Genomic DNA, 288,358 nt, shown 5'->3' with positions numbered 1-288,358 from the left:
CCACAGGGCAGCGCCCACCCTTCCACAGTGCACCGTCCATCCTGCCACAGGGCAGCATTCATCCTGCCACAGTGCACCGTCCATCCTGCCATGTGGCACTGTCCATCCTGCCACAGGGCAGCGTCCATCCTTCCACAGGGCAGTGTCCATCCTTCCACAGTGCACTGTCCATCCTGCCATGTGGCACTGTCCATCCTGCCACAGGGCAGTGCCAAACCCTTCCATAGTGCACCGTCCATCCTGCCACAGGGCAGCGTCCATCCTGCCACAGTGCACCATCCAGCCTGCCACGTAGCACTGTCCATCCTGCCACAGGGCAGCGTCCATCCTGCCACAGTGCACCGTCCATCCTGCCATGTGGCACTGTCCATCCTTCTACAGCGCAGCCTTCATCCTGTCACAGGACAGCGCCTACCCTTCCACAGTGCACCGTCCATCCTGCCACGTGGCACCATCCATCCTGCCACAGGGCAGCGCCCACCGTTCCACAGTGCACCGTCCATCCTGCCACAGGGCAGCATCCATCCTGCCACAGTGCAGCATCCATCCTTCCACAGTGCAGCGTCCATCCTGCCACAGGGCAGCGCCCAACCTTCCACAGGGCAGCGTCCATTCTTCCACAGGGCAGCGTCCATTCTTCCACAGTGCACCGTCCATCCTGCCACAGGGCAGCATCCATCCTGCCACAGTGCAGCATCCATCCTTCTACAGCGCAGCCTTCATCCTGCCACAGGACAGCGCCTACCCTTCCACAGTGCACCGTCCATCCTGCCACAGGGCAGCATCCATCCTGCCACAGTGCACCGTCCATCCTGCCATGTGGCACTGTCATCCTGCCACAGGGCAGTGTCGATCCTTCCACAGGGCAGTGTCCATCCTTCCACAGTGCACTGTCCATCCTGCCACGTGGCACCGTCCATCCTGCCACAGGGCAGCACCCACCTTTCCACAGTGCACGGTCCCCACAACATTTCAGCATCCATCCTGCCACATGGCAGCGTCCATCCTTCCACAGTGCAGTGTCCATCCTGCCACATGGCACCATCCACCCTGCCACAGGGCAGCGCCCACCCTTCCACAGTGCACGGTCCATCCTGCCACAGGGCAGCGTCCATCCTTCCACAGGGCATCATCCATCCTTCCACAGTGCACCGTCCATCCTGCCACGTGGCACCGTACATCCTGCCACAGGGCAGCACCCACCCTTCCACAGTGCACTGTCCCCACAACATTGCAGTGCCCATCCTGTCACGTGGCAGCCTCCATTCTTACACAGTGCAGCGTCCATCCTGACACATGGCACCATCCATCCTGCCACAGGGCAGTGCCCATCCTTCCACATTGCACCATCCATCCTGCTACAATGCACCATCCATCCTGCCACGTGGCACTGTCCATCCTTCCACAGTGCACCATCCATCCTGCCACAGGGCAGAATCTATCCTGCCAAAATGCACCGTCCATCCTGCCACTTGGCACTGTCCATCCTGCCACAGTGCAACGTCTATCCTTCCACAGGGCAGTGTCCATCCTTCCACAGTGCACTGTCCATCATGCCATGTGGCACCGTCTATCCTGCCACAGGGCATCGCCCACCCTTACACAGTGCACCGTCCCACCACATTGCAGCATCCATCCTTCCACAGTGCAGCATCCATCCTGCCAGAGGGCAGCGCCCACCCTTCCACAGTGCACTGTCCATCCTGCCATGGGGCAGCGTCCATCCTGCCACAGTGCACCGTCCATCCTGCCACGTGGCACTGTCTATCCTGCCACAGGGCAGCATCCATCCTTTCACTTGGCAGCATCCATCCTTCGACCCTGCACTATCCATCCTGCCACATAGCACCTTCCATCCTGCCACATTGTAGCATCCATCCTGTCACGTGGAAGCGTCCATCCTTCCACAGTGCAGCACCCATCCTGCCATGTGGCAGCACCTACCTTTCCACAGGGCACCGTCCTTCCTGCCACAGGGCAGCGCCACACTTAAAGAGGGCGGCGTCCATTCTTCCACAGGGCAGTGTCCATCCTGCCACAGGGCAGCATCCATCCTGCCAAAGTGGACCATCCATTCTGCAGTGTGGCACTGTCCATCCTGCCACAGGGCAGTGTCCTTCCTTCCACAGTACACCGTCCGCCCTGCCGCGTCGCATCGTCCATCCTTCCACAGTGCATCGTCCCCACAAAATTGCAGCGTCCATCCTGCCACGTGGCAGCATCCATCCTTCCACAGTGCAGCGTCCATCCTGCCACATGGCACCATCCATCCTGCCACAGGCAGCACCCAGCCTTCCACAGTGCACTGTCCATCCTTCCACAGGGCAGCGTCCATCCTTCCACAGTGCACCATCCATCCTGCCACGTGGCACCATCCACCCTGGCACAGGGCACCGCCTACCCTACCACAGGTCACCGTCCTTCGTGCCACAGAGCAGCACCCACCCTTTCACAGGGACTCCACAGGACAGCGTCCATCCTGCCACAGGGCAGTTTCCAAACTTCTACAGGGCAGCCTCCATCCTGTCACAGGGCAGCGCTTACCCATCCACAGTACACCGTCCATCCTGCCACATAGCACCGTCCATCGTGCCACTTGGCAGCGTCCATCCTGCCAAAGGGCAGTTGCCAACCTTAAACAGTGCACTGTCCATCCTGCCACGTGGCACCGTCCATCCTGCCACAGGGCAGCACCCACCCTTCCACAGGGCAGCGTCCATTCTTCCACGGGGCAGTGTCCATTCTTCTACAGGGCAGCCTTCATTCTGCCACAAGGCATCGCCTACCCTTCCTCAGTACACCGTCCATCCTGCCACGTGGCACCATCCATCCTACCACAGGGCAGTGCATACCCTTCCACAGTTCACTGTCCATCCTGCCACGTGGCAGTGTCCCTCCTGCCACATGGCATCATCCAACCTGCCACAGGGCAGCACCCACCCTTCCACAGTGCACCATTCCCTCCACATTGCAGCATTCATCCTGCCACAGGGCAGCATCCACCCTTCCACAGTGCACCGTCCATCCTCCCACAGGGCAATGTCCATCCTGCCACAGTACACCGTCCATCCTGCCACAGGGCAGCGTTCATCCTGCCACAGTGCACCGTCCATCCTGCCACATGGCACAGTCCATCCTGCCACAGGGCAGCGTTCATCCTTTCACAGGGCAGCATCCATCCTTCCACAGTGCACAGTCCATCCTACCACGTGGCATCGTCCATCCTGCCACAGGCCAGCACCCACCCTTCCACAGTGCACCGTCCCCGCAACATTGCAGCATCCATCCTGCAGCGTGGCAGCGTCCATCCTTCCACAGTGCAGTGTCCATCCTGCCACATGGCACCATCCATCCTGCCACAGGGCAGCGCCCATCCTTCCACAGTGCACCGTCCATCATGCCACATGGCACCGTCCATCCTGCCACAGGGCAGCACCCACCCTTCCACAGTGCACCGTCCCCACCACATTGCAGCGTCCATCCTTCCACAGTGCAGCGTCCATCCTGCCACGTGGCAGCGCCCACCCATCCACGGGGCACTGTCCTTCCTGCCACAGGGCAGCGCCCACCCTTCCACAGTGCACCGTCCATTCTGCCACGTGGCACTGTCCATCCTGCCACAGGGCAGCAACCATCCTTCCAAAGGGCAGTATCGATCCTTCCACACTGCACCGTCCATTCTGCCACGTGGCACGGTCCATCCTGCCACAGGGCAGTGCCTACCGTTCCACAGTGCACTGTCCATCCTTCCAAAGGGCAGCGTCCATCCTTCCACACTGCACCATCCATCCTGCGTCGTGGCACCGTCTATCCTGCCAGAGGACAGCCCCCACCCTTCCACAGTGCACCGTCCCCACCACATTGCAGCATCCATCCTGCCACATGGCAGCATCCATCCTTCAACAGTGCATCATCCTTCCTGCCATGTGGCAGCACCCACCCTTCCACAGGGCACCGTCCTTCTTGCCACAGGGCAGTGCCCACCCTTCCACAGGGCAGCGTCCATTCTTCCACAGGGCAGTGTCCATCCTTCTACAGGGCAGCTTTCACCCTGTCACAGGGCAGTGCCTACACTTTTTAGTGCACCGTCCATCCTGCCACTTGGCACCATCCATCCAGCTGTGCCCGCTCTTCCACAGTGCACCGTCCCCACCACATTGCAGCGTCCATTCTTCTACAGGGCAGTGTCCATCCTTCTACAGCGCAGCCTTCATCCTGCCACAGGACAGCGCCTACCCTTCCACAGTGCACCGTCCATCCTGCCACGTGGCACCGTCCATCCTGCCACAGGGCAGCACCCACCCTTCCACAGTGCACCGTCCATCCTGCCACAGGGCAGCATCCATCCTGCCACAGTGCACCGTCCATCCTGCCATGTGGCTCTCTCCATCCTGCCACAGGGCAGCGTCCATCCTTCCACAGGGCAGTGTCCATCCTTCCACAGTGCACTGTCCATCCTGCCACGTGGCACCGTCCATCCTGCCACAGGGCAGCACCCACATTTCCACAGTGCACAGTCCCCACAACATTTCAGCATCCATCCTGCCACGTGGCAGTGTCCATTCTTCCACAGTGCAGTGTCCATACTGCCACATGGCACCATCCATCCTGCCACAGGGCAGCGCCCACCTTTCCACAGTGCACGGTCCATCCTGCCACAGGGCAGCGCCCATCCTTCTACAGGGCAGCACCCATCCTTCCACAGTGCACCATCCATCCTGCCACGTGGCACAGTACATCCTGCCACAGGGCAGCACCCACCCTTCCACAGTGCACCGTCCCCACAACATTGCAGCACCCATCCTGCCACGTGGCAGCATCCATTCTTACACAGTGCAGCGTCCATCCTGCCATGTGGCACTGTCCATTCTGCCACAGGGCAGTGCCAAACCCTTCCATAGTGCACCGTCCATCCTGCCACAGGGCAGCGTCCATCCTGCCACAGTGCACCATCCAGCCTGCCACGTGGCACTGTCCATCCTGCCACAGGGCAGTGTCCATCCTGTCACAGTACACCATCCATCCTGCCACGTGGCACCATTCATCCTGCCAGAGGGCAGCACCCAACATTCCACAGTGCACCGTCCCCACCACATTGTAGCATCCATCCTGCCACAGGGCAGCGCCCACCCTTCCACAGGGCAGCGTCCATTCTTCTACAGGGCAGTGTCCATCCTTCTACAGGGCAGCCTTCATCCTGCCACAGGACAGCGCCTACCCTTCCACAGTGCACCGTCCATCCTGCCACGTGGCACCATCCATCCTGCCACAGGGCAGCGCCCACCCTTCCACAGTGCACCGTCCATCCTGCCACAGGGCAGTATCCATCCTGCCACAGTGCAGCGTCCATCCTTCCACAGTGCAGCATCCATCCTGCCAAAGGGCAGCCCCCACCCTTCTACAGGGCAGCGTCCATTCTTCCACAGGGCAGTGTCCATCCTTCTACAGTGCAGCCTTCATCCTGCCACAGGACAGCGCCTACCCTTCCACAGGGCAGCGTCCATTCTTCCACAGGGCAGTGTCCATCCTTCTACAGCGCAGCCTTCATCCTGCCACAGGACAGCGCCTACCCTTCCACAGTGCACTGTCCATCCTGCCACGTGGCACTGTCCATCCTGGCACAGGGCAGTGCCCACCCGTCCACAGTGCACCGTCCATCCTGCCACAGGGCAGCATCCATCCTGCCACAGTGCACCGTCCATCCTGCCATGTGGCACTGTCCATCCTGCCACAGGCAGTGTCGATCCTTCCACAGGGCAGTGTCCATCCTTCCACAGTGCACTGTCCATCCTGCCACGTGGCACCGTCCATCCTGCCACAGGGCAGCACCCACCTTTCCACAGTGCACGGTCCCCACAACATTTCAGCATCCATCCTGCCACGTGGCAGCGTCCATCCGTCCACAGTGCAGCGTCCAACCTGCCACAGGGCAGCGCCTACCCTTCCACAGGGCACCGTCCTTCGTGCCACAGGGCTTTGCCCACCCTTCCACAGGGACTCCACAGGACATCATCCATCCTGCCACAGGGCAGTGTCCATCCTTCTACAGGCCAGCCTCCATCCTGTCACAGGGCATTGCCTACCCTTCCACAGTACACCGTCCATCCTGCCATGTGGCACCATCCATCCTGCCACAGGGCAGCGTCCATCCTGCCATGTGGCAGTGTCCATCCTGCCACAGGGCAGCACCCACCCTTCCACAGTGCACCGTCCCCACCACATTGCAGCATCCATCCTGACACGTGGCAGCATCCATCCTTCAACAGTGCAGCATCCATTCTGCCACATGGCAGTGCCCACCCTTCCACAGGGCACCGTCCTTCCTGCCACAGGGCAGCACCCACCCTTCCACAGGGCAGTGTCCAATCTTCCACAGGGCAGTGTCCATCCTTCTACAGGGCAGCCTTAACCCTGCCACAGGGCAGCGCCTACCCTTCCACAGTGCACCGTCCATCCTGCCATGTGGCACCATCCATCCTGCCACAGGGCAGCGCCTACACTTCCACAGTGCACCGTCCATCCTGCCACAGTGCAGCGCCCACCCTTCCACAGTGCACCGTCCCCACCACATTGCAGCATCCATCCTGACACGTGGCAGCATCCATCCTTCAACAGTGCAGCATCCATCCTGCCACATGGCAGTGCCCACCCTTCCACAGGGCACCATCCTTCCTGCCACAGGGCAGCACCCACCCTTCCACAGGGCAGTGTCCAATCTTCCACAGGGCAGTGTCCATCCTTCTACAGGGCAGCCTTAACCCTGCCACAGGGCAGCGCCTACCCTTCCACAGTGCACCGTCCATCCTGCCATGTGGCACCATCCACCCTGCCACAGGGCAGCGCCTACCCTTCCACAGTGCACCGTCCATCCTGCCACAGGGCAGCGCCCACCCTTCCACAGTGCACCGTCCCCACCACATTGCAGCATCCATCCTGCCATGTGGCAGCGTCCATCATTCCACAGTGCAGAGTCCATCCTGCCATGTGGCACCATCCATCCTGCCACAGGGCAGTGCCCACCCTTCCACAGTGCACCGTCCATCCTGCCACATGTCACTGTCCATCCTGCCACAGGGCAGTGTCCATCCTTCCACAGTACACCGTCCATCCTGCAACATGGCACCGTCATCCTGCCACACTGCACCGTCCACCCTTTCACAGTGTACCGTCCCCACCACATTGCAGCATCCGTCCTGCCACATTGCACTGTCCATCCTGCCACAGGGCAGTGTCCATCCTTCCACAGTGCACCGTCCATCCTGCCACATGGCACCGTCCATCCTGCCACACTGCAGCGCCCACCCTTCCACAGTGTACCATCCCCACCACATTACAGCGTCCCTCCTGCCACATTGCACCGTCCATCCTTCCACAGTGCAGTGTCCATCCTGCTATGTGGCACCATCTATCCTGCCACAGCGCACCCCCCACCCTTCCACAGTGCACCGTCCATCCAGCTACAGGGCAGCATCCATCTTCCACAGTGCACCGTTCATCCTGCCACGTGGCACAGTCCATCCTGCCACAGGATAGCGCCCACCCTTCCACAGTGCACCGTCCTCTCCACATTGCAGCGTCCAACCTGAAACGTGGCAGAATCTATCCTTCCACAGCGCAGCGTCCATCATGCCACAGGGCAGCGTCTACCCTTCCACAGGGCACCGTCCTTCGTGGCACAGGGCAGCGCCCACCCTTCCACAGTACACCATCCATCCTGCCATGCGGCACCGTCCATCCTGCCACAGTGCACTGTCCCCACCACATTGCAGCATCCATCCTGCCACATGGCAGCATCCATCCTTCAACAGTGCAGCATCCATCCTGCCACAATGCAGCACCCATCCTTTCACAGGGCACCGTCCTTCCTGCCACAGGGCAGCACCCACCCTTCCGCAGGGCAGCATCCATTCTTCCACAGGGCAGTGTCCATCCTTCTACAGCGCAGCCTTCACACTGCCACAGGGCAGCGCCTACCCTTCCACAGTGCACCGTCCATCCTGCCACGTGGCACCGTCCATCCTGCCACAAGGCTGTGCCTAGCCTTCCACAGTGCACTGTCCATCTTGCCACAGGGCAGCATCCATCCTGCCACAGGGCAGCGCCCACCCTTCCACAGTGCACCTTCCCCACCACATTGCAGCATCCTCCCTGCCAAGTGGCAGCACCCACCCTTCCACAGGGCACTGTCCTGCCTGCCACAGGGCAGTGCCCACCCTTCCACAGGTCAGTGTCCATCCTACCACAGTGCAACGTCAATCCTGCCATGTGGCACCGTACATCCTGCCACAGGGCAGTGCCCACCCTTCCACAGTGCACTGTCCATCCTGCCACATGGCACTGTCCATCTTGCCACAGGGTAGCGTCCATCCTTCCACAGGGCAGTGCCCACCCTTCCACAGGGACTCCATAGGACATCGTCCATCCTGCCCCAGGGCAGTGTCCATCCTTCTACAGGGCAGCCTCCATCCTGTCTCAGGGCAGTGCCTACCCTTCCACAGTACACCGTCCATCCAGCCATGTGGTACCATCCATCCTGCCACAGGGCAGCATCCATCCTGCCATGCGGCAGTGTCCATCCTGCCACAGGGCAGTGCCCACCCTTCCACAGTGCACCGTCCCCACCACATTGCAGCATCCTTGCAGCATCCATCCTGACACGTGGCAGTGTCCATCTTTCAACAGTGCAGCATCCATCCTGCCACATGGCAGTGCCCACCCTTCCACAGGGCACCGTCCTTCCAGCCGCAGGGCAGCACCCACCCTTCCACAGGGCAGTGTCCAATCTTCCACAGGGCAGTGTCCAATCTTCCACAGGGCAGTGTCCATCCTTCTACAGGGAAGCCTTAACCCTGCCACAGGGCAGCACATACCCTTCCACAGTGCACCGTCCATCCTGCCAAGTGGCACCATCCATCCTGCCACAGGGCAGTGCCTATCCTTCCACAGTGCACCGTCCATCCTGCCACAGGGCAGCGCCCACCCTTCCACAGTGCGCCGTCCCCACCACATTGCAGAGTCCATCCTGCCATGTGGCAGCGTCCATCATTCCACAGTGCAGAGTCCATCCTGCCATGTGGCACCGTCCATCCTGCCATAGGGCAGCGCCCACCCTTCCACAGTGCACCGTCCATCCTGCCATGTTGCACGATCCATCCTGCTACAGGGCAGCGTCCACCCTTCCACAGGGCAGTGCCCATCCTTCCACAGTGCACCGTCCATCCTGCCAGAGGGCAGCGCCCACCCTTCCACAGTGCACCATCCACACCACATTGCAGCATTCATCCTTCCACAGTGCATCGTCCATCATGCCATGTGGCACTGTCCATCCTGCCACAGGGCAGCGCCCACCCTTCCACAATGCACCGTCCACCCTGCCACAGGGCAGCGTCCATCCTGCCACAGGGCACCGTCCCCGCCACATTGCAGCATCCATCCTGCTACATGGCGGTGCCCACCCTTCCACAGGGCACCGTCCTTCCTGCCACAGGGCAGCACCCACCCTTCCACAGGGCAGCGTCTAGTCAACCACAGGGCAGTGTCCAACCTTCTACAGGGCAGCCATCATCCTGCCACAGGGCAGCGCTTCCACACTGCACCGTCCATCCTGCCACGTGGCACCATCCATCCTGTCACAAGGCAGCGTCCATCCTTCCATCCCACCACAGGGCAGCGTCCATCCTACCACAGTGCAGCATCCATCCTGCCATGAGGCACCGTCCATCCTGCCACAGGGCAGCGTCCACCCTTCCACAGTGCAACGTCCATCCTGCCACAGGGCAGCATCCATCCTGCCACGTGGCACTGTCAATCCTGCCACACGGGAGCGTCCATCCTGCAACAGTGCACCATCCATCTTGCCATGTGGCACTGTCCATCCTGCCATAGGGCAGCCTCCATCCTTCCACAGGGCGCGTCCATCCTTCCACAGTGCACCGTCCATCCTGCAACGTACCACCGTCCATTCTGCCACAGGGCAGAATCCCACCCTTCCACAGTGCACCGTCCCCACGACATTGCAGCGTCCATCCTGCCACGTACCAGCGTCCATTCTGCCACAGGGCAGAATCCCACCCTTCCACAGTGCACCGTCCCCACGACATTGCAGCGTCCATCCTGCCACGTGCCACCGTCCATTCTGCCACAGGGCAGAATCCCACCCTTCCACAGTGCACCGTCCCCACGACATTGCAGCGTCCATCCTGCCACGTACCACCGTCCATTCTGCCACAGGGCAGAATCCCACCCTTCCACAGTGCACCGTCCCCACGACATTGCAGCGTCCATCCTGCCACGTACCACCGTCCATCCTGCCACAGGGCAGCATCCATCCTTCCACAGGGCAGCGTCCATCCTTCCACAGTGCACCGTCAATCCTGCCACGTGGAACCTTCCATCCTGCCACGTACCACCGTCCATTCTGCCACAGGGCAGAATCCCACCCTTCCACAGTGCACCGTCCCCACGACATTGCAGCGTCCATCCTGCCACGTACCACCGACAATCCTGCCACGTGGCACTGTCCATCCTGCCACAGGAACCGTCCATCCTTCCACAGGGCAGCGTCCATCCTTCCACAGTGCACCGTCAATCCTGCCACGTGGAACCTTCCATCCTGCCACGTGGCACTGTCCATCCTGCCACAGGGCAGCATCCATCCTTCCACAGTGCACGGTCCATCCTGCCACGTTGCACCGTCCATCCCCGCCACACTGCAGCCTCTGCGCAACCTTCTGCCGCCCCCATACCCTACCACACACTGGCGTTATTATCCAAGTCCCTGCAGTTAGCACCGAGGGGGCTGCATGCTGTCACTCTTGCGTGAAGGCTGCCCCCATCCCACCCATTCTACTTTGATTCGTTTGGAGCAGGCTACAAAAGTAGCACAGAATTCCAGGTGCTTTCTGTGCTACTTTAAATCATGTTTCAAAAGGAATGGTAAATGCCTCTCACCATGTGCATGCAAAGCTGGGGCAATGTGCTGGACCCCAATATCTTTTGAAATGAGCAAACATGTGTGGCATTCCACAGAAATGCAAAGCATCTCTGCCATCATGGAAAGCAGATGCCTGCGGAGATGGTCCAGATATTTTTGGGTGGGAGGCATCGCACCCCTGCTCTACCTGTGACATTCTAAATAATTGCCAGCAGTGGTAAAGTGGGCATTGCCTCATCCACCAGCCATGGCAGGTTTATAATGAGGCGCACTATGAGCTGTAGACTAGTGTCCTCCCTCTGTAGTGCAGCCTCTGTAGTGCAGCCTTGATCCCAGAGCAGTATGGCATCCTTTCCTCTGCAGCACAGCATGCTTCCTTGCAGTGCCAGCTGCCATGCACCTAAGTGCTGTAGGCCAGCGTCCTTCATCTGAAGTGCAGTCTTGATCCCAGAGCAGTACAGCATTCTTTCCTCTGCTGCACAGAATGCATCCTTGCAGTGCCAGCTGCCATACACCTGTGTGCTTCAGGGCATGATCCTTCCTCTGTAGTGCATCCTGGACCGCAGCGCAGTGCATCCTTTCCTCTGCAGCACAGCATGCTTCCCTGCATTTCCAGTTGCCATGCACCTGTCTGCGTCAGGGCATGGTCCTTCCTCTGTAGTGCAGCCTTGATCCTAGAGCAGTACAGCATTCTTTCCTCTGCTGCACAGAATGCATCCTTGCAGTGCCAGCTGCCATGCACCTGTGTGCTTTAGGCCAAAGTCCTTCCTCGTAGTGCAGCCTTAATCCCAGAGCAGTACATGATCCTTTCCTCTGCAGCACAGTATGCTTCCTAGAACTGCCAGCTGCCATGCACCAATGTGCTGTAGGCCAGTGTCCTTCATCTGTAATGCAGCGCAGTACAATATCCTTTCCTCTGCAGCACAGCTTGCTTCATTGCATTGACAGCTGCAATGCAACTGTGTGCTGTAGGCCAGTGTCCTTGCTCTGTAATGTAGCCTTGACCGCAGCGCAGTATGACATCCTTTCCTCTGCAGCACAGCATGCTTCCTTTCAGTGCCAACTGCCATGCACCTGTGCGCTGTTGGCCAGTGTCCTCCCTCTGTAATGTAGCCTTGACCGCAGCGCAGAACGACATCCTTCCCTCTGCAGCACAGCTTGCTACCTTACAGTGCCAGCTGCCATGCCCCGGTGTGCTGTACGCCAGTGTCATTACTCTGTAATGTAGCCTTGACCGGAGCGCAGTACAACATCCTTTCTTCTGCAGCAGTTTGCTTCATTGCAGTGCCAGCTGCCATGCCCCTGTGTGCTGTAAGTGTTAGGCAGAAACCTGTGCAGTTCCCTCTGGGACCACTGCAAAAAGTTTAAGACTACAGGAGTTAGCAGTAAACCCAATTGGTAGCAGTCTGCACCACCCAGATTTACCTGGTAGCTGTGGCTGAGCAGTCAGACTTCTCTCAAGATGAGTTGGGCAGTATATGGAGTATACAAGATAGGGCAATTTACACAGTAGAACAAAAAGACACGGATCAGAGCTTGGGTGTAAAGATATATAATTATTTATTTAAAAACACATCTATGAAAAACACACTGGCACTAATATGGCAAACAACTTCAATCACAGTTACTATAAGTATTTATCAATCCCATAACAATATTTCGACAAGTCTAGGTTCAAAGACACCACTTATTTGCAGACAGAGGTGAATGCTTAACCTAGATGGCACTCTAGTATTCGTTAGAAAGGGAGAGAAAAAGGCAGGGTATGAAGCCAACTCAGTACCAACACTTTTACGAAGCAAATGCAAGGCAAGCAAGGCAGGGTCTACTGTAGATCACAAAGTTCAGAGGCCAGGCCCACTCGGAGAGAGGCAAGGTGGTATGTCCCAAAAATATCACAGTGGAAATGCACTTCAAGTCTTTGTAGCAAAATGTCACAGAAAGGATGGACCAGTTTTAGAACAAAAGTTAGAAGGTCTGGAGGCGACCCAGTGGAAAGGTAAGGATTTAAGACACCTCACGCTAACCGTCACAAGGGAAGCCAGGTGGACACAGTACCTTGAAAGTGAAGAGACAGCTCCGACGGGGGCAGTTGTTCCTGGTGGTGGATGCAAGTCGGGGCTTTGCCAGAAGAAGAGATGATCTCGTCGTAGAGGAAAGTTGCAGATCGTTGCACCACCAGGGAAAAGACCAGCCGCGGAGTGCTCAGTCACAAGGCACCACCTTTTGGTCGCGGTACAGTGGTTAGTGGCTATCTGGTTGCCGGGGTGCTCAGCATGGGCAATTGGAACACTAGACGTCCTGGATGCGAAGAAAAAGCAAGGGACTGGTTGTTTCTACCAGTCAAAGGGAAGAAGACTCTCCAGCAGGGAGAGCTCCTCTGTCGTTGGGAAGTGGTGAGTTGGTTCAGCAGGGCTCCACTGGAGGTGTCGTCGTTGCAGGTCAGCTCAGCTTTACCCTCGTCGGATTCTTAGGTCCTGTGGCGACTTCTGAAGTTCCAGTCCCCAAAGCCCTGCTTTTATGCAGAAAACCCCCATTCATTCAGCCTAGCTGTCAATCAAACATGCTAGGTTTTGAGCGGGGCGGCTCACCACTCGGGCCAATCACACCAGAGTGCGACTTGAGTTGGCAAGGCAACTCAGTCCAGGGTGCCTAAACCCCCTCCCACACCCCCTGTGGTACCAAGACAGAATGGCACCACTCTGGAGGGCTTCTGTGCCGAAGCCTGCCAAAAGTGGAACAAAGGGCTCAACCTTTGGTTTGGAGTTACAGAGGCGAACACATACGCCATTTTAAAAACCGAGTTCTGGCAGAAAATACCAACTGGTGAATTCATTTTAATTTAATAAACCGGCGGTATGACCGAGGCTACATAGAAAAAGTATGAGCCTCAAACTATGGGAAAATCCCATTGGAATATATTCGTGGTCGAATATAAAAAGTAGTATCCACTGCCACCAGCCAAAACTCGACAAGGGAGGACGGGACAGTGCCCCCTCGAATAACAGACCCAGGGGTAATCGAATTACCCCTACCAGTACGTCCACAATAAGATGGTTTGTACTGGTTCTGTTAGTAAATTTAGGTCTAGTAAAGCCAATGGTGACTTTACATGCCCTGGGAGACAGTGGCCAGTCCCATGGTATGGAGTCTATGGTGGGGTCACCTAGGACGCCCCAGTGTTACGGCACGGAGGGTGCTGTATAACACACATAGCAAAACACATGAGACCCTACGGAGTAAAAGACCACATACATTCAAAGAAATACCACAAATCATGTCCAAGAGTGGGAGAAAAAGAGTCTCACTCTTGGCAGGATGAAAAAAAAACTCCAGAAATCCAGCAAAGCTGCTGGGGGACTCACTAGGTTAGAAAATTCAGCCTAAACAGAGAATTCTCCCTAACAGTAGGCCAGTGTGCTTCCTCTGTAATCTAGCCTTGACCGCAGCATAGTACGACATAATTTCCTCTGCAGCACAGCATGCATTCTTTCAGTGCCAGCTGCCATGTACCTATGTACTGTAGGCCAGTGTCCTTCCTCTGTAGTGTATCCTTTACAGCAGCGCAGTACGACATCCTTTCCTCTGCAGCACAGCATGCTTCATTGCTGTGCCAGTTGCCATGCACCTGTGTGCTGTAGGCCAGTGTCCTTCTACTGTAATGTAGCCTTGACCGCAGCGCAGAATGACATCCTTTCCTCTGCAGCACAGCTTGCTTCCTTGCAGTGCCAGCTGCCATGCACCTGTGTGCTGTAGGCCAGGGTCCTTCCTCTGTAATGTTGCCTTGACTGCAGCGAAGTACGACATCCTTTCCTCTGCCGCACAGCTTGCTTCATTGGATTGCCAGCTGCCGTGCCCTTGTGTGCAGTAGGCCAGTTTCCTTCCTCTGTGATGTAGCCTTGACTGCAGCGCAGTAAGACATCCTTTCCTCTGCCGCACAGCTTGCTTTATTGCAGTGACAGCTGCCATGCACCTGTGTGCTGTAGGCCAGTGTCCTTCCTCTGTAATGTAGCCTTGACCGCAGTGCAGTAGAACATCCTTTCCTCTGCAGCACAGCATGCTTCCTTGCAGTGCCAGCTGCCATGCACCTGTGTGCTGTTGGCCAGGGTCCTCCCACTGTAATGTAGCCTTGACCGCAGCGCAGTAGGACATCCTTTCCTCTGCAGCACAGCATGCTTCCTTGTAGTACCAGTTGCCATGCACCTGTGTGCTGTTGGCCAGTGTCCTCCCTCTGAAATGTAACCTTGACCGCAGCACAGTACGACATCCTTTCCTCTGCAACACAGCTTGCTTCAATGAAGTTCCAGCTGCCATGAACCTGTGTGCTGTAGGCCAGTGTCCTTCCTCTGTAATGTAGCCTTGACCGCAGAGCAGTATGGCATCCTTTCCTCAGCAGCACAGCATGCTTCCTTGCAGTGCCACCTGCCGTGCACCTGTGTGCTGTAGGCAAGTGTCCTTCCTCTGTAATGTAGCCTTGACTGCAGCGCAGTACAACATCCTTTCCTCTGCAGCACAGCTTGCTTCATTGCAGTGAGAGCTTCCATGTGCCTGTGTGCTGTAGGCCAGTGTCCTTCTTCTGTAATGCAGTCTTGATCCCAGAGCAGTGCAACATCCTTTCCTCTGCAGCACAGCATGCTTTCTTGCAGTTTCAGCTGCCATGCACCTGTGTGCTTTAGGCCACTGTCCTTCCTCTCTAATGCAACCTTGAACCCAGAGCAGTACAGCATCATTTCCTCTGGAGCACAGCTTGCTTCTTCGCAATGCCAGCTGCCATGCAGCTGTGTGCTATAGGCCCATGTCCTTCCTCTGTAGTGCAGTGTTGATCCCTGTTAGGCAGAAACCTGTGCAGTTCCCTTGGGGAACACTGCAAAAGATTTAAGACTACAGGTATAGCAGTAAACCCACTTGGTAGCAGTCTGCACCACCCAGATTTACCTGGTAGCTGTGGCTGAGCAGTCAGACTTCCCTCAAGAAGAGTTAGGCAGTATGCAAAGTATACACAATATGTACTCAGGCACAATAGCACAAGCAAACACTGACCAGAGCTTGGTTTCAAAAGTATATAGTTATTTATTTTTAAGAACACACGAATTGAAAACACTCTAGCAAAATATAATAAAACACTCCAAACACAGTTATATGGAAAGCAGTCCCAATCCTTATTCCTATCTAGACAACTCTAGGTTAACACCACATAATTAAAACAGAGGTGAGCGCTTAACGTTAGATGACACTCTAATAGGTTAAAGAAGGGAGGGAAAAAGAGCAGAATTAGGATAAACACACCACTCTAAGGTCAAGAACACTTTCGGTAAGCTCAAAGAAGCACAAAGTCACAGGTGAGCAAAAAGTCACTAAGCAGGGCCCACTCTTAGAGCACACAGAGCGAAAACGTGCCCAAGATCACACAGTTGGTAGGGATTCAGAGTCTTGCAAAAGAGTTCGGAAAAGAGTTAGAGAGGCTCAGAAAGTTTAGCCAAAGTGTCCCAGGCAATCCCAGGATCGAAAGCCGAGGGCTAAAACTACCTCGTACAGTCGGTGGCAAGGGAAGCCAGGCGGAACACGGTACCTTAACGGAAAGGATCCTCCAGCGGGGGCAGTTGTTCCAGGCAGTGGCAGCAAGGCTCGACGTCGGTCAGGGGAGAAGAAGATCTCGCTGAAGAGCAGAAGAAGAAGGTCGTTGCACTGCCCGGGAAGAAACCAGCCGCGGAGTCCTCCGGTTAAAGGGTTTTACCGACTTTCGCGGTTGGGGTAAAAGTGGTGGGGTTCCGGTTGCCGGGGTGCTTGGCACTGGCAAGGCGGCCACGGGATACCTTGAAGAACGGAAAGAAGGTGAAAACTGGTTGTCCCCACCAGTCAAGGGAAGGAGCCACTCCGTTAAGAGTTCTCCTCGGTCGTCGGGAAAAGTGGTGAGATGGTTCAGCAGGGCTCCACCGGCGGTGTCGTCGTAGCAGATCAGCTCAGCTCGTCCCTCGTCGGATTCTTAGGTCCTGTGGCGACTTCTGAAGTTCCAGTCCCCAAAGCCCTGCTTTTATGCAGCAAACCCCCATTCACCCAGCCTAGCTGTCACTCAAACATGCTAAGTGGTGAGCCGGCCGGCTCACCACTTGGGCCAATCAGGATGGAGTGCGACTTGAGTTACCAAGGTAACTCAGTCCAGGGTGCCTAAATCCCCCTCCACCCCTCCTAAGTACCCCAGACAGAGTGGCACCACTTTGGAGGGCTTCTGTGGAGAAGCCCGCCAAAAGTGGGACAAAGGGCTCCACTTTGGGTCAGAGTTACAGAGGCGAACGCCACCGCCATTTTAGTATCAAGTTTTGGCAAAAAATCCCAACCGGAGTTATAATAATAAATATATAAACCGGCGGTATGTTTAAGGCTACCGTAAATAAATAATTAAATGTGTTAGCCTAAAACAATGGGAAATCCCATAGGAAAATATTCGCGGTCGAATATAAAAAGTAGTTTCCACTGCCACCAGCCAAAACTCGAACAGGGGGGACGGAGACGTGCCCCCGCGACTAACAGACCCTGGGGCAATCGAATTGCCCCAGCCAGTACGTCCACAATATGATGGTTTGTACTGGTTCTGTTCAGGATTTAAGACTAGTAAAGTCTTTGGTGACTTTACATGCCCTGGGAGACAGTAGTCAGTCCCAGGGTATGGAGTCTATGTTGGGGAGTCCCTAGGACACCCCTGGGTTACGGCACAGAGGGTGCTGTGTAACCCACATCCAAAAAATACATGAGGCCCTATGGAGTAAAAGACCCATAGCCCATCCAACACAAGGTTTAACCAAGGAAACACACTTCAACATGCCCAAGAGTGAGGGTAAAAGAGTCTCACTCTTGGCAGGAGAAAAAAAAGAAACCCTAGAAATCCAGCAAAGCTGCTGGGGGACTCACTAGGTAGGGAAATTCAGCCTAAACAGAGAATTCTCCCTAACACTCGCCCCCCCCCAGACTAAGGGACAGGAGGATTTAATCCACTCCTGGATGAACCTCATACCTCTAGTCGATGATATACATCCTAGAGAGTCCATCAGCATTTTGATGGTGACACCCTGACCTGTGCTCAATGGTGAAATCAAACCCTTGCAGGCAGATTGACCATCTCAATAGTTTTGGATTTTCCCCTTTCATTTGCATTAACCATTTCAAGGGTTGGTGGTCAGTCTGAATAACAAAAGTAGAACCATACAAGTATGGCCTAAACTTCTTCAGTGCCCACACAATAGCAAAGCATTCTCTTTCGATAGTTGCCCACCTTGTCTCAGGATCCTTCAGTTTCCTACTGATGAAGCAAATGGGGTGCTCCCTACCCTTCTCATCCAGTTGGCTTAGAACTGCACCTATACCTACATTGGAAGCATCAGTTTGTACAATGAAAGTTTGGTGGTAGTCAGGAGCTCTTAACACTGGAGCTTGGCAAATAGCTCTCTTCAGTTTTTCAAAGGCCTGATTGCACTCCTCATTCCATTTTACCTTTTTAGGGAATTTGGGAGAGGAGATTACATTCAGTGGAGAAGCTATGGTCCCATAGTTCTCAATGAAATTCCTGTAATACCCAGTGAGGCCTAGGAAAGCTCTCACTTGGGTTTGAGTAGTTGGTGTTGTCCAATTTTGCACAGCTTCAATCTTGCTGAGCAAAGGCCTTATTTCTCCACCTCCTACCTCATGTCCAAGGTAGACCACCTGACTTTGACCAATCTGGCACTTACTGGCTTTGATTGTCAAATGGGCCTGTTCAAGGGCCTGCAACACATGTCCTAGGTGGTTCACATGCTCCTCCCAGGAGTGGCTGAAGACTGCAATGTCATCCAAGTATGCCATGCAGAAATCTTCCATCCCAGCTAGAACTTGGTTCACCATCCTTTGGAATGTGGCAGGTGCATTTTTTAGTCCAAAAGGCATGACCTTAAACTGGTACAAGCCAACTGGGGTTGAAAATGCAGTTTTCTCCTTGGCATGGTCTGTCAGGGCTATTTGCCAATAGCCTGACGTCAGGTCAAATGTGCTGAGGTACTTGGCTGCACCAAGTTTATCCACCAACTCATCTGTCCTGGGCAAAGGGTGGGCATCAGTCTTGGTGACTGCATTTAGAGCTCTATAGTCCACACAGAATCTCAAGTCTTTGGATCCTGCCTTTGGTACTAACACAACTGGGCTAGACCATGGACTAGTAGAGGGCTCTATTACCCCGAGATCAAGCATCTTCTTGACCTCTCCTTTGATGTGGGTTCTGATATGTTCTGACATTCTGTATCCTCTGCTTTTGACTGGCAGACAGTCACCAGTGAGTATCTCATGCTGGCCCCAAGGGGTCAAGCCTGGTGACAGTGAGAACAGGGAGGCAAAATTTGCACTCCTCTTGTTGCTCAGGTGTCAGGTCTGAAGAGAGATTGACTCCTTCAACTTTTTCATCTAAAGGCACACCTCTGAGGAGATCAGGGAGAGATTCACTCTCTTCTTCCTCTGCAGCTGAAGCTAGAAGCAAGGCTCCTACATCAGGTCTGGAGATGTATGCTTTTAGTCGGTTGGTGTGGAAGACTCTAGGAGCTTCCCTGGGTCTGCCCAGATCCACCAGATAGTTGACCTCTCCAAGTTTTCCCACAATCTTGAAGGGTCCCATCCATTTGTCTTGCAAGGCCCTCTGCCTTGTTGGGAGCATAACTAGAACTAGCTGGTCTTGAGTAAACTCAACCATGTTAGCCTTCTGGTCATGCCAATGTTTGACCAGAGCTTGACCAGCTTTCAAGTTGTCACTTGCTTCTGCCATCATGTGTGACATTCTCCTCCGGAGACCTATCACATAGTCAGTCACTCGGACTGGCTTGAGGGGAGGAGCACCTTCCAATCCCTCCTTAATCAGGGCCAATGGACCTCTGACTGGATGGCCATAGAGAAGCTCAAAGGGAGAATAACCTACTCCCTCCTGAGGGACTTCTCTATAAGCAAAGAGAAGGCATGGCAGTAGAAGGTCCCACTTTTTCTTAAGGGGTTCTTCTAAAGCACCTATCATGCTCTTCATGGTTCTGTTAAACCTTTCAACCAACCCGTTTGTCTGAGGGTGGTATGCGGTTGAGAACTTGTAGGTAACTCCACAGGTTTTCCACATGGCTTTCATGTAGTGGGACATAAAGTTTGACCCCCTGTCAGAGATTACCTCCTTAGGAAACCCAACCCTGGTAAAAATACCAAGGAGGGCCTTAGCCACAGCCGGAGCTGTAACAGTCCTCATAGGAATTGTCTCAGGGTACCTAGTAGCATGGTCTACTACAACAAGGATAAACCTGTTGCCTGAGGAGGTTGGGGGATCAAGGGGACCAACAATGTCAATCCCTACCCTCTCAAATGGGACTCCCACAACTGGGAGAGGCACTAAAGGTGCCACATTCTTGGAACCAACCTTACCAGAAGTCTGGCAGGTGTGGCAGCTCTTACAATATCTGTCTACTTCAGCCCCCATCTTTGGCCAATAAAAGTAGAGAGAGAGCCTTTCCTTGGTCTTCTTGAAACTCAAGTGACCAGCCAAAGGTATCTCATGGGCTAGTTGTAAGAACTGTTGTCTGTTCTCTTGTGGGACTACAAGGCGTTTGTAGTCTCCAGGTTCAGACTCATTTGGTTCACTGTAGAAGAGGCCATCTTCCCAGTGTAACCTATACTTCGCATCAGCCTGAGAAGCTGCCTGGTGGCGGAGACCTTCCAGAGTTGGACATTCTCTTTGCCCCTTACGAAAAGCTGCCCTGCTAGGCCCACCTTCTGCCAGTAAAGACTGCAGCTCAGGATGGTCCTCAGGGTCCAAATCTCCAATAAGGTTTAGGCCTCCTTCTAGCTCTTCCTCAGAGTCTAGATCAACCACACAGGGTTGTACCTCCCTCTCAGCCTCAGCTGGAGGTGGAGTTACAGGTGTAACTTTGGACAACCTAGGGGAAGTCCTTGTTGGAAGCACTGGAGTGCTTGCTGCTGGCTTTTTCCTTGGAGTCTTGGGTTGCCCCTTTGCTCCTGATCTGGTAGTTACTGCAGTAAGTTGCTCCAGTGGGAGAGGAGTGATTTCTGTCATCATCTCCTGAGATAACCCTCGCAGGGTTTTCTCTCTTGCAGGTTTTGTGAGCTCCTGTAACCTTTTGCTAGGTGGTCTGGGGGTATGTGACACAACTCCAAGAGCCTTGAGGTCATTACCCAACAGAACCCTACCTGGCACTTCACATTGTACACTGACAGGTATTTTTACAGCCATATCATTACATTGGATGAGAACTGGTAACTGGGGACACATCTGCACAGGCCCACCAGCTAACTTGGTGAGGCATTTGGGTGCCTTAGCAACATCCTCTGCCTTGAAAAATGATTCATCCACCACAGTTATGCTGGCTCCAGTGTCCCTAATGGCAGGAGTCTCCTGACCATTCACCTGGACACTGTTCTTATAATACTCTTTAGTATTATCTGGGATGGAGTTATAGACATCTAAATTCTGTTGCTCCCACAACCCCAGAGAGACTAAAGAAACACTAGCTGAGACTCCAGTGGGTTCATCAGCTAGTAATAGAAAGTTTCCACTTGCCATATGTACTTCCTCCTCTGGAGCGAAGGCTAAGGAGGCAAGCTGGACCCCTGAAGGTTTACCCTTACATCTGGGATCTCCTTTCACATGGTCAGTAGCCTTACAAACAAAGCATGAGCCAAAGGCTCGCTGGAATGGAGGCTTGGTCTGACCCCCTTCTGGTCTGGGACCAGAAGGTACACTAGCCTGATTCGGTTTCCCTGGTGGCTTACCCTTATAGTTTTGTTTGGGGCCCTCTTTGGAATTTGTAGTCCTTTTTAGGCTGTTTCTCCCCATCCCTCTTCTGAGTTACCCCAGAGTCCTTGTGAGTGGCCCTGTTGGCAACCCACAAGTCAGCAGCCCTAGCTAGCTTCCGGGAATCTAATTCCTTGGAATCAGCCAAGTGTTGTCTGAGCTCAGGAGAGCAGGCATCATAAATAGTCTCCAACATAAACAAATTCTTCATACCTTCATAAGTGTTCACCTTGTAACCCTTAATCCATCCCTCTAAGTTTTTCAACCCTTCACTCACCCAGGTAGCCCAAGGGGTACCATCATGCTTTTTGAGGCTCCTAAACCTCTTAAGATACTGGGAAGGGGTCTTCCCAAATCTAGCTATCAAAGCTAGCTTCACACATTCATAGTCCTTCTTATCCTCCTCCCCCATCTCCATTACCACATCAGTTGCAACAGGGGGAAGCCTAGAGAACAACCAGGTGAGTAAGTCATTTCCTGTGATGTTCTGGAGCCCATGATTATATTCAAACAGAGACAACCAATCCAACACATCCAACTTAGGCTCATACATACCAACCAATTCTTTATGCATCCGGGGTCTTTTAGGACTGGAACTTCTAGATGAGCCAGAGAGAGAAGCATTTTCAACAGATAATTTCTTCATTTCTAAGTCATACTTGAGCTCCATTTCCCTTAGCCTTAGTTCTTTGTCAGTTTGAGCATTAAGTTTCTTATACTCCAATTCTAGTTTGATTTTCTCCAGTTCAAAGTACTGAGGACTAAATGTGGGACCTGGTAAAGGTCCAGTAGGTACAGCAGGTAGAGCAGGCAGAGGCCTAGGGGGGACAGTCACAACAGCCTCACCCTCCTCTTCTGACTCTTCCTCAGAATCATCAACATTTTGCTCCATGTTAATTTCAATACTGTCATCTACAGTTGCTGGAGTGGTAGGTTCCTCTGAACCATCACCCAGACTTTGGTTAGCTAACAATCTTTCAATCAGCTCCATTTTCTTGCCCTTAGTCAGGAGATCCTTATGTTTACAGAGCACTCTTAAACAATCAGCAGTTTTGGCTGCAAGGGACTCTTGACTATAGCTTTCTATAACTGACATGTTAGAGGATTCCTTTTACAGTGCTAAGCTTTGTGGTTAGTTGCACTAAGGTATCTAGAGCACAATAAAATGTATATTCAATACAAATCCCACCGCTGTACACCAGTGTTAGGCAGAAACCTGTGCAGTTCCCTTGGGGAACACTGCAAAAGATTTAAGACTACAGGTATAGCAGTAAACCCACTTGGTAGCAGTCTGCACCACCCAGATTTACCTGGTAGCTGTGGCTGAGCAGTCAGACTTCCCTCAAGAAGAGTTAGGCAGTATGCAAAGTATACACAATATGTACTCAGGCACAATAGCACAAGCAAACACTGACCAGAGCTTGGTTTCAAAAGTATATAGTTATTTATTTTTAAGAACACACGAATTGAAAACACTCTAGCAAAATATAATAAAACACTCCAAACACAGTTATATGGAAAGCAGTCCCAATCCTTATTCCTATCTAGACAACTCTAGGTTAACACCACATAATTAAAACAGAGGTGAGCGCTTAACGTTAGATGACACTCTAGTAGGTTAAAGAAGGGAGGGAAAAAGAGCAGAATTAGGATAAACACACCACTCTAAGGTCAAGAACACTTTCGGTAAGCTCAAAGAAGCACAAAGTCACAGGTGAGCAAAAAGTCACTAAGCAGGGCCCACTCTTAGAGCAGACAGAGCGAAAACGTGCCCAAGATCACACAGTTGGTAGGGATTCAGAGTCTTGCAAAAGAGTTCGGAAAAGAGTTAGAGAGGCTCAGAAAGTTTAGCCAAAGTGTCCCAGGCAATCCCAGGATCGAAAGCCGAGGGCTAAAACTACCTCGTACAGTCGGTGGCAAGGGAAGCCAGGCGGAACACGGTACCTTAACGGAAAGGATCCTCCAGCGGGGGCAGTTGTTCCAGGCAGTGGCAGCAAGGCTCGACGTCGGTCAGGGGAGAAGAAGATCTCGCTGAAGAGCAGAAGAAGAAGGTCGTTGCACTGCCCGGGAAGAAACCAGCCGCGGAGTCCTCCGGTTAAAGGGTTTTACCGACTTTCGCGGTTGGGGTAAAAGTGGTGGGGTTCCGGTTGCCGGGGTGCTTGGCACTGGCAAGGCGGCCACGGGATACCTCGAAAAACGGAAAGAAGGTGAAAACTGGTTGTCCCCACCAGTCAAGGGAAGGAGCCACTCCGTTAAGAGTTCTCCTCGGTCGTCGGGAAAAGTGGTGAGATGGTTCAGCAGGGCTCCACCGGCGGTGTCGTCGTAGCAGATCAGCTCAGCTCGTCCCTCGTCGGATTCTTAGGTCCTGTGGCGACTTCTGAAGTTCCAGTCCCCAAAGCCCTGCTTTTATGCAGCAAACCCCCATTCACCCAGCCTAGCTGTCACTCAAACATGCTAAGTGGTGAGCCGGCCGGCTCACCACTTGGGCCAATCAGGATGGAGTGCGACTTGAGTTACCAAGGTAACTCAGTCCAGTGTGCCTAAATCCCCCTCCACCCCTCCTAAGTACCCCAGACAGAGTGGCACCACTTTGGAGGGCTTCTGTGGAGAAGCCCGCCAAAAGTGGGACAAAGGGCTCCACTTTGGGTCAGAGTTACAGAGGCGAACGCCACCGCCATTTTAGTATCAAGTTTTGGCAAAAAATCCCAACCGGAGTTATAATAATAAATATATAAACCGGCGGTATGTTTAAGGCTACCGTAAATAAATAATTAAATGTGTTAGCCTAAAACAATGGGAAATCCCATAGGAAAATATTCGCGGTCGAATATAAAAAGTAGTTTCCACTGCCACCAGCCAAAACTCGATCAGGGGGGACGGAGACGTGCCCCCGCGACTAACAGACCCTGGGGCAATCGAATTGCCCCAGCCAGTACGTCCACAATATGATGGTTTGTACTGGTTCTGTTCAGGATTTAAGACTAGTAAAGTCTTTGGTGACTTTACATGCCCTGGGAGACAGTAGTCAGTCCCAGGGTATGGAGTCTATGTTGGGGAGTCCCTAGGACACCCCTGGGTTACGGCACAGAGGGTGCTGTGTAACCCACATCCAAAAAATACATGAGGCCCTATGGAGTAAAAGACCCCATAGCCCATCCAACACAAGGTTTAACCAAGGAAACACACTTCAACATGCCCAAGAGTGAGGGTAAAAGAGTCTCACTCTTGGCAGGAGAAAAAAAAGAAACCCTAGAAATCCAGCAAAGCTGCTGGGGGACTCACTAGGTAGGGAAATTCAGCCTAAACAGAGAATTCTCCCTAACAATCCCAGAGAAGTAGCAGCAAGGCATGCTTTGTTGCAGTGCGCAGTGCAGCACCTGTTCCACAGCAGCACAGCATGCTTCCTTGCAGTGCCTGCTGCCATGCACCTATGTGCTGTAGGCCAATGTCCTTCCTTTGTAGTGCAGCCTTGAACCCAGAGCAGTACATGATCCTTTCCTCTTCACCACAGTATGATTCCTTGCACTGCCAGCTGCCATGCACCTTTGTGCTGTAGGCCAGTGTCCTTCCGCTGTAATGCTGCCTTGATCCGAGAGCAGTACAGCATCCTTTCCTCTGCTGCACAGAATGCATCCTTGCAATGCCAGCTTCCATTCACCTGTGTGCTCTTGGCCTTTGGCCTCCCTCTGTAATGTAGCCTTGACCGCAGCGCAGTACGACATCCTTTCCTCTGCAGCACAGCTTGCTTCATTGCAGTGCCAGCTTCCATGCACCTGTGTGCTGCAGGCCAGTGTCCTTTCTCTGTAATGTAGCCTTGACCGCAGCGCAGTACATCCTCCTTTCCTCTGCAGCACAGCATGCTACCTTGCAGTGCCAGCTGCCATGCACCTGTGTTCTGTTGGCCAGTGTCCTCCCTCTGAAATGTAGCCTTGACCGTAGCACAGTACGACATCCTTTCCTCTGCAGCACAGCTTGCTTCATTGCAGTGACAGCTGCCATGCCCCTGTGTGCTGTAGGCCAGTGTCCTTGTTCTGTAATGTAGCCTTGACCACAGTGCAGTACGACATCCTTTCCTCTGCAGCACAGCTTACTTCATTGCAGTGACAGCTGCCATGCACCTGTGTGCTGTAGGTCAGGGTCCTTCCTCTGTAATGTTGCCTTGACTGCAGCGAAGTACGACATCCTTTCCTCTGCCGAACAGCTTGCTTCAATGAAGTTCCAGCTGTCATGCACCTGTGTGCTGTCGGCCAGGGTCCTTCCTCTGTAATGTAGCCTTGACCACAGCGCAGTACGACATCCTTTCCTCTGCAGCACAGCTTGCTTCAATGAAGTTCCAGCTGCCATGAACCTGTGTGCTATTGGCCAGTGTCCTCCCTCTGTAATGTAGCCTTGACCGCAGAGCAGTATGGTATCCTTTCCTCTGCAGCACAGCATGCTTCCTTGCAGTGCCACCTGCCGTGCACCTTTGTGCTGTAGGCAAGTGTCCTTCCTCTGTAATGTAGCCTTGACTGCAGCGCAGTACGACATCCTTTCCTCTGCAGCACAGCTTGCTTCATTGCAGTGAGAGCTTCCATGTGCCTGTGTGCTGTAGGCCAGTGTCCTTCTTCTGTAATGCAGTCTTGATCCCAGAGCAGTGCAACATCCTTTCCTCTGCAGCACAGCATGCTTTCTTGCAGTTTCAGCTGCCATGCACCTGTGTGCTTTAGGCCACTGTCCTTCCTCTCTAATACAACCTTGAACCCAGAGCAGTACAGCATAATTTCCTCTGCAGCACAGCTTGCTTCCTCTCAATGCCAGCTGCCATGCACCTGTGTGCTATAGGCCCATGTCCTTCCTCTGTAGTGCAGTCTTGATCATCCCAGAGAAGTACAGAACACTTTACTCTGCAGCATAGCATTCTTCCTCGCAATACCAACTGTGATGCATATGTGTGCTGTAGGGCATTGAACTTCCTCTGTGGTGGAGGCTTGATCCCAGAGCAGTAGCAGCAAAGCATGCTTCGTTGCAGTGTGCAGTGCAGCACCTGTTCCACAGCAGCACAGCATGCTTCCTTGCAGTGCCTGCTGCCATTCACCTATTTTCTGTAGGCCAATGTCCTTCCTCTGTAGTGCAGCCTTGATCCAAGAGCAGCACAGCATTTTTCCTCTGCTGCACAGAATGCATCCTTGCAATGCCAGCTGCCATTCACCTGTGTGCTGTTGGCAGTGTCCTCCCTCTGTAATGTAGCCTTGACCACAACAGAGTACGACATGCTTTCCTCTGAAGCACAGCTTGCTTCATTGCAGTGCCAACTGCCATGCCCCTGTGTGCTCTAGGCCAGTGTCCCTCCTCTGTAATGTAGCCTTGACTGCAGTGCAGTACGTCATCCTTTCCTCTGCAGCACAGCTTGCTTCATTGCAGTGCCAGCTGCCATGCACCTGTGTGATCTTGGCCAGTGTCCTTCCTCTGTAATGTAGCCTTGACCACAGCATGGTACAACATCCCTTTGTCTGCAGCACAGCTTGCTTCCTTACAGTGCCAGCTGCCATGCCCCTATGAGCTCCAGGCCAGTGCCCTTCCTCTGTTATGTAGCCTCGACCGCAGCGCAGTACGACATCCTATCCCCTGCAGCACAGTTTGCATCATTGCAGTGCCTGCTGCCATGCACCTGTGTACTGTAGGCCAGTGTCCTTCATCTGTAGTGCAGCCTTGATCCCAGCGCAGTAACAGATCCTTTCCTCTGCAGCTTAGCATGCATCCATGCAGTGCCAGCTACCATGCACATGTGTGCTGTAGGAGAGTGTCCTTCCTCTGTAGTGCAGCCTTAATCCCAGGGTAGAACAGCATCCCTTCCTCTGCAGCACAGCATGCATCCTTGCAGTGCCAGCTGCCATGCACCTGTGTGCTGTAAGCCAGTGTCCTTCCTCTATAATGTAGACTTGACCGCAGCGCAGTACGACATCCTTTCCTCTGCAGCACAGCTTACTTCATTGCAGTGCCCGCTGCAGTGCCCCTGTGTGCTGTAGGCAAGTGTCCTTCCTCTGTACTGCAGCCTTGATCTGAACGTAGTATGACATCCTTTCCTCTGCAGCACAGCATGCTTCCATACAGTGCCAGCTGCAATGGACCTGTGTGCTGTAGGCCAGTGTCCTTCCTCTGTAGTGCAGCCTTATTCCCAGAGCAGTACAGCATCCCTTCCTCTGCAGCACAGCATGCATCCTTGCAGTGACAGCTGCCATGCATCTGTGTGCTGTAGGGCATGGTCCTTCCTCTGTAGTGCAGCCTTGATCCGAGAGCAGTACAGCATCCTTTCCTCTGCTGCACAGAATGCATCCTTGCAATGCCAGCTGGCATTCACCTGTGTGCTGTTGGCCAGTGTCCTCCCACTGTAATGTAGCCTTGACCGGAGCACAGTAGGACATCCTTTCCTCTGCAGCACAGCATGCTTCCTTATAGTACCAGCTGCCAATCACCTGTGTGCTGTTGGCCAGTGTCCTCCCACTGAAATGTAACCTTGACCGCAGCACAGTATGACATCCTTTCCTCTGAAGCACAGCTTGCTTCATTGCAGTGACAGCTGCCATGCCCCTGTGTGCTGTAGGCCAGTGTCCTTCCTCTGTAATGTAGCGTTGACCGGAGCGCAGTACGACATCCTTTCCTCTGTAGCACAGCATGCTTCCTTGCAGTGCCAGCTGCAATGGACCTGTGTGCTGTAGGCCAGTGTCCTTCCTCTGTAGTGCAGCCTTATTCCCAGAGCAGTACAGCATCCCTTCCTCTGCAGCACAGCATGCATCCTTGCAGTGACAGCTGCCATGCATCTGTGTGCTGTAGGCCAGTGTCCTCCCTCTGTAATGTAGTCTTGACCTCAGCGCAGTACAACATACTTTCCTCAGCAGCACAGCATGCTTCCTTACAGTGCCAGCTGCCATGCCCCTGTGTGTTGTAGGCCAGTGTCCTTCCTCTGTAATGTAGCCTTGACCACAGCGCAGTATGACATCCTTTCCTCTGCAGCACAGCATGTTTCATTGCAGTGCCAGCTGCCATGCACCTGTGTGATGTAGGCCAGTGTCCTTCTACTGTAATGTAGCCTTGACCGCAGCACAGTACGTCATCCTTTCCTCTGCAGCATAGCTTGCTTCCTTGCAGTGCCAGCTGCCATGAACATGTGTGCTGTAGGCCAGTGTCCTTCCTCTGTAGTGCAGCCTTGAGCCCAGAGCAGTATAGCATCATTTTCTCTGCAGCACAGCTTGCTTCTTTGCAGTGCCAGCTGCCATGAACATGTGTGCTTTAGGCCAGTGTTCTTCGTCTGTATTGCAGCCTTGAGCCCAGAGCAGTTCAGCATCATTTTCTCTGCAGCACAGCTTGCTTCCTTGCCGTGCCAGCTGCCATGCAAGTGTATGCGGTAGGCCTTTGTGATTCCTCTGTAGTGCAGCCTTGATCTGAGAGCAGCAAGGCATCCTTTCCTCTGCATCTAGTTTGCTTCCTTGCCGTGCCAGCTGCCATGCACCTGTGTGATGTAGGCCAGTGTCCTTCCTCTGTATTGCAGCCTTGATCCCAAAGCAGTATGGCATCCTATGCTCTGCAGCACGGCATGCTTCCTTGCCGTGCCAGCTGCCAATAACCTGCTTACTGTAGGCCAGTGGCCTTCCTCTGTAGTGCAGCCTGGACCCCAGAGCACTACACTACAACATCCTTTCCTCCACAGCAGAGCATGCTCCTTGCAGTGCCAGCTGCCATGCACCTGTATGCTGTAGGAGGCCAGTGCCCTCCCTCTGTTGTAATGAAGCCTTGCTCCCAGTGTTTACAGCATCCTTTCCCCTGCAGCACAGCATGCATCCTTGCAGTTCCTGCTGCCATGCACCTGTGTGCTGTTCCCCAAATCTCACAATGAGAAATCACTTCATTCAGCACACACTGCCTGTTAACACCTCGTGTTCTCCAACAATATAGCACAGGCAGTTGCAAATTGTGGTTTGTGCTGTCAGTCATTTACTGCACACCTCTTTGTACATTGGGGCTCATTACAAATGTTGTGGTATCTCAGCCGCAATACCACTGAGATACCACCAAACGGTATTACCATTACTGCCACTTGGTCCAGCACTATTACCACTTGAGGTATTATATCCAGCGGTAATACGCAGGATTAAAAATGCCAGTTTAGTTGTGTAAATCCCCATTGTCTGGAGTCCTGGGATTTTTGGTGATGTTACCTCTGGTGGAATTACTAGATGGTAATACTGCCTATTTTGTTAGGTAAAGTGGAAGAGTTACCTCCAACTTGAACCTGGTGATAGCTGCTCCACTTTACCTCCAGAAATCGGCAATATTACCATCTGGTAATTCCGCCTGAGGTAATCCCGCCAAACCTGCAGTGTCGTGGTGCAGCAAACATTGTGGTAAACTCAATTACCCCCACTTTTTTCCCAGACTGCCAAACTCAAATGAGGCCCATTGTTTCAACACAGCCACATTCTAAGTGCTTCTGCCTGATAGGGGCAGTGCGCTCCACAAAGGTGCCCCACAGAATGTTATGAGTCACTGATCCAAAAGTTTATTCACCCGCTGAATTTTCTCCATCACATTTGGGGGCGCCAACCAGCCCCGTCACCCCAACACTGCTCCCCATGTTCTCCCTCCTCCCTCCCCACTGCACCCCACCAGAAATCCAATAATAGTTTAAAATCTTTTTTAATTTCGATCTAAAAAGGACTGGAACTAGAACAAATATTACCACACCGTAATGATGCGGGGGGCGTCAGACCCTTCTACAGCAGCGTAGCATTTGATAGGACTCTGCGCATCCCCCCAATCGCCCTCCTATTTTACTCCTGGGTGACCTCAAACTTTTCGAGTAGGTAATAATACAGGGCACCTGGCTAGGTCCGGATATGCCCAGGAGGGTGAACCTATATTCAAACAAAAGATCAGGATGGGAGACCCACACTTTTGAGATTGAGTCTGCAGTCTGCTCCAGTAACCAATTGCTGGCGCCATTGATTGACGCTACTGCCATCTGTAGACCGTGGTTCCAGATACGGTTCTTTGGACTAATTCCATCAGCAACAGTGGCCACTTGGCCACCGCCTTCACCTGACTTCCCGCATGGTTGAAGACTCTCAGAAGCCCCTACCGCCGCACCGCTTGTCGGTCCACGATACCCCACGGACAGTGTTTCATCCCTTCACCTCCATCCTGAAGAAGGCCATCCCAGTCACCTACGTCCAGTCATCGTACCCTGTGGCCAAAACACTACAGTGTTGATCCATGACACAACTCCACCCCTTGTATACTTGTACACACCTGTTGTTGTGTTTTTTTTCCCTATGACAATACCCATGGACCAACTGAGGTCCTGGGCTGCATTCACTCTTGTGTTGTAAACCCTTGTTAACTGTGTATCCAAGAGATCTTGCACCATCAGAAGGCTTGCACCCTCCACACTCTTGAGGGTGGTACCTAGTGGTACACCTACATATGAAATGTACAACTGTCCGTCTGTCTGTCATTATGCTAACAATTGATATATTATATGTATCATCACCAAAATTCAGAGATTAAACTAAAATTATCCTGAATCTCAAAAGTGTGGGTCTCCCATCCTGATTTTTTGTTTGAATATACACTAAAACTTTTCGAGACAGATGTCTGAAAAAGTTTGCAATGGTCACATAATCCAAACCACACAAAATGTGGATGGTTTGAGTTTTCATGAACTAGTTTGACCTCCTGCACTGCCGTCTTCCACCCTGCTCAGGCATTGGCTGTTGAGTTACTTTTCTAGCCTATCAGGAACCGGCCGGCTTTAGCTGCCCCCTGACTATGGCCCACAATGAAGGCCCTGTCTGCCCCCTGTCTTTCTCCAGTACGCTGCCATGCTGCTCCCCCTTTAGCCCCCCGTGATGCTTGTGTGTGCTCCCCACCCCTCTCTGGACCCTTTTATGCATGCAATCCCCCCTCTCCGGCCACCTTGCAATGTGTGTGTGCGCCCCCCGCACTCCTCTGAGCCCCTGTGATGCATGTGTGTGCCCCTGTCCCCCCTCTGGCCCCGTGATGCATTTGTGTGCCACCCTCATGCCCCCTGTGATGCATGTGTGTGCCCCTAACACCTCTGGCCCCCTGTGTTGCATGTGTGTGCCCCCCTGGCCCTCTGTGATGTGTGTGTGTGCCCCCACCCCCCTCTGGCCCCCTGTGATGTATGTGTGTGCTCCCCACCCCCCTCTGGCCCCTGTGACGCATGTGCCTCCCTCCCCCCTTCTGGCCCCTCGTGATGCATGCATGTGCCCCCCAAAACCCCTACCCCCCGTGATGCATGTGTGTGCCCCCCAAACCCCTCTTACCCCCGTGAATGTGTGTGTGTGCCCCCACCCCTTCTAGCCCCTGTGATAAGTGTGTGTGTGTCCCACCCCCTCTAGCCCCTGTGATGCATGTGTGTGCCCCCACCCTCTCTGGCCTCCTGTGAATGTGTGCATGTGCCCCCCACCCCCTCTGACCCTTGTGAAGCGTGTGTGTGCCCCCTACCACTCCTGGCCCCCTGTGATGTGTGCATGTGCCCCCCAACCCCCTATGGCCCCTTGTGATGTGTGTGTGTGTCCCCACCTCCCTTGTCCCACCATGAAGCGTGTGTGTACCCCCATCCCCCCTCTGCCCCTCCTGTGATGTGTGTGCGCCCCCCACCCCTCGCTGGCCCCTCGTATTGCGTGTGTGCGCCACCACCCTCCGATGGCCCCTGTATTGCGTGTGTGTTCCCCCTCCACCCTCTGGCCCCCCGTGATGTGTGTGTATGCCTGCCTCCCCTCTCTGGCACCCCGTGAAGCGTGTGTGAGCCCCCACCCCCTCTGGCCTCCGTGATGCCTTGTGTGCACCCACCATCCCCCTCTGGCCCCATGATGCATGTGTGTGCCCCCCACACCCCCTCTGGCCCCCCTTGATGTATGTGTCTGCCCCCCACCCCTCCTCTGGCCCCCCTTGATGTATGTGTGTGCCCCCCAATCCCCTCAGGCCCCCGTGAAGCGGGTATGTGCCCCCATCCCTCTCTTGCCCCCTGTGATGTGTGTGTGTGCCTCCTACCCGCACGGGGCTCCGGTGATGCATATGTGTGCCCCACACCCCCTCTGTTCCCCTATGATGCATTTGTGTGCCCCCCACCACCCCTCTGTTCTCCCATAACATTGCTGTGTGCCTCCATGCCACCCTTTTTCATAGCTGGAGTTGTCTTGATTCACGAAGGGGTCAACATCAATTACTTTTGCCAACGATTGGATTGACTTTTTGGACACATTGGGCCTCATTACGAGTCCGGCAGTAACCGTGCCGGAAATTCTGGCAGGTTACCGCCGGACGCGTATTACCATTCCGCCTCCATAATTGCCGGAATCACCAGGGCATTACAACCCCAGTAAGCCGGTAATTCCGGAGGCGTAGGACTCCATGGGAATTGGGAAGTGGAAACACTGGCACCATACTGTAATGGTGTCGGTGTTTTCATGTCCGCCTGCAGGTCAGACCTGGCGGGAGTGACACCTCCCGCCTACAGGACTCTTAATTAGCCGGTCCGGAAAGAACGGTAGTGGCGGTTTTACCTCCATCGTTCTTTCCTATACCAGCAGGGTCGCAATGAGGCCCATTGACTCTTGGGGATTCACCCCTTCAACTCACATGCTGGCCCTTCCCTGGATCTCCCACTCAGGTTGTCCCTGAATCAGGCTGTGCCCGTTGTCTTCGTGAATCTTTGCCTACCTTTTATATTACCTTGCAACATTATGTGCCTCACTGACATCTGCGACTGTTTTCGCTTTCCCCTCTGCTTCTCTGCTCTTTTTACTGTTTTATTCTCTGTTCTCTTCTCCTCTCCCTTCCCCCTTCTCTCGCTCTCCTCCCCTCTTACTTTTTCTATGCACTTACTCTATCTGAATGGTCCATGGACCTATTATAGTAGTAACTTTGTTTGTCTCCTCCCCTCCTCCTTTATTTGTTTCCCCCCCTGCCCCTCCATCACTATCTGAAATGTCGTCAGGCCTAGTACGGTAGTCGCGTGTTTTTTTCCCATTTCCTTCCTATTTGCGTCTTAGCACTTGCACTATCTGAAATGTCGCTAGGTTGAGTATGATATTTTCTTTTCACATTCTTGTTGTTCATGGCCTGTAAGAATGTTTTGTATTTTCACTTGTTCCCTCCCTTGTCGTGAAGCGCTTTGCGACCCATTGTGCATAGGCACTATTCAAATAAACCATCATGTCATATCCCCTTCTGACAGTGGCAAGAACAAGGTAGAACCTCATTTAAAAGACTGACTAAATAAATTATTAAAATACAATGTGAAATCATAATGGGGCACTGCACAGGGGAATCTATTTTAATATTTCGAAATGTTGCGTTGTCCATCATTTTCCATGATTTCATGAGTTTCCCCAGCAAATACTTTTGTGAGAAGATAAAAAAATGATTTGTCAATTAAAGCGCAGTCTGTAGCACTTTCATGGATGCAATGATTTCAAAGCCAAACCTAAAGGCTCGAAAAGCTCGGCTCCTCTTTGATCTCTTTGACCTCTGCTGCCCATACCAATCTTCCAAATATTCAGCAAATTCGTCCTTTTCTTACTATCCACTCTACAAAAACTCTCATTTCATCCTTGTCCTCAGCCAACTTCACTACTGCTTGGCTTACACCTATTCTTTGGTCTTCTTTTCTACTCCTTCCTCCCCCTAGAACTCCCTGCAATCTAATGTCCCCTCTGAGGTAATCCTAAGTATTGAGAGGAAGACGAAACTGTTACGCTCACCTGGCTCCCACAGAGGCATCGATCTGGACTGGACTGCTGCGGTCTCCACCAATGTGACACGTAGGGCCGAGATGACGGACTGGACTGGCCCACCTAGCTTCGTTTACTTGGCCCGTAGGAATATTCTTCTGCAAGTGGAGAAAGGGAATTAACCACCCGTGGAGTTGAGCGTAAATCCCCCCACCCCGCTGTTCTCCCCACTGATCACCTTGGATGTTCCCTCTTATAGTCTCACCTGATGATTTGAAAACATGAGCTCTCCATCCTGCATTGAGCGCAGGGGCGCGTAGATGACCAGTTGCTTCACTGGCTCGAAGGAATTGGTGAGTTGCAGGACAATATTGACTCCGATATTGCCGGCAAGACGCCGTAAGTATGTAGTTCGTAAGAGTTCAAATGCCTGACTTTCACTCTTGTCCGATTCCTTGCAGGTTGCAGCTTGACCCTACTCAAGAGTTCCTCGTGGCAACCGGTAATATTCAGGTAAGGATTTGTATTATCCAACACAGTTCGATAAAATAATGTCCATATGTAACCTGTTGCTTTCTCCCTTATTCAGGCGCTGAGAGAAAGTATGAAGTCTCGGGGAATGATGCCTCTGGCGGTAAAATCAGGTAAGTCTTTTGTGGTGAGGAGGGTGCCCCTTGTTAGTCCCTTGTTTCACCTTGCTGTCCTTTTGTTTCCCCTTAGGGGCCGGGGTTCGGCTAGGATGCAGTGGAAGCTGTGCCAACCCATGAAGAAGAATAGTACCCCTGTGGTAAAATCAGGTAAGTCTATGGGGGGTATTTCACTGTGTATTCCCTTGGCTCACCTTGCTGTTCTTGTCTTCTCCTTAGGTGCCGGAGTGCGGCGGTAACATGCAGGAGGATACGGTGAAATGTGAAGATGATGCGAAGGCCGGTGAGTTCAGCGTGGCGCTGCAGCAGGCGAGGCGATGCGCATAAAATAATTTCTTTCTTCCAGCTCGAAGGCGCGATGGATCGGGAATTCAGGTAAGGATCAAAGGTATTGCTCTTGTTCTAACCTTTTCTCCTTCTTTCTCTCTTTTGCTAGGAGCTCCAAACTCGAGGCGGGCGTGGCAGAAGACTGGATGCAGGCTTGCAGGCACGGTGAGCGTTACGCTGCTGGATGCAGAATAACGCGAAGTGTGTGCTGCTCTTTGGGTTTGGTTTAAATAGCCTCCAAAGTAGTCCCGGGTAAGTATCCCTCCCCAGCCCCACCCGGGTAAAAAAATAGTCCCTAGGTAAAATAGTCCCTTCCAAGCCTCGTTTGGCTTGGAGCTGTTGCAGCATGGTCTGCATCAGGTAAGTTTGCAGCATGGTCTGCATTAGGTAAGTTTTAATCTATGAGCCTGGAGCCTATGGCGCCAGGACTTACTCTCCATATGAGCCTGGCGCCATAGGCGCCAGGACTGCACCCAAATAGCCCCTAGCGGGGGTTGTTGGGCTTGCTTGGGGTAGCTTGATGCCTGCTTCCGGGGTTGCTGGACTTGGTCTGGGTCCCCGGGGGTAGGCATCATGACAGCCCCCCCCCCAAGGCCCCTCCTAAAGTCATTCTTCCCTGTGGTTTCGGTTTGTCTGGGAAATTTCGGTGGAATTGTTTCACCAATCGGGGTGCATGAACATGGTCACTAGGTTCCCATGACCTTTCTTGTGGTCCGTAACCTTTCCAGTCAATTAAATAAAAAAGTTTTGACTTTATCAGCTTGGAGTCCAGGATGTTCTTAACTTCAAATTCGGGTTCCCGTCTACAAGGATGGGGTCTAGTGGCTTGGTTAATCTTGTCCCTGGTTGCACTGGCTTCAAAAGTGACACATGAAAGACAAGGTGAATTTGCATATTAGCAGGTAAGTCCAACTTGACAGCCACCGGGTTGATAATGGCCTTAATAGAATAAGGTCCCAAATATCTGGGGTTAAAGGTCCGTGTTCCCTTTAGAGATATATGTTTTGTGGCTAACCATACTTGGTCCCCTATCTGGTATTGTGGAGTATCTCTTCTATGCCGATCAGCATCTTTCTTGTATTTTTCTTTCGCCTGTTTTAAATGTGTAGTTGCTTCCTTAAAGGCTTGTGTAATCGTAGCGTGCAGATGGTCCACTGCGGGCATTTCTAAGTCTTGGGGTGAGTCAAGGTCTGAGGTTCGAGGATGGTGCCCATATAAGGTATAAAAGGGGCTTTGTCCAGTTCCAGAGTGTACTGAATTATTGTATGCATATTCGGCGATCCAAAGAATGTCTTTCCAATTACTCTCCGTCTGATGTAACATAAAACGCAGGCATTGTTCGAGAGTCTGGTTGGTCCTCTCCGTTTGACCATTGGTCTGGGGGTGGTGACTGGTCGATAACCTCACATCGATTTGCGCCAATTGACAGCATTTTTTCCAAAAATGTGAAATGAATTGACTGCCCCGGTCAGAGACCAACACGGACGGAAATCCATGTATACGAACACTGTTTTTGAGGAATTCTTTGGCCAGGATTGAGGCTGAAGGTAGTCCTTTTAAAGGAATAAAGTGGGCAATCTTGGAAAAAAGATCCACAATAACTAGAATGGTGTTAAACCCATTACAAGGAGGTAGATTGGTAATAAAGTCTAACGATAAAGTGTGCCAATGTTGTAGGCGGAATGTCTAAAGGTTGTAAGAGTCCAGCTGTTTTTTTCTTTTGACTTTTGTTTTGGGCGCAAATGCCACAAGACATCACAAATGATTTAATATCCTTTCGCCAGGTGGGCCACCAGAATTGTCTTTTAATTTTAGCTTCAGTTTTTGCAATACCTTGGTGTCCCTCCATTAGGGTATCATGATAACGGAAAATGACTAGCTCTTGTAGTTCTTTGTGTGGCAGAAATAGCCGCCCTTGGTAATAAGGCAGATCATTGGTGACAGAGTAGTCCGGCCCTTTCTTTACCCAGTCCTGCAGGGCTGTAGGATCAAAGAGTTGCTGGATCTTTACCTGAATGTCCTCTAGTGTCTGTAGAGTAGTCATGCCAAGAATCCTTTGTTCGTAAATTATAGGTACTGGTTCTGGGTTCACTTCTGCCTCTCCCATCCCTATTCGGGATAAGGCGTCTGCTTTACCATTCTTACAACCTGGTCGATAGGTTATCACGAAATTGAACTCGGCAAAGAACAATGCCCATCGGAGTTGACTTGACAATTGGGCCTTGGCTGTTCTTAAATACTGTGAGTTCCGGTGATCGGTGATCACAGTAATGGTATGCCTGGCACCGAGAAGATAGTGCCGCCCAAGCCTTGAAGGCGGATTTAATGGCTAATAACTCCTTGTCGGTAACCGCATAGTTTAACTCGGGTGTCGAGAACTTTCTGGACCAAAATGCTACTGGGTGAAGCTGGCCAGTTTGAGGGTCCTTTTGAGACAGGACAGCTCCCATGGCTAGACTGGATGCATCAGTTTCCACTATGTATGGAAGTTCAGGGCGCGGGTGCTTTAATACAGGTGCAGACGTGAATTTCGCTTTCAGCTCTTGGAAGGCATTTTCAGCTTCTTCAGTCCACATAAAGCGTTTATTTTTTCGCAAGAGTGCTGTGATGGGATGTATGACACGTGAAAAATCTGGGATGAATCTGCGGTAGAAATTGGCAAAGCCGAGCATGCTTTGTACTCCTTTAACTGAACTTGGTGATAGCCACTTAAGGATTGCATCCACCTTCCGTGAGTTCATTCGGACTCCCTTTGGGGTCAGGAGAAACACAAGGAATTCAACTTCTGTGGCATGAAAAACACATTTTTCTAGTTTTGCATATAGTTTATGCTGGCGCAATTTCTCAAGGACTGCTCGGACGTGCTTCACATGGTCAGATACTGAAGAAGAGTATACTAGAATATCATCGATATACATTACAACACAAACGTCAATGAGTTCACGAAGGACATCGTTCATGAAGTATTGAAAGGCTGCTGGTGCATTGCACAACCCGAAAGGCATCACCTGGTATTCGAATAACCCATACTTAGTGCAGAAAGCAGTCTTCCATTCGTCGCCCTCTTTTACACGTACCAGATGGTATGCCCCCCGGAGATCTAATTTAGTGTATATACAAGCGTCCTTCACTTGGTCTAGTAGTTCAGGGATCCGAGGCAACGGGTATCGGTTCTTAACAGTTATTTGGTTCAATGCGCGGTAGTCTATGCACGTTCTGAGGTCACCTTCCTTTTTGGGTACGAAGAACAAAGCTGAAAAGGCAAGGGACTTGGATGGGCGAATAAAGCCATTGGCAAGTTACTGGTCTAAGTATTGTCGTAGGTGAAGGTTCTCAGGTCCCGTAAGGGCATAGATCCTGCTGCAAGGGTGTTGTGCACCGGGTATGAGATCGATTTGACAATCGTACGATCTGTGAGGAGGTAAGGTGTTTGCCTGTTCCTTTTGGAAGACATCCTGGAATTCTTGGTATTCTGGAGGTAGTTGCATGACTGCTGTGGTTACTGTGGCCAGGCCTGCGTTCTGATTTTTCTTTGGGTAACAGGTTTGTGCACAATCTGGGAAGGTTATTCTCTTCTCTCGCCAATCAATACAAGGATTATGTGTTTCTAACCAAGGTATCCCCAGTATTATTTGGAACTGTGGGGCTTTGATTAGATCAAACACAATAGTCTCTCGATGCCCATCCTGACCCAAAAGTGTCATCTCTGTGGTGGAGTGAGTTACAGGCCCAGAGGCAATTTCAGTTTCATCGACTGTGGTGATGACATCTGAGGTGGTTTTTCGGCAGGGAGGTAGATTCATCCTGGAAGCCAATTCATAGTCCACATAGTTTCCTATGGCCCCGCTATCAATGTATGCCCTTACTGCGTGCATACACGATGGCTGCCCTGGATCTACGAGGACCATTGGCATAATGAAATGCGAGGTCTGAGTATCCTTCTTCAAGCTCGGCAAGCGGACCTCTACGCTTGTCGGGCATGGTCGTTTCCCGAGTCTGACTCCATATGGCTTTTATCAGCAGCTTCTACCCCCTTCTTGGGTGGTTTTACAGGGCAATCCTGTAGAAAATGCCCAGAAGTTCACAATATAGACACAATTGCATTTGCCGTCTCCTTTCTCTTTCCTTCTGGGTTAAGGGTCCTTTAACCCCTCCGATTTGCATGGGTTCTGAAGCATCTGCTCCTTTGGGGTTAGCGTGGGTTTTGACCAACACCGATTCTCAAACTTGGCTCGATCAGCCTTTCTGTTCTGAAGTCTGTGATCTAACTGGACCACTAAGTCTATATATTCAGCACAGTCTTGAGGTGGGTTCACGACTTGAGCCAAGACATCCTTGAGTTCTCCTCGAAGCCCTCAATGAAATAACGTGATTCGTTTTACCTCAGGCCATCCAGTTTCCACTATCGACCTATTAAAGGTCGCGATGTAGGATAGAAGGTCCTGGTTACCCTGTCGTAGGGACAAAAGTTCGTTATGCAGGGCCTGTCCTTGGGAGTGCCGGGTAAATAGTCTTTCCATGCTAGTTTGAAAGCCCTGAAAATCCCGAAGAATTGGGTCATCCTGAGTAACTAGTGGAATTGACCAATCAGCTACACTGCCGCTGAGATATGACAATACAAAGGCTACCTTGGCTTGATTGTTTGGGAAGGCTCCAGGTCTGCATAAAAAGTGCAAGCGGCATTGGTTCATAAACACGGCAAACCTTTTGGGATCTCCGGCAAAGCGTTCATGTGGGGCTAATGGAATATGTCCTGTTAGGTTTATTTGCACAGGGTTACTCGATAACACAGGAGCTGGATTTCCCCCAGAACTAGGTAGGGGTGCTTGTCCAGCCTGGCTTTGCAATAGTTGCCTAGCGAGATCATCAGTTCGCTCCTTTGACAAAATCATTTCTCTCCTAAGAGCATTGGTTTCTTGACGGCCGGAATGCACTTCAGCCCTCAGTTCCCCTAGTAACTGGGCCAATTGGTCAGTCTCTGAGGCATCCATAACGCCCGGGTGGCAATTTGTGTGTAGGCTTCGCGTTCTGTTACGCTCACCTGGCTCCCACAGAGGCGTCGATCTGGACTGGACTGCTGCGGTCTCCACCAATGTGACGCGTAGGGCTGAAATGACAGACTGGACTGGCCCACCTAGCTTCGTTTGCTTGGCCCGTAGGAATATTCTTCTGTAAGTAACCACCTGTGGAGTTGAGCGTAAATCCCCCCACCCCACTGTTCTCCACACTGATCACCTTGGATGTTCCCTCTTGTTGCCTCACCTGATGATTTGAAAAGATGAGCTCTCCATCCTGCATTGAGCGCAGGGGCACGTAGATAACCAGTTGCTTCACTGACTCGAAGGAATTGGTGAGTTGCAGGACAATATTGACTCCGATATTCCCGGCAAGATGCCGTAAGTATGTAGTTCGTAAGAGTTAAAATGCCTGACTTTCACTCTTGTCCGATTCCTTGCAGGTTGCAGCTTGACCCTACTGAAGAGTTCCTCGTGGCAACCGGTAATGTTCTGGTAAGGATTTGTATTATCCAACACAGTTCGATAAAATAATGTCCATATGTAACCTGTTGCTTTCTCCCTTATTCAGGTGCTGAGAGAAAGTATGAAGTCTCGGGAATGATGCCTCTGGCGGTAAAATCAGGTAAGTCTTTTGTGGTGAGGATGGTGCCCCTTGTTAGTCCCTTGTTTCACCTTGCTGTCCTTTTGTTTCCCCTTAGGGGCCGGGGTTCGGCTAGGATGCAGTGGAAGCTGCGCCAACCCATGAAGAAGAATAGTACCCCCTGTGGTAAAATCAGGTAAGTCTATGGGGGGTATTCCTCTATGTATTCCCTTGGCTCACCTTGCTGTTCTTGTCTCCTCCTTAGGTGCCGGAGTGCGGCGGTAACATGCAGGAGGATGCAGTGAAATGTGAAGATGATGCGAAGGCCGGTGAGTTCAGCGCGGCGCTGCAGCAGGCGAGGCGACGCACGTAAAATAACTTCTTTCTTCCAGCTCGAAGGCGCGATGGATCGGGAATTCAGGTAAGCATCAGAGGTATTGCTCTTGTTCTAACCTTTTCTCCTTCTTTCTCCCTTTTGCTAGGAGCTCCAAACTCGAGGTGGGCGTGGCAGAAGACTGGATGCAGACTTGCAGGCACGGTGAGCGTTACGCTGCTGGATGCAGAATAACGCGAAACGTGTGCTGCTCTTCGGACGTGGTTTAAATAGCCTCCAAAGTAGTCCCAGGTAAGTATCCCTCCCCAGCCCCACCCGAGTAAAAAAATAGTCCCTAGGTAAAATAGTCCCTTCCAAGCCTCGTTTGGCTTGGAGCTCTTGCAGCATCGTCTGCATCAGGTAAGTTTGCAGCATGGTCTGCATCAGGTAACTTTTAATCTATGAGCCTGGCGCCATAGACGCCAGGACTGCACCCAAATAGCCCCTAGCGGGGGTTGTTGGGCTTGCTTGGGGTAACTGTCAGGAATCGAGGGTGGAAGCTGTGGGATCGATGGACGCTCTAGTCCTCACCCATCATGGCTGCCTCCACTATAAGTCTAGGCTCCGCCCCCAGCTCAGCGCGTTGTATCTGTGTATTGCCTACACTACTCTCAGCGTTCCGAGTTGCTCGTAACTTCCTTCTCGAGTTTTTCCCTTCTCGCTCACGTTTTCTGCGTTAGCTTGTATTTTCTCCTGTGTCCCTCTCCCCTTCTGTCCGCTCTGTGTTTAGCTCTGTTAGCATTTATTTCTCGAAGTTTTCTCTTCGTACGCTTTTTTTTCTACTTGCCTACGTAGTTTCAGTACCCGACTTCTATATCTGTGTTCTGCATTTCCTACTCGCGATCCCTTTCGCGCTCCGCTCCTCGCTCTGCCTTTCAGGTACGATTTCTCCGCTCGCGATCCCTTTCGCGCTCCTTGCTTTACCTTCCTGTTTACTTTTTCTCCGCTTGCGAAACCTCTCGCACTCTGCTCCTTGCTCTGCCTTCCGGTTACCTTTTCTCAGCTCGCGATCCCTTTCGCGCTCCGCTCCTCTCTTTGCCTTCCAGTTAACCTTTTCTCCTCTCGTGAAACCTTTCGCACTCTACTACTTGCTTTTACCTTCCTGAACCTTACACCGCTCGCAGCTCCTCTCTGTTCTTGTGTCCGTGGCATTTGGCACTCCAGGTTTTCTACAGTGTCCAGACTTTACAGAAAGCCCTCATTTCTCGGTCCATTATTCCTGCATCTTCATCATTTCAGGCTGGGAGAACCTGCCTTATACCTTACCTTAGGAACCGCTCCTCACCTCGCCTGCAGATCTTCATTCAAGGGTTTTTTCTGCCGTTCTGGCTTTTTCCCTTGGGAACCGAGGCTGGCCCACTGGGAGCCCCCCACGGCAGATTTCCATCACTGCCAAGGTGGCCTCCGTAAGGGCCAGACCTTACTTGCACGATAAGAAGGTTAGAACACCTAAGGATCTTATCTCAACCAAGAAGAAGGAACGTCCCCGAACCCCGGCTGCGGTAAAGGACTCAGTATCAGAAGATTCAGGTGAAGAGCCGGGGGAGGTGGAGCTGAAGTCTGACAGTAACTTGATGCCTGCTTCCGAGGTTTCTGGGCTTGGTCTGGGTCCCCGGGGGTAGGCATCATGACAGAAATCTCCAAGATTAGGGCAGGTTACTTAAGGGGAAACACCACTATAGCACTGGGACGAAGAAGAGGGATCCCGAACACTAAGATTTGAAGGTCAGGCATGTCACGCTAATTGGTTTAATTAGGGTCAGGCAAACCAGGCAAAGATGTCACACCTGAATCCCCTTTATAGGGTTCAGGTGTATAAAAGTGTACTGCTCTCCCCCGAAAAGTGCACGAAACAACCATAAATCATCATAGAGCAAATACATTGAACCATAAACAGACAGACACAATAACTCACAGCCACGCACTCTTAGAAGATAATCAGCTCTTTACGGCCATTTATTCAAAGCTTACAATTACATAGGAATAACTCACACAATAATATGGACATAGATCACAGAAGAAGTAAAGAAGTCAAAAAGAAATATATCACCGTGAGCGTAACACAATTCCGCATCTCGTCCAGAAGCGGCTGGAAGACCCCGAGAACAGCCAGGCCGAGAGCACCACAGCTCACAGGAAGGCCGGACATAAGCGTTCTTCTCCGGCTGAAGTCTCACCTGACCACCTCCAGGTTTCCGCATATATTCACACTCCACAAAGGGGAGTTAATTCTCGAACATTCTGGAAATTGCACTTGCGCAGTTGAGGAACAGCCGTCGGTTGCCAGCGGGGTCAATCAAGAGCTCCCCCCAAGGAACACAGTGCCTCCCTTCTCTAAAAACACGCTCCACGGAGAACAGTAACAAGCCATAACAACGTTAGCTTTCCCAGCAGCAATGGCCTTGACCGCATACCAGGTTTGGAAAAGCATGTTTGTCTCAGCACTGTGAATCTAACACTCAGCAAAATGTGTGCAGCCTTTCATTGCGGTATGAAGTAAATATCCAACATGGCTCCGAGCGCTCCCAGAATGCATTGCGCACCCGCGCCATTTTGGATCAAGCATAAATCAAGCATAACAATTCCACCCTTTGGATATTTATCTTCCATAACCTGGTGGCACAGGAACCGGTCTCTGAAACCTATGAAAGGTTAAGACTAAATTAGGAATACATTGAATGCAACAACAACAAGCAATTATAATAGACAGTATAATAAAAATGCAAGCAAAAATGTAACGTAGTGTACCCCCAATATGAGGTATCCATGAAAATAACCAATCCCACCAATTTCTATTACGATCTTGAGACACTTGAGAAATGAGATCCCTCAAACCTCGAATATGACTTTCAATAGATCGTGAGTGGTCACTTAAATTGAAACAACACATACCTTCAAAGGCATTACACCCTAAATTATGTTTTAGCAATAGGTAATCAACAGCAGCTCTGCAAAGTTGCTTTTCTAATAACTTGACTATCAAGGAGTAATTCTTCTAAAGCCTGCAAAGTATGATTAAGGCTTTTAACTACTAAACACGCTAATTTCATCAAAGATTTGTAACCTCCAGCAGCTAAACCCCAAACACCCACTAATGAAAGGGTTAATGCTAGAACCTCAGCTTCTGATAACAGATGTACATGTGAATCACAGTCAGGAGATAGCCCTACAGATTCAAAAGTTGACCTTTTACCTCGAGTTATCGCTGAGTGTAAAGGAAACATCATTAGTCCTAATCGAGTCAAAGCACATGGACCTCCAGAAATGTTAGCTGGAATATAAGTATATGTAATGTTACCACATGAAAAGAGCCATCCTGTTGGAAGTTTCACATGATTCAAATGACGTGCAGCTATCACTGTATGATTGCAAGACATAGTGTTATTTACACTGGTGCATTTGCGTGACATTTGCGAACATAGTCGCCTCTCGAACGTAGTGTGATTGTACTGATTGGTCAACTCTATTTGTCGGCATTTACCAATTTCTTGTGCTTTGCACGTCATAATGTAGCACACATCACCTTGAATTATATTGTACGTAATAACTTGTGTCAAATTTCTCCATTTCTTGTCAGTTTCTTGGCAGAACCGACAATATTCGTAAACTGAAAAAGATTGTCTAATGTCTGAGTCTTGAACTAAAGAATCATTATGTGTGACGCCGAAGATATGCTTCAAAACCGGAACAGGCGCCGGCACCGCTACTAAGCACGTAGTCAATAAGGCTTCAGCATTGGGCACATCAGTAAGACAAAAGAGTGATATATTCAGTACTTGCTGTGCCAGATATATCCACATATTCTCTTCTTGGGTAATCATAGGAGAGTGTTTCCTCCTTCGTACAAACGACTCTGGCACGGCGGGCATCAAGGTTGTTTTCACTTGCTCCTGATGTGTTTGTTGCATTTCACAAATCCATGTCTTTGGTCTGGTGGGCTTTTCGACACTGGCATAGGGCTGCTTGGGGACAACATTATTCATCACTATCAGTATCCCCTTGATCACTGGCACAGATGTGACCTTTGTCGTTGGTAACAGTAGATTGCTTAATTTGCCCATATGGAGTCCATTTAGTGCCACAGTTACACCAACCAGACCCAGGATCTACAAAGCAAACCCAGAAAAGAGATATCAGTGTTGCCCATCACTCTCTCAGCTAGCATTTGTCTGCGGGTACATATTGCCATTTCATTTCTACCAGGCTCCATAACTAAAACCACTTGATCTTTGCCTGATGCAATGACATCTTCTGGCACTGGTGGACCACTTGGCTTTTCCACCCACACCTTTGCACCCAGTACCATACTGTCTGAAGAGCCAAAACCGCGATCCCCACGGGTAGTTAACACTGTAGGAGGCTCCCCTTTCTTAATCATGGACAACTTAATGGAAATGACTATCAATTGGGCCACTCAATCACCCTTGTGTGTTGATAACAATTGATCCCCACTATTCATTAGGATGACTTTAATCTTGCCTTGGTAATCAGCATCAATTACTCCTCCCAACGCTTGAACTCCCTTCAATGCTAGGCCAGATCTAGGGGCAATCCATCCCATATGCTCTGGGGGAATCTGCACTCCAATTCCTGTTTCAATTACAACTATTCCTCTTGGGTCTAATCTGATTTCTTCATTGGAATGCAAGTCTACCCCTGCTGACTCTGGAGTTGCTCGATAGGGAGCTAAAGAACCTGGAGTAATTTGCCAGTATAATAGTGTTTCTCTGACTGAATTGGGTCGAAACTGTAAATTAGGAGTCATTAATCGCATCAAAGGAGTTTCATGTTCATACACAGGCCTATTGTTTAACACTTGCACTGCATCAAATACACGATCACGCCAGCCTGCCAAACTGCCATCTCCAGATTTGCGCAACTGTTCTTTCAGTAACCCATTAATGCGTTCAATTAGCCCTGCCACAGCTGAATGGTAGGGCACGTGGTAGATCCACTCAATGCTCTTTTCCTGACAAAATTCTTGCATTAATTTGCCTTTGAAATGTGACCCATTGTCACTTTGAATCTGCAAAGGCACTCCATAATGTAATATGATCTGATTTAACAACCTGATGGTGTTCAATTGGGTTGCACGTTTGCACGGCAAAACCATCAAATATCCCAAGTATTTATCCACAATAGTGCATGCATACTGACAACCTCTGCTGTTTGGCATAGGACCGATATAATCAATCTGCCAAATTTGACCTGGTAATTTTCCTCTTCTCAATGTGCCTCGAACAATCTGAGGTACAGGTCTATGTAATTGGTGTTGGCACAGAGGACATCGCAGAATGATTGTTTTCACTATTTCTAATGGAAGACTGATGCCTTGAGCTTGTGCCCACCTGATAGTAGCCTTTTCTCCAAGGTGCCCACATTTCTGATGGGCCCATTTGGCCAAACCCTCCATATCGTCCTCATCTGCAACAGAATTAAACCAACGTTCTAATGAGTCTGTGGCACAATGCGCGTCCACATGATATACAGTGACTTCACTTTGTGATAACATTTCTGCAATATCTTGCCACAGTTCCTTTCCCCACAACTCTTTTGAATGAATCTTCCATCCATTCTTTTGCCAAGTTGGCAACCACACTGCCAATCCATTCGCCACTGGCCATGAATCTGTGTACACATAACATTGACCAGGGGTCTCTTGTTTCAATGCTTAGTAAACTGCGTAAAGTTCTGCGAACTGACTGCTCTTTCCTTTCCCTGTCGTTGTCAACATCTTTTTGGTTTTGGGATTGTATGACACTGCTTTCCAGTACCGCTCAGTTCCCACTTATCGGGCGGAACCATCCGTGAACCAAGCATGCTCTGTTTGTTCCACGGTCAAATCACTGTAAGGTACTCCCCATTTCACGGGAGACTCACATTTTTCAGGCACTTCTGGTGGTATGTAATCTGAGGACGGTATGTTGGCTACTTGCTCATGTAATTTTGCCACTCCACCCTTTCCTGATTTGGCTCTGTCTTGAATATACCATTTCCACTTAATTATGCTGGCTTCTTGAGCATGTCCTATACGATGCGTTTTAGGAGAGCTCAGTACACACTGCATGATTGGTATTTCAGGTCTCATGAATACATCATGACCTAACGTCATCTGCTCAGTATCAACAAGAGCCCAATAACATGCCAGCAATTGCTTCTCAAACAGAGTATATGAGTTACCAGCGTCAGGCAACTTACGACTCCAAAACCCTAATGGCACACGTTTCCTGTCTTGTTTCTGCCACACACTCCAGTTAGCACAATTGTCTTGCACAGACACATTTAATTCCACTTCGCCTTCCTTCAAGGGCCATAAATCAAGCACCTGCTGCACGGTGTCTTTCGCCATCTCAAAGGCTTTCTGCTGCTCTTCCCCCCACTGAAACTCATATTTCTTTCGTGTTACCCTGTAGAGGGGGGCGAATATCTGCCCTAAATGCGGAATGTGCTATCTCCAAAACCCAAACAGTCCTATAAACTGCTGAGCTTGCTTTTTGTTCGTTGGAGTGGTGAATTCAAGTATTTTCTGTCGAGATTTTGGCACCATCTCTCGATGCCCATGATGCCACTGAATCCCTAGAAATATCACTGTTTCAGCTGGACCTTGAATTTTACTCGGATTAATCTCCCACCCTTCCTTTTTCAATCCTTCCATAAGGACATCTAGCTGACTTTGCACGCTGTGCTCATCCTTGCCCTGGATCAAAATATCATCAATGTAATGAGAGATCTGTATGTCAGGTTTACACGGTATCTTATCTAAGTGCTTTGCCACCAGCCGGTGACAAATAGTCGGTCTGTGCATGTACCCCATGGGTAGTCTCGTGAAAATGTACTGACGTCCACCCCACGTAAATGCAAACTGTTCTTGACACTCATCAGCAATTGGCATGGAGAAAAATGCATGAGCTAAATCGATCACTGCATTCAAGTCCCCTCAAACTTTTGGACATTTTCAATCAAGGTAATGGCATCTGGGACTGCGGGCACTAAGGGAGGAGTATGTTTATTCAACTCCCTGTAAGTCACTAATTCCTGCCCAGACGGCTTCATCTTGCCAGTCCGTGATCTCGATTTTACTTTGATCACCCTGTCGCTGTATATCAGGGTGCCTACCTGGGGTTAGGCATTCAGTTTCCAACAGGTTCTTTAATTGTATAGGAGTTATTTGAATAGATTCAGTCACATTAGATTTGTAAAGTATAGGTGGAGGAGGTAGAAGATCTGCGGCTTCCTTGAGCAGAGTTTTACCCTCCTCTTGAGCTTCATCACAATGTTCTAAGGGTGATGTTTGCGGAATTGAGGGGTGTTAGGGAGAATTCTCATCATTTATGGCAAATTTCCCTCACCTAGTGAGTCCATCAGCCGCTTTGCTGGATTTCTGGGGTTTCTTTTTTCCACCTGGTAAGAGTGTGAACCTTTTTCCCACTCTTATTGTGTCTTTGCTGTGTGTATTTTCACTGTTTGTGTGATATTGGGCACTGGAGTTTCACCTACTCCATGTGCACAACTTTTTTTGTGTGTTAAACTGCACCTTCAGTGCAGCGACACAGTGTTGTCTTTGAGACTTCCCACTGACTCCATTTTTCTGGGGCTGAATACTGTCCCCCAGAAACAGATAAAGTTGCCATTAACTTTATATAGTCACTTTAAACTGCAGACCCAGTACACCCCATCTTACATGGAGTATTGGAAAAGGTTAACTCTTATCCCTTTTTGTCTGTACCTCTTGGAGTCTTGTTTCGCTCCCTTAACACTAAGACTTGGCTGGTGGCAGTGGTATCTACCCTAACTTTCCTACCGCGATTATATTATATAAACGTTGTATTGTTCCAGGCTATTATAATAGCCTCGAACATAAACCCGCTTGACCAAATACATTTTATTTTGGTTCCGGCTGGGTTTATTCACCATTTCTTTTTGTTAAAGTCTTTCTTGTTGTTTGCTTTTTGCGCCAAACTAGGTTTGGTTTCATTGTTCGCCGTCCTTTGGCGGGCTTCTGCGAAGAAGCCCTCCTCTGGGCGCCTGGGTGTCTAGGTGGGCTGAATGTGAGGGAGGGTTTATTCACCCTCTGCACAGGGTCTTATCCAGGGAGTCCCTGGATCTGCAAAAACAGTAGGTTTTTCAGTTGTTTCCTGAACTCTTTGTGCTCTTTCAAGAGGTGTTGACAAAATGGGAGTATGTTCCATACATAGCTTTGCTCCTGGTACAGCAAAGGGCAGACCACCCTATTCCTGATATGTGAACTAGGCGGTCAACAGATGCTGATCTGAGGTGTCGGGATGGCATGTGGGGTGTTAAACGGCTGCAAAAAAAGTAAGGTCACCTATGTTGAGCCCTCAAACTAGGCACAACACTCTAGAGAAGGCAAAGTGCCAGAGAGATGTGACCCAGGCCACCTAAGAGAAGCAACAGTCTTGTGGCAGCATTCTCAAAGCCCTTAACTTCAACTTGGGCGTTTTTGTGAAGGCACACATAAGCTGAGTTACCATTTAGTGGCTTGCTAGGAAAAAAGGCGTTCTTCAATTAAACTTTTAGTTGACAAGTGAGGTACCTTAATTGGAGGAAGCAGCTGCTGATTAACCTGATTATTTGTGTTTCTATAGAAAGCTGTAGATCAAACCATACTCTTAAATTGCATACTGCTGTAGCTGGCATAGTGTATGGTATGGGTCGGGGCAGACATTATACCAGCTCTGAGCAACAAAAGTATTGCTGAGAGTGATTTTGAAGGAGGGCCCTGTTATGGCAGATGAGGAATTCCATTTTCTGAGCATTAAATTGAAGGTGATTAGCAGTCATTCATTCTCTCACCCATGCCATACACCCTTTAAAGTTTCTATTGTGGTCAGAGTTTTTGAGATGAAGAATCATCTGTGTATTGTGTGCATGCATACACAAACTCAATCCTGCCTTGCAGATTAAGGGCCCAGTTAATGGAAATATCTGTGTGGAAAATAGGGACTTTGTCCCCAAGCCACGCGTGAAATCCGATTTGTCGCTTCACGGAATCGACTGCCTGGTATTTGTTCGTACTCTGCAGGGACTTCGCGTAGGCTCGGCACATCAATGTGAGATGCTGAGATGCCGACTGCCTTGCACGAGACTCCACGCAGAGCATGGGCGTGGCTTGTACAGAGAGCAGGTTAGGGGGTGGAACTCCCAAAATGAGGAAGAACAATGGAAAATGTGGGTGTTACAAGGAACAGCAGGCAGTACATCACACACCCACTATTGCGTGGAACGATACGTATTCATGGATCTAAGTGGCAACCTCTCAGCAGGGAAATGGCCATGCAAAGCCCTCATACTATCCACCACCGGAAGGCAGACATATGGACACTTTCGCATAGGATTCACTGTGCACAGGTAAGATTGGGAGGGTTATGATATAACTCACGGTGCGCATACTCAGTGTAGCGGGGTGCAGGGACTGTTTACAGGGTTCGCACACAGTTTACCCAAGTTTTACCTGAGTTACGCATGTTGTCGGGGTGCTTGCAACAGTTACGGGGGACCCTACACTGCATAACACTACTAGCTGACACTACACTGATAATATGCGGGATGTTTCTTACAGGAGCTGACACTGCACTGATAATATGCGGGGTGTTTCTTACAGGAGCTGACACTGCACTGATAATATGCGGGATGTTTCTTCCAGGAGCTGACACTGCACTGATAATATGCGGGATGTTTCTTATAGAGACTGGCACTGCACTGATAATATGCGGGGTGTTTCTTACAGAGGCTGACACTGCACTGATAATATGCGGGATGTTTTTTACAGGAGCTGACACTACACTGATAATATGCGGGATGTTTCTTATAGAGACTGGCACTGCACTGATAATATGCGGGGTGTTTCTTACAGAGGCTGACACTGCACTGATAATATGCGGGGTGTTTCTTATAGAGGCTGACACTACACTGATAATATGCGGGATGTTTCTTATAGAGGCTGGCACTGCACTGATAATATGCGGGGTGTTTCTTATAGAGGCTGGCACTGCACTGATAATATGCGGGATGTTTCCTACAGGAACTGATAAAGGAGCTGACACTACACTGATAATAATGGGATGTTTCCTACAGGAACTGATACAGGAGCTGACACTACACTGATAATATGCGGGATGTTTCTTACAGGAGCTGACACTACACTGATAATGTGCGGGATGTTTCCTACAAGAACTGATACAGGAGCTGACACTACACTGATAATATGCGGGATGTTTCCTACAGGAACTGATAAAGGAGCTGACACTACACTGATAATACTGGGATTTTTATTACAGGTACTGACACTACACTGATATGCAGGTTGTTTCTTACAGGAGCTGACACTACACTGATAATATGCGGGATGTTTCTTACAGAGCTGACACTACACTGCTAATATGCAGGATGTTTCTTAGAGGAGATGACACTACACTGATAATGTGCGGGATGTTTCCTACAGGAACTGATACAGGAGCTGACACTACACTGATAATATGCGGTATGTTTCCTACAGGAACTGATACAGAAGCTGACACTACACTGATAATATGCAGGATGTTTCTTACAGGAGCTGACACTACATTGATAATACGTGGGATGTTTCTTACAGGAGCTGACACTACACTGAAAATATGCGGGATGTTTCTTATAGAGGCTGACACTGCACTGATAATATGCGGGGTGTTTCTTATAGAGACTGGCACTGCACTGATAATATGCGGGGTGTTTCTTATAGAGGCTGGCACTGCACTGATAATATGCGGGATGTTTCCTACAGGAACTGATAAAGGAGCTGACACTACACTGATAATACTGGGATGTTTATTACAAGTACTGACACTACACTGATATGCAGGTTGTTTCTTACAGGAGCTGACACTACACTGATAATATGCGGGATGTTTCTTACAGAGCTGACACTACACTGATAATATGCAGGATGTTTCTTACACGAGCTGACACTACACTGATAATATGCAGGATGTTTCCTACAGGAACTGATAGAGGAGCTGACACTACACTGATAATGTGTGGGATATTTCCTACAGGAACTGATACAGGAGCTGACACTACACTGATAATATGCAGGATGTTTCTTTACAGGAGCTGACACTACACTGATAATGTGCGGGATGTTTCCTACAGGAACTGATACAGGAGCTGACACTACACTGATAATATGCGGTATGTTTCCTACAGGAACTGATACAGGAACTGACACTACACTGATAATATGCAGGATGTTTCTTACAGGAGCTGACACTACATTGATAATACGTGGGATGTTTCTTACAGGAGCTGATGCTAAACTGATAATATGCGGGATGTTTCTTATAGAGGCTGACACTACACTGATAATATGCGGGATGTTTCTTATAGAGGCTGACACTACACTGATAATATGCGGATGTTTCTTACAGGAGCTCACACTACACTGATAATATGCAGGATGTGTTTTACAGGAGCTGACACTACACTAATAATATGCAGGATGTTTCTTACAGGAGCTGACACTACACTGATAATGTGCGGGATATTTCCTACAGGAACTGATACAGGAGCTGACACTACACTGATAATATGCGGTATGTTTCCTACAGGAACTGATAATATGCGGGCTGTTTCTTACAGGAGCTGACACTGCACTGATAATATGCAGGATGTTCCTTACTGACACTGCACTGATAATATGCAGGATGTTTCTTCCAGGAGCTGGCACTGCACTGATAATATGCGGGATGTTTCTTATAGAGGCTGGCACCGCACTGATAATATTCAGGATGTTTCTTACAGGAGCTGACACTAAACTGATAATACGTGGGATGTTTCTTACAGGAACTGACACCGCACTGATAATATGCAGGATGTTTCTTATAGAGGCTGGCACTGCACTGATAATATGCGGGATGTTTCTTATAGAGGCTGGCACTGCACTGATAATATGCGGGATGTTTCTTCCAGGAGCTGACACGGTTTATAGTCATAATGTCAAAAAAAAAATGTCGACAAACAAAAATGTCGAAAAAAAAATGTAGAAAACAATAATGTCGACATCCTATACATATAATGTAAAAAGTCATTTTTTAGAAAAAAAAATGTCGACAAAAAAATGTCAATTAGAACTATCAACACCTCACCCAACACCCCCCTGCCACCCCCCCACACTCCCCACCACCCTCTCACCCCTCATACTCAACACATTCTAATTATATATTTATTTATTTATTTTTTCAATAAATAAATAAACAAAAAGAGTATCATTTACTATGGGGGGTCCCCCCCAACCCCCCCTCACCCAACACCCCTCTGCCACCCCCCCACACCCCCCCCACCACCCTCTCACCCCTCATTCTCAACACATAGTAATTATATATTTATTTATTTATTCAATAATTAAATAAATAAAAAGAGTATCATTTACTATGCGGGTGACCCCCCCAACCCCCCTCACCCAACACCCCCTGCCACCCCCCCACACCCCCCACCACCCTCTCATCCCTCATACTCAACACATTTTAGTTATATATATATTTATTTATTTATTTATACAATAAATAGAAAATTTCGAAAAAATATTGAAAAAATGTCGACATTATTGTTTGTCGACATTATTTTTTTGGACATTTATTTTTCGAAATTTTGACTGTCGACATTTTTACTGTCGAAATTATGACTGACCACCAGCTGACACTGCACTGATAATATGCGGGATGTTTCTTGCAGGAGCTGACACTGAACTGATAATACATGGGATGTTTCTTACAGGAGCTTACACTGCACTGATAATATGCAGGATGTTTCCTCCCGGAGCTGACACTGCACTGATAATATGCAGGATGTTTCTTCCAGGAGCTGACACTGCACTGATAATATGCAGGATGTTTCTTATAGAGGCTGGCACTGCACTGCTAATATGCAGGATGTTTCTTCCAGGAGCTGGCACTGCACTGATAATATGCGGGATGTTTCTTATAGAGGCTGGCACTGCACTGATAATATGCAGGATGTTTCCTCCCGGAGCTGACACTGCACTGATAATATGCAGGATGTTTCTTCCAGGAGCTGACACTGCACTGATAATATGCAGGATGTTTCTTATAGAGGCTGGCACTGCACTGCTAATATGCAGGATGTTTCTTCCAGGAGCTGGCACTGCACTGATAATATGCGGGATGTTTCTTATAGAGGCTGGCACTGCACTGATAATATGCAGGATGTTTCTTCCAGGAGCTGGCACTGCACTGATAATATGCGGGATGTTTCTTCCAGGAGCTGGCACTGCACTGATAATATGCGGGATGTTTCTTCCAGGAGCTGGCACTGTACTGATAATATGCAGGATGTTTCTTACAGGAGCTGACACTGCACTGATCATATGCAGGATGTTTCCTACAGGTGCTGACACTACACTGATAATATGCAGGATGTTGTGATGCTGGAAATGCATCGAAGTTACAGAGCCTCCCTGTCCTTGTCCAGTAGTCCTTTTTCATTTGGGTTCTGTATTGTTTTCTGCCCAGAAGTCCATGTGGGACTCCTGGTAGTGCAGCTCTTCCTGTTTTTGGTTTGGTGTACAGACCCATGGGATACCCTTATGGCACCCATGGGTGGGGGTACAACACTGTGCCCCTAGTGTATGTTTTTGGGCACCTGTGTGTGGCCTACAGAGCAGGGTATGGGCTGGTGGCAGCTCCATGCTGAATTTGACAGGTACTCTGAGTATTCTCCATTTTGGGATACCAAGGTCCTGCCATTGGAATCAGTTGATTCCTGAAAGGAAAAAAGATGGCCCCTGTGGCCTCTTACTTTCTATTGCCTGTTACCTTGTTTTGCCAAAGTCCTGGGAAGCCCTGACTCTGTCCCTTCCCCCTAACTGGCTGTTGGGTGGAAGTTCCTTATATGGAGCCTCATTACAAGTGAGGCGGTAAGGGGTTAACGGCGTCAGTAAAGGTGCCAGCGCCGTTAACCGTGTACCGCCTCATTACGAGGTTCCCTCGCAGGAGCCGCTCTGGACATCTGGTCAGACCAGACGTCCTTTGCGGGTCCCGCAAGGGGACCAGCATGCTAACAATGGGCCCGTCATTAATGGGCCTGTTGTTAGCATGCTCCCCATTCCTATTGAGCCCTATGGGGGCTCAAATGCAAATGGGGATGGTCCGGGTCCGGGTTCCCTGAATGGGGAAATACCGGGCCCTCCAATGTCGGAATGGCCCGGTATTTCCCCATTCAGGGACCACGGACCCGGATCCAAGTTTGGAGGCTCATGGTGTTGTTATGAAGTCCAGGCCAGACTGGCTGGAGCCTTCCCAGTGACTGTATGTTGTGGGTACACCCTGTGGGTGGGACCTGGGTGAATGGAGTGTGTGACCAATATGCACTTCTTGTTGTGGATGTCTGGATTCTGGTATAGGAGACAAAGGGCCTCATTCCGAGGTGGGCGGTAAGGGGTTAACTGCGCCGATAATGGTGCCGGTGCCGTTAACCCCTTACCGCCCTATTACGAGTCTGCTCGCGGGACCCACAAAGGGCGCCTGGTAAAACCAGGTGCCCTTAGCGGGTCCTGCTAGCAGACCAAGGAGCTCCCTCCCTATTCCCATTGATTCCTATGGGGGCTCAATGGGAATGAGGATGTACCGGGTCCGGGTTCCTCGAATGAGGAATTACCAGGTCCTTCAGTACCAGGTTGGAATGGCCCGGTAAGTCCTCATTTCAGGAACCCGCACCTGGTATGGGGTAAGGAGGTAACAATGCCGCAACCATACTTCTAACCTCGGAATGAGACCCAAAGACTGAGACAGCCCTGCCCAAAACTGGCATGAATGCAGTGTGTAGTGTTGAATGGCTGGGTACTTGTCCCAATCCACATTCCTTGTTGTGAGTGTCTGAGACGGAGGAGTATGGCCTGAATGCACTGTATGCCTGATTGGCTGACTGACTGCATGAATGCCCTTCTGTATGATTGGCTGCTGAGTGTGACCCAGTAGTGTGGATGAGAGACAGAATAGTATAACTGGGGACCTCTCACCACTGGAAATTGTTCAGAAGCTGAGTTGACACTTGAAGAGTAACTGGAACTGCTTATCCTTGATGCCCAGCTGGAACAAGAAGAACTGCTGCTGCATTTGCTTCGACCCGATCTGAAAGCTGTCGAGTTTGTCGAGGACTGATCCGAGAGAGGATCTGGTTAGGCGCCCTCTTCCTGTTTTCTGAGGCACCATCGAGCACCGCTAACCTTCGCCGAGGAGAACGGAGTGAAGCACCCAGACATCGATGCCGTCGAAGTCCACTGCTGTCAACCAGGGTGTTAGGGAGAATTTTCATTTCATGGCTAATTTCCCATACCTAGCGAGTCCCTCAGCAGCTTTGCTGGATCTCTTGAGTTATTTCTTTCCACTTGGTAAGAGTGTGAGCCTTTTTCCCCACTCTTAATTGTGTTTTGCTATGTGTTTTTATCTGTTTTTGTGATTGTGGACTCTGGAGTACACCACTTCAGTTGCCCCCTTATTTTGTGTGTCCCACAGCACCGACTGTGCAGTGACACAGGGTTGTCGTTCAGACTTCCCACTGACTCCATTTCTGAGGCTGACTACTGTCCCCTAGAAAAGGGTAAAGTTACCATTAACTTTACTTAGTCAATTTTAACCACAGATCCAGTACACACCATTTTACATGGAGTGCTGGAAGGGTTAACTCTTAACTCTTTTTATCTGTACCTCCTAGAGCATTGTTTCGCTCTTTTAACATGTAGACATGGCTGGTGGCAGTGGTATTTACCCTAAATTTCTACTGCGGTTATCGTATATAACCGTGGTAACATTGTAGGCTATTGTGTTAGCCTAGAACTTAAAACCACTCGACCCAATACTTTTTCTTTTGGCTCTGGTGCGGTTTATTCGCCATTTCTTTTTGTTAAAATCCTTCTTGTGTTTTACTTTGCGCGGCAAACCAGGTTTGCCATCTTTGTTCACTCTCTTTTGGCGAGCTTCTGCCAAGAAGCCCTCCTCAAGGCACCTGGGTGTCTAGGTGGGCTGAATGTGAGGGAGGCGTGTAGTCACCCCCTGCACAGGGTATCCTAGGAAACCCAAGTCACACTTTTTCATAATTGGCTGAGGTGGTTGTCCGGGCTGGACAACCTCCCTGCTATGTGATTGACTGCTAGGCTGTGTGAATGGGGGACTTTCGCATAAAAGGCAGGTCTCTTGGGCTGGAAGTCAGCGAGTCGCCACTGGAACTACAAGGAACCAAAGAGAAGCGGAGAAGAGGGCGACTGCGGCAACTATCCTGAAGCCCTGCTGCAGTCCAGAGCTATCTACCCTTCAACGACTAAGAGGAGATCCAGTCTGGAGTCTTCTTCCCTTGAGCTTGGTGGGGATAATCAGCTTGTCTTCTTCAGCCAGAGGTACACTTTGTGGTCGAAATCGCTGCACACTGCTGTAGTGGTCCGGATAGCCACCTGAAGAGCCTCTCCTGTTTTTAAGGAGCGCACCTTTTATTCATTGTCGCTGCTGCTGGCCTCATCCCTGTGTGGTGTAGACCCCTTTCATCGTCCTTCTTCGTGCCGAAGCCAGGAATCGTGGGTCTATGGGAAACTACCAGGAACAACTGCCGTGGAACCAGCTTCTTCTTTGAAAAAGTACTGTGTCCTGCTTGAGGAATTTTGGATGAAATCCCTATTTCTCGCTTATAAGGCTTGCCCTTATTTTTCCCTCCTTCTTATAACTTTTGCTTCTGACAATTTGACAATATCTAAAGTACTCTTGGCAACTTTGAATCCCGAACTATCCGACGTCTGATCCTCGACACAGGAATCCGGTTCCAATTGACACTGGCTCCGTCCTCTTGACTCTTGTATTTCTGTCTATGAGTGTTCTTCGATTCTGTCTGCCTATCTAACATATTGCCTATGATTTTTGCCCCCAACTCTCTCTGGGTATCTCAGGTGTTAAGCGTGTTTTTGCCCTGGTAGCATTTCTTGCTGCAGATATGCATTTATTTAGTAGACCGAACTGTCAAAAAGTAATCGCAATCGTATTCAGGGTAACGTGTATTGTTTCGTAACACTGGTTCTCTCAAACACAGGGTACTTACCTTGATTTATACCGTACAAAGTGAATTGGTCAGGTGTAGTGTATTTAACGTGTGGTTCTAAATTGTAATAGAAGTGTTGTGTTAATAAAAAATGGTTTAAAAATAACTGTACTTATATTTTTTACCTGAAACTTTGAGTCAGTGTTTGCTTGAGCCACAGTAATTGGGTCCCTTTGTGTAATCTCTGCTACTGCTCATATACTCTTGAGATAAGCCTGGCTGCTCCGCTACTGCTACCACTATAACCTAGTAGTACAGGCTTGTACCAAAGGTAAAACTTGTATTGCCACCTGTAGTCTTAATTGTGTGTAGTGGTCCCTAAGGGCACTGCATAGGATTCTGCCTAACACAGGGTTCGGAGTATTGCTGTAACCGCTGGAGGCCCGTCAAAGCCATGTTGCCCAGAAGAGGGGACCGATTGACGCTGTGCCGCCGATGACCGGAGCCGTCCGCTCCTTTGCCTAAGACTGTTGAATCGAAGGACTCCCTTGTCTGCAGCGTCGACCAATTTATCCCGCCTGAGAAAGTCGAAGACGCTGACGTTCCGAGAAGAATCCGCCGGTGGGTTTCCCGCTACCCAAAGACCACAAAGACTTTGAAGACTCGACGCTCTTGTAGGACCACAGTTCTTCAGAAACTCTTTGCAGTCCTAAACTATCAATCGCCGAGGTGCCCCACACACCTCATCCTCGCAGGACGTCGCCGACAAGCACCACCTGGATCGACGCCGTGGTCTCGGCACCCTCGAACTTTTCATTGATGCTGTCAACGCCAAGTTCACCTTCTTCGACGCCTCTCGACGATCCGTAGCTCCTGCTTTTAAGGGAGTCTCTCAAGAAGGATCCATCAACAGCTCTTCGAAGAACTCTGCTATTCCAGGTACATTGGGGTGGTAGAAACATTATAGAAGGAAATAAGACTTATAGAACAATATGTGGACTGGGCTTGTGATACATCTTTACTTTACAAGTTGCCCAGGTGTGGGGATCTCCACACAGAACTGTGTTTAACGGTAGAGGCCAGTATTCTGCCAATTGTTCTAATCAACTGCTTTCCTCCTATGTTTATTGTTGGTTACCTTTATTAGTTGATTTGTGTGACATTTAACCAGAGTACAGTTGATGCACTTTAATAGAATCTAATAATAATTGGTACCACTTAGAACTGTATATATTTGCCATTGCAGGTTTTCTGAGCACAAAGTGAGTTATTGTGATTGTGTACATAACCGTGAACTTAATTATATAAAGATTGTGTTTTAACTAATACAGTGTGTGGACATTCCTTTGTGGGGGCTTGGGGACTACACTGTACTTAAGAACCAACCTGCATCACTTCCTGAGAAGCTAGGCCTTGACTGCTCGACCAGCGCTACCCTATAGAGAATCTTGGCTGGGGTCCTCTTTGCCTCTCCTCGGCCATATTGTTACTCACTGGACAGAGAGTACCCAAAGACCGGATGCCTGGATTATTCAGATAGTTGCTTGAAGAGCCTGGGTATAGCATCCAACCAAGCCTCCTCTCTGTGAGGGGAAAAAAGACCTTTTCTGTGATAGGACCCTCTGTAGTACTTTGTAACCACCAGAGAGACCGATCACATAAAAGAGCGGAAAGAACTGCACTGCCACAGACCCAGCTGAAAACAAAGGAATAGTGATGAGCGACCAAGAATAATGAGAACTACTTCCCTTATTCAATAACTGACTAGTGTTACCTTTATGCCTTTCCCCCCTATCCTGATGGAACACGAACTGGATAACAGCCACGCCCTAGGAATAGAGAAGACCATCAGACACTATACCCCTTAAGGATAATGAGGATTTGAAAGATGGTATGATTTTCTTACCACTGCTGGAGAATATGGATAATTGAATATCCAAAGAAAAACAATGAAAGTATAAAATAAAAAATGGGGAAGGTTAGTAAGGTAACTTTTGCCTAGGCGACACGAGGAGCGCCCTAGAGACGGGATGGTGCACTTTCAGCAGAGCATCCCAGTGTGTACTGAAATGTAGGCAGACCAGATAACAGAGTATAATCCCAAGTTAGGACACAGGAGGTAATGTGGACGGCAAGGATTAGGTAACAAATCCACAGAGTCACAGCAGAAGGGAGCTGTTCCAGCTTACAATGGGAACGAGGTAATGACAGTCTAACTTACCACTTTATGACTAAATCAGTTCCAAGGACTCTAGCGGCTGTTGATCAGAATCCAGAGAAGAGCGTAGGCATTTTGCAGGGTTTGGTACACAAGAAGCAAATTAGTTTTTTGAATCAGAAATCAAAGGCAGTCCGTGAACGTTTTGCAGGGTTTGGTACACAAGAAGCAAATGAGTTTTTGAGTGGGATACCAAAGGCAGTCCGTGAACGTTTTGCAGGGTTTGGTACACAGGAAACAAATGAGTTTTAGAATCGGAAACCAAAGGCAGTCCGTGAACGTTTTGCAGGGTTTGGTACACGAGAAATAGGATGTACAAAAAGTGTTGACACAGAGGTCAGGAAAGCGCCGGTTAGCAAACTGCAAACAGAAGCAGCGTTCTGTAAAATGCCATTCACTAAATCAGGGAGGAGGCGTGACCAGCCAAAAACAAGGCTCTCATGTCAGCATACTCAAGACTAGGTGCTAAGAATCCTGGGAGATGTAGTCTGTAAAGGGGAACAATGTATCTTTCTCCAGGGTAGCCGCCAGCGATTCAAGAACATAGCCGCAACATTCCTTATGCCGCAGTGAAGTGCTAAGCTTCGCCTGAAAGACCTGATATTAGGTCTATCCATATTGTGTGATTACATGGACATGGAAGACCCCCTGAGAGGGTGCCGTAGTGTAACACATATAGAGAGCAGAAGTACAGACACCCCCCTTCAGTCTTTACACTGGTGGCAGCCGTGGGATGCTTATGGTTTTAAGAATCAGTGTATAACCGTGCCACTTAGAAAATATCTGCACTTTGTTAAATTAAGGTTTAGTTGTGTACAAGATAACTGCATTACAAGCAATGGAGTCTATTGCAAATGGTAAATTGACTAGGATGAGCTTAGAGGCTCTCCAGAGTGCTTGTGAATCCAGGGAGTTAGACTTTGTGAATAAGTCTAGGGCTGAGCTGATAGCTGCCCTGCTGGACTACCAGATCGATTGTGAAGCTCTTGAAGGGGGGGATGCAACCAATGAGGACTCTGCCCCTGGGGTTGTTGCTGAAACTGTCTCTGGGAAGGCCACCATTCCTGCTGCCTCTGTTCCAAACCCCAGCAATTCCTTGGAGCTTGAGTTATTAAGGATGAAATTGGCCTTTGAATACCGCAAGTTGGAAATAGATGCTGGGCGTAAGAAGGAGTTGGCTCAACAAGTGGAGCTCAAGAATAGGGATCTTGAACTCAAAAATAAGGGCCTTGAACTCAAGAACAAGGAAACTGAATGTTAGAGAATCCAGCTGGAGTGGAGACTTCAGCTAAACCCAGTGAGAGTGTCAGGTCCCCAGCCACCAAGTTTATGAAAGATTTGGTTGGTGTGTTTGTGGAGGGTTTAGATATCCTCCAATGAATTTAAGCGGTTGAAATGGCTTGTGCAATTCATGATGTTGATAAGAGAGATTGGGCTAAGTGTTTGCTAAGCAGAGTGCCTCATACTGGATATGACTGTATTCTGAAACTGAGTGTGGAATAAGGGGGTCAGAATGAATGCATGACGTCTGCTTTGATTGCCAAGTTTGGCAAGACACCTACCCAATACTTTAAAGGGTTCAGGGAATTTAAGAAAAGAGAGAATGTGTCTTCAGTTGACTGGGTGAGTGCTGCGCACATTAAAATGTTGGGGTGGATTGATGGTTACAAAGTGAAAACGTTGGTTGAATTGTCTCACCTTTTGTTTTTTGAGCATTTTTCCGAAGCCTGTTCACCAGAGGTGCATCAGTAGGTTGCTGACCAGAACATTTTGGACCCCTTTAAGCTGGCTAGGTTGGCTGACAAGTGGGTCCCCCACCGGGTGTCCCCTAAGGACTCCATTGGGAAGGATAAGGAAAAGAAAAGGGGACCGCTTAGAAAGCTGAGGAGTTCCAGCAGCAATCACAGTCGAGTAAACCTTAACCCTCCTCTCCTAAGACCCAAATATCTAGTGGTGATAAGTCATCTGGGGGTGGGAATAAGAGTAGTGGTCCACCTGCTGCAAAGCAGGCTCCCATTGTTCCAGTACTGTACCCCGCATTCCTGGCACCTATTGGGAATGTGGGGCTCTGGATCACAAGAAGGGTGACTCCAAGTGTAAAGGTAAGGCACTTGGAGTACAGGCTCTCAGCCTGAGCTACACTTACCCCATGTCTGAGGTAGAGGCCACTGTCCTCCCATCCTCTACAGGGATCACATTTGATGCTCCTGTAGAAATTTCCTTAGTGTCCCTTGGAGCCTGGGACCAGTACGCAGAAGTACTGGCGACTATACCACAGAACACCCGTAGATCTTTGAGAAGTGTTCACTTGAATGGCCAGCCTTCTACTGGCTTGAGAGACACTGGGGCAAGCATGACAGTGGTGGACAGGACACAGCTCAGGCCAGAGGACTATGTAGGTGCTCCTCTGAGAACCACCAGGTTAGCTGGTGGGCCTCCCAAATTATTGCCTGTAGCCTTAGTCACACTCATGATTGGAGACAAGACAGCAAAGCTTCTTATCCTGGTTCAGGACAATGTCCCTGCTAACATTCTGCTAGGAAATGATCTAGTAGAGTTGGGGTTGATCTCGGATGGTCTTCCCATGACTGCTGCTGCGGTCACTAGGTCACAGGTGACACCGGGTCTGGCTGTGAGTCAGCTACCTGAGCCAAAGGCAAGAAGAAGGAAGAACAAGAAGTCCACCTCTGCAAGGGGGGCTCCTTATCTTCCTGTTGTTCCTACAGCACCCCTTGACATCCATGCTCCGGATGGGTTGGATCCAGTGGAAAACCCAAACTCAACTCCTGAGGGAGAAGAGACAGAAGACTCTATTGTGGGAGAGGTTGTCAACCCGGAAGAACACCCCAACCTTCAATGCCTGTTGGCTCAAGGGGGACCCTCCCGGGCAGACTTCTGTAAGGGACAGAGAGAGTGCCACTCTCTCGAGGGTCTGAGGAAACAGGCCCTGTTCCAGGCACAAGCAGAAGTGCCTACGACATTCCGGATCTATTGGGAGGGTGAGCTCCTTGTTAGTGAGCCCACTAAACCTGAACCTCGTGCCCTCAAAAGGTTGGTGGTACCCCAGGTTTACAGGCCCTTCCTACTGCAGTTGGCACATGAGGTGCCCTTAGGTACCAAGAGGACTAAGCAGAGGCTCTGTGCCCATTTCTACTGGCCTCGGATGGGAGTAGAAGTGGAGTCCCAATGCAGGACCTGCCCAACTTGTCAGTTGTCTGGCAAGACTGGAGGCAGTGTCATAGACCCACTGCAACCATTGTCAGTGGTTGGCACACCATTTGAGAGGGTGGGCATAAACATTGTCGGTCCCCTTGACCCTCCCACTTCAGGTGGACATCGGTTCATCTGGTCTTGGTTGATCATGCCACCAGGTACCCTGAGGCTATACCCCTTTGGACTGTTACTGCCAAGGTGGTTGCCAGGGCTCTCCTGGGCATTTTCACCCATGTTGGATTTCCTAAGGAGGTTGTCTCTGACAGATGATCCAACTTCATGTCTAGTTACATGAAAACATGTGGAAAGAGTGCAGAGCAACCTACAGGTTCTCCACCTCTTACCATCACCAGACCAATGGTCTGGTTGAGAGGTTTAATAAAACTCTCAAGGGCATGCTAGGTACTTTGGAAGAGCCCCTAAGGAGGAAATGGGATCTCCTCCTGCCATGCCTGCTGCTTGCTTACAGAGAGGTACCTCAAGAGGGCGTTGGTTTCAACCCCTTGAGTTACTCTTTGGACATCTCGTGAGGGGGCCCCTTGCCTTGATCAGAGAAGGTTTGGAGGCCACCCCTCCAGGTCCCGCCAAGCAAGTGGGGGACTATGTGTTAGGCCTCAGACAGAGCATGACACAGATGATGGGTCTGGCGAAAGCGAATCTCAAGGCCAGCCAGGAACTGAACAAATACTGGCATGACCTTAATCCTCGCAAGTGGATTGGACTCCGGGACAGGAAATCCTTGTGATGGAGCCTACCAAGCCTAGAGCTTTGGCAGACAAGTGTTCACTGGACCCTTAAGGATCATATCCAAGAAGGGTGAAGTCAATTATCTGGTTGACATGGGTGTCCCTGGGGAGCCCCTCAGGTATTCCATGTTAACGGGCTCAAGACTTTCCACAGTCGAGCAGAAGTGTCATGTCTCTTGCTAGCTTCAGAGCAAGAAGAGGATGAGAGTGAGCCCCTTCCTGGTTTGCTGCATAGCAACCATCAGGATGGCTCAGTGGAGTGAGCACATCTCTCTCCCGATCTGATGAAAGAGCAGCAGAAGGCCTGCAGGGCTTTTCTCCGGCAGTATGCCTTTCTGTTCTCACTGATACCAGGCCTTACACCTTGGTGTAGGCACGAAATTGACACTGGTGACAGTGTGCCAGTCAAAAGCAGGTGCTACTGTATGTCAGATACAGTTAAGAACCACATCCAGGCTGAGGTTGCCAAGATGTTGGATCTGGGTGTTATTGAACCCTCAACCAGTCCCTGGTCCAGTCCCGTGGTCCTTGTCCCCAAGGCAAGTTCCCAGGCAGGTACCAAGGATTGGAGGTTCTGTGTGGACTACCGAGGAGTCAATGCCATCACCAAACCTGACGCGCACCCATTGCCAGGGCTGATGAGCTTGTGGACACCATAGGTGCTGCCAAATTTGTGTGCACCTTTGACCTTACCTCAGGCTATTGGTAAATAGCTCTGACGAACGATCCCAAGGAAAGACGGCGTTCTCAACACCTGAGGGACTCTATCAGTTTAAGGTCATGCCTTCTGGGTTGAAGAATGCCCCTGCCACCTTCCAGAGATTGGTCAATCATGCGCTCAGTGGGATGGAGGCCTTCTGTGTGGCCTACTTAGACGCCATTGCCTTCTACAGTTCCACCTGGGAAGAGCATTTGACACATCTGGATAAGGTGCTGCAGGCCTTGAAAAGGGCTGACCTCACTATCAAGGCCACCAAGTGCCAGATAACTCAGGGGAAAGTCACGTATCTTGGTCATGAGGCAGGAGGGGGTCAAATCCAACCTCTCCCCAGTAAAGTACAGGATGTACATGACTGGGAGATTCCCACCACTCAAACCCAGGTGAGAGCCTTTTTGGGCCTCACTGGGTATTATTGCAATTTCTGATTGGCTGACTGACTGCATGAATGCCCTTCTGTATGATTGGCTGCTGAGTTTGACCCAGCAGTGTGGATGAGAGACAGAATAGTATAACTGGGGACCTCTCACCACTGGAAATTGTTCAGAAGCTGAGTTGACACTTGAAGAGTAACTGGAACTGCTTATCCTCGACCCCCAGCTGGAAGTCGAAGAACTGCTGCTGCATTTGCTTTGACCCGATCTGAAAGCTGTCAAGTTCGTCGAGGACTGATCCGAGAGAGGACCTGGTTAGGCGCCCTCTTCCCTTGCTCCAAGGGACCATCGAGCACCGCTAACCTTCGCCGAAGCTCCCTGGAAGTCAGACCCTCGGAAGGCTGGCGACCGGAGATGGGGACCGCCGAGGAGAATGAAGTGAAGCACCCGGACATCGACGCCGTCAAAGTCTATTGCTGTCGACCAGGGTTCAGAGTATCTCCATAACAGCTGGAGGCACGTCGATGCAGTGATGCCTAGAAGAGGGGAACGCTTGACGCCGTGCTACCGACGACCGAAGCCTCTCTGCCTAAAACTGTTGAATCAAAGGACTCCCTTTTCCACACCGTTGACCGCTTTATCCCACCGGAGAAAGTCGAGGATGCCGACGCACCGAGGAGAATCCGCCGGTTGGTTTCCTGCCACCCAAAGACCACAAAGACTTCGACGACTTGACGCCCTTGTTGGGTCACAGTTCTTCAGACACTCTTTGCGGTCCTGAACTATCAATCGTCGAGGTGCCGAGTTGCCTGCACACCTCATCCTCGCAGGACGTCGCCGACAAGCACCGCCTGGATCGACGCCGTGGTCTCGTCACCCTCGAACTTTTCATCAACGCCATCGACACCAAGTTCACCTTCTTTGACGCCTCTCGACGATCCGTGGCTCCTCTTTAAAGGGAGTCACCAAGAAGGATGCATCGACGCCTCTTCGAAGAACTCTGCTATTCCAGGTACATTGGGGTGGAAGAAACATTATAGAAGGAAATAAGAATTATAGAACAATATATGGACTGGGCTTGTGATACATTTTTACTTTACAGGTTGCCCAGGTGTGGGGATCTCCACACAGAACTGTGTTTAACGGTAGAGGCCAGTATTCTGCCAATTGTTCTAATCAACTGCTTTCCTCCTATTTCTATTGTTGGTTACCTTTATTAATTGATTTGTGTGACATTTAACCAGAGTACAGTTGATGCACTTTAATGGAATCTAATGATAATTGTGGTACCACTTAGAACTGTATATATTTCTCCTTCTCTCCTCATATATCTGACGTCTCTAAGAAGTCACACTACCAGCTGCACCTCCTCAGAGGTATTCTTCCCTTCCTCTCCTTCCCCCAGAAGCTCACTGTCTCCCGAGCCCTGGTTCTCTCAAGGCTGGACTACTGCAACAGCCTCTATCTTAATCTGCCTGCCTCCACTCTCCGCCCTCTGCAACTTATCCAGAACAGAACTGCGAGACTTGTCCTTGGCCTCAAGCCCAGGGACCGTATCTCTCCAGGACTGAAATCTCTTCACTGGCTCCCAGTGGCTGCGAGGATTAAGTTCAAAACCCTCTGCATTGTCCACAAGGCCTTCTGGGGCCTGGGGCCTAAATACCTTCAACTCTCTCTTCCTAAATATCTTCCTTCACGAGCCCTTCGCTCATCCGTCTCCAACTCCCTCATGGTCAGCCGCTTCTCTAAGCAACGAGCTGGGGGTAGATCTCTCTCCGCAGCAGGGGCCTTCCTGCCTCCCTGAAACTTGAGGAGAACCATCTCCGGTTCCGGAAGCACCTCAAAACCTTCCTCTTCGCTTCTGCCTTCTCTCTCCCTCTCCCCTGCTAAACCTGCTTAACTCCCCACTGAATTCTGCACTAAACCTGCATCTGGGCCACTCTCAGCGACCTCGGTCCAGGACCCAGCCACTCTCCACTTGCACTGCCTCCCTGGCTCCCCCTGCACTGTGGGACTGTCACTGTACCCCTACAGCCCCCTTCCCTGCACTTCCCAGCACTTGCTCTGCACTTACCTCGCACTTGCCACCAGCTGGCCCTTTTTATATATTATTTATTATTTATTATTTTATTACACTACTTACCTTGTACTGCACTTCCCCCCCACCTCCTCCCCCTGCACTTTCTCCTTTTCCCCCTACCTCTGCACTTGCGCGATCTGACTGACACTTGGCCTAGTAGGATCGTTTGTCTGTCTTCCCCTTGTTTCCCCTCCCTCCCTGCCTCGTCGCGCCTTGAAACACTTGTGTATAGGCGCGTTACAAATACCATATCATATCATATCATATCATTTGCCATTGCAGGTTTTCTGAGAACAAAGTTATTATTGTGATTGTGTACATAACCTTGAACTTAATTATATAAAGACTATGGGCCTCATTAGGAGATGAGCCGAATGGGTTTAACGGCGCCGCTAGTGACCATTCCGCCCTATTAAGAGGTTCCCTTGCGGGACCCGCTCTGAACGTCTGGTCAGACCAGACGTCCTCTGCGGGTCCCGCAAGGGGACCAGGGAGCAAATACAGGCCTGTTAATCCAGGGAGCTAATAACGGGCTCATTATTAACAGGCCCGTTATTAGCTCCCTCCCCATTCCCATTGAGCCCTATGGGGGCTCAAATGGGAATGGGGATGGGTTTTTTGAATGAGGAGACTGGCGGTAAGGGGTTAATGGCACCGGTAAGGATGCCGGTGCCGTTGCATTCCGAGGCCAGCTGGTTTTACCAGCCGCACTTAGCGGGATCCGCTAAGGCATAGCTCTCAACCATTTCTAGTGCAAAGGCGGGTGAAATCACCCGATTTTGTTTTTGGCGGGTGAGACGCCCATTGGAATGAATGGGCGTGCAGGAGGGTTGGCGGGTGAGTCAGCCCTTTACAAGGCGGGTGACACCCGCCAAAAGCGTGTGAGTTGAGAGCTATGGCTAAGGGACCAGGGAGCTAATAACTGGCCCACTATTTGTGGCCCATTATTAGCTCCTTCCCCATTCCCATTGAGCCCTATGGGGGCTCGAATGGGAATGGGGAATGGTTTTCAGAATGGGGACTTACTGAGTCCTCCAAGGTTGGAATGATCAGGTACAGACTACCTGACCAGGACATGGGTTTGGAGGCAGCCATGGTACTATTAGCACCATGGCTGCCTCCAAACTCGTAATGAGGCCCAGTGTGTGGGGGCTTGGGACTATACTGTACTAAAGAACCAGCCTGCATCACTTCCTGATGAGCTAGTCCTTGATTGCTCGACCAGCGCTAACCTATAGAGAATCTTAGCTGAGGTCCTCTGTGCCTCTCCTCTACCATGCAGAGAGAGAGAGCAGAAGTACAGACACCCCCCTCCAGTCTTTATAGATGTTTCTTACAGGAGCTGACACTGCACTGATAATATGCTGGATGTTTCCTACAGAAGCTGACACTGCACTGATAATATGCAGGTTGTTTCTTACAGGAGCTGACACTGCACTGATAATATGCTGGATGTTTCCTACAGGAGCTGACACTGCACTGATATGCAGGCTGTTTCTTACAGGAGCTGACACTTCACTGATAATATGCGGGATGTTTATTACATAGCTCTCAACTCACACGCTTTTGGCGGGTGTCACCCGCCTTGTAAACAGCTGACTCACCCGCCAAGCCTCCAGCACGCCCATTCGTTTCAATGGGCCTCTCACCCGCCAAAATTAAAATCGGGTGTTTTCACCCGCCTTTGTGACACAAATGGTTGAGAGCTTTGTTATTACAGGTGCTGACACTACACTGATATGCAGGTTGTTTCTTACAGGAGCTGACACTACACTGATAATATGTGGGATGTTTCCTACAGGAGCTGACACTACACTGATATGCAGGCTGTTTCTTACAGGAGCTGACACTACACTGATAATATGCGGGCTATTTCTTACAGGAGCTGACACTACACTGATAATATGCAGGAGGTTTCTTACAGGAGCTGACACTACACTGCCATACTTGCCAACCCTACTGATTTAGGCAGTAGGCTACTGCTTTTTAAGCAGTTCTACCGCCTACAGATTTGGGTGACAGATCCTACTGCTTTTTACAGTGGCAGGTAGTTTATGTGACTCTAAGGCAGTTCATCTGTGCGGTGGGTGGTTAAGTGATACATATGAGCGATGGGCTCAGATCAATCCACTGACCTGACAGCTACATGACTCTGCCCTGCACCACTGTCCGGAAAAACCTTAGGTGAGCCACCAGTGAAGGCAAGTGGCATCGCGTACCACCATCTCACAGCATCTGCCTACCAGACTGAGGGGGGCATCAGTCTCCATGTTGTTCGGTGTTCAATCTGCACTGCAGGAATAAATATGTACTGCCTGAGCTTCTGCTACAGAGCAGTGGCAAACGTTGCCTACTAGCTCTCTGTAATTATTTTCTGTGAAGTTAGATAATTTAATTTGGTGTTAATTTACCATTCACAGTTATACATTTTAAACATTTGAGCATCATTTCATGTTGTGCTGCTTCATGTGTCGTGCATTTTAAAATACTCCAGTGGTGAAAACAATGTATGTTTTGTAATTTCCTGTGATTTCATTGTTAAGTATTATTTTTGAAAACTTGAAAAATCCTACATCTTTTTGGTCACAGAATGTTCGCAAGTATACACTGATAATATTGAGGTTTCTTCTAGGAGCTGATACTGCACTGATAATATGCAGGATGTTTCTTACAGGAGCTGACACTGCACTGATGACGTGCAGGATGTTCCCTACAGGAGCTGACACTACACTGATAATATGTGGGATGTTTCTTATAGAGGTTGACACTACACTGATAATATGCGGGATGTTTCTTATAGAGGCTGGCACTGCACTGATAATATGCAGGATGTTTCTTCCAGGAGTTGACACTGCACTGATAATATGCGGGCTGTTTCTTACAGGAGCTGACACTGCACTGATAATATGCGGGATGTTTCTTACAGGAGCTGACACTGCACTGATAATATGCAGGATGTTTCTTCCAGGAGCTGACACTGCACTGATAATATGCGGGCTGTTTCTTACAGGAGCTGACACTGCACTGATAATATGCGGGCTGTTTCTTACAGGAGCTGACACTGCACTGATAATGTGCGGGATGTTTCTTATAGGAGCTGACACTGCACTGATAATATGCAGGATGTTTCTTCCAGGAGCTGACACTTCACTGATAATGTGCGGGATGTTTCTTATAGGAGCTGGCACTGCACTGATAATATGCAGGAGCTGACACTGCACTGATAATATGCGGGATGTTTCTTCCAGGAGCTGACACTGCACTGATAACGTGCAGGATGTTTCTTCCAGGAGCTGACACTGCACTGATAACATGCGGGATGTTTCTTCCAGGAGCTGACACTGCACTGATAACGTGCGGGATGTTTCTTCCAGGAGCTGACACTGCACTGATAACATGCGGGCTGTTTCTTACAGGAGCTGACACTGCACTGATAATATGCGGGATGTTTCTTCCAGGAGCTGACACTGCACTGATAACGTGCGGGATGTTGCTTCCAGGAGCTGACACTGCACTGATAATATGCAGGGTGTGTCTTCATTCTGGAATGAGGAGGCTGTGAAAGAGCGTTACTCCCCATTTCCTGCCCCGTGTTTGCAGGATCGGGTATTCCCCAATCCTGGAGGCCGGCCACTAGGGGGTTATTCCCCATGTCCGGTTCCTTCTCCATGTCGCGGTCCTGAAGCTTCTTCTTCTGTCCGGGCTGCAGGAAGCTGAGGCCCGGTGAGGTCTGCACAGCGCCCCGCTGCGGTAGGTGTCATCGGATGCGTGGCTCTGCGCAGCCCCAGAGGGCAATGCATCGCAGCAGCCCGTGCACATGGTGCACGTGAGCAGGTGGCATGTGTGTGGCTGCTGTGTGGGGCTCACTGAACGTGTCACCACTGCTGATATCGATGGACGTGTACACCACCATCAGGCCCCCGGGGGATCTGAGCCCTGCACCCTGGGGATCTGAGCCCTGCACCCCAGGGGGATCTGAGCCCTGCACCCGGGGGATCTGAGCCCTGCACTCTGGGGGATCTGACTCCTGCATCCAGGGGGATCTGAGCCCTGCAACCGGGGGATCTGAGCCCTGCATCCAGGGGGATCTGAGCCCTCCACCCCAGGAGGATCTGAGCCCTGCACCCCTGAAGATCTGAACCCTGCACCCTGGGGATCTGACTCCTGCATCCAGGGGGATCTGAGCCCTCCACCCCAGGAGGATCTGAGCCCTGCACCCCTGAAGATCTGAACCCTGCACCCGGGGGATCTGACTCCTGCATCCAGGGGGATCTGAGCCCTGCACCCGGGGGATCTGAGCCCTGCACCCCGGGGGATCAGAGCCCTGCACCCTGGGGATCTGAGCCCTGCACCCGGGGGATCTGAGCCCTGCACCCTGGGGATCTGACTCCTGCATCCAGGGGGATCTGAGCCCTGCATCCAGGGGGATCTGAGCCCTCCACCCCAGGAGGATCTGAGCCCTGCACCCGGGGGATCTGACTCCTGCATCCCGGGGGATCTGAGCCCTGCACCCGGGGGATCTGAGCCCTGCACCCTGGGGATCTGACTCCTGCATCCAGGGGGATCTGAGCCCTGCACTCTGAGGGATCTGAGCTCTGCACCTTGGGGGACCTGAGCCCTGCGCCCAGGGGATCTGAGCCCTGCACCCAGGGGATATGAGCTCTGCACCCAGGGGATCTGATCCCTCCACCCCAGGGGGATCTGAGCCCTGCACCCTGGGGATCTGACTCCTGCATCCCGGGGGATCTGAGCCCTGCACCCGGGGGATCTGAGCCCTGCCCCCAGGGGATCTGAGCTCTGCACCCTGGGGGATCTGAGCTCTGCACCCTGGGGGATCTTACTCCTGCATCCAGGGGCATCTGAGCCCTCCACCCCGGGGATCTGACTCCTGCATCCAAGGGGATCTGAGCCCTGCACCCGGGGGATCTGAGCCCTGCATCCAGGGGGATGTGAGCCCTCCACCCAAGGGGGATCTGAGCCCTGCACCCCAGGAGGATCTGAGCCGTGCACCCCTGAGGATCTGAGCCCTGCACCCTGGGGATCTGAGCCCTGCACTCTGAGGGATCTGAGCTCTGCACCTTGGGGGATCTGAGCCCTCCGCCCAGGGGATCTGAGCCCTGCACTAAGGGGATCTGAGCTCTGCACCCTGGGGGATCTGAGATCTGCACCCTGGGGATCTGAGCCCTGCACTCTGGGGGATCTGAGCCCTCCACCCCGGGGATCTGAGATCTGCTCCCTGGGGATCTGAGCCCTGCACCCTGGGGGATCTGAGCCCTCCACCCCGGGGGATCTGAGCCCTGCACCCTGGGGTTCTGAGCCCTGCACCCTGGGGATCTGACCCCTGTACCCTGAGGGATCTGAGCCGTGCACCCTGGGGATCTGAGCCCTGCACCCTGGGGATCTGCCCCCTGTACCCTGGGGATCTGACCCCTGTACCCTGAGGGTTCTGAGCACTGCACCCCGTGGGATCTGAGCCCTGCACCCCAGGAGGATCTGAGCCGTGTACCCCTGAGGATCTGAGCCCTGCACCCTGGAGATCTGAGCCCTGCACTCTGAGGGATCTGAGCTCTGCACCCTGGGGGATCTGACTCCTGCATCCAGGGGATATGAGCCCTGCACCCTGGGGGATCTGACTCCTGCATCCAGGGGGATCTGAGTCCTCCACCCCAGGGGGATCTGAGCCCTGGACCCAAGGGGGATCTGAGCCCTGCGCCCTGGGGATCTGAGCCCTGCGCCCTGGGGATCTGAGCCCTGCGCCCTGGGGATCTGAGCCCTGCACCTGGGGGATCTGAGCTTTGCACCCTGGGGGATCTGAGCTCTGCACCCTGGGGGATCTGAGCCCTGCACCCAGGGGATCTGAGACCTCCACCCCAGGGGGATCTGAGCCCTGCACCCCGGGGGATCTGAGCCCTGCACCCTGGGGATCAGAGCCCTGCACCCGGGGGATCTGAGCTCTGCACCCTGGGGGATCTGAGCTCTGCACCCTGGGGGATCTGAGCCCTGCACCCAGGGGATCAGAGCCCTGCACCCCAGGAGGATCTGAGCCGTGCACCCCGGGGGATCTGAGCCCTGCACCCTGGGGATCTGAGCCCTGCACTCTGGGGTATCTGAGCTCTGCACCTTGGGGGATCTGAGCCCTGCACCCTGGGGATCTGAGCCCTGCACTCTGGGGTATCTGAGCTCTGCACCCCGGGGGATCTGAGCCCTGCACCCTGGGGATCTGAGCCCTGCACTCTGGGGTATCTGAGCTCTGCACCCTGAAGGATCTGAGCCCTGCATCCAAGGGGATCTGAGCCCTCCACCCGGGGGATGTGAGCTCTGCACCCTGGGGGATCTGAGCCCTGCACCCTGGGGGATCTGAGCCCTGCACCCAGGGAATCTGAGCTCTGCACCCTGGGGAATCTGAGCCCTGCACCCCAGGGGATCTTGGCCCTGCACGATGGGGGATCTGAGCTCTGCACCCTGGGGGATCTGAGCCCTGCACCCAGGGGATCTCAGCCCTGCACCCTGGGGGATCTTAGCCCTGCATCCTGGGGATCTCAGCCCTGCACCCGGGGGGATCTGAGCTCTGCACCCGGGGGATCTGAGCCCTGCACCCCAGGGGATCTGAACCCTGCACCCTGGGGGATCTGAGCTCTGCACCCTGGGGGATCTGAGCCCTGCACCCAGGGAGATCTGAACCCTGCACCCCGGGGGATCTGAGCCCTGCACCCTGGGGATCTGAGCCCTGCACCCCAGGGGGATCTGACCCTCCACCCCGGGGGATCTGAGCCCTGCACCCTGGGGATCTGAGCTCTGCACCCTGGGGGATCTGAGCTCTGCACCCCGGAAGATGTGAGCCCTGCACCCTGGGGATCTGAGCCCTGCACCCTGGTGGATCTGACCCCTGTACCCTGAGCGATCTGAGCCCTCCACCCCAGGGGGATCTGAACCCTGCACCCTGGGGGATCTGAGCCCTGCACCCTGGGGATCTGAGCCCTGCACCCCAGGGGGATCTGAGCCCTGCAACCCGGGGGATCTGAGCCCTGCACATCTGGGCCCTGCAACCCTGGGGATCTGAGCCCTGCACCCTGGGGGATCTCAGCCCTGCACCCTGGGGGATCTTAGCCCTGCACCCTGGGGATCTGAGCCCTGCACCTGAGGGAATCTGAGCTCTGCACCCCAGGGGGATCTGAACCCTGCACCCTGGGGGATCTGAGCCCTGCACCCAGGGGATCTGAGCCCTCCACCCCAGGGGGATCTGAGCCCTGCACCCTGGGGATCTGAGCCCTCCACCCCAGGGGGATCTGAGCCCTCCACCCCAGGGGGATCTGAACCCTGCACCCTGGGGGATCTGAGCCCTGCACCCTGGGGATCTGAGCCCTGCACCCCAGGGGGATCTGAGCCCTGCACCCCGGGGGATCTGAGCCCTGCACGCTGAGGGATCTGAGCCCTCCACTCCAGGGGTATCTGAGCCCTGCACCCTGGGGATCTGAGCCCTGCACCCCAGGGAGATCTGAGCTCTGCGCCCCTGGGGATCTGAACCCTGCACCCCAGGGGGATCTGAGCCCTGCACCCCAGGGGGATCTGAGCCCTGCACCCCGGGAGATCTGAACCCTGCACCCCGGGGGATCTGAGCCCTGCACCCTGGGGATCTGAGCCCTCCACCCCAGTGGGATCTGAGCCCTCCACCCCAGGGGGATCTGAACCCTGCACCCTGGGGGATCTGAGCCCTGCACCCTGGGGATCTGAGCCCTGCACCCCAGGGGGATCTGAGCCCTGCACGCTGAGGGATCTGAGCCCTCCACTCCAGGGGGATCTGAGCCCTGCACCCCGGGGGATCTGAGCCCTGCACCCAGGGGATCTGAGCCCTCCACCCCAGGCGGATCTGAACCCTGCACGCTGAGGGATCTGAGCCCTCCACTCCAGGGGGATCTGAGCCATGCACGCTGGGGATCTGAGCCCTGCACCCCAGGGGGATCTGAGCCCTGCACCCTGGGGATCTGAGCCCTGCACCCCAGGGGGATCTGAGCCCTGCGCCCCGGGGGATCTGAACCCTGCACCCCAGGGGGATCTGAGCCCTGCACCCCAGGGGATCTGAACCCTGCACCCTGGGGGATCTGAGCCCTGCACCCTGGGGGATCTGAGCCCTGCACCCAGGGAGATCTGAGCCCTGCACCCCGGGGGATCTGAGCCCTGCACCCTGGGGATCTGAGCCCTGCACCTCAGGGGGATCTGACCCTCCACCCCGGGGGATCTGAGCCCTGCACCCTGGGGATCTGAGCCCTGCACCCGGGGGATCTGAGCCATGCACCCCGGGGGATCTGAGCTCTGCACCCTGGGGGATCTGAGCTCTGCACCCTGGGGGATCTGAGCTCTGCACCCCGGAAGATCTGAGCCCTGCACCCTGGTGGATCTGACCCCTGTACCCTGAGGGATCTGAGCCCTCCACCCCAGGGGGATCTGAACCCTGCACCCTGGGGGATCTGAGCCCTGCACCCTGGGGATCTGAGCCCTGCACCCCAGGGGGATCTGAGCCCTGCAACCCGGGGGATCTGAGCCCTGCACATCTGAACCCTGCAACCCGGGGGATCTGAGCCCTGCACCCTGGGGGATCTCAGCCCTGCACCCTGGGGGATCTTAGCCCTGCACCCTGGGGATCTGAGCCCTGCACCTGAGGGGATCTGAGCTCTGCACCCCGGGGGATCTGAGCCCTGCACCCAGGGGATCTGAGCCCTCCACCCCAGGGGGATCTGAGCCCTGCACCCTGGGGGATCTGAGCCCTCCACCCCAGGGGGATCTGAGCCCTCCACCCCAGGGGGATCTGAACCCTGCACCCTGGGGGATCTGAGCCCTGCACCCCAGGGGGATCTGAGCCCTGCACGCTGAGGGATCTGAGCCCTCCACTCCAGGGGGATCTGAGCCCTGCACCCCGGGGGATCTGAGCCCTGCACCCTGGGGATCTGAGCCCTCCACCCCAGGGGGATCTGAGCCCTGCACGCTGAGGGATCTGAGCCCTCCACTCCAGGGGGATCTGAGCCCTGCACCCTGGGGATCTGAGCCCTGCACCCCAGGGGGATCTGAGCCCTGCGCCCCGGGGGATCTGAACCCTGCACCCCAGGGGGATCTGAGCCCTGCACCCCAGGGGGATCTGAGCCCTGCACCCCGGGAGATCTGAACCCTGCACCCCGGGGGATCTGAGCCCTGCACCCTGAGGCATCTGAGCCCTGCACCCCAGTGGGATCTGAGCCCTGCGCCCAGGGGATCTGAGCCCTGCACCCTGGGGATCTGAGTCCTGCACATCTGTGCCCTGCAACACGGGGGATCTGAGCCCTGCACCCCAGGAGATCTGAACCCTGCACCCCGGGGGATCTGAGCCCTGCACCCTGAGGCATCTGAGCCCTTCCCCCCCAGGGTGATCTGAGCCCTGCACCCAGGGGATCTGAACCCTGCACCCCGGGGGATCTGAGCCCTGCACCCTGAGGCATCTGAGCCCTCCACCCCAGGGGGATCTGTGCCCTGCACCCCAGGGGGATCTGTGCCCTGCACCCCAGGGGGATCTGAGCCCTGCAACCCAGTGGGATTTGAGCCCTGCAACCCGGAAGATCTGAGCCCTGCACCCCAGGGGGATCTGAGCCCTGCACCCCGGGAGATCCGAACCCTGCACCCCGGGGGATCTGAGCCCTGCACCCCAGGGGGATCTGAGCCCTGCACTCCGGGAGATCTGAACCCTGCACCCCGGGGGATCTGAGCCCTGCACCCCGGGAGATCTGAACCCTGCACCCCGGGGGATCTGAGCCCTGCACCCCAGGGGGATCTGAGCCCTGCACCCTGGGGATTTAAACCCTCCACCCGGGGGATCTGAACCCTGCACCCCGGGGGATCTGAGCCCTGCACCCCGGGAGATCTGAACCCTGCACCCCGGGGGATCTGAGCCCTGCACCCCAGGGGGATCTGAGCCCTGCACCCTGGGGATCTGAACCCTCCACCCGGGGGATCTGAACCCTGCACCCAGGGGGATCTGAGCCCTGCACCCAGGGGATCTGAGCCCTCCACCCCAGGGGGATCTGAGCCCTGCACCCCAGGGGGATCTGAGCCCTGCACCCCGAGAGATCTGAACCCTGCACCCCGGGGGATCTGAGCCCTGCACCCCGGGAGATCTGAACCCTGCACCCCGGGGGATCTGAGCCCTGCACCCCGGGGGATCTGAGCCCTGCACCCCAGGGGGATCTGAGCCCTGCACCCCGGGAGATCTGAGCCCTGCACCCCGGGGGATCTGAGCCCTGCACCCCAGGGGGATCTGAGCCCTGCACCCCAGGGGGATCTGAGCCCTGCACCCCGGGAGATCTGAACCCTGCACCCCGGGGGATCTGAGCCCTGCACCCTGGGGATCTGAGCCCTCCACCCCAGGGGGATCTGAGCCCTCCACCCCAGGGGGATCTGAACCCTGCACCCTGGGGGATCTGAGCCCTGCACCCTGGGGATCTGAGCCCTGCACCCCAGGGGGATCTGAGCCCTGCACGCTGTGGGATCTGAGCCCTCCACTCCAGGGGGATCTGAGCCCTGCACCCCGGGGGATCTGAGCCCTGCACCCAGGGGATCTGAGCCCTCCACCCCAGGCGGATCTGAACCCTGCACGCTGAGGGATCTGAGCCCTCCACTCCAGGGGGATCTGAGCCATGCACGCTGGGGATCTGAGCCCTGCACCCCAGGGGGATCTGAGCCCTGCACCCTGGGGATATGAGCCCTGCACCCCAGGGGGATCTGAGCCCTGCGCCCCGGGGGATCTGAACCATGCACCCCAGGGGGATCTGAGCCCTGCACCCCAGGGGATCTGAACCCTGCACCCTGGGGGATCTGAGCCCTGCACCCTGGGGGATCTGAGCCCTGCACCCAGGGAGATCTGAACCCTGCACCCCGGGGGATCTGAGCCCTGCACCCTGGGGATCTGAGCCCTGCACCTCAGGGGGATCTGACCCTCCACCCCGGGGGATCTGAGCCCTGCACCCGGGGGATCTGAGCCATGCACCCCGGGGGATCTGAGCTCTGCACCCTGGGGGATCTGAGCTCTGCACCCTGGGGGATCTGAGCTCTGCACCCCGGAAGATCTGAGCCCTGCACCCTGGTGGATCTGACCCCTGTACCCTGAGGGATCTGAGCCCTCCACCCCAGGGGGATCTGAACCCTGCACCCTGGGGGATCTGAGCCCTGCACCCTGGGGATCTGAGCCCTGCACCCCAGGGGGATCTGAGCCCTGCAACCCGGGGGATCTGAGCCCTGCACATCTGAACCCTGCAACCCGGGGGATCTGAGCCCTGCACCCTGGGGGATCTCAGCCCTGCACCCTGGGGGATCTTAGTCCTGCACCCTGGGGATCCGAGCCCTGCACCTGAGGGGATCTGAGCTCTGCACCCCGGGGGATCTGAGCCCTGCACCCAGGGGATCTGAGCCCTCCACCCCAGGGGGATCTGAGCCCTGCACCCTGGGGGATCTGAGCCCTCCACCCCAGGGGGATCTGAGCCCTCCACCCCAGGGGGATCTGAACCCTGCACCCTGGGGGATCTGAGCCCTGCACCCCAGGGGGATCTGAGCCCTGCACGCTGAGGGATCTGAGCCCTCCACTCCAGGGGGATCTGAGCCCTGCACCCCGGGGGATCTGAGCCCTGCACCCTGGGGATCTGAGCCCTCCACCCCAGGGGGATCTGAGCCCTGCACGCTGAGGGATCTGAGCCCTCCACTCCAGGGGGATCTGAGCCCTGCACCCTGGGGATCTGAGCCCTGCACCCCAGGGGATCTGAGCCCTGCGCCCCGGGGGATCTGAACCCTGCACCCCAGGGGGATCTGAGCCCTGCACCCCAGGGGGATCTGAGCCCTGCACCCCGGGAGATCTGAACCCTGCACCCCGGGGGATCTGAGCCCTGCACCCTGAGGCATCTGAGCCCCCCACCCCAGTGGGATCTGAGCCCTGCACCCAGGGGATCTGAGCCCTGCACCCTGGGGATCTGAGTCCTGCACATCTGTGCCCTGCAACACGGGGGATCTGAGCCCTGCACCCCAGGAGATCTGAACCCTGCACCCCGGGGGATCTGAGCCCTGCACCCTGAGGCATCTGAGCCCTCCCCCCCAGGGTGATCTGAGCCCTGCACACAGGGGATCTGAACCCTGCACCCCGGGGGATCTGAGCCCTGCACCCTGAGGCATCTGAGCCCTCCACCCCAGGGGGATCTGAGCCCCGCACCCTTGGGATCTGTGCCCTGCACCCCAGGGGGATCTGAGCCCTGCAACCCAGTGGGATTGAAGCCCTGCAACCCGGAAGATCTGAGCCCTGCACCCCAGGGGGATCTGAGCCCTGCACCCCGGGAGATCCGAACCCTGCACCCCGGGGGATCTGAGCCCTGCACCCCAGGGGGATCTGAGCCCTGCACTCCGGGAGATCTGAACCCTGCACCCCGGGGGATCTGAGCCCTGCACCCCGGGAGATCTGAACCCTGCACCCCGGGGGATCTGAGCCCTGCACCCCAGGGGGATCTGAGCCCTGCACCCTGGGGATCTGAACCCTCCACCCGGGGGATCTGAACCCTGCACCCCGGGGGATCTGAGCCCTGCACCCCGGGAGATCTGAACCCTGCACCCCGGGGGATCTGAGCCCTGCACCCCAGGGGGATCGGAGCCCTGCACCCTGGGGATCTGAACCCTCCACCCGGGGGATCTGAACCCTGCACCCCGGGGGATCTGAGCCCTGCACCCAGGGGATCTGAGCCCTCCACCCCAGGGGGATCTGAGCCCTGCACCCCAGGGGGATCTGAGCCCTGCACCCCGAGAGATCTGAACCCTGCACCCCGGGGGATCTGAGCCCTGCACCCCGGGAGATCTGAACCCTGCACCCCAGGGGATCTGAGCCCTGCACCCCAGGGGGATCTGAGCCTTGCACCCCGGGAGATCTGAGCCCTGCACCCCGGGGGATCTGAGCCCTGCACCCCAGGGGGATCTGAACCCTCCACCCCAGGGGATCTGAGCCGTGCGCCCTGGGGGATCAGAGCCCTGCACCCCGGGGATCTGAGCTCTGCACCCCAGGGGGATCTGAGCCCTGCATCCCGGGAGATCTGAGCCCTGCACCCCGGGGGATCTGAGCCCTGCACCCCAGGGGGATCTGAGCCCTGCACCCCGGGAGATCTGAGCCCTGCACCCCGGGGGATCTGAGCCCTGCACCCCAGGGGGATCTGAACCCTCCACCCGGGGGATCTGAACCCTCCACCCCAGGGGATCTGAGCCGTGCGCCCTGGGGGATCAGAGCCCTGCACCCCGGGGATCTGAGCTCTGCACCCCTGGGGATCTGAGCCCTGCACCCAGGAGGATCTGAGCTCTGCACCCCGGTGATCTGAGCCCTACATGTGGGGGGATCTGAACCCTTCACGCGGGGAGCTCTGACAGTGGAGGCAGGCATTTACTATCAGCCTCTGAGTGCCTTCTATCAGGAGTGGGCTGTAACTGGTGAGCTTCAGACAAGTTGTTGCTTCTCATCTTCTACACCTTTGTGCTTTTGATGTGGTATTTTTATATTCCTGCACATCTGCCCATGTGGAATTATCGCCCATTTCCTTTTTGCGGCGTTCCTAAACACTGGTCGTTTGAGTGTGCTCATTTTGAACCATGAAAAAGCTTTTCCCATTGATTAGCATTGGAGTAAAATGCACGGTGGGCAGCAGAAAGTTATATATAATGTCACCATGTTTGGCTGAAAAGGGGTGGGTCTCCAACCAAAATTGGATGAGTTGCTTGGTAGGGCAGTGAGGCTGCGAGACCTCAAAATGTGTTCTTTTTTTATTGTGATATGAAATTCGGCTTTTCGCACACGACAAAATAATGATCATGTATGATATGATATGATAGATTATTTATAACGCGCTTAATACCCAGAGGTTTCTAAGCGCGGACCCGGGGATCGAACCTGTGGTGCTCCATGTTGTCTTGCTCCCAAGGCGAGCACATTGCCACTGAGCTATCCTCCTGAGCCATATTTCCCTTCTGTATACAGAAAAGAAAAACATACATGTTCCTAACCTATCCCCAGGTCATATGTAAATTTTTACAATTATACAACATAATACAACCCAGACTGTTCAAATATCTACTAAACGTTCCAAGTAGAACAACCTTAACCTATAAACCGCAGGAGAGAGATTAAGATGTGCTGCGGTTTTTGCCTTACATTTCCACCACATAACACGCAATCGCCATTTATTTTACACCCCGTGTCCCACGCAGCCATGATTTCCCCCGTTGGTATAAGGTTTAGACGGAAGCGCAGAAATTCTGCTCGCCATTTGAAATCAGGAAATTACTTTAGGTAGCCTCTAGGTTTACTAATCTCTAGCCAACTTGTAACGGCGCAGTCTGTCGATTGTTGTTACCCAATCTCTTCTCATTATAGCCCTTTTAACACCTACCAGGTTAACAACCAAATCAACTATTGTTCTTGAACAGTTATCGAAAATGTCCACCACCAATCCTTTTAACTTGCATAGAAATTGCCTATTGCCTTTGTAGGCCCACTCCCCGACTTACACGCCCAAGTACAAAAGAATATGACACACCCCAGCGGGGAGTGAGACCAGGAGGACAGGCTGCAAGAGTTAGTCGTCTATATATAAAATTTGGCATCCAGAGAACTCTGCTGCCCGAGAGCGCTCTGGCAAACATTATTTTTTTTATTTTTTATTTTTAAACCATTTTATTAATTTTTAAACCAACAATACAAACCAAAGTTGCAGTATATACAAGAACTTTTCAATTACACTTTTAAAAGTCACGCTCACTGCATCCCTTATCCCACCCCCCGCTACAAGCCTACTTCTGTTAATGTTCTGTTTCTGCATCCTGTGATGGGGTATTTCTTCCCATGGGATCTGATGGGTCTTGCATTGACCAAAATAGTTCTGCTATCAGGAGCCTCCAAGCCATCAGAGTCTCAGTCTCCTCCTCCCCCCAACGCTGCTGGTTTCTTGCCATACCACAGTTTCTGCCTCTGCCCATTTCTGCAAATCCGCCCACCATACTTCCCATCGTAGTTTGTGGCATGTCTTCCACCCCATTGCAATTCTCCTCTTCGCAAGCGCATATGCCAGGTCCTTCAATTTGCTGAAATGCCTAAGTTTCTGTGGCCTAGGTAACCCCCCTAACAAGCAGGTCCACGCAGTGTCCACTGCGATCTTGATACCCTTTTCTGCCAATTTGTGTGCAACCTCTCCCCAAAAGCGCCTTATGACCAGAACATATGGACCATATCTGTGTTTTCCTCATCACATTTAGGGCATGCCTGCCTTCCCGCATTTTTTAACTTGATTCTATGAGGTGTCAGATACGCCCTATGTGTAACGTACAATTGCAACTGTTTAAGTCTTGCGGTCCTTGACACTTTCTTGTGAAAGCCTTGGACTTGCTCCCACATCCCATCCTCCATCGGGGTTCCTACTTCCTCTTCCCATTCCAGTCGCAGTTGCACCATCTCTTTCCCTACTATGGCCATCATCATCTCATATATTCTGGATATCTCGTGTCCCCCCTCTGCTATGTCATATATTGTATCTATAATAGCATCTGGTTCTTCATCAAGCACCGATTCGGGCCACATTCTCTTAATCTTCCGCACCAGTCTATGGTACGTGATATATCGGCCAGTATGTAGCCCAGTTTCCACCCCCCAACTCCCCAAAGGCTGTTATGGTCCCCTCTTGCCAAATATCTCCCATGGTCGCTATACCAACCAACTCCCAATGGTTCCTGATTATCATCCTTAGCTGCTCTTCCCCACCCGCCAGTGCAACCAGTGGTATCTGAGGGGAGCACAGGCATGGCACCCCATCAGTTGACAGGCCCTACGCCTCATCTTCCATCCCAACACCATCATCTGTGGACGCCCATTCATCTCTTCCTGAGAAAACCACATGACCTCCTTCAGGTAAAATGGGGCACAATCCCGCCTGAACAACCTGGTTTCAGTGGTTTCGTCCTCTGAAAGCCATTTTGCCACGTATTGCAGCTGACTTGCAACGTAATAGACTTCATAATTAGGCAGCTTTATGCCCCCTTTCTCGTAAAAATTCTGTAGCTTCCAGAGGGCCACCCTATTTCGCGTGCCATGCCATAGGAAGTCCCTACACATACTGGCCAGTCTGCTAAAGAACTTCTTTGGTATCATATACGGGATATTCCCGAAAAAAGGCAGGAGTCTAGGCAGGACCACCATCTTCAGCATTGCACTACGTCCCATCATTGCTAAAGTCAGCCTAACCCAGAACCGCATGCAATTCTCAGTTTTCTTAATGGCTACTTCCGTATTGCGCTTTTGCTTTTCCTCCACTGTGTGGTATATATCTATTCCTAGGTAGCGGAATGTATTAATCGCCCATGGTACCTGCAGCATCGGTAGCTGGTTCGGGGGGGTCCCTTTATATCCACCCAATGGGAACATGTTAGACTTCTGAGGATTCACCGCTATACCAGACAGTCCCGCATATTTCCCCATCACCTCCAGAACATATTGGAGGTTTTCCTCCAGGTATCGCAAGTACAATAATATGTCATCTGCATATAATGATATCAAGTATCGTTCACCTCCCACAGAGATGCCTATCATGTCATATTGCTGCCTTAAATAAATCGCTACGGGTTCCAGGGCTAAAATATATAACATTGGGGACCACGGGCAACCCTGCCTAGTCCCTCTGCCTAGTTTCCAACTCTCCGATATCACTGTTCCAGTCTTCACTCTGGCCAGTGGTTCACTATATAACATCCTGGCCCACTGTAAATATCCTGGACCCATCCCATAGCCCGCCAGGGACACGAACAACCATGGCCATTTGACTGAGTCGAAGGCCTTTATTGCATCCAATGACACAACCGCCAGTTCGTCCTCACTTTCGTTCCCGTATTCAATGACCCTATGGAGCCTCCTAAGATTGTGGGATATGTTCCTGTCAGGGACATCGCCCGTCTGGTCCGGGGGTATCAATTTGCCTATAACTTTCCTTAACCTATTTGCCAAAACGGCAGTCAGAATTTTACTATCTTGATTCAGCATCGACAGGGGTCTATAAGAACTACAGCTATGCCCTGGCTTGTTAGGTTTGGGAAGTGGTATTATGATCGCTTCTCTAAGTGACTCTGGCAGTCTGCCCAGCTCATACGCCTCATTCAGCATGTCTAACAACGGTGGGAGAACCTCATCTTTAAATATCTTGTAAAATTCACTTGGGAGTCCATCAGCTCCCGGGGTCTTACTAGTTGGCAGCTGTCTCACCACCTCCCCCAACTCCTCTAAGGTAATTGGCGCGTCCAGCTCCTCTCTTTCTTCAGCACTAATCTGCGGCAATCCTATGTCCTCTAGGGTTTCCTCTATCATCGCGCGATTATCCTCCCCATCATCCCCATATAGCTGCCCGTAATAGTTTGTGAACTCCAAATTAACACCCTCTTGAGTATCCACCACAATTCCATCTTCTCTTATTATTGATCTAATCGGGTGTCTGTGGGTTTCACTCTTATATAGCCAAGCCAAGATTCTTCCCGGTTTATCTCCTCCCGCATGCTGTCTCTCTATATACTTTCTATAGTTAAGGTTACATAGTCTTTCCCAGTGACCTGGACACTTTTGCTGCAGTTTTAATATCAAATCAGTGTCCAGGTTGGTACTATTTTCTCCCTTAAGTGCCCTTTCCAGTTCTTCCTCGGTCTCTCGCAGATCCGCCAGGATCCCTCCCTGCAGTCCTTTCGATTTTGCAATAGCCACTCCCCTAACTACAACTTTGAAGGCCTCCCACAGCGTGCCCGCCGAGTCCACACTGCCCGTGTTCGTCTCAAAGTAACTTACAATCTCCTCCCTCATATCCTCCCTAAAGAGGGGGTCTCTGAGCGCTTCCGCTCTGAGGCGCCACGTCGGAATTCTTGCTCTCGGGGGGCAACATTGCCATCCAACGATCAAAGGCGAGTGGCCCGAAACGACTCTCGCCTTATATTCAACCTGCGTGATTTCTGTCAGTATCTCTGGGGTGGCAAAGACATAGTCCAGCCTTGTATGTAGTTGCTGTGGGGCAGAATAATGCAAATATTGCCTCTCATGAGGGTGGCACGCCCTCCACACATCTTCAAGCCCAAAATCATTCAGCAGCGTCTGTAACGCTTAAGCCGACGGCGTAGGCTTATCAATTTTCCCATCTGACCTGTCCACTCTAGTATCTAGTACGCAATTAAAGTCCCCCCCAGCTCAACGCACTCCCCACACACATGCTAAGGTTGTTACACAGCGTTTTAAAATACGCAGCAGTATTTTGAGTGGGGGCATATGTGTTTACAATACTTATCTCCCTATTTTCCACTATTCCCCTCACCACGACCATCCTTCCATCCGGCTCCACCAGCATGTGCAACAGCTGGAACGGGACGTGTGGTGCCACCCAGACGATCACTCCCCTGACATAGGCCGAGTATGAAGAACCCACCACAGTCCCCTTCCATTTCCTTCTAATCATCTCCATCTTGTCTCGCGCCAGGTGCGTCTCTTGCAACAGGGCAATATCTATCCTTTGCCTCCGCAGATATAGCAGAACCTTGTTTCTCTTCAGGTAACTATTGAGCCCCCTGACGTTCCAAGTTACTATGTTAAGCTCCCCCATAGCGTGTCCAATTCCTGCCACCTCCCCCACCCATGCAGTCCCATTTCAGTCGCTTAACTCGTCTATATAGGCTCATACCCCAACTTAAACTCCCTCTACCTATAAACACAACAGACCCCTCCACCTCCCTCCCACCCCCTTCCCTCCCTTCCCCAAACAACACCCTCTCCAACGGTTGCCCAGCTCCATCCCTGGATCTCAGGCATCCCGCCCGCAAAAGCCTGTGCTCGCGGCTCAGCAGGATAAAGGCTCCCTAGTGGCCGCCTTACTACTAACTCTTGGGGGTAAGGAGTCTCTGTTCTGGTGCTCCTGTTTGTCCTACATTTGCTACGCTTAGCGCCACCCAGCTCACTTATACAATTAGTGCACTATATTCCAGACCAATGGGGTAATAGAGTCCGAAAAATCACATAATGTCGAACCAGTGTTCCACAACTTCGTCCTAGGACTCCCTGCCATGTTCATGATACATTCCCTCCACTTATCGTGCTCTTGGCGATCTTGCTCCTCGTCTTGCTCCGGGCAGCCCTGCAAATCCAGCCATGACGTCGCTTCCTCAGGGGTGTCGAAAAAGAGCGCTCTGCTCTTATGCAGGACTTTCAGCCTCGCAGGGTACAAAAGCATGTACTTGATACCAGCCGTACGCAGCCTTCTTTTAGTCGCCACATAGCTGTACCGCTGTCTCTGCACCAGCATGGTATAGTCAGGATACGCAGTGATGTTGGTGGATGCCATTTCTATTGTTCCGCCTTTACGAAAATACTCCAAGATCTTCTTCCTGTCTTGGTAGTTCAGAATTTAGTTAGCTAGTTAGCCACGCCCTCCATTATTTGTTCGTTTATTTGTTTGTTTATTTCTTTTATATAGCGCTCCAGACCCAGGGGTAAATGGGTGCTTAAAGGACAGGTTACATAAGTACAATATATATAGAATTTGCAGTTATACAATTGTAGAGGTAATATGCAATATAAAATACATACAAGCAGGGTAGTTAGATCGCGCGGTTAAACATTTCTAAGGTATGTACAATATATACAGTTAGTAATGTGCTTAGTCTATCTTAGGGTTGGTTTCTCCAGAAGCCAGCTAATGACTAATTTCCTGAACAGTTGGAAGGATTTGGTCGATTTGATGTTCAGCGGCAGGGTGTTCCAAAGTTGAGGGGCAAGGACAGCGAAACTTGAGCCACCAGCTCTTTTGGAGGTGAATCTGGGCACAGTGAGGCAGAGAGTATTGGAGGATCTAGTGATTCTTGTACATGGTTTCAGAGTGAGTTTGTTGGTGAGATGGGGAGGCTAGGTGGTTTAGGGATTTGTAGGTAAGGCAGAGGGTTTTTAAGTCAATTTTTTGTTGAATGGATAGCCATTTGCAAGATATTCTTATGTGGGAGATGTGCTCTCTCCTGGGAATATTTAGTGCTGCTCGCAGCGCATTGTTTTGTAGGATCTGAGGTTTATTGATTATATCTTGGTTGGCACCTAGGTAGAGGCTGTTGCAATAGTCAAGCTTCGATTGTATGAGGGCCCTGGCCAGAGTGAGGCAGCTATTCGTAGATAGAAAATGTCTGCAGGCCCTAATTAGTTTCCCAGTGTAGGCAGTGGCTGAGGCGGTCATGTTGACTTGTTTGGAGAGGTTGGTGTTAGCGTCAAGGTAGAAGTCTAAGGTTTTCATGTTTTTACCGACTGGGATGATGTTGCCATCTATGATGAAGTTGGAATAATCGGGGCTAAATTTCTGTAGGTTGTTGGGGGATCTGACTAGGAGGAGCTCGGTCTTATCATTCAGGCAGAGGTCGTGTGTGGCCATCCATGCCTGAATGATGGCAAAGATTTTGTTGATCCTGGTGGCGTCTGTATTGTAGTTGCCAGTGATGGTGAGGAGTATCTGGGTGTCGTCTGCATAGTTAGTGTAGGTGACACCCAGATGGTCCAGCTTATCAAAGAGGGGCTTTGTAAAGATGTTATAAAGGGTGTGGGAGACGCAGGACCCTTGTGGGACACCACAGATGATGGGGATGGGGTCTGCTGCAGCCACCGATGAGAAAACCCTCATGGTTCTGTTGGCTAAGAAGGATTGTATCGACATGACAGCAGAGTGGGAGAAGTGGGCAGCAGATGAGAGGTGGTTGCAGAGTATTGTGTGGTCAACCAGTTCGAAGGCTGCTGAGAGGTCTAGGAGGAGTAGGATAGCTGCTTTGGTTTTGTCCTTGATGTCATCAATCTGACTTTTGAGGTCAACAAGGGCAGTTTCTGTTCCATGTTGAGGATGAAAGCCAGATTGACGTAGGCCTAGCAGTTGATTGGACTCTAAGTAGTCTTGAATTTGCAGGTAGGCAACTCTGTCGAGGATTTTTAGCAGGAAGGGGACCGTGGTGATAGGTCTGTAATTAGTGGGAATGGCAGGGTCAAGGGATTGCTTTTTAGAAGAGGGAGAACCCATGACTTTTTCAGGTTGTTGGGTACAGAATTAGTCGAGAAGGATAGGTTTATTAGTTTGGAGATGAAGGGGGCAGCTATCCCCTTTGCAGTTAGAGGGTTTGAGGGATGCTATAATTTTTTGGATTTCGGGTATAGTGACCGTTTTGAATGTGAAGCCGGAAGTGTTGTTGGTCGGGGTGGATGTGCTAGGTATGAAGGCGTTGCTGTTGGAAAGTTGTAGACGTTTAATTTAATTTGAAGACCAATGATTTTGTTGGCCAGGGCACTTTGGATGCTGGTGCACCATGGCTTGTCTTTCACGCAAGTGTCGGTCGGAAGGTTGGGATTTTCTAATTTCTTCAGAATGGTGAAGAGTTCTTTAGCAGATGGTTGTGCATTGTTTATTCTAACATTGTAGGCTTCCTTTGTGGTGCGGATTATCTCTTTCTTGTAGTGGGAGGAGATGGTTATGAGGTTGGATTTGTTTTCTGCTGAGGGGTTGGTTTTCCATAGGGTTTCCATCTTGGCTTTCTTTTTCTAAGAGTTTTGAGTTCCGGTGTGTACAAAGAGTTCAGATGAGCTCTAGGTTTACCTTTGCGTAGCTTTAGTGGGGCAACGGCATCGATGGCATTAGTTAGGGCATCATTATAGGTGTTGACTAGGAGGTTAAGGTCAGCAATGGCTGGGAGTGTGATTAGGAGGGGGATAATCAGTGGTGGAAAGGTCTCTGCAGTGATGTTGCGCTTGTTTCTAGTCGGGCAGGCTGGTGCGTGGGTACGCTGCTTGGGGTTAGGGTTGTTGTGGTTAATGTTGAATAGTATGAGGGAATGGTCAGTCCACGCAAGAGGTTGTGGGGCTTTGCAGGTGATATTGCAGTTATGGGCTGCGACCCAATGGATAGTTCTACCTTTCTGGTGGGTAGGTAGTGTAATGACTTGAGTAAAGTCATGCTCAGATAGGGCGTTAGCCAAGGAGGCGGCTGGAGTGTCATTAGGGTCGTTATACCCTAGATTAAAGTCTCCTAGAATGATATTACAAAGGTGGCAGCTTAAGTAAGACTATCGCGTCATACATGACATCATTGCATAGGGGACTACATAGACACAGGATTGGATAAAACAGTTGGATACATATGTAATATATGATGTTTCTCCCGCTGGATTGGTTGTTCAGTTGGCGGGAGGGCTCATACCACGAGGTCCAGCTGCCTGTGTCTGGGTGGGGTGAGGGTCAGGTCACGATGAAGCACGGCAGGCCCTAGCAAATCTAACATAACATAGTTACTGAGGCTCCTTTGAGCTAATCATTATCCTCTATAAATTCTAAGTTTACAACAACATCATTATTCACTAGGGTCTTAGGGGGTTCATTGCAACTCGGGGGGGCTCGATGCAGGTGGGATCATTGATCATGGGGTGGGTTTAGGCACATCAAAAGGGACTAGGGAGCATTCTGACATTTGTTAGTTCTAAGGTGCAATATACTGTGACAGAGGTTGACTTTTATTAGTCGTGGCACACTGGGGTGGGCTTTGCACTGGGGTTACATGTCTGGCACATCAAGAGAATACCTATCCGGGTCATGGGGTTGTATTGGCAGTAATTTTCCAGTACCGGGGGTGAGGGGGGCATAGGCAGGTTTTGTGGAGATGGATGTGTTCGCAAGGCATGGTTCGCGCCGGTTCACGCGCAGGACAGTGATCTCAGAGGAAGGGTGAGGCGCTACATTTATATTGTTGCAGTTACCTCCGGTTCAGGCGTGAGAATGGAGCTGCAGGGCTTTCAGAGACGGGGAGAAAAGGAAAGGTGGGGGCTTTTGCCAGCGCTGTGCGCGGCGCTGCAGAGGGGAGAGAAGCCTTCTCGTAGTATCGCGGTGAGGCCTAATCCAACGATGGAGTCGGAGGTGTCCAAGATGGATGCCAAGTGTCTCTCCAACAGCCCCACCTGCGTCGTCATCAGCACGGGGGCTGGTTATGTACACTGGGGCAAAAATAGGAAGCGTCCTCCACTGTTGGTCGAGCAAGTGATGCATCTTAAACTGAATGGCTGGGGGGGCCCGAATGGCCCTGCCACTCCCACACACCTTCCTAAAGTGTTAGTTTAACGTCTTCCTACAAAGACCACCGATGGGGCACCTGATAGCCCTATACAATGAAACCAACTTCCAATCCAAACTGGGCTTGAGTGAACTCAGACCGAGTCCATATCACAGGCTAGCTATCGGGAGAGACTGTGGGAGATGTAATACTTTTTTCCACAGCCTACCCTCTAGTCTTGCCCAATTGAGGTTCCAATATTGAGACTCCACGTCCATCCTATATAGTACGTTTGGAATGATTTTACCATTGTAGATGATGATTAGAGGGTGGATGGAGAATTGACAGTAGTTACTCGACAGCTAAGTTGATCTACTTTTCCCTCCAATCCATTCTCCACAAGTGCGGTACTAGGATAGGACATGATTATTTTGAAACCAAGGTAAATAGCTTCCTTGCTCTGTATAATATCCTGACCAGCTTTTTTTTCGGTGTTACTAAATCGAATGTTCAAAACAAGTTTCAGGCTACATTCAGCATATCCAGCGCAAGTTGTAATCAATAGTACATTTAAGTGCTGCTTGGGACGGTGTACCATGGATAGCCTGTAGCCTGTAGCCTGTAGCAATCTAAAACATGTATCAATATTGCACCATAAACTATCCCTGAGGGTGTCAAGAAGTGACCTGAGTGACCTGGCTGCTATATGCTCGAGTCTCTCTAGACTGGTCACTGTATCCCTCAGGCTGTCAAATAGTGACCTGGGTGGTATATCCTCAAGTCTCTCTAGAATGGGCACTATATCCCCGAGGCTGTCAAGAAGTGACCTGCACGCTATATCCTCGAGTCTCTCTAGCTGGGCACAATATCCCTGAGGCTGTCAAGAAGTGACTGCGCGCTATAGCCTCGAGTCTCTCTAGACAGGCACGATATCCCTGAGGCTGTCAAGAAGTGACCTGGGTGCTGTTAGGCAGAATCATATGCAATACAAGTTCACCTTTGGTACAAGCCTGCACTACACTGTTAAAGTGCTAGCAGTAGCGGAGCAGCAGACTTATCTCAAGAGCAAATGAGCAGTAGTAGAGATTACACAAAGGACTACAATTACTGTGACTCAAGCAAACACTGAATCAAGGTTTTTGGTAAAAAAGTACATTTATTTTAAACCATCTGTTTGTAAAACACTTCACTTCTATTAATATAAAAACCACACTTCAAATACACTACACACAACCAATTCCCCTTGTGCAGAACAACTCAAGGTAAGTACCTTATGATTTGACAGACCGGTGTTATGAAACAAAAGAAGTTACTGGGAATACATAGGCGATCACTTTTTGACAGTAATGACAGTTCAGTTTTACTAAAGATACGCGTATCTGCGCGAAGAAATGTTTCCGGGGTAAAAACACACTTAGCACCTGAGTTACAACAAGATAGTTGGGGGCAAAAATCATAGGCAATTCCGTTGTCAAGGCAGACAGAATCAGAGAATACTTTCTAACCCAAAGATAAAAGTCAATAGGCCTGCGCCAGTGTTAGGTGGAACAGGGTTCCTGTTGTCGAGGATCATACAGTCAGATAGTTCACGATTCAAGGTTGCCAGGAGTACTTAGATATTGTCAGAAGAGGAGGCAAAAGTTATAAGAGGGAAGGAAGAAAAGGACAAGCCTTTAGTGAGAAGAAAAGGGTTCACCCTAGTTCCTAGAAGTCGGACACAGTACCTTATTCCTTGAAGAAGCTGGTTCCACAGCAGTTGTTCCTGGTAGTTTCCTGCAGACTCACGGTTCCTGTTGCTTCGGTTGTAGTGACGAGAAGGAGGACGTCTGGAGGGGTCTGCACTAGTCAGGGATGAAGCCAGCAGCAGCGACGGTGAATAAAAGGTGCACTCCTTTAAAACATGAGAGGCTCTTCAGATGGCTATCCGGACCACTACAGCAGTGTGCAGCGATTTCGACCACGAAGAGGATCCTCTGGCTTTGGAAGATGAGCTGGTTGACCCCACCAGGCTCAAGGGAAGAAGACTCCGGGCTGGATCTTCTCTGGTCGTTAAAGGGCAGATAGCTCAGGACTGCAGCAGGGCTTCACCGGGACTCGGGGTTAGAGCAGGCGTCTTCTTCTCCATTTCTCTTCGGTTCTTTGCAGTTCCAGTGGCGACTCTGACTTCCAGACAAGAGTCCTGCCTTTTATTCGGAAATCCTCCATTCACACAGCCTGGCTGTCAATCACGCAGCAGGGGGGTTGTCCGGCCCGGCAACCACCTCAGCCAATCATGACCCTGTGCAGGGGGTGACTACACCCCTCCCTCACATTCAGCCCACATAGACACCCAGGCACCAAGAGGAGGGCTTCTCTGCAGAAGCCCTCCAAAAGACGGTGAACAAAGAAGGCAAACCTGGTTTGCCGCGCAAAGTAAAACACACTAAGGACTTTAACAAAAAGAAATGGTGACTAAACCCAACCGGAGCCGAAATAAAAAGTATTTGGGCAAGCGGGTTTATAATATAATCACGGTAGAAAGGTTATGGTACATACCACTGCCACCAGCCAAGTCTAAATGTTAAAAGAGCAAAACAAAGCTCAGAGCGGCACAGACAAAAAGGGGTAGGAGTTAACCCTTTCCAATACTCCATGTAAGATGGGGTGTACGTGTACTGGGTCTGTAGTTTTAAAGTGACTCCATAAAGTTAATGGCAGCTTTACATGTTTCTGGGGTACAGCAGTCAGCCCCAGAAAAATGGAGTCAGTGGGAAGTCGAAAATACAACCCTGTGTCACTGCACTGAAGGTGAACACACACAAAAAGTGGGGCTTATGGAGTGGCGTGCTCCAGAGCCCAAAATTACACAAACAGTAAAAATACACATGGCATAACACGGGTAAGGGTGGGAAAAAAGGCTCACACTCTTACCAGGTGGAAAAATAAACTCCAGAAATCCAGCAAAGCGCTAGGGGGTCTCACTAGGTGGGGGAAATTAGCCATAGACGGAGATTTCTCCCAAACAGGTGCAATATCCTCGAGTCTCTCTAGACTTGGCACTATATCCCTGAGGCCTGTCAAGTAGTGACCTGGGTGATATATTTTCAAGTCCCTCTAGACTGGGCACTATATCCCTGAGGCTGTCAAGAAGTGACCTGGGCGCTATATCCTCGAGTCTCTCTAGACTGGGCACTTTATCCCTGAGGCTTTCAAGAAGTGACCTGGGCACTATATCCCGAGTCTCTCTATACTGGGCACTATATCCCTGAGGGTGTCAAGAAGTGACCTGGGCACTATATCTTCAATTCTCTCTAGACTGGACACTTTACCCTGAGGCTGTCAAGAAGTGGCCTGGGCGATTTAACCTCAAGTCTCTTTAGACTGGGCACTTTATCCCTGAGGCTGTCAAGAAGTGGCCTGGGCACTTTAACCTCAAGTCTCTCTAGACTGGGCACTATATCCTTGAGGCTGTCAAGAAGTGACCTGGGCTATATCCTGGAGTCTCTCTAGACTGGGCACTATATTCCTGCTGCTGTCAAGTAGTGACCTGAGCAATGTATCCCTGAGACTGTGAGTCTCTCTAGACTGGGCACTATATCTCTGAGGCTGTCAAGTAGTGACCTGAGCAATGTATCCCAGAGACTGTGAGTCTCTCTAGACTGGGCACTATATCCCTGAGGCTGTGAAGTAGTGACCTAGGCCCTATAACCTCGAATCTCTCTAGACTGGGCACTATATCCTTGAGGCTGTCAAGTAGTGACCTGAGCAATGTATCCCTGAGACTGTGAGTCTACCTAGACTTTGCACTATATCCCTGAGGCGCTCAAGTAGTGACCTGGGCAATGTATCCCTGAGACTGAGAGTCTCTCTCGAGTGGGCACTACATCCCTGAGGCTATCAAGTAGTGACCTGAGCAATGTATCCCTGAGACTGTGAGTCTCTCTAGACTGGGCACTATATCCCGAGGCTGTCAAGTAGTGACCTGAGCAATGTATCCCTGAGACTGTGAGTCTCTCTTGATTGGGCACTATATCCCTGAGGCTGTCAAGTAGTGACCTGAGCAATGTATACCTGAGACTGTGAGTCTCTCTAGACTGGGCACTATATCCCGAGGCTGTCAAGTAGTGACCTGAGCAATGTATCCCTGAGACTGTGAGTCTCTCTAGACTGGGCACTATATCCCGAGGCTGTCAAGTAGTGACCTGAGCAATGTATCCCTGAGACTGTGAGTCTCTCTAGACTGGGCACTATATCACCGAGGCTGTCAAGTAGTGACCTGAGCAATGTATCCCTGAGACTGTGAGTCTCTCTAGACTTAGCACTACATCCCTGGCATAAAACTAGTGATTTGGGTGCTGTACACCTGAGGGTGTGAAGAAGAATGCAGAACTATAACCCTGAAACTCGCAAGAGAGAAATTAAATAGTGACGGTTCGGATGATCATTATGGCTACTAGACAGGATACCCGAATACCCTATTCTTCATTCATTTCCTACATCTTTTATTTAGGTTGCCAAGAAAACCTGAGCGTCTATATGTGTTTTTCCTATTCCCTCCCCTGGGAAGCATGTGTTGCATGTTCTGTTCATCACCCACAATCCTCAAGCTGAGGGTGTAAATGACAAAAAACTAAATATTGCACTGATTGCCGTCACTGAAATCCCACTAGATATCAGTGAATCCACATCCTTTACTGCAGATAACACAGTATTCTTCATCTCAGATTACCACCAGTAGTAAATTAATCACAAACTGACTCATTACAAGTTGGGCGGTATCCCGGCGGTAAGTACTGCCCAGGCTAATAGCGTTACACCCAACCGGTCCGGCGCTATTAGCACCGGATCAAGGGTTGGCCGGTAATGGGTATTCCCCATTCCCATTGGGTCTACCCAATGGGGCATTTTTGGTGTAATTAGGGCGCGCTAATAGCATTGCGCTAATTGCACTCATGAATGGGCGTTAAGTTGGCGCTTTTACCCCCAGCTGTAAGCTGGAGGTAAATGCTGCCAGACTCGTGATTGGGCGGACCCCTGAGTGTGGTGGTAATAGCGTTACCGCTGAATTTAAAGGCTACTGCTCAACTCGTGATGAGGCCCAAAGAGTTTCAATCCAGCCAAAACACTGGCGAAGAGGTAATGAAGTTTAGTTAACCATCAATATGTCCCTCCAGAGTCTTTCCCTTGATTGTAGTTTGTTTGGTTTCTCTCTTTATGTGGCACTGATGCCTACGGGCGAGTAGCGCATAGTGAGAAATAAAAAACAATATTAATAATAGAAATATGTTTCTTTTCCTTTTCGTCCAGGAACTGTGAAATGTGAAGTTGTGGCACCGTTTAAGGCAGATGTGGCATCGATGAGCAATCAGAAGACCTAAGAAGAGAGAGAAAGTATGGACGAGAGCACTTTAGGTGAGAAAGTACAATATGTTTCTTATCTCAATGTCCATACATTTTCAGCCAGGAGCACTGCAAGCTGCAAGATTACAGCTAAACGATGTTGTACTTTATACAACAACAATTTTCTGAAGAGATAGCGCAGTACTTGCCGACGGTATCACCCCATATATGCACAGCACAAAATGCAGAAGCCAAAAATACCACATTTTTTACTGTGCATTTCAATGAAATTATATGTGGAGGGGAGTAAGTTATGGTAATAAATAATGTAGGCAGAGTATAGTGGGGCTGCGCAGGGTATCCCCCGCATATCATTGTGGTGAAATGATAAAAAAGAAAAAGAAAATTGCTATTTTTCTGTTCACCATGTTTTTTCCACAGTATTCACATAGATCTCTTGTGGACACTGGGTGATATTTAAGCAATAACACCCGATCTGGCCCACTGGAATCGGGTGTTATATCTATTAGCACCCTAGGTTCTAAATCTGGAAACCCGGGGTGCTAAGATCAATCAGCCTCATTACGAGTTAGGCAGTAAGTTCTAAAATTGGTGGTAAATGAGCTACTGCCAATTTTACCACTACACCAAATTATGAGGTTGGGTTTTGAGTGGAGGATTTACCTCCAGCAAAACCCTGGAGGTATCCACTCAACGCTGAAAAATTGGCAGAATTGGCGGAATTACTACAGCAGTAATTCTGCAAAAAAGCCCATTTGGGTCCAATTGGCCCAAAATAAATGGGGATTTATACCGCCAACATCATTTGTAATCAGGCAGAAATTCCGCCTGACCAAGTGGCGATAACGGTAATACCTTAGGGCAAATGTTTTGGTGGATTTAACTCCAAATTTCAGCCTAACTCGTAATGAATGTATTTTGGTCCAATGAACGCGATGCCTTGTGCTGTCCCGTTCATTGAAATAAAATACTTACTTTAGATGGCTTCCATGAATCCCCTCTTCCATTTCCATGGCGGCCCAGGAGGCTGGAGCTGCGGTGGTTTCACAGCGGCCGCCGTAAGAAATCAGGTAGGTGGGGGTCAGAGGGGACGGAGCACCCGATGGGAAGGGTGGGGGGAGATGCTGGGATTGGTGAACCAGCCATCAGGTTACTTGGAACATGGGCTTCTATTGTGGGATTCAGCTCACAATCCGAGCAACCTGACTAGTTGGCTCCCCCGCCCCGGGTGCTAATATTGGTTTGTGCATCCTTTTTGAATGGTGTTTGGCCTTGGTCAAAGTTATTGCAGTGTGAGACAGGCATGGTATCAAGAGAGACACAGGGCCTCATTACGAGCCTGGCGGTAAGGCAACAACGGCGCCGGTAGTGCTACGGGCGCCGTTGTTGCCTCACTGCCTCATTACGAGTTCTGCTCACGGGGCCGCCCTGTATGCCTGGTCAGACCAGACGTGCAGAACGGCACCCGCTAGCAGAACAGGATGCTAACAACGGTCCTGTCATTAACGGGACCGTTGTTAGCATCCCCCCCATTTCCATTGAGCCCTATTCAGGCTCAAATGGGAATGGGGATGCACCGGGTCCGGGTCCCGTGAATGGGAATTACCGGGCCCGCAAAGGTTGGAATGGCCTGGTAATTCCCATTTTTTTCGGGACCCGTACCCGAGCTTGGGGGTAGCCATGCCACTAAAAACGTCATGGTTACCTCCAAACTCGTAATGAGGCCCACAGACTCAATTGTTATAGTTTAAAAACCTTTATTTACTACAATGCTGGGGTTGGTGTTATACCTAACTGGCCCTAACTCTAAAAGGATGGTTCCCTCAACTGATATTTCTAACAACTGTTGATGTCTGAAAGTCCAAAGCCAAAATCCGTCTGTGTCTAAACCTATGCTTGTCCTCACTAAAATGTGGTAGGAAGTCTCTTTAAAGGAAAAATAGTGATTCAAAAAGAAATATATACCAAAGCTGGTTTCAGGTGATCTTCTCACCAGGTGTGGCTTGGTTAGAATCATCAAAGTTTAGCACAATCAAGTTGTTCATCAGCTCTTCTCCACAAAGTTCTTATACTCTGTTCAACAATTCCAAATGTCTTTAGTTCCTGGGGATTCACTTCCCCAAGTTCAGGCCCCTTCAGTTTCAAACACAAGTTCAGTTTAACTACACAATGGGCCTTGTTACAAGTTCGGTGGTAGCCTTGCCGGTAAAACCGGCAGGCTGCCGGCGAACTGACACATTTTTCTAGCGCCTGCCAATAGGGAATTACAGGGGCATTACAGCCCTGGCGGACCCTGTATTTCCCCATTGCCAGGCGCCGGAATTATTTACTCTCCATTCCCATTTGAGCCCCATGGGACTCAATGGGAATGGGGAGGACGGTAGCACCGGCACCATTCAGAATGGTGCCGGTGCTACCATCAGTGTCGGCTCGCGGTTGGCAGTATGCCTGCCTGGTCAGACCTGGTGGGTGGGAAGGCACCCGCAAGCAGAACTCGTAGTTTGCTGGTCTGGTAACAATGCTACCAGCAAGCTTACCGGTACCGTTGTTACCGGGGAAACTTGTAATGAGGCCCATTTTCTCTTAGGTCTTACCGGGTTCCCGTTCCCAAACGTAGGCCGCTTCAGTTTTAAACAAAAAGTTAAATTTGTCAAGATGTGCCTTTCTCTTGTTGACAATTCCTTCCACATACAACCTTTTTGTGGGGTAATATTAGAGACTTTCGAAAACGCTAGGTTATTGGCACATCCTAAGCGCAACCACTCTGATCTTTGGCCCCTCTCTGCATTTCCTATACTTGCTTCTCTTCTATCCTCTCCTCTTCCAGGTGCTTTCTGGACCCTTTGGTCATCTTCCACTTTGTTGTGCTCACTTGCACCTTCTTTGTTTTGCTTTCTCACGGCCCACCGTGCCCCTGGCACCTCACCTTTGGGTTCACTTTCTCTTCACTGTGCCTCTTGCATATTAATTTCTTTGCTTTTGTGCACCCTTGCACCTGTCCTTTTCCTTTCCGTGCCTCTTGCACACTTGTTTCGCTCACCGGTGCTCATTTGCACCTTCACTTCACTTTTGGGTCACTCGCACCCTTCTCATTTATCTTCAAGCCTTCTTCTTCAATTCCGCTCTCTCAGCGCCTCTCTCTCGCTTTCCTTTTACTTTGCACTGTCTTTCTTGCTTTCCGATTCGTGCGGCTTGCAAATTCTGTCTTTTCTCCCTTCTCGTTCCAGCTAGCCTCCCACTCCTGAGTTTCTCTCACTTTCCCCTTCGAAACTCACCGGGTAGTTTTGCACACGCGAGTGGACCTCTCAGGGCATATGATCGAGGTCAGGGTCTCACCACCTGACCCTCAGATCCCTTTGGGACCGGCAAACGTCCCAAGGGAACAAGCACTCCTCCACACGCCGCCAGCAGGACCCGTCTGCCTCAATATGGCTCCCTTGAGACACGGCTCCCTAGCCACACTGCAGCCCCTCACAGACAAAGGGCAAAGTCTTCCCAGATCTAAAACAAAGTAAAATTAAACCACAGTTCTCAGGACACAGTACGGGAACATTTTCAAGGCAGGTTGAGAGTGCAGTCGAGATCAAATACCAAAAGATCTGCAAAATAATACCCAAAGGAAAGTCTGTCAGACGGGTCAATAATGAAAATCAAGGCTAACAACACCAGGAAGTCACAATGTGCAGTTCCCAGAAAGTAGCATTGGAGCCTATGGAGCAGAATGACAGGCCCATATCACAGGAAGTCGGGCAGAAGCATTAAGAGAAAGTGGGTCACAAAGCAGGCCAGAGTCTGCGATGGGAAACTACAAGTAGAGAACTGCAACTTAGAGAAACTTGTCTTTTTGAGGAGCGAGAGTCCTGGCCACAGTTTCCTTTTAATTCCTTATTCTGGGTACCTTGCATGCCTGCGAGGCGCATGTGAGACCTAACCCTGGTCTGGAAGGCACATGCATAGCACAGATTTTTTATTCATTTTATTTTGGGGATTTATAGTGCGCACTACAGCCCACAGGCATCGAGGCGCAATGAGTAACGTAAGAAGGCTTGATTCAGGGTTACAAGAATGCAGCCCAACCAAAGGGTAATGCTTGGTACAAATTGTCTTGTTGCATAATTCATTAATTCGATGCATAACAGAGATACATACAGAGGATGAACAAAGTGCTTGTTCAGATAAAGAGCCTGGTATTAATGGCTTTCCAGAAAGCTGCATGAGAGTCAATCAACCTAATATGGGATGGGAGAGTGTTCCAAAAAGTGTCAGCCATAAATGGGAAGCTAGTGCCACCTGCACGCAATCTGCGGGTAAGAGGAATGGAGATTCTATTAGAATAGGCCACTCTAGAAGGTCTGGAAGGTGTATGTCTGATAATCCTTTGAGCTAGATCGGGGGGAGCCAAGCCGTGGAGACATTAGTGTGTCAAGGCAAGGGTTTTGAAAACAATCCTTTCCTTGACGGGGAGCGAGTGAACCTGCCTTCTGACATCCGAGATATGGTCCATTCACAAAATGCCTGTGAGCTAGTTGAAATTTGGCCAGATTCTTGCGGGAGGTCCATACAAAGAGGGCATTGCAGTAATCCAACCTAGACCCAATAATTGCCCTAGCAATGGTGAGGCAGTTCTGTTGGTAGAGGAATGGTCTGGCTGCATTGAGCAATTTGGAGTGATAAGATGAGGAGGATGCAATTGCATTAACCTGTCTGTCCATGGTAAGGTTGGGTTCAAGATACACGCCTAGTGTCTTGATGACTTGTGAGACAGCGATGGGTGTGTTATCAATGGTGAAGGAGCAATATTGATTGTCCAATTTATTCAAGGTGGAGGGGGAACCAATCAGCAGAAGTTCGGTTTTCTCACTGTTGAGACATAACCAGTTCTCTGCCATCCAGCACTGGATCGTTGAGTAAATGGAATTGAGGGTGTTCAGGTCCGAAAGATAATCACCCGAGAGAGGGATGAGAACCTGAGTATCATCTGCATAGTTAGTGTATGAGATGCCCACGGTGTCCATGATTTGAACAGGGGCCTCGTGAAGAGGTTGCAGAGGGTAGGAGCTATGCAAGAACCCTGTGGGATCCCACATTTAATGAAACTAGGGTTAGCACATGAGGATGCAGAGAAAACCTTCATCACTCTTTCCTGTAGGAACAAAGTTATCCATGCACAGGCCCTCGGGGACAAATTGACTGCGGAGGAGAGATGATGGCAGAGGTTCTTGTGATCCACCAGATCAAAGGCAGCGGAGAGGTCTAAGAGAAGGAGGAGCGCAGGTTTGCCTGCGTCTCTGAGGTCATCCATTTGATGATTTTGGTCAAGCTGTGCCGTTTCAGTGCCATGTCATGACCGGAACCCAGACTGCTGTAGACCAAGAAGGTGGTTGTCTTCAAGGTTTTTGAACTTGCAGGTAGGCTGCTTTGTCCAAGATTTTTAGCAGAAAGGGAACAGTGGTAATGGGCCTGTAGTTCCCTGGGACCAATGGGTCAAAGGAGGTTTTTTTAGAAGCGGTCGGACCCACGCTTCATTGAGTCCAGTTGGGACATGGCCAGGCTCGAAGGAGGAATTAATGAAGGCGGTGATAAATGGGCGAGGGAGGAGGCAGAGACTTTGATGACCTGCGCGGGGAAGGTGTCACCTTTACAATTAGATGGCTTGATGGACTTGAGGAGAGCAATGACTTTGTGTTCACTCATATCCTTGAATTCAAACACTGGGGATTGACTGTTATGGGTAGCTGGGACAGTGGTATTGTGACTGTTGGCCAGTAGGTTAGACAGGGAATTTTGGTGGGCTAGAATTTTGGTGTACAAGGTATCAAGTTTATGGCAGCTTGAATTTTATTACACCAAGTCTCGTCCTTGAGGAGAGTAGGAGGCGGGGGGGGAGTCTCCAATTCTCTAAAGATGGCAAAGATTTCCATTGTCCCAGATTTAGCATTTTCAATCCTAGAGTTGAAAAAGGCAGCTTTAGCCTTGATGATGGCAGTTTTATAATCTTTAGAGATTATTTTAAAGGCTGCTTTGGAGGAGTCATTAGGGTTGTTTTTCCAAGTAGTAAGCGCTGCCCTTTTTTAGAATGAAATTCCAGGAGCTCCTGGCTGAGCAGGGCATTGGAGGGCTTTCCTCTGACCAGTTCCAGAGTGTATCGAGTTATTGTATGCATATTCTGCCAACCATAAAATGTCCTTCCAATTACCCTCCGATTGGTGCAACATACATCGTAGATATTGTTCAAGGGTCTGGTTCGTTCTCTCTGTCTGACCATCGGTCTGTGGGGGGTGGCTGGTCGAGAGTCTTACGTCGATTTGTGCCAGTTGACAACACTTTTTCCAAAAATGAGAAATAAACTGGCTTCCCCGATCGGAGACTAGTATGGACGGGAATCCATGCAAACGGATGATATTTTCGAGGAATTCTTTGGCAAGAACAAAGACTGAAGGTAATCCTTTCAACGGAATAAAGTGGGCCATTTTGGAAAATAAATCCACCACGACCAGAATAGTATTGTAACCATTACAAGAGGGCAGGTCCGTGATAAAATCTAGTGACAGGGTGTGCCAAGGTGCTGGTGGAATGTCTAAGGGCTGAAGAAGACTGGCGGGTCTTGTCTTTTGACCTTTGTTTTGGGCACAAACTCCACAGGACATCACAAAAGATTTAATATCCTTTCGCCAGGAAGGCCACCAGAATTGTCGTTTAACCTTTTCCTCTGTTTTGGCAATGCCAGGATGTCCTTCCATCAGGGTATCATGATGACGGGAAATAACCAGTTCTTGCAATTCCTTTTCTGGCAAAAATAAGCGTCTTTGGAAGTAAGGTAAGCCATTCTTGACTGAAAAGTTAGACCCCCTTTTGATCCAATCCTGCAAGGCTGAAGAGTCCAGGAATTGTTTCACTCGTGCTTGAATGTCTTCAAGGGTTTGTAAAGTGGTTATCCCCAAAATTCTTTGTTCGGGAATTATCGGCACAGGTTCTGAGTTTGTGTCTATTTCTTCCATTCCAATTCGGGATAGAGCGTCCGCCTTACCATTCTTATAGCCGGGGCGGTAGGTGATTACAAAATCGAACTCAGCAAAGAACAAAGCCCATCGGAGCTGTCGAGACGATTGAGCCTTGGCAGTTTTTAAATATTGTAAATTTCGGTGATCAGTGATCACGGTGATGGTATGCCGGGCGCCAAGGAGATAATGCTGCCAAGCCTTGAAGGCGGACTTAATGGCTAATAGTTCCTTATCGGTGATTGCATAATTTATCTCCGGCGGCGAGAACTTTCTGGACCAAAATGCTACGGGGTGCAGTTGGTTGTTTTCAGGGTCTCTCTGAGACAGGACAGCTCCCATGGTTAAGCTGGACGCGTCGGTTTCGACTATATATGGGAGATCGGGACGCGGGTGCTTCAAAATAGGTGCGGACGTGAACTTAGCTTTCAACTCCTGAAAGGCCTGTTCGGCTTCCTCGGTCCATTCAAAACGTTTATTTTTTCGCAAGAGTGCAGTGATGGGTTGCACCACACGTGAACACTCCGGGATAAACCTGCGATAAAAGTTGGCAAAACCAAGCATACTTTGGACACCTTTCACCGAACTAGGTGATGGCCATTTGAGGATGGCATCCACTTTCCGTGAATCCATTCGGACCCCTTTAGGTGTCAGGATGAATCCGAGAAACTCAACCTCGGTGGTATGGAAAACACATTTTTCCAGCTTGGCAAACCGTTTGTGCTGGCGCAGTTTCTCTAGGACGGCCCTGACATGCTTTCTGTGATCAGATTCCGAAGAGGAGTACACAAGAATGTCATCGATATACACGACAACACAGACATCGATGAGTTCCCGAAGGACATCGTTCATGAAGAATTGGAAGGCTGCAGGTGCCTTGCACAACCCGAAAGGCATCACCTGGTATTCGAATAGTCCATATTTTGTACGGAAGGCCGTTTTCCATTCGTCGCCTTCTTTTACTCGTACCAGATGATAAACCCCCCGGAGATCTAACTTGGTGTATACGCAAGCGTCCTTCACCTGGTCAAGGAGTTCAGGGATCAGAGGCAGAGGGTAACGATTTTTAACAGTTATCTGGTTCAATGCATGGTAATCGATACAAGTTCTAAGGTCGCCTTCTTTTTTAGGCACGAAGAACAAAGCTGAGGATGCCGGGGACTTTGACGGGCGAATGAAACCATTGGCGAGGTATTGATCTAAATATTGTCTCAAATGCAGATTCTCTGGTTCAGTAAGGGCGTAAATCCTGCTACAAGGGGGTTGTGCACCGGGCACCAGATCGATTTGGCAATCGTACGATCTGTGGGGAGGTAACGTGTTGGCCTGTTCCTTTTGGAAGACGTCCTGAAAGTCTTGGTACTCTGGAGGTAGTTGCACAGGGACAGAGGTTACTGATGCTAGATTAATCTTTGGATTTTCTGGGTAGCAGGTTTGTGCACAATCCGGGAAGGTTATTCTCTTCGCTCACCAATCAATTCGAGGATTATGTGTCTCTAACCAAGGGATTCCGAGAATAAGCTGAAACTGTGGAGCCTTGATTACATCAAACACAACTGGCTCCCGATGGCCATCCGGACCTACAAGTGTCACCTCAGCTGTGGAATGTGTTACCGGTCCAGAGGCAATTTTGGTTCCATCTACTGTGGTGATGACATCTTTGTTGGTTTTAGGACGCAGAGGGAGGTTTATCCTAGAGACCAATTCTCGATCCACATAGTTTCCTATAGCCCCGCTATCGATGTATGCCTTTATAGCATGCAACCGTTTAGGCTGTTCCGGATCTACGAGGACCATTGGCACAATGAAATGCGAGGTCTGAGAGTTAGTTTTCAAGCTCGGCAAGCGGACCCCTACGCTTGCCGGGCGTGGTCGTTTCCCGATACAGAGTTTCCATGGATTTTATCAGCGGCTCCTACCACCTTCTTGGGCGGCTTAACCGGGCAATCTCGTAGAAAGTGTCCAGAGGACCCATAATAAAGGCATAATTGCATCTGTCGTCTTTCCCGTTATTTTTGAGTTAGGGGTCCTTTAACACCTCCGATTTGCATAGGCTCCGAGGCATCAGCCCCCTTGGGGTTAGCGTGGGTCTTGGCCAACACCCGGGTTTCAAACTTGGACCGATCTGCTTTTCTGTTTTGCAGCCTGTGATCCAATTGGACCACTAAGTCTATATAGTCAGTGCATTCTTGGGGCGGATTTACAACTTGTGCCAGGACATCTTTAAGTTCTCCGCGTAGACCTCGATAGAATAACGTGATTCTTTTATCCTCTGGCCAACCAGTTTCCACAATTAGTCTATTGAAGGTTGCAATGTAGGATAGAAGGTCTTGATTGCCCGGTCGCAGAGATAGAAGTTCGTCATCCAGAGCCTATCCCTGGGAGTGTTGAGCAAATAACCTTTCCATGCTTGTTTGAAATCCTTGAAAATCACGAAGAATGGGGTCATCTTGAGTTACCAGTGGGACTGACCAATCGGCAGCACAGCCGCTGAGATATGACAACACAAAGGCTACCTTGGTCTGATGATTAGGGAAGGCCCCAGGTCTGCATAGGAAGTGCAAACAACACTGATTCATGAATACGGCGAATCGTTTGGGGTCCCCAGCAAAGCGTTCAGGTGGGGCCAGCGGCATGTTTCCAGGTAGATTCATCTGCACCGGGTTACTGAAAACCACAGGAGCGGGGTTCCCCCCGGAACCGGGTAAAGGAGTTTGTCCAGCTTGACCTTGCAAAAGCTGTCTAGCCAGGTCATCAGCTCTATCCTTTATTACAATCACTTCCCTCATGAGGGCACTAGTCTCTTGATGAGCGGCGTGTACTTCGGCCCGTAATTCCCCCAGTAATTGGGCCAACTGGTCAGTTTCGGAGGTTTCCATAGCGCCTGGGTGGGAATTTGTAGGAAGGCTTCGCGTTCTGTAACGCTCACCTGGTTCCCACGGGGGCGCTGGTCTAGTCTGGATTGCTGTGGCCTCTTCTAGCGTGATGCGCAGGACCCGGAACACCGATTGGACAGGACCTCCAAATCGTGCTTGCCTGGCCCGTGGAATATCCTTCTGCAGATGAGAAAGGGGATTAACAGTCTGCAGAATAGTGTTCTAGCTCCCCCTTTCCCCTTCCCCCTTCGTTCCTCTCTAACTTCCTTCAAACCCCGGTTTAAGCTCACCTTATGGTTTGGAAGGATGAACTCTCCATCCTGCTTCTGGTGCAGTGGCGCGTGTTCGTCCAGTTACTTCACTGGTTTTCAGAATGGCGCTGGCAAAATCCACTTGACTTTCCTGAGCGATGCGCCGTAAGTATGAAAGTTCAAAGTTCAAGTGAGGCCCCCTTTATGTTGTCTTTCTAACCTGTGATCTGTCCTTTATTTCAGGTGCAGAATGAAGGCGATGCGTCGAGGGGTTAAACTGCCGAGGTGAGTAGTGATGAGGGCGATCCCTCTAAATGTCCTTATCATTCCCCAGAAATGTCTCTTGTCCTTTCCCCATAGGGGCCGGGGTACGGTACCTGCCAACGGGGCGGCGCCAACCCGAAATGTGGAAGAAAAGCTGGTATGTATTATGGCTGTTAATCAGGCTTTCCTTCTGTGTTCCTTCTGCTCACCTTTTGTTTCTTCCTCTCTCCCCTAGGTGCAGAGATGTGGCGTCCGATGCTGACAGCCGCGATGGAGCCGTGAGATGTCTCGAGGACAGGTGAGTGAAGCGTGGCGCTGCCGCGAGCAACGCAATGCTTTTAAATGGAAGTCTTTCTTCAGGGATGCTGGCGAGAAGATTCCGGATGCAGGTAAGAAGTTTGAAATAGTCCTTGGTTTTCACCTTTCTCTTCTCTTCCTTCCTTGCAGGTCTTCCAGGTTCGAGGCAGGCGTGGCTGGAGTCCAGGAGCAGACACGGTGAGCGTTAAACTGCAGGAAGCAGAACAACGCGAAGCATGAGCTGCTGTCTGGGCGTGGCTTAAATAGCCTCCAAAGAAGTCCCAGGTATGTATCCTTCCCCAACTAGGTATGTATCCTTCCCTGGCCACGCCCAAGTGAAAAAATAGTCCCTATGAAAAAATAATCCCTTTCAGGTCTCAGGGAGGCCTGAAGCGTGCAGCATGGTCTGCATCAGGTAAGTGCACAAAACACCTCCCTTTATGAGCCTGGTGCCTATGGCGCCAGGACTGATGTCCAAAGAGCCCCTATAAGGTGGGCTTTTACCCGAGGGCATGATGCCTGCTTCCGGGGGTGCTGGGCCTGGCCTGGTGCTCCGGGGGAAGGCATCATGACACTAACCCTAGCAAAGACTGGTGTACCACTATACACAACACACTCTCATCTAAAATCCTCCTACTGAAAAACAAAATCGATAGTAAAAAACGCTCATAGCTGACAAAACTCCACCCACCATATCAATGACCACATCAAATGCCACTACTGGCCCCCCATTTCAATTCACACCAGTGACTAACTAAGAAGTATTTGATACCCTAACGAAACTCAAAGCTTCCAACTGTAAAGAACACCAATTCCCCTCCCACCTAGTGAAACTATGTGCCCCCACCCTTACACCCATCATCACTGAATTCATCAATGCCTCTTTCCTCACAAACACAGTCCCCACCAGTATCAAAAAAGCTTGGATGACTCCACTTCTAAAAAAACCATCCTTGGACCCAACAATACCCACTAATTACTGACCTGTTACAACGGTCCCGTTTCTCCTAAAAATAATTGACAAAATAGCCTACTGCCAAATTCAGAACCATTTGGAACAACATCAATTACTAGGAGACCGCCAGTCGGGATTCCGTCCCAACCATAGCACAGAGACAGCCCTCCTTGATCTGAAGATCCAAATGGATGCCACTAGAGAAGCAGGTAAACTCTGTCTACTGATGCTCTTGGACCTCTCAGCGGCCTTTGATCTGGTTGACCACGATAAACTCTGCAACACTCTAGCAAACAATTTCAACCTAGCTCAGAACGCTACCAACTGGATCAAATCTTTCTTGGCTGATAGGACTTCCAGAGTATCCATCGGCAAAGAATCAGCAGACCCAGTGCCTGTCCCTGCAGGTGTGCCGCAAGGCTCCTGCTGTCACAAGTGCTGGGATCTAACGGAGATTCCTCCAAATCAGATATGTCTATGTCCTCCTCCCCTTTCTCCTCACCTGTTTCTTCCAGAAGATTTCCTCGTCTGTAGGACTTGTCTTTTGGTTTTTTCTTCTTTGTGAAGAGATAAGGTCGTCCGCGGGAAGAAGCCACCCTGATTCCCTGATAAACAGGAAAACAGCCGGCCCCGTCCCGAAGATGCCAGGAAGGGAGGAAAAAAGCAGCCGCTTAAAAAACCTCTCGCCGGATGTTGTTGATAACAAATGCGTGCTGGAGGAGTTGACTGGAGAGTCCGGAGTGCAGGTGAAAGGCAGGAAAGTCTTTCCGAAGCAGTCAAGCTGTCGTATTTGAAGTTGTAGCATGAGAAGCCCGGGAAACCCGGGATGGAGGAAAACACACCACTGCCAGATACCGGAACGAGATCCGGAAAACAGGGAGGAATAGAGAAGCCCCGAAAGGCACGGGAATCTATAGAACGGAGTAAACAGGCAAAAAGGAAGGGAAGAAGCAGTAGAAAGAATCACTGCTTTAGTTACTGAGCAAACCAGGTATTAGGGGAAGTACAGGAAACACAGTAGCACGGCAACAAAGCGAAAGAAACAAGTTGCAACGCACAGAGCCCAGAGAGGGGCGTGGTTAAATACGGAAACAAGAGAAAAGGCTAGACCGATAAACCAGGAAGCGGAAGGAAAAGTAACACAGAAGAAAAAGACTAGACCGCCAAACCAGGAAGTGAAAAGAAAAAACACACGGAACATCTAATGGCGCCGCCAACGCCAAGCCTTCCATAACCGCCAGCGGCCACCAAAGGACGGCGGCATGACAGTATGCCCCCTCCCAAGCGGCACCCCCCCTGGTTTACCCGGGAACAGACGGTGAAACCGCTGAATCAATGCTGGAGCGTGAACATGAGACACCGGTTCCCAAGAGTCCTCTGAGTGCGGATATCCTTTCCAGTGGATGAGATACTCCAAGCGACCCTGATGATAGCGGGAGTCCCGGATGGAGGCCACCTCATACTCATCAGAAGGAACCACTTTGGGAACCGGATCATGCGGCAAAGTGCGAAGGTAGGGATCACTCTTGTATTCCCTAAGGAGGGAGGAATGAAACACCGGATGGAGACGGTGCATATGTTTCGGCAACTGGAGACGAAAGGCCACAGGATTGATCTGGCGTAGAATAGGGAAAGGACCCAGATAGCGAGGTGAAAGTTTAGAGGGGTGTAGCCAACGTGGTAGAAACCTAGTTGTCACGCTTTCTCCCGCACACCCTCTCCCTGCTCCCTCCGCACGCCAGGTCTCTGCCAGAATCCATCAGGGGATCCCGTTTATGCACTCTGGCAGTCGGAGACTGCATCATCTTACCCGCAATACCAGGACACTGTTTGGAACAGGGGTTTACCGGCCATCCCAGCGCTGGAAAGCACAATGGAGACTCCCGCTGGCAGCCCGTAACAATCCACATCGTTTGCAACGATCCTCGCGTCACGTGAGAGGGCCAACACGATCACGCATCACGTGAGGGAGCAAGCACTACCAGGAGTCACGTGGAGACAACGCTTCCGCATCACGTGACACGCATCACGTGATTCCTCTCAAGGATTCAAATACGGCCAGGAACACGGAAGCGTTGCTTCACAGCTGAACTCTTTCAGTACTGTACGGCTCTTGTTCCTTGTTCCTTACTTTGAACCTTGCTCCTACGATTCTGTCACGACCTCGGATTTTGTCTACTGGATTGCCTTTGTCTAACCCTTGGCATTGTGAACTTTGGCTTGAACTCTGTCACGACCTCGGATTCGTCTACTGGATTGATTTGTCTACTCCTCTGGCACCTTTGAACTTTGGCTTTGGATATTTCTACGACCTCGGACTTGGATTTGGATTGCCTCACGGATTTCGTTGTGTTTTGGTATTCTTGGCCACCGGCCTCTGCAAGGCGTTCGCCTGGCTGCATAACCTGGATTGCCTCAAACCTTGGTGTGCGCCCATCCACAGAGTCTCGCACACCAAGCCCCGTCCAGGGCCCCACTATCCATCTGGGTGTCATTTCCTATACACTAGGTAAGCGGTGCTCTTTTCCTTGCTGGGTATTATTGTACTACACGCACATTGTTTTGATAGTCACTTATTGCCTTGCAGTGCTCCAGGGGTCCTTCTGGCTGTTCCCGGTTCCAGACCTGACGGCTCACAACAAATCCTGTGGCCTCAAAGACTGCACAGACACTGAATATCTCGTTGTCTGTGTGGTACTTGGGGACGGAGGCTTACTAATCTACACGACCATCAAGACCAAGTCCGTAACACTAGTAGACAACCAGACCTTGGTGCCCTTACGCCATGCCGGAACCGGCTGGCGCTTAAGGTTGCAGTAAGATCGGTACCGGAGACTGCTAGCTCGCAAGCAACTCGTGGCAGACTTGTGAGCATCCGAGATACTGGTAAGTAGGGCATCAACAGATGGAGTTGTAGAAGGAAGAAAAGAGAGAGAAGGAATAAAGCTGGGATGGAAACCATAGGAACAAAAGAAAGGACTGAGACCAGTGGCACTGTGCTCTGCATTGTTATAGGCAAATTCTGCAGTAACCAACAGACTAACCCAATCGTCCTGTTGGGCATTAGCGAAACACCGAAGATATTGCTCCAGAGTGGCGTTCGTTCTTTCTGTCTGTCCATTGGTCTGTGGGTGGAAACCGGATGACAAAGCTCGTTCCATACCCAGTCTTTCACAAAGTTCCTTCCACAACTTCGAGGTGTACTGAGATCCCCTGTCAGAGATAATCTTGTCCGGGATACCATGTAAGCGGAATATTTCCCTGGCAAACACTGCCGCCATCTCGGCTGCAGTAGGAAGACCCGCCAAAGGAGTGAAATGTGCCATCTTGGTGAAGCAATCGACCGTCACCATGATGCATGAACAACCTTCTGAAGGTGGCAGATCCACGATGAAATCTGTAGAAATAACGCACCAGGGTCTCTTCGGAAGGTCCTTTGTTGGAGAAGCCCTATTGCCTTTTGAGTGCTGTACTTTGATCGACAACATACCGGGCATGACTCGACGTAGGTTATAACTTCTTTGGCCATCCCAGGCCACCAGAACCTGCGAAGAAGCAACTCCAAGGTGTTCTTTACACCTCTGTGTCCCGCTGTTGGATCATCATGGCACCATTTTAAAGCCGACTGACGGGAGATACTGTCTGGTAGAAATAGTCGTTGTTGTTGAAAACATAAACCACCTTGCATGGATAGATCCTTCGGAAGAGGGTTAGTGGACCGTGTGACCTCACGGACTCTGTCCAGAAACGAATCCACAGAACAGATCACTTTAACGTCTGGTAGCATGAGGCTGGGAAATTCCTTCAGAATCCTGTCTGGTACTGGTCTTCTGGAAAGGGCATCAGCAAGTATGTTCTTGGAACCTGGTAAGTAAGTAAGTACGAAATCATATTGGGAGAAAAAATGTGCCCAGCGAGCTTGACGTGAGTTGACGCATTCCATCTTCTGCAGAATCTTAAGATTTTTATGATCTGTTCTGATCTCAAAAGGATGAGTAGCTCCCTGTAGGAGATGTCGCCATTCTTCGCATGCGGATTTCATGGCCAGAAGTTCTTTTTCAATCACCGAATAATGTGTTTGACTGTCGTTCAGTGTTTTGGACATGTAGGCAACGGGATGTTCTAGCTCCCCGTGTTCCTGTAGGAGAGCTGCTCCAATTGCTGCAGAAGAGGCGTCAGTCTCCACAATGAATCTTAGATTCTGATCTGGTTGATGAAGTACCGGGGCAGAGCAGAATTCCTTCTTGAGAAGTTGGAAAGCCCGGTTTGCCTCAGAAGACCAGGAGAAGGGCATGGATGACTTCTTTAGCAACCTTGTAATGGGAAGAACTCGATCCGAGAATCCTTGGATGAATTTGCGATAAAAATTGGCTAGACCTAAAAACCTTTGGACGTCTTTGATGGTATGGGGTGTTGGCCATTGCAAGATGGCGTCGGTTTTAGCGGAATCCATGCGAATACCTTCTGAAGACAGGATAAAGCCAAGATAGTTGACCTCGGAGACCTGAAAAATGCACTTGTCAGCATTGGCCTTGAGTAGATTGTCTTGCAATCTTTGAAGGACTTGGTGGAGATGTTTAGCATGAAGTTGAGCGTTTTTAGAATACACCAAAATGTCGTCGAGGTAGACGACAGCAGAATGAAAAAGTAGATCGGAGAAAATGCGGTCCATGAATCTCTGAAATACAGATGGAGCATTGACAAGACCAAACGGCATAACACAATATTCATAGTGTCCGAAGGGAGTGCGAAAAGCCGTCTTCCATTCGTCACCGGATCGTATCCTCAAAAGGTGGTAGGCTCTTCTTAAATCAATCTTAGAGAAGATCTTCGCCCCTTGAACAGCTTCTAGGATGTCTCCGATAAGTGGCATGGGATACCTATCTCTGAGAGTAACTTGGTTAAGACCCCTATAGTCAATGCAAGGGCGAAGTTCATCGGAACCTTTCTTTGGAACAAAAAAAAGCGAAGCCCCAGCAGGAGAAAACGAAGGTCGGATCAGGCCATGATGTGTATTAGCATCCAGGTATTCTTTAAGTGCTTTCTTTTCCTTAAGAGAAAGAGAAAACATCCTTCCAAAAGGTACAACAGCATTGGGCTGGAGAACGATCTGACAGTCCTCTGGTCTATGAGGTGGTAACTTCTGAGGACCATCGTCCGTAAATACCTCCTGGTAGCGGAGATATTCTCTGGGAATACTGTTTACCTTAAGTACCTCTGAACTAGAGTCTAATTCCGGACAAACATGAACCGTAGTATGTTGGGTCTGTGAGGAACAGGAACTACGACAAAAGGCTGATGTAAAGGACAGTTGATTCTTTGTCCAATCTATGGTCGGATTATGCTTCCGAAGCCACGAGACTCCCAGGATCAATGGAAAATGTGCAGCTCGGATGAGGTCAAATTGAATGGTCTCGTTGTGATGTAGGATCTTCATCTGCATAGGAGGTGTAGTATGAGTGATAAGGCCCGAGCTGAGTGGTCTACCATCTACACCCTCCACCTTTAGATCCTCGTCCTTTTGCAAACGGTGAATGCCAACCTTTTCCGCCCAAACCAAATCCATAAAGCAACTGGCAGCACCACAGTCCAGTAGTGCCAAAACCTCATAGGACTGCTGAGAGAGGCTTAACTCCACTCCAACTACCATCAGACGGTTGTCTTCTACTGTGGACGGCGTGGGTGTGACCGATAAAGAGACGAAGGGACCAGGTAATCCCCCTCGGTAACTTGCCCCAACTAGTTCCGAGGACTGGCGTTTCCCGAACGTCTGGGAGGCACGTTAGGACAGTCTCTAAGTATATGTTGATTGGATCCACAATACATACACAGGTTGTGATCTCTGCGTCTTCTTCTTTCTTCCGGGGTGAGTGGCCCTCGGGTAGTTCCAATCTGCATTGGTTCCTCTTTTGACGTACAGGTGGGAGAGGAGGGGGGTAATCCAGGATCAAGTGTAGCAGGAAATCCACGTTGTTTTCGACGTTCAGACCGTCGTTCTGAGATGCGGAAGTCCAGCTGAATAACAGTTGACCACAGATCGGTTAAAGTAGCTGGTCGGTTAACCCTTGCTAATTCATCTTTGAGTTCCTCCCTTAATCCTCTCCGAAAGATGGTGTACTGAGCGTTCTCTTGCCAGCCTGCGTCAGCACCCACCCGTTTAAAACGGGAGATGTATGTCAGCAGGTCCGTACTTCCTTGTCGGATATCCAGTAGCTGTTCGCTGGCGACTGCCGCAGACTCTTGCCTTTCAAAAGCCGTTTTGAATTGGGCGGTGAAACCGGCATAATCTTGGAGTAAAGGGCTGGCACCGGTCACCAGAGGGGTAGCCCAAGAAAGGGCGTTACCCGTAAGGTTAGAAATTAGAAAACCTATACGGGCTGAGTCTGAGGCATATGCTTGTGGTCTGAAAGTGAAATAGATTATGCATGCCTCCATGAACTCTTTGAATCTAGCCGGAGAGCCATCGTATTTACCGCAGGCTAAGGGCATGGGAGGCAAATCACTCCGGGACTGTTCGAAGTGATCGACACGCTGCCTCAAAGCAGTGTTTTCGGCTTTCACAGCCTGTAATTCTAACGTCACATTCTGCATTGCAGCGAGCAAATCTTGGACCTGTTCCGGGATAGACATTGTGTTCTCTTCTGGGCGTTGCAAACTGTCACAAGTGCTGGGATCTAACGGAGATTCCTCCAAATCAGATATGTCTATGTCCTCCTCCCCTTTCTCCTCACCTGTTTCTTCCAGAAGATTTCCTCGTCTGTAGGACTTGTCTTTTGGTTTTTTCTTCTTTGTGAAGAGATAAGGTCGTCCGCGGGAAGAAGCCACCCTGATTCCCTGATAAACAGGAAAACAGCCGGCCCCGTCCCGAAGATGCCAGGAAGAGAGGAAAAAAGCAGCCGCTTAAAAAACCTCTCGCCGGATGTTGTTGATAACAAATGCGTGCTGGAGGAGTTGACTGGAGAGTCCGGAGTGCAGGTGAAAGGCAGGAAAGTCTTTCCGAAGCAGTCAAGGTGTCGTATTTGAAGTTGTAGCATGAGAAGCCCGGGAAACCCGGGATGGAGGAAAACACACCACTGCCAGATACCGGAACGAGATCCGGAAAACAGGGAGGAATAGAGAAGCCCCGAAAGGCACGGGAATCTATAGAACGGAGTAAACAGGCAAAAAGGAAGGGAAGAAGCAGTAGAAAGAATCACTGCTTTAGTTACTGAGCAAACCAGGTATTAGGGGAAGTACAGGAAACACAGTAGCACGGCAACAAAGCGAAAGAAACAAGTTGCAACGCACAGAGCCCAGAGAGGGGCGTGGTTAAATACGGAAACAAGAGAAAAGGCTAGACCGATAAACCAGGAAGCGGAAGGAAAAGTAACACAGAAGAAAAAGACTAGACCGCCAAACCAGGAAGTGAAAAGAAAAAACACACGGAACATCTAATGGCGCCGCCAACGCCAAGCCTTCCATAACCGCCAGCGGCCACCAAAGGACGGCGGCATGACACCTGCCTATCCCCCACTCTGTATAATGCCTACACTAAGCTATTATTTGCAGCTTTGGATGCCATGGGTGTCATCTATACTAACTTCGCCGATGACACCCAAATCCTCATTCCTCTCTCAGGCAATCATGAACAAGACTCCCTCCTGGTTAACCAAATCTACTCACTCATCCAAAACTGGATGGCTAATAACAGCCTTTGTCTCAATGACGACAAAACCGAGCTCCTCATACTAGGCTCCTCCAGCAAAATCAACACCCTTGAGCCCGCTTTCAAATCATTCACCATTGATGGAACCATAATCCCTGTTCTTAAACAAGTCAAGACCCTTGGCGTCTTCTTAGATGCAACACTATCTATGTCTAAACAACTAAACACATTAGCTAGCCTCGTCCACTTCCTACACCTCCAAACACATCTCCCTCAGCTGTAAATTCCTCTCAGCCAACAACTGTGTTACTCTAGCCAGAGCACTCATACTGTCTAAGCTAGACTATTGTAATATCCTATTCCTTGGCACTTCCAAAGCCAACATAGCCAAACTTCAACTCATGCAGAACAGAGCCCTCAGAGCAGCTTTAGGCATCAAAAAATCCGAACATATCTCTAACACCAGAAGAGACCACCACTGACTCCCCATCCAAGCCAGAATTCTATTTAAAACCCTGAGCATCACCCACAAATGCAGGGCTAACAAAGCACCCAAATACCTCAACAACACAGTCATGATGAAGCCCCAGACCAGACTCCTCAGGTCCAATAAAAACGCATACCTTGAAACCCCCAGATACAAAAGAGAGAAAGCAGGGGGTAGTAGCTTCAAAACACTGGCCCCCAGACATTGGAATGCGCTACCTACCCACATTATGAATGAAACCTCCTTCCCTAAATTCAAAAGCTTCTTGAAGACTTGGCTCTTCAATAAGTTCTAACTGAACCAGAGCACTAATCCGCTTCAATTAACTGTACATAGCTGACTGCTTTGTATATTATTGTATATCATTGATTGCTATTCCTGTGTACCTCTGTGTTCTTTCTAAGATTGCATTCTCCCATTGTCTGTAACTACGCCGTGATACCCCCGGGTCTGGGCGTATAACAAATGTAATAAAATAAAATAAAATAAAATAAAAAAGGTGTTCGACTGGAACGGGGAATGTTTGGTGGTGGGTATCTTTGTATATAACCCTTGCAGTGCTTTACCCCAGGAACGGGGCCAGGAGGCACCCCAGGAGCTCTGTGTTGGGGGAGCAGCCACCTGAGGACCCACCACCCCCAAAGAAAGACCCACCACCTAGCGTGGCCTGAAGTAAGGTAGGCCGTGGACAGATGCTGGAGTATAATGGTACTGAGGTGCTATAACAGAGGTCTTTTATAGCAATGGCTGAGAGGAGAGGAATCTATCAAAAAGGGGTTGTATTATCCTATGTAGAATCGGTAAGGAAGTAAATTGAGCTGTAGGTATGGCTCAATACAGTTAAAACTATAGGGATGATGATGGTCCTGCTTGTGATAGCCAGGAAGCAAATGGTTGCTGTCAGGATAGGCGTGCAAGAAGTGAAGAAACATGATTGGAACCCTGTTGTGGGCAGGGAATGGGATCAATGCTGAAGTCCTAAAGTGACATGAGCCCACCAGTACCATGCCACAAGGAAAGAGATAAAGAGCACAGGAGCTCTGTCTGTGGCCAGGGTGGCGTTATTCTGAATGCATGGCACTTGTTGAAATACAATCAATACGTGTCTTTGTGAGCAGTTCACCAGTCCGCTCGACTTTCAGAAACATAGCATGGGAACTTCATGCTCAGTAAGCATTGTGCATGGCGGCAGATACGGTTAATCCATTAAGGACTCAGGGATGTTGAGCACCCAGAGAAGTAATGGTTGTGTCACAATAAGTGTTGGGTGGAGTGAGCTTGAGGGGCGGACAGGCATCCGAAAAACAGCATGTCTTACCAATGGTGGGTGGGCGAGGCGTCATTGATAGTATTTAATGATGCTGTGAAGTAAAGCACCATGTGGCACACAACATTTAGTAATGCAGTAAAGGATTAGGTAAACAGATACAACATTCATTATCTCCATATTGATCCCAGCACATAGACGCTGCTCTGCTAACAAGAGAACCAAAAGCAACTTGGAGAACAGTGCCAGCCATCTTAACATGGCGTTGTCAGGCACTGTTTTGTACAGCGTATGGCAAAATGATTATTCATCATAGACAGCGTTATTTTGGTTCTCCAGCATGGGGTCTGGCATGGATTCACATGCTCATGAATTCCCCGTCATCAGGCTGGGACTCCTCGCTAAAGAAAAAATCAGTATCATTTTCGTTTCTCATCTGTCTTCCTTAATAGTAACCAATCACTGATCTATGGGTCATACTGCCCCCAGCCAATGACTGCCCTCTCACTGTTTTGTACAGCGTATGGCAAAATGATTATTCATCATAGACAGAGTTATTTTGGAAAGGTAGCCATAAATGCCTAAAAAACACTTACAAACATCAATAGCAACATTACAAGTCATTAAAAAAGAAACAGTGATCTATATTTATAACAGTGAAAATGAGTGTGATTGTTGCTTGGCGAAGTATTGTTCCTTATAAGATTCCACACCGTTTCACCAATCTTCATCAAATTTTGCATAGTTACCTGTTAGGATCCTCCCAACAGTACTGGCTGCATTCGGACAACCCACCCTGTACCCCAAATTCCATCATATTCACACCTGAGACGTTTGCCTAAAATCGGCTAAACATCAATGTGGCCGTAGAAGGACCGGTCTCGACACAAGGAACACCATGTGTCAAGGCCCGAGGATGCACGGTTTCAGAGATATTTGCACCGCAATGCACAGCAACGAACTGCACCATGCCAGGGTGAGGTGACAGGTGGGGAGAGAGCACCGAAGGTCCCAGTATGCAGCAGCACACCAACTCTCACCTCCCCCCAACTGCTCCGGGGTATGTCAACAAAGCACATCAAGCGATAAGCGAATTGGAACAACGACCTACAGGATCATTAACTTTCAACAACTGATGAGGGTGTTGCCATAACTGTCCACAGAAACCATTCAGAGAATGTGTTCTTTTTGCTAGGAAACAATAAAACTCAATCTGCAGTAGGTTTCAGACACTGGGTCTCATCTCGGCTGTAATACCACCCAACTGTAATTGCGTTAGCACCAACCAATCTGCTGGTATTAGTGTCGGATCACGGGTTGGCCGTTAACGGTAAATCCCCATTGGACCCAATGGGGCTTTTTCGCCGCAAATACTGCATGCTAATACAGCTGGTGGTAATTGCCCTGAAAACAGGGCGCCAAATGGGATTTTCACCTCCAGCAAAAAGCTGGAGTTAAAACAGCTCATTTAGCGCCCAACTCGTGATAGGGCCAGCCCTTAAATACGGCTGTAATACCGTTACTGCCACATTTAAGGGCTACCATCCAGCTCGTGATGAGGCCCACTATATTCAATTAGAGCTTTAGAAGCAGGTTCAATCAGATTTCAAAGTTATTCATAGACTGGAATTCATAAATGCGCCCAAGACTGATAAAGAAACAGAGATGAACCGATGTGTGAAGTGCAGATGCAAATTTGAGACTCATTCTTCGCTAAATACAGTATCATTAATCTAAAAAGTACCCATGCACAAGTACAAATTGAGCATGTTTAAAAACATTACAAATGTAATCAATACACAAACCATAACTTCATAAAAAACAAGTTAATAGTAGCTACTAATATGCTAAAATACATTCAATCACATTTAGATACTTTTACATTGAAACAATCATATATATGTGCCATCTGGGTTAGTTTAGGGCTAAGAAAGTAAAGCAACCATTAAACAAAATGTTTCGGATAACACAGATGTCTGTTTAGCAAGGGCTTATCTTAAAACCGACTGATTTTTTGCCCAACATAAATATAACAGTGCAGGTCGCCATTGCGCAAACTGTCTGTTTTTCAATACTGGGACCTGCTTTTTGGCTCTAATATCGGGCAGTAAAGCACGAGGTGCTGAGGATCCTCCTCTGCCTCACAACCAAACGGGCACCCATTCCCCTCCCAGCCCCCTGACGAGCGAGACAACGTAGATCTTATAGGGAGGCAATTAAATCGAGCTCAAGTCAAGAGATTTCTTTCTGCAGGATTACTTGCCCACAATAAATTATTTTGAATGGCATCAGACGAAGATTTCGATTTGTAGCCTTCTGAATTTCCTCAAATTCTCTATCAACTCTGGACATCAATAACAATTGATACTTAGATGTTTAATTGCAGCTCGAGTAATGAGCGTAGGGTTATTCAAGGGTTATTCAAGTAATTGTTACGCTCACCTGGGTTCCACGAAGCTGGACTGCAGCGGTCTCCACCAATGTGACTCGTAGTGTAGTGATGAGCGACTGCACTTGCCAACTCAGTTTCGTCTGTCTGGCACGTAGGAGGATTTTCCTAAAGTGGTAAAATGGTAATTAGCCGACCGTGGTAAAAGAGGTTAACTTTGTCTTTTCCAAAACCACCTTGTGTTCCCCTTATCATGTCTCACCTTATTGTTAGGGAGGATGGGCTCTCCATCCTGCGTCGGCGTGCAGGGGTGCGTAGAAACCAGTTAACTTCACTGATCCGTAAGCTTATGGCAGAGTTTTCAGACAACGATGACTCCGAGGTAAGTATGCCAATCCAAAGTATAATGCATTGGGCCTCATTAGGACCCAGGCGGTAAGGGGTTTACGGCGGCGTAAACAGCGCCGATCCTTACCGCCTGATTCCGAGGTCCCTTAGCGCCATGGAGGTTTTAACACCTGCTTTTAGCAGGTGTTAAAATCCATGGCGCTAAGGGACCTTGTTGTTAATTACTTAATTTACGGTGGCGTAATTAACGCCTTCCCCACTCCCATTATGCCCTATGGGGCAAAAATGGGAATGGGGAAGGGTAAATGGGTTAATGGGGACTTACCGCCCCACTCACCTCGGAATGGGGCGTTAAGTCCGCCAACCACCATGGCGTAAATGTTGTTTACGCCATGGTGGTAAAGGTACGACCCAGGCGGTAACTTACCGCCTGGGTCGTAATGAGGCCCATTGTCTTAGAGTTCGATTGTCTTATAGTTCACTCTTACTCCCTTTATATATTTTCCCCCTTGCAGAACGGCCCAAGTTGAATGTTCTGTCTCCGAGAGGAATGAGGTAGCGCCAAGGTAAGAGTCAGTTTTGCACCAAGCACTAATCTTAGCAAGCGATATTGTTCATCATGAGATTAAGCAATTGCCCTCTTTATATTTTGCAGGTGTGGCGCTTCTCCGGAATGAGGGACGTAGGATGATGACTAGCGACACCTCGAGCGGTAATGTACCAAGTAAGTATCTTGCGGTATGAATTTGAATGTCTTTTGCAGAGTGCAGCTCACCTGTTGTCTTTCTTTCTTTTGCAGATGCAGATGCTCCAAGCAGCGATTTCAACAGAGTGCCTTGCGGGATCGTGTGGATGAAAGGAGCATAGATGAGTATGCCGCGGCGCTGCTGCTGACAGTGCAGCGCCGTAACAGATGTTTTCTTTTCCTCACAGGTGCGGCGACTCCCAGATGAATGCAACGACTAATGGTGTTCTAAACTGCTTTTCCTCTTCGCTTTTACAGGTTCGGTTCACAGAGAACAAGACGGATGTAGCTGTAGACTGGATGCTGAGCTGCAGGCACGGTGAGCGTTATGGCTGCTGAAATGTAGAATAACGCGAAGCGTGTGCTGCTCTCCGGGTGTGGTTTAAATAGCCACCATAAAGTAGTTCCCAGGTAAAATAGTTCCAGTACCAAACCCACGAAAAATAGTCCCTGGAAGAAAATAATCCCTTCAAGGCCTCACAGTGGCCTGCACACAATTTCTCCACAGGATGATCTGCTCTGTTTAAAAAAGGCAATATGAGCCTGGCGCCAATCCTTTGAGCCTCCCTGAGTTCCCATGGGTGCCTGTACTCTGGGCAGATGGGTCTGCTCCTGATGTCTGGGGGCAGGCATCGTGACAGTAATGTTCAGCATTCAGTTTTGCCAGCAGCTTCGTTACATGAGACAACCAGGGCAAAGTCAACACTCCCCCTCATCCAACAGTTGCTTAATTAGAGAATGTGTTACCACCGCCTTGCAGTTGGCTCATAATCTGAGCCAATGCAAGAGTGGTTCCAGTGCTATGCCATCCCCAGTATGGACACCAAACCTTGGGGTTATAAATATTCTTATATTGCTTTTATGAAATGCTGGGCATGTTTAAGTATCTGCACTGCGTGAAAAATATGTTATAAAGTGCTTTGATACACATAGTTAACATGTGACTGTACTCATTTCGCATTTGCACAAAGTTTCTTTAGATTTGTGAATGAACATAGGAATGCAGGATTGTATGTCGGTAAAGGAGGGAGCCTCTGTTTTTTCCCTAATTGATCCATGCACAGCATTTGACTCTCGTAGAGGAGGACTGTATATCTGCAGTCTAATACTTGATCAAGATCACCATTTTTCGTATGGATTTAATGTACTGGATTTGCTGGCCGAAACACTCATTTCCAGCTGCTGAAGATATCAGTACGTCTAAATGTCTCCCTGGCGTTTTTTGCATCAATTCCGTATTTAATGAGAGTCTGGGAAAGTAGTTGCACATTGTGAATTAAGGTGTGATGTCTAGTTAATGAGTATCTGGGAGAGTAGTTGAATAGTGTGAGTTAAGGTGTGATGTCTAGTTAATGAGAATCTGGGAAAGATGTTGCATAGTGTGAGTTAAGGTGTGATGTGTAGTTAATGAGAGTCTGGGAAAGTAGTTGCATAGTGTGAGTTAAGGTGTGATGTGTAGTTAATCAGAGTGTGGGAAAGTCGTTGCATAGTGTGAGTTAAGGTGTGATGTGTAGTTAATGAGAATCTGGGAAAGTCGTTGTATAGTGTGAGTTAAGGTGTGATGTGTAGTTAATGAGAATCTGAGAAAGTCGTTGCATAGTGTGGGTTAAGGTGTGATGTGTAGTTAATGAGAGTCTGGGAAAGTAGTAGCATAGTGTGAGTTAAGGTGTGATGTGTAGTTAATCAGAGTGTGGGAAAGTCGTTGCATAGTGTGAGTTAAGGTGTGATGTGTAGTTAATGAGAGTGTGGGAAAGTAGTTGCATAGTGTGAGTTAAGGTGTGATGTGTAGTTAATCAGAGTATGGGAAAGTCATTGCATAGTGTGAGTTAAGGTGTGATGTGTAGTTAATGAGAGTCTGGGAAAGTAGTTGCATAGTGTGAGTTAAGGTGTGATGTGTAGTTAAGGAGAATCTGGGAAAGTCGTTGCATAGTATAAGTTAAGGTGTGATGTGTAGTTAATGAGAGTCTGGGAAAGTAGTTGCATAGTGTGAGTTAAGGTGTGATGTGTAGTTAATCAGTGTGGGAAAGTCGTTGCATGGTGTGAGTTAAGGTGTGATGTGTAGTTAAGGAGAATCTGGGAAAGCCGTTGTATAGTGTGAGTTAAGGTGTGATGTGTAGTTAACGAGAATCTGGGAAAGCCGTTGTATAGTGTGAGTTAAGGTGTGATGTGTAGTTAATGAGAGTCTGGGAAAGTAGTTGCATAGTGTGAGTTAAAGTGTGATGTGTAGTTAATGAGAATCTGAGACAGTCGTTGCAAAGTGTGGGTTAAGGTGTGATGTGTAGTTAATGAGAGTCTGGGAAAGTAGTTGCATAGTGTGAGTTCAGATGTGACGTGTAGTTAATGAGAATCTGGGAAAGTCATTGCCTAGTGTGAGTTAAAGTATGATGTGTACTTAATGAGAATCTGGGAAAGTAGTTGCATAGTGTGAGTTAAGGTGTGATGTGTAGTTGGATGGACTTTGTTTACATTCAGGAAATAGTTAATTCAAACTGGTTATAGCAACCTTAACATTGACATTCCCAGTATCTGTCTACACTATTCTTATAGGTAGTAACCTGAAATTATGATGAATATATATAGATTATTCTCGTCACACAAACGATGAGCCAAAACGAGATCCATTAGCACTTTTTCTTAGCTGTCAACTAGAAGTTCCACTGGCTTGAGCTGACCACAGGTGATATGGAGTCACTTGAGATATCCCACCTGTGTCGTGACCAGCCTCAGCTCACTAAGCTTTTTTCTAGAATGGAGGGTGTCCTGGTGGAAATTCCTCTTGACCATTTCCAAATGCTTTTTACCGTGTCCAGTTACTGGGCCTCATTAGGACCCTGGCGGAGAGGGTATTACGCCAGCGTAGTGCATGGCGTACCTCTCCGCCATACTACGAGTTCCCGTAGCGCCATGGAGGTTTTCTCCGCCTGGTTTTACCAGCCGGAGAAAACCATGGCGCTACGGGACCTCGTTGTTAATTACGCCACCGTATTTTACGGTGGCGTAATTAACTCCTTCCCCACTCCCATTATACCCTATGGGGCGAAAATGGGAATGGGGAAGGGCAGAATGGGGATTGGGGATTTACCGCTCCGCCGAGGTCGGAATGGGGCGGTAAATCCGCCAACCCCCATGGCGCTATCGGCGGCTTTCCGCCATGCTTCGCGGTGCATTTAGCACCGCGAAGTCCGCCTGGGTCGTAATGAGGCCCACTGACATGTGCTGTACCTCTCCTGAGCCACTGCAAAGAAATCTTCAGCAGAAAGTTGTGTTCCTCCCTGTATTCCCACTTTTTCCCTCCCTCATTGCCCCTGCTTTTCCCCGGTATTCACTTCCACTACTCTTCTTTTCAAATAGTGATAACCTAATGCTTCCTTGGGGCATCTATAAAGTGCTGTGTAAAATTGTAAACATACTAAACTTAACAACAACAATATTGCCACAAGCACGTGTTGGAATGCAAGTACAACGTCCCAAGCAGGCGAAGAGATTTAGACTGCGCAAAACATATTAGCAGGCAGCCCTGTGCCAGCAGTTCTCATTGGGCGCGGCAAGATGCAAATGTATTCATTTGTAGTTGTTAGCTCTGATACATATTAGAAACATCATATACCCACACAGAAAGAGCGACACTATTCACAGGGATGTATTCTGTAGTTACTGGTAGTATAGTGTAGTTAGTGGTAGCATACAGTGTTATGTTTTGAGGGATGTGCGAGTAGGTAGCTGACTGAGGTAGGCATGTTAGATGGAGTCAGAGACGTGTTGTGGTAATGGCGAACTACGGGGCTAAGGTAGCAAGATTTCTGCCATTTTGGATTGTAGGGCATGCTATTGGATGTGTTTTTTGAAAGCGAGCGAAAGCTCAACATGGAGCTGTGGCTCTGCCCATATAGTCCAGAGACAAAATCTAACCTCATTCCCCCCAGGGAGAAGTTATGATGCCAAGGTCATAGGCAGCAGTGCTAGGCTGATACAGTTAATTGAGTCCTGCTGCAGAGCTTGGAGGAGCTGGGAAAGAAATGTCGGATCGAGGGAGAAAAGGTAGGGATTCCTCTGTTGAATTCATGTGAGCAGGGCATGGGGTATTATGATGCCAAGAGGCCGAGTCACGATTGACAGCACTACTGCCCTCACTGAAGAGCAGTCATCCTATTTGAACTGCAGACACCGCACTCTAGGGATCTATAAGTACCCGAAACTCAGGCATAAGAGTGGTGCCTAGTGTGAGAAACCTGAAGGTGTCTCCCTAACTAGTCCCCGGGCATCTGTTATCCAGGTGGCCACCTCTATTGGATCCAGTTCCTGGGGGTGGACCAGTGAGGGAGGATCACCTGTATAGAAGGTTCTTAGGGAATGGAAGTGGGACACTGACGGGTGAGACGCAATATCCCTCTTCTTCCAACACCTTTTCTCCATCCTGCCACATAGGATACTCAGGCGTTATACCTCTCCCTTTTCTGACAGGAACACCTTCGTACAACACGAAAGACAACAGACTAACACCAGAGCCGTTTACCTGACATGTCCCAACACAAGGGTCAGGCAAAGTCAGGCAATTGACCAGAATCTTGATGGCCCTTTCCCTTCCCCACACAGGTAAAAGGTGGAGCATGAGAGCACACTACAGGCAAGGTAGACCGCACGACAAGACAGCTATCCAGGCACGGCAGTTCAAGAGGAAGAGCAAGGCAGCGAGAACTGAAGAGGTGACAAGGAGAGAAGCAACCTTGCCCTTTCAGACCAAGACGCGCGAAGCATCAGTGGAAGCAATCATAAAACCGTGAACAATGGCCCACATGTGTTGCAGCAGATGTCAATGGTACATGGAGCATGCCCACACTGATAATCAGAACAGGAGAGACGCATGCTACCGTGGTACCAGCCTTGACTCCAGAGACAAGAAAAGCCAAGCTGTTCATTACAGCCGGTGAGTCGAGGGGAGAATTGATAAGAAACTATGTTTGCCTTAGTTGAGACGCCTTTAACAGACTGCACAATCAATGAAGGCAAGTTATTTGCAAGTGTTGGAAAAGAAACAGTGGTAGCCTGGACTGCCACAACAGGCTGGGTTTTGTTTACGCTGTTTCTTAAATTGATGTCAGCCAAGTCACTGGAATGATGGCGCATCCATTTTACTGCATCCAGCAAACCTTCTGCAAGGCTGTCGTTTTGACAGTGATGACGTGCGGATAAGTCACACAATCGCTGCTGCCATAAAACTGTCAAATCGGCTTCTCAGGATTTTTGTTGCTGGAGAAAGACATTTAATTTATCAATGTGATCCATTTCGGTTGACAAGTTTGACAGAAGAGATCCTTGGCCACGAAATGGCATCATTCAGCGATTCATAAAGTTTAACAAAAGGGATCATTACAAGTGATGATGCGGCCAGGACATTGTTGTGAATCTGCATTGAAGCTGCAGTGGAAAGAATAGATCTTGTTCCCGCATTTGCTTGCCGTTCAGTTTCCGTAGTCGATAAGTTTGTTGAATCTTCATTTTAGGCCAATGTTGCCGACTTGTGTCCGTGCATGTGAGCGGATCCAACTCTTTTGTGTGCTGCTCTCAATGTGTTCGTCCTTGGAGTACTGGCGTTTTCTTTGTGAATTTCCAAACGGTTCAGTGTCCACTGGGTCAAAGCCTGGTCGCCCATCGTTACCACATGACTTTGGTTGGGGTTGCAACTATCACCAGGCAAAGCTTCGGCCGGATGCAACTCGTCTCTATTGAATCGAAAGGCTGTAGTAGTTTCATCAGATGCTTTTGCATTGACGACTTCGAAAACATACAAGCCCTCTGTAGTCACAAATGTGTTCGCCACAAGAGCCATGCTGTGCGCAATCGTCAGAGTCTTTGCATTCTTAAGAGTCGTCCGTTTGGAAGCACATGCTGATTCAACTATACGTAACTAAGCAGTTTGACCAACATGAATGTGAGGAGAGCTGGGACCGCTGTCGTTGGCATTTGCATGTGAGGACCCTTTCTTCATTTGTATGTCTTCTTCAAGGGGCCCACTGTGATGCTGGAAATGCATCGGAGGGACAGGGCCTCCGTATCCTTGTCCTTTACTGCTTTTTATCGTGTGTTCTGTCGTGTTTTCTGCGCAGGAGTTCATGTGGGGCTCCTGGCGGTGCAGCTCTCTCTCTTTTGGTTTGGTGAACGGACCCGTGTGATACCCTTATGGCATCCATGGGTGGGGGTACAACCCTGTGCCCCTAGTATATGTTTTTGGGCACCTGTGGGTGGCCCACAGAGAAGGGTATGGGCTGGTGGCAGCTCCATGCTGAAATCGCCAGGTGCGCGGAGTATCCTCCATTTTGGGATACCCCTGCCCTGCCATTGGGATCAGTTCATTCCTGATGGAAAACAAGATGGCCCCTGTGTCGACGACCGCCGTCGCCGACCGGAGCCGCCGTGCTCCCGTTTGCCTAAGAACTTCCATTGATCATGGGACGCTCTCGCCTGCATCGTCATCTGCTTGTCTCCCGCTGGAGAAGGCCCGACCGTCGGCACGCCGAGGAGCATCCGCCGGTGGGTTTCCCGCCACCTAAAGACCACAAAGACGCCGACGACTCGACGCCCTTGCTGGGCTACAGTTCTTCATCATCTCTTTGCGGTCCAGAACTATCGTCACTGAGGTGCCCCGCACGCCTCTTCCTTGCAGGACGCCAACGCTTTGTTGTCGACGAGCACCGCTAGGAACGAAGCTGCCACTTCCCTGCCGTAGTTCACCCTGTTCACCGTCGGACGTTCGACGACCCGTGACTCCTGCCTTAAAGGGAGTTCACTCAAGAAGGGCCGTCGATTCCCCGACACTGAACACCAAGTTCCCCGACACCTATCGACGATCCGTGGCTCCCGTCTGAAAGGGAGGCACTCAAGAAGGATCGGTCGATGCAGCGTCAGAGAACTCTACTCCACCAGGTACATTGGGGGGGGTAAAACCTTAATAGGAAGAAGTGGGACTATTGAACATATGGACTGGGCTTGTGTGATATATCTTTATTTTACAGGTTGCCCAGGTGGGGGGATCTCCACACAGAACTGTGCCTAGTGGTAGGGGTCAGCATTCTGCCTATTGTTTCAACCATTTTACGTTCCTGCCTATCTCTATTGCTGGTTTCCTCGTTATTAATCTGTGTGACATTTTAACCGTACAGTCGATGCACTTTAATGAGATTCGATAACATTAGTGGTACCACTTTAGAATTGTATATATTTATCATTATTGACTTCCAAGTACAAAGTGCGTTATTGTGATTGTGTACATACCTTTGAATATTAATTATATAAACACTGTGTTTTCAGTAATACAGTGTGTGGACATTCCTTTGTGGGGGTTCGGGGACTACACTGTACTTAAGAACCAGCCCGCATCACCTCCTGAGAAGCTAGGCCTTGATTGCTCGTCCATTGCTACCCTATAGAGAATCTTGGCTGGGATCTTCTGTGCCTCTCCTCTGCCATATAGAGAGCAGAAGTACAGACACCCCCTACCAGTTTTTACACCCACCTGTGAGGTTTTTGTTCAAAATGACATTATTACTCAATTTGTGGTCAGAGTATTTGGGTTGTTCGAAGGCCGATGCTGATGCTGTTTTGAGCGCCGGACGGATTTCCGTGTCCAGGTCTCCCTGCGCTAACTCAGTTGAGGGACCAGGAGATCGCGGAACGCCGGCCATTTGTAGGATAGGTAAATTAGCCGGTCCCACCAAATTGTTTGCAGTCTGGCCTCCTGTATTGGGCTAGTTTGCGGCCAGGGGCCCGGGCTCAACCACTTCATCCTGAACCAAAAAGATTATTTCTCCTGTTTTTGCAGGTGATTTAACTGTTGCGTGCCAACTCTGGGAGTCCAATATTGGAATTAGCCACCATAAAGTAGTTCCCAGGTAAAATAGTTCCAGTACCACACCCAAGAAAAATAGTCCCTGGAAGAAAGTAATCACTTCAAGGCCTCACGGTAGCCTGCGCACGATTTCTCCACGGGATGATCTGCTCTGTTTAAAAAAGGCAATATGAGCCTGGCGCCAATCCTTTGAGCCTCCCTGAGTTCCCATGGGTGCCTGTACTCTGGGCAGATGGGTCTGCTCCTGATGTCTGGGGGCAGGCATTGTGACAGTAATGTTCAGCATTCAGTTTGCCAGCAGCTTCCTTACATGTGACAACTAGGGCAAAGTCAACACTCCCCCTCATCCAACAGTTGCTTAATTAGGGAATGTGTTACCACCGCCTTGCAGTTGGCTCATAATCTGAGCCAATGCAAGAGTGGTTCCAGTGCCATGTCATCCCCAGTATGGACACCAAACCTTGGGGTTATAACTATTCTTATATTGTTTTTATGAAATGCTGGGCTTGTTTAAGTATCTGCACTGCGTGAAAAATATGTTATAAAGTGCTTTGATACACATAGTTAACATGTGACTGTACTCATTTTGCATTTGCACAAAGTTTCTTTAGATTTGTGAATGAACATAGGAATGCAGGATTGTACGTCGGTAAAGGAGGGAGCCTCTGTTTTTTCCCTAATTGATCCATGCACAGCATTTGACTCTCATAGAGGAGGACTGTGTATCTGCAGTCTAATACTTGATCAAGATCACTATTTTTCGTATGGATTTAATGTACTGGATTTGCTGGCCGAAACACTCATTTCCAGCTGCTGAAGTAATCAGTACGTCTAAATGTCTCCCTGGCGTTTTTTGCATCAATTCCATATTGAATGAGAATCTGGGAAAGTAGTTGCACAGTGTGAGTTAAGGTGTGATGTCTAGTTAATGAGAATCTGGGAAATATGTTGCATAGTGTGAGTTAAGGTGTGATGTGTAGTTAATGAGAGTCTGGGAAAGTAGTTGCATAGTGTGAGTTAAGGTGTGATGTGTAGTTAATCAGAGTGTGGGGAAAGTCGTTGCATAGTGTGAGTTAAGGTGTGATGTGTAGTTAATGAGAATCTGGGAAAGTCGTTGCATAGTGTGAGTTAAGGTGTGATGTGTAGTTAATGAGAGTCTGGGAAAGTAGTTGCATAGTGTGAGTTAAGGTGTGGTGTGTAGTGAATGAGGATCTGAGAAAGTTGTTGCATAGTGTGGGTTAAGGTGTGATGTGTAGTTAATGAGAGTCTGGGAAAGTAGTTGCATAGTGTGAGTTAAGGTGTGATGTGTAGTTAATGAGAATCTGGGAAAGTAGTTGCATAGTGTGAGTTAAGGTGTGATGTGTAGTTAATCAGAGTGTGGGAAAGTCGTTGCATAGTGTGAGTTAAGGTGTGATGTGTGGTTAATGAGAATCTGGGAAAGTCGTTGCATAGTGTGCGTTAAGGTGTGATGTGTAGTTACTGAGAGTCTGGGAAAGTAGTTGCATAGTGTGAGTTAAGGTGTGATGTGTAGTTAATGAGAATCTGAGAAAGTCGTTGCATAGTGTGTGTTAAGGTGTGATGTGTAGTAAATGAGAGTCTGGGAAAGTAGTTGCATAGAGTGAGTTAAGGTGTGATGTGTAGTTAATCAGAGTCTTGGATAGATGTTGCATAGTGTGAGTTAAGGTGTGATGTGTAGTTAATGAGAGTCTGGGAACGTAGTTGCATAGTGTGAGTTAAGGTGTGATGTGTATTTAATCAGAGTATGGGAAAGTCGTTGCATAGTGTGAGTTAAGGTGTGATGTGTAGTTAATGAGAGTCTGGGAAAGTAGTTGCATAGTGTGAGTTAAGGTGTGATGTGTAGTTAAGGAGAATCTGGGAAAGCCGTTGTATAGTGTGAGTTAAGGTGTAATGTGTAGTTAATGAGAGTCTGGGAAAGTAGTTGCAAAGTGTGAGTTAAGGTGTGATGTGTAGTTAATGAGAATCTGAGACAGTCGTTGCATAGTGTGGGTTAAGGTGTGATGTGTAGTTAATCAGAGTATGGGAAAGTTGTTGCATAGTGTGAGTTAAGGTGTGATGTGTAGTTAATGTGAGTCTGGGAAAGTAGTTGCATAGTGTGAGTTAAGGTGTGATGTGTAGTTAAGGAGAATCTGGGAAAGCCGTTGTATAGTGTGAGTTAAGGTGTGATGTGTATTTAATGAGAGTCCGGGAAAGTAGTTGCATATTGTGAGTTAAGGTGTGATGTGTAGTTAATGAGATCCGAGACAGTTGTTGCATAGTGTGGGTTAAGGTGTGATGTGTAGTTAATGAGATTCTGGGAAAGTAGTTGCATAGTGTGAGTTGAGATGTGACGTGTTGTTAATGAGAATCTGGGAAAGTGGTTGCATAGTGTGAGTTAAGGCGTGATGTGTACTTAATGAGAATCTGGGAAAGTAGTTGCATAGTGTGAGTTAAGGTGTGATGTGTAGTTGGATGGACTTTGTTTACATTCAGAAAATAGTTAATTCCAACTGGCTATAGCAACCTTAACATTGACATTCCCAGTATCTGTCTACACTATTCTTATAGGTAGTAACCTGAACTTATGATGAATATATATAGATTATCCTCGTCACACAAACGATGAACCAAAACGAGATCCATTAGCACTTTTTCTTAGCTGTCAACTAGAAGTTCCACTGGCTTGAGCTGACCACAGGTGATATGGAGTCACTTGAGATATCCCACCTATGTCGTGACCAGCCTCAGCTCACTAAGCTTTTTTCTAGAATGGAGGGTGTCCTGGTGGAAATTCCTCTTGACCATTTCCAAATGCTTTTTACTGTGTCCAGTTACTGACATGTGCTGTACCTCTCCTGAGCCACTGCAAAGAAATCTTCAGCAGAAAGTTGTGTTCCTCCCTGTATTCCCACTTTTTCCCTCCCTCATTGCCCCTGCTTTTCCCCGGTATTTACTTCCACTACTCTTCTTTTCAAACAGTGATAACCTAATGCTTCCTTGGGGCATCTATGAAGTGCTGTGTAAAATTGTAAACATACTAAACTTAACAACAGCAATATTGCCACAAGCACGTGTTGGAATGCAAGTACAACGTCCCAAGCAGGCGAAGAGATTTAGACTGCGCAAAACATATTAGCAGGCAGCCCTGTGCCAGCAGTTCTCATTGGGCGCGGCAAGATGCAAATGTATTCATTTGTAGTTGTTAGCTCTGATACATATTAGAAACATCATATACCCACACAGAAAGAGCGACACTATTCACAGGGATGTATTCTGTAGTTACTGGTAGTATAGTGTAGTTAGTGGTAGCATACAGTGTTATGTTTTGAGGGATGTGCGAGTAGGTAGCTGACTGAGGTAGGCATGTGAGATGGAGTCAGAGACGTGTTGTGGTAATGGCGAACTACGGGGCTAAGGTAGCAAGATTTCTGCCATTTTGGATTGTAGGGCATGCTATTGGATGTGTTTTTTGAAAGCGAGCGAAAGCTCAACATGGAGCTGTGGCTCTGCCCATATAGTCCAGAGACAAAATCTCCCCTCATTCCCCCCAGGGAGAAGTTATGATGCCTAGGTCATAGGCAGCAGTGCTAGGCTGATACAGTTAATTGAGTCCTGCTGCAGAGCTTGGAGGAGCTGGGAAAGGAATGTCGGATCGAGGGAGAAAAGGTAGGGATTCCTCTGTTGAATTCATGTGAGCAGGGCATGGGGTATTATGATGCCAAGAGGCTGAGTCACGATTGACAGCACTACTGCCCTCACTGAAGAGCAGTCACCCTATTTGAACTGCAGACACTGCACTCTAGGGATCTATAAGTACCCGAAACTCAAGCATAAGAGTGGTGCCTAGTGTGAGAAACCTGAAGGTGTCTCCCTAACTAGTCCCCCGGGATCTGTTATGCAGGTGGCCACCTCTATTGGATCCAGTTCCTGGGGGTGGACCAGTGAAGGAGGATCACCTGTATAGGAGGTCCTTAAGGAATGAAGTGGGACACTGACGGGTGAGACGCGGTATCCCTCTCCTTCCAACACCTTTTCTCCATCCTGCCACATAGGATACTCAGACGTTATACCTCTCCCTTTTCTGACAGGAACACCTTCAAACAACACGAAAGATAACAGACTAACACCAGAGCCGTTTACCTGACATGTCCAAACACAAGGGTCAGGCAAAGTCAGGCAATTGACCAGAATCTTGATGGCCCTTTCCCTTCCCCACACAGGTAAAAGGTGGAGCACGAGACCACAATACAAGCAAGGTAGACCGCACGACAAGACAGCTATTCGGGCACGGCAGTTCAAGAGGAAGAGAAAGGCAGCGAGAACCGAAGGGGTGACAAGGAGAGAAGCAACCTTGCCCTTTCAGACCAAAACACGCAAAGCATCAGTCGAAGCAATCATAAGACCGTGAACAATTGCCCACATGTGTTGCAGCAGATGCCAATGGTACATGGAGCATGCCCACACTGATAATCAGAACAGGGAGAGACGCATGCTACCGTGGTACTGGCCTTGACTCCAGAGACAAGAAAAGCCAAGCTGTTCATCACAGCCGGTGAGTCGAGGGGAGAATCGATAAGAAACTATGTTTGCCTTAGTTGTGACACCTTTAACAGACTGCACAATCAATGAAGGCAAGTTATTTGAAAGTGTTGGAAGAGAAACAGTGGTAGCCTGGACTGCCACAACAGGCTGGGTTTTGTTTACGCTGTTTCTTAAGTTGATGTCAGCCAAGTCACTGGAATGATGGCGCATCCATTTTACTGTATCCAGCAAACCTTCTGCAAGGCTGTCATTTTGACAGTGATGACGTGCGGATAAGTCACGCAATCGCTGCTGCCATAAAACTGTCAAATCGGCTTCTCTGGATTTTTGTTGCTGGAGAAAGACATTACATTTATCAATTTGATCCATTTTGGTTGACATGTTTGACAGAAGCGATCCTTGGCCACGAATGGCATCATTCAGCGATTGATAAAGTTTAACAAAAGGGATCATTGCAAGTGATGATGTGGCCAGGACATTGTTATGAATCTGCATTGAAGCTGCAGCGGAAAGAATAGATCTTGTTCCCGCATTTGCTTGCCGTTCAGTTTCCGTAGTCAATAAGTTTGTTGAATCTTCATTTTAGGCCAATATTGCTGACTTGTGTCCGTGCATGTGAGCGGATCCAACACTTTTGTGTGCTGCTCTCAATGTGTTCATCCTTGGAGTACTGGCGTTTTCTTTGTGAATTTCCAAATGGTTCAGTGGCCACTGGGTCAAAGCCTGGTCGCCCATCGTTACCAGATGACCTTGGTTGGGGTTGCAACTATCACCAGGCAAAGCCTCGGCCGGACGAAACCCGTCTCTATTGAATCGAAAGGCCGTAGTAGTTTCATCAGATGCTTTTGCATTGACGACTTCGAAAACATACGAGCCCTCTGTAGTCACAAATGTGTTCGCCACAAGAGCCATGCTGTGGGCAATCGTCAGAGTCTTTGCATTCTTAAGAGGCGTCCGTTTGGAAGCACATGCTGATTCAACTATATGTAACTAAGCAGTTTGACCAACATGAATGTGAGGAGAGCTGAGTCCACTGTTGTTGGCATTTGCATTTGAGGACCCTTTCTTCATTTGTATGTCTTCTTCAAGGGGCCCACCTGTGAGGTTTTTGTTCAAAATGACATTATTACTCAATTTGTGGTAGGAGTATCTGGCTTGTTCGAAGGTCGATGCTGATGCTGTGTTGAGCGCCGGACGGAGTTCCGTGTCCAGGTCTCCCTGCGCTAACTCAGTTGAGGGACTAGGAGATCACGGAACGCCAGCCATTTGTAGGATAGGTGAATTAGCCGGTCCCACCAAATTGTTTGCAATCTGGCCTCCTGTATTGGGCTAGTTTGCGGTCAGGGGCCCTGGCTCAACCACTTCATCTTGAACCGAAAAGATTATCTCCTGTTTTTGCAGGTGATTTAACCGTTGCGTGCCAACTCTGGGAGTGCAATATTGGAATTCCCATCAGGTCGACATCCGTAATGTCAAACGGAGAAAAGTAAATTTCAGAAATGTCACCAGTTTCTGATTGTTTGTGCATGCAGGAAATTAAAGAGGAAACAGGTTCCAGATCGTTTAGAGAAAGCAAACGTTTGCTTTCTCACCATTTGCACAGTGTCTGCTGTTACGTTCCCAGGTGCAGGCTCACTGGTTGCACGTTCCAATGACAACGACAGATGGTGTTGTACACTCGCTTGCAAGGGAGTCATTTAAGTTAATTTGCGCTTTTGGAGTCGTCAAAGACAAAGGCAGTGGCAACGTTACAGTCAGTTTGCTTACCTTGCCGCGGCCGGCCCCCGGAGATTTCACAGCCGTCCATAGATTGATCATACAGCGTTGTTGTAAAGTCTTCTGCCATGTTTGTGGTCCGGGTGCGGTCCGGGAAGTCTCCACCATGGCCCGCGGCGGCCGAGGTGGACTGGGGAAGACTGGGAACTCTGTGCCTGAACTCCGCACCGCGCTCCGCGCCGTAAAATTGTTTAAGTAAAAAAACACAGAAGCAGAAACAGGACTTGTCCACGTAGTGCAGCTCCTCTCAGCAGGAAACAACGTGGAGACTGGGGCAGACTGGGAACTCTGTGCCTGAACTCCGCGCTTTATTTGACAAGACACCACTAGGACTGCTTTATTATTATTTGATGGTCATAGCTTGCTTCCATCTTAGATTTAGGTTTAGAGTAGGTGGCTTTCCAACATACTTATACAGTTTAAAAAACTCCCTTGAACTGTGATAATTTGTGTCTGTATTTACTGTTGCCACCATGAGTTTCTTACACTAGATCACATCATTTGTTGGCACCTTGGTTCCCAGAGAGATAACGGTGGAGACATGGTAGGGCTTTACCTTTATTTGGGACAGGAGGAGCAGAGATGATGCCAACAAATGTATCTTCAAGGGAAAGGAGCTGTCTGTGCGTGCCACAGTGTCTGGTATAATGAGGAGGCCCACTGTATTATCAAAGCAGAGTTGACGTCGGTATTCACACTCTGATCATGCTCCGATGGAGGAGTGCACATCACGTGATGGTCAAGAATGATTACTTTTTAAAGAAATGTATTACGGCAACCATGTACATGTTAGTCAATTAACTCCCATGTTTCACAATTACGATGCAGCAGGTCACGTGTTTTGTGGAATTTGTTTTAGATAGTGACCAATAGGGTAATGGACTATAAGGGATAATTAGAAGTGTATATAGGTGTTAGCCAATGGGGAGTGCGGGATCCTGTTTTAATCTTTTTTGTGTATAGTTTTGTTAATTTGTGGTTTGCCTCCATAAATATGTAACTCCTTTGGGTTAGGCGAGCTCCGTGTTAGTTCGGCTCTACGGGACCGCCTGATCGTTTTTCCATGTAATAAAACTTTGTTTTCATTGCAAACGATGCATTGATTATGTGGTCAGTTTGGGATTGTTTTTATCATTCAGGATTTGGGGTATTCACCTTACACACACACAGATGCAATTTTGAAGTGGTGGTTCATTGGGCGATAAGGGGATTTCTCTTTTCTCCTCTGCCTTACTATGGAAAAATAAACTGACCTATGGAATATTTAAAAACATATTAAAAAAGAAAGTCTCTTCATTGCCTGCATGAGCAAACATGGCATTATGTATTGTGATGAAGTCCCTTGTTGGATTTTGGAATCGACCAAGAAGTTGATGCCGGGGGCTCGGTGCCTCCCCGAGTTAGTGAATTATTGGTCTGGGGGTGGTAGGCAAAGAATTCCCTGGTCACCCTTCTTTGGCTCTCATTAGATGGCACCGGACAATCAAATAGCTGCCTCTAGTGTCAGAATCACAGCCCACACACCCTAAGATGCCCAAACTATCCTTGTCCCATTCCAAGGGTGTGGAACATCCAGGAACCATAGATATCTTCACCCCCTGCCTCCCGGGAGTGCCCCAAGCTTCTTTTAAGCAAACCTGCAGCTCCATCATAGGAAAAGATGCATTTACTCTTAAATGAAACCTTTCCATTCAGTGAACCTTGGCAGCGTGTGTTCAGATAGAGCTTCAAATTCACACTTATTATAGAAGCAGTCACTTCTCAGATTCAGGGTATGAATGGTTAATTCTATGGTCCTGTGGCTACAATGTTCAGAGACCCTGACCCTGGCTTCCTGAACACTGAAAATACAAATAGGATGTTAATTTGAAAACACATTCTTCCCTGGAAATAGTTAACCACTTTGGGGATGCAATATTCAATGTCATAGAGTAGTGCAGTACTTGACAAAATGGGCACGGTTACGAGTTTGGCAATAAATATATGGCAAATCCACTACTTACCACTAAAATCGATTACCATTATCACCACTAAGTTTGTTTGTTTGTTTGTTTGTTTATTTTATTTATATAGCGCTCCAGACCCAGGTGTAAACGGGCGCTTAAGGAAAGGTTACACATATACAATATATATATAGAATTTGCAGTTATACATTTTAGAGTTAATATACAATATATACAGTCAGAGGTAGTTAGCACGTACAATTAAGCATTAGAATGGTATGTACAGTATATGCAGTAGTCAGAGTCTTAGACATGCTTGGGATTGGTTTTATCCAATAGCCAGCCAATGACTAGTTTCCTGAACTGTTAGAAGGAATCGGTTGATTTGATATTCAATGGTAAGGTATTTCATAATTGAGGGGCGAGGACCATGAAGCTTGAGCCGCCGGCTCTTTTGAAGGAGAATCTGGGCACCATGAGGCAGAGAGTGTTGGAGGATCTGGTGATTCTAGTATTTGGCTTCAAAGTGAGTGTGTTAGTGAGATGGGGGGGCTAGGTGGTTTAGGGCTTTGAAAGTGAGACAAAGAATTTTTAAGTCAATTTCTTGTTGAATGGCGAGCCATTTGCAAGAGATTCTGATGGGGGAGATGTGCTCTCTCCTAGGAATGTTTAGTGCTGCTCGCAGTGCGTTGTTTTGGAGAACCTGAAGTTTATTGATTGTACCTTGGTTGGCGCCTAAGTACAGGCTATTGCAATAGTCAAGCTTGGATTGTATAAGAGCCCTAGCCAGTGTGAGGCAGCTGTTAGTGGATAGAAATGGTCTGCAGGCTCTAATTAGTTTCCCAGTGTAGGCGGTTGTTGAGGCGGTCATGTTGACATGTTTAGCAAGGTTAGTGTTAGCATCAAGGTAGAATCCTAGGGTTTTCACATGTTTGACGATGGGGATTGTGTTACCATCGATGATGATGTTGGTGTAGTCAGGGCTAAGTTTCTGTAGGTTGTTGGGTGATCCGACTAGGAGGAGCTCTGTCTTCTCATCATTCAGGCAGAGGCTGTGTGTAGCCATCCATGCCTGAATGATGGAGAAGATTTTGTTGACCCTAGTGATGTTGTAGTTGCCAGAGATGGTGAGGAGTATCTGGGTGTCATCCGCATAGTTGGTGTAGGTGACACCCAGATGGTCCAGCTTGTCAAAGAGAGGTTTTGTAAAAATATTGTATAGGGTGAGGGAGACACAGGATCCTTATGGGACACCGCAAGTGATGGGAATGGGGTCTGCTGCAGCCGCAGGTGAAAAGACCCTCATAGTTCTGTTGGCTAAGAAGGATTGTATCCACATGACGGCTGAAGTGGAGAGGTAGGCAGCGGATGAGAGGTGATTGCAGAGTATTTTATGGTCGACTAGGTCGAAGGCTGCTGAGAGGTCTAGAAGGAGCCGGATGGCCGCTTTACCTTCGTCTTTGATGTCAACAAGGGCAGTTTCTGTTCCATGTTGAGGTCGAAAGCCAGACTGACGCAGCCCTAACAATTTAGTGGACTCTAAGTAATCCTGAATTTGCAAGTAGGCGACTCTATCAAGGATTTTAAGCGGGAAGGGGACAGTAGTGATAGGCCTGTAATTAGTGGGAATGGTTGGGTCTAAGGATTGTTTTTTTAGGAGAGGGAGAACCCATGACTGTTTCAGATTGTTGGGTATAGAGTTAGTAGAGAAGGATAGGTTTATGAGTTTGGAGATGAAGGGGGATAGGTCTCTCGCTGCATCTTTGATGATCTGGGCAGGGCAGCTGTCCCCTTTGCAATTAGAAGGTTTGAGGGATGCTATCATTTTTTGGACTTCCAGTATAGTAACCTTTTTGAAAGTAAAGCCAGAGGTGATATTGGTGGGGGGGGGTGGATATGCTGGGGGTGGATATGCTGGGGGTGGATATGCTACGGGTGGAGGAGTTACTGTTGGAGAGTTGTAGTTCTTTGGCCTCCATTTTAGTTTGCAGGCCAGTGATTTTGTTGGCCAGGGCATTTTGGATGCTCATGCACCAATGTTTGTCTTTCACACAGGTGTCTGTGGGTAGGTTGGGATTTTCTAATTCCCTCAGAATGGTGAAGAGTTATTTAGCAGAGGAACCTGCCTGGTCTATTCTCATATTGTAAGCTTCCTTCTTAGTACGGATTATCTCTTTTTTGTAGTGGGTGGATATGGTCATGAGATTGGTTTTATTTTCAGTTTATGGGGTTGTTTTCCATATGGTTTCCATTTTGGCTTTCTCTTTTCTGAGAGTTTTGAGTTCAGGAGTGTACCAAGAATTCAGGTGCGCTCTAGGTTTACCTTTACGTGACTTTAGTGGGGCCAAAGCGTCAATGGCGTCAGCCATAGCGTCATTGTAGGTACTGACTAGGAGGTTAAGGTCAGCAGTGACTGGAAGCGAATTCAGGATGGGGAGAACCAGTGGTATGAGGGTGTCTGCCGTGATGTTGTGCTTGTTTCTGGTTAGGCATGCTAGCGCTTGGGTGCATTGTTTGTGATTGGGGTTATTAGTGCTGATATCAAATGGTATGAGGAGATGGTCCATCCGTACAAGAGGTTGGGGGGCTTTGCAGATAATGTTGCAATTGTGGGCTACAACCCAATCAATGGTTCTGCCTTTCTGATGGGTGGGTAGTGTGTTGACTTGAGTATAGTCATACTCTCCGATAGGGCACTAGCGAGGGAAGCAACAGGAATGTCGTTAGGGTCATTGTACCCTAGATTAAAGTCTCCTAGAATGATATTTTGTGAAAGAGGTTTGGAATTCTCGGCTATTAGAGAAGTAATGTCTTCCTCGAAGGTGCCTGTGGGACCTGGGGGGTCTGCATATTAGTTGCAAGGTAATTGTACTCTTGGGGGTGGTTTGTATTTTGATGGTGTGATGCTCGCATGATTCTAATGGAAGGGAGGTGATAGATCTGAGGTCGAGTGAGGATTTGAAGATGAATGCAACACCTCCTCCTCGAGCGTTGGTCTATCCGCTCTAAGGATAGAGTAGTGATTGGGAACAGCAAGGGTTAGGTAGGGTCCTGCTGCCTCATGTAGCCATGTTTCAGTGGTGGCGAGGAAGTCAGGATCTGCTGAGAGGATAATATCAGCGATTTCAGTGGGATGATCCACAAGGGATCTGACATTGAGTAGGGCTCCTTTTAGAGGAGCAGTGTTATTAGTGTTGGTGCTATTTTATTAATATCCCTAGTCAAGGGTATTACAGGTGACTTTGTAAATGTGGTGTGCAGTCTAGAGGCAAGTCTGTTATTGCGGGTAGAAAGATCGGGGTTGGCTGTGGGCCTGTGTCCTGGTAGTTTGGGCTGGTTGGTGTTAGTATCAGTGTGGTTATTATCAGAGGTGCTGGGAATGTTAGGTGGGTTGTTTACTGGAGTGTTAACCAATGTGACGCTGAGTTTAGCAATGTGGTGTCTGTGGACAGTATGGGGGAGAGGTGGTAGGGTAGGCAGGAAAGGTGTGGGACAAGGGATAGGGTGGTGTCTTGGGCAGCCGAGTTTGGCTAGTCTATTGCTAAATGATATGTAGCTGTTTCCGCTGCAAGGTATATTGTTGTTCAGGACACAAAAAGGGAACATGATGAAGATGAGCCAGAGGAGCACAATTGTGAGTACTAGGTGGTCTGGGCTGTTGAGCTGAGGACAGATATATCACTGTGGACTGGGTGCTGGCAGGTAGGCACAGTGGGCCTCATAGGTAGAATCAACTTTGCTATCACAATGCAAGAATAGGCTAGTTCAACTTTGCTATCACAATGCAAGAGTAGGCTAATTCCACTTTGCTATCACAATGCAAGAATAGGCTAGTTCAACTTTGCTATCACAATGCAAGAATAGGCTAATTCCACTTTGCTATCACAATGCAAGAATAGGCTAGTTCAACTTTGCTATCACAATACAAGAATAGGCTAATTCAGCTTTGCTATCACAATGCAAGAATAGGCTAGTTCAACTTTGCTATCACAATACAAGAATAGGCTAATTCAACTTAGCTATCACAATGCAAGAATAGGCTAGTTCAACTTTGCTATCACAATGCAAGAATAGGCTAGTTCCACTTTGCTATCACAATGCAAGAATAGGCTAGTGCAACTTAACTATCACAATGCTTGAATAGGCTAGTTCCACTTTGCTATCACAATGCAAGAATAGGCTAATTCCACTTTGCTATCACAATGCAAGAATGGGCTAATTCCACTTTGCTATCACAATGCAAGAATAGGCTAGTTCAACTTTGCTATCACAATGCAAGAATAGGCTAGTTCAACTTTGCTATCACAATGCAAGAATAGGCTAGTTCAACTTTGCTATCACAATGCAAGAATAGGATAATTCCACTTTGCTATCACAATGCAAGAATAGGCTAGTTCAACTTTGCTATCACAATGCAAGAATAGGCTAATTCCAGTTTTTGCTATCACAATGCAAGAATAGGCTAGTTCAACTTTGCTATCACAATGCAAGAATAGGCTAGTTCAACTTTGCTATCACAATGCAAGAATAGGCTAGTTCAACTTTGCTATCACAATGCAAGAATAGGCTAATTCCACTTTGCTATCACAATGCAAGAATAGGCTAGTTCAACTTAGCTATCACAATGCAAGAATAGGCTAGTTCAACTTTGCTATCACAATGCAAGAATAGGCTAATTCCACTTTGCTATCACAATGCAAGAATAGGCTAATTCCACTTTGCTATCACAATGCAAGAATAGGCTAGTTCAACTTTGCTATCACAATGCAAGAATAGGCTAGTTCCACTTTGCTATCACAATGCAAGAATAGGCTAGTTCAACTTTGCTATCACAATGCAAGAATGGGCTAGTTCAACTTTGCTATCACAATGCAAGAATAGGCTAGTTCAACTTTGCTATCACAATGCAAGAATAGGCTAATTCCACTTTGCTATCACAATGCAAGAATAGGCTAATTCCACTTTGCTATCACAATGCAAGAATAGGCTAGTTCAACTTTGCTATCACAGTACAAGAATAGGCTAGGTCAACTTTGCTATCACAATGCAAGAATAGGCTAGTTCAACTTTGCTATCACAATGCAAGAATAGGCTAATTCCACTTTGCTATCACAATGCAAGAATAGGCTAGTTCAACTTTGCTATCACAATGCAAGAATAGGCTAGTTCAACTTTGCTATCACAATGCAAGAATAGGCTAATTCCACTTTGCTATCACAATGCAAGAATAGGCTAATTCCACTTTGCTATCACAATGCAAGAATAGGCTAGTTCAACTTTGCTATCACAGTACAAGAATAGGCTAGTTCAACTTTGCTATCACAATGCAAGAATAGGCTAGTTCAACTTTGCTATCACAGTACAAGAATAGGCTAGTTCAACTTTGCTATCACAATGCAAGAATGGGCTAATTCCACTTTGCTATCACAATGCAAGAATAGGCTAGTTCAACTTTGCTATCACAGTACAAGAATAGGCTAGTTCAACTTTGCTATCACAATGCAAGAATGGGCTAATTCCACTTTGCTATCACAATGCAAGAATAGGCTAGTTCAACTTTGCTATCACAATGCAAGAATAGGCTAATTCCACTTTGCTATCGCAATGCAAGAGTAGGCTAGTTCAACTTTGTTCATAGATTAAGCAACAAGATATAAGGCAATATAGAGTAGGGCATGGGTAAGCAAGCAAATAACATCATGATATATTCGAATATTGAGGCAATAGGAGGCAGATAATGTTTATAGAGTACTTGGGCATCTGTGTGGGTGGAAATCCTGAGTGGTAGCCACAGTTAAACAGTATGTCAGAGTTACAGTCAGTATTGAGGCTAGTGGCGAAAGGTAGCAGAGACGATAGTTTGCTTACCCAGCTTGAGAGAGCCGTATGATCAGGGTGATTGGGACAGCATGGTTGAGGTGCAGGGGTCCTGGCACTCCGCACCTCCGGCTCCTGACAGGCTCACGACAGGGAGCGTGACTTTGTTCGCTGCCTTCGTTCGGTGCCGGCTTTAAGCCTGCCAGCTAGTGATTGGATGTGAAGTACAGTCCAGTGGCCAATCCGATCAGGCCTGGACTTGTGGGCCGGGTATGAGGAAACAAAGGAGACGGTCCGCCATCTTGGAGTGGTGAAGAACCTCGTGGTGGACAATGGTGGGAGTGCAGATTCTGTAGAAATGGCCACAATAAACCCAACAGGAATAGCGCAGGTAATTATTAGGTAATCCGCTGCGGGTTCCTTGGATTTCAGGATTATGCTGCGAATAGCGATTTGCAGCTGTGATTAAGCCTACCTCGATTCAGGCAAGGCTGGAATAGCATCTTCGTTTGCTTGCTATTCCTGTGGTTGGTGATGGAGCTCCTGCTCCTTCTGGCTTCGGGATGCGTGTGCTCTTCGCGCTCACGACAGGGAAGGCGTCTTTGTTCACTGCCTTCATTCGGTGCCGTGCATGTGGGATTACGAGTGGTAGCCTGGTGATGTTAGTCCACTTTTGTGGAGTCCATTTTACTCCATGGGGATTTTTCTCAGACTTACCACAAATGGTAATTCTGCATGGTAAACCTGCCTCGTAGTATGGTGGTGCAAGAATGTGGTGGCAAAATGGCTGTAACAGAATTATTGCCATATAATGCCACTTTTTCAGCCCTGCTGTACACATAATTAGGCCCAAAGTGTTTCATGAGTTTATAAAGTTTTGTTGCAGGTGATAAAAATAACCTTGGATACATGAGCTGAGCTCAGGCAGCACCTGTCAGGGGCAGAGATAGATAAATTGATTTAGTGCAGCCCCGTAAGCATAAAGCATCCCAAGGTGCACTGAGGGACAGTGTCCAAGCTCCAGCCCTTCCCTAATCTCAAGCCACAGGTGGTTGGTGAGTGGTGGTAGACAATGAGGGAGTGGAGTTGTAGGTGCTGGAGGCGAAAGGGGGAGAAGGAGCAGGCGATTGTCAGGAGATTGTGCTTACATCAGGAGAAGGTCATCACCAGGAGGAGGTGGTAACTCCAGAAGTACGTGGTTAGGAGGATGAGGAGGAGATTGTCAGGTGGTGATTGTCATGTGGTGGTGGTTGTCAGGAGGAGGAGGTAACTCCAAAAGGACGTGGTTGGGAGGATAAGGAGCCGATTGTCAGGTGGTGGTCGGGTGGTGGTGGTTGTCAGGTGGAGATGATACCCTCAGAAGGAGTCAGTTTCAGAAGGAGCTGATTTCCCACCTGGTATCCAATGGACTGATTAATGAATTAACGCAATTGGCCAGGTGGCTTTAATTTTACCTTGCAGAGTGTTGGGGCAGAGTGTTGGGGCATGCGCTAGCAGAAATCCCACATCTAGTTAGCCCATGTAAGAATGATGTGGGAAACTGGAAAAAGCCCGGCAACACCACTTGGAGGACAGGAACCATTGCATCCAGTGGGAGAGACTGGTATTATTATGTTTTGTGCTGTGTGATCCATGCTTTCTTTTGTTGTGATTTTGAATACACAGTTAAACTACGTCTTCTGACTCTGGTCCTTCGTGCATTCTGTGTGGCCTCCTGACAGTATATATTTGAAAGTTTCATAACGTGTATCATTGGAGCATTGGAGTATTGTCATGCCGAAATACCGCCATATGACTCAAAGCCAGGTTGTGAGATTCTCCTAAATGAGATTTAAATACATGAAAAGAAATTGGCCTTCTCTGCAGGATCGTGGTCCACAGTTCCTCCCTCTTTCCCTTAAACTCTCCCTTCCTGGTGAAAAACAAAAAGTGACAAGTCTTAGGAGTTTTAATGGCCCCACACTTCTTTCTTAGCAGTAGCACTTTTTTGTTTGGCTTTTGGAGATGATGTCAGGATGTCTCTCTTCGGCTTGAGGCTATACCACGGCCACACCCCATGGGTACACTGAGTCTTCATATAGGGGCCAGGCATTGGACCATTTTCAGGATGATCACAGAAGGCCATGGGAATGCTAGGCTTAAACACTTGTTGGCTTTTGGAGTGCTTCCTGTTTAATAATGATCTACCAAGTTAGGAGTTTCTCCAGGGACTTGGGTCTGAACCAGCCCTCCTTAAGGCTCCCACAGTCTTTGGTCACCTCATCCTTATCACTGTCATTGTCCTCCCCTCTAAAGTGTACCCCTAATCCGCCACCTGGCTCTCGCTCCTTCTTTACTCATCAATGGTCTATTCTTTCCCACCACAACCTCATTGTCTTTCCTTGGTCTTATCTTCCTCCCTGGTTTTGTTTTGCAGCTACTTCTCTTTCCCCACCATGCTACTCCTCCACTTCCTCTCTTTGATGATCTCATCTCCTCCTCCATACTGTGCCTTTCCTTAATCTCGACTTCCTCTTGTCCAGCACTTTCTTCTTACCACTCCATGCTTTGTGTACCCATCCAGTCCCTCTTTGATAGCCAGGAATCATCAAAGTTCTGAAGGTACCACTGGATTTAGCCTTGTGATGGACTCAATAATCCTCATGGTACCTCCTCTGTGGCCTACATCAGAGAGTTTCTATTGCACCCAGATCTCAAACTCACCTCAGTGTCATCACACTGCCTCTGACATGAGCCATGGCTACAGGCTGCACTTGACTAATGACAGCCAAAACAAATCGGTGATGCCCTTGCTTGTATGTTTAATTGCTAAATCATTCACCCAGTAAGTATATATTGTTTGTTTGTATTACTAAATGGTGGACTCAGATGGATTTATTGATATTCTATTCATAATTTATTTTTTAAACTGCAAAGTTAGCAAATCTTCAAAGATACATTTATACAATGTGCTTACAAATACCAACTAAAAATGTATACCTTAAAATGTTCATTCAGTGATATAAAAGCTTTGTATAATCAGTAGAACTACTAAAAACTCCCAGAAATCATCTCAATTAGTTTCTCCAATCAAACTCACTAGGAGTATGAATCGCAAGGAGTCGCCATAACAGTGAACCGGAGTCACTCTAGCAGGTCAACCCTCTTCAGAAAATGTCAAAGTGCGTACCTTAGAGTTAGATAATGGGCATGCAAACTTCTAGCCCACAAACATACTTTTGATCTTTTACATTTTTTTTTACAATAACATTGAGTGGCACCCTGTGGACCTTTGCCAATCAACTTGTGCAGAGTATTTGTATTTTGTGACGGAATCAATGGGAGAGTAGCAACCTCAGCTCCCTCGTACCATATTACGACTGCTGGTTTCATACGACCGAAGACCCAAACGTTTATCACACTTATACCTAATGGGGAGAAACAGCAGAAAAGGGGAGGGGCATTCACACTGCAGATTGACTATAAGAAGTGTGCAGGATTGAACATATCAAGAGAAAAATGCAAACAAATGCACATGTGATGATCTCAAAACACATCAATTGCTATACACGGCTATCAATTCACAATCATGCTTTTATCAAATTATTTTGAATTTCCTTGAAGTATTGATTCTCTTGGCAGAGAGACAAATACCCTCACACGGTAAACACAGTTGTTATTTTCCTAGTGATTGTACAATGACATAAAATATTATCTGTCATCTTTTCTTCTTTTAACAGAGATTGAAGCTGCTACTAAGACCAAGAACCTGGAAATGAAGATGAGAAGATGGGATGTGCAGGGGAATACTATAGTAGATGTGCAATGCCATTACACAGAACCAGCAAATAAATCATCACCCTCTCAGGAGAAGTCAATGCCCTCATCATCCAAGTGGATCCATACAATGGAGAAAGCATTTACCTGCAGGGACTGTGGGATGTGCTTCACTCAGAGGTCCAGTCTAATCGCACACATGAGATCCCACACTGCTGGTGAGAGACCCTATAAGTGTGGAGAGTGTGAGAAAAGCTTCACTAGAATCTCAAGTCTGTGCATACATCAAAGTATCCATACTGGGGAGAAGCCCTATGAGTGTACAGAGTGCAAGAAAAGCTTCAGTCAGTCCTCAACTTTGATAAGCCATCAGATGTCCCATACTGGGGAGAAGCCCTACAAGTGCACAGAGTGCAAGAAAAGCTTCAGCTTCTCTTCAGGTCTGATAAGTCATTTCAGGGTCCATACTGGGGAGAAGCCCTTTGAGTGCACAGAGTGCAAGAAGAGATTCAGGCAGACCTCAGCTCTAAAAAACCATAAAAGGACCCATACTGGGGAGAAGCCCTACAAGTGCACAGAGTGCAAGAAAGGCTTCAGTCAGTCTTCAGCTCTGATAAACCATCAAAGGATCCATACTGGGGAGAAGCCGTACAAGTGCACAATGTGCCAGAAAAGCTTCAGTTACTCCTCGGGTCTGATAAGCCATCTCAGGGTCCATACTGGGGAGAAACCTTATGAGTGCACAGAGTGCAAGAAATGCTTCAGCCAGTCCTCAGCTCTGATAAACCATCAAAGGATTCATACTGGGGAGAAGCCGTACATGTGCACTGAGTGCAATAAAAGCTTCAGTCTCTCATCAGGTCTGATAAGCCATTTCCGGGTCCATACTGGTGAGAAGCCCTACGAGTGCACAGAGTGCGACAAAAGCTTCAGTCAGACTTCAGCTCTGATAAGCCATCAAAGGATCCATGGTGGGGGAAGCCGTTCAAGTGCACAGAGTGCAAGAAAAGCTTTAGTTACTCCTCTAGTCTGATAAGCCATCTCAGGGTCCATACTGGGGGGAAGCCCTACAAGTGTACTGAGTGTAAGCAAAGCTTCATTCACTTTTTGATTATGAAACGGCACATCATGGTCCATACTGGTGAGAAGCCCTACACCTGCATAAAGTGTAAGAAAAGCTTGTGTCACTTGTCGGCTATGAGCAGGCATCTCTTGACCCATACTGGAGAGAAGCCCCATAAGTGCACAGAGTGCCAGAAAACCTTCAGTCAATCGTCACATTTAATACGTCATCAAAGGATTCATACTGGGGTGAAGCCCTACAGCTGCACAGATTGAAACAAAAGCTTTTACCGCTCCTCGCACCTGATCACGCCTCAGAGGATCCATCAGAGGACTACCTAGTCTAGGAGTTCCTGGAAGATTGCAATCTTCCCATAGTTGTCAAGTGGAGAGATGGTATGGATGTGATCCCATCAGTGATTAGCTCACACTGTAGAATGGACTAAGCACATAATATTATGCAAGAACACACAGAGTGCGCACCAAAGCGCTGGAATAGAAGAAATACCCAGCAAACATTTGTCCATTTCTACATTGCATCAAACTGTGAAGTGTGGGTCTGTTAGCCACTTCTGAAGTGCACTCAAAGAACTATATACAAAGGAAGCCTGTAGGACCTCTTTTTTTTAAAAGATATTAAATCCATGTTCATTGCCATCCAGCTCAAGGAATTCTGGGATGTGCTGAGAGTATTTATGTAAAATTGACCGACACATGTCTTGGTAAAGAAAAATTCAGGGAGGGGTCTGAGAATGTTCTATTGACACATGTTAGTATTAGTTCACTGGTAATTAACTATAAGGAATGTAAACCCTTGCCAGGGTGGAAACGCTATCTTTAGACAATGGAACCCAGCAAGCTAACTCTGATGTATCTTAAATTCTACCTGGGTTTCTACTGTTGGCTACATCTTCCCCCAGGTAGTCCCAGGTGATGAGTCTGCAGGGGCTATGCTCCAGTGCCTGGTGGAAACACTGGTGCATTTGTTTCTTTATGCCCTATATATATATATATATAAACCCCTGCATAGCCAGTGTTTGTGACAGCACAAACCTTGGTGTCTTAGATCCGCTTTCTTAATGCTCACGACTATTGATGCCACACCCCTGCAATTGGGCCTCTCCATGTGTACATGGAGAATGCACTTTAATAGTTCTAGTAGAGTCACAACCCTAATGTAGGGGATATGCAGCAAGAGGGAAAGTGTGGGGGTAACTCATGGCAGGGAAAGCACAGAGTGTTATGTTGAAGAGTTATTTGGTGATCAATTTCTTGTGGCAGTACAGGAACAGTGATATTTGTATGAAATGTATTGTTGAGATTTTTGCTGCTAAAATCGGATATATGTACCTGTACATGAATCTTATGTATTTTTTTTATTTTTTATTTAAACAGATTGTGTGGTTTCCTTATTTGAAACCTTTAACCTGAGCATGTCCGTTCTTTCATCATGATTCTTCGTTTGGTATACAGTATCTTAGTAGCAGTGCTTGGTAGCATCTTATTAGTCCTGGGTTATGTTGTTGATCTCCTCTGGTTTCTTAAGGATTAAAATCACTAATGTTATGAGTGCTAATGTTGTTTTCATTTTTTCTCCTTCTACAAGAGTCCTCCACCACTCATCGACATTCCTTGTCGTGTAGCTTCTAAGGATGTCCCCCAAGCACTGCTCTCGCTCTTTCCTTAAACCGGTACACTGTAGTATGTGGTGTTTCAGAGATTCTATCTCTCCTTTTTTTTTGCACATTCTGCAGCTTTCCCTTTTTCTTCTTTGTAATATTTCTACTGTTGGTAAAATGTTCAATCTGAATCTCAGGAAAAGGTCTCGGAAGTACCAATTGGGGAATAAAGTCAGATAGCTCGGGATCTGATTCCGTTTTCGTGGCTGGGCCCAGAAGTCTTCGTAACCTTTATATTTACAGTTATCTTCTTGGTTTCGATCCAATCTGCCATGTATAGTTTCTTTTTAGTTTTGTCTGGGTTAATCCATAAGTCATCCTCTGACTCGCTGAGGTTCACTAGGAACCCTCGACATGACTTTTGCCAGTCTGTTAGGATTACATCGGATTGATCTTTTAGGGCTTTTTTCAACACCCCAAATTCACCCGTAGTGTTTTCCTCAAGACATTTCCGATAGAATCTTATGTATGTCTATGATGCTCCAGCATGTAGCGTGCTGAATCATGGGACTACAATCCCATAAATAGTTTTTCATATTCCTATTTCAACTACAACAAATTGGAGGTAGGACAAAATATTGTAGTGTAATGAGTTTTTTTAAACATATTTTTTCCTTTATGGAAAATGTTTTTCAATAGTAAGGTAAACATTGGATATAGTTTAGGATAAGATATAGTAAGTTTATGAATTATAAAGATAAACTGATGTAATGAAACAAAGCTGTTGTAATAAATGTTGTATGGACACTGTCTGAATACACGTGATTGATTACAATGTTTTCTCTATATTGCAAGCCAATGGCACATATTTCTTTACTGCTGTACTCCTCAGAGGAGTTAAAATGGTAACACTGCCTTCTTTTAATCAAGTGCACATGTAATGGGTCGTTACTCTGTAACCATAATCGCTGCCATAGACAGCAGTGAAAGCCAAAATGGATGATTAACTGTAGTCTTTTCCAAGACCCCACACTCACTCATAGCGCCTTGGCACCTCACGGTCTTTAGCGCTCTACAAAAATCCCATACAATACAATATAATACAATACTGTTAGTAGCACATTTTTATGCCAAAGCCAGCACCCACACACAGTCCCTAATTAATAACAAGCTGCATCCCAATGATATTTTACAGAGATGTCAAGTCCTGTGAAAGCTGTGCTAGCTGTGCAGGTCAGATAGGCAGAGACTAGACTGGTCGAAGAAGGCATAACTTGAGCAGGCTCTACGATTCCTGTTGGATAGGTCTGAGGATCTGGAAGGACACTTCAGAAGGAACAATGTTCACCTAATGGTCCTGGGGGAGAGAGCACAGAGTATACAGAGGAATGAATTAACATAAACGCCTTCCCGCAGAGCATGCTGCAGTCACACTGTCTAATCGTAAGGGTTACTGCTGCCTCCATGGCCTACATCCAACACCATTGAATTCCAGATTACTGAATTTTCTTGACTTGGATGGTATCCTCTTGGCAGCGAGGAAGGCAGGGCAAGTGAGTTTTCAGAAAATTGAGTTGAGGTTTTTTTCCTGATTTTAGAGAGGTATGTGATCATTTTACACAATTAGAAAACCGCCTAAGAGAACAGAATGGGGTTAATGCAATGCTGTATTTGACCAAAGTCAGTATAGTGGGGAGTGACCAACATGTTCACTGATGCTGCGTCTGCTGTTGGGTTTGTTGAGGGGCATCCTAAGGTTAAAGTGCCCTATTGGGAGAAAGATGCAGATGAATTAGGACTGCGATAATATCACACCGTGTGACAATACTGTGCAGACGATACAGACACTCTTCAAATGTTGTGCAAATGCAGAAGCTGATGATATGGAGAATTTGTTTTATTGTTTATTGATTATGGCAATTCCGGGCAGTCTCAAACCTTGACAACATAGACGTACAAGCTAAAGGACTCATAGTTGATTTGTGAATTATGCATCCGTGTGTTCGGGACTTAATAGCTTTAAGGCAGGATTGCCTGAGGATTGTTAATTGGAATGCTGTGGTTGGGTGCACCATCTTACCTTCTTACACCCGATTCTAAGTGGTGCGCTTCGATTTCATTGAACGTTGTGGATGTACATCTTGCCTGCATTCACCTCACCATACATCCACTTTGACACTTTTACTTCTCACACTTACTTCTCCTGGCTTTTACTTATCCTATTATTCACTTCCTCATTACAGGGTGATACCCCACATACCTTCCTTTATTTTCCACCCCATATTCATCCCCCTGCCACCGTTGACCCCCAACCTTAGCAGTAAGCTACCTTTAACCACATCCATTGCCATCTTCACAAGGGAAGAACAGACACTGAAACCTCACTATACATAGTTCACTAAAATACTACCGTAGACTTAGCTCATTAGAACACAACAGGGAAAACATCGCGCAAAAACTGAATCTTTGTCAGGTGTAGGCCTCGCTCTCGCCTTGCGGGACTCTCGATTCGAGATGTGTTTGGGACTGCACAAATTTTTCAATTTTATCCAAAATCCAGCTAACTAGGTTGCTATGCTCGGTTGCTCAGTTGGGTTTGGGCCTCCCCCCCACTGTGCAGGTCTCTCAAGTCTAGCCGTTTCCGCACCAGGCAGGAATCCCGAGGCCCAGGCATTCAACCATGCTGTGATTGGCTGAAAAGTGTTTAACCCACTAACCAAAAAAACGTTCTACATACTTATCTCACTCAAACTAACACAACCACCTCTCGCACCGCAATCCACATGCACTTCACCACACATCCACAAAACATAAACCGCACCAACAGCACACGAGGACTGACATTGCGCGATACGTGCACCAAAAGCTCAGTACCCGGTGTATACTGAGTTGAAGCTGCCAACAAAACACCACTCCTTTCACTATCCTACTCCCTCTCAACCCTACTAACCCATCCACCTTCTCGTTTACAGATCCACCAGACCGTTCGGGGACTAACGTCGTTGGTGACGGTGCGCGGTACAAATATCTTTAACATTTAACATCTTCACAATGTGAAGATGCAGATGAAGTAGAAGCATGAAGAAGTAAAAAGGCATGACGAAGTAAAGGCATGACAAAGTAAATGTCTGGTGAAGTGAATGTAGACGAGGTAAGTGCAGGCAGAGGTTTCTAGGCTGTTAGGCAGAAACCTGTGCAGTTCCCTCTGGGACCACTGCAAAAGATTTACGACTACAGGTGTTTGTCAGTAAACCCACTTAGTAGCAGTCTGTACCACACAGATTCACTTGGTAGCTGTGGCTGAGCAGTCAGACTTCCCTCAAGAAGAGTAAGGCAGTATACAGAGTATTCACAATAGGTCAAGAGCACACAATAGAACAAGTAAACACTGACCAGGGCTTGGTGTAAAAGAGATATAATTATTTATTTAAAACCACATCTAGAAAAACACGCAGGCACTAAAAGTAAGCAATTCAAAAACACGGTCACTAAAAGATATACACTCCCTTAAAAGAATATTAGACAAGTCTATATTAGACAAGTCTTAAGTAAAGCCCCACTTATTTTCAGACAGCGGTGATCGCTTAACGTAGATGGCACTCTAATAGTTCGTTTTAAAAAGGGAGAGAAATGCAGAGAACAAATTGAAACAGATCCCAACACTTTTACAAGAACATAAAAAGAGAGGAAGGCAAAGTAAAACCGTGAATTCAGAGTCAGTAGGCCGGATCCGCTTTAAGAGGATCGAAACTAAATGTGTCCAAGGTCACACGGTTGCGGTGCTCAAAAGTCTTGTAATGGTTCAAAAAGGAGTTGGACCAAAGAAAGGGACCAGTTAGAGGGTCAAGGCGGCCAGCCCAGTCCAGAAGGTTAAGGAGTTATTATTACCTTGTAGCAATCTTTAGAAAGGGAGGCCTGGCGTGAGTGAGAACACTCCAGCGGGGGGAGTTGTTCCTGGCAGCGGATGCAAGTCGGTGCTCCGTCCGGGGGAAGAGAGGGTCTCGTCGTGGAGAAAGACAGGAGTCCGTTGCACTGCCAGGGAAGAAACCAGCCGCGGAGTTTCTCAGGTACAAGGAGCGGTCCGTTGATTCGCGGTGCTTGGCACGGGCAGTTCGACCACAAACCAGTCTGGGGTGCGAAGAAAGAAAGGTAAACTGGTTGTGCCCACCAGTCAGGGGAAGAAGCCTCTCCAGCCGGGAGATTTTCGCTGTCGTCGGGAAGTGGTGAGTCGGTTCTGCAGGGCTCTACCGGTGGTGTCATCGTGGTAGGTCGGCTCAGCTTCTCCCTCATCGGATTCTCAGGTCCTGTGGCGACTTCTGAAGTTCGAGTCCCCAAAGCCCTGCTTTTATGCAGCATACCCCCATTCACTCAGCCTAGCTGTCAATCAAACATGCTAAGTGGTGAGCCGGCCGGCTCACCACTTGGGCCAATCACACAAGAGTGCGACTTGAGTTACCAAGGTAACTCAGTCCAGGGTGCCTAAACCCCCTCCCACACCGCCTGTGGTACCCAGACAGAGTGGCACCACTTTTGGAGGCTTCTGTGGAGAAGCCCGTCAAAAAGTGGAACAAAGGGCTCGACTTGGGTTGGAGTCACAGAAGAGAACACAAACGCCATTTTAGAATCAAGTTTTGGCAAAAAATACCAACCGGAGAATTAATATTAATTAAATAAACAGGCGGTATGTTCGAGGCTATGAGAATAATTAAAGTTGGTAGCCTCGAACAATGGGAAAATCCCATAGGGAAATATTTGCGGTCGAATATAAAAAGTAGTTTCCACTGCCACCAGCCAAAACTCGATCAGGGGGGACGGAGACGTTGCCCCTCGAGTAACAGACCCCGGGGCAATTGAATTGCCCCGACCAGTACATCCACAATATGATGGTTTGTACTGGTTTCTGTTAATAATTTGGGACTCTTAAAGCCAATGGTGACTTTACATGCCCTGGGAGACAGTAGTCAGACCCAGGATATGGGGTCTACGGTGGGGTGTCACTATGACACCCCTGTGTTACTGCACAGAGGGTGCTGTGTAACACACATAGTAAAAACACATGAGACCCTATGGAGTAAAGGACCCCATAGCCCATAAAACACATTACCAGTCAAAGGAATACCATAAATCATGTCCGCGAGTGGGAGAAAAAGAGTCTCACTCTTGGCAGGAGGAAAAAAACAAACTCCAGAAATCCAGCAAAGCTGCTGGGGGACTCACTAGGTTAGGAAATTAAGCCTAAAGAGAGAATTCTTCCTAACATAGGCGAAGTAAAGGAGGGATAACAAAGTTGTTGGCGTTGGCGACTGAACTTTGGCTGGGGTGCCTGTGTGTGTGGTGATGTGTGATGTCTGGGATGTTCAAGGTTTTATGTTTACCAAATTGTTAACTTTGCTTCACTAGAGTAATGGTGGCATGATGTGCCTGAGCAGTGTGGCTTACCTACACGTGTGGGGGAGGTAACATCAAGTTTTACAACAGCATGGACCTTGATAATGTCTTAGTACATGAGATGCCTCAATTATTGTAGGAAAACTTGAAATGGTTTGCCTGTATGCCAGTAGACTGGGCTTCAATATACTCTGCCCACAGGAAACACACTTTTGAAGTAACAGCCGTAAGCCAGTCGCTAAAACAAGGGGCCACAACAGATATTACGTTAGATACTCAGGCCATGTCAAGTGGCTCCTGGCTGGCACATTTGTGTTGCTTTTGGGGTGCTGATGAATCACAAGTTGCTGTTCATAGAGACATATGGGCCTAAAATTGATTTTCCGAAATTGCCTAGGAGTCTGGAGGTGTATTTGGAAAAGGGTGTGATTCTGAGACTGTAATGTTATCTGGTCCCCTGAATGGTAAAGCTCCAGAGGTAGTCTAACTTTGGAATAGTGGGCACTACGGTGGCTCAGATTCTGAATATATGCTTGCTTCACAATATTTGGTTCACACCTGAGATCCCCTGCAAATGGGAGCATAATCAATACTAAATACAGAGAGGTGTCTCACAAAGAACAGCACACTTTTCAAATGTTTAGACATTCTATAATTATCTCAAATATCTACTGAAGTTTAGAAGGAATCATTGATTTGTGAAGGCGGGGGAATTCATATAATGACAATAGTTTATTGATGATTCAAATAATTATTTAAAAAACAGCAATGTGGTACAAAACCATTAAATTAACATGTATCAATATCACAATAAGATACATGTACCTGTGTTAAACCCAACACTGACAATACTATTCACAAATAACCAAAAACAAAACAAAGTGCAAACAGTGCTTACAAAAATGAATGCAAATACATCTCAATTCTCAATATCATACATAGGTGAATGTGGCAATATACTAAATAGACAGAACATTACAATGAATAAGGGTTACCAAGGAAGATGACACAAACCAGATAAGTAAAATTCACACAGACGACTGGTTCCATTTTTCCTGAACATTTAGGTCCCTAAAGTGACTCGAGTATGGTACATCCACCATTCTTCAGGTTGCGCAGGTTTATCAGATGTGTTCTGACAGCCATCGCCAACTGAAGCATCTCCCGCCTATTTCTAGTAAATAATTTAAACTGATCTGGGATCATCCTCAATTTATCAGATGAATCTTTAGACAGATTATTAGATATTTTCTGGCGATGAAGCCTTGGCGAGCGGCGGGCACGCTTGGCGAGCGGCAGGCACGCTTGGTAGATGGAGGATTAGTTGGTTCTGAAGCAGCACATTTATAACAGTTAGATAGAACCTCTGAGTGAAAGGTGGCCAGTGAACATATGCCCTTTGTGAAGAATCCTGCGGATCCCTCACTAGAATCATGCCTGGCATCTCCTTCCAGGTGTCCGCGGGAAGGCAGACACTGCCTGTCCCAACCCTGGGGGTGGTGTACTGCGAGAGGATCACCTGCGTGGAGACAGGGCCCAGGGTGGTGAGGAGATTCCGTGGGGTGAGACACAGTATTTCTCCTCTTGAGCGGATAGTCTTACCACTATGCCAGAAGAGTTTATGGCCTATTGCCATTTTAATATATTTTAAACTCCTGTTAAATCTAAGCTGGTAAAAACTAAGGTTGTAACACCCAAACCTATTATACTAAAAGAAAGAATCCTTGTGATCCCTAAAATCAAATGCCCTTCTCAATACCAAGGGTACACAACAAGGAATAGCGAAAGTGGTGTCTTCTCTACACCATCTTTCTCTAATAATGTTAAAATCTACAGCCCCTCTGTTAAAATGAATAAGGGAATTAAATCTACCCTTTTATTTATTTATTTTTGCATTTATTTCAGCGCCCAAAGCCCTGAGGCATCTCGGTGCTAGTTACAGTAAGCGCTTGTTACGGTTCATAGATACAAGAACATGCATTAGGATTACAGCTTAGTGGAAGAATACTCTTACATACTCTGTGCCTGATCATGAGTTAAACGGTATCCTGGCTGGGATACCGCCCAACTATATTAGCGTTAGCGGCCACTGGTCCAGCGGCCAGATCACGGGTTGGGCGCTAACCGTTAATCCCCAATTGGACCCAATGGGGAGTTGTCAGCGCAATTTGCGTGCGGTAATACAGCTGGCGGTAATTGTGCCAAAAATGAGCATTTTTTCTGCGAATTTATCCCCTTCTTAAAGCTGGGGGTAAATAAGCCAGACTCGTAAATAAGCCATTACCGTTGCATTTAAGGGCTACCGCCCAACTCATGATGAGGCCCTCTGACATGCCTCACCTCATGTTACAGTGGGCTATCTTATGCATGCAGACATCAGTAGGACAGAATAGGTGCACGTATGCAGATTGGCAAGGCCTACCCTTGTGGTACGGAGCATTGCAGCAGAAATACTCAATGAACAGATTCGGAAACAGGCCTAAATTCCACTTTTAAGCAAAGCACAGGAATGCAGCAGAATGGTCAATTATAAGTTAGGAGCATAGTGAGACTGACAATTCAAGTGGTGCAGAATCAATGGTATGATATGATATGATACATTTTATTTGTATTGCGCTCGTACACAAGTGTTTCAGAGCACGACTAGGCAAGGGAGTGGAACAGGGGAGAACACAGCACAACATAAAAATGATCTTACTAGGCCCAGTGACATTGTGAACGCACAAGTGCATGGGAAAGGGAAAAGGGAAAAAGTGCATGGAAGGGGGAGAGTGGAAGTGCAGAGCTGAGAAGCGCAAATAAATAAAATAAATAGAACATGGAGGCAAACTGTGGTAGTGCAGCCTGCAAGTGGCAAGTGCTGTGTTTAAGGCAGCAGACTGGGTAAGTCTGAATAAGTGCAGAAAAGAAGAAAAAAATGGGGGTGCTGTATGGGTACAGATACAGTCCCCAGTGCAAGGGATGGCCAGGAGGCAGTGCAGGAAGGTGGCAGGGTGAGCAAGTACCTGGGCCCAGGGGACAGAGGGTGGCCAGGTGCACAGTGCCAAGAGAGAACAGATCAGCAAAGGAGAAGGGTAGAAAGGTTGTGTAAGAAAGATGTGCTAGTCATGAACAAATGCAGCACTTTGGCAAATATAATGAAAGTGAATGGCTGTATAGACAGTACTCGTGGAGGGTAAAGGAGAGAAAGACACCAACATAGCAGTTGTTTGGAAGTGGGCCGGAAAGCAACCCTTAACACTATATTAGAAGTGGAAACACCTAGTTTCACTAAAGTGAACTACATGTCCGAGAATACCAAGGGAACTGACATGAAGAAGAGGGCTGAAGAGGAACGTAGAAGCAAAGGACAGGCAAGTAGGCAACAACCTTCATCAGGGTCAGGCAATTAACAGTAAGGACCTGCACCTGAATGCAGTTGCCCCACCTAAGAGGCCTAAAAGGCTATAGCAGGAGAGGGGAGATAGACAGAGCTAGAGCAGGAAGGCTGGCAGTAGTAGCAGAAGAGCACAAGGCTGGCAGTTGAGGGAGTGTGATCTCTGAAGGGACTCCGGGCAGGAGAAAAGCAGATTTGACCTGCAGGTCCTGAGAGGGTCCTGTGTTCACAAACCATGTCGTGCCGTGGCTGCACTGAGAGAGACTTACCAAGATTGAAGGTCTTCCCAGGTGCGTCTAGTGACTGTAATTGCAGAGCTGTAATCATGCTGCAACCCGAGGCCTGTGTAAAGAAGCAAGCCGAGGGACAGAGGAGTGAAGGAGACCCACGTGGTTGAGGCCGGACCCAGGACACACACCTGCTGCAGAGGGGTGTGGGTCCCAATTAGCAGAAGGAGAAGACGTCGGGAAGTGGAAGCAGCCCATACATGCAGCGTTCTTGGATCCAGTGAGTGCAGCTCCATGTTCAGGTTAACTCTGAACGCTTTGCTGGGAACTGTTACCAGCTTTATATGAACTTGCATAAAATGGAAATGTATCATTCACACTTCTAATACAAGTCGGAGTGCTCGTGTATAAAGAGAAGCCTTTTACTTTCCATTGTTACACTGTTTATGGTTACCCGAGTGGTCGTGTGTCTGCAATTAGGAAGGAGAATGCTTTTCAACTCACTCAGGAACTTTTAAAGCTGACTTTCACAAATTCTTATAAGACTTATCACATCAAAGAGAGGTTCCATGTGAATAATTGTAGTTTCTGACTGGAGTCAGAGCATATCTTTGCGTTAAAAGGGGAAATAAAATTTCCTACAGTTCTTTAAATTTAAAGAACTTCTTTAAAGTGTGGTTGTTTATGCCTAAATCTGTTTCTCTTTTGAAGATTAAACCTTGTAACATACAGAACACTTATTCTGTAAATGTAGAGAAGAGTAGGAGAAGAACAAGCATTACCGAAGCCAGTAGGTGAATCTCTTCTATAGTGAAACCAGCCCTGTTAAAAATCGATACACCTGAATTCTGAGGTTGTAGTTTTTAAAGGTCCAGTGTCCTCTGATACAAGTGTGACATGGTTATCCAAAGTTGTAAGTGTGGCAATATAGCTTCAGGGTAGCTACTGGAACCAAGAAGGTGTGAATTAATCTGGGGAAGGGAGCTGGGTGCTTGTAAGAAGATTAAGTCCAAAATCTGTAATGCTGAGACTGTCAAAGTTGAGAGAAAAGCAGTCTCGGAGCAGAGGCAGATTATACTGGTGGCAGTAAGACAGACTGAAGAAGCAAATAGGCAGTCATTTTCTTATAGCATAGGAAAGAATAGTGCCTTGCCTACATGTGGAAGTCGAAGAGTTGTGTCTTTATAATGCTTGACAACTATAAAGTACAAAGTTGAAGCAGAACTACTAGAACTGTGGTTGTGCATAATACTGTCAGTGAATGTTACATTTAAGGTGCTTGCAGTAGTGGCATACTGTGGAACAAAGGAGGCTGTTCCCACGGTAACAGTAGTAGAAGGGGGTTGTCAAGTGGAAAGCAACACCATAAGAAGAAGCATCCAGACAATTATACCAAAGACACTGCAGAAGTCATAAATACTTGGAAAGTTGTTGAAGCAGAAGCAGTTTCTTTATTCTCAGAACTGTGGGAAAAACAATCTTGCAAAGAGCTATATCCAGGATTACCATTGGTGCTGTTTTCTTGGCTAGAATTGGAAGGGGAACATTTCAAAAGAAAGCTGAAGAATTGTTATCAGTGGATTTTTGTTTGGTGAATGTTTGTTTCATTTGGAACTTCTAAGAACTGCGTCAAGACTTTATTTTTCTTTTGAACATTTGGGAAGTTGACTTTGAACAATCCTGGGAAAGGACAGAACAGGTGAAGGTCATCCAAATCACTGGTTGTTGGTTATTCACGTATTCACTTATTTATGTTGTTTATGATTTGATTTGAATGTTTTGTTGTTTAGTGTGAGGGGTAGTTTTGTTAAAGGAGTAATTCCATTAGACCTTGGACTAGGTAGGGAACTCCCTGATAGAGTAGGTTTAGTGCGGATTTATTTGCACTTTTTCTCTTTAATTTAGAATAAATGTGGATAAAAACTCAAGCAGTTGTCCGCCTCACATTACTGACCCCTCACACCCTCCATGGTGGCAAGAGGTGTAGGTGCATGTATTGTCCACACGCCCAGTAGACATCCATTAACGCTGCTGTGCTTTTGGTCAAGTCAGGGATGAAGAGCATTTTATTGTAACAAATGTTATTCACACAGGTATAGTACCATTTCCACAAAAACAAAAGGAATACTCTTCTGACCTCTGTACTTTTGCTGCGGTCTCACTTAACTCAATCCATGTCGCATTTGGCACATAATTTCCCCATGTCCTGCCATAGTTCTGATTGGCGCATGCCACTATATCTTCCGAGAACCCCAGTAGGTCCGTCGCTGCACAGCTCACTACTCCTGCCACCCATCTATCATTAGAAAACAATATTCCTTCCATTTTCAGAAATTGTCTTATTTTACAGCAGGCTTGTTCCTTCTTCTTGGCACATTCTTCATCATCTCTGTCCATTATTATTGCTTGGAGTAGGTGCCCTTGGAAAAGATGTTGCACTCTGCACAGGGACTGGCGTACTAAAAACATTGGGCTATAAGAGGCAGCATTTCATGAGGTATAAACAACTTGGGTGTGCCTGTTGCATGAGGTATCAAAGAACATACATAGCTGCTCTAAATTGACCTCTCCCTCCCCGCTTTGCGCATGTGATTATACCACATGTTGTCCCACTGGGGTGGTGCACATCTGGGACAGTGTCCAGTATTACTCCTTTATAATGATTATATTCCATCTCTGCCTCAGTTTCCCTCCTGGTTCGTGTCATTCCCCGAGATGCATCTCTGTCATTTTCATTTCCATACCCCTGTTTATATGTGCCAACCATATAAAATAACCACAAAGAAACAATATAGCCACTCCGCCAAAGAAATATACCACTTAACATATATTACACAACGCTATTAGCGTTGAACCTGCAGACGGATAGAATAAAACAGAAAGAAATGCAGAAAAATCTAACCTTTTCTTCATAGTATAGGGATTGATAAGATAAGAAAACATGCTGCAAAGTATACTTTAATATTACTCAGTGACTTCTTCATTCTCGTGAGAAGGTGGAGTGGTGACATGTGTTTTCCAAACATCAGATTAGTGGACGCAGAACCACAATTCCTTCACACGAACAGCAAATGGGGTGGCAAAGAACACTGTGAAAGGTCCCTGAAAATGTTAATTATTCCAGCGCTGGATAAAGTTCCTGATAAAGACCTACTCCCCAGGATAAGCTTGTGCTGCTGGTATGTTCAACAGCTCTGTCGGTGAAGCCTCAGCTGTCTTCTCTCCTAGGAGTAATCTGGTGAGACAAAATCTTTATACTTTGTGTTAGCACCCTCAAATACCCCTGACACGTCTTACCCATAACTGTTGCTGCCCTGTGAACAACTGGTGCGCTAGGTGTAAGAGGTGTGTGCATTCTTCTCCCTGTCCCTGTCATTATCTCATGCAGGGACAAGTGGTGATCTTTGCTTGGCTACATTTTCAGGGTAAACAGAGGGAGACAATGCAGCCAATTCCTCCCTAACATACATATTTTTGACAATTTATTCTTCAACAGTCCATTCAATTTTTCTACAACTCCATTGGACAGAGGAAGATATATCGATAACGGTTTGTGCCTGATCCTTAATAGGGATGCAATCTCTTTAAACAATTCATTAAAATAGTGAGTTCTGTTAGCAGATTTTAGGACCTCACATACCCCCAGTGAGGAAAACCCTCGCGTATCAGGAATTTTGCTTCAGATTTTGCATCAGGTTGTGCACATGGACCAGAATGAATCCAACGAGAAAAACAGACATACTACAACACTAAGGTCACAGTAATTACAGCAAGTGTTTAACATTAACACATAATCAATGTGGAGTTCCCACAAGGGCTCCATTGGATGTGGCAAAGTGCTGTGCAATGTCCTGAAAGTCTAACCAGTGCAGTAAAGATGACACATTGGGCCTCATTTTGACCCTGGCAGCAGCCGTGCCTTTAATACAGGCACAGTTGCTGCTGGAGTTGTTTTTTTTCCGGAGCCCTGGAATGGGAAATTACTGGGTATTACAACCCCAGCAGACCCGGTAATTGCTCATTCCAGGGTGCCGGAAAATATTATTTCCCATTCGAGCCCCATAGGGCTCAATGGGAATGGGGAAGCCGGATGCACCAGCACCATCCATGAACGGTGCCGGTGCATCCGACGTATTGTGCTTGCGGGTGCCTGTGTGCCCACCAGGTTTGACTTGGCGGACACACAGGCACCCGCGAGCACAACTTGTAGTCTGCCATTCCGGGAACTACGGTACCGGCAAGCTTACCGGTACCGTAGTTCCCAGACCAGCAGACTCGTAATGAGGCCCATTGTACAATTTATCACAAACACATTGACATATTCTTGTAGGTTGGGAACAAACCAGTTCTCCTGAATATCGGCGGCAATGTGCTGTTTTGAAACATGCACTGGGTAATGCATTTGCTCAAATGCAACCATAAGCAACTCCTGTGGCATTACTACTTTACCTGTAATGTTTTGTCTGCATATCAAATCTGTTGGGGACTTTAGCACCCCCTTTTAACCCACAAGTCTTTCTCTTCCTGGGGTGCCTGACCTTGTAGCTCAATTATTTGTGTGAGCGGTACTGCAGTGTATGGAATTGCTAGCTGCAACTGTTGATTTGCCACTTCAGGATATGCTGTGACATCCGGGTTTCCCAAATACGCTGCTTCTTTGGCAGCCTTATCTACTGCACCATTGCCAAGTGAAACAGGGTCTGTATTTTGGGTGTGGGCAGTTTCACTTAACCACTGCTTCAAGTGTGGGATGGGACAAAGCATAAATCAATCTCTCTAACAAGGCTGCATGCTGCATTAGTGTGCCATCTGACCTAAGTGTATGGTGGTGGTCACGTATGCAGAATCAGAATATATGGTCACTAAGCATCCTTCAGATGCCTCTAATGCTTCAATTAATGCAACCATTTCTGCTGCCTGGCCCGAATAATGGGTTGGTAATTGCCTTTGTTTGTTTGTTTGTTTATTTATATAGCGCGCCTAACCTAGGGGTATCTGGGCGCTTAAGTGCAAGATGACGATAACATGATACAGTTTATACATATGAAATCCAATTTATACAATTAAGATACAAGTGATAGTCAGTGGTGCATGGGAACAGGCAATAATATGTGAGACATGATAGGGAAAGAAGAAAGTGTTATATTCATTTAACAGGAGTAGGAGCGTGGATATGTGTAGTCAGACAAGTAAAGTTAGTTTTTGTTGAGTAGCCATGTGATAACGTGACATCTGAATTTTTCAAATGTTTGAATTCCTCCAGCTCTTTTAAGGTTAGATCTTGTGGTTCTGGCTGACGATTTCCATGTGAATGTGTCCGTGAGATATGGTGGAGCTCGGTGGTTTAACGCTTTGTGGGTGAGGCAGATGGCCTTTTAATCAATTTTCTCTTGTATGGAGAGCCATTTACAATGCTTTGTTGCCGAGATATGCTCTCTTCTGGGGATGTTTAATGCTGCTCTAAGTGCATTGTTTTGTAGGATCTGCAATTTGATTTGTTGCGCCTAAGTATAGGTCATTGCAGTTTGGACTGTATAAGTGCTCTGGCCAGTGTGAGGCAGCTATTGGAGACCAATAAGGGTCTACAAGCCCTAATCAGCTTGCCGGTGTAGGCGGTGGCTGAGGCAGTCATGTTGACCTGTTTGGTTAGGTTAGAGTTGGCATTGAGTAAACGCCTACGGTTTTTACATTTTTGGAAATAGGTATATTGTTCCCATCAATGAGGGTACCTGTATAGTTAGGACTGAGTTTCAGAAGGTTCTTGGGTGAGCCTACTAAGAGCAGCTCGGTCTTGTCATCATTCAGGCAGAGGCCATGTGTGGCCATCCATGCCTGAATGATGGTATAGACTTTGTTGATCCCGCAGACATCTGTGTCATAGGTGCCTGATAAAGTTAGGAGTATGTGGGTGTCATCTGCATAATTGGTGTAGGTGACACCCATACGGTCCAGTTTGTCGAATAGTGGCTTTGTAAAGATATTGTACAAAGTAGGCGCTACGCAGGAGCCTTGTGGGACTCCACAGGTGATAGGGATCACGGTCAGCCGCAAGTGAAAAGACACAAATAGTTCTGTTCACTAGGAAGGATTGAATCCATGTGACAGCAGAGTTTGAGAAGTGTGCTGCTGATGACAAGTGATCATATATTTTATGGTCAACCAGGTCAAAGGCTGCCGATAAGTAAGAGAAGTAGGATGGCAACTCTTCCATTATCTTTTAATTCGTCAATCTGGCTTTTGAGGTCAACAAGGGCAGTTTCCGTTCCGTGTTGGGGTCTGAAGAAAGATCGACAAGTTCCAAGTAATTTGTTTGTTTCTAGATAGTCTTGAATTTGCAAGTATGCAACTCTGTCTAAGATTTTCAGTAGGAAAGGGACTGTAGTGATTGGCCTATAGTTAGTGGGTATAGCCGGATCTAATGTTTGTTTCTTAAGTAATGGGAGGACCCAGGACTGCTTCAGGTTACTTGGGACTGAGTTGCTGGCAAATGAGGAGTTTATTAATTTAGTGATGAAAGGTGCTAAGTCTCTGGCTGCATCTTTTATGATCTGAGCAGGGAAACTATCGCCTTTACAATTAGATGGTTTCAGTGATACTATGATTTTTTGAACCTCCGGTACACAATGGTGTCTATAGCTTTGGTCATGGAGTTATTGTAAATGTCGACCAATAGATTTGGGTCATTAGTAGCAGGTAGTGCATTGAGTATGGGGCCTACCAGGGGTATTATAGCCTGCGCTGAAATATTGTGTTTGTTCCTAGTGAGACAAGGTGGTTCAATAGCGGGCTTTTCAACTTTGAACTACAACCTCCTTTTCCCCAACTATAAGATGCACCACTGCTGCACCTGTGTGTCTGGCCAGTCTCCTGATCAATCCTTGGTAAGTGGCGGGAGGGGGTAGTGTGATGGGGAGTTGGTGGTGTGAGGGGAAGGGGTATAGTATGGGGAGTTGGTGGTAGGAGGGGGAATAGTGTGATGGGGATTTGGTAGTAGGAGGGGTTGGGGGATAGTTGGGTCACTTTATTCCATAACAACTGTTGAACTTCATCAATGTGAGGACATTCTTGATTGTGTCACTGTCATGTTTATTGATTGAGGTGGTGTCAAACAGTTGTGCATGGCTTGTGCCATGTGAAAGTGTCAAAAGAAATTGGGCCTCATTATGAGATTGCCGGTCTGGTAACAACAGTACCGGTATGCTTGCTGGTACCGTTGTTACCGAACCAGCAAGGTCTGCCCTGGCGGAATGAAAGGCACCCGTGAGTACCGCAAGCCTGTAGCACCGGAGCCGTTATGAACGGTGCCTGTGCTACAGGCATCCCCATTCCCATTGAGCCCTGGGTCCGGCAGGGCCAGAATACCACGGTAATTGCCCATTCGCGGGTGCCAGATTTACACGACGGTATGGAAGTAGCCTTGCTAGTAAAACCAGCAAAGCTACCTCCAACCTCAAAACGAGGCCCAGTTATCTATCAGTCCCTGGTGTGGTCATTTCCCATCCCGTATGTCATCTCTGGCAATGCGTGCATTTGCTTCTGCCACAGGCACTGCATCCTCTTCCTCTGGAGGTGGAATGTCAAAGTCAGGGGGTTGCGGAACATTTCTCTTCAGGCAGATATTGTGCAGCATGGCACACACAAGCACAATTTGCCCACTTTAACTGGAGCATACATCAGGGTTCCACCAGTACGGTTGAGACAGCAGAAACGTGTTTTCAGGAGGCTGAAGGCACACTCGATGCACGCACGGTTCCTGCTGTGAGTGTTTTTATGGGCATGCAGTGTGCGTGGATCACACACAGGGGTAATTAGCCAGAGCAGCTGTGGGTATCTGGAGTCAACTGCATGGGGAGGCACAGGTATTAGTCATGGTGTAAGGTGTGGGGGTGGACTTACTATCATATATCATGTAGTGTCACTTGTGCCATGCATTAGTTGTGCCTCAGATGCACCCTGTTCTCTTGTAGCATATGTTACATAAGGTGTGTGTAGACATGTGCAGCAGACATGGTGGCTGTCATTTGGCAGTGTATTTACACCATGCCTGTGGCATGCTGGGTTCCCCATGGGCCCTCCGTAGGCATCTGGTGCCAACAGGTGGGCATTGTGGGCTGGCCGCACATGGGTGCATGGCTGTGGCACTGGCAGGGTTGTTGTTGTTTTGTTTGTTTGTTTTTATTACTTGTATTGCGCACCAGACCCAGGGGTAACCGGGTGCATTTTATAAGATAACTTACAGCTTAGTTACAGGAGAAACACATGGCAGCAAGAAATAAGAAATATACAAAGAATATAAATACACAATATACACAATATACACAACAGGCAGGCGTGCTGGTGCACGTATTTACAGTTCTGCTTAAGCAGGAAGTATCTGCTAGGCAGTGGGTGTGTGCAAAATGCAAGTGGAGAGAGATGCAGGATAAGTCCAGGCAAGATGGTAGTCTGTTATTTATCTGCATCTTTAATCCACCTTATAAGGTTGTGTCGGAAGGTGAAGTAATGTTGGTTTGTCCGCAGGGTGAGTGGTAGGGAGTTCCAGAGTTGAGCTGCTTTGACCTGGAAGCTACAGCCACCGACTCTGGACAATTTAAATCTGGGTGTTGATATGTTGTTAGAGTTAATGGATCTGGTGAGTCTTGTTGGTTTAGTTCTCGTGAATCTCGCAGAGAGGTAGCATGGGCGGTATTGTTTAGGCATTTGTAAACAAGTGAGGCCACTTTTAGCTGGATTTTCTCCTGAGTAGAAAGCCAGTTGTTGGCCCTTCTAAGTTAAGTGATGTGGGTTCTCCTGGAAATGACTAGTGCTGCTCTAAGCGCTTTGTTCTGTAAGATTTGAATTCTTTTGATGACTTCCTTGTTGGCCCCAATATAGCGCGAGTTGCAATAGTCCAACTTTGATAACACGAGCGCTCTCGCCAGTGTGATGCAGCTGTTGTTAGACAGGAAGGGTTTGCCTGCTCTTATCAATTTGCAGGTGTAGGCGGTGGCAGAAGCCATCGTGTTCACCTGCTTGTTGAAAGAGAGGGTAGAGTCCAGGTAGAAACCCAGAGTTTGCGGCAATGTGTCAATTTGTCAGCATTGCTTTGGTAAGTGCATGTTGTATTGTATTACCTGGAGTCAAGTTGGCAGATATGGTTTCTACAGTATGTGTACTACTGCTTCTCCATGCAGGTAAGTCCAACATGTGCATGCTCCCTGGCCTGTACTGTGATGCTGTTGTGGGAGGGGGTCAAATACGAATTTCACATTCGCTTGTGTTAGGGAGAATTCTCTGTTTAGGCTGAATTTCCTAACCTAGTGAGTCCCCCAGCAGCTTTGCTGGATTTCTGGAGTTTGTTTTTTTCCATCCTGCCAAGAGTGAGACTCTTTTCTCCCACTCTTGGACATGAATTTGGTTAAATCCCTTGAATGTCAATGTGTTCTTTGGGCTATGGGGTCTTTTACTCCATAAGGTCTCATATGTTTTTCTATGTGTGTTACACCGCACCCTCCGTGCCGTAACACTGAGGCGTCCTAGAGGATCCCCACCATAGACTCCATACCCGGGGACTGACTACTGTCTCCCCGGGCATGTAAAGTCACCATTGGCTTTATTAGACATAAATTTACTAACAGAACTAGTACAAACCATCCTATTGTGGACGTACTAGTAGGGGTAATTTGATTACCCCTGGGTCTGTTATTCGAGGGGGCACTGTCCCGTCCCCCCTCGTCGAGTTTTGTCTGGTGGCAGTGGAAACTACTTGTTATATTCGACCCCGAATATAACTCTATGGGATTCTTCCCATTGTTGGAGGTTAATACTTTTTCTCGTTAATCTCTAACATACCACCGGTTTATTTATCTTAAATAAATCTATCGGTTGGTATTTTCTGCCAGAACTCGGTTTTTAAAATGGCGTCTGTGTTCGTCTCTGTGACTCCTAAACCAAAGGTTGAGCCCTTTGTTCCACTTTTGGCGGGCTTCTGCACAGAGGCCCTCCAAAGTGGTGCCATTCTGTCTGGGTAACACAGAGGGTGTGGGAGGGGGTTTAGGCACCCTGAACTGAGTTGCCTTGCCAACTCAAGTCGCACTCTGGTGTGATTGGCCCAAGTGGTGAGCCACCCCGCTCACCACTTAGCGTGTTTTGATTGACAGCTAGGCTGTCTAGGGGGTTTTCTGCATAAAAGCAGGGCTTTTGGGACTGGATCTTCAGAAGTCGCCACAGGACATAAGAATCCGACGAGGGTAAAGCTGAGCCGACCTGCAACGACGACACCTCTGGTGGAGCCCTGCTGGACTGACTCACCACTTCCCGACGACAGAGGAGATCTCCCCGCCGGAGATTCTCTTCCCCTGATTGGTGGGAACAACCAGTCCCCTTTGCTTTTTCTTCGTTCCAGGACGTAGTGGTCGAATTGCCAGTGCAGAGCACCCCGGCCACCGGATAGCCACTACCCACTGTACCGCGACCAAAAGGTGATGGCTTGTGAGGGAGCACTCTGCGGCTGGTCTCTTCCCTGGTGGTGCAACGATCTTCAACTTTCCTTCGACGACGAGATCATCTCTTCTCTTGGCAAAGCCCCGACTTGCATCCACCACCAGGAACAACTGCCCCCGCCGGAGCTGTCTCTCCACATACAAGGTACCGTGTCCGCCTGGCTTCCCTTGTGTCGGTTAGCGTGAGGTGTCTTAATCCTCGTCTCTCCATTGGGTCGCCTCCAAGCCTTCTTAACTTTCTGTTCTGAACTGGTCCAATCTTTCTATAACTATTTGCGACAAAGACTCGAAGTGCATTTCCACTGTGATACTTTTTGGGACATACCGCCTTGCCTCTCTCCGAGTGGGCCTGGCCTCTGAACTTTGTGATCTACAGTAGACCCTGCCTTACTGTTGGTACCGAGTTGATTTCATACCCTGCCTTTTCTCTCCCCTCCTAACGAATACTAGAGTACCATCTAGGTTAAAGCATTCACCTCTGTCGGCAAATAAGTGGTGCCGTTGAACCTAGACTTGTCGAACTATTGTTAGAGGGATTGATTGACTTATAGTAATTGTGATTGAAGTTGTTTACCGTATTAGTGCCAGTGTGTTTTCCATAGATGTGTTTTTATAAATAAATAACTATATATCTTTACACCGAAGCTCTGTTCCGTGTTTGCTTGTTCTACTGTGTAAATTGCCCTATTTTGTATACTCCACATACTGCCTAACTCTTCTTGAGGTAAGTCTGACTGCTCAGCCACAGCTACCAAGTGAATCTGTGTGGTGCAGACTGCTACCAAGTGGGTTTACTGCCAAACACCTGTAGTCCTAAATCTTTTGCAGTGGTCCCAGAGGGAACTGCACAGGTTTCCGCCTAACAGCTTGTCATGCCATCCTTTCTGTAGTAATTTGCACCCCACCCATTTGGGCATGTGCTTCACATCGCATGTGTGCTGGCTTTTCTACTCACCCACTATCCAGGTCTGTTGTCCTCTGTGCCTCTCCATGTATCCTGGCGGTGTGCTGTTCTGTAGGACCGTGGCATTGTGGGTGGAACCAGGGTAGAAGCATAGCAGTGGGTGATGTACAGGCTGGGGTCGCAGGTCACCTGCACATTCAGGGAGTGATAGTGCTTGCGGTTACTGTACACTGCTTCGTGGTCCTGGGGGGTCACCAGTGCGACAATGGTACAGTCCAGGGCTGCAATCACATTTGTGCCTTCATGGCATTGGCCTGGGGTGGTAAGCAGTGAGATGTGGCGTTGCACTTGCCGCTGGAGGGCTTCAAGCACCTGGCCAAACACTGTGCTGAATGTGGGCTGTTCCTCAACGTGCATCATGGCCACTGAGTACTAGAATGTGCCAGTTCTGAGGAATTGTAGGACAGACACTCGCTTCAGCAATGGGGGCACAGCTGTCCGGATGTTGATGCTGCTCCCTATGTCATCCTGTATTGTGGTGAGCAGCTCTGTTATGGTCTCCCTGTTAAGGCGGTACAGGGTGACCAACTGGCTGTCATTAAGGGCCTAACCCTGGGGATCGGTGCACACCTTGCCTGAACTCTCCTCCTCTCTCCTCAACCCCCCATACTCCCTGTGCCCTGGCCTGGTTGGCCTGCCACTCTACGTCCAGTCGCAGCATGAGCAGCTGCCTGTCCCAGCTGACAATGGCTAGTGGCAGTATGGTGTTGGAAACAGTGTTTGGGGTAGGAGTGTGCCGTATGTTGCTTTCTGGGGTGGATTGGGATCACCTGTGGCTTAATTTCAGGCACCTTCAGCTGGAGATATATATGCCGTGTTTTCAACAGTATTAGCATTGGTTTTCAGCGCTAATATCGCTGAGCGTGGACTTGTGATGCGGCTGTGTTTGCGCCTCGTGTGACCGGCTATAATAGCGCTGGCCGTATTTGCGCTGGCTCATGATCCGGCGGAACAGTATTGGTGGTGCTAATTCCATTGTCGCCACTTTTAGGGGTTACCGCCAGACTTGTGATGAGGCCCAGTGTCTTTGGCAGTTAGTCCTGACTTTCCCCTTGTGGTGTGTCTTGATTGCTAGTATTGGTCTGAGGGATGGCAGCATTTCCTGGTTTTTCAGTATGGGATTCTGTTGTTAGCATCGTTTGGTTGTCTTACTGCTATCTTGTGGTAGTGCCTCCCAGTGGGCAGTGTTGACTTTTTGTTGGCCGTATCTCTTGATTGTCAGTGTTGGGCTTCAATCTGGCAGTGTATCTTGGTGGCCAATCTTGGGTCTCTGATATCATTGCCTATATATCATTTGTGGGTATTTGCTGGCTATGCCTCCTAGATACCATTTGTAGGCTGTAAGGAAGGCATGGTATCAACAGTAAGACAGACACAATTGACAGTTCAAGGGTGTTTATTGAACTTCAAAAAGGGATTGAAAAACGCCTATCTAATCCTAAATATAAGTACGACCATCAAATAATATTAACGCAGTCCTAGTGGTGTCTTGTCAAACAAAAGGGCCTATACTAAAAAACCTATTGCCAATCCCTTCCTCTCAATACAAATAGTGTGGGAAACAATGTTATGTAAAAGAAGGAAGTGTTCAAGAAATTATATGTCAGAATATTCAGGCTGTTGGCCTCCGTTCCCCATGTTTTCGGCACGGGACAAGGCGGCACACTCAAGCTTAGCACAGTCTCTGGCTTCTCTAGCATGAGGGTGCAGTTCAAACATTAGCATCAGGGCCTTCCGTGCCCAAGTCTCTTAGCCTTTCAAAGTCTCTCCTTTCAGAGGGCCTGATGCGACATTCAATAAGTTATTTTCCTCTTAGGATTTCACACGTACTCAATTTCTCAGCTGATTCACTATTCACCTTGGATCCCCCTCAGCCGGGTTCAGATCTCCTTTAACACAATACCTAGAGAATTTCCATGTATTCAATTTCTCGGGTGATTCACGGTTCACTGCAGATCCCCCTCAGCTAGGCTCAGATCCGTTTTGGCACAATGTTCAATCAGTCTCCCTCCGCCAGGCTTGGACCAATATAATTCACTCTAACACAAACTTGCTTTAACCCAAAGCTTTCAATTGATCTCCCTCGTTCAGGCTTGAACCAACTTTATCTACTTTGTCATCAACTTTCTTGGCAGTATCAACATTGAAGACTTTTGATTGTGCACAGGATTTGTCTTGACCTGTTGCAGGACCACTTGGATTCACAATCCTTTGCCACTCTTTTGCTTTTGCCACCTCTGAGTTGGATACCTTACAGTGATCTTCAAATGAGCATGCATGTGGTGCCGGACCACTCTTTCAAAGGTATCGTATCTTGGCTTCAAAGTTCAATCACTCATCTGTTGTTCAATTTTACTACCGTTGGTTATCACATGCGTTTCATACACTGTTCACTTCAGCGCTCCTCACACAATGTTGCCACTTGCAACCTTGGCTTCAACACAGACCAGTCTGCTATTGGTCTCCCCAACTCACCGGCTGTGTTGATTTCACTCAAGCTGCTTTGTTGTAGGAGCCAAGGACAGTACCACGGCAGAAGGCGATTTTGCCTGCCTTGATTACCCCCCCCCCACCCTGAGTATCTCCGACACACAATGAAGGATTCTTTAGCCTGGTTTCCTGGTCTTACACTTTCTATTCTCAAGGTTTTGTGACAGTAATGGTTCCTTGTCAAAAAGGTCAAGGGCACTTCCCACCTTGTGATCCCCATCTTTTTCGCCTTCTTTCTCCTTGTGTTAAACGGACACGTGGAACAGCTGTTTCCATGTGTGTTTTGCCTTTCTCAGAGTGTGCTCTTGTGCTATGCCTTTTATCCATGTGGGGAAGTGTAATGGGAGTCAGGTGTGCGTAATGGGCAGTAATTGCCTGACCCTGCCTGACCATTGTATTGGGGCATGCCAGGTATATGGCTCGGGTCTTTGTCCGTTTTCTCTCATAGCGGGCTGTCCAGGAGAAAGTGTTTGTGTTCTGAAAGGGCGGGGTTTGAGTTCCTAAGTATCCTACCTGGTAGGGTGGTGGTACAAGGTGTTTCAGGGAAGGGGATACTGTGGGAGGATCATCTGGATGAGGTGTCTCGCCATCCAGTGTCCCACTCCCAGAAGACCCCTCATCCAGATGATCCTCCCACACTGGTCCACCCTCAGGAACTGGACCCAAAAGCGATGGCATGGCCACCTGGATGACAGATCCCCAGGGACTAGCGGGTGAGACACCTTCAGGTGTCTCACAAGGCTCTGTACAATCAGAGTCCCCTAGTGGTAAATATTAAGCTCACTCCTGATTATAATCCTTGGTCCTCAGTGATGGGCTCTCTTCAGACAGTATGTTGTATTTGGCAGTGATGACATCTCTGCTAGTGGTGTCTCTTAGTTGGCACTACTGGCCTTTCTGATGGCAAGTGGCATTAAGTTCTGTTTTTTTGTGCTGGTCACTAAACCTGCTTGTGTGGTGTAGTACTTGCAGTGTAGTGGACTTGAAATTCTGCAATGTGAAAGTCAAAGAGATGGAGGCAAAACTTGTGAAAACATAATCGCTGTAACATTAGAAAACCTCGGGAATACACACGAAGCAGCCAGAAATGTATCATTTTGTGCCAAATGTCTGCACTATCTAGCAGTTGGACGTCCCTGAACATGTGTTGGAGATACGTAATGCATCTTGTTTATTCCAAGTGTGCTGGATGTTATCAGTGTAGAGTTTAAAGTATGTTTCTCAATTGTACGATAACAGGGAGAATAGCCTTTAATTGAACTGAGACTCAGCTTTGCGGAATCGTGAAAATGTGGCAAGAGTTAGAACCAACATCTGGCACTGGACATATTTGGTCTTTTACCAAAACTGCACCAGCATAAGGGTGTTTTACGGTGCACAGTTGAAGACGAGAGAGAAAGAGCAAGAGAGACTGACAATCTGAAGAAACGCCTGAGAAATAACTGATCTAGAGACCAAACAGAACAAGCAAATAAAGAACATAAGGCATAGCTTCGTATCTACTCCACCATTTAAGCCTCATTTTCCATCGAAGAATTCAACTGCTTTCGTTTTAACTTGCTAATCACATTCAAGTGTTATATTAAACAGCAAAGGCACATATGAATGCTCAGGGCTTTTGAGTGATTTCTTGCATCTGTAGTTATTAGTTGCACACAATAACTAAAGAACTTACGCGTGGCTGTTTCTCTAGGACCTTGGTGTCTGATGGCGGACTGCTGGTGTTAATACGCATCTGCCCGATGCATGCAGTATATCGTAGTTTGGTTTTAGCTCAAATTGTTACAAGCTCTACAGGTTTTGATGTCAACTTTCTAAAGAAACGATGCATTCTCAGCCATTGCAGTCTCTTCTAGAAATGGTGCAATAACTTCAGATGTCACTGTTCCTAAACACAGAAATAAAAGGGAACAAATAACAGGTTGATTAGATTAAAACAGGGTGTCATCTGTAAAATCCTATAATGATAATATATATAATGGACCATAAACTCTATATTAAAACTATAATAAAGGCCACTGGGCCTCAATATGAGTGTGGCGGAAAGGCAACAACGGCGCCGGTACAGCTACAGGCGCTGTTGTTAGCTCTTCACCACACTACGAGTTCTGCTTGCGGGTGCCGGACTGCACCCCTGGTCTAACCAGGCGTACATACCGGCACCCACGAGCAGAACTCATTATTGCACCAGCACTGTTATTAACGGTGCCGGTGCAACCATGCTCCCAACCCCCATTCTGCCCCATGGGGCAGAATGGGGATCGGGAGGCCGGCCATTACGGCACCCGCGAATGGGCAATTACCGGGTCCGCTAAACTCGCCATGACCCAGTTCTTGCCCATTCGCGGGTGCTGGAAAGAAAACAACTCCGGCGGCAGCCGTACCGCCAGAGCTATAGTGAGGGCCGCTGACTTCTTATGAAGATGGCAGCAGTCTACTGTCAGCGCTGCATGAGGATCCTGGAAGTTGGCTGTTGTTTTTGACACTTCATAATGTAATCAAGGATTCACATTATACTGAACAAAGGTCTTGCTTTCAAAGGATTGTAATAAAGGCAAAAAGGTCACGTGGCCTATGCTTATTGTTTTTAACTATGGATATATGAGGGGCTAATGCTGGCTTTGGATCTGTAGTATTTTCTCCTGTATTATAGACGTAGACTCAGAAGATATCTTAAACTAAACACAGACATACTGCAAAAATGAGGGTCATGAGTCACATGCTCAGGAAGGCCGGGCAGAAGTGTCTGCTCTCTCGATATCCTGATGCCAGCGTCCTATGTGCTTTCTCTGTGTGCATGCGCCACAGTGCTCTCATGTAATTCCTGACACCACACAAAGATGGTGAGGAGTGACAGGCAGAATTCCACATCCTCCTTGACACAAATCTTGAGCACTGACATGGTCTGGTTCTTATAGTGTACAATCCTTAAATTACACAGGAAGCGTGATCACCAATGCCCCTTCTTAAGCAATTTGGCAGTAGGGGGGTCCCGTGGTTGAGGTACTTCTTCCTGAACCTCCAGTTCCTGGAGTCCCATGTCTCTCAGTCTTTTTGAAGTTTACTTGGCCTATCTAGGTTGAAATCTTTCTTGCTTCTGCCTTAGCTTTCTGTTGAGTGTCTTCTTCTGCATCAATACTGACCTCTCCCTGCCGCCATCTCCATTGGGCCATTGATCTGGATTGGTATGCTGCACTCGCACTTGCTTCATCTGATACACTGTGCTGCTAGATAGTGGCTCCCAATTCCTGCTACTGCGTGACTGAATATTGACCTGATTTCTCTGTCCCGGTGCTTGGGTTGTTCTTTTACCAAAGCCTATTCTGCATCCCTGGCGATTTCCATGCATGCTTTTAATTGTAATGTTGTCTTACTTTATTTAGCTTATTCCTCACTTTATACATTATGTTTTTTGTAATGATACACGTGTTTCTTTTGTGATGTCAGGTGACCAGGGTGGAATTCGACTGGTGTGGGTCATCCTAGTACCTCTCAATAATTGAATACTTAATACTCCTCACACTGTGTTAAAGCTGTTTCCAGTGCCATCAGCTTGGCATCTGTTTGGAGACTCCCCTTTTTGCGTTTGACTTGGGGTGTCAGTGGTCTACTCGGCTCTGCACAATGTTGCATTGTTTCAGGAGCTCTATTATTTCATGGAGCTCCACCGGTAGTCAATTGTATGCTTGCACTCTTTCACTCCCACGGTTAGCAGGTAAACATACAGAAGGGCGGGGAGGCAACGTGATTTCCCAAAAGCTGGAGGAAAACCCTCCATTTCCGCCTCCAGCACTGTTAGGTGGGACCCTCCTGTGTGCGTTGCCCCTTTAATGGGATGTGTTTTCCTCACGTGTATGGCCCCTTTTAGATGGGCCATGACTGTGTCATGGCCCAAGCTAATAAAAGGAGCCCCTGCAGGCACGTGAGACAGAACGGCTGCAGACTCCCAAAGAGGAACGACTGAGTCTGTGTCTCCTTATTGATGTAGGCCGCAGGCCTCCACGTGGAGGCACAGGCCTGTATGCCCTGATGCCGTGGGACCCGCCTGCCAGGATGGGGGCCGAGGTCCACACGGTCAGGGGCTTGGCAGGCTGTGCCCCACCCCCATGGCGTTGATATCCATAACGCCGAGGGGCCTGCTGGATGTCCAGGGCAGGCCCCAAACCCCCACACATAGTGGGCCTGTGTCGTGCTCACAGAGATAGCACTCTGGGGCGCCTGCTGGATGTCCATGGCAGGCGACCCCCAACAATGGCGACGAGGACCACGAGTCCACGTGGGCCCCCCCTGCTGCCAGTTAGTAGTGGGGGGGAGGAGGAGCTTCCGACCCCACCGCGGGTCCAGCATGGCCTGCGCCTCACCGCCGCAGCATGGGCGATGTAGGCCCGGGCTGCCCTGCGGTGGGGCACACACCTCGCGGCGGAACGCCGCAAAGAGAAGAAGGGTGCGGCCCGAAAAGGGGAGAAGAACATGAGCGGCGTCTGCTGCGAGGAGACGGAGGTTCCTGCGGGGAGAGGGGGATGCTCCCCTTCCCCCAGCTGCATCCGCCACAGAGCGGGAATGTGCTGCCCTGGCCTTGTGGCGAGAAGAAGAGGGGCACAGCCCATCCCAGCTCCATGCCGGCGGGTCTTTTCCCCTGGCCGCAGCCCCCAGACAAGAGGGTGCTCGTGCAGCCAGGGTGGGGATCTGTCGGGGACCCCTGCGGCATGCACCGCGCAGGGGACAAAAGAGCCGCCCCAGAATCCGTCATGCCGGGGGGGGGGGGAAGAGTCAGCCTGCCCCAGCAGCGCTCATCGCGCCGAAGAGGATCCGGGCCACACCCCGCAGCTTTAAACCACAGGCGGAGTATTCGAACAGCCGCGGAGGAGAAAACACCATTGTTCGATGCCTTTCCCATTTGGAAAAAAATAAAAGGTGGAATCCTGCCTGCGATCTCCCCAGCCGCGGCCCTCTGAGGAGGGTGCTCGTGCGGCTGGGGTGGGAGTCGCCTACAGATCCTTTGGCCCTCTGCTCGCGGAAAAGAAGTGAAGTCCTAATGCTCCGGTGCGGAGCGAAATGCAGGGGGTGCCCACATCCACGTCCGAAACAGAAGAAGCGGGGCCACAGGGGACGACCTGGTCATCCATTTAAAGCGGCTGGAGCCGCATGGAGGAGGCGAGTGCCCCTGTGAGCCAGGCACATCACCATCCTGCATTGTGCCGCCGCTCAAGCCTTCATTAAAATTCTGGGCCCCGTGGTGGTGAAACAAAGCTCCGATGTCGGAGCTGCAAAAAAAAAATAATAATAATAATAAAGAAGGGAAATGTGGGTCATGTCATGCACGCCCACCCCCCTTTGCATTCCGGCCCATCTGTGGAATGAATATTAAAGACAGAGGCCGCCCGACTGCAGCAGTGATGCAGGCGGCACTCTGGTACACCGGCAGCCTCAGCTACTACAAGACCGGGCCACAGGCAGTGAAGAACACCTGCTCGGCTCGAAGCACAAGAGGAGAGGCCAGCCCGCCTGCTCAACCTGAGGTGGCAGGACCTGGGGCTGTCTGCAAGCTTGCAAGAGAGGTGACCCGCTGTGGAGCCCACATAAGAGGTAGCACAATCTGCTGTACTCCATCAATTGGACAAGGACCAGCTGACAAGGGTTGATGGAGCAGGCAAGCCATGGGCCATGCTGATGACCCGGATGCCCCTGGGCCGGCTGGCGGTGAAGCTCGGCATGCTCCCTGCCGGACCGTTCAGGAGGGCATTGCTACGAGTCAGCACAGTGAAGACAAGAAGTGTGGGCCCCACAGAATGATGTCCCGGGCTGGGCGGTGAAAGTGGTAGACAAGGGCCAGCTATTTCCACCGGCACAGCGGCCAGCAGTCTGGCACACCAGCAGTCCCAGGATGCTTCAGGATCGGAGCTGGAAGTCCCCGGGCAGCCGGCGGTGATCAGAGGTGGTGTGCTCCACGCCTGAACCGGGGGAGAATGACATGGTTCCTGCTGGAGCGAAAGCCATGGCAAACCTACATAAAGCCCGGGCTGCAGCGGTGGCATCAAGATGCGCTCCAGAATGGAACACTGCCACAGTGCTACGGTTGGGAGCAGGATTTAGGAGATGGGTTCCCCAACTCGCAGCAACACTGTCAGGTGACGTGGTACCGCCGGAGCCCCCGCGGCATCATCAGGGGCATACAGCGGTGCAGGAGGTGAGCATGACAACCAGGCTGTAACCTACACCGCAGGAAGATCATGAAGACCCCAGACATTGAGGCGGTGACTTGCAACAGCGCTCCAGCGCCGGAGCCCTGGAAAGTACAAGGCCCTTTAAAGAGCCCAGCCCAGCGGGGCCAACAAGGAAGTGATCCATGCCTCCATGCCAGAGGAGCTGAATAAATATGTGGCTGCCCCCACCACTCTCAGCGCCACGTTACCAGCATCGCCCTGTAACGAGTGCCCTGCTACCATGGGTGCGTGCCCTTGTCTGGAGAAGAGAAGGTGCAGGGAAGGTACGGTGCAGATGCAGGGAAGGAACTGTGCACCCCCAAGACAGCCGTGTGTCGCGAATATGTGGCATCACAGTGGCACCAACAATATACCACCCCAGTCACCGTGTCTGCCCCACGGGTGGCCTAGACACTGAGCCACAAAGGATCCTGAACTGCCTACCACTGGTGTTGCCCTGCATGCCATGCCGTCGTGAGGTCTGACCAACGTGGGCTTGGGGGAGATACCTGCCGGGACCCCGGAGTCCAGCCAACAACTTGTGGCTGACCTAACCAACACCTCGAAGCAGTGCAGCGAGCAGGGATGGGGTGCAGCTCATCATGAGTGCTTGCTCGCCCTCCTGCACCCCTGGGAAAAAAAAAAACACTCCTGAATGGGGGAGCTTCGCGAGGAGGGTGGGGTGAGCGATGTCCTGTCATCCCGGACCTTACCTGCAGCACCGTCCCCTATCAACAGCATCAGGAGCAGCCTGGAGGCCCTGTGGTCTGCGTCTCGCTACCCTGCTCTAAACATCAGGAGGATATGCCGATGTGGCCCCTGGTACCCGTCGGGTGCGGTTTTGTCAGCCGTGGACTGTACCATCAAGGGACGAGGACCTGGGGGGGAAGGGACTCCTGCACGGACTACCCATAACATCAAGGGTCTATGCCGATGTGGCCCCTGGCGGTCTCTGACAGGCGCGGCTTTGCCGGTTTTGAATTATGCCATCCATGGACCTGGTCACGGGGAGGTGACTCCCGAATGGAAGATGGACTGGTGTCCTGCAATTACACCATTGCTTGAAGAGCACTCAGTAAACATGCGTTTCAATGTTGTGAACCTGCATAGTAACTACATGTTTTAAGTGGTCTCAGTAAATAATAATAAGGTAAGGCCTTGAACCCGCAGTCGCGAGGTGTGCAGGTAATGCCAGCCGCCAACCATGGCGTTTGTATAGTTACCGTTCCGAGCCCCAGGTTAATAAAGGGTTTTGCAAACTGTGGTAGAACTGCCTATGTTCCTCTGGCAGCTCACCTGCCACGACTGTCACCTGTTGAGTGTGTTTAGAAATGGGTTCATATATGTTAGGTCTGTGACCAGTAGGTGTTAGGTCTTTAATTGTTTGATCAAGCTAAGTATGTGGCGGGGGCATATCTTATTATTTGCCTACCCCACAAGTTCTAAACCGACAAGTATTTTGTTGTTTTGTAACAGGTGGGATGCCTGTATGTTTCAGCACTGTTTGTTTGTTCATTATGAAAAAGGAGGTGTGTGAGGTGGGACCGTCCTGTGTGCGTTGCCCTTTAAGGGAATGCGTTTTCCTCACGTGTACGGCCCCAAAGGAGCCTCTGCAGACTCCCAAAGAGGAACGACTGAGTCTGTGTATCCTTATTGATGTAGGCCGCAGGCCTCAACGTGGAGGCACAGGCATGTATGCCCTGATGCCGTGGGACCCGCCTGCCAGGATGGCGACCGAGGTCCACAGGGTCAGGGGCTTGGCAGGCTGTGCCCCACCCCCATGGCGTTGATATCCATAATGCTGAGGGGCCTGCCGGATGTCCAGGGCAGGCCCCAAACCCCTACACATAGTGGGCCTGTGTCGTGCTCACAGAGATAGCACCCTGGGGCGCCTGCCGGATGTCCATGGCAGGCGACCCCCAAAAAGCACTGGGTGTGTTTGTTGGCAGGGAGTCTCTCGCCGCACATCTTGCTATTTGGTGAGGAGTGACCATGAAGCCCTGGCAGGAGCACCCCTCCAGCTTTTCTTGCTGCCTTCTCCTGTTCCCTCTGTGCTGTGGAGGCCTCCCCACCCCCCCAAAAATACAGACAGGTGGTGGTGAGGAGGCGGGGGCTGCCCTGCTGCTGGCCCTGAGCTCCCAGGGTAACGTGGCCCGAGCCGTGTGTAATCGTGAACACCACGGGGGAAACCCCCGCTTTCATTGCTTGGCGCTTTTCCAGGTCAGGGGAGCTCTGCCCGGGTCCAGAGGCCTCTGCAGAGATGGGGGCGTGGAGTGCACCAGGAATGGGGAGTACACGAGGACCAGGCCAAGAATGGGGAACGCCCGAGGCAGGCAATGGGGGAACCCCCGAGGCCGGAATGGGGAACATCGGAGACCGGAAATGGGGAACGCCGGAGTCCGGAAATGAAGAAGACCGGAAAGGAAGAACACCCGAGACCGGAAGTGGGCGGCGCGGACGGGGGACCACTCGAGGGGCGGCCCAGGAATGGGGAGAACCCGCATACCCGCGCGCAGGAAGGCGGACACCGGAAGTGAGGCCTGCCGAGCTGCGGCGTCACCGGAAGCGAGGCTTCAGCTGACCTCTGACTGGGCAGCGGGTCGCGGCCCCGCCCTCTCCTCAGCCCCCGTCATGTGAGGTAAAGGGAAGCTTTCCGTTTCACTTCATCAGAACCCCGCCCCCTTAGAGCGCCGGGGAGAGCCCCCCCCACCCTCCCCTCACTCCGGAACACAAGGACCCGCTCACCAAATGCCCCGCCCCACAGTACCCCCGGCTGCCCACCCCACCTGCTCCCCCAGAGCTCGACCAGCCCTTCCTCCCCATCTGCCCGGATTCACCTCCAGACGCCTCCCATGGGCTACCGGTGCCCAGCCTCCCGCTCTGCACCGAGAGAGACACGTGCAGAGCGGGAAAGCGAGGGGGGAAGGGTGAATAAGCAGCAAGCCTGCCCCTGGCTGCACTGGCTGCCGCAAATGGGGCCGAACACAGTCACACACTAAGCTCTGTGGGTGGCTTCGGGATCCAGCAGTGCAGCCTAACCACGCGCCACCAGTATCTGCACTACCCATCGAAAATACATTCATTGAATCGAAATCCAACTAAATGTATTCATTGAATACATTTAGTTGTGTTTCAATTAGGGTCAGATTTGGGTTAGTGTTGGGGGATTGGGCGTGGAACCACCCCCCACAATAAAGAAAATGTTATCTATCTTTTACATTTGAGAGTACATATCCATCGAAACTTGTCCTTTCCTATATTCAATGGACACGTTTCGATGGATATGTACTTTTAAATGTAAAAGATAGCATGTCGATGCATTTATTTTCATTGTGTTTTCTAATATGGTTTTCCTTTTCAATTGTTCTTTTTCAATGAAAAGAACATAAACCCGTGGCATCCACTGTGGACCCAGGCACGCAGAACATCACACCACACAACTGCCCCCATCTCCACAACCATACCCCACCCAACTGCCCTATTCTACCACAACTGCCCCCGACCAATTGTCCCTTCCTCCCCTATGCCTTCCCTTCTCTACCAACTGCCCCCTCTCCCTCAACCTCCCTCGCACCCAACTGCCCCCATTCTCTCCCACCTTCCCCCACCCAACTGCCTTCTCCTTCCCCAACTGCCACCCTCATCCCCTGGTCTAAAAGGATGACTTTATGCCATCTTGGAGTCATTTCATTACTTATTTATTTTAGTTTTATTGTGCATTTGTAAGGGGCTTACATATCAAGTAAATTGTGTTTCAAAGCGCCCACAGGGCAAAAGGGAGGGAACATGGAAATGAAAAGCAAATATAACAATGAAAGATAGAGGCAGACCTATTAGACCTTGGGAGCATTTACAATATGCAAATGAGAGAAGGGATGAGGGAGTGTAGGGGGTAAGTGCTAGGTGTTCAAAGAGTGAAGTGCTTTGGAGTGAGCAGCTGTTAAGTGACAAGGTGATAGTGGTCATCTGCCAATACATAAGTGCAGGCCTGCGGTGGCATATGCCAGTGGTGCCAAGGCAAGTTCTAGGAGCGGTCAGAGGCTGAAGGCGATTGAGGCCAGGACCCAAGAGGAGACATAAGGGCCTTGGTCACCAATCTCAGCAATGGTGGGGTTAGCAGAGAGGGAGGAAAGGAAGGAGGAGGTGAAAAAGAAAGTCTTGTGCAGCTTCCATAATTTGAGGAGATCCGGCTCAAGAGGAAGGGGGAGGCTGTTCCATAGGAGGGATGCTGAGGAAAGAGATTGGCCACCAGCTCACTTGCCATAGCATGTGGAGGCGTAAACCTACCACTATACATTGGTAGGATCAGCCGCTCAAATCTGTAGGTGTAAGGACTACATAAAAAAATAGTCTACTGCCTAATTCGCAAGTATGGTATTGGAGACTCTTTAGAAGACGCAAGGAACGTTGGTGGAGGAGTTACTCCTTCCATAATGCTATGTATAGATCAACTTGCTGAAAAAACGTAATACTGGGTCCCATTCAGTGCACATGGTACACAGGTGCCGGTGTGATGTGGTTGGGTGCTGTGTTGGACGTCACTGTACTTGTCGCCGCTGGTGATGTCGATGGACGTATACACCATCAGGCTCTAGGGTGCTGAACACTTTATTATTAACCTGCACAAGTTACTGCTTTCACTGGCACCAGGAAATCCCCTCCCTCGCACTGTGTGTGCTCATTGTTTCCTTCTCTCTCTCTCTCACTCTCACCGTGTCCCTCCCCCACTTCACTCCCCTCCCTCACTTAGCTTTCAACCTTTTGTGTTGCCAATGCTGGTGATAACACCTGTATTGTTTTTCCTTTTTTGGGCTGGTGTGCAACCATTGTAGTGAATGGGCGTACGGGGTGCTTGGTCGGGGAGTCAGCTGATTGCAAGGCAGATGACACCCGCCAAAGGCATGTGAGTGGAGAGCTGCCTGCACAGGCATGACCTTCTGCAAAGTGCACAGTGATGAGAGCATAGGGCACATGCTCTGTACTTACAGGAGCTGACACTACACTGATAATATGCAGGTTTGTTCTTACAGGAGCGGACACTACAATGATAATATGCAGGATGTTTCCTACAGGAGCTGGCTCTACACTGGTAATATGCGGGATGTTTCTCACAGGAGCTGACACTACACTGATAATATGCAGGATGTTTCCTACAGGAGTTGACACTACACTGATAATATGCGGGATGTTTCCTACAGGAGCGGGCTCTACACTGATAATATGCGGGATGTTTCCTACAGGAGCTGGCTCTACACTGATAATATGCCAGATGTTCCCTACAGGAGCTGACACTACACTGATAATATGCCAGATGATGCTGGATGTTTCTTACAGGAACTGACCCTACACTGATAATATGCACAATGTTTCCTACAGGAGCTACTACACTGATCACTACACTGATAATATGCTGGATGTGTCTTACAGGAGCTGACACTACACTGATAATATGCAGGATGTTTCGTACAGGTTCTGACACTAAACTGATAATGTGCCAGATGTTCCCTACAGGAGCTGACACTACACTGATAATATGCAGGATGTTTCGTACAGGTGCTGACACTAAACTGATAATGTGCCAGATGTTCCCTACAGGAGCTGACACTACACTGATAATATGCAGGATTTTTCGTACAGGAGCTGACACTAAACTGACAATATGCGGGATGTTTCTCACAGGAGCTGACACTACGCTGATAATATGCTGGATGTTTCCTATAGGAGCTGACAGAACACTGATAATATGCAGGATGTTTCTTCTTTGTGGAATGAGGCTGGAGTTGGGCACATGTAGAACTGTGTTACTCCCCATTTTCTGCTCCTCATGCTCGCCGGATTGGGTATTCCCCATTCCCGGCAGCAAGCCACTTAAGGTTATCCCCCATTTCCGATATCTGGTCTGAACAGGACCCTACTAAGGTAGGACCTACTGGGATCCATACATGGCAACCCTCCTGATGTTGTCAGGAAACTCCCTCTTTTCCTGTCAAAGTGTGGTTATTTTGACCTACCTAAAATATCCCTAACCCAAAACAGGGAAATGTTTTGGGTTTCTCCTATCCTCGTGATAAAATCTCCCTTCCAGGCAATGCAGAAGGTTGGCACCTGAGGCCTGCACCCTAGGGGGGTCTGAGCCCTGCACCCTAGGGGGATCTTGGCCCTACCCCCCTGGGGGATCTGAGCCCTGCACCCGGGGGGATCTGGGCCCTGGACCTTGGGGGATCTGAGGCCTGCACCCCGGGGGATCTGAGGCCTGCACCCTGGGGGATCTGGCTACACCACAGGGATCATTAGTCCTCCACCCTTCGGGATCTGAGCCCTTTTAAGGGCATTTGTTATCAGCATCTGAGTGGCTTCTATCAAGGATGGGCTGTAGCTGGTTAGATGTAGACAAGCTATTGCTTCCCATCTTCTACACCTTTGTGCTTTTTTATGTGGTATTTTTATATGCCTACACATCCTGCCCATATGGAATTATTCCCCATTTCTTGTCTCCCCCTGCCTCCCTTCCTGCAGTTACTACATTCCCAACCTCTTCTGCCTGGAAAGAGAGACCTGAACATGTCTGGAGAGATCCTGCTCAGGTGGGACCCACTGATCTGGGAGACCCACTTAGGGAGATCTGCCTGATGGACACCGGGGTGTATACATGCGTTAACCTTTAATTAGTTCAATTGATGAATTTAATATTGTCTGATTGAATGGAATGGTTGTTAAGATTGATAATTATGTGTTATGTATTGTATTGTATATGTGTAAGGTTTCATGCTTCGACTATAATACATTAAATAAATAATCCTTCAATGACTTGTTTGGGGGTAGGGGAGGGAGAGGATGTGGAAAAATGATGACATGTTCAGTCATGACAACTTCAACAAGAAGAGGCTTGTGGCTAAAATGAGTTAGCCATTGACAGCAGGGCTCTCCTGTGCCTGGAGTGCACAAGCTGTTGGCGGTTGTCACCCGCCATGGAATCCGTCACTCAGCCTCGTTTCTTGGGGCAGGCAAACCGGACAATGGCCCAGGGCATAGTTGCGAAACTAATCATGCTTAAACAGTAACTTCATTTCTGTAAATCACTGGCTTGTAAGAATGTAGGGTTAGGAGTTTATGATGGACTGAAAGAGTTCCTTTTTATTTTGCCTTCTTAATCGAAAGGGCCAGAGAATGTCTGGGGAGGTAGGCTATTGTAAGGGCAGGAGTGGGACACCAAAGTGAATGATAATGATTTCTTATTCATATAGTGCCTTAAACCAAAGCGCTTTACAGAGAACATATTTACATACATTTATTATCCCAATCGAAGTTGGTACTCATTTATCGACCTCGAAAGGATGAAAGGCTGAGTTGGACTTGCTGGGATTCTAACCTGCGACCTGCAGATCAAACATACCCCCAAACCCGGGTCTGGGTCCCGCAAAAGGGGACTTACTGGGCCATTCCGACCTTGGAGGGCCCGGTAATTCCCTTTCGCGGGACCCGGACCCGTTCGTCCCCATTCCCATTTGACCCCCCCATAGGGCTCAATGGGAATGGGGAGGATGGCAGCAACGGTCCCGTTAATAAGGGGGCCGTTGCTGCCATCCGGTACTGCTCGCGCTGTGCCGCACTGCACGCCTGGTCTTACCAGGCGTTCCAGAGCGGTACCCGCGAGCATACTCGCAATGTTGCAGCGAGGTAACAACGTGCTTACCGCAACACTCCTAATGAGGCCCATTGTCTTGTTTGTGTGATATTTTAGGGCAATGAAATGAGTGACCCCATGTCATCTGAACAGGTTTCTTTTGAAAATCATTGATTTTTGGCATATTAAAACAGTTGAAACAAACGACTCCAACTCCCAGAATGCAGTGATCGATTCCATGAAAGCCCAATACTGCAAACACCTGTTCAGGTGACATGGAAACACCTTGCCAAACTATGTTTATTATTGAGGGGCAAAAACTGTTTGCGTAAGTATGGAAAAAAGCAATATTTGTACACATTGAACCTCATTACAGGTTTGGCGGTAAATCAGCAGAAATGCTGCCAAACAGAATTACTGTTGCCGCCACCTGTGGTGGTAGGCGGTGTTAGTCCTCATTAATTGGATTCCATAGGACTCCATGGGGGGTTTTGGCAGAATGACCATGGCGGTAATTGCACCAGCGGTAATTTGCTGAAATTTGTCAGAAAGGTAGCGGATTTACATTCAGCTGAAAGCTGGATGTGAATCCTCCAACTTTCCACCCAATTCGTAGTTGGGTGGGGCGGTAAAGCGGCGGTATACATTATTGCTGCCATAGTAACGCTGATTTTGACTGCACTGCCCAACACATAATGAGGCCCATTATGTTTGTTGCTTCCCCTTTCAGTTTTTGAAAAGGGGCCTTGCGTTGGAAACATTGAAGGGTTGAAGGCTGGGGGGGGTATTGGTGGTGGTGGTGATAATGGTGGTAGTGGTATTTACTGTGAAAAACCGTATGTGCAAAGATAGGCAACAACTTCTGACACAAGGCCTCATCACAGTTTGGGCAGAGCAGTAAAAATGCAGCGTTAACGCTATTACCGCCAAATTACTGCTCCTCACAGTCCAGAGTTTGGCCGGAAAGTTGGAGCTTTACCTCCAGCTTGGAACTGGAGGAAAATCTTGCCACTTTCTGCCCATTTTCGACGCTATTACCGCAGCACCAATAGCGCTGCATTAATAGCACCCGTAATGCCCCATTGGGTCCAGTGGGAATGGGGGATTACCGCCTCCAATAACCCCCCTCCCACCCCCCCACAGCAATTCGGAATCCAGTGCTAATATCGCCGCACCAAGTTGCAGTAACGCAATTTACGTTGGACGGTATCACAATGGATTTACCACCCGGATACTGCCCAACTTGTGATGAGGCACAAAGTTAGCAATTTTGATTTGTGTTTTTAGTGGAAAGGTTTTATTTCTTGCTACTCAAGTTATTGAGATGACATGCTCATGTACATTTACAAAGTGCCTAACGTTACAATTGCATGTTCAAGGTACTATACATTCATATGTTTTGCCAGGATATGTTAATATAAAACCTATCACAGATAAAGTGAGCATACTGTAAGGAACTCACATGATTGTCAGATATTGACAACAGCAGCTAGTGTAATGCACTAGACATTGGTGAGGGGGGATAGCTCACGGGCAATGCGTTTGTCTTGGAATCAAGACAACACAGCGCAACACAGGTTTGAATCCTGATCCTGTCCTTAGAAACAAATCTCTGGTATTAAGCGTGTTATAAAAGAACAATCATAATTATGTTGCCATTGTACTTGCATCATATAGTCTAATTTTGGTATTTTTTTCTAGAACTTCATTTTTAATCTCTATTAATATATTATTAACCTGCTCCATGGGCTATACAGAGGTTAGCGGCCGGCAGCGAGAGTTAAAAGCCCGAGCGAAGCTAGGCCATTTAACAAGTGCAACAAGACGTTACCCCCTTTATAGCCCATGAAACAGGTTAATAACCCCATTAGCACCCCGGGTTACCAAAGTGGTCCCATTCATTGAATGGCCAAACGCAGCAAGGAGAGAAGCTGCAGGAGCTGCAATGGCCAACATCGTAGCGGCCGACGGGTAAGTGGGGTTTAGTGGGTGGGGGCAAAATGAATGTGACAGTAGCGGTGGGGGAAGATGGCGGGCTGGAGAACCAATGATCAGGCGGCTTACAATGCGCCTAGATTTTCTAGCCTCCTGATTGTCAGACTCCCACTGACAGGGTCCTAATGTGCGTTATTACCCACTGGTGGCACTTGATTAATTCCCTCAGAATGAAGAAGGGTCTAGTCAGTGCCACCAGGGTAGTCTCATGACATTATCCAAACCCGAAACCAGCATTTTGCACATGAGCTATCCCTCCAGATCTGTCCTTCAACTATTTACCAGACGTTAGCATTATATGCCCAGTAGCTCACCCTATTAGGTCACTGTTTCCATCACCTGCCTGGGTACTCATGTCAGTTTCTACATATTGCTCTTGTATACTCAGGTACTCGCACCATATTCTAGGTTTTCCCACTAAATGCTGTGCACTCACACAATTTGGAAAGTATTATTATACTTTGTCCAGATACAGAGATCATATGGCAACGTGACTACTTCACCTCATCGCTTACCTACTTTTCCGGTCTTCCCTTGTAGCGCTAAGAAGTAGTATGAAGGAATTCTTCATGCCTAACCGTACTTAATATAACTGGGAACTGTCTTCTTTTTCACCATCCGTTAACTCTTTCCCTTTATTTCCCACCCAGCTTCCATTATTCTGCCCGAACATTTGGAACGGCATCTGAACGCTGTGTTCACCAATTTAAGGGAGCTCGTGGCTCTTGCAACACTTTCAGTTGAGAGCAAAATTGTTTGAAAAATAGATTACAGCGGCAGCAATAGATGCTTTTGCAAAAATGACATCTGAGGAGAAACATTAAGACAATAAACAATAACATAAGATTGAAGATGAATTCCTGCTTTAAATAGGGTTGTATACATTAACCGGCCTCATTACGAGTTCAGCGGTAGCTGTCGCCAAACTCGTAACACTGTTCCGCCGCCTGATATCCCGGTGCCACCGAGACATTACAATTCCCGGCGGCCCCGGATGACAGGCGTCGGAAACTGCAAGTCCCCATTGCCATGGAGTCCCATAGGACTGAACTCCCACAGGACTCCACAGGAATGGGGACCCAGAAGCACTGGCACCATTGCTAACAGTGCTGGTGCTTCTGTGCAAACCATGCCTGCGGGCCGGTGCCTCCTGCAGGTCAAACCTGCTGGAAACAATGGCCCCTGCAGGCATACTCGTAGTCTGGTGGTCCAGAAAGGGTGCCATTACTTTGCTACCGGCACCCTTATTTCCGGCACGCCTGGCTTGTAATGAGGCCCATTGTCTACTTATTTGTTTTTAGTACAAATCAATAAAATAGTATTTAAATTGCAATGATGACATTTTTTTGTTGAGGCAGTGCAGTGCAGGTAGCAGGAGAAGAGCAACGTTGGGGGGGGGGGGGGGGGAGGAGGGTGTATCTAGGTGTTTTGCCCTGGGCGCAATATTGTCTAGACACTGCCCTGCCATTACTCACCTGCCTCACCGGGCAAAAAGTAAATATTCTGCTTTTTACCCACCCTGGGGACAGAAAAGGGTGAGAGCTATGAGAGTGTTTCCCCTTAGGCCCATGTCTGGTGGGACTAGGGGTGTTTCACCTTTCCATGTGAATGTGACTTTGTACTTTACATGTATAATGCAATGTGTTAGTCTTACATTTCCCTAGTGTAATGTACTAGGGAAATGTTGAGGTGATGTGGGGTCCAGGCCCCAGCAGGGAGACACAGAGGGCAAAAACAAATGTCTGAACGGGGCTCTTGTCAGGCTGCTATAACTCACCCATTCCTAATTGCCACCTGTTCTCTTTTAAAAGGTTTGGTACTTGATTTCAGGTCATTATACTAGCCAAAGGTAAGAGACAGCCGATGTATACAGTTATTAGGCCTGTGCGGGCATAGGTGAGGCCTCCTCCTCTCCGAGGGGGCCAAGAACAGTGTAATATGTAAATGTCAGTTATCTCCAAAACTTTCATAGAAGGGAAGAGCACCCCAGCTTTAAAGTAAGCTTGCCTTACACTGGCTCCCTGTGGCCAAACGTGTGAAGTTTAAGGCCCTTTGCCTGGTTCACTGGGCTTTTTATAAACTGGCCTGCAGTATTTGCAGGAGAAATGTATTCACTATGTTCCTGACTTTTCTTTACAACCTTGTTAGGGGAGTTTTCCTAAAATCCTACTTGAAGGTAAGACTTTAGTAAGCTATACCAGTGGTTTGTAGATCTACAACTCTTAGTATCAGTCTGTACTAACTCAGGACCTTGGTAGAGTTTCAGAGCAGTCAGGCTTATCTTAAGACGAAGATGTGAATTGTAGGTAGGTACACTGCACCCAGTAAGTAAAGGAAATCAACAAAATACTTACACATAAATGTGTATTAAAATATATGTTTATAATAGTTACGCAAGAGTTTTCATCCTGCAGGAGACCGAGAGGGCAGGAGCCCTTCTCACCCTGCATCAGCCCTCCAACCTCCTCATCCTTAGTGAGCCCACCCGCTGCACGAGCCACGCGGTCGCCTGGATCGGCGCCCTAATCAGTGGATCTGCCCTAATCCTTGCAGTGATCCCCTCTGCACATTGAAATCCGTTGGGAAATCCGCTGTAACAGTCAACGCTGTTGTTTTCAGATCAGCTGTTTTTCGATCCGAAGCCGCGCCTGTCGCCAAAATGTGCTATATTCTAATTCAGCCGACTGCTGATATTCTGCCTACTGTATTGACTCTTGAATCTGCCTACTGCTCACATGTTGCCTACTGTGCTTTATTCTGAATCAGCCTACTGCTGATATTCTGTCTACTTTATTGACTCTTGAATCAGCCTACTGCTGACATTTTTGCTTACTGTGTCATATTCTGAATCAGCCTACTGTTGATATTCGGCCTACTGTACTGACTCTTGCATCGGCCTATTGTTGACATTCTGCCCACTGTGCTTTATTCCGAATTGTCTACTGCTGACATTTTGAATCTGCCTACTGCTGATATTCTGCCCATTGTGTCAACTAGTGATTCAGCCTTAGCTTGCCTATTGACAAACCACCATGTCCTCATTCGACAGAGCTACTTTGGCCTTGTCCTCATTCCTTCCTCTAGTTCATTCAGTCACCCCAACTTACTTTCTACCACCTCTTCTACCCACACTCAATCATAGACCAACCAGCATATTAGCGTCAAACCTAACAACCAGTGACCCACTCAGCCCTCTCAAATGGCTGCAGCGTTTCGCCACACCACCAACGCCACTTATCCCACTCTCAGTCCACACCAGGAACCAGAGACTAGGCTCTCGTTTCCCAAACCACAAAGTCACTTCTAAGTCCAAAATCCTCCAACACGACACCAGTAGTAACACGGCTCGCCCTCTCTCCTGGAACCTCACGCCCGCACCTCATAACACCACCTCACCATCCACCAACATTAAAGGAGCCCTTATTAATACTTGCTCCCTTGTCGCCCATGCCTCAGAGATTGCTGATCTTATTATCTCAAACAGCCTAGATTTCCTGGCTGTTACAGAAACCTGGTTACACCAGGCATCAAGCCCAGTACTCTCCTTAGCCCTACCAGAAGGTTATACCATTATCAGGGCCAACAGAACTTCGAGCAAAGGTGGAGGAGTGGCCTTCATCGCTAAAACACACCTAGCCCTCAGAGCTATTCCCCCCTCTAGCTTCCGCTCTGCCGAGCTCCTATCAGTGAAACTAACTCTTACACCCACCCACACAATACTCTTGCATCTTGTCTACCGGCCCTTCTTCTTCCTTCGAGGATGACATCCTTAACCTCCTTTCCACTCACACCAACCTTGGATTCCAAACTATCCTTCTTGGAGATCTGAACCTTGGCCTCCATGACCCTGACGACCATCCTGCCTTAGCCTTGGACAACACTATTTCCAACCTAGGATTTGCACACAGAATTACAACACCCACCCACTCCAAAGGCAGAATGCTGGACTGGGTGTCAGACCTTAACTGCTCCATCTCCATTATCCAAAATGAACCCATAGCCTGGTCAAAGCATCACCTCATCTTGTTCTCCATCCCCAGATCCTTTCCCGTCAAAGCTACATTAGATTCCCCCTCACTTTCAAGAAATTGTCGCAACATCACCATAGACAGGCTCCAGCTCCTCCTTAGTGATATCCTTAACGGGACTAAATTCAACAAGCTCGATTCTCCTAACTTGGTAGACCTCTACAACAATACTCTGAAATCGGCATTAGACTGCACAGCCCCTCTGAAACTCAGGAAAGCCAAACCCCTGGCACACCTCAACAAGTGGTTCACACCCGAACTAAAGAGCCTCATAAACATTAAAAGATCAGCTAAATCCACTTGGCGTAAATCACCCTCCATTACTAACAAAACTGCATTCACATCAGCCTCTGCTATTTACAAAGCGGCTATCCTCTCTGCTAAAAAAGAAACCTATAATTCCAGAATCCACAGTGCCAAATCCAGTACTAAGGAACTCTTCAGCATCCTAAAAGAACTTGAATCCCCGGCACCGCCTACACAAGACTGCATCAATGATGCAGAATGGTGTACAAAAATCCAGCAAGCCCTCGCAGATAAAATCACGCTACTCCAAAACAAGATCGAAGCTAAAAAGGCAAGCCTTACCATCGGCTCCCAGTCTGCGCCTGACCCTGCTAAAGCCCCTCACCCTTGCACTCCCTTCTCCTTCTCTCAAGTAACCTCAAAGGAAGTTGAAGACATCATTAAAAGCCTAAAACCATCCCACTGCCAAGGGGATATCTGCCCAGCCACCATCATTAAAGGGGTAGCTAAAAACCCAGCCCCCTTCATCACCACCCTGATAAATTCTTCTTTCTCCTTCAATCAGGTACTTAAAAACCTCAAGGAAGCTTGGGGTATGCCTTTATTTAAAAAAAACAACCTAGATCCAAATGCCCCCACAAACTATAAGCCCATCCCCACCGCCCCGTTCCTTCCATCCCCACTGTCCCGTTCCTTCTAAAAATCCTGGATCGGGTGGCCTATCTGCAAATCCAGAAGCACCTAGAGGAAAATGAACTCCTAGGACTCAGACAATCAGGCTTCAGACCCAGACATGGTACTGAAACAGCCCGCCTAGACCTAAAGATCCAAATGGATGAGGCGAAGGACAAAGGTACGTTAGCAGTCCTCCTACTCCTCGACCTATCTGCGGCCTTCGACCTCGTCGACCACCAAATTCTCACCAAGCGCCTAAACACAGCAGCATTTTCCACTATCGCATCCGACTGTGTTAAATCCTTCCTATCAAACCGGACCACTAGAATCTTCTCCCCTTCAGCCGCAGCAGATCCCACACCGATACTCTGTGGTGTGCCTCACGGATCTTGTGTGTCACCCACATTATACAACATATTTACAAAGCTACTCTTTGACCCCTTGGACAACTTGGGTTTCAGCTACACTAACTATGCAGATGACACTCAAGTCCTCATCCCCCTCACTGGCTGTTACGACCATGATTCCAAACTGCTCAACAGCATTTACCTTGAAATCCAAGCCTGGATGGCCACCAATAGTCTTTGCCTCACTGACGATAAGACCGAGTTAATGATCATGGGTACTCAGGCACGCCTGAATAAACGCAACACCAGATACACTTCTTTCATCATTGAAGGTAACATAATCAACTTCTCTAAAGAGATCAAAACACTGGGGGTCTACCTCGATTCAACTTTCTCTTAAAGAACAGGTCAGCAGTGTTGCATCTTCCAGGACTACACTAATAAACTGATCTACAGCTGTAAATCTTACTTAACTACAAGCAGCTGTCTAACGCTAGCTAGAGCACTCGCTTTATCTAAACTTGACTACTGCAATACATTATTCCTTGGCTCTTCTGAACACAATCTAAATAAACTCCAGGTACTCCAAAATAACTCTCTAAGAGCAGCGCTTAGTCTCCCCAGATCCTACCATATATCCATTCACAGACATAACGCCAATTGGCTGCCCATCCGTAACAGAATCACACTACGCACCCTGGCCATCACGCATAAATGCAGCCCCAAAATATCTGGCGGACAAAATTTGTAAACGCCAACCTACTTGCACTACCAGATCTTCCTACTCCCACAACCTGGTGGTACCAAGGTTCAATTTAAAAACAGCCGGAGGAGCCAGCTTGCCTGTCCAAGCTGCAAAACGATGGAACTCCATTCCCATCCTGCTTAGACGGGAACCCTCCTTCCTCACCTTTAAAGCTAGAATAAAAAACTGGCTGAGCAACAAGCCTTATCACTAAGGCGCCATCACCATGTTATCTGATCACTGTCTATTTATGTTACTTTTTATCGTCTTTTGTTTAGTTATAATACTGTACATGATCTCCTGTCTACTGACCCACCTGTAACAAGGGTCCCACTTGCTGTCCCATACTTGATTGTAAATTGCCTGCCTTATTATGTATGTAACCTCTAAGATTTCAAGTGCCCAGCTACATCATGGTATGGTGCGCAATATAAATAAATAATAAACAAATACAAGTTACTGTTAAATACTTAGTACTATAAACGATCACACATAGATTTACTTTGCAATACTTTCAAAGGGTCTCTTCTTAGTTGGTAGTTGCTGAACGCTTACAATTGTTACAGTAGTTTGACAGTTATAACGCTAATACCACACACCCACAAAATAATACAGTATTTGTATTTAGTCTGCATACACATATATGATAGTGATTTTAGTGTTATACTAGTAGAGCTTCAGGTTCTAGGGGTAGTTTTGCAGCACAGTAAGTCTTTCAAAGTCGAAAACGCAACCCTAGCTGAAAGGCATTTCGTAGCGGCTTAAAGTCTTGCAAAACAGAAGATATCCTGTGGATAGTTTCTGGTCTCTAGGAAGGAAGATACAAGGAGGCTTAACGTACGTTGGAGACCCTGTTAAAGGGCTCACCAAAGGGATACAAGCAGCGACCTGAGTACGTGAACTCCAATGCTTTTTAGCAACTTTCTGGAATCAGGTAAGCAATACCCTTTTCTCCACAGTACCTTTTTGTTAGAATAAAATGTTTGTGCCGGATGCTCCGTGATGTTGCAGCTCTGGACCCAATCTCCGGATTCCTTGGTGTGATGAGTGAAGGACAATGGGCAGGGTTTTCTGGTTCACTCTGTGGATTTGGCGCCTTTTCTGAAGAACCAACAAAGGCTGTGATTCGCCTGGTTACTACTCTTCATTGCTTCCTGCAGTCCCGCACTCTGATAAGGGGGTCTGGGTGAGTTGGATTGGATCTCTGGAGTGTCCTGTAGGGCCCAGCAAAGATTTGGACGGAATCGGTCTTTCCATGATGATGCAATCGAAATGGGCAGTAGGTCTTCGTGTATTGTAGTTCCGCAGCTCTGGAAACTCACAGAACCTCGGGAGATGGCTCAAATTAAAGTTTGTCTTGGGACTGGTTCTTCCCACTAGCCAAAGGAAAGGAGTCGTCCTCTTCAGAACTCCTCTGTTGCATAGAAAATGGGGGCAGGACAGCAGTGGTATCCTCCAGGTTTGGGTGAATTGGCAGGTATCCAGGGCATAGGACTAGGTGAGCTTTTTAAAAATAAACTCCCTCCCTCAGGCTTTGGTGGCGGAGCATGGTAGGCTCTCTATTGATGGAGATAATTCCTCACATACCCTCTCTAACTCTAGCTTCCAGCGCCTCAGTGAGATTCCCCCATCTCCATATCAACTCCTGCCGTAGCGAAATTCTTCACTTTCACCCGCTGGGACCTCTATGTTCTTGCATCCTATGGGTGCAAAGAAAATGTCTTGTACTGGAAATGCACAAAAAAAAAGAAAAGATTGCTTTCTTTTTTTTAAAGTCCTCTTACTGGCTGTAATTTCCTCGGTGTGTATTATGTGCACATGTTCTTGACCCTCAGTTTATAGCAAATGACAGAGCCCAGTGCAGGGGCCAGGCGCACTCCACGATTAGCTATGAGTCTGGCACAGTGTCCTACTCTCTGGCTTAGTGGGGTGAGGTCAAGATGACATATTCGCAAATTAGGTGGGCTCCTTCCATCTCCAGAAGCCCCATAGGGGTATTGCCCCATCTAGGCTTTCACCAATGTATTGGGACTTCTCTTCCAGCGCTCCCAACAATTCTTCTCCCTTTGATGACCATCTGCCTTTCCTCAAAACTCCTCCTAAATCTCTCTTCCTTCATGGTTCACCTCTTATACTCCTTCTGATGATACCTCTTTCCTTCTCCCACATCCTCCACTACCCAACACATCTCTTACTTCTGGTGACACGCCTCTCCTTTTCCAGCCTCCTCACTCCAACCCCCAGCTCGCTCCACCTAACCACTTCTTAGTACTCCTCTCTCTCACCACTCTTTGGCAAACTCGTTCCAACATCTCCTACTCAAACACCCAACACTTCTATCTGTGCTGACTCTATTATATAGTAGGGTCTCTCCACCCCTGCTTAGTGGAATTGAATACACCTATGTACTGACAGATGTGCCTGTTGGTGATTGAGACGCCGGTTGGTGGCCAGGTGCTTTGAAGGTTGGACTGGGGTTTCAGAATGGACTGCAAACGTGCAGTTGGCAGATGTTTATTCCCTGTCCACACCCACCCCTAAAAACCGTGGTGTAAGACCTGCTTGAATCTGACTCCCTCAGCTCTTCTAGCATGTGACTCTGGAGTCAGAAGATCTTTTGGTAAGCAGGAAAGTTTGTTTTCTACATGTAAACCTACTTCATAATGGGGAAATTGCAAGTTTGTAATCCCTGCAACATTGAGGGAATGATACATGTCAATTTCTATGTAGGCACATCTGCATGAAGTACTCTCTCACGGGTCCAGAGTGACTTTGTAACTGCAGGACTTACACGGCCTGTGGAAGTATGAGTCACAGTGGAACCCGGTAAAGTGTTATGACATTGATTGCTTAACTGGGAGACTTTCCTTCTTAAGCTGGAGCTTGGGTACGGCAATGAAGCTTGAATTGCTCTCTGAAAGTATCCACTATATGGGAAGGAGTTTCTTTAAGGATCATTGGAACCCCCATCTGTGTCATCTGGTCAGTGGTAATGGCAGGGGTGGTGAAGAGTGCCTGTGTGCCTCTGTGGCACTACCTACCACCCCACCGTGGGTTTCCACAGTAAGGCAGGGGATATCCTCAAATAGCTTCTCTTCCATGGAACCATGTCCTGGTGCTTCAAAGGGGTAGTGACTAAAGTAATCAGCATTTACTGGGATGCCGGCTGGTGAACCACTGAAAAGGTATAATATTTTATTTATTTTAACATTTAGGTAACGCCCAGACCCGAAGGTATCACAGCGTTGTAAGTAGGTAAAAAATACCAATTTATTTCGCTGAGTAGCTGAGTAGTGCTTAGAGGCAGGATCTTGCTCATAGAAAAACAGTGAGTCATACATATTGAGCAGCTAGCATTTCAACAGTCTCTTGATTGCTTGTTAGGAGGTCTAATTTTTCAAGCGTGGCGGAAGTGAGTTTTAAAGGGAAGGTGCTGTGGTGCTGAAGCTAACCCACCATGCTCTAGCACGTTTGAATCGTAGGGTAGCTAGTGTGAGCTGGTTGGAGGAGCGGCGTGGGCGAAGGGGCTGTTTTCTGATAATGCAACAGTTTAAGTATTTTGGGGCTTCATTGTAAATGCAGCAGTGCGCAATGGTAAGGATTGTGAAGTCAATCTGTGCTTTTATTTGTAATCAGTGGACTTCACAACGTTTTGCAGATATGTGGTCATATTTGTGGAGGCCCAGTGCTGCACCCAAGGCTTTGTTTTGAAGCATCTGTAGTTTTGTTTGGTTGGAGGCAGAAGTGCCTTTGAAGAGCGTGTTACTGTAGTCGAGTTTACTCGGAATGATGGCTCTTGAGAGTGTGAGACAGTTTTTGGGGCTAAGGAATTGCCTGCTTAGTGAGATGAGTTTAGCAGTGTGGGCGGTCAAAGATGCAAGGACATTAATATGCCTTGTCATAGATAGTTCAGCATCAAGGTTCACCCCTAGGGGTTTTGTATGTTTGATGACAGGAATGGTGGAGCCATCAATGATGGAGGCATGGGAGGGGTCGAGGGATTTGAGGCGAGCAGGGGGGCTCACAATGAATAGTTCTGTCTTTTCATCATTGAAACACAGGTTGTGGGAGGCAATCCAGGATTGAATGGTGCAGAAAACTTTGTTGATGGCGTCAGAGCCATTAGAATGATTACCTGATACGTGTACCAAAATGTGTGTATCATCCGCCAAGTAGGTATAGGTAATGCCTAGTGTGTCGGGGATGTTGAAGAGAGGTTTGGTATAGGTGTTGTAGAGCGTCAGGGAAAGGCATGAACCTTGTGGGACACCCAGAGAGACAGGGATGGGGCTGGTTCCGTGGTTGTCGATGAAGACTCATCGATTTGATCCATCCGATTTGAATCCATCCATTCTGGGGAGAAGTTGAAAGTCGTGGAGAGGTTTTGGCAAAGTAGGTCATGGTCCACAAGGTCAAATGGTGCAGAGGTCCAAGAAAAGTAGGATGGCCAGGTTACCATTGTTTTTAATGCAATCGAGTTGCATTTGAAGGTCAATGAAGGCCTTTTTCAGTGCTGTGTTTTGGTCGGAAGCCAGATTGTCTGTTACCAAGGAGTGAGTGTTGTTCAGGGAATTGCTGAGATTGTAAGTAGGCAAGGCGGTCTAATATTTTGAGCAGGAAGGGTACTGTGGTGATAGGCCTGTAATTAGTAGGTATAGTGGGGTTCAATGAGTTTTTTATTTAGTAGGGGGGTAACCCAGCTTGCTTTGATACTGGTGGGAACTTCACATGAGTTGAAGGAGGAATTAACAAAATCTGTGATGATGGGGGTGAGGCTCGTAGCACAGAGCTTTATGATGTTGGCGGGGCCGGTGCCTCCTTTGCAGTTGGAGGGTTTTAGGGTCTTAATGGTATTCAAAACAGTGTCCTGGGTGACAGGGTGGAAGAAGAAACTGGAGATTGGCTCTGTGCGGGAGTCAGTGGTGAATTTGGTATGGTTAGGCTGTGTCATGATGGTCTGCTGTGTAGGTTTGGAAGTTAGTAGGTCTTTCTTAGTTGTTATTTTGTTGCAGAGTAGGTTTATTTCGGTGTTTAGGGCGGTTTGTATGGTGGTACACCAAGTTTTGTAGGGTGTTACTGAGGAGGTGGTTGCACTCGGGTTTTCTAATTCACGCAGGATGGCGTAGAGTTCCTTGGAGTTAGAGCTTGCCATGGAGATTCTATTGTCACAGAAGCAACTTTGGTTGCGTAGATGGCAGCCTTGTATGTCTTAGAGGTGTTGGCTATGAGGGTGGCATAATAGGGGGTTGAGTGTTTTTTATACAGATGCTCAGTGGCTCTTATCTATCTGCAGAGCCAGACTAGTACATCGCAGAACCAAATGGTGGGTTTGAAGGGTTCCAGGATTTGTTTTTTTTAAGGGGGGCATGTTGGTCTAATGTGAGGAGGAGGCTATCATGGTAGACGTTGGCGAGATCAGTAGGGCTCATGCAGTTAGCAGGTCGTACTTCTATGACTGGAAGTAAAGTAGGCATGAGTGTTTCGTGTGTGAGCTTATGGGTGTTTCTCCCTGGAATTTGCGTTGGTGGTGGACGAAGCTGGGCAAGAGTTTGGCATGGTGCACTTTGAATTTGATGAGATAATGATCCGACCAGGGGACAATGCTGATGAGTGATATATCAATGCTAGTGATGGCTCTCAATATGCAGTCAAGGATACGTCCTTTGGTGTGGGTGGGGGCAGAGACGAGTTGCGTAAAGTTCATGTCATGAAAGGCTTGGACCATGGCTGTAGCTTTCCGATCAGTGGGGTTATTGAAGCCTAGGTTGAAGTCATCTAATATAACGCATTTGGTAGCTGGTTTGAGGAAGTGAGTTATGAGTAGGGGGATCTCAATATTTGGATTGTAAGCATTGGGTTGTCGGTAAAGTAGGAGTATGGAAAGGTATGTCTGGAGATTGTTTTTGAGTTTGAATAGTGTTTGTGCCCTCCCTGACTTATACGTGTAGAAATGAATAAAACAGACACTCCCTGGGCAGGGAATAAGGCACAAAAGAGCAGGCTGCGAGAGTTCAAGGAAAAGTTTATCTAGATCTCTGAGAGCGCTCTGAACACATCAAAGTTACACCATATTATATAGTACATTGGCATATTTAACACATAATGCTACGTTGGACCCGGATTGGTCAGCCAGGGTGGTGTCTTAGGTGTGGGCAGACATCTGTACTCCGGATGGGTGAAGGTCAGGTCGCTGTGAAACATGGTGGTCACTATCTAAGCTAAGAAAATACATTCTAAATAATGCATGCACTAAATAATGGTTGATCAAAAGACACTCAGTAGTTGATCATGTCACTATACAAATCACACAGGTATCTATAACATCTGTGACGTTTGGGTTATACGGATCACAAGTTTACGAGTCTTGACCACTATAATACTGTCATTGAACTGTAGGGTTAGTCTCACAAGATTCTCAGGTATGTGGCATTTGTTAGTATTGGGCACGATATACTGCAGCAGGGGTCTAATGTTAGTTGGGGGTCTGTTGGGTGGGATTCATAGCATGATCAGCGGTCTGGCACATGAAAGGGATAACTTGCCGTGACACAGGGTTAGAATGGCAATAAGTTTCAACTGGCGAGGGTGAGAGGGCAAGGACACTTTTGTGGAGATGGACGAGCTATGTGCTTGGCTCATGTTGGTTCACATGCAGGACAGTGATCTCAGGAAAAGAGATGTGTTACATTTATTATTTTGTTGCAAGCATCTCCTGCTTCAGCGTGAGAATGGAGCTGCAGAGTGTTCCAGACGGAGTGGGAACGAGGGTAGGGGCTATGTGCTCCGAGCTGCTGCGGCGGGGGAAAGGGCGAGAGGCATTTTGTACTATCGCAGTGAGGCCTGGTCACCAAGATTGAGTCGAAAGGGGGTTAAAAAAATAGATTCCCCGTGTCCTGCTCGGTGGTCCCATCTATGTGAATGTAACCCAAAGTTAACATTGCGTAAGGGCGAGGGGCGTACCCACCACTAGAGGCACTTGGTCCGAGTTTTGTACTGAGAAGTGATGGTAGAGAGGGGCCCATTAGCCCCTTGCTCCCATACATTCCCCCCTTTCGTTACATCTAAAGTAACGAATACTTCTATTTTTTATTCTTTTCATTCTCCCTTCGCTAGTACTCAGCCTCCGCCACAGCCTCGTCCCACGCAGGGGTGCCTTTTATTGGCATCCATGACCTGCATACACTTCTTAAGCTATTTCCTCTTCTGGCATATTCGTCTGGTGTACACATTAAGTAAATTCCTCCATCCCCATCTAGATCCACCCATACTTCTTGGTACCATTGCAACTCCCTTGGTTCTTTTATCGTTGTATGATGCAAATTATCAACTATATCCCCATATTGCCTGTAAATTGCTGTCATCCTGTATTGTGGTGTAGTGTACTCCCCTGTTTGCATTTGTGCATCTATCATGGTAGCTACCGTTTCTTGGTCGGCCCATTGTTACGATCATCATAGTTGAGGTTGGCATGCTTTTCTCACAACACCGTAGTCCCAGTTGGCACACACAGAAGAACAGGAGCACAAAGACAATGATGGGGACCAGTATTTTCATTGCCACATTTACCCATGATGGTATCCAACTGAACAAATTGTCGAACCACGTTTCTTCTGCGCCTCCGTCTGTTCCCATCCTTTCCCCTAGGTTGTGTACGGCTGTTATCACATGTGAGAGTGTCCCGTTATCAGCATCCTCAGTTGGAATTAATGTGCAACACGCCCCCCCAAGTTTTCGGCAAACGCCACCGTCCATCGCCGTGAGGAGATCTAGGACATATCTATTTTGCATTGTCATTAGGCGCAGTGCGCGGAGCTCTATTTTTATCACGTTGAACCCCTCTTCAATGTTGTAAGCCAGTTGGATGAGCTCCCAGCGCACTATCTGCAACCATTTGGCGTTCACTCGTGCTTGCAGTCCCGGGACAAGAAGTGAGGAGAAAAATGTCTCTGCTGATGAAAAGAGCTTGTACTTCTGCGGGATCTCAGCAAGGAGTTTCGACGATTCAGATGAGATATAATTGGAGGATCTTTTACTTCGTGTCAATCTTTTCTTTAGTTCATATTCTGACAATAGTTCATACGCTGGAGCTTCTGTTATTATTAGTTGGGGCGCTGTCAATGGTTCAGCCGATTGCCCTGCTGCAGATATGCCAGCTGATTGCTCCGCTGCCGATATGCCAGCCGATTGCCCTGCTTACCCTTGGATATGGATCTCTGGTATTACCATCAGGGCTGTGTGGAGGGTGGCTAGAGCACAAGTTCCTTTCCACGATGCAGGGAGGTGCAGGTAAGCTTGTTTGCCGGAAACCCTGTACATATCCATTAGTGCAGCAGTACCTTTCTTCATGTCAGGTATTATGACCATCTTGTTACATTTCCTTGTCTCTCCCATGTTCACTCTTCCCTCCCCATGGAAACGCAGTTCATGTGGCACCGCTTTCTGTATTTTGATAGGCTTTTCTAATGCTGTGACCCACGTTAGCTTTATGACGTGTCGCGACCAGATGGGGCCACATACCTCCTTTATCCATTGGAAAGTGTCATTGGATAGTCCTCGAAGTGCCTCTGCTTTGCATTCGATAGTTTCTTCGTGCCACTTATTTTCAGCATATCGCGTCCCCTTGATGACAAGAAATGGTTCCTTGAGGCAAATTACTCCTTGGCGTCTGTTTGTGCACGTTCTCTCATTTTCCAGTTTTTTCAATGTGACGGTGTGCACTTGGAACGTGCTCTTTATTTTGCATAAAACCAGATGAATTAAACATTGGGCCTCCGACAAGGGCACTTCCTGAGGTACTAACATTTTTGGTGTTCCTGATGCGTGCGGGATGAGTGAACAAACGTAGCAGCTTTCATTTGTTGCTTGCTTTGCCGTGGCACTCATGTTGGAATACCATTTATTTGATTGATAAGGGTGGCGGGGATCTTCTATTTCATCTAACCCTAGGTCATGATAAATGTCGTATCTTTTACCTCCCGCCCCCCCTTTTTCTCCTCTTCCTCCCTTCCTTGTTATTGTTTTTCACCCGTTTGTAATGTATTGGAAACATTCCTGTCCAGGTTGTATCATTGCTATTCAATATGGTATGTGTATCATCATCAGTAGCAGCAATGTTGTGTGAGGTAGGGTATATGGTTGTCTGTGCATGTGTACTAGTGTTAATTAAACCATTTGGCCAATAATAATCTCCATTGTATTCATTAAATTCATAAACATCACTCATATTTATGTTCAGACGTAACAATGATACGCTTGTTGATCCTACAGTGGCGTGTTCTGAAGGTTGCATCACATCTGTATTGTTCATGTTAATCTCATGTGATTCCTTCCACATAGTGTTCACCCCAGTCCATATCAAGTGCGACCCTTCCCGTATCATGTTAGCCCCGCTTCCCCCCCTCTGCATGTCATTCACTAGAGACAAAAGGGTATAATACCAAGCTGGGAAAAACAACATTACTGACATCAAAACTGCAGCACATTTCAAAACACATTAAACGTTACTAAACCTTTTAGCCCTAATGGCGTCCATATCACTATCTAGCATTAATTGGTTCTCCGCGATTGTAGTTCGTTGGGCCATTGGTCACCTGGAGGGGCGATATAAATTTGTTAAGTCACCACAAAATATACATGTATTTACATTTTTTGTTCAACTTATTTTTAGTCATGTTTGTTCATTTGCTCTATTACACATTTACTTTTGCTATGGAGGGAAGGAGAGTAAAACAGTGATGGAGAAAAGCGTGGAACAATAATCGAAACGAAGGTGGGAGATAGAGTTGATGTGTATGGAGAGGATATCGATCAATCAAAAATGAAAGAAGGAAAACAGAAAAGAAAGAAGTAGGAGATAAGTCGTGCAGAACAAAATACATATCATAACTTTTATCTCTGCATGTTCTCTTTACTGACAATTTGGTTATCCTTTTTCAACCTCATTTGTGGTACCAGTGGCACCATCTTGCTCCTTCTGGGGGATTATACTATCGTGTGCCCTCCTCGCATCTGATAAGTGCACCCAATACTTCAATCCTTTCACCTTCACCGCAGTGGGTGTACTGTAGATGACCTCGTAAGGGCCATGAAACCTGGGTGAATTGCACCTCCTCACAAAGCTGCGGACGTACACGTGTGCTCCTGGCATCAGTGGCCCGCTTGAACTGTCTGTGGCCGGTGTGGTAGTATCAGTCGCCACATTTTCAGTAAATGGGGGTGCTATTTGTTGCGCTATGATGCGTACTGCGCGTGTTAACTGTGTCAGGTATTCCTTGAACTCTTCCCCCAGCACTGTGGCAGCCCTGTGTGCATCCGATGCTCTTCTAATCGGGGATACTGGCATGTGTATTCACCTCCCAGTTACAATTTCGTGGGGGCTCAGATGGTGGTCTTTACCTGGTTGCGTCCTGAGTTGGAACAGTGCTAGGGGCAAGCAATACACCCAGTACTTCTTCAGCATGTTACACAACTTAGATAACTTACTTTTCAGCAATCCGTTGATCCTTTCCACCACTCCATTTGCCATCGGATGATAAATTGAGCATAGTTTGTGTTTTACCCCCAAGAGTGATGTCACTTCCTTAAAGAGGTCATTCACGAAGTGCGTACCGTTGTCAGATCTTATCACATCGCATATTCGCCATCGGGAAAACACTTCCCGAACAAGGAATTTGTCCGCACACTTCGCTTCTGGGTGGGGACATGGGCCCGCTTCCACCCATCTTGAAAAGGGGCACACCACCACAATCAAATATCTTGCTCCATTACACCGCTCTCCCATATCAGCATAGTCGATATGGAGCTCTCTAAATGGTCCTGTTGGTCGGGGCAGGATACATGCAGTGTTCTCAATGTCATTCCTGAATTATATGTTTGGCATGTTATGCATTCTACAATGAATTTTGACAGGTGCAAATTGGGGACGAACCAGTGTTCCTGAATGTCTGCGGCAATGTGTTGTTTTGCTACATGGCCAGGGAAATGCAGCTGTTGGAATGCTATTTCTAGTAACTCTATGGGCATTACAACCTTTCCTGTTGTCTCCTGTCTCCAAATGAGATCCGTGGCTGATTGTTTACATCCCCGTTTGCTCCACAGTTCTTGCTCCTCCTGTGGTGCTCTTCTTTGTAATTCTATTATCTGCGCTATTGGGGTATTACTGTAGGCTTCTTCTAGTGGGTCTGTGGTGGTTGCTTTTACAATGCATTCGAGTGTTGGTGTTACATTGAAATACGAGGCCTCCTTCGCTGCTGCGTCTGCTGCCGCGTTTCCCAATGAGATTGCATCTGTGTTGTTGGTATGTGCTTGGCATTTCACCACTGCCACTACCGATGGTACTGCTAATGCATCTATTAACTCATTCAACAATGTCGCATGCTGTACTCGAGAACCGTCTGCCCTCCTGAATCCCAGTCTACGCCACCGGGACAACCCTGAGTGCACTGTGGTAGTTGCGTATGCTGAGTCTGAGTATATTGTCACCGCACAGCCCTTGGCTGTGTGCAGTGCTTCGATCAGGGCAGTTAGTTCGGCTGCCTGTGCTGAGTAATGGGATGGGAGGCGCTTTTGCACAATTGTCTCATAGTCATCTTCCACCATGCGCACTACAGCCGTCCCTATGTGTTTTTCCCCTGTTTCGGGGTTTATTGATGCTGACCCATCTATGAAATATATTTCTCCCTCCTGTAGGGCATTTTCACTTGCTTTTGGGATGTCATCACCTTCCCCCTCATATGTGGCACAATCATGTTCCTGTATGTCCTCTGTCGTGCATGGCTCTGTAATGAATGTTGCTGGGTTTACTGTTTTGCACCTTACAACGTGTACGTTGGGGCTCGAAATTATTATTTCATATGCTGTTGCTCTCTGTGGTGTTAGCGTTGATTTTGATCGCTCCAGGATGGCGAATAGGGAATGCTCCGCATATAGCGTTACTGAACATCCCATGACAATGCTGGCGCTCTTTTCAATCGCGAAGGCCGCAGCTGCGAGAGCCTGTTCGCACGCGAAATAGCCTTGCATTACTGGATCTAGTGTCCCGCTATAATAAGCCAATGGTTTGTGACCTAGTGATCTTTTCTGTGTCAGTACTGCCGTCATCAGTGTCCCATTACAGTGTGAAAACAAGAAAAATTCCCTCTCATAATCTGGGTTCGTGAGAACTGGGGCGTCAGCAATGAGGTCTTTTAATGTAAAATACTGTGTCATCATTTCATGCGTCTATTTTATTGCGGCTCTATTTTTCTGTGCTTCTTTTAACGCTTGTAGTAAGGGACATGTGTATGCCGCGTAATCAAGGATCCATGCTCGGCAATAGTTACAAATGCCAAGAAACTTTTGCATATCTTTCACAGTTTTTGGGATTATTATGTTGCGTATAACAGCTGCTCTGTCTGGGAGTATTCGCTTCCCATCTTTTGATATTAGCTGTCCGAGGTATACAACCTCGGCGAGACAGTATTGCAATTTTCCTTTGTCCACCTTGTATCCCTTGGTAGCTAGCACATTCAGTAGTGCTATCGAGTCTTCTCTGCACGTTTCTTCTGTATGGCTGCAGACAAGTAAATCGTCTACGTATTGGATGATGGTACTCTCTACATCTATGTTTCCAATGTCCTCACGTAACTCCCTGTTAAAAATGCTGGGGCTTTCGCATTACCCTTGTGGGAGTCTGCGATGTTCATACCTGTTGTTCCCTAATGTGAACGCTGTCAGGTATTGGGATCCAGGGTCAAGTGGTATGGAGAAGAAAGCATTCTTCAAGTCAATTAGAGTGAAACGTGTTGATTCTTTTGGTACGCGGCACAATATTGATGCCGGGTTAGGGACTAATGGGAACTCTTTTTGAATGACGTCATTGATTGGGCGGAGATCCTGGATCATCCTCCACACCCCTCCTTTTGCTTTTTTGATCGGGAAAATCGCCGTATTACATGGGGAGTTTGATGGCACTATGATGCCTTGTTTTAGGAGTGCATTTATGTTTTCCCTAATTCCCTCCTCTGCTTTTCTCGATATGGGACATTGCTTTACCCTCGGCGGTATTGCACCTGGCTTGAGTTTTATTTTTATTGGTGTCACCTCATGCAGTAACCCTACATCGTGGGGCCCTGTGGTCCAAATTTCAGGTGCTACCTTCGCCATGTCCTCCTCAAATATAGTCATTGGGGCATTAACGCTAGCCATGAGTGCGTTGTGTACCTCTCTGTACCGGATCATAATATCATATGGTATACTTATTTCCATTATTATTTCTCCGTCATTTTCACCATCAGTGAACAATTCCTCGTCTGTTATGTCTCGTAGCATTATGTTTGGGTCTATGCATAACACCGTTCTCCACTCGCACCCCTGCGCGTCCAGTCCTATGACCACAATACGTCTGCTGGATACTTGAACTGCCTCGATGTCTATGGACATTATCGTGCCTGGCACGACATCTGTGTGTGCAATTGGGCGGAATATGAAATCTGATGGTGTTCTCCATTCCTTTCTCGTTATCTCTGGCACCGCTCTTGCTAATACCTTGATGCCATAAATAAACATACTTATATCAATGGGTATTCCTCGCACCACAACATAGTTCATTACTGTGCTGATCATCAACATAGCTCGTACTGGGCACACTCCTGGGGTTGAACATACTATTCCTCGTTCTGTAAACGAGATGGTCATATTTAGTTTACTTAACAAATCTCTCCCCAGCAAATTGATTGGCGCGTCTTCGTTTTAAAGTAAGGGTGCGCGCTCGGTTTTTCCCCCCACCGTTATATCAAGATCTTTAGTGTAAGGAACTTTTAAAATAGCTGGGCATTTGTTAGTATTGGGCACGATATACTGCAGCAGGGGTCTAATGTTAGTTGGGGGTCTGTTGGGTGGGCTTCATAGCATGATCAGCGGTCTGGCACATGAAAGGGATAACTTGCCGGGACACAGGGTTAGAATGGCAATAGGTTTCAACTGGCGAGGGTGAGAGGGCAAGGACACTTTTGTGGAGGTGGACGAGCTATGTGCTTTGCTCATGTTGGTTCACATGCAGGACAGTGATCTCAGAGGAAAAGAGATGTGTTACATTTATTATTTTGTTGCAAGCATCTTCAGCGTGAGAATGGAGCTGCAGAGTTTTCCAGTCAGAGTGGGAACAAGGGTGGGGGCCATGTGCTCCGAGCTGCTGCGGCGGGGGGAAAGGGAGAGAGGCATTTTGTACTATCGCAGTGAGGCCTGGTCACCAAGATGGAGTCGAAAGGGGGTACGAAAAATGAATGCCCCGTGTCCTGCTCGGTGGTCCCATCTACGCGAATGTAACCCAAAGTTAACATTGCATAAGGGCGAGGGGCGTACCCACCACTAGAGGCACTTGGTCCGTGTTTTGTACTCAGAAGTTATGGTAGAGAGGGGCCCATTGGCCCCTTGCTCCCACACAATAGCAATGTTTCGTATCCCTCTGTGGGTGCAGGGGAAGAGTATGGATCTGAAGATCAGAATTTTAGTTGTAAGAATGGACAAAGTAGATGAGGCACACAAGAGCTAGGGTGCAGGTGGCAGGGCACACAAGGGATTGGGTGCAGGTGGCAGGGCGCACAAGGGCTTGGGTGCAGGTAGCCGGGCAGACAAGGGCTTGGGTGCAGGTAGCCGGGCAGACAAGGGCTTGGGTGCAGGTGGCAGGGCACGCAAGGGCTTGAGTGCAGGTGGCAGGGCAGACAAGGGCTTGTTTGCGGGTGACAGGGCACACAAGGACTTGGGTGTAGGTGGTAGGGCACACAAAGGCTTAAGAGCAGGTGGAAGGGCACACAAGTGCTTGGGTGCAGGTGGAAGGGCACACAAGTGCTTGGGTGCAGGTGGCAGGGCACACAAGGGCTTGAGAGCAGGTGGCAGGGCACACAAAGGCTTGAGAACAGGTGGAAGGGCACACATGGGTTTGGGTGCAGGTGGCAGGGCACACAGAGGCTTGTGCACAAGTGGACTTGGTGATTGCAGGTGGCAAAGTACCAAGGTAGCTAGGCAGGATTGAGTTGTGCAGGTATTTGCGTTGGGCAAAGTCAGGGTGAGACGACATAACATAGCTAGTGGGGCGGGGGTTAGTGGAGATGGATTTGGGAACAAAGTTAGGTGGCGGAAGAGACCAGGATATCCTAATGTGTGGGTCTGTGGACATGACCCCTGGGTGGATGGGCCGTGTAGGTAGGTGTCTGGTAAAGCGGGTATCGTTAGGTGGTGGGTGCATCCATGGATGTGTAGGGAACGTTGCCGGAGGAAAGAAAGGTGTGGGGGCGATACACAATACGGTTACCTTGCAGTTGGTAGCTGCGGGTGTAGGCTTTGCTGTCCAGGGTTTCCTTTGTAGGTTTCTGGCAGGTACTATGCAATTCCGCGGGAAATGTATCTGTAGGGTTACAGATACAGACCACAAGTGCTGGGGGGGGCAGCTGGACAGGCAGGGCCCAAGTTCAGAGGGTGGTCAGTTGACCAGTGCATGAAGCAGATGGGTCAGCAGGGGAGAGCCAGAGAGAAAGCGGAAGCAAAGAGGCAGGTCTTGAGTTGCTTCCAGAACCGGAGATGGTACTGCTTAAGTTTGAGAGAGGCAGTGAGGCTGTTCCAGAGGGAGGCCGCAGCCGAAGAAAGAGATCTGCCCCCAAATCTCGGCTTGGAAAAGTGACTGACCCTCAGAGAGTTGGAGGTGGAAGAGTGGAGAGCTCGAGAAGGTAGATACTTAGGAAGAGAGAGTTGGAGATAGTGCGGTCCCAGGCCCCAGAAAGCCTTGTGTACAATGCAGAGGATCTTGAACTTGATCCTTGCTGCCACTGGGAGCTTTCAGGGCTTGAGAGATACAATCCCTGGGCTTGAGAACAATGGCGTCAATCCTGGCCATAGCCCTTGTCCCACCATGGACCACAGCAGACCACTCTCTGTTCTGCGCTCGGCTCCGTGCTACGCACATGTTATGCTGTTTTAAACAGTAGATTGCACACTCCTCCAATCATGGAAACAGTAAAAAGACTGCAAAATGACACCAGCCCTACAGCAGCCTACTCTGCTCTGCGCTATGTGCATGTAATGCTGTTTTAAACAGTAGGTTGCACACTCCTCCTCCAATCATTGAAACAGCAAAAAGACTGCAAAATGACACCAGCACCACAGCAGACCACGCTATATATCCACCAATAATCAATAGCCTGCTGATTGACAGGTACTCCAATTCAAAAATTGCATAATTTCTTTCTCTGAGGTTCAACCACCTACTTATAAATCATATTGGCTGCTCTATCCAATTCCTATCATGATTCGATCGGCATTGATTTATACTGTGAAGAGCTCATTGAAAGCCAGCATTATGAGGAGTGGTGGTTGTCATAAGTGAGTTCTTTCATTCACTATAATACACTAAAAGCCTTCTCTTTTCTTTTGGTCCTCTAGATCTTGGTGTGCTCGGTTCCTTTCAGCTGACTGGTAAGAGGTCCATCAATTGTAGAGAAGTACGGAGTATATTGCTTATAGTAGTTCACTAGGCAGAGGAATGCTTAGCGTTCTTACTTGACTTGTGGGCTGGAATGTTATTGATGCTGTTGACTTAATCATCCTTGGGTAATACCATTCCTCATTTTACTTAGAAACCTTTGTAAATTACTGAAGGTCTTTAGCATTATAGCATTGTTCCCATAAAGGGAGAGGCATCCTTTTCTACACTGGAGTTTTGGGTCTACCTAGTGATCTTGAATGGCTCTCTGAAAATATTCTCTTTAAGGAAAACATTTTCTTTAAGGTCATGGACAAATCTCTCTTTGTTTTGGTCACTGTTGAGTGAAGGGGTGGTGCCTATTACAAAGGTTGGTGAGGAGGCATACCTTCTTTTGACTTCCATCTGCCTTAGCGTAGGGACCCATTGTGGCTGGGGTTGGCGTTCCCACTGTTCCTCCTCCGCCCCAACGTTCACTAGCCTAGGGCGGCATCCATCCCCACTCACCACCCCATTGTAGGTTCTCACAATTAGGCATGTAACTTTGTCACTGAGTATTTGAGGTTTACCACTTCTAGAAACTGTGTTGCACCTCCACTGATGGCAGATGGATTCTTCACACAGAGATGTGGGATTGAGGAATGTTTCAGGACATCATCACTGAGAATGGAAAAGTGTATGTGGGGGGTACATTCTAGTAATTGTCTTAAATGAATCAACAATAATCAGTTAATTAGGCAGGAACTAGTTGACGCGTGAAGTCCCCCCAAATTGATATGGAAACATCTGTAGGCCTTGTAACCATCTGTACTAGACTCATCTGGATTATTTTTTTAGCTTCCAGATATTTTCCCCAATTCTTGTTTTCTCACTTAGCCGACCCAATTGTCTCATTGGATTTGTATGTTTCCCCTCTTTTCCTGCCCATGCCTGTCCTGGCAGAAACACCTCCTGCTAAATGCATATGTCACATACTATCCCTTCTGAGGAGACACTCCTCAATACATTATCTCTCTCCCTACCCTCTCCATACCTATGCCTCCTCTTCTGAGATGTGGATGGACTACCAATCAGCTGCTGTCCCCTCTTCTGAGACTATGGACATGGATGTATGGTCAATCAGCTGACTCTTCTTCTGAGATTATGGATGTGGATGGACTGTCATTCAGCCGCTGCCTTCTCTTCTGAAATTATGGATGTGGATGGACTGTCGATCAGCCGCTGTATCTTCTTCTGAGATTATGGACGTGGATGGATTGCCCAACAGATGCTGCCTCTTCTTCTGAGATTATGAACATGGATGGGCAATCAGCCACTGTCTCCTCTTCTGAGATTATGTGGATGGACTGTTAATCAGCTTCTCTCTTCTTCTGAGATTATGGATGTGGATGGACTGTCATTCAGCCGCTGCCTTCTCTTCTGAAATTATGGATGTGGATGGACTGTCGATCAGCCGCTGTATCTTCTTCTGAGATTATGGATGTGGATGGACTATCAATTAGCTGCTGCCTCTTCTGAGATTATGGACGTGGATGTTTTGTCATTCATCTGATGTTTCTTCTTCTGGGATTATGGACGTGGTTGGACTATCAATCAGGCTCCTCTGCTGAGATTATGGACGTGGATGTATTGTCAATCAGCCGCTGCCTTCCTCTTCTGAGATTGTGGACATGGATGGACTGTCATTCAGCCGCTGGCTCCTCTTCTGAGATTATGGATGTGGATGGATTGTGAATTAGCTGATGCCTCCTCTTCTGAGATTATGGACGTGGTTGGACTATCAATCAGGCTCCTCTGCTGAGATTATGGACGTGGATGTATTGTCAATCAACCGCTGCCTCCTCTTCTGAGATTATGGACGTGGATGGATTGTCAATCAGCCACTGTCTCCTCTTCTGAGATTATGAACATAGATGGTCAATCAGCTGCTGCTTACTCTTCTGAGATTATGGACGTCTTTGTCACAGTACTTTGAATTTAGGGAAATGAAAATGTGTGCCTTATAACAGGAAGGTGGTTCTTTCACTCTGGTATCCTCAATAAATGAGATAACAGGGAAGGAAAAGATTTGGTCTCACAGTAGGTTATAAGATTAAAAGTATGGGAGGATAAGTTAGTGCTGTAGTTAGAGAAAGGGGATTGCTGCTCAGGGGTTTTGCATTCCTTTGCTTTCCTCAGAGTGTGAGTGTTTGATGAAAGGTCTTGGGGTAGTACAGGACATGCGTGACAATATCCTATGACAGGAGAGGGGAGCTAGGATAGATCTGGATTAGGAAGGAGGGATACCATGTCTTACCCTCTGACATCCCAATTCGGTTCTTCAAGGACCCTCCTTCCCATTAGTACCCCTTCTCAGACTCACCCCCGGGGTCAGAATCTAGCAGTCTTGCCCTTCTATTTGTTACATGAGGAGGTGGTCTTAAACCGGTTAAATGCGAGAACTCCCTCAGATTTCTCACAACTGTCAATCAGCCACTTGTTCTTCTTCTGAGATTATGGAAGTGGATAGATTGTCAATCGCCTGCTCCCACCTCCTCTGAGAATACGGACGTGGGTGGACTGTCAATCAACTGCTGCATCCACCTCTGAGATTATGGAAGTGGATAGACTGTCAATCTCAGGCTCCCACCACTTCTGAGATTATAGACGTGGGTGGACTGTCAATCAACTGCTGCCTCCACATCTGAGATTATGGATGTGGATAGACTGTCAATGTGCCCCTTAATCCCTCTTTTAAAATATTTGTATTTGCATTCGTTTATTTATAACGCGCACCATCCGGCCTGGAGGCATCAGGGCGCAACCTGTGCAGAGTTACATAGAAGGCTTATATACATACATAATTATATACATAGATAGTATGCAGTCATGGCTATATACATGATTTACAAAGAATGTCGACATGAGGCATACAGATGAGAAAGTACAACAAGCAGGGATCAATAGGCCAGTGCTTGTAGGCTGTAGTGTGCAGAGCATGAAAGGGGTCTCAGTTCTGATTGAAAAGCCATGCTTTCGTTTTAGACTTGAAGGTGTTAAATGCGTCTACAGATCTGATTGTGACGGGGAGGGCATTCCACAACTTGGAGGCTAGAACAGGGAGGCTTGTGCCCCCCGCTTTTTGGAGTTTGAACCTGGGGATTGCTAGACAATGGGTCTGGGCGGTTCTTTGAGGTCGGGTGGAAGAATGGAGGGAAAGCTGACTGCAGAGGTAAGGGGGCGGGGGGCCTTGTTAGCCAGGCATTTATGCGTGAGTGCAAATGTTTTCAGTGAGATTCTGTGCTTGACAGGTAGACAATATAAGTTAGTTCTAAATTCGGAGATGTGGTGGTTACGCGGAATGTTTAAGGCTGCTCTAATAGCATTGTTTTGGGTAATTTGTAGTTTATTCAGGTTCCCTTGGCTAGTTCCTAAGTAGAGGGCACTGCAATAGTCAATTTTAGACATAATGAGTGTTCTGGTAAGTGTGACACTATTCGGGGTGGTCAGAAACTGTCTGCAAGCTTCAATGAGTTTACAGTTGTATGCAAAGTCTGATCTGACTGCATTCATCTGTCAAGATAAGGATAGAGTGGCGTCAAGGTAAAAGCCTAAAGTTTCTGTTTCTTTTGAGACTTTGATGGTATTACCATCTATGATAAATGACTGGTAGGAAGGCTCTAGTTTGCTAAGGCGCTGCGAAGAGCCCAAGACGAGGAGCTCCGTTTTATCGGCATTGAGGCATAGTTGGTGTTGGGCCATCCAGGCTTGGATGACCAGGTAGACATCATTCAGGGCCTTGGTGTCAACTAAATAGTCTCCAGTGATGGGAATGAGTACCTGGGTGTCGTCAGCATAGTTTGTGTAGGAGACACCCAGATAATCAAGTACATCAAAGAGCGGTTTAGTGAAGCCGTTATAAAGTGCAGGTGACACGCAGGATCCTTATATAATGGATCCTTGTATAAATGTGGACACACTTTCAATCAGATGCTGCCTCCTATTCGGTGATCATGGAAATAATTCTTTCTATCTTTCTTGATCTTTTTTTTTATTATGGAAACTTCCTTCGCACACAGTGTTTGTAGTTGCAATAGTCCCAAATGATTTCTTTATCCTGAATATGGATATAGTTGGAAGGGAGTAAATTCCATCATAGCATTGGATTGCTTGTGTGGCCATAGTGAATACCGAATCTGCAGTGGGCCTTAACCACTCTTTCAAAGCCTGATGTTTCCCGCCCCCAACAGTCCAACTGGTCAATGTTCACTGTAAGTTCTGAGCACCTTCTCCAAAAGTTTTTTGTTTGTTTCTTTATTGCAATTTAGTGGTACTTCAGTCGCGTTGCAGCCGTGAGGGCGAGGGAGGAACAGTTAGTAATAATAATAATAATAATAATAATAATAATAATAATGTTATTCCTTTACCCTAATTATGCGGCTTCACCTCAGGCTCATAACACAAGCGTGGGCCAATAACACTTGCTGCAGCCTTCTTCTCAGTGCTGGAATGACTCATTGACAGTAATAATCTAATTAGTAAATGCCCTGCTCCTGGTTTGAAAATGTATCCTACTCCATCTTAGCATCTGTTCACGGCACATTTGTTTTTCATTTAATATTTCATCCCACCAGTGCCGCTACCAGTGCCGCCACTTGGTTCTTAGATGATTCTTTTTTTACTGGAGGCAGAAGGACGATTATTACAGATGATAATGGCTCCTCATGAAAGAGCTCTAAGCCCCTACACAGCAAGCAGAGTGGTCTTAGGGGCTGACAAAGAAAAGTCACCTGGAAAGACATGAGACATACCAGGGAAAGTCTACCAACCCTGAGTAACACGAAGGTTGGACTATCTGGGGTTGGCTGCAAAAGCAAGTATGGCGCTATGCCCTAAAGTTATAGTGTGCTGGACAATATATGACTGAGAGTAAGATTGTCGATAAGTGAGCTAGATTTTTTAGCCCTTAGAATGGTATAAGTGAGATGGACACTCTCCCTGAGACTGTTATCTGTCAACATCTTCCCCGGGAGGATAGCTCAGGGGCAACATGCTCGCGTTGAAAGCAAGACACAGAGCACCAAAGGTTCAATCCCCAGGTCTGCGTTTAGAAACCTCTCGGTATTAAGTGCGTTTATCATATCATAATATGGCAGGAAGTGAGCTGGGCCTTTTCCCCAAGACTGTGAGTTTGTCAACACTGGAGTTCAAAATTTTAAGGAGAGGAGGCTGAAGTATAGGAACATTTGTAATGTTTCCTTTGTATAAGGAACAGAAGCTGAAGCCTGTTGCTAGCATCTACTTAAGATCGTGGGTTGTGGTTTTTATTTTGGTTTACTTTAGTACTGGGACTGGTAGATTTCCATGAATGTGATATATTGAGATGGAAGACAAAAACTGCAGATGAAATTTGTATAGTGTCATGGAATGGGAATGGAATTAATAATCAATTGAAAAAGAAGATGATTTTTAATTATCTAAATGATTTGAGGCAGACATTTTGTTTTTAACGGGAAACTCATTTAATACAGGACGAATTACCACGCCTTAAAAAGGAATGGGTTGGGAATGTATATGGTTCCGTGTTCAACTCCAGATCAAGAGGTGTTGCTGTCTTTATACGTAAGGATTCTCCAATACAGATAATGAAAGAATATTCAGCTATAGAGGGTAGAATAGTTTCTCTGCTAATGAGTATTCAATGGGAAATTTTGACATTAGGCAATATTTATGCACCAACAGTAGATGATGGCTCGTTTTATAGGCGTGTGGCACAAATCACACAAGACATGAAAACACTGAATGTTCTATTTGGTGGGGACTTCAATGAAGTTCTAGTTCCTTACTGGATAAAAGTAAATAGAGGAAAAGAAAAGTAGGAATAACCACTTCTTGTCACTGCATGCTTTGCTGGAGGAACATAACCTGAAAGATAACTGGAGATTAGAACATCCGTCAATATGGGAATATAGTTTCTACTCGAATACATATGCATATTCGAGATTAGATGTGCTGCTAACAGCGGGTAAAGTTGCAGAGAATTATAGGACAGGAAGGATAGGAAACATACTTTTAACAGACCATGCCCCAGTAGAAATGTACATGAGCTTGCATTTTGAGCTTTAAAGATCATTCACATGGAGGATGAATACATCATTATTGAGTGAGGAGGTGCTGATGGAGAAGATCATTTCTGAAGCAGAGCACTTTGTAGAGGAAAATCACACCAGGTATTTATATGCTAAAACGGTGTGGGAAGCATTCATATGTACAATGCAAGGCCTGTTGCTAGGTTTGTCAGGCAGTAGGAAGAAAAGATTAGAAAGGGAGAGGCATGATATGGATCTACAGATCAAAAGACTATCGCATGAGGCGAGGGAGGATTCTACGAAACGAGAAGAAATCAAGGAGCTGCGGAAGCTAAAAACTGAAATCAATAAAATAGTAACAAAGAGCTGAACGTAGTTTATATCAGTTAAAGTCTACCTACTTTGAGAAGGAGAAAAATGCGACCGTTGGCTGGTGCACTGTTTGAGGAAATTAGAGTCGGATAGGGCAATAAGAGCAATACTGGGTCCCGATTGTTCAGTCACATTTAAAACCACAGAAATCAACAACATTTTCATGAAATACTATGAAAATCTGTACTGCAATGAAAAATCGATGTCAGGAGAAGTGGAACATTTTGTGGCAAACTTGGAGATCCCAAAATTATTGGACAAGGAACAAAAAATACTAGAAGAAGAGCTGACGATTGAAGAAATAAGGAAGTCGATTGCAGAATTGAATACAGGGAAATCACCTCAACCGATGGCCTTTCGGCTGAGTTCTATAAGATTTTGCCAAATTCGGTCCTGAACCTAATGAAGGATATGTTTGTCGTCATTAAAAGATGGTATACTACCGCAAACGATTAGGAACGCCATGATCACATTATTTAAAAAGAAAGGAAAGGATTAGACTCTACCATCTAGTTATCGTCCAATCAGCTTAATTAATACGGAAAACAAAGTTGTATCCAAAATTTTGGCCATGAGATTAGAAGCATTATCAACAAAGTTAATTAACGAAAATCAATCAGGATTCGTCCAGAAAAGACATGCTTCTTTTAAAATGCGACGGCTTCTTCAAACAATGTCACAAGCCGCAGATGCTTGCGACGATATCGCAGTACTATCCTTGGATGCTAAAGAGTTTGATGAAGTAAATTGGAATTATTGATATGCTGTATTACACTAAATGGGCCTGAGAGATTTATATCCTGATTAGGTTACTATACTCCAAACCAACTCCTGTTATAATTACAAATGGCTTGAGATTGGGCAAATTTGAACTTGAAAGAGGAACTAGACAGGTGTGACCTTTATCCCCACTTCTGTTTCTCATTGCAATAGAACCATTGGCTATTGCAATCAGACATGAGAGAATGATAATTGGGGTGAGCTTCTGGTGTGTGGAACAAAAACTATGGCTTTATGCTGACGACTTATTGTTGGTCTTCAAAGATTTAGAGCATTTGCTACCCACCTTGATGAGAATTCGTTCAAATTTTAATACATGTTCAGGATATAGTAACCTGTAACAAGCAGTGGGTTACTTCACTTGATTTTAGATGGTGCTCGGAGATATTTAGTAGTCTGGTTAACCCCAAAGATAGAGCAAATGGTAGACGCAAGTATGAAAGAATTGAGAGGAGGATTAAGACAGGATTTGGAGAGATGGAAAGTACTAAACCTCTTCTTATAGGGGAAAGTGAACGCTTGAAAAATGAATTCAACGCCAAAGATAAACTATGTGCTTAGTATGTTACCATTGAAAATAGGCACACAATATTGGAAAGAGTTTAATGGGCTGCTACAGAGTTTTCTTTGGAATAACAAACCCCGAGACTAAAGCTGTGGAAGTTAGTTATCTCTTGAAAAAGGTTGACTGGGTGTCCCGAGCTATTATGCTTATCATCTAGCCTTCATGGCTCAATTCTTTATTCCGTTCTTAGAAAAAGTACCAAATGTATGGGCGACAGCAGAAGCTGGTTTTGTAGGGCCATTAACGCCAAGGGCAATTTTGTCAACAAAGACAAGTCCTGGTAGTAAGGTGAATCCTACCACTGAGTTTCGACAAGGCTCTTGGAAAGAACATTTAAGTTTGTTGGGTAAAAATGCATTTAAGATCCCAGATGCTTCTATTTGGTATAACCCAAAAATGAAAGAAAATGGGAAAACATTATTTTGTCTGGAAAGGTTTTTAGGCGGGATTAGATGGATTGGAGACTTGCAAAAGGATGGGAAATGGCTTACGGTGAATGAAGTAAGGAACAAATGGGATATAGATAACTTTTCTTCCATGGATTACGGACGGTTAACAAAAAAAGCAATTGGAGAGGTAGATTTTGAGAAAGGGTTAGATTTTGATGCCTTTTTGGGTTAGTGACAAAAAGGGGTGGGAGGATTGGCAGGTCGTTTTTATAAACAAATTGTTTCGAGATATAAGGAGAATGGGCCATTGATGGAGAACAGTGGTTGACCGTGTGTAAGAATGTCGGCTTGTGCTCAATTAGTTTAAGTGAACAATCACGTCCAATAAACATTTTAAATAGTCTAAGATCGCTTACACAAAAGGGTTGTTTCAGACTCGTATGACTGCTTGCGATTTATACATCAGATTGGAACTTTGGAACATATGTTATGGGAATGTGTAAGAGTGCATGATTTCTGGTTGAAAGTATGTGAAATATTTGATGAGATCCTAGTTGATACAATAATTTATGACTTTAAAACCCGAATTCTGGGGGATGGTGAACTACTGGAAGACTTCAGCACCTGTCAAGAGAAATTGTTGTTTGGGGGGGGGGCTTCAGTTGCAAAGAAAATAATATTGAGAGGATGGAAATCGAGGGTATCCCCAGAATTGAAGGATTCGACAGAAGAAATGTACAAATTAGCTGGGATGGAGAGAACAATCGATGGTAGAGAAAAAACGAATTCCTTGTTTGAGAAGATTTGGTGGTTTATAGTGAATATGTCGAATACAATATAATATAAATACAATTTTTTAAAAATTAAAAAAAATGTAAATCATTTTTTAGGCATTTTTATTTCGACATTATTGCATTCAAAATGAATGCAATAATGTCGAAAAAAATGCCTAAAAAATGATTTACATTTTTTTACATTTTTTAAAAATTGTACTTATTTTTTAATCGGGGGGGATTCTCCCCAACCCTCTGTCTTTTATTTTTATTTACAATGTTTTTTTTACTAGCTAAACCAAAAAAATATAAATAAAAAAAACACATTCTAAAACATTTTTTAGGCATTTTTTTCGACATTTTAACTGGATACCAGATTTGGTGGAAATTCATAGACTTATATTAGTCTTAGTCAGTTTTGTGTGGATTGTTGGGCCGAGGGGTATGGGAGGGGGCGCGAACTAGGTTGTAAATATGATGTAAGATGTATATAGTTAGGAATCGTTGTGAAATGTTTGTGTAGTTTTGGTATTATGTGTTATTTCTAAGTTTGGATTTGATTCTAAGATTTCAATTTATTTATCAAACTTATTGGAGTATGCTCTTTTATTGAAAAAATGAAAATAAAGAATAAAATCACTGGGCACACTGCAAGTTTACAAATGACAAGTTGCCTGCCATATGGGCACTTATCTCTGAGACTCAGTCTGTCAACATGTAAGCTGCTCTATATCCCTGAAGCTGTCAAGTAGTGCCCTGAGTGCTATATCCTTGAATCTCTCTAGACTGGGCACTATATACCTGAGGCTGTCAAGAAGTGACCTGGGATATAGCCCCGAGTCTCTATATAAAAAAAAACACACATTCAAAAAAATGTGAGGCTGTCAAGTAGTGACCCGAGCAATGTATCCCTGAGACTGTGAGTCTCTCTGGACTTGGCACTACATCCCTGGCATAAAACTAGTGATTTGGGTGCTGTGCTCCTGAGGCTGTGAAGAAGAATGCAGAACTATAACCCTGAAACTCGCAAGAGAGAAATGAAATAGTAACGAGCGGACGATCATTATTGCTACCAGACAGGATACCCTAACACCCTATAGTCCATCCATTTACTGCACCATTTTTTTAGGTTGGTCACAGAAGAAAACCCATTTTCTTTGTAAAGAAAACCTGAGCATCTAAATGGGTTTTTCCTATTCCCTCCCCTGACAAGCATGTGTTGCATGTTCTGTTCATCACCCACAATCCTCAGACCACAATATTGCAATGATTGCAGTCACTGAAATCCCACTAGATATTATATCAGTGAATGAAGATTACCCCTGCTAATAGCGCAAGGAATCTTGATTCTATTAAAGACAAGGAGGCGAGCATTATGCTTCATCTTCAATTTATTCCTGTCTCCAGCAGTTTCAACAACAAACAAAACAAACTTTGTAACTTCTCATATGGGAAAACATGTTTTTTTTCTTCTTTTGTAACAAAAACTACATTTGCCTTTAATCCAGGCAAACTGTAGTCCTAATGTCCTGAACACGTGATCATAGTCCTTCCACTTCCTGTTCTCTCCCTCTTCTTTAATGCTCTTAACTGCACTCCAACTTGTACTTAACACTGAACACTGAACTAGTCCAAGCATGGTGTCTTTTTTTTTTTGCACTGCCCTGCGTCTCCTCCACATTAATCTGACGGCTTCGCTCTCAAACAGCTCGTGCTTCTCTGTAACCTGGCTCAGCTGTTCTTCTGGTAATCTCCTGATGAAAGAACATAAAGAGCACGTTAGGGAGGCGGATACACACCCTATTCTGGGAGAAATCCATCGTAAATACATTATTATATGTTAATATCAACTCTCCCGCGTATCTAGGGAGGGAAAGTAATGCTTGCCTCCTTGTCCTTAATAGAATCAAGACTCCCTGCGGTATTAGCAGGGGTAATCTTCATTCCAGGTCAAGACGGAGGCAAGGATTATGCTTGTTCAAAGCTTGTCATCACTGTCGCTGCCACTGATTGCACAGGCTTGAAATAGAATGTTCTAAAGGTAGTATCGCTGGCCCAGTCGGCCGTCGCAGGGTATCTTGCAACATCGTGCCTTGCTCTAGCGTTTTGAAGCCATTGCTCCCCCTCACAGAATGCACCTCAAACTTAACCATATCTATCCTGCTAACTGCATCACTTCTCTCACCCATCTCGCTATGGTGGCTGTTGCCACCGCTTTGTGCGGTTTTCTACCCACTATGAACAATTGTGTCATCCCCATTGGTCTCATCTCCTCAGTCCAATGCTTGTATTCTTTTATTCAGGCTGTCACGCACCACTTGGGATGTTCCTGCAGTTAGGGATAGGCTATAGTCGTGGAATCTGTCTTTGTTGTACTGACCATGGTAAAGGTCACTCCTTCTTGTCCCTACACTTTCCTATTTACATCCAGCGCTCTGACATCCGCTACTCTCCTACATGAGACTAGGCACAAGAGCATCGGTAGTTTCCCTGACAGTTGCTTCAAAGAGAGGTACCTGTTCCCTGGCCAGCTGGAAAATAGTCTTAGGACTACAGAAACGTCTCATAAGGAGTCAAACCTCGGTTCCGGCAGTTTTCTAAATCGTATTCCTCTAAGCAGTCAGACTACTGCTGTGTTCTCGCCTATGGGCATTCCCTCTATGGGCATGTGTCCCGCTGATATTGTGGACATGTACACTCCAATCGTCCTGTATGCTTTCCCGTCCTGGAGTAGCTCTCCTAAGAAATTCAATGTCTCTAATAGAGGGGCCGAAATGGGATGAAGACTTTGCCCTTTGCACCAGCAGGATAGCAGGATAATCAGCAGGATACATGAATTTACTCTGGCTTTCATAAACGCCTTGATAGCGAATGACACGGTTAGTAACTCGAGACAGTTGATGTGTATCTTGAGCCCTTCTGTGCTCCATTTGCCCCCTGTCTCTAACTGTCCACAGCAAGCTCCCCAGCCTGCTCTGCTGGCATCTGATTCTATCACTAAATCAGGCCGATCTCTGAATATGGCCTTCCCGTTATAGGTGTCCATATTCTGTAGCCACCATTCTAGTTCTGTCCTGGATTCTACATCTAGGGGTACGGCTTGGTGGTACTTTAGCCCTTGCTGTAGGTGCTTTATTTTCAGTCGTTAAAGGGCTCAATAATGTAGTGGCCCTTGAAATATCACCTGCATCGACGCTGCTAATAGACCCACTGCTTTCGCTATCGTCCATAGAAAGACTATGCTTTTGCTTAGGCAGCTACTTATTTCTCTCTTTATATCTCTCATCTTCCTGGATGGCAGTTCCAGCATAGCTGTCCTGGTTTCTATGATGAAACCCAGGAAGTCTATACTCTCTGATTTTTTTCACTAGGAAGTCTAGAGATGCTAGTAGGTCTTTCACCCAGTCTGTTTGGTATTCTCGTATTGGAACATCTCCCTGCTGTTCGCAATCAGCAAGATGTCGTCCAGATATATTATCATTCTTTTTTTTTAACTTTGTTTATTTTAAATCAAGGCAGGATGACAATTACAAACATTATAAGCAGTGATTATTTAGGCATGTTGATCCCCAGTCCTTTATCCCCCCTGAGTTTCCTCCCTTCCTCCTCCCTTTGGTCCCTCTGTCCCTTAGGCATTGTAGGCGGAATCTTCCCTCCGAGGCTGTCCAGTTTGCGCCTCAGCGTCTATGTATCTTCCTCAGGGATCTCTTGATTTTTCAGGATCCAACGGGCCCGGATAGGTTTATTTTTATTTTTTTTTTTTTTTTATTACGAGTGTATAATCACCGTGGTGATTTTTACAAGAGGATGAACGAAAAACAGCGGAAAACACTCCCCAGTTCCAACACTTATCTGTCAAACTGTCTACTTCTGTGGCCAGGCCCGTTAAGACGGGGGTACATGTGCGAAGATCTGATCCAAAATTTTTGTGGCTGCAATAGACCAAGATGTTCTCAAGCCTCCTATTAGGCGCTCCCACCAGAGCTCTTCCTCCCTCAGATAGGAGTTTTTTAAGTGATGAAGAATGTATGGTGATCTAAATTTGTCAGTACCTGGACATAGTAGTAAAAGGTGCCGTAATGTTTTGCTTTGTTCAATGTTATTACAAAAGCGGCAAGTATTTGTTGTTGAAAGGCCCCTTGTGTACAGAATCTCATTTGTAGGTAGCAAATTTAGCCTCGCACGGAGTAGAGTGTTCCTAGTTTTTTTGTCTGGGTGCTTTGTCAGGAAGGGTTGGAGTACATTCAGTTTTCTGTTTGTTGGTGGGAGGTGGCTAGTTAACTTGTACTCAGATGCTTTTTCCAATGTATTTATCCAGTCCAATTCTTCTAGTCGGGTTTTAGTTCTTGTCGGGTTCCCCAGAAGTTCTTCAATCGAGCTGCCGCAGATGTCAAGTTGCTGTAAACACATTTGCTCCCATTTGGACGATAGCATGGATTTGCTTGAATTCATCTCTTCATGGACCATCTGGAAAATTGCAGAGGAAGAAGGATCTATTATTTTCCGATATAACATAACTGACGCTCTTTTCACGATTGACTCTAAGGAAGAGAGGGAAAGTTCACGTCTAATCAGAGCAATCGGAGTAGAAGGTGGCATGTTCAGTACTGAGCGCCAGAACTGACTCTCCAGTCTGGCCCATATGAAGTGAGGTAAAGATGGCATGGCCTCGACTCCATAGGTGATGGCCGGGATAACTTTGCCCCTGTAGAATTTAAGTAGTGGCAACAATGAAAAACGTCCGTATTTGTTGTCCAGTATTTTTGCTTGCGAGGCTAGAGTTTTCATTTTTTCAGAAAGATGGTGCTGCATCGCTGAGTCATTGGCCGTGGAGTCAATGAGGACTCCAAGATATTTAAATTCAGCCACTTGTTCGATTTTGTTTGTGGCCAGATACCACGAAAAATTCTTCATTTTTGTCTTTTTTTGATTCTTTCCAAATACCATTATCTTCGTTTTCTGTTTGTTTACCTCTAGGTCGTTGGCGGCTGTATATGTGATCAATGCAGATAGCTGCCGTTGTAAACCAATTGGGGTCTGGTCCAGCTGAATGAGGTCGTCTGCATACAGGAGTCTCGGGATCTTCTCTTTACCCAGTTCTGGGGCGAATACTCGTGCGCTGATTAGAGAATCTTTATAGTCCCCAAAATAGGACAGAAAAAGGGCTGGTGCTAGTGGGCAGCCTTGTTTAACCCCTCTGTCTGTTGTTATGGGTGTCGAGAGTAGGCCATTGGTATTCAGTCGTACCTGCATTGATGTGGCAGCGTGCAGGGCCTTGATGGGGTTCAGGATCTCCTGAGGGCAGTCCCAACTGGAGAGTTTTCCCCAGAGCTTCCTTCGGTTGACTAAGTCGAAGGCCTGGGACAGATCTATAAATGCCAAAAACAGGTTCCGATTTTTTTCGCGAGCTTTTGCTTTTAAGAGGCTGAGTATAAAGATGTTTATACTAGTTCCTACTCCTTTTTTAAACCCCGATTGGAGAGGGTCATTACAGGGAGCACTTTTTGCCCACTGATTAAAGTGATCCAACAAAAGGGAACCATAAACTTTCCCTATCACATCTAGGAGGGCCACCGGGCGAAAATTTCTAGGGTCGTCCTTCCTTCCTTTTTTGAATATGGGAATAATGACTCCTGAGGTCCAAGTGGGCGGGATTGAGCGAGAGGTAGTGCATTTGTAGAAAATTATGCTCAGCAGGTTTGCCCATTCTTCTGGCGCGGATTTCAAGTTCTCGTTTGACAGACCGTCAGGCCCTGGAGCCCTTGATTTCTTTAGCTTGAGTATTTTGTCCAGAATTTCAGCTCTGTCCGAAAGGTCGACCCACCGAGCTGTCGTCTGGGGATATAAAGGTCCTGCCTCAGAGTCTGGAGATTTGAAGAGTGATGAGTAGAACCCAGTCCATGCTGGTTCCGATATACTGTTTAGCATCATTGTAGATGCCTCCTTAGCTCGTGGGTTAACCAGACTCCAAAAGTCTCTAGAGTTGGATTTTCCAATTTGTTCTAACATGTTTTCAGAGTCTTGTTGTTGAAGTTTTAAGCGATATCCCCGTAGCCAGTTTTTATAGGCTCTTATTGTCTCCTTCATGTAAGCCCTAGTAGCGGGCGAGTTGTTTCTTGCAGCCATTCTTTTAGCTCTGCGAAGGATGTTTCGCTGTGCCACCAACAGCGAGTCAAAAGTATGTGCATGGTAGGTCTGGGTTGTATTGGGCCCCTTCGATCTTTTTAACGAGGCTCTATAAGGTTCCAAAAATGGTCTGTAGTCCACCTTTGCGGCCTCCTTGCTGCTTCCATACAAACAAGTAATTTCTTGAATGTTGGTCCGTGAGATCCTTACCCGGTTGCCTTTTCCTACCGGTTCTATTCTTTCAGAGTAATGATCTGTATCTGGTTTTGTGGAGGCCCATTTAATGGCCAGCAGGTTGTGATCGCTTTGCTGTGACTGGCAAATGTTGAAATCTATCAACCGGGCTAACAGCAAATCAGAGACGAATATGTAGTCTATTGTTGAACTGGTCAAACCTCTTTTCCATGTTGGTAGAGAGATAGAGTCAAGAAATGTAGTTGCAGAGTTGAAAAGATGTCTGGCCGTCATCAGCTTCTGCCAGGCTAAGCCTTGTTTACAAGGCTTACTCTGTGCGGGGTCTGTGGTGCTATTATTAGCCAATGGGCACTTGATGTTTAAGTCCCCACATATTATAACATCGCATACCCCAAACTCTAAGTAGACTGAGTCCAATGTGGAGGTTACTATATCAAACAGTGAGGTCTGTTGAATCCCTTTATGGTTCCAATAGATCGACATCACCAACAGGGGGGTGCATGTTTGATGTTCTTCCCCAGCCTCCTTTCGTTGCCACGAGATGAGTACTGCGATGACGTATGGGGTCGTCAAGATGGTTTTGGTTATTTCTAAACCCACACCCATCCGGACTGCGATGATTAGGCCTGATGATGGTCTTCCTTTAGGGCCCACTAATGCTTCTGAGAAGGCCATCTCGAAACCATCCAATGTTGGTTTGGTTTGTAACCAGACTTCTTGGAGGCATAAGATGTCATAGTCCCCTAAATTGATGTCTCCAGAAGTTGTCAAATGTAAAAACCCTCTTGTGTTCCATGATGCCAGAGTCAGTTGATGTTGGTCTTGGTCAGTGTTTGTAGATTCTGATGGCTATTTCTGTAAGCGTGTGGATAAAGCTTTTGGTAGCCAGGCCCATGAAGACGATTCTAAAGACGGTCTGGTCTGAGTCACTTTTTGGGTCTCTTCTAAGGTTGTGGGAGCCTTTGTGTTAGAAGAGCTACTAGGGGAATTTGCTTTCCCCTGAGGAATAGAGTCGATTGTGTTGGACTTAAGAGTAGCTGGTGGTTTCTTTACAGAATTTTCCTTTGAGATTGTGGACTGACATTCTTCGTTTGATCTTTCCTCCATTGTACAATCCTTTGTCTTGTCATTATCTGTTCTAGGTGGTCTGGTTAATGTTAACTCAAACCCTTGTTTGAATAGTACTTCCTCTGCTGCTAGTAGTGCTGTGGTCACATCAGCTGATGATGTGTATAGCAGACAATATGCTGTATGGTCCTTGTGGAAAGGTTCCACCGTTGTAAGGTCCTCTGATTTTAAATTTCTTAAAGAGGAGATACTATGTAGCAGTCTCAACACCGTACGTCTATTTAGTACCAGATATTTTTGGTTCCCAGACCGTTGGCGTATTTTGACCGCTGGATTCTTGTTGTGGTGTTTCAAGTCTTGGTGCAACTTCTTCGTATGATGGAATCTACGATCCCCATTCTCATGTTGTTTATATTCTTGAGGTCCCTTTCTCTTGTGAGAATACGTCAAGTCTTTAGAATTATCCGGTAGATCAGATTTTGTTTGAGTGTGAACTCTTGATCTATACGTCACTTGAGGCCGATGAGGAGGTGAGACCACTTCACAATTTTGTTCAGGACGCTTTTCAGTGAATTTCCTGAATTGATCCCCTTGAGTGCTACGTAGAGATTTGAAGCGCTCATCCAGTGAGCTAAAGCCTGAAAGGTCTCTCGTGACTGACTGCTGGTTGTGTGTCATCTTAGTTAGACGAGAGTTCGCCCCTTTCTGTTTGTCCGGGGAGTCGTCAAAGTGTTGACTTATGTCCATCAAGTCCTTTTGCATAAGAAAATCTTCTACTGTTTTTGGTGACTGCGATGGGACTTCTAAATGTGCCTCTATGACTGACTCATTTGTTGTCACTGGTTTCATCCCTCCCCAGTTTTGGGGCGTCTTTGGTAAGGGATCTTTTTGTTGGAGATCACATTGCGGAATTACTGGAGATGCTTTAAACAAAGGCGCCGTCTTGAGGCATGTGTGCGTTTTGAGAGTCTGTTGCTTTGGTCTCATGTCCAAATTCCCCTCAAAACGCGGCCCTGGGTTCATTGGTTTGTGGCCTGGGCCTTGGGTGAGTTTCGATCCTAAGTGGTCTTTCTGTGGGAGGATGGCGTCTAAACAAATTACATTGTTTACGCTCAGATTGTTAGATGTCAGATTTGCTCTGATTGGCAGTGTGTCGAGAGAGCCTGACATGGAGGTTGAGCCCGCTTTTGGCCTTGTCCCACAATCAGTGTAGGATACGTCGCTGCACGGAGTGACTGGTGCTATTGTTTGGGTACTTACATCCATCCCTAGGCTATCTTTGTTGGTTTTTCTTAAGCTTGATAGGGCTTCCATGAACTCAACTTGTTGGAGCTGCAAAGCACCGATTGGGTCAGTTTTTCTTTTCTCTAAAGCGTTGATGTAACCTTCTAAGTAAATGAGCTTAGAATTCATCATCGCAAAGATAGAAGTGTGGTCTTTCAAAGAGTCGTTTATTGCCTCATAGAGTTTGCAAAAAGGTGCTAGAGCGATGGTTACAGCAGACATGATGTACATAAAATCCGCTTTTTTTGACGGAGTCTCCTTAGGGATAGTGTAAGAAGCCTCACTTGATCTTCTATTCGATGCGGAACTCACAGGTGTTGAAGGCGGCCATAGCCGCGGCAGTTCCTTTGATTTCTGTTGGGAGGTCGTCAGCCTTGGGATGGAGCCCTCTCGGGGGTCCAGCAGGACGTCTTTGTTTCCATTTTCCTCGTGTACTTCCCTGGCCGAAGGAGCCACCGAAGGGGTGGGCTTGTATCCCGAGTTTAGATCCGGTGACACTGGTAGAGGTGGTATTGATCTTGTGCCGTCTGACTGGGGTAAGAAATTCTTACTTCCCAGTAGAGGTTCAATTAAAGGCTCAGCCTCCAAGACAGTTGGGGCTTCACTGTGAGACTCCTGGACTTCACCACAAGGCTCATTATGCACTAGTGATGTTGGTGGAGTTACCGGTTTCTCTATCCCAGTTTTTTGTAGTTCCAAGAAAGTTGGTGAGCCTGATGGACCAAAGTTAGGAGTATCTATTGGATGCACCTTTGTATGAGTTGATGGAGCCATAAACCCACTGTTGGAGGAATTCTTCTGAGAGCCCGATGATGCAGTGAGTAGAGGTTCTAGGAGGGCTTCCAAAAGGTCTGCGTCTGAAATTTCCCCAAGCCCTGCATGGTGCAATTTCTTTGTGGCTGGTCTGTGAAAAAGCGTTTTTAGTGAGTTTTCCAAACGCTGACTCGCCATTGGTGTTGCTAATCTCTGAGGTTTTTTTGCAGCTGTTCGCTTGGTAGACTTTGGAAGGTCAAAATTTTTCTTAGAAAGCAGTCTAAATGGGATTCCATGTAATTGGGGAGTTGGATCCCCCTGTTTGCTACCCCTCCTCAAGTCTATAGATTTGACAACCTCAGGTTCGATGGACTCAAGACTTATGGGGGCCAAAGGAGAGAAGGTTAGTGCGGGCGAGGTTGGAATCGTCTCAACTGAGTGTTCAAGAGTCTTGTCCCCTCCCTCTGGCGATTTTAGGCCATTTCTTTCATAAATGGACAATTCCGCACGTTCTGCTGGTGGTGAAGAAAGTTTATTATGAACTTGAGCCTTTGTTAGAATTTGTAGTGGGGGCTCTGTCACAATATCCGTGTCCGCCTGATGGCGCTGTGGGGCAGCTGAACCAGGAGGAGTCAAGTTTAAGGGCTTCTCTGCCCCACAGACTCTGGTTTCCTCATCCGGATGCTGGAGTGTGCACGAAGCTCCCTTGAGTGCAACAGGACCTGTGCAGCCCAGCCGCGGCTCCCCCCGGTCCACGACCATGGTGGCCTCCCCTCCTCCGAGGGGCGGCTCCTCCGAGTCATCCACCGGGAATGGACACCGGGCCTCAGCCTGCCCACCTCCTGTGCGAATCCATCCGCGCTCGGCCCCAGCCTCCAACAGCTGTTCAAACGAGGCTTTCCCGCAGCTCCGTTGATCCGGGGAGCCGCGGCTAGCCCTGCCGCCAGCCCTGCTCGTGAGCTCTTCGCCGACGCCATCCGACCCCAGCCCCACCCGGTCTCCAGCCCGGGAGGCCCCCCCTCCTACGAGGGGGGGGCCCCCCACGCCGTTCACCGATGCAGCCGGGGGTCGCGGCACCGCGGCTCCTCTGGGGCTGGAGCCCATCACCGGCTCTAAGGTGAAAATGCTACATTGCTCCAGTCGCCTCGATCTGCCAGCGGCGTCCCCAGCCGTGGGGGAACCAGAGGCATGTTCGATCCACTCCTCTGGTAGTAATTGTTGTTTGTGCTTCTGTATGTAGATGATGTTTTTAGTGGCATGCTGTTGCACAGTTGATTGCACATTTGATTTGAGTGACTTCAACTTCTTTGATGGGACGTTTTGTGGTTTGCCTCCTGATCTTTTCAAAGAGCCTGCACAGGCTAGAGTGTTAGAAGTCAGGGTAGAGTGAATTTCTCTAGAAGGTGAGGGACCCAACAAAAGGGCAGACGAACTGTTGGCACTCCGCAGTCTTCGTGGAGCATCCTCCTCTTCAAAGATGTTGTGTTTCAGGTCCAGGGTCTCTCCCCCATCCGCCCTAGACGCCATTAGACTGCCACAGACTGCCCACTCTCACACCACTCCGCTCCGCTTCGCTGCTGCCTTCTGATTTTGAAGGAAAAAGGCGCCAAAAATGTCTCTGTAGCCACTGTAGAAAGACTGAGGGGGACTGCCACAGACTGCCCACTCTCACACCACTCCGCTCCGCTTCGCTGCTGCCTTCTGATTTTGAAGGAAAAAGGCGCCAAAAATGTCTCTGTAGCCACTGTAGAAAGACTGAGGGGGACTGCCACAGACTGCCCACTCTCACACCACTCCGCTCCGCTTCGCTGCTGCCTAGCGGATAGGTTTATATGTCAGGGCGGGGAAGCGCTGGTCGTATTCCAGCACTGGGGCCCAAACATTCTGGAAACGATGGAGAGTTCCCGCTTGTGCTGCCGTTACCTTCTCCGCTACCAGAATGTCCCAAAGTTTAGTCCACCATTGGGCTATGTGAGGGCCTTCCGGGGTTTTCCAAGCTCGGGCCACCACCGTTTTCCCTGCTAGTAGGCAGTGAGATAGTAGTTTCGATCTGGTCCCGGAGCGCGGGTAGATCTCGGGGATTGGAGCTCTCAGCAAGACTGGTTCTGGTTTCAGGGGGATCGTTGTTCCGGTAATTCGTGTGATGGACCCCAGGCATGATTTCCAGAATTGTTGGATCTTTGGGCAAGCCCACCACATGTGGAAGAAGAAGCCTGGGTGGCCGCATCCTCTCCAACAAGAATGATCCACCTGAGGGTTCATATGGTGAAGTCAGAGGGGCGGATAGTACCACCGCAGCGTGATCTTGTACGCACATTCCCTATTGGTAATGCAGGTGGATGAGGTGTGTGTTCTGGTCCATATGTCCACCCAGGTTTGATCCTCTATTGGATGACCTAGGTCTGCCTCCCATTGGGCCATGCAGCGGGTCTTTGTGGTCAGGAAGTCACTTAGAAAGCGCCTGTATAGGGTGGATACTCTGCCGCGGGTTGGAAGGTCTCTCAGAGTGAGTTCTAGGGCAGTAGGAGGGCGTGTCGCTGCTTGCAGAGTTTGGGTGTGTGAGCACCAGTGGCGTAATTGAATGTAGGTGAATCTGTCCCTTTCCTGGAGTTGGAATTTCTCCTTGCATTGGACGAATGTGAGAGGTCTCCCCCCCCCCATATACAGCTGGTCTATGGTCTCCAGCCCGCCCTTAATCCAGTTGCGAAAATTGTGAGGATTCGTTCCAGTTGCGAACGTTGGATTATGGAAGACCGGGGAGCGTGGGCTCAGTCCTCTTGGCACTCTCTTTCGTTTTAGCGCCCAGTCCCAGGAGCTAAGGGTATGTTTGGTTGATAGCAGGAGATCTCCCCATTGTGTCCTGAGGGGGGGCGGGATGTGTGGTAGAAATCGTAAGGGTAGGGGCACTTGTGATTGTTCCAACTCTACCCATCTAGGGCGGTTTGTTGTGTTTTGCCATGCCTGGACCTGTGCCAATTGAGCTGCCACTCTGTAGGCCTGCAAGTCTGGGACCCCCAATCCTCCCAATTTGGAACTCCCCAGCATAGTTCTGAGAGGGATTCTCGCTTTCTTACCTTTCCAAATAAAGTTCAGCATTTTCCTCTGGATCCCCCGAAGAGTTGGTGTGGGGATCGCTACTGGTAGGGAGGCACAGGCGTATAGGAACCTCGGAAGGAGGTTCATCTTGCATGCAGTGATGCGCCCGAGCAGTGAGATTTATTGGGTCTCCCAGCGTTTCAAGTCGCCTTCCAATTCTTTAAAGAACCGGGGGAAATTGGCTTTGTATGTGTCTCTTGGGTCAGCCGGTATGTGGACCCCTAGGTAGGGGATGGCTCTTTTTTCCCATGTTATTGGGCACATCTTAGTCAGTGGTTCCCGTTCTGCTGGGGTGAGGCCGATGCCCAGGGCGGATGATTTATTGAAGTTTATGGTGAGGCCTGAGACCTCCCCGTAGCTGGCGATTTCTCGTATCGCGTGTTTTAGAGATGAGTGGGCCTCCGAGATCGTGAGCAGAATGTCATCCGCGTATAGGGCGATTTTGTGATGCGTGGGGCCACTTTGTATGCCCTTGATTTGGTCATTTCGCCTGATTTTTTGTGCAAAGGGCTCCATGGTGAGTGCGAAAAGCAAGGGTGACAGTGGACAGCCTTGCCGGGTTCCGCATGATAGGGGGATTGGAGCTGAGCTGTGTCCGTTGATTCTCAGGCTAGTTTTAGGGCTATTATAGTTGGCTAGAACCATCATTTGGAAAGTTGACCCGAAGCCGAAGGCCCCTAGGGTGTGTCTCATGATTGTCCAATCCACCCTATCAAATGCCTTAGCTGCTTCGAGAGCCACTAAGACTAGTTTTTGGGAGTTCCGGGAGGCAAGGTCCACCAGGTTCAGGGTTCTCCGGATGTTGTCGCCTGCTGTCCGGTGTAGGATGAAACCTGCCTGGTCGGGGTGAATGATCTTCGGCAAGATGCGATTTAAGCGGGTTGCTAGATTTTTTGAGTATATGTTTGCATCGATGTTTAAAAGTGCGATCGGTCTATAGGACGTTAAGCTTCTTGGATCTTTTCCAGGTTTGGGCAGGAGGATGGTGGTTGATTCCTGCATCGATGGGGTCACTGCTCCCATTTCCCTGAAGGAATTGAATAGGGTAACCAGGTGGGGGGTCAGTTGTGCTCTGAATAGTTTGTAAAACCTGGTTGAAAAGCCGTCTGGGCCGGGGGCCTGTGTTTTAAGTGATTTGATGGCTTCCTCAACTTCCTCCCCTGTAATGAGCTCCTCCAGTTCGTCTCTTGCTGTGTCGGAGAGACGGGGCACTGCTGCCTGCTGCAGGTATTCCTTCTGTTGTGATAAGTTTCGTGGGGTTGCCTTCATGATTTGGGTCAAATAATCTATTGCGAGTGTTCGCTTTTCGGGCTCTGAGTATAGTGTGACTCCGTTGGGATCACGCAGACCAGTGATCGTGTTGACGCGTCTCCGCTTGGCTAGCTTGGCCACCAGGAACTTGTTCGCCTTGTTACCCTTCGCGTAGTATGACTGTTTGGCCTTCGCCATTAGTTGGGCGGTTTGTTCCGCATAGTGGGCTTCCAGTTTTTTCCTTGCTGTACGAATGATCCGTTGCGTTTTGGGGGACCAGCCTTTCTCCTTGTGGAGCGCCTCGGCCTCTCTTAGTTCGTCCTCTAGAGCAGTCCGGGTCTGACGTCTGTCTCAGTGGTAGGTCGTTCCTTGGGCAATTAGGGAGCCCCTGATTACTGCCTTCATGGCGTCCCAGTTGTTCACTAACGAGGTGTCCGAGGCTGGATTTTCGTTAAAGAAATTTCTTATCTCTGTTGCGATCTTGTCTCTGGTAGCCATATCGTTAAGGATCAGGTCGTATAACGTCCATTTACGTGGGTTATTGCGGTTGAGATTTTGAACCCGGGGGCGTGGTGATATCGCTCTTGTGCCGATGGAGACTTCTTTGACTGAAGGGAAAGTTTGCGGGGAGATCAGGAACAGGTCGATCCTTGAAAAGGTGCGATGGACGAATGAGTAAAAAGAAAAGTCTTTTTTGTCGGGGTGGGACACCCGCCATGAGTCTATTATCTCCAGGGACCTGAAGAGTCGGAGGAGGCTAAGTGCTTGGGTGAAGTCGCTTGGAGTCGGGGGGTGTGACCTGTCTTTGGTGGGGTCGGGAACCCCATTGAAGTCCCCGCCGACTATTGTTTGGCCCTCCACAAAGCCAGCGAGAGATGTGCCCAAGGAGTCATTGAAGTGTGATTGTCCAGTGTTAGGGGCGTATACCGAGACGAGAGTATATAGATCTCCCATTAGGAGGCATTTGACCGCTGTAAATCGGCCTTCTGGGCAGATTTTCTTGTCCAGAATCTGTGGGTTCAAGTCTTTCCTGAACAGGATCGCCGTACCTCCTTTTTTGTTTATGCTAGAGGCAAAGAATTGGAGCGGGAATAACCGGGAGCGAAGCCGGGTCACGTCTACCGGCAGCAAGTGAGTCTCTTGGAGCATGGCTATCGCTGAGTCTTCGTCCTGGAGTTTCAGTAGAATTGCCTTTCACTTGTTAGGGGAGTTCAGACCATTAACATTCAGGGAGAGGACCCGGAGCGTTTGGGGGTCCGCTGGGGTCTCACTCTCCTTTCCTTGGGTTAGGGGGGGTCGTGGGCCGGTGATTCAGCTGCCATGTCTGTTGGGGAATCTCTTAATATCATCCTGCACTTGAGGTTTTAACACGGAGCCCCAACGGGGGGCCGCAACTTTAACTGGAGGGTAGACCGACATTGTAAGTACGGGCGTACCCTCGGCCAACAGGGCCAACTGTCCCATCACGTATTGTGTACTGTGGGTTTCCAAGGAACAAAGGTTGGAAAGTATCCTTGGAGTGGGTATGAACCATGGGTATGGCCCGCCGCCACCGCCTTCAAGGTTCTTCAGTTCGAGGCCAAGGTGGCGGGTCTTAATTTAGGTAAGGGCATTTGCGTTCAGGCGAAGTTGCTGACAGTACCTGGGGCCGTGGAAGCGTCCTCGTTCATCTCTTTCTGTTGCTCCGCTGGGTTGACGACCATGATGTGCGTTTGGGCTTTGGGGAGGGAGGCGGTCCAGAGTCCTCGGTCCTCTCCGGGTTTGGCGTGGAAGGATCTCGGGGCGAGGCTGGATGTAAGATTCTCTCTGCGTCTTCCAGGTGGCTGATCCGGCGTAGGGTGCCTTTATATGTAAACTGGAGAGCCGTCGGAAACAGCCACCTGTAACGGATCTGTTGCTCCTGAAGGAACACTGCCAGAGGTCGGAGTGCTCTTCTTTTCTGAAGGGTAAGTGGTGAGAGGTCCTGGTATATTTGAAGTGGAGTGCTCTGAAAAGTGATCTCTTCTCCTTGGCGACTGATCGCTGATATCGCCTCTTTGGTTGTGAAGAAGTGGACCCTGGTAATAACATCTGGGGGGGGGGTCCGAATCTGTTCCTCGGTGCGGGCGGAGTCTGTGGGTCCGGTCTAGCAGGAGCTGAGTTTTGTCCAGATCCGGAGTAGGGCCTCGAAGAAGCGTCCCACGTAGTCCGCTAGCTTGCTGTCGGGGACAGAAGTTGGGACGCCTCGAATGCGGAGGTTGTTGCAACGTGCCCTATTTTCAAGGTCTTCATGTTTGAACTCCAGGATCTCGCATTTGTGATGCAGGGAGTCGATGGATCTTTGCATTTCCCCCAGCGTGGTAGTGTGGTCCTGAGAATGGTCCTCGATTTCTCCGAGCCTCTGTTCGATCTCTGTAACCCTTTGGTCCATCTGTTCAACTTTAGTGGTGAGTTCCGAGAGGCAGGCGCGGAACTCCGATTTAATATCCGCCATGAAGGCTATCAGGTCTCCTTTGGTAGCGAGGGCGCCCCTGTCCTCTTGTGGCTTCTGTGGGGTCAGTTTAGGAGGGTCTTGTTTCTTGGGTTTCTCCTGTGCAGTAAACATGACGGAGATATCTGTGCCCTTGCTCACCTTTGTTTGCCTAGACATGCTGCTCGTATTGGGCGGTCTTGATTGAAAGAGTAGCAGCGGGGCCCAGGGCAGTGGGAGGCTGCACTCGGGGTATGTATCGCTCTCAACCCCCTCTTTGGTCCAGGTCTGGGCGAGTGGGCCGGTGCGCCCCAGGAAGCGTTAGTGTGGGGGGGGTCTCAGTGAGTCGGGAACAGTGCAGGATGGCCGACTGTTGCGTGAAGGGGGGCTCAGGGCCTCTCTGGATGAAAGCGGTTATCTCGCTGCTTCCCCGCCCCTCCTCAAGTCTCTATCGGTGGTCCTTCGCTGATGGAGGTCTCAGATCCCTCCGTGAACCTCCTGTGTGCGGTTCCGTAATGATGTCGGCTGTCGCTGAGAGGAGGTCCCGACTCGTTCTGCGTAGCGGGGGAGGGGGAAAGGCCGCTCTCCCGGTCCCTCGGAGTGTGCGTCGGGCTCTCAGGCCCCAGTAGCCGAGGATGCACTCGTGTGTATTCCAGGCAGCCTTGGTATGAATCGGATGGCTCTGTGCTGGAGTCCGTTTCCCTCCTCCAACTCCCTGGCGCTCTAAAGCCCCGTTACCACCAGGTGCGGAGTGCGTTGCTGGGTTCCGGCTTGACGGCCATCTTGGTTTCTTCGGCTGGAGACGGGGGAGAGGTTCGGTTGCTGAATTCTGGTAGAACGCCTCCTCGGTCGAAGGTTATGTTTGGACAGGTTGTGCCATGTCGGTTCTGGTCGCCTTAGATGGCATTGGCGACACGGTCACCTGCTTAGAACTGCCAGGAATTGACGGCGGTGGCGGGCATCCCACGGGCGGCCTCAGAGGAGCGACCACATCGATGGCGCTCCAAGCCACGCCCCCATATATTATCATTCTTATTCCCTTCTCTCTGATCGCTGCTGCTATCGGCTTCATGAGCTTCATGAAGGCCCATGGTGCTGAGGTTTGCCCAAACGGCATTGTCGCAAATTGCCAAAATTGTCCCCCCCAGTCGAACGCTAGGAAGGGACGGTTCTTCTCTTGGACTGGTATCGTAAGTTACATGCCTTTCAGATCGATCCTCGTGAGCCAATCGTCCTTTTTGAGGATGTCTCTGAACTGATGAATCCCTTCCATCTTGAAATGATGGTAAGTCACCCATTTCCATCAGGTTTATCACAGGCCTCAATTTGTCTTTCCTGTGTACCAGCAACATGTTGCTTATAGATCTTGGGGTTGTGGTGCAAGGCTCTATCGCTCTTTTCAGTGCTAAACTTCGCAGTTCTGCATGTAAGGTCTCTTTTTCTACTTGCGCTGAGTGTATGGGCCCAGGGCATGGGGGTGAATCTGTATGGGTATCTGTATAAATCCTAGCTGTAGTCCTCTGACTGTCTGTAATACCCAGGCGTCGCTGGAAAGCACGCGCCATTTCTCCCAGAAATGTAATGTTCTCCCCCCACTGGCGGATACAGGACATTTCTCATCTGTGGGGAAGCTTTGTCATCTTCCTTGTCCTCTGCCTCGTCTTCCTCTCGGGAAGCGTCCTCTTGGGGGGAAGAAAGCATCTTGTTGCTTATTCTCCCAATAATGGGCCCTGTTGTTCTGAGGCCTTCTTGCGTCTTGGTAACGACCAGTCACTCGGCCTCAATACCAACCGTTCCCGGCAAAAACTCTTACTGGAAATATTCTCCTTATTGAGGCCTGAGCTTCCCCCAGCGAGGTATAGGTATCTACGAACCTCCCCATTGCCTTCCCGAAGGTCTCTCCAAATAGGAGTTCTTGGGCCGCTTCTCCTGCCTCATAAGAGGCCAGATCCCCTAACTTGGGGTCTATTTTGAGGAGTAGGCCTCTTCTGTGCTCTGTTGATATGGCAAAATTAGCATTGCCCAGGAGGCATACTGCCCTTTGCGCCCAGTTAGCGAGGACATCTGGGTCCACCTCTTCCCCTGTATCTCGGGCTCGTTCCTCTAGGTCCATAATTTTTGCCAGGGGTCCTGCGATGTAGAGCACTTTCTCCTGACAACTCCTCCAGGACCTGTCTATCCCCTTTCTGGGATCTTAGGAGGTCTTTGACACGACAGCCAGCATCTTCGGGTCGATCTCCGGCGCTTCGGCCACCTTCCCTGGTAGTTCTGGTTTAGGGCATTCTGCTTGCATTCATTGCCTTGCCTCTCTTTCGAGGGCCTTGACCAGTCTGTGAGTCATGACTCGTGGTAACCAGTCTGAGGAGTTTCAGATGTCCTCTGGCTCGATCATATCCGAGATTTCCTCATCGTCCTCTATGTTGTTGAGTTTCCTCAACCTTTTCTTAGGTGGGGGTTGTGGATCGTCTTCGTCCCCTCTATTGTCCTCTTCTTGTGAGGACTGTGGGGTCTCTGTGGGCTCCTCCTCTGAGTCCTGCCTGAGTCCTGCCCCTCATTCCCCATATTTTCCTCCCCAGGGTAGGGGGTCGTGAGGCTCGGCACTCGTGGCTTGTGCATAAATGCGTCTCGCAGTTTTACAAATGCGTCGGTAGCCGCAGGGGCCTCTTGTTCTGCCCCGTCTGGTTGACCCAGGGGTTCAGTAGGGTTCTCACTCTTCCGGGTCTTCTTACACCCCTGTGGGCCCTCTGGCATGGCCCTTGTGGATGTGCTTTCTTTGGTATTGGTGCCTTTCTTCTACTGGCTCAAATATGTCTCAATGGTTGCCAGTCTTTCCTGTAGGGATCTGACCCCTTGAGCCACTGCTTCTACTAGTGAGTTTCCCAGTACTTCCTTGAAACTATAGGCTATGTCTTCGGCTTGTTCCTCCTCACTCCATTCAAACTGAGCCATTCTATGTGCTGTAATTGTGCCTTAGTCACCTGTGTCAGGTGCAGTGGCACACCCACTCACTCGCTATATGCTAACTTGTGGCTGCACCAATCTGTCCTGCTGAGCAGGCTTCAGACAATGCCCCTTGGGCTTAGTCTTTACAGCATGTGACTTGCTGTGTGATTTGCAAGCCTTTCTCTCGCTTCTGTTCGTTTGTCGAGGGCTTTGAATGTTCTCGAGATATATGCAACCTCTCCCTGCCTTTGTGAATGTAATTAATTCTTTCAAGATAGTCACTGTGTTATTCAAGAACGAAGCGCGTACAGTTCATGCTGTACGACTCTTTGTGCTCAGCTTTTGTCAGGCAGAGTCTCCTCGCTTCCAAAGGTGGGGGCGCTTCTCCCAGCCAATGAGCGTTTCGCTCTTCTCGCGCTGTCACTGTCTCCAAGGGTAGGGGGCTGCTCCTGTGCGCTTATTGTGGAGGACGACGGACCCCAGGCATGCGGTGAATGCGGCACAGAGCCGCCGTCTCCGAACGAATGGAATTTAGTGTAACTGGTGTAACAAACATTGCGCGCATATATTTATGAATTATAGAAAGCAGATGCTTTCTGCTCGTTGCGGCACGCTTCCATAGCATTTACACAGCTATACTTAGGCATAATACTACGCAGCTAGGGAGAGAACAGGAAGTGGAAGGACTATGATCACGTGGTCAGGACATTAGGACTACAGTTTGCCTGGATCAAAGGGAAATGTACTTTTTGTTAAAAAAGAAAAAAAAATACATGTTTTCCCATGGGAAGTTACAAAGTTCATTTTGTTGTTGAAACTGCTGGAGACAGGAATATATTGAAGATGAAGGATAATGCTCCCCCCGTCTTGACATAGAATCCACATCCTTTACTTCATCTCAGATTACCACCAGGAGCAAAATAATCACCAATAGTTTGTATCCAGCTAGAGCACTTCCAAAGATGTAATGAGGTCTTAGTTTAATTTTCCGTCAATATGTCCTTACGTGGTCCTTCCCTTGATTGTAGTTTGTTTGGTTTCTGTCTTTATGTAGCACTGAAGTCTATGGGCGAGTTGCGCGTACTGAGAAATGAATAATAATAATAATATATTTGTGTTCCTTTTTTGCCCAGGAACTGTAAAATGTGAAGTTGTTGCACCGCTTTAGGCAGATGTGGCATCGATGAGCAATCAGAAGAACTAAGAAGAGAGAGAAAGTATGGATGAGAGCACTTTAGGTGAGAAAGTACAATATGTTTATTGTCTCAATGTCCATACATTTTCAGCCAGGAGCACTGCAAGCTGCAAGATTACAGCTAAACGATGTTGTATTTTATATAACAACAATTTTCTGAAGAGATAGCGCAGTACTTGCCGATGGTATCACCCCATATATGCGCGTCACAAAATGCAGAAGCCAAAAATACCAAATGTTTTAGTGCGCATTTCAATGTAATTATATGTGTGCGTTTGGGCTAGGGTAATAAATAATGTACGGGGAGTATGGGGGTTCTCACCCCACATATAACTGCGTTCAAATGACACAAAAAAAGAAAGTTAACATTTCAGTCTTCATCATTTATTTATCTTAGTAGTCCTATAGATCCCTTGTGGACAATGGGTGATAGTTAAGCGATAAAACCTGTTCCGGTGAGCCGGATCTAGTGATAATGGCCCGGGGCCCAAGATATTACTGATGGGCCCCGGCACTGTTACCAACCGAACTGGCCCGCTATTGCTGTTAGGGCCGCAGGTTTTAAATCAGGAAACCCGGGGTGCTAAGAGCAATGTATTTTATTTCAATGTACAGGATGCCTTGTGGCGTCCCGTTCATTGAAATAAAATACTTAAGATGGCTGCTATAGATCTGGAAGGTGGGGCTCCGTACGCAGCCCCTCTTCCATTTCCATGACGGCCCAGGAGGTTGAAGCGACGGTGGTTGTGCAGCAGCCTCCTAAAAAATCAGGTAGGTGGGGGTTGGAGGGGAGCGAAGACCCGAGGGGAATGGTAGGGGAAGATGGTGGGGCTGGTAAAGCAGCCATCGGGTTGCTTGCAACACAGGCTTGGATTGTGGGATTCAGCCCGCAATCTAAGAAACCCGATTGGTCCTGGTTGCTAATATTGGTTTGTGAATGCTTTTCGCATGGTGTTTGGCATTGATCAAGGTTAGTGCAACTCTACCTTGCAAAGAGAAGTGCTGACTCCAGAACCTAAGTAGTATTCTCTATTGCCTCAGCCCATAGAAAAGAGGTGACCACGCTGCCAATGGACACATGACCTACCCACTGACATGACTGTACTAATGAAGCTCTCCAATAGGGAATGAGTCCAGGAGCACTGTACAGCCAAAGGGAATATTATACTAAGGCAACAGAGGTGATAGGCTAAAAAGTAGGGGGAAAAGTAGAAGGTTATAGAAAAGTAGTCACAGGGATTCCAAAGTCAAAGTGCATTCTTCCCAAATCTAAAATAAAGTAACACTAAACGTAGTTCTCAAGGCACAGTACAGGAACATTTGCAAGGCATGTTGAGAGTACAGCCGAGATCAAATACCAAAAGATCTGCAAAGTAATACCCAAAGGAAAATCTGTAAGGCGGGTCAATAATGAAAACCAAGGCTAACATCACCAGGAAGTCACAATGTGCAGTTCCCAGGAAGTAGCATTGGAGCCTATGGAGCAGAATGACAGGCCCATATCACAGGAAGTCGGGCAGAAGCATTAAGAGAAAGTGGGTCACAAGCAGGCCAAAGTCTGCATTGGGAAACTACAAGTAGAGGAGAACTGTAACTTGGAGAAACTTGTCATATTGAGGAGCGAGCGTTCTGACTGCAATTTCCTTTTAATTCCATACTCTGGGTACCGTGCATGCCTGCGAGGCGCATGTGAGACCTAACCCTGGTCTGGAAGGCACATGCATTGAACAGATGCACTACTCTTGGATATGTAGTGCCCTCTGTAAGGAATAGTATAAGGCTAAAGTGTTATAACAAGGGACAATGCGGTCCCCTACATAGGAGTCTAGTGACCTCTACAAATAATGTTTTCCTGAGTACGTCCCCTGCAGCCGCAGTAGTCTGGAGGTTGGAACACTACAATCAACTATTGTACGTAACCATATATCAAGAGAAGTCCAGACACTTTGCGCTTAGCGATAAGTATTGATAGTTCTCCAGCATTGGATCTTTCATAGATTCAGATGCTTGAATATTCCCCGTCGTCAACTAATAATGCAGATTGTTGCCCCCTTGTATGTTATATTACGTCATATGGTTTACACCTTATTTGGAAGCGTCTACAGGGGGGGGATAGGGTCATTTCCATCCCAACACCATTCAATAAACATTGGCAGCGCGTGTTTAAATAGAGCTTAGAATTCACACGAATCATCAAAGCATTCACTTCTCAGGGTACCAATGGTGATTCTATGGTCCTGCGGATACAATGTTGCGAAACCCTGGCTTCCTGAACACTGAGAATGCAAATCAGGATGTTAATTTGAAAACACATTCTCTCCTGGAAATAGTTTTCCACTTTGGGGATACAATATTCAATGTCATAGAGTTGTGCAGTACTTGACAAAATGGACCCCTTTACGGGTTTGGCAATAAATATATGGCAAATCCACTATTTACCACTAAAATCGATTACCATTATCACCACTAAGTCCTGTGGACTAACTAAGGAATTACAAGTGGTGGCCTGGTGATGTTAGTCCACTTTTGTGGAGTCCATTTTACTGCATGGGGATTTATGTCAGATTTACCACAAATGGTAATTCTCCATGGTAAATCTTCCTTGTAGTATGGAGGTGCAGGAATTTGGTGGTAAAATGGTCGTATCAGAATTACTGTCATTTAATGCCACTTTTTTCAACACTGCTGCACACGTTATGAGGCCCAAAGTGTTTCATGAGTTTACAAAGCTTTGTCCCAGGTGATACAATCACACCCTGGATACATGAGCTCAGCTCAGCCTGCACCAGAGAGGGGCATAGATGGACACATCAACTCAGCGCAGCCCTGTAAGCCCAAAGCAGTCCACGGTGCACTGAGGGACCATGTCCGAGCTCCAGCCTTTCCCTAATCTCAAGCCACAGGTGGTTGGTGAGTGGTGGAAGACAATGAAGGAGTGGTGTTGCAGGTGCTGGAGGTGAGAGGTTGAAAAGGAGCAGGTGATAACATCAGGAGGAGGTTGTTTGCCAGGAGGAGGTGGTGACTCCAGAAGGACGTGGTTGGGAGGATGAGGAGGAGATTGTCAGGTGGTGGGTGTCATGTGGTGGTGGTTGTGAGGAGGAGATGATACACTCAGAAGGAGGCTGTTGTCAGAAGGAAGCAGGAGAGAGAACTGTCAAGAGGAGTTGATTGTCAGGTGCTGATTTATGTCAGCGGACTGAATAAAGACTTGACAGGATTGGACAGGGGCCTTTTAAGTTCACCTTATAGAGTCTTGGGGTAAGGGCCAGCGGAAAGCCCACATCTAGCTAGCCCATGTAAGAAGGATTTGGGAAACTGGAAAGCCTGGTGACACGACTTGGAGGACAATAGCCATTGCACCCAGTGGGAGACAATGGTATTTTTTGGTGTGCTGTGTGAACTATCCTTTGTTTTGTTGTATGACGTCTGACTCTGGTCCTTCGTGCATTCTGTATGGCCTCCTGACAGTATAAACTTGGAAGTTTCATAAAGTGCATCATTCAACCACCATATGACTCAAATCCAGGTTGTGAGATTCTCCTGAATGAGATTTAAACACATGAAAATAAACCGGGCTTCTCTGCAGGATTGTGGTCCACAATCCCTCCATCTCTCTCTGAAACCCTCTCTTCCTGGTGAAAAACAAAAGCGACAGTCTTTGGGGTTTTAAGTGCCCACACTTCTTTCTTGGCAGTATTAGTTTCTTGCTTGGCTTTGGGAGATGCTGTCAGGATGATGCTCTTCGCCTTGAGCCTATACCGGGCCCCCCTCAGTGGGTACACTGAGTCATCCATATAGGGGCCAGGCATCAGACCATTTGCAGGATGATCACAGAAGACCATGGCAGGCTTAAACATGTGTTGGCTGTTGGAGGCCTTCCTATTTAATAATTATCTACCAAGTTCGGAGTTTCTACAGGGACTTGGGTCTGAACCAGCCCTCTTTGAGGATCTCACAGTCTTTGGTAACCGCATCCTCATCACTGTCACTTTCCTCTCCTCTAACCTCTACCCCTCCTTCTATTCCTTCTCTTTCATTTTCCCATTGATACCTCTGACATGAGCCTTGCTTACAGGCTGCACTTGACAAATGACAGCCAAAACAAATTGCTGATACCACTTCTTGTTTGTTTAATTACTAAATAATTTACACAGCAAGTATATGTTATTAGTAGTAGAAGTTTATTTCTGGAATACCGAACATTCCATAAAAACAACGACAATTACACATCACACATTTGAAAAATAAAAATCATCCCATCATCATTAAAACCGTACAACATTTTTAAAAGAAATGTCCTCAAAGTGAACGCATTCTTTAGAAATCATAATAAACCCCCACCCATAGCAGGTATCACAGAGCACAGAGCAGGTGCAAGCTGAAGGAACCCCTGACCCTGCAAGAGTGGTGTAAGCGTGTGATCTCTTATATACGAGAAAACAGGGCAAAACAGTAAACAATGGGCCAAGTCTTCTTTTGGCGCATCACAAAGAATGCATGATTGATTTTCATTGCCATTGGACCAGGCCACCGCCACCAGTAATACAATTAAAATATGCCCTGGTAATAACAATGCGCTGAGAAGTAATTCTGGAGACCTGAGCTTGCAGTTTCCTATTAGGATCTCAGATGACTCCCTCTTATCCAGTATACGCTGGAATATGCTTACTTTTATAGATCTTAGGGCATGACATCTCTCATATATAAACATTGAGCCATATCAACTTCTGACAACATTGCTTTTACATACCTAATTCCAGGGGATCTTCATGTGGGGGTCCCTAGGAATAACTAAGTATTTAATTAGCTCATGGGGTAAACCAGCTTTGCTGTTCCCCCAAACTCTGAGCCAGTGACTTACAGGCTGAGCTGCAATGAGGTCACTAATAAACCGGCAACCCAATTCCTGGTGTACGGCAAAGTTCGGGCCAATCGTGGAAGCCTCAATACTCGTTTCAGAAAGGTCTTCTCCACCACTTGGATGGACTCAACATCGTTATGACGCCACAGCTCCATGCCAACCCTATCAACAGAGAAAGATTTCCCATTATAAACCTTAAGCACCAACTCGACCGGTTCAGCTTTAAACATGCCCATAGCATGTGCCACCCCATCTATAGCCTGAACCCTGTAGTATGCAAGTATAAATTGTCTGTTTTTATTCCTGAGGGATTTATTGATGTTCTATTCATACTTTAATGTTTTAAACTGCTGAGTGTGCAAGCTCATGTAGCCATTCTTACATGTTTGCTTTTTCTAAAAAAGATATGATTAAAAGCAAAATTACAAATCGTAGATGCTAATACTCACATATAGAGAAAGCAGATACATCCTGCATTAAAGTGCACATTAGGCAAAGCTAAGAAAACATTCAAATACTTTTAAAGGTCCAAATGTATCACCCTTTAAAAAATAGATTATTGTGCTTATGGTATAATTAAACATTACACACCATATATCGTTAAAATCATCAAAGAGACATCTATAGAATTTGCTTACAAATACTAAATCAAAAATGTATACTTTAAAATGTTCATGCAATTGTATAAAAGCTTAGTATAATCAGTACAACTAACACAAACTCCCAGCAATCATCTCAATTAGTTTCCCCAAACACAGTCACCAAAGTATAAATCACAAGGAGTCGCCATGACAGTCAGCCCAAGAATCACTCTAGGAGGTTAATCATCTTCAAAAAACGTGAAAGCGAATATATTTGAGTTAAATAATTGGCATGCAAAATTATGGCTCCCAAACATTTTTACTCAACAAAGGATCATGACTACAATGGCTTAAGCATAGTGTGCGTAGATTCCATAAAACAGTACAATCCATTACTGAGTGTTTAAGACTTTCACACTCCAATCCACAGACCCACTAAAAGATTTGTATGGGACTGGTGTACACCGAGCGCATTGCAATTCCCTCTGATTTCATACATTATATCAAAATCTCTTCACCATCCTCCTCAGGTAAGGAGAGGGCAGTTGAGCTAAATACACACTTTCCCCTCATTTCTTATGTTCGTTGTGTATATTGGAATAGTGTTTAATTCTAGTCAGGGCATTGGAGGTTTCGCACCAGTCGTGTCGGGTCGTGAATTTGTTTGCACTTTCTAAGTGTTCCAGTACGTTCGAGAGTGACAAACCTTTCGCCACCATTGAATTTTCACATTTGTTTCATAACATACCACCCTGTGGACTTTTACCAATCAACTCGTACAGAGTAATTGTATTTTGTGGCAGAAAAGTCAGATTCTTACAGAGAATCCGTTTTTTCCATCGACAATGGGAGTTTAGTGGCCTCAGACCGAACTCGTACCGTATTACGATTGCTGGTACGCACGACGGAAGACCCAAAAGTGTATCACACTTATACTTAATGAGGAGAAACAGCAGAAAAGGGGAAGAGCATTCACACTGCAGATTGACTATAGGAAGAAGTGTGCAGGATTGAAAATATCAAGAGAAAAATGCAAACAAACACATGGCTGATGATCATAATTACATCAATTGCTGTACAAGGCTATCAATTTGCAAATCATGCTTTTCTCAAGTTGTTTTGACTTTCCCTAAAGTCCTGTATTGATTTTGTTGGACAGGGAGACAAATAGCCTCACGCAGTACCTCCCAGAGTATTTGTGGGGGATCGAGGCACCTCACCACCAGTGCTATTGTACAATGACATAAAAATATTATCTGTCATCTTTGCTTCTTTCAACAGAGATTGAAGCTGCCACTATGACCAAGAACCTGGAAATGAAGATGGGAAGATGGGATGTGCAGGGGAATACTATAGAAGATGGGCAATGCCATTACAAAGAACCAGCAAATAAATCATCACCCTCTCAGGAGAAGTCAATGCCCTCAACATCTAGGGGCATTCATACAATGGAGAAATCATTTACCTGCAGGGACTGTGGGATGTGCTTCACTCAGAGGTCCAGTCTAATCACACACATGAGATCCCACACTGGTGAGAGACCCTATAAGTGTACAGAGTGTGAGAAAAGCTTCACCCGAATCTCAAATCTGTGCGTGCATCAGAGGATCCATACTGGAGAGAAGCCCTATGAGTGCACAGAATGCAAGAAGAGTTTCAGTCAGCCCTCAACTCTGATAACCCATCAGAGGTCCCACACTGGAGTGAAACCCCATAAGTGCACAGAGTGCACGAAAAGCTTCAGCTTCTCATCAGGTCTGATAAGCCATCTAAAGGTCCATACTGGGGAGAAGCCCTATGAGTGCACAGAGTGCAAGAAGAGATTCAGGCAGGCCTCAACTCTCATAACCCATCAGAGGTCCCATACTGGGGAGAAGCCCTATACATGCACAGAATGCAATAAAAGTTTCAGTCAGACCTCAGCTCTAAAAAACCATCAAAGGACCCATACTGGGGAGAAGCCCTACAAGTGCACAGAGTGCAAGAAAAGCTTCAGTCAGACCTCAGCTTTGATAAACCATCAAAGGATCCATACTGGGGTGAAGCCGTACAAGTGCACAGAGTGCAAGAAAAGCTTCAGTTACTCATCAGGTCTGTTAAGCCATCTCAGGGTCCATACTGGGGAGAAGCCCTACAAGTGTACAGAGTGTAAGAAAAGCTTCAGTCACTTTTTGATTATGAAACGGCACCTCATGGTCCATACTGGGGAGAAGCCCTTTACGTGCACAGAGTGCATGAAAAGCTTTAGTTCTTCCTCAGCTCTTATAAGCCATCAGAAGGTCCATACTGGTGAGAAGCCCTACAACTGTACAAAGTGTACGAAAAGCTTTTGTCACTTGTCGGCTATGAGCAGGCATCTCTTGACCCATACTGGAGAGAAGCCCCATAAGTGCACAGAGTGCAGAAAAACCTTTAGTCAATCCTCACATTTAATACGTCATCAAAGGACCCATACTGGAGAAAAGCCCCATAAATGCACAGAGTGCAGGAAAACCTTTAGTCAATCCTCACATTTGATACGTCATCAAAGGATTCATACTGGGGTGAAGCCCTACCGCTGCACAGAGTGCAGGAAAAGCTTTTACCGCTCCTCACACCTGATCACTCATCAGAGGATCCATCAGAGGACTAGTCTTTAGGAGATCCTGGAAGATTGCAATCTTCCCATAGTTGTCAAGTGAAGAGATGGTATGGATGTATTCCTATCAGTAATTAGCTCTTAGAAGCCATTAGGAGCTCACCCACTCTGTAGAATGGACTAAGCACATAATATTATGGCGAGAATGCACAGAGTCTGCACCAAAGTACTGGAATAAAAGAAATACCCAGCCCATTTCTACATTGTGTCAAACTGTGAAGTCTGGGTCTGATAGCCACTTCGGAAGTGCACTCAAATAACTATATACAAAGGAAGCCTGTAGGACCTCTTTTTTTAAAAGATATTAAATCCATGTTCATTGCCATCCAGCTCAAGGAATTCTGGGATGTGCTGAGAGTATTTATGTAAAATTGACCGACACATGTCTTGGTAAAGAAAAATTCAGGGAGGGGTCTGAGAATGTTCTATTGACACATGTTAGTATTAGTTCACTGGTAATTAACTATAAGGAATGTAAACACTTGCCAGGGTGGAAACGCTACCTTTAGACAATGGAACCCAGACAGCTAACTCTGGTGTATCTTAAATTCTACCTGGGTTTCTACTGTTGGCTACATCTACCCCCAGGTAGTCCCAGGAGATGAGCCTGCAGGGGCTATGCACTGGTGCATTTGTTTCTTTATGCCCTATATATATATATATATATATATAAACCACTGCATAGCCAGTGTTTGTGACCGCACAAACCTTGGTGTCTTAGATCCGCTTTCTTAATGTTCACGACTATTGATGACCCACCCCTGCAATTGGGCCAGCTCCATGTGTACATGGAGAATACACTTTAATAGTTCTAGTAGAGTCACAACCCTAATGTAGGGGATATGCAGCAAGAGGGGAAGCGTGGGGGTAACTCATGCCAGGGAAAGCACAGAGTGTTAGATTGAAGAGTTATTTGGTGATCAATTTCTTGTGGCAGGACAGGGACAGTGATATTTGTATGAAATGTATTTTGAAATAAAGAGGGAAATGAAATGTATTGTTGAGATGTTTGCTGCTAAGACCGGATATATGTACTTGTACATGAATCGTATGTATGTCTATGATGCTTCAGCATGTAGCGTGCTGAATCATAGGACTACAATCCCATAAATAATTTTTCAAATACCTATTTCAACTACAACGAATTGGTGGGAGGACAAAATATTATGTAGTAATACTTTTTTTTACATATTGTTTCCTTTATGGAAAATGTTTTTGAATATTAATTAAGGTAAACATTGGATATAGTTCAAAAGATATAAAGAAAAAAAAGATATAGTAATGGTATGAATTATAATGATAAACTGATGTAATAAAACAGGTATTTTAGTAAATGCTGTATGAACATTGTCTGAATAAACTTGATTGATTAAAATGTTTTCTCTATAGTGCAAGCCATTGGAACAGATTTCTCTGCTCCTGTACTTCTCCTCCCCCTGCCACCCATTATGATATGATATGGCATTTATAAAACGCCTATATAGTGTTTCAAGGCGCAACAAGGCAAGTGTGGGGAAACAGAGGGTGGACAAAACACAACAAGCTTACTAGGCCTAGTGACATTGAGATTGCGCAAGTGCAGGGGAAAAGTGCCAGGGGGAGAGGAGGATGGGCGAGTGCCTAGTAGTGCAGCCAACAGGTGGCAAGTGCAAGGGTGTTACATAAGTGCAGGTAAGGGGACTGTAGGGTTGCAGATACAGACCCAAGTGCAGGGGTTGCCAGGAGACAGTTCAGGTGTGCAACTGGGCAGGCAGGGACCTGGGTCCGAAGTTCAGAAGGTAGCCAGGTGACCAGTGCAGTATCAGACGGGAGATCAGCAGGGGAGAGGAATAGAGAAGCCTGAAGCAAAGAGGAAAGTCTTGAGGTGCTTCTGGAACCAGTTCTTCTCAAGAATCAGAGAGCAGGGAGGCTGTTCCAGAAGGAGGCGCCAGCCGAAGAAAGAGATCAACCCTCAACTCATTGCTTGGAGAAGCGACTGACCCTCAAGGAGTTGGAGGTGAAGGAACGAAGAGCTTGAGTAGGAAGATATTTCAGAAGAAAGAGTTGGAGTTATTGCAGTTCCTGGCCCCGGAAGGCCTTGTGGACAATGCAGAGGGTCTTGAACTTGATCCTTGCACCCACAGGTAGCCAATGTAGAGTTTTCAGGGCTGGAGAGATATGATCGATGGTCTTGAGGCCAAGGGCACGTCTTGCAGTCCTGTTCTGGATGAGTTGTAGAGGGCAGAGAGTAGAGGCAGGCAGATTTAAAAAGAGACTGCTACAGTAGTCCAGCCTAGAGAGAACCAGAGCTCTGGAGACAGTGAGCTTCTGGGGGAAGGTGAGGAAAGGAAGAATACCTCTGAGGAGGTGGAGTTGGTAGTTTGACTTCTTAGAGATGTCAGAGATGTGAGGAGAGAAGGAGAGTGTGGAGTCAAAGATGACCCTGAAGTTGTTAGCCTCACAGGTGGGAGCAGGAAGAGGGCTAAGGGAGGCCGGCCAGAGAGTGACAGGAAAGGAAGGGCCAGGTGTGCCGATGAGGAGGATGTCTGTCTTACTGGCATTAAGGCAGAGATCATTGGCGGCACACCACTCCTGGATTGCAGACAGAAAATCCGCGATGAGAGAGGGAGAAGTGGCAGCAGAGGGGAGACTGAAAACGTGCTCATCCGCAGATCATTGAAAGTTGTAGCAGAGAGCAGCAATGCAGTGCACAAGTGGTGCCAGGTAATGGTTGAAAAGCCAAGGATAAAGGATAGACCCCTGGGGAACACCACATGTAGAGAGTGAGATAGAGGAGAGGAAGGACCCAAGTTGGACCTGGGAGGGTCAGTCCAAGAGGAAAGAGGTTCAGTGATACCCAGGTTATCTTGGAGCCGGTTGAGCAGGATGGCATGGCTGACCGTGTCAAAGCAAAAGAGAGATTGAGTAAGATGAGGACAGAGGGGTGATTACCATCAAAGGTAGCAAGATGGTCTTCATGGATGTTCAGCAGAGCACTTTCTGTGCTACTGGCTGCTCAGAAGGCAGACTGATGGTCATGGGGACAACCAACAGATTCAGTGTGAAGATTAAGCTGGTAGATGGCAAGCTTTTCCAAGAGTTTGCCCAGGAAAGCAGTGATGGAGATCGGGCGATAGTTAACCGAACAGGAGGGGTCGGCTGAGGGTTTCTTGAGAAGAGGGTGCACAAGAGAGTGCTTTAGGGGGGGAGGGAAGGTTCCAGTGGGGAAAGAGTGATTGCAGAAGTCGGCCAAGGGTGGAGTGAGGGTGTCAATATGGTCCTTGATGGTTTTGGAAGAACAGGGAAGAACCTGTTTTGGCGAGACTTTCATAGATTGTACTGCTCTAGAAACCTTGTCTTGGGTCAACAGCGGCATAGAAGGGAGGAGAGGTGGCCACAGGGAGGTCAGGGGTAGAGGAGAGAATAGAGGGGGAAGGAGGAGAGGACAAGAGATTGGACAGGATATCCTGGGTTTTAGAGATGAAATGTGAGGCCAGTGCCGTGCAGAGGGCCTGGGAGGGGACAGGAGAGGTAGAGACTGCAGCTGGATTGGCCAGCTCCTGCAGATTTTAAAGAGTACGGCTGAGTTGTTAGATGCTGCATTACCCCAACCTCAACCTTAGGCTAACTCTAACCACATGCATGGCCATCTTCACAACTTGAAGATGCAGAAGAAATAAAGGCATGAAGTAAAGGCATTATGAAGTAAAGGCATGACAAATTAAATGTCTGATGAAATGAATGTATATGCAGTAAGTACAGACAGAGGTGTCTAGGCAACGTAAAAAAGGAGGAATATGTAAGGAAGGGGGGCACTCCTTGCATTTGGGTATAGGAATGAGTGCATAAGGACGGCATGGTATCAAAGTAAGACACACAAGTGACCACAGTTCAGGGGTGTTATTGAACTTTATAAAGGGTGTAATAAACGCCTGTCTAAACCTAAATCTAAGATGGGAGCAAGCTACGACCATCAAAATAATAATACAGTCCTAATAGAGTCTCGTCAAAATAAAAGAGTTTATACTAAAAAAAACAATTGCCAATCCTTACCGCTAATTTTACAAATAGTGTGGGGAAATGTTCATGAAAAAGAAAGAAGTGTTCACAGAATTATAAGTCAGGATGTTCAAGGCGTTGGCCTCCCTTTCCCATGTTTTTTGTATGGGACAAGGTGGTTCAATTGAGCATAGCACACTCTTGGGTTTCTATGCCACAAGGACACAGTTCCTTTACAAGCATCAGGGCCTTCTATGCTCAAGTCTCTTAAGTTATCAAAAGTCTCTTGCTTCAGAGGTCCTGATGTATCAAACAGACAGAGTTCCTTTCCAAGTATTCACACACGGCGATACACTCTCACCTTGGATCCCCCCTCAGCCGGGCATAGATACCTTTTGTACCACAAGCTTTTCTCGGGTGACTCACGGGTCATCCCGGATCCCCATCCATTGGACTCAGATCCCCTTTTCACAATAAGTCTCCTTCAGCCCGGCTCGGACAAATTACAGTTCGTATATCTATCGAAGACTTTCGAATATGCACTGGGTTTGGCTTGACCCATTGCAGGGCCACTTCGATGACATGGGTTCACAATTTAAAACTCTCAGTTGGATACCTAACAGAGTCCTTTGAATGAGCACCCACGTGATGCCGGATCACTCTGTATACAGTATCTTGGGGTTACCAAAAGTTCAGTCACTCCTTGGATATTCAATGTACATTCACACTGCTCATCACATATGCCTTAGCTCAGTTCTTTGCAGATTTCATCATACAATGCTTGCAACCTTGGTTCTAACACAGACCAGTCTTCTATCAGTCTCCCTGACTCACCGGCTGTGCTGACTTTATTGGAGCGACTTTGTTGTCAGAGCCAAGGACAGTACCACAGCGGCAATCGCTCCTCCCCACCTCGGCTATCGATGCAGGAGAGCCCCGGGTTCCTTCACCTCACAATGTGCCTTTCTTGAGCTTTAAATCCCTGTCTTATATTTCTTCTTCTCGAGGGCTTGTGAAAGTAGCAGTTTCCTACCTCTGAAAAGGCCCTGGGCAATCCCCTCTTTGCAGCCCGTTCTGGTCTCGCCGTCTTTCTCTTCATATTAAACTGCCATTTCAGAACTGCTGCTTTTTCGTGCGTTTTGCCTTGCTTAGAGTGTGCTTTCTTGCTCTGCCTTTTATCCGTGTGGTGAAATCTAATGGAAGTTAGGTGTGTGTAATTATCAGTGATTGCCTACCTCTACATGAACCTGGTGTTGGGGCATGTCGGATATACGAATGTGGTATTAGTCCGTTTTCTCTCACAGTGAGCTGTCCATGAGAAAGTGTTTGTATTGGGGTAGGGGTGGGGTTCAGTTCCTATGCATTCTACCAGGTGGGATGGGGAAAATGTGTTACAGGGAAGGGGATACCTTCTGCATCTGACCCTTCAGTGTCCCACTTCCACTCCCCGAAAACCCCTCATCCTGGTGATTCTCCTGCACTGGTCCACCCCCAGGAACTTGTTCCAATAGCGATGGTCGTGTCCTGGCCACCTGATGACAGATCCATGGGGACTAGCGGCAACATTGTCTGCACTGTTGCTCTTCTTAAGTAAGTCTGTAGTAAAGTCTGTAGTAAGCAAGTATTCTGTAACAGCAGCACGATGCCTATGGACCGCTGTACGCTATATAAATTTAAATAAATAAATACAAAATAAATAAATATCCAAAGGGAGGTGGGCTTTCCTGCAAGAGAGTAGACGAGGTAGGGAAATCCTAACACAGAATAACTTCCTTAGGGAGTCCAGGAATTGATGGCTGAAGATATTAAACAGGACTCGCCCCAGATGTTAATGTGTATGGGTATTTTGGGCTATACTTCATTGTCCCTGTGTACACAGGTAACTCAAACAAAGGTAGCATTCTCGAGGTCCGTTGTTGTGACCAAGTCAGCTTGTATAGTGGTTTGCTTGCTACCCGAGTCAATTAATGCCTTAACTCGCTTCCCATTAACATAAGCCTTTTCATGTTTGAAGTCAGCAGAAGACTGACATAACCATATTCTAAAGGTCTCTGAAACGTCTTTGGGTTCTCCCTTTAAACAGCCTATTTCCATAGGTTCGTCCCTTAAATTCGTCAGACAGTGACTAGCTAAATGATCCATTTCTCTACAGGAAAAGCAGATAAGAGGGTGTGGTCTGCTTCCTTTAAGTTTCTCCTTCATTTCTAGTCTTTCTTTCGGTATCCATTCCTTGATTCAATATGACACTCCTTGTTTGTCTACTCGCTTAGGTTGAGGTTGGTGGGTAGGTATATAGGGTAGGTATATAATCTTTCCGTTCCTCCCCTCGATGTGCCTAGTGGAAGGGTTTGGCCGCATCTGAGTGGTTTTGGGCAGTTTCAATGGTCATGGCTAGGGTAGGTCGATTTAACTGTAAGGCAACTACAGAATTGATTAACTGTTCAAAGGTGATCATTTCTATTAAATCTTCTAGGGATTTGTTATTGATTCAAAGGGCTACATTGTTTTTGGCACGTTCACCCATTCTAATGGCCCTCAATTTCTGCCACTAAAAATTGCAAGTTTGCCCCACTCTTTTCAACAACCCTTCTTTGATGAATACAAAGATGGCTCCCTGGCCAAGATTAAGTAGTTGATAGGCGGTTTGTAGTTCACCTTTCAACAAAGGAGCCAAATAGCACATTTTAAAGTTTTCTTCCCATCTTAGTTGTTCAGCTAGGCATTTGAAATTCAAGACAAAATCCCTATATCTTCGCCTTCGAGGTATGGTTGAAGTATCCCCTGTTGTAGTAGGGGCCTAGCTTGCAACTCAACCAATTTTGTTACATTTCCTTGGATCCTAGCTTCATCCTGCATCTGATGGGCCGCCAACTGGGCTATGACACCTGCTAGGCTGGCCATTTGGGGTAAGGGTTCCTTTTGTGTTTTTTTTCTGAATCAGAAAAAAACAGGTCTCGACTCCCTCGAATAAAGTTTCGAAGTCGTCTGATTCTTCCGAAGGGATTGACTTTGCTAAATTGGTCTCTAACCCTGATGGCCCTGCAACGGATGGCAATTGGGCACCAAAATAAAAAGGTTAAGGAGCAGGGGGTTTTAAGGAACTAGATCTAATATAGGTAAAGGCTGGTCAAACTTTGAGTATTATTCGATCCCACTGCTGTATATTATAGTGGGAGAGAGAGTTTTAAAGAACAGATCTTGTTGACCCGTTGGGATACGTAGTTGAGCGAGCAGAACCTCTTTTAGCATGGATACACGGTCAGAGTCAAGGAGTTGAACAATTCTATTTTCCCTTTCTGGTGGTACAATAATTATCAGCATGGATTTTCAATTTGTATGAGTTGAATTATATCCCACCTCTGACACCATGTATAAGGAAGGCATGGTATCAAAGTAAGACAGATAAAAGTGTCCACAGTTCAAGGGTGTTTATTGAACTTTATTAATAAATATATATTCTTTACATACACAGCCTGGTTCTTGGCTTACCTATTGCTAAAGGATGAGGGATCTACGTGGTTCCATTTGAATCACAGACAGGACTAGATTGAACATAAAAAGAATATTGGTGGGGGCGCTGTTGCGCTGAAGCAAGATGGCCGCCTGACTTCACCGCTCCGGACCGGGAGAGCATAAAATCTTTAAAAAAAGACCCTTCAAGTGCACCCAATCCAGCTTGCGCCGACGGAGCGGACGGGGGAAACCCTCCGACACAAGCCGTCCGACTCCCGTGCCCCTGTTGGACATAGCTGCGACACCCGCCTTTGACCGAGGCCGCCTGCGCCTGGCCGACCCGTCCCGCGGCTCCAGCGACTGCGGCTCTCCTCTCTACCTGGGAGCGCGGTGCTGCAGGCCGCCGGGGGGAGGGGCGTCCGAGCCCTCCTCGGTGAGCCAGGCTGCTGTGACTGCGGTGATTGCTCCCGCCTCCCCGGCCCCACGAACTACACGGCCCCAACTGGCCCACGGAGCTCACCTATATCCCTCGCTGGCTCCTTCGACCGACTCCTGGGACGCCCGGAGGCGTCGGAGTCCCCCCGCTGACTGATACCACTGTGAGCCCCCACGCCTTCCCGGGGCCGGCTCGCCCTCCACTGCCGTCCCCCTCCTGATTCCACACAGGCTGTATCTGCAACAAGGTAGGGGGGCGCGCATGGGCTCTGGGGTGCCAGCTCCTGTAGCCCGTGGGGCCTGGCTCTGCCCTGTACAATTCCGGCCGGCGGCCTGGCTCGGCCGGCGCGGGCTCGCGCCGCGGCCCTACACTTTGGAGGCTGCCCTCGCCCTTCCCTTTGTCCCCCCTTGTGACCTGTGGGGGCCCACGCAACAACGTGACTGTGGGAGTAACACCACTATCCCAGGGGACTCCAGTCTGTTATCCTTGATCCCCTATACATGTTGCAGGTTGGTTGAGCCCGCATTCTACGCCACATCTGAGGAGACCTGATTACCGGACCACCTGCTCACGGGGTCAGCACACTCTCAGCCCCACTGAACCCAACCTCTACGATCACAGAGCCTGAACTGATAGTCGCTCTCCTGCTGATTGCCATACCCTGATAAAAACAGCTTGGGACATGGGATCCCTTGGTCCCCTAAGGCCACTCGCATCTGGAGAGCAAACCCACGCCTGGATAGCTGCGCAATCCCAACTCATTGAATTCAACCCCAGCTCAGGGTGCTCTGCTACCCTCGTACTACCTACACTTACTGCTACACTAGTCAGGGGCCCTGGAGCCCCTACTGCCATCACTGGTGGAATCTCCATCTGTATCATCCTCCTAGTTACATCTTCCTTATGGCTTCGGGCTCATAGCACTATAACAGCGCCCACACCTTGAGGGACCGGTGTGTCGCATCGGCTCCTCTGGCTGGCTGGAGTTTACTGCGCGGAGGTCGGCGCCGGCTGAATCTCACCACCATCCTGCTGACGCCCCCTCATCTAAGCAACCATCAACTCAGAAACCTGCCACGCTCTCTTGTTTGCACCCATTGGTGTCCCGGTAGCCCTACTTCCACCATCACCATGACAAAGGGCGCTGGCACTGGGAAGAAGCAAAGCTCGCTCAATATGTTCTCCAAGACACCGTCCAAGTCACCACCTGATCCCCCAGAAGAAACGCCGGCTGCCTCTACACCATCGCCTTCCGATGACTCGCAGAGGATGCTAGGATACATGCGAGAAGGATTCACCGCACTGCAATCTAAATTAGATGATATGAACGGTACAATCTCTTCTATAAAAGCCCATATGGAAAGAACAGACAGCCGGGTCACAGAGATTGAAACCAGAGTAGGCACGGCTGAAGACGACCTGGGTTCTCTGCGGGCCGCGGTTTCCACTCTCACCAGTCGAGTCTCAGCGGTGGAAAAGAAGAACGACGACCTCGAGTCCCGCTCCAGGCGAAATAACCTGCACATTGTTGGTATCCCCAAGGACAACATCAAAGAGCCCATGGAGGACTATGTTGAACGTCTTCTTTTAACAATACTAGACACTCCGAAGCTCTCCTCACACTTCACGGTTGAGAGGGCACATCGCTCTCTCACTGCTAAGCCGTGTCCGGGTGCTCCTCCTCGCCCCATCATCGCTAGGATCCTAAACTTCCATGACTGTGATGCCTTGCTTTGTGCGGCTCGGGCCAAGGGGGAACTACACCTTGGGCCGGCAAGAATTCATCTCTACCCTGATTTTTCTATCGCTGTGCAGCAGTAGCGCAAGACCTTTCTCGCTGTGAAAAAGAGACTTCATGACTTGGGAGTCAAGTACTCCATGCTCTTCCCTACGAAGTTAAGGATTGAATACTCGAACCAAACTTTTTTCTTCACTATCCCAGTGGAGGTGTCGAAATTCATCGATGAACACTTTCCTGGATGACCCTCTCCTTCCCACGACATGGGTTAAGACCTAAGATGACCCCTGCTCGCTCCTATATCAGTTATGCTTCCATGGCTGACCAGGCTTATTATGGTACCCACACACCTATGAAAATTTTCAGCCACCTGTTCTGCTCTTGTTGGCACGGCGATCCTTGACGACACTGACATTGGCTGTCGCACGGCCTTACTGTGTTTCGGATCAGCTCTGACACCCGGACGAGAACCCAGCTTGAAGACTATCCCACAGCCAGTTTTCAAGCCTCTGGGCCTGGCTGCCTGGGTTGTGCATCCACCTGAACCATATCTGGGCTCACTGGTCGCCCTCATGGCGGCGCACTGGGGCCTACTGTTGACACTCCTGGCCCAGGCCGCTTTCATCCTTTCATGTTGGGGCCCTGCTGCTCCCCTGCGCCAATACTATGTATTCTACTTACTACTGCTGCATTGTTTATTATCCTTATGCTCTGCCCGGTCTGCTGCACCATCGCATAGCCCCCCAGGCGCAGATGCCTAGCACTCTCTTTTTGTTGGGGGATGGATGTGGGAGGATGGGTGGGGGGCTAGTTATGGTTAAAAATGACTTTACGTCCACTAGGGGCGCCATATGCTCCACAGCACCACATTTTATATACATCGGTAGAGATCCGCTCACTCCCGGATCAATGGACTTCCTCTTAATTAGTAACTTATTTGCTGAGGCTGAAACGAGTGACGACCTGACTTTCATGAGCTGGAATGTCCGGGGCTTGGGCAATCACAAAAAGATGCACCAGATACAGTTACATGCTGAGCGCCATGGTGTCAAAATTCTTTGCCTCCAATAAACCCATGCTCGCTCCAAGCAGTGTGAACGGTTGGCTAAGCAATGGGGCTCCCAAAGATATTATACTAACTATTCCACCCAAAGTCACGGCACTCTCACTCTAATACACAGAAGCTTTAAGTTTGTATGCAATCACTCACGTATAGACCCCCTTGGCAGATATGTCTTGATCATCGGCACGCTCCAATACCAGGAGGTAGGTATCCTAAACGTTTACAGCCCAAATGTTGACGACCCCGATTTCTACTTGCACCTGGCCTCTGTCCTTGAAAGCTTTCCCTTGATTCCGATTATATAGGGAGGTGACTTTAACACTATATTGGATGTCACCCTAGACAGGTCGGGCTCGCGTCCTCGACAGCTCACCAGAGCGGCTTATACCATTCTCACAACACTCCCTCGACTGTCACTAGTTGATCCCTGGCGGTTAATGTTCCCCGAATCCAGCACGTATTCATTATATTCCTCAGTCCACGATTCACACTCTAGAATAGACAGATGGCTTATAACCGACATGCTAGTTAGGTCCATGTCCCACCAGGCTATCCTCCCCAGAACACTATCAGACCACTCCCCGGTTATCATCTAGCTGAACTGGGGCCCTGATGCCGATAGACCGCGACACTGGAGGATGAGCTCCCATGCATTACTAGACAAGGATTTTGCTGCTGAGCTTGAATCTGCTATCGAAGAGTTCTTTGTGGTCAATGCTGGCTCGGTGACAACACACGCTAGGCTCTGGGAGTCATTCAAAGCATATACGAGGGGAATCGCCATTTACAAGGGATGTGGCATCCTTAAGGGAATCCGCGCAGACGTTGCCATCAGCGAATCATCCCTGGCTAATCTCGAGGCCCAATATGCTCTCGATCACTCTCCAACCACGCTCTCGGCATTGGGCTCGGAACTAGAGAACTTTCGTAAACTCGCAGAACGGGAGATCAAATTCCTGGACTCGCCCCACTCAGCGAGGAGATATGGTGAGGGTGAACGCCCGGGCCGTATGCTAGCGAGGCTGCTTTGCCGCGAATTCGGTGCCTCTAATATCCCGTCCATAATGAGACCGGACGGATCCATGGCCGTGTCCCCACAAGACAACGCAGAATTTCTGTCCTTCTACACCTCCCTGTACTCGGAAGCTGATGGCCCCCCCAATCTCAGAAATTGATTCCTTTTTGGATTCTCTCCCTCTCTCTGTCCTGTCCTAAGAAGCTGGTATCTCCTTGGAGAGACCCATCACTCCCGAGGAGCTCACCGTAGCCATTGAATCATTAGCATCTGGCAAAGCCCCTTGCCCGATGGGCTTCCCATGGAATTTGATAAGCAATTTAAGTCACATTTGGTCCCACATATGCTGTCCCTCTGGGTGGAATCTTGTGAAAAAGGTATACCTCCCCCTTCCCTGCGGGAGGCATTGATTACAGTCCTCCTCAAACCGGGCAAGCCCCCTTCCCAATGTGGCTCATATCGGCCCCTCTCGCTGATTAATAGTGATATTAAAATATACGCTAAACTCCTAGCTAACTGTCTATCCCCAATTATGCCACACATAATTCACCCCGACCAGGCAGGATTTGTTCCCGGTAGGTCCACATCCCTAAATTTAAGAAGACTCTTCAACGTGATCAGCAGTGTCAACCCCACCATGCAAGCGGTGGCAGCCACCCTAGACATGCAGAAAGCTTTCGACTCGGTCTCGTGGAAATACCTATGGCAAGTCCTCGAGAAATGTAAGTTTGGTCCCAATTTCTTGACTTGTGTTAAGTTACTCTACACTGCTCCCTCAGCCAGAGTCCGTACTGAGGACCGATGTTCCACCCCCTTTTAGGTAGCCAGGGGGACTCGACAGGGATGCCCCTTCTCTCCTCTAATCTTTGCCATAGCTATTGAACCTTTCGCTGACATGATTCACCGGTCGCACTCCCATAGAGGGTTGCGCACAGTGGGCCTAGCTGACATCATCTCCCTCTATGCGGATGAAGCTCTTCTGTACATTCGCTCGCCGGAAACCAATCTTGCCCCTATCCTTGCGGATGTTGCCCGGTTCGGTGACATATCGGGATTGAAGGTAAACTGTTCCAAATCTTCATTATTCCCACTCACAGACTCTACATGACCCCCCTCGGATTTAATGGGCTTCACATGGTCTCAATCGAGCATCACCTACCTGGGGGTAGAAGTATCGCGGCACACCGCGAAACTGCGCGAAGACAACTATTTGAAATATTTGTCAAACCTGACCATTAAAACATCCAGTTGGACTAGGCTCCCTATTTCACTAGCAGGTAGGATTGGAATTCTCAAAATGGTAGTATTACACCAACTCTTGTATCGTTTCACCAATCTAGCTATATGGCCAGGAGATGCATTCTTCAAGTCACTATGCCATATTTGTAACAATTTCCTCTGGCACTCAGGGGCTGTCCAGCTTAAACTCTCCACGCTGACCACCCCTAAGGAGTTGGGTGGATTTGGTGCTCCAGACTTCACTAGGTATCGGGTGGTGGCTCAATCCCAATTCGCCTCTCATTGGTTCAACACCACTGACCCCCACCCACATGTCCGACTGGAGAGGCTCACTGTTTCCGATCGAGTCCTTGGTTCCCTCATCCTCAAACCTATACCATCCGATCCCGACTCTGCAGACCCCGTGGCTACCACATCCTTAGCACTTATCAAACTTTGGGCTTTGGTTAACACACCCATTCCATAGAGACCTACCGCTGTGGAACTTCTTCCCTGACGTCCCACCTATCCCGCAATCTATTGTGACCCGCTGGGCTGACGCTGGCTTCCTAGCACTCCGCAATGTATACGAACAAGGCAACTTCATTGAGTGGTCGGACCTCCCTTCGTCACTCAAGCGCCGGCCCACTGCATAGTTGCAATACTCCTCCCTTCGGAGGAACCTCAAATCCAGATACCCTGATTTTCCTACACTATGACCTGATGAACCCATAGTTGCAGAACTCTGTTCCTATCTATCCTTCAGAGGTAAAGTGTCAAGACTATACTCCCTATTGCAGGCTGGGGCAGCCCCTTCCTTTACTAAGTTGAAACACAGTTGGGAGGAAGACCTAGAGGTGGAGATCACTGACGAAAGGTGGTCTTGAATGTGCGCTCACATTCAAGATGTGTCTTATAACTCGAAATTCAAGCTCATACAATTTAAAGTCCTGCATAGATATCATCATACACCTAAAAGATTACACCGTATGTTCGCTGACTCCCCCTCCAGCTGCCCCAGGTGTGGCATGGATCAAGCATCTTACATTCATGTGCTCTTTCAATGCCCTCTTCTAACCCAATTCTGGACCGCCATCTGTTCCACGTTATCGGACATACTGGAACACACTATTGCCCCCACCCCACTACACTGTCTCTTTCACAACTTTCCCCAGCTGGGCCGGAGATCAAGGAAACTGGCGGGACTCTGTATGCTACTGGCGGTCCGCTGCATATTCCTATGCTGGCTCTGGCCTAGGGCACCTGTGTACTCACAATGGCTTAAATCGGTTACATGGGCACATGACACCGAAGAGACCTGGAGCGCGATGCAACATCCGCATGCAAGGCCAAGGGACATCTGGCGAATGTTCCGTGACTATTTGGCCTCTTTGCCCTCTCCCTCAGACTCTGCTCAATCCTCTTCTAGATGATCATCATAATGTGATTACCATGTTATTTGTACGCTTTTTTTTTTATTCAAATGCCGATACCTTGGTTGTTCCCTGTTCCCCCCCCTACATTCCATAGATAATCCGATGTATATTGCTGAAGATATATGCTTTCCTTTATTGATGCTGTTGCCATGTGGTTGCTCCCTGTTTTTTTTTCTCCAAGTGTGGTGTCAAGTCAAACAATAAAAAGTTAAAAAAATTAAAATAAAAAAAAAAAGAATATTGGTGTGGCACTTTTGATTGGGGAGGGGACAAACTCCCTGTATTGATTATCGCTGCATAAATATCTGAAACATAAATGGGGGCATAGGCCCTGATCTAGCTTTCTGTTATTGATTCATGACAAGAGCATTGTTAAGAAGCCAGTTATTTTAGTGCAACATCGGTTAGGTGAATGGCATGTTATTCATGTATTGTTAAAATACCACCGTTAGCTTGACCCCTGAGAATCATGGATTTATACAGAGGAATGCAATTGTGCAGAGTAATGCAAAAGTAATCTGATTTGGTGTTGATTGTTGAAATCTAGCAGGAATAAAGTGCAAGGTTTTTTTTCATGTGTAGAGAGAGTTTATAAGGCTGCAAGAAAACATGTTTAAAATGATGGTCATTGAAATGGAAGAGGGCAGCAAACATCTCCTAGCCAAACTGTACATTCGGGGAGACTGGGATGACCAGGAGACTGGGTGCTGGCAAGCTAGAATGGTACACGATGTTGCATTAGTAGGCACTGATATTTGGTATTCTGGTGGGATGTTACATTGAGCTCTGGGAACAGGCTAAAATTGCCCAACTCAAGGTTCAGTTACATTTCCATTTGCAAATAATTGAAGAGCGATTGCAAAATAAAGAGGTCAGTATGCTGAGTCAGACTGGAGACCTGGAAAAGGTCATGCACATGCAATTGGAAGGTAAACTACAGCAAAGCCAGATGTTAGAATCAAAACATGAAAACCTCATTGAGCAACTTCAAAATGAGGTCATAGCATACCAACAGGCCAGTGCTGAGCGAGAAATGGAGTTTGTTGCACTGCAGGACACACATGAAGAGTGCCACCTTCTTTTCCTATGCCTAGAATCAGACACGAAGTAGCAGTACAATCCATCAGCTCAATTGTCTTATGGAAACAACTAGATCTATACCGCAAGTTACTCACCGCCGAGAAAACACCGGCAATTCAAATCTTAGGTCCCATGATGGAGCGATGAACAACACAATGCTTGCCAAGTGGAAAAACAATCTAGAACAACATATGAAAACAGAAGACATTTTACATTAAATGCTCACGCTACGCCCTCAACATGCAAAAACAAAAATAATGAAAAATGACTGGATAAAAACCATTGAAGAAAAAACAAAATACAATCTTAACCTACAATGTAAGAGAGATATCAGATCCATTAATGAACTGCCAGCCTACCTCACCATATTCCCAGACGCCAAAATGCAAGCAATATACCTGAAAATCCGAATGAACATAAAACTGTGGTGCGAGATTAGGGCTGGGCTGGGTGTTCTGGAATGGTCAATGCTCGAGGGGTCAGCATGAAAAGGACTGGGGTATCAGGGCTGGTGGGTTCTGACGTGGCAGGGTGGGGGTGGAGAGGGCACGGGCAGTTTAGTGGAGATGAATGGGCACTTGGGCTTATGGCTTGTCACCCTCTCACCCTCTCTGCGGAGCACATTCTTTCAAAAATGATACTACCCGATTGCAACAAGGCATGGCGGGCTTGAACAGGCTTTGCACAGAGCTGGCAAGGGGAGGTGAGGGTCTCGGCAGGCTGTGCTGGGGAAGGAAGCATTTCTAAAGAGAGATGGATTTTTGGGCCTGGTGGAAAAGATGGCATTGGGCCTAGTTCAAACTGGCTTCTCATGTCGGGGCTAGTGCTATGTTATATGTGGGGTTTGCTATAGGCTATTAGGCACCAAGACACTGTGGGGAGGGGTGGCTGCGCCTCCCCCTTGGCAGAAGCACGTGTTGTTCACCTGGAGTGATGCAAAGGGGGGTAGAATAGTTTCCTTCCCAACATTCCACCCTTTCGTGGCTTCTTAAGTAACAAATACCCTCCCTGTTACATTGACGTCCCTCAGCTCTTCCATCTGCCTTGTCCCATGCAGGCTACCTTTGATAAGCAACCATGCTCTACACACTCTTCCCAAGCTCTCTCTCCTCTCCTTGCATATTCTTCAGGAGTACAGGTCATGTAAATACACCATCCATCACCCGCCAGATCCACCCATACTTCTTTGTAATTTTCAAGATCATTATGCTGTTAAATGGTAGTGTGATACAAGTTATCTACCTTGTTTCCCATTGTTATATGTGGCCACCATGCGATATTTGGGCTCATCTTTCTTTCCAGCTTGTATTTGGACGCCCCGAGTCTCGTGAGACACTTTATTAATATTTCTATTACCAATCGTTACCATCATCGCACTGCTGGGAACAGCTTTTACACAAAAGAGCCCTAACTGGCACACAGACAAGATCAGCAGGAGGAACACCACGATGGGGAGGAGCATCTTCATCACTGTCCCAAGCCATGAGGGTACCCAGCTGAATGCCATGCTGAACCAGTTGCTGTTGCACTCCTCTTCTTTTTCCATTCTCACCCCAAGTTCATGTACTGCTGCGATCACATGTGACAGGGTTCCGTTTTCAGCGTCTGAAGAAGGTACGAATGTGCAACATGAACTTCGGATCTTTTTGCAAACACTGCCCTCCATTGTTGTGAGGGGGTCCAGGGTATAGCGGTTCTGCATCGGCATGAGCCGCAGTGCTCTCAGCGCCACCTTGATGACGTTGAATCCATCTTCAGTATCATTAGCCAGCTGGATCAGCTCCCAGCGTACAATCTGGAGCCACTTGGCATTTGTTTGTGTTTGGATGCTTATAATTGATATGAAAATGTTTCTGCTGAGTTGAAAAGTTTATATTCATCAGGGTTTTGTGCAAGGAGATCAGTTGATGCTTGAGATATATAGTTCAATACCCCCTTTCTTCATGACAAGCTGTCCCGTTGTTCTTCTTCAGATAGTATGTGAAAGAAAGGGGGGGTGAGGCTGTTGTTGGCCGAGGTGCTTGATGTAGTCCTGTGGGCATCGCTCCCCCCTTTACATGCTCTTCAGGTATCACCAGCAATGCAGAGTGCAGCGTTACCAAAGCACAGTAGCCCCTCCATGATGAGGGGGAGGTGCAGGTATGCCTGTTTGCCACACACCCAGTAAAAGTCCATTACGACGGAAGTGCCTTTTTGGAGGTCGTGGATGACAAGGGTTCTATTGCAGCATGTGTTAGATCCCATCGACACTTTTCCTTCCCCATAAAGGCACAGTTCATAATTCTCTTCATGTTGTATCTTGATTTGTCTTTCGAGGGCAGTGACCCATGTCAGCTTTGTGATGTGTTCAGTCCATATTTGTGCACATGTCTGCACCATCCATTGTAGTCTTTCATCGGACAAGCCATGCAGCCCTTCAGCTTTGCACATGAAATTTGAATCTTGCCACTTGTTTTCTGCGAATGTCATTCCTTCCATAGCTAAAAAAAAGTTATTTAAAACATTTTGCACATTTGGTTTCGTTCTTGCAGGTCATTTTGTCTGGTGGGAGGAGTTTCATTCGTACTGTGTGTTCCTGGAAGGTGCTTTTAATTCCATATAGTGCGAGGTGGATGAGACATTGGGCCTCATTACGAGTCCGGCGTTAACCGAGGCGATAAAACCGCCTGGTTAACGCCGGACGCGTATTACCATTCCGCCTCCGTGATTCCTGGAATTACCGGGGCATTACAACCCCGGTTTTCCGGGAATCATGGAGGCGGAATGGTGTAAATCCCCATTCCCATTGAGTCCTATGGGACTCGATGGAAATAGGGATCATGGAAACACCGGCAGCATCTCGTAATGCTGCCGGTGTTTCCTCGTCCGCCTGCATGCGGGAGGTGTTAAACCCGCCAGGTCAGACCTGGCGGTAACATCACCTCCCGCCTGCAGGGGTCAGACTCAGGCGGTCTGGAAACAACGGTGGCGGCGGGTTTACCGCCACCGTTATTTCCGGACCACCTGGGTCGTAATGAGGCCCATTGTGTTTCTACCAAAGGTACCCCCTGAGCCACTAGGACCTTGGGTGTCCCAGACACGTGTGGGATCAAAGAACAGACGTAACAACTGCCATTGGTCGCTCGTCTCCCCGAGCTACTCTTGTCTGAATACCACTTATTAGACTGGCCAGGATGGTAGAGGTCTTCTATTTTATCCTAAGCCACGGTATGCATATTATTTATGCTGTTGTGTTTCTCTCCTCCGCCTGCTATACTGTAAAAGGGATTGTCATTTCTCTATCATTGTGCTACACAGCCTAACAGTGAAACACAGTGATTTCTCAATGTTCATGGACTGTTGACGATACATTGAAAACATTTTGCCGGTTACATTTTCATCAGCATTTGGGCCATTCTACGTATACATTACAGTGGGGGTAGGGCGCTTACTGTTGCTATAGGGGAGATCATGGTATGCATAACATTAAGTTCTGAGGTAGACCTCATGGTTGGTTGTGAGGTAGTTGACACTGCTGGGAACATGGTAGGACACGAAGTGGTAACGTTGCTTAAACTTAAACTTTCATTATCTACAAAGGCTGTCAACTCTGGGGTTACTGTCGTCACATTTTGTGTAAAATATTGCGGTAAGACATTGTTTTATTCCATGTCAGTTTTAACCCCTCCCCTCCTTTTATGTGGGCCCCCCAGATATGATTCATATGAAGTACAGAAAAAGGGTATCACCCTTGATACCAAATTGGAGGAACAAAGAATTTGATATACATTGTTTCCCTTCGAATATAGGGTGTACCGATGTGGTTTGAGTTGTTAACTGTACTCAATGTGTTGTTTGTTTTATGTGGTTAGTTAGGTGGTACCCTTTTCCTATACCTAGCAGTACCAATTCACCTTCTACACAGCAAGCAAGAGGCAGACATCCCCAATAAGCACCAAAGTTGGTACTTTTTATTTTTTTAGCTCTTACCAGGAAGGTCTTACTTGCTTTAGGCCTCATCTTTATTATAACCTATGCAACATTCCTTATCAATAGGCTCCCCACCAATGCCTCACTGCTCCTCTATAATCACTTCCTTTTTTTAATATACCACTGTTCAACTCTTAGAACCAACACCTCTCACAGTTCTGGCTCTCTATCAACCCTGGCCTTCTCAACTCCTTATTCCCTGATCTGAGCCTTCTCCTTGAGTCACTTTACCTCATCATCCCCTATTGTTATGTTGTGTTATCAACACTTATAACGGGCATCCGTCGCCCAAGGGCATCATGGCGCTATACCCTAAACAGTGTACGCACAAGCTGAATATAAGCGGGAAACTAAAAAAAAGGTTTTCAAGGCCCGACGGAAGGAAAAATAGGCCTCAATGGCACGCAGCCACTGAGAAAGCACGCCCTCCACCCCGAGAGAGCCTTATCCTAGGAACTTGAATAGTCAAAAGGATGTAGAGCAGTGCTCTCGGGGGAACATACAGGCAAAACCTCATCTGAAAATATTCTGCCCCTTTTTTGTAAAAGGCTCTGTGCACCAGGCACAGAGACTTAAACCTCACACGTTTCTCAACTGGAAGCCAGTGGAGCTGGGGAGAATAGGAGTCCTAGGGGCAACGTGCGGGGGTGAAGCACTGTTCTATCTGCCATGTTCTACAACAGCTGGAGACGGTGAAGCAAGTAGTGCGGTAAGGCCAGATAGAGCGCATTACAATAGTGAATTCCAAGTCTTACTAAGGACCACAGGGGCATGACATTTAGAGGAAATGTAGGGAAGGACCTTGCATAGGATGCACAACTTGAAGTGACCTTTTTGACAGATGGCTGACATTTGCTCGGACATGGATAGTGAGGCCATAATCTTAATGGCTAGGTCTTTAACTGATGACAGGTGTGGGGAAACGGCCCAGACTAGCAGGCCAGAACTCCGAAGTCCAGAACAAAGAAGGATTAATAATGCTGACCACCAGAGCCTCTGTCTTCTCACCGTTCAACTTAAGCCAGTTCCTGGCCATCCATCCATCTATCCACCGCCTCCAGGCGGTATTACCCAAATTGACCTTTTACAATTGACCTTTTGGACAATTGACCTATTTATTGTGTTCCTAATTGACCTTCTGCACAATTGACCTTTATATTATTTTAGTTATTTTATATATGTATTAGGTTGGTTTTGGATTATAAATAATATAAGGGGATTGTGTGTGGGTCGTAGGGGGTTTTGGATTGGGTGGGGGGTTTGCCCCGCATATATGTCCTAATTGACCTTCTAAATTAGGTCAATTCTCCCGAGGTCAATTGTGAAAAGGTCAATTAGTATAGAACCCTCCAGGCAACTCCTAAGCCGAACAGCCGTATCGGGCTGTGACAGATCAAGCCACAGAATAACCTGTGTCTCAACGGCATAGGAGTAGCACAGGAAGCCATGTGCGTGGATGATGCCAAGAAGCAGCTGGATGTAAACGTTGAACATGGTGGGGTACAATGAGGAACCATGAGGGACTCCACATAATAGAGGCACTGGTTGGGACTGAAAGGGAGGCAGAGAAACAGGTTGTGAGCGTCCCGCCAGGAAAGAAGATAACCAGGCCAGAACCTGAACAGATAGGCCAGCGGAAGAGAGATGGGAGATCAGGGTAGGGTGTCTAATGCTGCTGAAAAATATCTAATAGAATAAGCCCCCCCCCACCAGTCCACCTTCCACATTGAATCATCAACTACTGATACCAGGACAGATTCAGTGCCTCTGCCCGGCGGAAGCCTGATTGAAAGGAGTCGAAGAAGAAGGAAGATTCATGAAAGGAGCTAAGAAGAGGAGAGACCAAAGATTCCAGGAATTTTATAAGAAATGGGAGCAGAGAAATAGGCCGGAAATTAGAGAGGACCTGCAGATCTAAGGAACATTTTTTAAGAAGGGGAATTACACAGGCTTGTTTAAGACCAGCAGGGATAAACCCTGAAGAGAGCAAATCGTTGACTGTCCTGACCAACCACTGGGTGATTGTACCCGACACCTCTTTCAAGATGGAGTGCAGGATAGGGTCACAGGGTGATGCATATTTTAACCCTTTAATAGCAGCTAAGATGTCCTGGGCCGTAAAGTTAGGAAAGGTTGAGCTTTGGCTCTATTCTCCCGAATCGATGGATAAGACAGGGTGGAATGACGGTGTTTCGTAGCAATGAAACTACGGATGGCAGCTATCTTTTCGTCAAAGAATTTAGACAGAGAATCACAGAGCTCCTATGAGGGAGGGAAACTAGACTGAGACTTAGATTGTGCAGCCAACGATTGAACTACCTCAAATAGGGCTTTAGGTTGATTAATAGCCTGCTCAATTTTCTCACTAAAAATATTGTTTTGCCACTGTAATATCTCTTTGATAGTTCACAGTTGCAAGACGATAGAGGGCTTTATCAGCTGATAAATAGCCATTTCTCCACTTCCTCTCAGCCTGTCTATGCTGAAGCTTAAGATCTTTAAGTTTGACCCTATACCAAGGTTCTGAGTGATGACTTTTCACCAGGCAGCTCTTAAAAGGGGCAAGGGTATCTGCCACTGAGTTGAATGGCTGGGAGAGAGTCGTCGATGTGCAGTCAGTGTTGTTCGCACAACAATTAGTAATCAGGGAGCTAAGATCCTGTTGAGAAACAGTGTGCAAACAGCATTTCTGAATGAACTGTCGGGGGGAGGAGACAGGGACATGAATTAAATGTATTTCCTTATAACTTGAAAAAATGCGGACCACATGGCAACAAAGGCCATAACTGTTGGCTTTGCTAATGCTTCTTCTGGGGCCAAGGAGAAAAGCTATAGAAAATGGATTTTAAACAAATCACAAAGGATTTCTGAAGATGGAGCACAAAACAAGCACAATGCTAAATAAAATGACACTAATAGAATAAAATGTGAAAGACACAAAAGAAATGCTCTGAGTGGCTGCAGCACGCGCTCTCCTGCTCCCTCCTAGTGAGGATCAGCCTTCAGTGACTGCAGCACGAGCTCGCCTGCTCCCTCTTAGTGAGGATCAGCCCTCAGTGACTGCAGAACACGCTCCTGTTCTCTCCTAGTGAGGGTCAGCCCTAAGTGGCTGCAGCATGAGCTCTCCTGCTCTCCTAGTGAGGTTCAGCCCTCCGTGGCTGCAGCACGAGCTCTCCTGCTCCATCCTAGTGAGTATCAGCCCTCAGTGACTGCAGCAGCATGAGTTTTCCTGCTCTCTCCTAATGAGGATCAGCCCTCGGTGACTGCAGCATGAGCTCTCCTGCTCCCTCCTAGTGAGGATCAGCCCTCAGACTCAGGCAGACTCTAGGCCTTCTGCAGACTCAGACGAGACACGCTGCCCCCTTCTGATCCAGCATCCGTCACTAAACGCCAATCGCCCACGCGCACTTACCCATGTCCTCAACCCCCACACACATGCAGATGCTGACTCCCACACCTTGAACTTGCCACATGCACCGAAAAGGATCAGCACTGTGTTAAGAATATCCACAGCATCCCGGCATGGCCATCTGAACTGTACTCTCTACTAAAGCAAAGATACCAGGCCTTATACAGAGCCAATTCACGGCTATGTTTTATGCTGTAAGACTAATCAACACATGTACCGCATTTGTTTTAGCATTGGTATACCTATATTAACAGCACTGCTATTTTACTCCTTGCCTGTGCTCCATCCTTCGTACTGCTGCCACCCAAACCTGTGCGCGTTTCGTGCTAGCATTAATGTGCACAACTAGCATGATATACAATGCCTTACTCGCTGATTGTCAATACAACATATGCTATTGCTAGCTTCCGCACCATCCACTTTAAGCTATGAGATCTTAAATTGCTATTTCATGTGCACTAAGCTCATTACTATGCATTGCTTGATTTTTACATGTCTAGACTGCTAATAAGCATAATCACCAACTGCCCTAATTCTGTGCTATACAGAAGCAGACTTTAGTCACGCACCCAGCATATACTCTCATCATACTACCCTATTGGACCTTTTGCACCAGCTACCCAAATCTGCTCTGTGGAAGGTGCCACCACTCTAGCAGGTGCCACCCCCCCACCCACAGCAGGGCTATCCTGCTCATCGGCATGGCGCCTATACTCCTCTGCTCCAACACAATTCCACCAACACATTTCTTCCTGCCCTTCGAAACGGCATACCAATGCATCCTTACAGGACACCCCTTGAAGTTCTTATCACGCCACCCCATTCAATTCCTACTCCACCTCACATTGAAGATGCCCCAGTAGGGTCACATTTCCCTATCTGCCCTATGCCCTTCCCCATGAGGAATCTAAGGTTAGGTACCCGCTCTGGATATTCCTCGCCCACACACAGAAAAAAACCTAGGAAGGCAAACTCACAATTTGCCCCTACCCTCAACCACCACCAGTCCTACCATCTCACATAGCATCCATAAGGACACTAGGTCCCAAAAAGCCACTAAAATCAGCAATACTAGCATTCCCATTACCAGGCAAATCCAATGTGCTCTAATCAATGCACGGTCCATCCCAGCCCATGACACTGAGAGCCATGACTTGATTACAGATCTGGATCTTGACATTCTCGCTATCACAGAAACTTGGATGCACGAAGCTTCTGGACCAACCATCTGCCAAGCCCTCCCCCCGGGATATACCATATTCCGGCAAGACAGAACCCGCAATAAGGGAGGAGGTGTCGCCCTCATAGTCAAAGATTCACTTGACTCCAGACAAATAAAGTCTGCTACTGCGGAAAACTTTGATGCCATATCAGTCAAAATGTCCCTCTCACCAAACAATACAACAACGGTCCACATCATATACCGCCCCCCCGGGACCTCTTCTTGACTTTCAACGTAATCTCCTACACCTTCTAGGAGACAATCTAAAAACAACACTAGAGCATTACTCCTAGGAGATCTTAACCTGGGCTTTAACGACCCAAAAGATAAGAAAGGCAAAGCCTTGGCCAAAGCACTTCTAGATATGGCCATTATCCAGAGAGTCACTAACCCGACTCATTCCAAAGGTTGTATACTGATTTGGATAGCTGATCACAATTGTTCAGCTGACATCAGCTCCAATACAGCATTAAAAAGGGGTGTCCCTGTACAAGATATTTGTGCAGCAGCCACATCGTCATCCATGCATACCTTTATAAAACATTATGCTCTGGACTCGACTTCTTCTCAAGGAAGTCTGTTTGCTAAATCTGTACTCCACTGGGGGGGGCGCTGTTGCGCACAACAGACATGGCTGCCTGATCAGAGCGCTCCGGCCCAAGAAACATCAGTTGAGTAAATAAATCCTCATTTGAAGCCCGCTGCGAGGTGCCGAGCATGCTGAAACATGCAATAGGTGTTGAAGCACCCGCAAAGAAAATCCTGGAGTGATTGAAGCCCTGGCTGAGGAGATACGTGGCTCGGGGGATTCTGCGGGGCAGAGCTGTGGCGCGCGCCGATCCCCGGAACCAGAGGATTGCTGCCGTGGGCCGCTGACGCTCTGGCCGTGAGGAGCATAGAGAGTAAGGCCTGCGAAAATAAAGAAAACAACGACCGGAGCTGCAGTGGTGCAATCTGACCTGCAGCCCGTTCCCCCTCCCCTTCATATCTGCGCTGTATCCAGACACAGAGGGACAGATCGGCGCTGTAACTGTGGAGGGGGGCGCTTTCCTCGCGCCGCCCTGCTGGGAGCTGCGCGCCCAGGCGCTGGTGGAAGGGAGTCCCCGCGCTTGTGGAGCCTGCGGCCTGGATAGAACAAGTCCCGCCCGCACTGTGTGACCCTCCGAGCATGTCTGCCCCCTGACGCGGACACCCCCTGCAGCCCCCGCTTGAACGAAGAAACTGTACTGGAGGCTGGGAGGCAGCTGGATAACGTAGATCCCTCTGAGGGCGCGACAGTGTGGTAAGGGATACAGGGTCCTTGCAGATTTTGACTCTGGGCAACCTACTGGCCTGTGCTGCGGGCATATTGTTGAGGAAGTGGGGGGCACCCGTGCCGCATTTGGCAACAGCGGTGACACTAACGGCTGCGGGACGCAGACGTCTCTCTGTGCACCGCGCTGGGGCCCGCTGAGCGATCCCAATACATAACAAGCATCACAAGTTATACACCAGGCTGGATGCGGGCCATGGAGACGTGGCTGCGCTCAAAGCTACATATGTGAACCCTATAATGCTGGTAGCTGCTCGAGTGTCTGAGGCCACAAGCACGTAAAGTCCAGGATAGTTGGCGCCAACCTGAATAATTGCTGACACCATAAGCACTCACCAACCACTGAGACATTTAGTGTGGCCGCAGATAGGTTGGTGCCCTCGGCGGCCACTAGACGAATTGAGCATAGCTGGCAAGCCGCTATACCCTGAACCCAGAAACGTGAGAGAGCACAACCCATTGGCTAAGTTGGGCGGACGGACAACTCCTGTGCTGGGCATCACCTACACTAAACTTGGCGAGATAGCCGCGGTTCCGGTGCGGTGGCCTGGTGGCGCTCCGGTGTTCGGAATAACCCAGTCCCCTAGCAGCCCAAGCGAACCCATGGTGGCAATCATCGTCTCCTGGAACTGCTTGCGGCTGAATCCCCAACGGCTTTAGGGTCATGGGAAACACGAGGAAGCAAGACAAAATGGCAGAGGGAGCGGGTGCTAAGAAGAAAGAGCCGATGGATTTGTACACAAGCAGTCAGGCGGGAAGCAGCAAGCTTGAACCACCATCAGCAGCCAACCCTGAGCCAGGCGTGGAGAGCGGAGACAGGGTTGAATACCTGACCAACATAGTCCAACATGGTTTTCTATCCCTGAATGTGAAGCTGGACGACATCGTAACGACCATTGGAACATTAAAAACCAGAGTTGACAAACATGACCTGAGACTGACTGAGGCAGAGAACAGGATTGGAGCAACCGAAGACACGGTTGCACGTCATGACCAAGACATTGCCCAGCTCAGAGAGAACCTGAATAAATTACAGAACAAGTGTGAGGATTTGGAATCACGCTCGAGAAGAAACAACGTGTGCATCGTTGAAGTTTCAGAGTCATTTGGCAAAGACAAAATGGAAATACGTGTGGACACACTCCTCAAAACCCTTTTTGGAGCAAACTCCTTTTCAGAACACTTACTAATTAAACGTGCACATCGCGCACTGGCTCCGATGCCGAAGCCTGGGGCACCACCCTGGACTATAATTGCAAGAATGCTCAATTATAGGGACAGAGACACGATCCTTCAGATGGCAAGGGAACTTGGGACACTGCAATATGAAGAAAGCCGTATACACATCTACCCGGATTTTGCCACCGGAGTTCAGGCAAGTCGAAGGTCATATGAGCCAGTTAAAAAATTTTTAAGAGCACGACAGGCCCCATATGCACTAATATTCCTGGCCAAATTGCGAATCCAGTATGGAGGAAGTGCACACTTATTTGAGACTCCTGCCGCAGCCCTGGCCTATGTGGAGGCCACCATTCCGCTGCCCCCCTAGGGGCCGTGGACCAGACCAGAACGGGAGACATCCACCTGCAGTGGAGGACTGAAACTCAGCCGGGTAACCCGCTCCATGCAAGTATCCTTTTGTGTTTCGGAAGTGTTTGGCCCCCATGGGGGCTCCAAGTAATGCTAAGCGGGCCGTTAGCCTGGTCGGGTAGCCTCGTGTTGGCAACGAAGCACCCTCAGGAATGTTCCTAACAGTTGCCAGGGTCCATCGTCAAGATGGGCCAGATGATGTGGGTGGAGGGAGGGATAGGGAAAGCAGGGATGTTTTGTATTATGGCGACCACCTAGACGAGTTTGAGTCTTGGGGGAAAGTATGCGCTGATGGAAGTGGTAGGTTAATTGAAATATGGTTTCCCAGACACTGGCGACACTCAAATGTTGGTAACTTGTACAATCATGGTTGTTACAGTATATTACAATATGTATACCTAAAAAATGGATGATGGGTTAAAGTTAAGACTAATGTCATGGAATGTCCGAGGCCTAAATAATCCAATGAAGGCCAGGAAGGTTGGCAACTATGTCACCAGGCATGGGCCACACATTCTAATGTTGCAGGAAACACACGCACAGAGCTTGGTTAATGAGAAAATACTGGAAAAATGGGGCAAACTGCGCTACTACACAAACTATTCCTCGCAGTCCAGAGGGGTTTGCACTCTCATACACCACTCGCTGAGCTTTCTTACGAGGGGCCATTTGGCGGACCCAATGGGCAGGTATGTACTGATCTAGGGGGAAATAGCGTGGAAACAAATAACATTAGTGAACACCTATGGTCCCAACTTGGATGACCCAGATTTCTACTTACATATGTTTGAGATCCTTACCAAACACGATGCAACTAATGTTGTATGGGGAGGGGACTTTAACGTCGCACTAGACCAGGCCCTGGATAGATCGGCTAAAGGGACAGGACACCTCCTAGAGCGGCATTAACTCTAAAGCAAATCCTTTTGAAACTGTCCCTACTTGATGCCTGGAGAGTACTCCACCCAACCAGTAAACGGTATACATTCTACTCTTCTGTGCATGATAGTGAGTCACGTATAGATTATTGGTTTGTGTATTAAACATTGCACCCGCACTACAAAATTGCGAAATCCTTCCCCGCACGCTATCTGACCACTCCCCGGTTATACTGGAGATCAATCTGAAAGATGCCCCTAGACCAAAGAGGAGATGGAGAATGCCTAGAGATATACTAAAAGACCCTAACGTCGTTGAAACCCTGCATGTTCAAATTACCAACTTTTTCAGAGATAACATTGGGTCAGTAGATCACATATCATCAGTTTGGGAAGGCTTTAAAGTCTGGGCAAGAGGGGCCCTGATTTCCAGAACCACTGGCCTTCTGAGGGGTGTACGCAGTGAGCTGGAGGGGGTGGAGAAGGAATTGAATGAACCAGAAGAAACTTAGTCGCATGCATGGCGGGGACACCCTGGCTAAAATACATAAGCTTCTTAGAGATTTTGACCGGCTAGCAGTACGGGAAATACAATACATAGCATCCCCCACCCGGGCGCGCTGATGTGGAGAGGGTAATAAAGCAGGGAAAATGTTGGCCAATTTGGTAAAACATGAAAAACAATCAACGCCGATCACCTCAATCCAAACGACACAAAATGAGATAATTACAAGCAAGCAAGGAATAAACGATGAATTTGTTAAATTCTACAAAAATCTTTATTCGAATAGGGATAGGAAATCCTCAACTGAGATTAGAAACTACCTCGCTACACTAGATCTCCCTAAGCACCCAGAGGAAAGTAAATTGGTATTGGAGCAACCTGTCACGACAGAGGAGCTCACCGAGGCAATCAAGGGGCTCACATATGGCAAAGCACCAGGCTCAGATGGACTGGGTGCTGAATTTTATAAAGAATTTCGGGAAGAATTGGTCCCTGTACTGTTAGAACTGTGGCAAGAGGCCCTGGGAAAGCAAATGCTGCCCCGACAATGCATGAGGCTATAATCACAGTATTGCCTAAACCGCGACGTCCGCCACAAGATATGCCATCCTATAGGCCCCTATCCCTGATAAATGTGGACGCAAAGATCTTTGCGAAGGTGCTGGCAAACCGAATTCTACCCATAACGCCTATGCTGGTGCACGCAGACCAAAGTGGGTTCATTCCTCGAAGGTCCACTGCCCTGAATTTGCACAGGCTTTTCGGCATAATGGCACAAATAAACCCAAATAAGCAAGCAGTGGCAGTGTCTCTTGACACCGAGAAGGCGTTTGACTCGGTCTCTTGGGAGTACCTCTTTTTGGTCCTTGAGGAGTTCGGAGTGGGCCCCTATTTCATCAAATATGTCAGACTGCTATACAAAAAAAATACCGACTGGCAGCGGAAGGAAAAATTCACCACGGAGGAGCTAATGATGATCACCCAGACCCTTGCTGCCAATGCCGCCGTGGTCTTTGCCAGCGACATGCGTCGGGAGACACTAATCAGAAAGAAGGCAATCTAGGCTGAGGTTGCCTTGAAAGTCAGTGCTGTGAGCACCACCACCCGCAATGTGCGTGAGTGCAGAAAGCGGTGGGATGATCTCCGACTACGGGTTAGAAGCATCCTATCAGCAAACCACACCATTGCCACATCAGGTGGATCTGATTCCCCTATAAAATTGAAGGAATGGGAAAAGACCTGTGCCAACCTCCTTGGAGTGGAATCCATAGAGGGAGTCGGGACAATGGAGCATGGCGTGGCAACCACTTCAGATGGAGGTGAGTGTACACTTGAAAGTATGCAATGTGAATCTACTATTCCCCCCCAAATGTGAGGCCAGAATCACCTCATGAATGGCCAAACATCCACAGATGCATCCAACCCTGGCTATGTCGGTGTCAAACCCAAACACACACACATGCACACATCACCAGAGACAAGTGCCACACACAACCATGCATGGATGAGCCACTGAACTAACACATCACCTGCATCCTTAACAATGAAGTCAAAATGCCCACAACTGCATTATTGATGTATTCTGCATTAAGTACATATAACCATAACAAATGCCATCCCCCTCTTTGTCCCCGACAGGCTCACATACAGACAGTGAGGATGCTGGCACTGCATCTCAGGCACCCACTGCGAGTAAAAAATCAAGGTCACAGGACACAGAGGACACCCCCACGACATCAAGGGGCAAAGGTAGAAGGGTCCACATGCAGAGTGGCAAACATCGGTGGAGCGCCACTGCCAAGATGCAAGTGTCCACACCACCAACAACTGCCCCACCTCCGGAGGTGATCCCACCACCACCACTGATCCCAACCACGGAGGGCCCACCCTCAGCTACATCTAGTTCCGCAGGAGAGGCGGCAGCCACTGCACCACTCTCAGATGTGGAGGATACGACCGATTTCCACATGGAGATGCACATCCCAACCCCCCCTGGAACCCCTGAGGCATCACCACAGCAGACACCTGGGTCTAGTGTCACTGGCGAGGACAACACGAGAGGTTTTAGTAGCCCTCCGGTGGCTTCACCTGTTGACCTGGTTGCATCAGAGGGCACAGCAGCCACACCACAAGAACGCAACACTGCCCTCGACCTGGCCAGCATCAGCCAGCGGCAACAGGAAATAACTGTGCTGGTTGGGCAGCATGTGGAGGAGGCTGCCCGTCTGAGGGCGGAGATTGCGGAGACAGCAAGGCACTCCAGGGAGGGGATGGAGGCCTGTACAGACAGGCTGTGTGGGGAGATTGTCCGACTTAGTCAGGTCCTCACACAGATAGCGGATTCAATGGACCGCCAGTTCCCACCACCACCACCACCTGGACAGTCAGCCACTTCCTCATCTGCCAGTTCGAGGCAGACAAGCCCCGTCCACCGCTCCTCATGCACCACCAGGCTCAGGTCTAGGCAGCCGTCCCAATGCTGGTGGTGGCAATGACGAATAGGGAGTGCATGGTCAAGCTTCCGCGTGTATGGCTGGACGAAAACATTGTGGCAGACACATGAACTGTTGTGGGGGGTGGGGGGAAGGGTGTTTTTGCACTGTTGTGGGGGGTTGGGGGAAGGGTGTTTTTGCACTGTTGTGGGGGGTGGGAGGAAGGGTGGTGGGATGTTTGGGGACATGCACTTTTACATCTTTACATTTCTCAATACACTGGTGTTTGATCCATACACAGGCTTGGACGTCTTCATTGTGTATGTGTGTTTTATTGGCGACAGGGTCCATTGTGCGCTTCCAAACAGACACCAGTGCATAACTGTCCATATCCATTCCCACAAAAGAAAAAATGTAACTCTGAATATTTGGTTGATCAGATGCTGTCTCACAGCACGTCCCTCCTGGCCATCCCATCTTGCATGACCTGCATCCCTGTCAGCTCCGTCCTCATCACCATCATCATCCTCATCAGGTGCTTCTATTTCTATGTCCGGGGGCAGTGGCACATTCCGTCTGATACACATATTGTGCAGCATGACACATGCCATGGTGATCTTGGCCACCTTCTCATGGCCATACAGGAGAGTGCCACCAGACCTGCTAATGCACCTAAACCGTGTCTTCAAATGGCCAAAAGTCTGCTCGTGCACGACGCAGGTACGGGTATGTGCTCAATTGTAGTCCTCTTCGTGCCTGTTCTGTGGGTTCCGTACAGGGGTAAGCAGCCACCTCTTCAGGGGATAGCCGGCATCACCTGTATGGGGGGACGAATGGGGTCTGGTTAATGTTCACCTCAAGAGCGGCCTGTTCATATCACACAAATTGACTTTGCATTGTGATTGAAGTCCACAATTGGCCGCATGCATGCAGACGGTCTGTGTGACTGCAATGTGCAAAGTTGAGCTCGACCATGCAAGTGAACATGCCCCATTAATGCCTCCTAAAGTAATTGACATGTCCTGGGTGAGGCCAGGTCTTGCATGTCCTTGGGCCCAGGCAGAATTGTTACCACACTGCTAGTGTAGTGCCATTCATACATTTATGTTGCCATGCTGAGAGGCGTCACTTCAGTGGTGCTATAGGTGCGTGGTACAATGCCATGGGTAGGGGTGATCCCTTTGCATGCACTCAAGGGCACATTGCATTATTGTGGTTGTGCAGCGCTGATTCTGTATGACTGTCTGGACGGCATGTAGGAGATTTGTGTATTTTGTGGTGTTGAATGTTGTGCGATGTGGATAGTTGCTTAATGTTTCTAGGCCTAGATTCTTCGCTATGTTGTGTAGCTTGTACTTGCATGTGGGTTCATCTCAGGTAGATTGCGGCCTTCTATGAGGCTCACAATGTTATCATGTATCATGTCCACGATGCTGGTGATGGTATCCCGGTCCAGACGGTACAGGGTGTGTATCTGCTCAGGGGTTAGGTTATGGACTGGCTCTGATCCTGGGGATTGGTGGCTGCCTCTGTGGTATGACTAGGTGCAGTGGTGGTGCTTGCTGTGCCTGTCTTGCCCTCCTCCTCCTCCTGCGTCTACTCTGTGCTGCCTGTTGTAGTTGCTGCTGCACTGCAATCACGTCCTCCAGCCTATGTAATGCTGCTAGTTTTGGGACCATCTTGGTGTGGGAAGGGATGTGGGAAGGGGTGTGGTGTGCTCCTTTTGTGCTGCCAGAGTCTCCATTGCCTCCACCTGTGCTGATTGTGTCCATCTGTGGCAGGTGGGAACACTGCTCCGTTCTCTTAACAGGTGGTTCGCAATGCCGGTATTAGCACCATAGCGCTAAGGGATTAGGGGGGCTTTACTATGCCGCTATTGGAATGTCCGCTCGGCTTGTGATGGTGTGCTATTAGCGGCATGGCGTTATTTACGGGATGGAGTGTCGCGCGAACGTGGACTGCCCGCTATTAGTGGCACCGTACTTAGCGGTGCCGCTAATAGCGGTGAGCCGGGTCGTAATTCGTTAAATCCCTACCGCCTACCGTGTAATGAGGCCCTTTGTCTTTCTGTTCCTCATGTTTCACACTCTCTATTATGTTGGTACTCCTGCTGAGACAAAGGACCCTATGGTTCTCCCCACTATCAGAACTGCTTTTGATTTGCTTCATGATCATTACACAATCTTTGCATATGGCAGATATAGGAGAAATGCAGAGGAAGATAGTGAGGGGATAAATACCTATCTAGACAATGCAGCACACTTGGGTAATAACAGGTGGTATCAGCACATGGGAAAGGTGGGAGATAGAACATCTAAGGAGAGTTGCTACGTCTCTGCTCTCATGCCCTTGCCCTGTACCAACTGACTTTGGCACAGGCCTACTGACTCTGGTCACATTTGTTAGATCTGCCTTCTTTAGATTGATTCTCAGCTAGAACTGTGTGGTCCACCTATTTCTTTTAACTACCCTTTCCTTCCCATTTTTAAACCTTGTGAAATGCCATTTTGCTCAGTTTTCACTCTGGTTCACTTGGTCTACAATTTAACTTGGGAGTGTGTATATTTTTCCTTTGACTTAATTTAACTTGCTTGGTGACTGTGATACATGTGTTTTATTCAAAGTGTATAAAATAAATATATATATACTTTTTAAATACAAAGCTTTGGTCAGTGTTTCCTCGTTCCATAGTCTAGTGGGCCTATTGTGTAAACCCTGAATACTGCTCATCTCCCTCTTGAGATAAGTCTGACTGCTCAGCCATAGCTACCAACTAAATCTTTGTGGTACGGACTGATACCAAAGGGGATTTATTGCTCTCACCTGTAGTCCTAATCTTGTGTAGTGCTCCCTAAGGGAACTGCCGACTGATGACCCTGCAGAACAGATATGTCTTTGACATGATCCCAGCGATGGAAGGGGGAGATTGCACCAATATCAGGCCATCATGTTGCACGTTCATACCTTCTCACGATAACGAGAATGGGACCTTGACAAAGGCTGTAACATTGCTGACGAACCTGCATAGCAAGATGGAAAACGAGACAGAGGACATAGCGAATGCTAGTTGGTTTGCTTCCATAATCTCATGGATTCGCAGTGGCAAACATCTTCAAGTTTCTTGGAGCAGTAATAGTGATGGTGATGTTTGGATTCTGTGTGATCAGGATAATAAATGCACAATGTAAGAAGGCAGCAAAGAAGGCAGTAGGAATGAAGATCATGGTCAAAGTCGGAATTGACTGATGAAGACGTCAGAAAATACATAGAGGCCAGCATTGTAGCACCTGAAGGAACAAAGTTCCTGTATCCAAAGAATCATAAGTAGTACGCGGGACGATGGGTCTATTGTAATCCGAATGGACAGTGCAAATACATGACCTGCAGTGTGGATGAACATGTCAAATCAGCCAGCACCATGAGGGGGTGATGAAGATCTGGACCCCAAAGAAGCACTTCTTCAAGAGAAAATATCAAGATGTGAAAACCGTTGAAGAGGTGGTCGATGAATCGACCCGAGCGGGGAATGTAGAGGAGCAGCTGCATGCCTCAGCAGGAAATCCCACCCCCTTCCTCCTGTATGTTGAAAGCCTGAGATTGTTCCATGCTTGACACTATTATTTGCGACCATACCCTGGAGAATATTCGAAAGAAGATACCCTCTGAGAAAACCCTATCAGATGTATTCCCGAAGAGACGACAATACGAGGGAGGAACTTCTGAAGGAATATGAAAAACTGCAAAAGAGGAGCTGGTGATGTCATGAAAGATGAGTGTGATGCCCTGAGAAGACTGGCTGAAGAAAATATATGGACCTTATAGAAACTGATGACGTAGTTAAGAATCAAATAAACTTTCGAGAAGAAGAGTGCACGTGTGTGACGCACTGCAGAAAATGCAAGTCGTTCAATAACTATACAGATGTTGTAAAACAAGTAGACTAAGTGATCATAGAAGCTGGCTATATGTAGTAAATAGACTGCAGGCGGAGTCACCATTGTATAGAAGAACATGTTACTTACCACCTGTAACGTTCTTTGGACTGGATGTTCCTCCCACGTATTCCTCATCTTGTGATATTCGTTATCGCCAACTTTGCTGCTTCAGAATTTTTTTTTCGGCAGAGGGTGCTGTGTTCGAGTTCGTGGCATCGATTGTCCCTCGACGGGTTCCGTACCGTGTCGACGTCACTGTTGGTATAAATAGCTCGAGCCGCACCCGTTGGCTTCAGTTCTGTTTTTCGAGGAAATTATTCGAGGATCACCCAGGCGTGATCTGTGACTGAAAGACCCATCGTGAGAGGAAAGTGTAAGAAAACTTAAACTGTACCGCGGGGTAGACTGGTAGGGTCAATGAGGAATATGTGGGAGGAACATCCAGTCGAAAGAACGTTACAGTTGGTAAGTAACTTGTTCTTCGAATGGATTGTGTCCTCCCACGTATTCCTCATCTTGTGATAGACTCCCATAGCAGTGGTCAATTTGGAGGTGGGAGTACTAGTTATTGTATTCATGGACGGAATGAAGTACCGTCCTGGCAAATAAACCCTCATTGGAGGAGGAGGCATCTAAGGAGTAATGTTTGATAAAGGTATGCACTGATGCCCATGTTGCAGCCGAGCAAATATCTTTTGCAGGGACTCCCCTCTTCAAAGCCGCAGAAGTAGCCATTCCCCTAGTGGAATGGGCCCGTAGCTCATCCGGTGGGTCTTTTCCTGCTAATCTGTAGCATTCCAATATAGCCAAAATGATCCAGCGGGATGTAGCTTGTTTTGTCACCGCCAACCCCAATTTACGACCTGTATAACCCACAAAGAGTTGGTCAGCTTGACGTAATTTTGACATTCTTGAAATGTAAAAACTGAGGGCCCTTCTGGGGTCCAGTCTATGCAGTCTCTCCTCTTCTTTACCCAAATGAGGAGGAGGATAGAATGTTGGTAAAATGATTTTTTGTGACAAATGAAAGTCAGAAACTACTTTCGGTAAGAAAGATGGTTTAACCTTAAGAACTACCTTGTCCTTGTAAAATATGGTATATGGAGGTTTACATGAGAGAGCCTGTAGTTCACTAACCCGGCGGGCTGATGTTAATGCTACAAGAAGGACAGTTTATAGTGTTAGAAGCCTCAATGGACAGGAGTGCAGAGGCTCAAATGGTATACAAGTTAGAAATTTAAGAACTAGGTTTAAATCCCAAGTTGGAACATGAAACGGTACTGGTGGATATATATTGGTAAGTCCTTTCAGGAACTAAATGATTAATGGAATTTTGAAGTAAGAAACCTCTTCCGAGGAGAGCTTGAAAATGGACAGCGCAGTAAGATATCCTTTAATCGTTCTGATCTGGAGCCCCAGATTGGCTAGATGCAATAGGAAAGAAAGCACCATTGGGGTGCCACATTGAAAAGGGTCCACATCTTTATCCTTGCACCATTTACTAAATTTATTCCAGCGGCACCGATAGAAGGATTTTGTTGCTGGCCTTCTGGCCGAAAGCAACATTTCCATTACATCGTCCGGAAGGTCCCAATCCCTGTATCTCAACCTCTCAGAAACCATGCGTGAAGGTTGAGTGTCTTGACCTCTGGATGGAGAACCCGACCTTCCTCTTGCGAGAGAAGATTCTCTCTTTGCGGAAGACGTATTGGAGGGCAGATGGGCATGTTCAGAAGGTCCAGGTCCTCCTGGCCCAATCCGGGGCAATTAGGATCATGGTTTTCCTGAACTTTCTCAACCTCCTGATTACTTGAGGAATCACGGGGATTGGAGGAAACGCATACAGTAGGGGGAGCTCCCAGTCCACCACGAACACGTCTCCTAGAGCTCCTCTCGGGGAAATTCCCTTGAGCAATATTGTTCGCACTTCGTTTTACCTCGGTAGCGAACAGATCCACTTGAGGGGTTCCCCAAATGGTGAAGATCTCCAGAAGGACTTCCTGAGCTAACTCGCACTCGTGGGAGACTGTGCTCTGCCTGCTCAGAGCGTCTGCGCTGTGTTCTGCTCTCTGGCTAGGTGAACTGCCGATCGAGAGATTCCTTCCCGTATTGCCCAGAACCAGAACTCCATTGCTTCCCTGCACAGTGGTAGTGATCCTACGCCTCCTCTTTTGTTGAGGTAGTACATGGCCACTGTGTTGTCCGTCATTATCAGGACATTCATTCCTTGCACAGAGGACAGGAAGGCCTTCAGCGCTAGTCTGATTGCCCTCAGCTCCAACAGGTTGATGTGTAGTTTGGACTCCGATGGAGACCAACGACCGCTGATTGTCAGATCGCTGGTATAAGCTCCCCACCCCGTGAGTGAGGCATCATCAGTTACTACTGTTATCTCCGGCCACGGTTGCCAAAAAGATTCCCCTTTGAGGATGTTGTTGTTGCAAGCCCACCATGATAGATCCTGAGCAACTGCACTCGGGATTTGCAGAAGATCTGACATACTCCCCGAGAACTGGGACTACTGAGTTCTGAGGGCCCATTTAAGGGATCTCATTCTCAGTCTGGCCTCTGGCACCAGAAAAATGCAGGATGCCATGAGGCTGAGAAACCTCAGAAAATCGAAGGCTGGCAGATGCTGGGCTTTCTGGAATTTTGTTACCATCTGCAGAATGTGGAGAGCTCTTATCTCTGGAGGCGAGACTTTGCCCGAGGAAGTGTCCAAGACTGCTCCGATAAACTGGAGTTTTTGGGATGGTATCATGTGGGACTTTTTGAAATTGAGGGAGAAGCCCAGATTGTGAAGGAAGTGACAGGTGATCGACATATGTTTTTGAGCTTGTTCGGGAGAACGTGCTCTGATCAACCAGTCGTCCAGGTAGGGGTAAACGTGAATCCCCCCTCTCCTGAGACTCGCTGCCACTACCGCCATCAGCTTGGTGAAAACCCTCGGGGCGCAGGTCAGCCCGAATGGCAGAACTCGAAACTGACAGTGAGAAACGCCAACCTCAGGTACTTTCTGTGGTTGAGATGGATTGGCACATGAAAATAAGCAACCTGAAGGTCCAATGATACTAACCAGTCTTGGAGTTGGAGAGCCTGAAGGATCTGAGAAAGGGTTACCATCTTGAACTTGTCCTTCCTGAGGAACTTGTTCAAGTTTCTTAAATCCAAGATGGGTCTCAATCCTCTGTCCTTCTTTGGGATGAAAAGATAAGGGGAGTACCAACCCTTGTTCCTCTCCGCTACAGGTACATGTTCTATTGCACCTTTCTCTAGCAGGGTTAAAATTTCCTGCAAAAGGAGCAGGTCTGGAATTTTGGTTGAGTTGGCTCCCGGTGGATGATCATGAGGCCTTTTTAGGGAGGGAAGTCAGTAACCTTGAGCTATTGTTTCCAGTGCCCAAGCATCTGAAGTAATGCCCCGCCATTCTTTCAGATGCTGAGAGATTCTGCCTCCCTCTAGGGTTTTGTATGATAAGGCCTCAGAGTGATTTGGAGGCAGCTGCAGGAGCGGCTGAGGGTAAAGATGCCATTCCTGACAATGGCTTTGTAGTCTTTCCTCATCCACCACGAGTGACATTTCTTTTGCCCCTTTGAAAAGCCTGTCCTCTTCCTCTACCAAAAGAAGAGTCGTACCGAAAAGGACGACCCCTCCAGGAAGATGAGCCCGAATAGGGTTTCTGAGGTTGTCGCATGGAGGCACTAAGGGATTTAGCTGCCGCTTTCGAGGTCTGTAGTTTTTCTAGGCTCTCATCAGCCTTAGTACCAAACAGCCTCGAGCCATTAAAAGGCATGTTGAGAAGCCTGGCCTGCACATCTGATGCAAAACCCGATTTTCTCAACCACGCAAATATGCGTAGCACTGTGCTTGATGCCATGGATCTATTAATACTTTCAGCAGTATCCAGTCCAGACTGGAGACATTCCCACATTGCTTCCTGCCCGTCTTTAACAATATTCTGGAAGCCTTCCCTTTCCTCGCCTTCCGGAATATGTTCAGCCACCGTCGAAATGCATTCCCACAGGGTATGTGTGAACCTGGCTAGGGTACAGGTGACATTGTTTGACTTTAAGGCCATGCTACCCAAAGTAAAAACTTTACGGGCCCAAGCATCAATCTTCTTATCCTCTCTATCCGGAGGTAAGGTTGGATATGCAGTTTGTTTCGAAGTAGTTGCAGACTGAATAACCAGACTTTCTGGAGTGGGATGTCTATACAGATATTCGGGATCAGAAGTAGAAGTTCTATACTTCTTATGAAAATTGCTGTTTACCGCAGCAATGTTGTCAGGGGTTTCCCAATTCTTTTCCACTGTTCTCTGAAGCGCCCTATGGAAGGAGAGAACTGGATCCTTCTGGGGGCCACAAACAATTATGTCCGTCATATCTTCCTGTTCAAAAGTAGGTGAGGCTCTATCCCAGCCCATATATTCTATCACTCTGTTCATTAAACTCCTGTACCCTGAATATGCATGTTCTGCAGGGTCAGGTCTTGCAAACTCTAATTCAGGTGACGTGTCAATGCCACTAGCAGAATGCTGAGTCTCGCATAGGTGTCTCATTTTAGATTCTGGGTCTATAGGTTCCTCTGGAACTTGTCTAGTGCCATATTGCACTCCAAAAGGAGAGATTTCCTCATCCTCAGAGCCAGTTTCTTCAAAAATCGAAGACATAGACTTAAAAAAGCCTGATTTTGGCAATGTACTAAATCTCCTCTCTTCCTCCTGAGTTTTCCTCAAAGGAATGGAAGGATTCTTCAAAGGTGTCGAAGGAATCTTCGATGACCTCGCAGAAGCCTTCGACAAAGTTGTCGAAGACGCTTTATGCTCCGATGGCGTCGACAAAGTTGCGGATGTCTTAGACAACTTCTGTTTCTTATATGGTGTTGGGGAAACACTTGATTCTCGAGGATTCTTTGACGATTTGTCGACTCGAGTTTTACGGGTTTCACCCATACTACTGGGTCTTACCGCAGTAGCTCCCGACTTCCCTGTGTCGTCCAATGGAGCGACCAGGGTCTGGCTCTTTTGGGGTTTCTTTGAGGGGGTCGAGGCCGCATTCTCAAAGACCTCTATCATCTTTCTTCTAAAGTCCTCCCATTTACTTGGGGAAACCGATTTAGTAGGGCATCAAACTAATTCGGTGGATGTATCGGATGATGATGAGGGAGATCTATGTCTCCTTTTAGCTTTTTTAGAAGATAAAGATGACGAGCGCCTCGATCTACTACGAGATCGGGATCTCTTAGAGTGTTTTTTGTGATGCTCCGATTGTTTTGAATCGGACAATTCTTTATGTCTTTTCGACGAGGCCTTCGAAGTGGCCTTTGAAGCCTCCCGCCCCACTGCTAGTTTACCTTTCCTCTCACGGAAGGCCTTCTCCGTCATCGACTGACAGGAGCCACAGTCGCCGGTCTGATGATCTGAACCCAGGCACCAAAGACAGATGCGGTGAGGATCGGTTGTTGACATTTTCAAATCACAGTCGATACACTTCTTAAACCCAGTCTTGGGTGTAGAAGCAGTAGATCATGATGACATTTTCTGACAGAAAATCTCGAAGCGTGCCGTTCTCGAGAGCGAAGCAATTGGAAAAACAGAACTGAAGCCAACGGGCGCGGCTCGAGCTCTATATACCAACAGTGATGTCGACACGGTACGGAACCCGTCGAGGGACTATCGGCGCCACGACCTCGAACACAGCGCCCTCTGCCGAAAAAAAAATTCAGAAGCAGCGAAGCTGGCGATAACGAATATCACAAGATGAGGAATACGTGGGAGGACACAATCCATTTGAAACTGGACTTCAGTGTCATGAATTTAGTAAGCCCAGACCCATGGAGAGGAAAGGCCGAGAACTGTGTCGCAGCAAGAATAAAACTGAGAACATGAAAATGAATGCTGCGGCCGTTTGGTATAGTGTCAAAGTAAAAATAACCAAGATCGGTTA

At 48.3% G+C, this 288,358-nt stretch overlaps 1 pseudogene; it reads left to right on the top strand.

Moving 5' to 3' along the window:
* Positions 1-71,442: 71,442 nt before the first annotated feature.
* On the top strand, positions 71,443-249,115 carry LOC138570266 (zinc finger protein 850-like; annotated as a pseudogene).
* Positions 249,116-288,358: the final 39,243 nt, after the last annotated feature.

The sequence above is a fragment of the Ambystoma mexicanum genome, chromosome 2q (assembly GCF_040938575.1).
Source record: "Ambystoma mexicanum isolate Mex_15411 chromosome 2q, UKY_AmexF1_1, whole genome shotgun sequence".
NCBI classification, from domain to species: Eukaryota; Metazoa; Chordata; class Amphibia; order Caudata; family Ambystomatidae; genus Ambystoma; species Ambystoma mexicanum.
The sequence above is the reverse complement of the archived record's forward strand: the minus strand, read 5'-3'. Positions and strand labels throughout refer to the sequence as shown.